The 288358-nt window shown below is 39.8% G+C and overlaps 1 protein-coding gene across 2 annotated transcripts; it reads left to right on the top strand.

Moving 5' to 3' along the window:
- Positions 1 to 93991: 93991 nt before the first annotated feature.
- Positions 93992 to 259993, top strand: LOC115786361 (transmembrane protein 132C). 2 transcript variants are annotated; one of them, XM_030738486.1, is made up of 15 exons: positions 93992 to 94402; positions 95260 to 95837; positions 136235 to 136375; positions 186242 to 186437; positions 207797 to 207940; positions 243925 to 244130; positions 246081 to 246144; positions 246309 to 246440; positions 246941 to 247018; positions 249581 to 249643; positions 250221 to 250349; positions 253213 to 253341; positions 253607 to 253906; positions 254521 to 254795; positions 255363 to 259993. In XM_030738486.1, the coding sequence occupies exons 1-15, from the start codon at positions 94145 to 94147 to the stop codon at positions 255976 to 255978; spliced, it is 3309 nt and encodes a 1102-aa protein (XP_030594346.1). In that variant the 5' UTR covers positions 93992 to 94144; the 3' UTR covers positions 255979 to 259993. The 2 variants fall into 2 exon arrangements, with proteins under 2 accessions (XP_030594346.1, XP_030594345.1); XM_030738485.1 differs by lacking the exons at positions 93992 to 94402; positions 95260 to 95837 and adding an exon at positions 135652 to 135742.
- The last annotated feature ends 28365 nt before the right edge of the window (positions 259994 to 288358 follow it).

The raw sequence follows: 288358 nt of genomic DNA, 5'->3' as shown, positions 1-288358 counted from the left end.
CGGCGGCGGCGACGACGAGGGGGAGTCACTGGAGGCCGACCGCGCTCCCAGCGGCGACGACGAGGAGGAGTCACTGGAGGCCGACCGCGCTCCCAGCGGCGACGACGAGGAGGAGTCACTGGAGGCCGACCGCGCTCCCAGCGGCGACGACGAGGAGGAGTCACTGGAGGCCGACCGCGCTCCCAGCGGCGGCGGCGACGACGAGGAGGAGTCACTGGAGGCCGACCGCGCTCCCAGCGGCGGCGGCGACGACGAGGAGGAGTCACTGGAGGCCGACCGCGCTCCCAGCGGCGGCGGCGACGGGGAGCAGGCACCGGAGGCTGACCGTGCTTCCAGCGGCGGCGGCGGAGACGAGGAGAAGACACTGGAGGCCGACCACGCGGCATGCGGCGGCGACGAGGAGGGGTCACTGGAGGCCGACCGTGCTCCCAGCGGCGGCGGCGACGAGGAGGGGTCACTGGAGGCCGACCGCGCTCCCAGCGGCGGCGGCGACGAGGAGGGGTCACTGGAGGCCGACCGCGGGGCATGCGGCGACGGGGAGCAGACACTGGAGGCCGACCGCGGGGCATGCGGCGGCGGAGAAGGGCGACCCCGGGCTCTGGTGGGGAACCCTCGGGTGACGTGGAGCGCTCGGACTGAGCAGAGACCCCCACCGGCTCGGACTGAGCGGGACCCCCTGGCTCGGAGCGCTCGGACTGAGCGGAGACCCCCATCGGCTCGGACTGAGCGGGACCCTCGTGCGCGGAGCGCTCGGACTGAGCGGGACCCTCTGGCGCGGAGCGCTCGGACTGAGCGGAGACCCCCATCGGCTCGGACTGAGCGGGACCCTCTGGCGCGGAGTGCACGGACTGAGCGGGACCCCCTGGCTCGGACTGAGCGGAGACCCCCATCGGCTCGGACTGAGCGGGACCCTCTGGCGCGGAGCGCTCGGACTGAGCGGAGACCCCCATCGGCTCGGACTGAGCGGGACCCTCTGGCGCGGAGCGCTCGGACTGAGCGGAGACCCCCATCGGCTCGGAGTGAGCGGAGACCCCCATCGGCTCGGAGTGAGCTGAGCCCATGGGCTGAACGGGGCCTACATAGTGAGGCACCGGATGCGTAGGCTGGGACCGCGGAACAGGGCACACTGCTGCTTTATTGAGCAGCAGGGGCTGCTCGGGGAATAGCCGAGGTGCAGGGGACTGCGTGGAAGCAGGCCGGGAGACGACTGGCTGCGTGGAAGCAGGCCGGGAGACGACTGGCTGCGTGGAAGCAGGCCGGGAGACGACTGGCTGCGTGGAAGCAGGCCGGGAGACGACTGGCTGCGTGGAAGCAGGCCGGGAGACGACTGGCTGCGTGGAAGCAGGCCGGGAGACGACTGGCTGCGTGGAAGCAGGCCGGGAGCCAGAGAGAGCGGGCTGTGAGCTAGGGAGATCTGGCTGCGTGGAAACAGACTGCGAGCTAGGGAGATCTGACTGCGTGGAAACAGACCGCGAGCTAGGGAGATCTGGCTGCGTGGAAACAGACCGAGAGCTAGGGAGATCTGGCTGCGTGGAAACAGACCGAGAGCTAGGGAGATCTGGCTGCGTGGAAACAGACCGAGAGCTAGGGAGATCTGGCTGCGTGGAAACAGACCGAGAGCTAGGGAGATCTGGCTGCGTGGAAACAGACCGAGAGCTAGGGAGATCTGGCTGCGTGGAAACAGACCGAGAGCTAGGGAGATCTGGCTGCGTGGAAACAGACCGAGAGCTAGGGAGATCTGGCTGCGTGGAAACAGACCGAGAGCTAGGGAGATCTGGCTGCGTGGAAACAGACCGAGAGCTAGCTGACACTGGGGCCTGAGAGGGAGCTGACACTACAGAAGGAGCAGGAGCTGAGGGAACTGGGACCAAAACCGAAGGAACTAAGACAGGGGCTGAGGGAACTGACTGAGAGGGCACTGAAACAGCTGACACTGGGGACCGAGGAAGAGTTACTGGAGCTGACTGAAGGCGAGGGAGAGCGACTGGAGCTAGAGCTGACTGAGACCCTGCTGCTGCAGCTAACACAGAAAACCGATGTGAAGGCTTGGACCTGGCTGCCCCCACCCGCGGAACAGGTGCGAGTGCCGAGGTCAGCCCGTCCGTGGCCGCCCCCACCCGCGGAACAGGTGCGAGTGCCGAGGTCAGCCCGTCCGTGGCCGCCCCCACCCGCGGAACAGGTGCGAGTGCCGAGGTCAGCCCGTCCGTGGCCGCCCCCACCCGCGGAACAGGTGCGAGTGCCGAGGTCAGCCCGTCCGTGGCCGCCCCCACCCGCGGAACAGGTACAGGTGCAGGGGAAGCTGGAGCTAAGGGCGCTGGAGCAGGGTGAACAGAGGGAGCTGGAGCTAACTGAGGGGTCTGGGACTGCGACTGAGGAGGAGCTGGAGCTACAGCTGACATGGAACACTGCGACTGAGGGGGAGCTGGAGCTACAGCTGACATGGAACACTGCGACTGAGGGGGAGCTGGAGCTACAGCTGACATGGAACACTGCGACTGAGGGGGAGCTGGAGCTACAGCTGACATGGAACACTGCGACTGAGGGGGAGCTGGAGCTACAGCTGACATGGAACACTGCGACTGAGGGGGAGCTGGAGCTACAGCTGACATGGAACACTGCGACTGAGGGGGAGCTGGAGCTACAGCTGACATGGAACACTGCGACTGAGGGGGAGCTGGAGCTACAGCTGACTGGGAAGACTGCGACTGAGGGGGAGCTGGAGCTACAGCTGACTGGGAAGACTGCGACTGAGCAGGCGCTACAGCTGACTGAGGCGAGAGTGGCTGGGGAGGAGCACGGCGACGCCGGGAGCGCTGCTTCCTTCGCGTTCTGTTGGAGTGGGAAGCACGATTCTCAGCATCCAGGATGTCCACCAGCAGAGGTGAATCAATAATCTCCACATCATCTGGCAGCCAAGAGAGGTCTGGGGAGGCGGTGGGCTGTGGGTGAAAGGATGAAAATGACGAGGTGGGAGAGGTGAGTTGAAGGGATGACGGCGGATCCGGAAAGCGAGGCAGCGCCTGTGGTGCTGAGCTGCAGTGGTGCGGAGGAGACGACGGAGGTGAGATGACCGGCTGCAGGAGAGGTGAATTAGTGATGGCTTGGAGGAAAAAGGTTGTGTCTTTGCCCTGGACAGGGCGACCAATATTATACAGTTTAGCTTGTAAGTTTTTCCGGAGCATGATTATGGAATGGGCAAGGGAGGCAGTGTCAGGATGGGTGAGGAGCCAAGTGGAGGAAGAAAAAAGTCTGCAGCAGAAAATTGCCTGAATAATCTGACGGGGTTCATCAGTGGCATGAATGATGTTCCTGGAGAGATCTATGAGCTCCAAAATCACTTCCTCTTGCTCGGAGGGGCTCCTGGTATCCGCGGGGTCCATAGTCTGGTCGCGTCGTTCTGTCATGGCCGGGGAGGAAACAGGCGAGGAATGGCTGACACGAAGGACTCCAGAAGTCAGCGTAACTTAAAAGGGATTTATTTAAGCAGGGGAAAAACAAATACAAAAATCTTGGAAGGGAGACGACGGGCAAACACAGGGAACACACGGGCACACAACATCAACGACGCGACAAGGAACACATGGAAACTGAGGGCTTAAATACACACTGGGTAATCAGGGCAAGAGGAAACAGCAGGGAACAACAGGTGAGGCAAATGAAACTAATTACACAGGGGAAGCAAAGCTGAACACAAAGCACAGGAAAACCAGACTGTCAAAATAAACAGGAAGTGACAAACCAAGGAACATACTGACTAAACAACAGGCACAGACTCAGGACAGAGACGCAGACATATCACAACACATCAACCTACTGGGAGGACACACTCAGGAAATAAACTAACACAAAACGCTGGGCCAACGGCCCAGGACATGACAGAGGACACTGGAGTAATTATGGTTTCTCTCTAATGTACACAGATGCAACAGAATAATTTCTTTTTATGAATACAGTATTGCTGCCAAGATAAAAAGATCCTTCAAATACAATGTCCTGAAGGAGTAACTCAAAGCATCATCTCTCTTAACATTATTATTTGTGTCAGATATGACATACTTTAGCAGGCTGAAAAGAGAGCAATAAGGTTAGTAAGGGTAATTAGTGCCATAGCTTAGAAGGAAATTCTTAGAGCATGTTATTTAACTTGTTTTAATCCATTTACATGAATAATTGAATTTACCACCTCTTAGTTTTATTAGACATTCATGTTAGAAACCCCACAGGTTAATTTCTTTACCAGTATATTCATCTCTCCATTACAAGTTTTTGTACCTCGAGTGTTTTTATTTTATTTGGAAATATTAATGTGAATGATCAGTAAATGGAGACTGATGAGTGCCAGAGTTTGTGCTGATTGAGTTCACAAAATCCTCGCTGGTGCCAAAAAAAAAGAGCTTCAGACCTGCTTAAATTCAGTCAGGAAAAGTGAAGTGCTATGTGATCTTGTGTCTGACATCTCTGAGAGAATCACAGGGAGTTGCAGACTTTCAGATAGTTGAACCGAAAAACGCGCACATTAAACAAATATCTAGGACTGCTTAAATGAGAACCTTCCTGTCTCAGAGTGCTGAAAAACTAGACCACGCATTCACTAACTTCTAATTCCTTATTATCAGCTTGTTCTAAAAACTCCCTTAAAAGCTGTCATCAGAACCCTGCAGAGTATTAACAGGGACTAGGAAGGGAGATCGTATTTCTCCCATATTAGCTTATCTCCATTAGGTCCCTGATGATTTTAAATCTAGAATGAATATAAAATCTTTCTTCTCGCATACAAAGTCCTGAATAACCAGATCCCGTCATATCTTAAACACCTCATAGTTTCATAATAGCCCAATAGAGTCCTTCATTCTCAGACTGCAGGCTTACTGGTGGTTTGTAGAATTTCCAGAAGTAGAATGGGAGGCAGAGCCTTCAACTGACTGAACCAGTTCTCAGTTTAGCTTTGGGACACCCTCTCTACTCTGCTAAGATTAGGCTTGAAAATGTTTTTTTTTTTGACAAGTCTTCTAGTTAGAGCTGGATTGTGTAACCCTGAACAATCCCTTAATTATGCCTCTGTGGGCTGCTGGGGAACACTGTGATGTACTGAGCCCCCCCCCCCCCCCCCCCTCCCATCTTTTTTATGCATGTCATTAACTTTTATCTATCACGCCCATAGCTTGTGTTGTGTTCTTACCTTTCTGCGTGCTCCTTGTTCAGATGGCTGCCCCCCCCGAGCCTGGTTCTGCCAGAAGTGTCTTCCTGTTAAAAGGGAGTTCTTCCTTTCCACTGTAGCCAAGCACTTGCTCATAGAGGATAATCTGATTGTTGGATTTTTCTCTTTAACACTGTAGGGTATCTACCTTGCAATAAAACAGCACCCAGTGCTGTGTAAATAGAGTTTGGCCACCTAAAGCTCACATTTATTAAGGTCTTAGAATTAAGAAATGGTTACGCTTGAAACAAAGGTGTGAAATATCTCAAGACTGACACCTGTTTATACCAATCAAATGACCGCACTTGACAGTGGAGGACAAAGCCTACCATGGGTTATCCCACTATTTAAAATTTTCTCCAGCTTTTGTGTATTTTAGAAAATCAGTTTACACCATCAGAAGTGCTTATTGGATGGTTGAATAGCCTCTACCTCCTTCTAACACCTCTCTTCACACCAATATTCAATATCAGATTGGGTAAATAATAAAATGCTAAAATCAATGCTATATTTCACAATTAACCAGTGCAACTGAGCCAGCTATATCTGCATAACCAATTGCAAAAACAATTAATGCCTTCCAGAAGAGACTGTGAAAAAAAATTCCCCGACTTCCCCCATTCCTAAATGATACCGCTACTGTGTGACAGGCAGCAAGTCACTCCTGCCACCAGTGTGGCTGTTTGAATCAACTAGAGTGTGTTTAGCTTCCAATGTGACTGGGAAACACTTCATCAAAGGTAGTTCTTTTCTAGCATAACCTGGCCCTTGTGGTGTCAGTGTGATGACTCACACAAAAACGGCAGACCATTTCAAAAAGTGACGGAAATAGCTGTGTGGGAAACGAAAAGAAAGAGTGAAGTTAAAATCCTCTGCACAATTTACTGAGTGTGTCTTGTGAAAAAAAAATGTGTGAGTGCGTGTGTGCAGTTAGGATTTGGGCAAAAATTGAAACTATAAATATAGCTGAACTGGAGAAGGAATATTAATTGATGGTCTGTTTAATGAAAGCAGTGTTAATGTTTTCTCTACACATTGTCACTCATTCACCAAATGTTATGGATCCATGTCATTGATTTTATTTGGCAACTTTCTTTTTAGTTTTAAAGATCTGATCTATAAATTCAGCTCTAGACTTTTCTTGGTAAATTCTGCTCTGCTGTTTACATTTCTGCTATTAATAGAATCTACTAACACTTAGTGAAAGTCAGTTAATGAGCCTAAGTAGTTTTGAATAGTCCAACTTCCTCTGCACAGGCGAGTGTGTGCTTGGTGAGCCTGCATTTCTGTGTATGCTCTGTGACCATGAGACGGCATGGGTTTCAAAGGCCTGTCGAGAGGTTTAAGGGTCTTGCTAATGAGCAAGTCATTTTCCCTCAGATTAGCATGAATAGCTGGACTAATTTTGTGTGTGCATTCCTGCGTGCACATGTGTTTGTGTGTATGTGTGTGACTACTAGTGTAGGTCTTTAAGTCATGTCTTGGGGTTTAAGGTTGAACTAATCAGTAACACATTTTTCCCCTGCATTAGCTTCACTTGGCTGATTAGCTGCACAGTCTGAGTGTGAAAATGTGCACATAAGAGAAGCTGGCTGATCATTATCCCCACGACACAATGACTCAGAGCAATCTAACAATGGATTAACATTAGCTCTCATTTTTCTCATTGAATTTTGATTGAATGTAATTTATTGGTATGTGCTGCATGGGTATGTGTTTGGGGCTTTGAAGGAAATTAAAGGCTAAAGTGTAATAAATATAAGTAGCTGAAGAGGCAGCCTTTCATTTTTCGGTAAGGTGACAGCAGATTGCAGCGTAAGTGACACAATCGCGGCGGGAAAAATGGGATATGTCTTGAAGTACACTGACATTTGGGTTCTTTTAGCTGCAATGATTCAGATATGTGACATGCACGCAGTTTGTCCTGTGTGTTTGTGTGTGTGTGTGTGTGTGTGTCTTTGTAAAAATCTACACCAAAAAAAAATCAGTCGACATAATCTCTATACTGGTAACATAAATAGCAGGACATCTGATCATTGCTAAAGATAACATAAACTCCAATGGACTAATGCTGAGGGAGCTCCTCCAGAGAGGTTTCTTACTGAGATGTCACTGCAAATCATCCATTGGTTGTTTAAGCGGGAGGAGGTTGCGGTCGCTGCGGTTTCCACATTTTGAGACACTGCTCTGAAGTAAAGTTTGTCAGCCCCTGGGAGTCTTCTAATGGCCCCGGTCTGTTGCCTGCCTTGCCTGTTAAAATGTTGCCTGTCTGACTGTCGTGAAAGTGCAACAGGAAAAAAAAAAAAAAGTTTTAACCAATGTTGGAATTCCTTGCAGTACACCCCCCAAAGTGTTAAGTAAATTGGATTGCTCAGATGTCATGAAAAGTAGAGGGCAGACAGACACACACATTATAATATAAATAATGCGCCATGAGAGATTGTGCTATAAAAGTTTTGCAATGTCGTCTCACAGTAGTATCTCTGGGTGCATTTGACAACATTGTAAAGAACATTGCAAGTCAATAAACTGGTTTGTTTGTAAGATTATTTTATTATATGTTTTTGAACAAAGTATTATTTGGGTAATTAAAATGCTAGATTTGACAGGTCATAGACATTTTATTACCTCTATAAAATTTAATTTACTATGTTATGATGTTTACTGATTTTAAATTTAATACTGTGATAAAAGCTCCATTAATGCTTTATGCTCCCACTCATACGGAAAGCAAACTGAAATGAAAAAATGTTGAAATTAACACTGATTAACTATTGTTATTGTTTTTTTAACTTCTGTATTTCTTGTTTTTTCATTTATTGCATGTAGTTTGCCAGAACTAAAACAATGCTTACCTTAGGGAGCAATAAAGTTTTTTTTCTAGAAATAACTTTTTTCATAAGCTGAGCATGAAGCACTACAATAATTTTCCCTTTTTCTCTTTTACTTTCCTCCCAACATCCAGTCTGTAAATCCATCATTCTTTCTCAGTCTCCTCTCAGTCTGTCAGATTTCTGCTTCGCCTCTGCAGTCCTCTGCTGTATTACTTATTCTAGTGATTGATTTCCTATCGCTTTTTTCTTCACTGGAGTGGTAGTATTTAGCTGGTGGTCTGCTGCCGGCCCGAGTCTTTTGATGGCTAATCGTTTATTTATGTTCTTTTATCACAGCATTAATTTTCTGACAAACATCTGAGGAGCAATAATAGGAGTTTAATGGGGCAATACTTACACAAGAGGAAGAGACAAATTTCCCTGGCTTCCTCGCTCTTTTTCATCTCTTTGCATTCTGTTTCTTCACGAGCTTTAAAGTGCAATTTTTGCTCATTTAAACATTCCCATAAGGTCATCAATCACTCCAACATTTTATCTTTTGGTGTCTTTCTGTCTTTTTCTACAGCAGTCTAAGATTTCTCCTTCCTTTGTCACATTCATCTTTTTTACTTTCTCTCTTACGCTGCATTTTCTGTTGTTACTATTCTCTATTTCTCATCTTTCTCACATCTCCCCTTTTCTTTCCCTTTTTCCTTCTACTTTATTTTTCACACTTTAGCGCTTTTTCCTAGCACATCTCCTGTCAATATTTTCTCATGTGTCACCCTCTTTTTCTCCTGTCCCCTTCCTCCCTCCCTCCCTCCCTCTCCAGCTCTATATCTCCCTTTTTGAGTAGCTCTTAACCAGTCCTTTGAGAGTGTGTGAGCTGCTCGGCCTAAATGATTTTCTATTACCGCTGCCTGTTAACAGTGCTCCATTTGATAAAGCTAATGAAATTGAAAACTTTCATCTAAGCCAAATTGATTTCGAACCTGAAACTGCATATGGTGAAAAAAGAAATAAATTAAGAAAGAAAGAAAAAAAACAGAAAGTGAGAAAGCGAGGGCATCGTGTTAGTGGAGCATGACAATCACTTTTAGAGAGGGCACAGAAATCAATTAGCCTGTCTGTTGTTTTACTCGTGTCCTTGGGGAGAAGAAAAGACCAAAAGGCATCGTCTTCAACTGTGTGTTTGTGTCTGAAACCATGGACAGTGGTGCAGGTTTGACAGAGACTGAGGGAGTGTGTTGGGGTTATTCAAAGAACCAGTGATATACTATGTTACTATGTTCAGAGGAAGAATAAAAAACAACAACTTTTCCTTCTGCTCTTTTGTGACCTCAACCAGATGTACAATCAAGATGTGATCAGTAGTTTAAAACTCTAAGTACTGATTTAAAGTTGCAAGTTTAATTTAGTGAGTTAAAGGCATGAGCGCAAATTACAACTGTGGAACTATCTTGGGCATCACGTATATATATATATATATATATATATATATATATATATATATATATATATATATATAGTGGCAGTTCAATTCACAACAACATATTCCTAATCCCTAAATGCTTGTAGACCTGTGTGAATCGGCTACATCATCACTGACACATGAACTAAGTAACATTGATCATCTTGTTACAATGAAATGTCCTGCATGGAAACTTGGTGATATTATTTGACATGTCTCACTGCCCTCACAAACCGAGCCCCCCTCCAGTGGCAACAGCAGTGTTCAACTGCAGCAGTCTCCCCCATTAGGACAATGTTCCCTGTCGCACCACAAAAAAAAAAAACTTTAATAACACAACAAAGAGCCAAAAACTTTGACTTCCTTACTCCCCAGATCTCACTTTGATCAAACACCTGCAAAATGTGCACCATAACCCAAAGGACCCAAAGCATTTGCTGCCAACGTTGCAGTGCTACAAACCACAGGACACCTCCAGAAACCCCACGTTCCTCTTAATGGGGACCCACTAAATAGGTGTTTTTGAAAGTTATGTCTGATAGGTGTATATTCCTCTGTGCCTATCTAGTCTCTCTGTGTGCATGACTGCGGATTGTCTCTCGATGTCTTCCACATCACATTAAATGGCATTTGTGGTAGTCAGGCAGTTTCACCATCTCGTGGCTCTGTAGCTGGTATGTCAGCGGCTGTCTCGGCTGTATTGGGTGCTGAAATGTGCATCACTTTAAACTGATAGATGACTAACTGACTTGAAATGGCTCTCAATAGTTAGTGGCTCACTACAATTTACTACTGTTCTACTTATCAAATTATCTCACCGGGGGACTAATCAAGGAGATTCAAGGTTGTGACTAATCAAGGACAATCAAATTTGTATTCTTTGCGATGAAGAATTTTCCCTTTACTGGAGGTCATCATCAGTGCTAAAACGAGCATCAAAACATGAGACACAAAGTGAGCAGAATATAAAATTCAGTTTCAAATGCAGTGTCTAATAAAGTGATTATCTCTGTGTTTGTTTATGTTCATAGCTTTTTCTTGCAAGTCCTTCTTGCAGATCTTTGTGTTTGTTGCATAAACATTTTTTTTAATAAGTTTGTGTTCACAGGTGTTTACTTCCCTGTTTGTTATTGGACGGAGAGTTAGAATGTTTGGCTCAGGGCAGCTGCAAACACTTGATGGGATTAGCTACAGTCTGAGAGAGGGGGAGGAAGAGAGAATGGGAATAGTTAAGAGGAGCGAGAAGCAGAGGGGGACATTAAAAGGCCAGGCCAGGCCACGATCTGGGTGCTGCAAAAAAAAAAAAAATAGGACAAAGAGAAGTGAAGAAAGTGAGAGTGAGGAATGAAAAGAGGATGAAAATCTAGCAGTGTGAAATAAGACTTTTAGGTGGCGGAGGGAAGCGAGTTAGATTGGAGTTAGATGAGGTGAGAAAAACAGAAAACCAGTAAATAAGTGGAGAAAGGAGGAGGATAGGAGTAACAAACAAATTACAGGTCACAGGAAGAAAAAAAGATGAAGCAGAAGTTAAAACTATCTGAAAAACAAAGGGATGGAAAATGTATTTGAAAAAGAAAAAAAACTGTGGCGTGAGTGTAAGGAACATCAAGAGATTTAATATTTCATTCAGTGTCTCTCTCTCAGCCTGTAGGCCAGCATTACAGTGGAGATTTTCACTATTTACAAAACTCCCAGTGGCTTCAGGACTCCATCTGCATAATGTTTAACATGATCAACTCGGCTGCACTCTGCCTGTCAAAGAGGGACGTTGTAAGGACTTTGGGCATCAATCCCTGAGGCCTACTAAGAGGCTAGGGAGACGGAGGCAGAGATGGTGTAGTGGCAAGGCTACACAGAGTAATTGAATAAAAATGCTTGTAAAATAAAAGTTTCCCAAATGGGACTAGAATGTTATTTTTAAAACTGCAACCGCTTGATCTTGTGTACCGGTTCTTTTTTAGAATATTAGCTGAACTCTGTCTTACTTTCGCTATTTCTTATTGAAGAAAAAAAGTAAAAGTACTAGTGCATTAACGCTGATTGACAGAACAGCCTACATGTTCTGCAAGATGCAAACAAATGCCAGTGATTGTGCTGAAAAAAAAAATGCAGCATGAAAATTACTTAGAAGAGAACACTGACATCTCAGTGAGATCTGGCATCAGGCTGTGCTTAAGAAATGAACAATTAAAGCTGCATCTGTTGAAGATCAGAGTGACAGCTTAGTGATTACAGACAGTGACTCACTGAAAGAGCCTATACTTAGCGAATACTACACAGTCCTAGAAAATGTCTTGTTCAGTCTTTGTGGAGAGAACTTGAACCGCCAATCTGACCTTTTCCCTATTTCCTATTGTTTCAGCTTTACGTGAATTTGAATTTCCTTATTTTTTTCAGTTCCCTTATCTTAAAGTTGTGAAAATCCTTTTTAAAGCTTTTCACTTGAATGCCACTTTTCTCTCCCGGTCTTTCAGCGTTCTGCCTTTTCTGTTTGTTTGGAAAAATTATGAGCTAGACTTCAACGAGTGACAGTGACTGAATTAAAGGAAGAGCTTCAATGTTCAGTCCTTTTCTCTTCAGGCTTGTGTTAATTAACAGCAGTTTTCCAAAGTATTGATAAAAAATGAAGTCTTGGTAGCATTATATTTCCTTCTAAGTGTATTTAGTCTTGCAAATTAGAGGTACACATAGCTAATTTTGAGGCACTGTAGTTGTATGTTCTGGCATAAAAAGATGAGATAATGTGATAAGGCATTCACATTAAGGCATTAAATTATTTTTTTTTATGTAACTGTCTTGCTTGGTGGTTTCTGTATTCATGCTTGCTTTGCATTCTAATATAGGAATGCATTTAGAAACTTTTAGCAGGTACAATTTTCTTAAAATTTTTTTTTCGCTTTAAAATTCTTCTTGTAACGATGGATTGCAGCTCTGACCGCTCTCCCTGACACACACGAGTTTGAGCAAAATCAATAAATACTAAGTTTCTATTAAGGGAATACCAAAGTAATTGTAACAAACTTAGCTTTGTTTCCTATTTTTTTGTACCTTCATGGATGGCATTCTAAATGTTAGACATTCTAAACTGTCTGATCATTAGTGATACTGAAAAACAAGTTTGTCACAGGTAAGAAAACGGTGTAGCTTTGGTGTGTCTTTGTGTGCTTTATTGCTCGGAGTCTCTTTAATACATTCCTCTAATGTAGTAAATGCTACCTTCAACCATCAAGGCCTTGGTGGGCTTGTGGGAGCTTCTGGAGGTGTGTGTATGTGTGCATATTGTTTGTTTGTTTATTAAAAGCATGGATTACCTTATTTGAATCTAAAATCCCTTTAGACAGCGTGTGTGAGTGGTTTTACCCTGAGCAAACTTTCTGTGTGTAAAGAAAATGTCTTCGATACATTGACCAGCTCTTTGGTCTCGACTACTGAGCAAATACGTGCGTGCATGTGTGTATAGCATGTTCGGAGGGAGGTTGTGTGCTTGTGAGTGTCTTATGTGTTTACTTTTCAAAGCTGTGTCCTTGTGTGTCTCTTTTAAACCAACATTGTTGTGTGCTTAGTGAGAGTCTTTTCAGGACTTTCAGACTGCACTATTTGTTCAAGAGGGAGGAAGCGATTAGCGCTGTCCGTTAACAAACCTCTTAACGAACCCCCACTAATGAAACCTGAGGGCAGCTCTGGGACAGCCTCGGCATGCCACCGTAATTAGACTGGCAAATAAGAGCTCGTTATGCAAACGAGTTAAAGTTAATCTGCATATCTTTACCTGAGACACTTGTGTTACACTGACAAATGTTTACCCAAAGGCACTGAGGAGAAAAAGAAGAGGGAGTGAAGAGTGGAGGGAGAAAAGGTGAGAGGCCACAGAGCCCACAGGGATTTCATAACAAACAAGCTAAATGTACGATCTAGGATATGCTGGGGGGTGCCATTTTTAAAAAACAGTGGTGGAATTGTTAGAGAATGAATGGCAGCTGGAGAGAGGGCAGAAGTTAGGAGAAAAATAAGCCAATTTTCTGTTCTGCCAATTTATTGCCCATCTCAAGTAATGAACTGTTTATACAAAAGGTTGCACAAGCATCCTTGTACAGATGGTTTCTGATGAATAGCTTGCTCAAATTCCCAAAGGTGCAGTTGTGTGGTTCCAGGTGACCAAATAATAAATGGCGTTACAACTTAAACATAAATTTTACACATTATGCAGCACCGTGTTATATAAGCTTGGACTGAAACTTAGTTCAGACTCCATCCTGTCGTGTACTGGGTTGACCTATGGTGTGCTTTGAGGCGTGCAAGACTTGTTGTGATTGGTTCTTGGCTGAAGTGCGTATTGTCCTGGCATCGGTCTCTGGGGTTGATGGGTTTGACCTCTGCATGGCAGCGGGGTTCCTGATGGATCGCTCGCTAAAGCCAACGCACACAAGTCTGCTGTGGATATAGACACTGTATATAATGTTTTGTGAGAGTGGCCATCTGCTTCTGCAGGACAGTCTGAGTTAGCTGAGCGTGTGTTCATGTCATCGGATTCTAAACTATATTTGAGGCTGTTTTGTGAAATAATTCAGTCTATTCCAGCAGGTCAAAGAATAAAACCATGAGGACCATGGTGTGTGAGATAGTATGATAGGGGTGCATTTGTGTCCACGACAGTGAGTTACTCAATGTGTGTGTACGTGTGTGTGTGTGTTTGGCTCATTAGTACAGTGGTTCAGAGGCGATTAGTTATCGTCATGTTGCCCAGCCTGCTGAGTTGTGGCGCAGTCAGCAGCCATCTTTATTCCTCTCTCTCTCTCTCTCTCTCTGTCACACACACACACACACACACACACACACACACACACACACACACACACACACACACACACACACACACACACACACACACACACACACACACACCAAGCTACAGGAGTTGTAGAAGTTATTACATGTCCCCCCTGTGCTTTGTACACACACAAACTCAGTCACATGGACACACACCGTTATACCTTATCTTAAACCCCTTATGCCTTGACACAAACATACCGGCATGAACACACTGTCCACTGCACACAAAGCACACACTCTCTCCAACCAGCACATACAGATACACGCGTTCTCTGCCTCTCTCCTCCTCTCGCTTCCTCTCCTCTACCCCTGACTTTGTCCCTGTGACCTTGGGCGAACATTGCCAGTGGCTGCTGCTGAGATTTCTGCGTAGGGGGTTGGAGGGCGGATGGAGAAAGGCTTGGCCAGGGATCACACAACTTTCATCCCTCTATCCATCCGTTCGTGTGGCTGATGAATGGGAGAAAAGTTTTCCCCCCTCTGTTGACAGATGGCTGTGGAGTTTTTGGGGGACTCATGAGGAGTTCATTTATAATGAAGCTCCTCTTTGGATTCCAGCCCCATCAACAACATCATTTATTTTCAAATTGTGCGTAAATGCAGTTTTCAAATAGTGACTGTGAGTGATCGCATACAAAGCAATTGTCGGTGTTCCAATTTTTTTTTACCGAAGTCCTGCTGAACTACTACTGTGTCTAAGCTCCGTCCAAAAAGACTGTTCAACTTTACTCAGTTTTTAGCTGGTTGTTGCTGCAGTGAATAATCTGGTAACTAGATAGTCATTAGTGGATACTAATCAGAGAAGGGGATGGTAATGACTAAGAAACAAATAATAACAATATTCACAAAGACTGCACATGCATTATATTTTAAAGCAGTGTGAGGAGGAGTAGGGAAGATCTCACTTCACCAAGTCATAAGTTAATCAAATAAACTGCAGGATATCTTCAAACACTATGAAGGTCACTGTGCAAAGTGTCATTTGGTAGAGTGTAAATGTGTGATATAACAAGATATAGGTGAACAAATGTGACTAACAAAACCAAACAAAAGCAAATTCTTTCACTCAGGGCACAGCCAGTCGTTATATGTTTTGAGGATAAAAATAATGTAAATTATTTACCATAATGTTTGCATGCGCAGCACGGTGGCGTGGTGATTAGCGTGTTGCCTCACAGCAAGAAGGTCTGCGTTCGAATCCACCTGTGTGGAGTTTGCATGTTTTCCCCGTGTTTGCGTGGGTTTTTTCCTCCCACAGTCCAAAAACATGCAGTTAGTGGGGTGATTCTAAATTGCATATGAGTGTGAGTGGGTGTCTGTCTCTCTGTGTTAGCCCTGTGACAGGCTGGCGACCTGTCCAGGGTGTACCCTGCCTTTGACAGCTGGGATAGGCTCTGGCCCCACCGCGACCCTAAACAGGATAAGCGGAAGAGGATGGATGGATAATGTTTGCATTACTTTCAGATTTCAAAAAAAGGGCATAAATTGCAGAAGAAATTACACAGTTTGGAGTTTGAAGTAAGGCTATTTAAATGCCTGCTCAGTGAAACAAGTTTAGCCAAGTAAGGCTAATTCATTTTCATTCTGGTATCAAGTACTAGAGCTTATCTCACTGCCTACCTTGAGGATAAATATTGAAACACGCAGGGTTTATGTATGATGGAGCATTTCTTGAACAAAATAACAGTCTGTTTCCAAACCTAACCAAGTATTTTCACGCCTAAAGCCAAACAGCAAATGGAAAAACAAAATGAGTGAAATGGAAACAAAGGAAGTGAAAACAAAGCAAAACACAATGAAAAGTGCAAGATTCTCAAAACAGGCAAGAACTGCAGTCTCCTAAAATCAAATCAAATCAAAATAAAAACCTTGTAATTTATGCTAGTCTTACCCTTCTTGCTCCTTATGCAGAGTTTGCCTGTCTTTAAAGCAGGAATATTAACTGTTGACATCTAATATGGGCATGGCCATTGCGCCAAGCCACAGAGAACACCGTGTGCCTGTCTGATGCCAGCAGCGCATGAGAAAACAGCAGGGATGAGAGCAGACGGGTAAGACCAGATGTGTATCCTTTTTTTTTTTGTTTGTTTGAACCTTCTTTGTTTGCAGCCCTCACTGACCTAATGGATTTATTACAGTACGCATAAACAGCAGCTGCTGAAAGTCTCAACAAGACATTGTTTTTAACTAACAAATAACTAAAAAGTGCCAGTTGACAGCTCGTGTTTTTGAATGGCTTTAAAATGACGCAAACAGCAGAATCTGTCGAAATTATTTGTTTTATGTTACTCTGTTATCCAGTGGTTAAACTTTACATACATAGGATTAACAATCAGCATAAACAAATAATTTGTATCCAGATTTATTTTTGATAGAAACACTGATGTTATTCTAGGAACCCAGCCACGGGGGAGTGGGTGCAACAATCAAACATGCGGATCATAAAAACTGAGATTTCCATACAGTGGGTCAACAATAACTCTGGTGCTGTTGGCAAACAGGGTGCTGGAAACTGTGCTACTGTTGGCCAAAGACAAAGGAAAAGGAGAGGGGGAAGAAATATTAGGAGGCAGCGAGAGAGAAGGAAAGGTAGGAGTTTGGAGGTGAGGTGTAGGGACTATGACTGGTAAAGGGAGAGCTGATTAGATTAGAAATATGTATATCAGAGGAACAGCTCAGGTTGAGTGTTTTGGAGACAAAGACGCAGAGATGGTTTGGACATGTGCAGAGGAGGGACAGGATGTTGAATACGGAGCTAGGTAGGTGGAAAAGGGGAAGAGCACATTGAAGGTGGACACACAGAGGGTTTGTGTGACAGAAGAGGATGCTAGGATAGGATAAGATGGAGGCAGATGATGCTGTGGTGACCCCTAAAGGGTGCAGCTGAAAGAAGAAGAGCTGTCCTTATTCCAGGGTCAAAAATGCTTGTGATAGGATAGAAAGAAGTGTACTGTAAAAAGACAAAAGTCAGGGTGGGGTAGGGTAGGATGGTATATTAGCTTTTCATATTTCTTACTCTTCTCACATATGAGAATATTTAGTTTCATTTTGTCCTCATGGATAATATTTGGGTTTTGCTCGGTTTCTATACGCCATTACTGAGGACTTGTGCGCTGCAAGACGATTTTTCTGAGGTTTTTGCTCTGGTCATGTGAAATGAATTGTTCAATATTGCAATACAGAAGAGTTTTCTGTGGTGTAGACGCCACAAGGCTGATAGTATTTGGTTCTAAATATGCGATGCTACACATACACCAACTCAAACTGATATGCTGCCCTTATGTCTGGCAGCATCAGTCCACAGTCACAGCCTTATAGCCCACACAGCTGCTGGCTGCCATTTTGAGGAACAGCTGACATTTGCCTTCTCTCTCCATCAGATACATTACTGGGCATGGGCCTCTGACATTTCTGACTGTGTGTTTCTGCGTGCATGCACATGTATGTGTGTGTGATGATTTACTTGGGCATGCCCCACTGACATTTTATTGGATGCTAATGGCATTCATCGTCGTGGCAGCTGGAGGGGAGGCGGGCACAGCTGTCTGCGTGTAAATGGCGCCTGTCCCTCACCTGTAGGAGTCGTGTATTTGTTGTTAAACGTGTGCGTTTTTGTTAAACCGGGGGAGGTTGCCGTGACACATGGATGGTATTAGATGTAGTCAATATGAAGTGTATGTTTCTCTGAGTTTGTGGAGGTTGACAGGGCAATGTCTATTTGCTTGTTTTTGCACCTTGTGTGTGCACCTTGTGTGTGTAGTTATGTGTGTATGTGTGCTCGTGTGGGAGGTCAGTAGTATGTTTCTCTGTATGTGTGTGTGTGTGTGTGTGTGTGTGTGTGTCTGGAGGGTGGGGAGATAAAAGCGTCTGCTTTTTTCTGATAAGGACTCCCACCTCCACCTCTCTATCACTCCACTGTTCTACCTTTCTCCTCTCCATCCTTTCACAATTCTTCTCTATCTGCGACCATAGAGACACCACCGCCTATCTCGCTCTCTCTTACTTTGTGCACCTCTTCGTTCTGTCACCATTCGTCTCTTCCATACCTGAATGAAATGAGGATACATCCATCCAATAATAAAAAAAAAAAAAAAATAGTTGATTGGGCCTATGGAAAATAAACAAACAGAAAATGAATTTTTTGCAGCATTTTTTTACTTTAAAAAAAAAACCCACCTCCAAATATATTAATTTACAAATTATTGCTATATGTGCCTTAAAATTTGGGCTTTAACCAACCTTCCACCTGGTAATGTTAATATTTTAATAACATTAAGGTATGATAGCGAATTGAGAGAGGCAGGTTCTATAAAGCTCAGCTGTCTTAAAAATACCTGCTAGGGTAAAACGCTTCAGTGTCTGGTTTTCTGTTTCTCTTTTCTCTCTCTGAGGTCAGGATCAGCTGTTGTAATAGCTGATAAGGATTCAGTTGGAGGTCTAAGTCAAGTAGGAGGATTTGAACTGTGGCCTTCCTCTTAAAAAAAAAACCTTCTTGTTTGCCCTTCCTTTGAGTTAATGACTCTAAATCTGACATACATATAGATAGACCAGTGAAGGATTATCTTGTAAGTGGTGCTCAGCAGGGCACCAGACAGGGCCTGTGGTTCTACGGTCTGATCTCACACTTTCTTCTCACTTTCACCTTAGACTTTCTCATTGCCCTTTCTTTTACTTTAAAGTGTTAAAGCCAAGAAGGAAACATACGTCGGTTGTAATGTGTTTTCTGAGAACACGTTTTTCCACAAGTTGCTGTAACTGAAATAAACACATTAAAAATATCTCTGTGTTTCTTGCTCATCCTGAGTAACACACTTAACAGCTCACTGCCTCTCTCTTTGCATCGTTATACATTCTCTCCCCTCTCCTCTGCTGGGCATCTGTTCATTCCCTGCTCATTGCTGGAGGAGAGGAGGATCCCTCCATATGTACCTCCCTTCTTCCCTCCTCAGTCTCCTGCCCTACATACAGAATATTTCTTCTCTCTCAGTTTGTCAACTGTTGTAACTTTTATATTCCTTCATTTAAGGACTCATCCTCACTGAAGACACGGGCTTTCTCTCATTTTGACTTGTCTTCCTGTTTCTTTGATCATCTTATTGACTGGATGTGTCCATTTTATTTCTCTTTCTCTACCTGTTTGCATCTTTCTTTTTTTCTTTCTATTGTTCTGTTGTTCCCTTGTCCCTTTTTCAGTCTCTCTTTCTGTCTCCCAGCTGGCTGTTTAAGAACTGTTTGCCATCTGATGTTCCTATGAGAGGTAATTAAAGCCTGAATCACAGACTGTATGTGTGTATGTACAGCTGTGTTTGTGGGTAGATATGAATTAATTTAATAAGTTTTCTCAATGCTGGCTGCAAAACTTTTGGGACAGCCCACAGTCCCCAAAGCCCCACTTCATCTCACATCCACGCCATCAAGGGCTTTTCAGGTGTCACATCATACCTGAACTAATCATTATCCTTTGAAATTAAGTTGTACTTGATCTGCTTATTTAATCATTCTTCTAAATTGTATAAGTACACTTATCAAATATATATTAATGCCTGTGCTGGGATAAAAACTAACATTATTGGTTTTTGGTCTTCTGTTTTTAAGTTGTTTTAAATGTTGTAGATGACAAGTCATTTATATAAGATGCTCTTACATAATCAGCTTTTTAAACAGTTGACTTTTCAACCAGGACTTTTTGAGCTGCATCATCCCTTATATGGAAAATGATTAAATGTGTTGACAGGGAAAATGAAACCGTGTGAATATAAATGTGAAGTAAATTATGGTATCCCATGCAAAATGTAAACTTAGCTCCAGAGACGTCTTTTGGATATGAATCTATTTAAGGATATCAGATATAATTTTAATATTTCTAAAATTGAAAAATTAATTTTATCTAATGCTGCTCCACTAAGCCAAAACTTGTAATACATTAAAATCACAGGTCTACATTTTTTCAACATTTGCAAATTATAGTTTGTAGCAGCCATATCAGAATAGTTAAATGTATTACTGTACATACCTGAGGCATTAGAAACTGCCAAGGAAACACTCACACCCTTTGCTAACTCCTTGAAGAGGTCTACCAGAGACATACAACCCAGGAGAATAAACCAGATGTTCTCCACTGACACATCCAAGGTGTACTCTCAGTGGCAGGAGAACAATATGAGAACAATCCCCTATTAAGGCTGGAGACAGCGCAATATGGAAGAGCAAATGGGAAAAGAATGTGACACACAACAACAATGCTCAGTGGCTAGTGGATCTAAGAGCAAACCACAGTGACTGCCCTGAACAGGATCCAACGACTATCACAAAGGCAGACATCCAAGATAGAGTCTCAAATATGAAAAGTTGGACAGCACCAGGTCCTGACATGATCCACACCTACTGGCTAAAGAAGCTAACTGCACTCCATGAGCACCTGGCAGCACAAATGAACCAGCCACTAAAGTCTAAGATGCACCTGGAACAGCTGACCGAAGGCTGGACAGTCCTGATCCCAGAGGACCCCTAGAAGGGACCGATTCCATCCAACTACCGGCCAATAACCTGCCTCTGTACAACATGGAAGCTCCTGTCAGGCATCATAGTGGCTGTGATGAACCGGCACATGGCTCAGTATATGAGTGTGGCCCAGAAAGGAATTGGCAACCAACCCGTGCACCACCTGGATTGATTACAAGAAAGCCTATGACTCGATGACTCACACACGGATCCTGGAATTCCTATACAAGATCAACAGGACCCTAAGAGCCTTCATCAGGAACTCAGTGGGGCGTGGAGAACAAAATTACAGGCCAACTTCAAGCCAATTGCACAAGTCACCATCAAGTGCAGGATTTTCCAGGGAGATGCTCTATTCCCACTGCTGTTCTACATAGGCCTGGACCCACCCTCAGCCAGTTCATTAACAAAACTGGCTACGGATATTGACTATGGAGCTACTAGGATCTACAGCAACAACACTGGAACATCATTCAGACTGGATAAGTGTTAGCTGAATGGTAACAAAGAGAGGGAAGGTAGTCAGAACTAAGGGATTTGCACTACCAGAAGGAGATAATGAGGATAGCTACAAGTACCTTGGAATCCCACAGGCAAATGGGAACCATGAAGAAGCCGCTAGGAAAGCTGCAGCCACTAAGTACGTGCGGAGAGTAAGGCAAGTCCTGAGTCAGCTGAATGGGAAGAACAAGAACAACACTAAGTGGAAGGAAGGAGGCTGAGGACTAGTGAGTGTCAGAATGACTATCCAGGATGAAGCAACAAAGATGCATGAGTAGATCAGGAAGATGGCCACAACTGACCATGTGCTCAGTGAATACCTCAGGCAGTAGAAACCTGAGAAAGAAGATGAGCAAGAACAGGAACCATCATGGAAGGACAGGCCCCTGCACAGCACGTACCACTGGCAGATAGAAGAAATGGCTGATATCGAAAGATTTTACCAATGGATGGACAAAGCTGACCTGAAAGATAGCACAGAGACACTAATCATGGCAGCACTGGAAGAAGCTAGAAGCACACAATCGATATGATGGCTAACCAACCAGACATAGCAGTAGTGGACAAGCAGAGGAAGAAATTTGTAGTGATAGACATTGCAATACCAAGTGATGGCAACATCAAGAAGAAGGAACACGAGAAGCTTGAAACATACCAAGGGCTGAGCGAAGAGCTAGAGAGCATGAGGACGGTGAAGGTAACAGTGGGCCCCGTGGTAATCGGAACATTCGGGGCGGTGACCCCCAAACTGGAAGAGTGGCTCCAGCAGATTCCTGGAATGACATTTAGTAACAAATGATGGTAGAACTTACTGCTTTCTTGAGTGGTATTTTGCATAGCGTTTGGTAGACGAGAACACTGATGTACATTTGGATGTTCATGAGATAAGAGGAGTTCACTTTAAGTTTTATATTACTTGCAGTTGCACTCTGTTACCTAAATGGATAACTTGTGAAGTACAACCACTGGGTATGTTTCAGTAACTGGGGGCTGGACATGCATGGATGTATAGATGGCGTTCCTAGAATACCTCAATGCAGCTGAGCACTTAATTCAAAATTGTTAACTATGAACATGAGCTGGATTATTTTTCTCTGTTTGAACTGAACTGGCTGAACTTCATAATACTGGCTGTCATTAATTCTTTTCTGTCTGACTGTTTCTATTCATCTCTGCCTCTCATCATCTTTATTTCTTTGTATCTCCTAATCTCTGTTGCTGTCTCATCTCCCACATGTTTTCTTGTTTTCTCACTTGCTTGTCTTTCTGTCATTAGTTCCATTTCAGCCACACCCACATAGCTGCTCTCCTCATCCATCACTCCTTGGCGTTGGTTTTCTCCCTGAGTGTGTGTGTGTGTGTGAGACAATGAGTCAGAGGAGGATAGGCTGAGACAGAATGTGTCTGTGTTTTGTGATTCATCTGTTTGATGGCCGCTTTAGGTTTACTTTGAGATGAGAGCAAGTGAGGAAGAAAAACAGAAACAGTCATTTGAAGTGTGGGTTCCCCCATAAGATTATCTGATGAACTTCAAATGTGAAACTAATTTTACTTCTATAACACTGTATTTACTAAACACGAGTTAATAAGCTAATTAATTACTGTTTCTGACCCCGATTTTTAATCTTGTCCTTCATTTATTGTCCTTATTGTTGAATGAGCATTTTCAGCAACGCCGCACTTCACATTTATCCAATTACACATGTTCACACCTGGGAGCTGCCCACAAGAACCACTTTGTCTGACTGTTCAACACAGAGCAGCTCCACTGGAACAACTGGTGTTAATTGCTGTACTCAAGGACTTATCACTGGTAATTGTTCAGGGAGGTAAAGAGTCAGTCTCTTTCTCCCTTCAGTTATTTTTCAGCTAGGATTCAAACCAGCCAACTCACAAGTTTGCTCTTTATAACTGATCTATTTTATATAAATACATTAAAAATAAAAATCCAAACAAAACTGCCATGTGTAGTGGTTGGATAAATCACAAGTTTGGTCAACAGAAGAGTGACATCTCTCTAACATTGATGGCTTTGCCAAAATTGCAGTTGGCCTAAGATGCCTTGAGAGCCTGAAATATCAATGCTTCTTCAGACAGAACATCTATCCAATTAAAGTACCATTAATCAAGAGTCTAGCTCAACTAAAATTTTGCTTCAAAGAATTATGGTGAATCACTAGTGTCATGTTATTTTTTTTTTTCACTGCATGAAAAGTCCAAACAGCGATGCAGCCAAGTGTCTACTGTTGTTTTGCCAAAACATTAATGTGCTATTCAGTCTTAGCCACAATACATGTCCTATTGCACAATGTTTTCTTTCTTCACCACAGCATCAAAACAAAACAAAACATATTGCAGAGACCAGTTATTGCATATGCCAAAGACCCAGGGCATGCAGAAGTACCTGCATGGAAGGGATACATAGAGAGTGGGTGACACTTCTATTGCAGCATTTTGATTGCGTTTAAAGTATGCATGGTGATGAAAAGGATGTTGCTGGAGGCTTTTCTTCACTGCAGTGTCAACCTATGTTGAAATATTGTATCCCTCTAAAATGTTATTGTGAAAAATATTTAAAGATTCACAAAGCTATGGCAATTCTCAGCTGCCATTTGTTGAACCCCAGATGGAATAATTTTAGAATCACTGACAATTGGGAAAAGCAGGGAAGAAGAAATCAGACAGGTAGGAAAACAGACACGAAAATGAGAAACGGGAATGAATACTGGGATTTTAAGTGAAAAGAAGCTATAGTATCAAGTTTCAAGGACAGAGGAAAGTAGGAGATGAGAGACAAGGAGAGGTGAACGGAAATGACCATAGTTTATTGATTTGAACTTCCTGCATTTGTTGGCAATATTTGAGGACCAAACAGCATTGTATCTACAAGGCTAGATGGATATAAAGCTGCCAACTGTTCCAAGATCACAATATGAGAGTGGAAACATTAAAAAGATGAGAAATGGGTAATGGGATGAAGAATTACAAAAAGGGGGGCTAAAGTGAGTAGATAATAAAGATTATAGGCTACAATACTATATTATAATAAATAAATACAAATGGAGGTCTAATTTTCTTTAACAAACACAACATGCACATCAGACAGTCTAATACTCAAACAACTGTCAGCACCATGGACAGCTCCGGGATCCTGGAACCTGGTATTCTATTCTATTCAGCAGCACCAAATCACAATAAACAGTCACCTAAATGCACTTTATATTGCAAGGTAAAGACCATGCAATAATTACAGAGAAAACCCAACAATCAAAATGACCCCCTATGAACAAGCACTTGGCGACAGTGGAAAGGAAAAACTCCCTTTTGACAAAATACATGCTGTTGAAGAGAGACAGATATTAAAACTAGATATAAAGGAAGAGGATGTTGTCGTTGTACAGTCCATCTGTCTGGGAGTCTATATGTGAGGTTTCCCCTTTCCAGTCTACTGACTCCCAAACCACAAGAAGTTGAGCCATGAAATTTGGTATATGTGTTCTGTACTCTCAGAGATGATATTTACATTCTTGGATGTTCAGTACCCTTTGTACACTTTGGCTGTGGCCATACCTACTGCTCAGCAATATTGCTTAAATGTAAACAACATGGTTGCATTATCTTTTGTACATGGTTGCCTTATGATTATAGTGATGGTATATATAATGCATTGATATCAGCAGATTAAGTAGCATGGGTGCATTATGGAGCAATTTTCCTGTACACACGAGTATAATATCATGTGAATACCTTGTAAGTATGTGTTATATCTGGGTAATTGTCATGTATATAAATAGAAAGCTATTATATTTAGGTTTACTTTGAGATGAGAGCATGCGAGGAAGAAAAACAGAAACAGTCAATACATATGGATGGAATATCTTTATATCTTTACTAACCCAGGGATGACTATAAGTATTTGGCTAAAAGTTTACGACAAGGCCTTCAAATTAGGGCAAAATGGTTTTGCAGAAGATAATAATATGTCTGCTGAAGGGTTTTCTATTATGAAAAGGGGCTGTAATGTTATCCAGACTTCCAAATTTATTTGATATTTTGGTTAATGATGGTATATGTGGTATATGTGGTATTCTGTGTATTTTTTTTAATATGCCTGAATGAAACATAATAAAACAACAAATAAACAAAAACACTGTCCTCTTAAAAAAAACAAAAAAAAAAAATTAATAAATATATATGAATATATATATAAATATATATATATATATATATATATATATATATATATATATATATATATATATATATATATATATATATATATATATATATATATATATATATATATATATGTGGCCTATATTATGTTAATAAGAAGATATAAATGCATGTCAGTTTGGGTACTCCTTGGTTGTTTAATATAATTGCTGACAGGATCTGAAACTGCAGGGGACTCAGGCAGGGGAGGATGAAGAAAGGAGAAAGCAAAGGGAAGAAGCAATACAAAGAACAGAAGGTAGGGAGAATGAGATTAAGTGAGAGAGAAAAAATCTACAGATACACTCAAGAACTGAGCGGGTGATATTAGCCATGGGTGAAAGTGAGGACAAGTACTTTTTCTCTCTACCCTTCTGTCGTTTACTTGGCAGAGCAGCTTCTCTGATTGTTCCAGTTTGGCAGTATCACTTTGTACTCAACCTCTCTTTTTCACTCTATCTCCAAGTTAATGTGGAAAAATAAAAGAGCACTTAGTGTTTGAAATTTATGACCAGACAAGAAAACACTTTATTTTTTTGGTTGCATTCGGCTCATGTGCACAGAAAGAGACTGGTGCCAGCAGGAATAGTGTTATATAATCAATGTGATAAATGTCAAGCAACCAATGTCTGTTACGTTGATTATCTTTAATGTGTCTTTGGCACATTTTGAGTGTGTGCTTTTGAAAACATTTCATTTCTTTAATTACATCTTATTTTTCCTTACTGGACAGTGAATGTCACACTACAAAACAATTGTTCTATCACAGGCACGCAGATTTTGATGTATAGGAGTTTTATAAATATACTTAAAAGTTCATTTCAGCACCATTCAAAATCATGCCCTGCAAATTACAATTTTCTGACTTAATTTTCTTGCTGTAAGACAACAGAATATTTGGTCTGCAGTCTAGTCTTTTAAGTGTCTCCACTTGATTGTCACAGAATGACAAGTGATCAAACTCATGGAAGAAAGACAAGGTCAAATGTTGTTTAAGTATCACACAGGAAAAGTCTGCAGGCTATGAATTTTTTGCAGATTTTATTTATTTATTTTTGGAGCGTATTTACTGTACATGTTTATGGTAGTATGTGTTTATACTTTTGACCTCTCCAGTGATTAACATGTTGGGCCTTCTACTCTCAGTGGGGTGGTGAGATTGTGTGGGTATGTGTGTGCAGTAAAGTACAACTGCAGGGAGCTGTGTTGAGGGAGCAGCTGTCAAGGAGGGATTGTGGGTAATGATGGCCATGCATCACTGTGTGTGTTGTATGTATGTATGTGTGTGCACATGCAAGAATCAGAGTGTGATGGCTTGGAAACATTGTCTGCTCATACGTCATCCTTCCATGTATGCGTGTAAGCTGCTGGGTGCCTCCGGATATGTGTGGGCTTTGTGTGTGTGTCTGTGTGTGTGTGTGTCTGTGTGTGTGTGCGTGTGTTCGTGAACCTTGAGTCTGACAGTCTGTCAGAAAAGCTTTCTAATTGTGGTTAAAAGATGGCAGGCCAGAGTCAGCCTAATTTATCATTCACCTAGTACACACAGACCTGCACACACAGAAACACACATACCAAAGTAGGTTATGTGATTTGGCAGGTTTTTAAGCTGATATCAGACAGCACACTGGTGTCTGAGATGACTGACTTTGAACAACACACTACATGCATGTAAATGAGAATTTATGGCTAAAATGTTTTAGTCTCTTTTGATTTTTTTTGCGAACAAAAGATGACAAGAGAAGGTAAACAGCAGGAGAGACTATTAAGTAAAAAGAGTGAGGAAGAGAGTAAAGAGACGAGAGAAGCAGAAAAGAAAGAAAAGAAGGGAAGAAATGACGGAAGAAGAGGTAGGACAGAAATGAAATTTATGAAATGGAAAATAATAAAGGGGTGGAAAGGCAGAAAACATAGCATTAGGAGGGAGGAAAGATAAGAAGGCAGGAAAAGAATGAAATGGAGGGAGAAGAAAGAAAGAAAAAGAAGCAGAACAAGAGAAAGAGCGTCCATTTGTGTTGGCAGCCTGGCCGCTCAAACGGGGGAAAAAAGTCTGTTTTTGACCCTTTCTTTTACTCTTTTCACTCTTTTCAGTAATCTGTTCCAGTTTTCAGGCCTGTTGCTTTCTTTTTGTATATTTTTACAATCATTTCTTCTGTGCATTTGATTCGTATGTGTTTTTTTCTTGTGTGGTTTTTCACGTTTGTCCCTGTGTTGCTTCATTATGTTTTAGACATGTGTGTTTTTACACTGCTGAAAGCTCTATGTGAGACAACTGAATTTCAGTACCTCACACATTACTGAGTTCTCTGCATAAAATGGGTCACATCAGCCAAACACATGCACAAGTTCAAAGTTAGAGATAGCCAGGTTGGCTCTCTAGGTCACCACTACAGCATGGGTCAAGATTAAAGGCTTTCTGCTGGTGAGATTTGGTCATCCTGTGGCAGAGAAAAGAAGAGATGAAGAGATGTGTGGAAGAGTTACTTTAAAGTCAGGACAATGGAGAGCTCCACAGGTCTGTCTGGATACCTGCTGGGGACAACGGCACTCTCTGCCTTTTTTTATTTATTTATTTTTATCACTGTTAGCAATACAAAGTTACAGTGGGTATCGAACAACATGTTGGCTGGCTGCAGCTTATAATTACAGGTCACAGATAGTCCCCTAGAAAGTTCTGGTTTTATTTGTCTCGGTTGTTAGATATTTATCTCTTAGATTTCTGCCTTCCCTCCAATAAAGTGGAGCTGAATGGAGTTTGCTTGTGATGCTCAGGGCGCTGACAAATGACATTTGTAAAATGAAAAGCACAGTCTCTTTCTAGCAGTGTGCTTGTAACTCTGGATAATTTACTAATAACAATTTTCATTGTGAGTGTAAGTATTGATGGATTATGTAGTAACACTGGGACATTGTTATACGGTGCTGTTTAATTATTTCTATTGCATACTTTAATTTCTGCCAAAGAAACAGTTAATTGAAAGTGGTATTAAATACGTTTTTTTTTTTTTTGCATTAACTTATAATTGTGAAGTATAAAAGTTGATTGCGCAATGTAATTGCTGTAGAATAATTGCATCATTATCCTTATGATAGGTTCTCTATAAGCTTCACTTTCACTCTGCAGTTTTGTCTGCCTCCAGGTATGAAGCCTTCTGGGATGAAGGCACAAATGACGAGTGTCTTCTGTTGGCACTGGAGGTGATGCTAACATATGTTCAGTCATCTGATTATTATATGAACATGCATCTGCTGTCACCATTTGAAGTGGTACTGTCATTTTGGGCTCCAGACCTCATTAGAACAAGTGCAGCTATGATTTTGACAGAATAACAGAGCCACCAGATACAAAATTGAGGAGATTACAGCTTTTTTCTTGCCTTATTCAGATTCTCATAGTTGGAGTGTTGTGTGTGTTGCCACTAGAGGAGGTCAGCTAATCTTCTGAATGTGTATGTGTGTGCGTGCTGCGTGTTTGTGTGTGTAAGATTTACCTGCCAAATTCTCCTCTTTATCTTTCTGTAGCACAAAAGAAAATGGAAAGTATGAGAGGGAAAATGCCCACAGAGAGACAGTAGAGATCTGGAAAAAGAAGAAGAGGAGTGAAGTGAATAGAGATGGTAATAGAAGGGGAAAATGTGTTGATGTCAGTTATAAAGGGAATGCCCTGAGGTTGAAAAGGGGGTAGGTAGATGGGAAGAGAGCTTTAAGTGTCTGTGCTGACCACATGGGCTCAACATGTCTGTCAAACTTTTTTTTTTCTCTCTCTCAAATGTGTGGTTGTGTGTGTCAGGGGTTAGTAGTGCTGGTATAATCAGACTCTGATGCTACAGTGTGTCTCCACATGTGTGCACTTGTGTGCAGATTGCTACTATCCAGGAGAGCTGCCGGACATGCCAGTGGACTGTTGTACATTGCTACTAGATGAGGTTAACTACACCCGCACACATGTGTGTATAGGCTTGTGTGTGTGTGTGTGTGTGTGTAAGACAGGCAGCACTGCAGGGCATCACCTTGGCAGAGGTATTAAATCTTTTTCATCCTTTCCACAGGCTGTGGGGAGAACCTGGAGACAAATTTACTCACACATAAACACACACATGCACATAATTGCTTTGTAGAGCACATGCACACATGCTGAAACAGAATGAAACATTTTGTGTACTATGAGACATGCAAGCTTATTCACATGCCTGGTCGCATTATTACAGTCGCACAGAGACACTGTCTAACACCCTAATGCTTTCTAACATAACATGCTTCCTAAGCTGTCACTATGTCAGTGAGTCATCCACTCTGACTCACACAGCCAGTTATTAGAATCCAACCTTCTTTGTGCATCATTTACAATATGAGTTGGGACATGGGTATCTGGTTAAAGAAAAAGTCTGCCTCGGTTGTTTATGTGGTTCTCCCTCTGATTTTATCAGCCTGCCCCCCGGTTATTTGTGCTGATCAGCATTGTAAACAGATCCACAGATGTTGTCATTGTTGGAAATGCAGATACTGAATGCTGCTTTACTACAACAATAACTGTGTTGTTGTTTTCAGTTTATTTAGTTGTAAAAGTTTACAAGAGCCGGTCTGGTATTCTGTTTAAAAATAGCAGTTTTGATTGTCTTCATTAATGCACACTGCTTACAGGTATAACTATGCTGCATTCTGGCCCTGAAGAAGAATTGTGAATACAAGCAGCCAAAGTGAGTTTCCTCCACAGGGTGGCTGGGCTCAGCCTTAGCGATAGGGTGAGGAGCTCAGAGAGCCAGAGGGATCTTGGAGTAGACCCGCTGCTCCTGTGTGATGAAAGGAACCAGTCAAGGTGGTTTGGTCATCTGGTTAGGATGCTTCCAGTGTGCCTCCCTTTGTAGGTGTTCTGGGCAACGGCCAACTGAGAAGAGACCCCAAGGATGTCTGGAATATCCTGCTTAACCTGCTGCAACCGCCACCCAACTTCAGCTAAACGGAGATAATGAATGGATGGATGGATGGATGGATGGATGGATGGATGGACATTTAAAAAATTAATTTATATAACAATAGGTTCCATAATTTACCATCCTATTAGGTCAGCATGGATTACTTCAAATTACAGCTGCACAGTGATTTTAGCATATAGGTTAGCCACTCACAGCAGCTGTTTCCTGGCTTTTCATGCTATGGTTGTTTCTTCAGTCAGCGAATTTGGATAAGGATAAGTTGAATGAATGAGTCTCTTTTTTAGTGTGTTTTATTATTTCACCTAAGAGAAGAGAAGTATTCACTCTAAATTAATCCCTGTCCTCATCCTTTAGTAGCTCTTTGATAGCATTGTTTAATCCTTTGGCATACAGTATACAGCACAGCAAACAGTATATTATAATAATGAAGAAAATTTGTATTTACTACAGTGTAGTTGTAAAGGGAGATGTCAAGTCATTTTGAATACAAATGAACATATCTGGCAGTTTTGCATAGGTCAAACATTACTGAAATATTATAAAATCTCATAAAAATCTTGGAAGGACACTGAAGTTAGGTGCATTTTAGTTGTATTTCTACAACATAAACATTGACATGAGTGGAAGATTTAAGGCACTGCGGCTACTCAGTGGTCAACAAAGTACTGATGGCCATGTAAAACACGAATGTTTATAACGAGATGGTAGCAAAACCGTGCTCCTGTATTGTGTCACTTCTTGGATTACTGCTGAAGCTCTGTGTGTGAGTGATGGTAAGATGACATCACACTGCAAAGAAGCTTAGGAAGAGATTATGTCTCATATCCACACATATCAAGATTATTCTCAGATATGCAAGTCATGTTATCTCAAAGAACTGGCAGGTCTTTTGCAGAAATTTTGCTTAACAAAAAATAAAATAAAAATCAGAAACTTTAAAATAAGTTTGAGTCTTCTCTCCTGTTCTGTTTTCTTTAACTGTTTGTGCACATAAATCAGAACCGAATTATTGGCTTCTAGCCTGGAGCAGTGGTTAAAATCTAACACTGAGGAAATGGCACAGGCTACTCCGGCATCCATAGGACTGTTCAAAGGGAAATTCCTCCATTCAAACCATCTACAAGGAAGATCATTAATAGCTTGGCTTGGATGCAATGGTATTTTTTAATTGCATTTATCATGCAATATACAAATAAGAGAACTGTTTCAAAGTAAGCTGAGAGTAAAGTTGTATTGCATCAAAATAAAATGAAGTTTTAACCTAAATGCGATTCAGCAGTCATGACAAACCATCAAAACTTTCACTTTGCTTTAATCCTTTTCTGTGTTTTCACTATGCATATTAAAGACTGTTTAATGAGACAAACATTATGAGTGTCAAGTGTACACAGCTGTGCTAATAAATGCTGGATAAAGGCTTAGGATTTGGACGTTTGCTGAGGATTCGCTAGGTCTTTAGCCAAATATCTGTTAATTTGAGATAAAACTGCACATTTGTGTAGGGAAAAAATAATGAATTTATTTGTGTATTTTTTCATATATTTGTTTATTAATTAGAATCCTTGTTAGCTGTCATGAAGTCATATATTATATTAATACATTTTAGATTTTATTTGGAAAGAATGAGCTTGTTAGTATTTTCTCAAATATGCATGCACACTCACAGCCTGAATCCCTAGATATAGGATGTGGGTGCTGAACTCACTAAACTGAAATGGAACGTCTCCCTCACACACACACACACACACACACACACACACACACACACACACACACACACACACACACACACACACACACACACACACACACACACACACACACACACAAATGCAAACAGCCAGTCTCAGGAGCCAAAACACTGATGGATTTTAAGGATTTTCCATCAACTGAGCTTCCTGAGCTTCCTCCTACGCTTAGATGCTGCTGTGTTTGTGTATGCTTGTGTGAAGCTTGACAGTTTGTTGGTATTATTTGGAGCAGTAGTGGAACCAAGTCGCATTGTTGCAGGGTCCGTTAGGAATACATGTCCTTACCAGCACGTGCGCGCACACACATGCTCACACACACACACGCGCTCACACTCATTCCCACACCGCCCTTGCTAACTGAAACGGCGAGAAGTTCATTAATAAGTTTAAGGGACTGTTGACATATTGAGAAATATTCTTACAGTTAGTTCCATAGGTTTCTGGACAGGAATATATATATATATTTGTTTTGGTCATTTGGCCTCTGTACACCACCACAGTTGATTTTAAATCAAACACTCAAGGTGTGATTGAAGTGCAGACTATTTATTTGTTTAGGAATTACAGCAATTTAGAGATAAAGGATCCAGAAAGTGTTAAATGTGCATTTGGTAGCTGAGCAACTCCCAATATGAAGCCCAAAGACATGTGGATGCAGGTGAAGCAGGGAGCCGGTCCTCCTTTAAAAAACAACCTCACAGGTTGTTTTTGTTTTTAAGACCAATACCTACGTTTTAAACTAAAATTAAGTGACCTCTAACAGTCAGACATGAAGGGCTGTGTGAATAACGTCCTCGGTTTTCTCCAGCAAATCATAAAGAAATATGCAAACATGGATTTAATCAGATTTCTGGAAAATCTATGGGGACCAAGTGGCATTAGATGTCACAGGATAAAATAATCCTACGAGAGAGACAAAACAAAAACTTCAGGAGTGTCCAAATCAACAATCTGGTACATTCTTAAAAAGGAGGAATGTGTTGGCCATTTCAGCAACACCAAAAGACCCGAAAGACCACAGGAGACAATCAAAGTGGATGACTGCAGATTTTTTTCTTTGGTTGAGAAAGGCCAGACTGGACTTTGCCAGAAAACATCTTAAAGAACCTGCACCATTTAAACCGATAGATTAAACCAAGATTAATTACTTGTACCAAAATAATGGGAAGAGAAGAAGTATGGACAAGGAAGAGAACAGCCCACGATCTGAAGCATAAGCATCATCTGTGAAACATGCCAAGAGTTTCTCAAGGTAAAGAAATGAGATATTTTTCAATGGCCAAGGCAGCCACCTGATCTAACCCAGTAGAGCAGCTTTTCAGTTACCAAAGATAAAAGTGAAGGCAGAGACACTCATAAACACATGGCTGTAATAAAAGCCTGGCAGAGCATCTCCAGGGAGGAAACACCAGATTTGTTGATGTCCATGGGTTCTAGTCTTCAGGCAGTCATTGATTCCTTATATTTAGAATTTATCAGTTTGTCCAGTTAATTTTAATTAGTACCAAGGAATAGACTAATAAAATACTGGAATTTTCCTCACCAAAAGAGCAGCACAAACATCTTGGACAGTCTGTACCAAACTTGTCCAATAATGCCACAGAAATAAAAAATATATATAAAAACACCAACAGCATAAACATGTAGCAGAGATGAGGCCTGGCATGCACTGATCGGATAGATGTTTATGTCAAGACATCTGTCAATCAAAGCAACCTAACTCAAATATCCTGGTAGATGAGTTATAAACAAAAGGAAACTCACACCTCCTAGAGTTATAAAGGAGAAAACTAGAGGCTCAAACCATGTTTTTGTACCTAGCTGTAAATATGCTTTTTAATGCTGTAAAGTTGGACATTTTAACATGGAAAGCTGAGTCATGACTCATTTATGGACCCAGCCTCAAGTGGCCACTAGAGAAACTGCAGTTTTGGCATTATTTATCACAGGTAAACACATTTACAGTTGTTACATGTTACTCAGTGCAAACTATCATACTGAGTAATATGTAACAAAAGCAGAAAGAGGTACAATTAAAGCTAACAATATACTTAAAATCAGTATGTTCAGTAAACAACTTCATATTGTTAGCAGAAATTGCATACCTGGCTGTGAGGTAAGTGCTTCTCTAAGGGCTCTAAGGGCTGGATCAGGTGACCCTGAACCATCCTTTAGTTATCCTGCTATAGGCTGTTTCTTTTCATTCACCTTATTTACTTTGTTTATACTCCACTCTGCATTTAATCATTGATTGTTATTAATCTCTGGCTCTCTTCCACAGCATGTCTTTTCTCCCCCCTCAGCCCAACCAGTCACAGCAGATGACCCCCCCTCCCTGAGCCTGGTTCTGCTGGAGGTTTCTTCCTGTTAAAAGGGAGTTTTTCCTTCCCACTGTTGCCAAGTGCTGCTCATAGGGGGTTGTTTTGACTGTTGGGTTTTCTCTGTATTATTGTAGCGTCTTTACCTGCAATACAAAGCGCCTTGAGGCGACTGTTTGTTGTGATTTGGCGCTATATAAATAAAATAAAATTGAATTGAATTGAACTGAATTCAATTGAATTGAATTCAATTCAATTAATTTACTGCTGCTTGTACTTGTTTTCTCTTAAATGGTTCTGATTTTCTTGGTTATTTTATTTTGCTGCTAAAATCTTTTTTCCTCTTTAATGCCCTTCACCTCGGTTCAAGATTCAGCATTCTAACAAGTGTGTGTGTGTGTGTGTGTGTGTGTGTGTGTGTGTGTGTGGTGAGAAAGATTAAAAGGTGATTAAGACAACATTGCAGATAGTTTCTACCTGCTGGGTTTCCTCCTGTGTTATCAAAGCTCACCTCTCTGCCTTTCTTCTCTGTTGCTATTTTTTCTCTTAGCATCTGTTTTTTCTCGCCTTATGTCTTCTTCCTCTACTTTTCTCATTTCCTTTCATCTCCCCTTTGTCTTTAGTCCCTCTTTTCATTTAGTCTCATTTCCTCTTTTCTTGTCGCCTCCTGTCATATCCTTTACTTAACTTCTTTCTCTCCTTTTCCTAAAAAAAAACCAAACAAAAATCTAAGTCAGTATTATAATTTCCTCTCACGCAAAAGCAGAGGTTAAAAAGGGAGGAGACACAGTCTTTGTATATTTTTGTATGCTGAGCAGCCGTTGATGCTGCAGAGATTCTCTCTAACTCTTGTGAATGCTGGAGAACCCAGCAGATCCCATTATGTACAAAAAAAAGAAAAATGGTAGTGCTTGGTTTCAAGCCACCACAGAGCCTTTGACAGTGTGATGGCACTGGTGCTAAACACTGTTAAAAATGGTGATTTGGCACAAATAATTACAAAGTGTCCCAGTAAAGCACTCAGCTCAATGAATTGCACACACTTTGAATAAGGTAACCATTTTTTAAATGAGTTTGCATCTTTAATATTTGGCCTTTTACTGCTTGTTGGAGTGCTGATGTGGGAAGGAGAGAAAACCAGACAAAAATGACGGCCAACAGTTCCAATAACAGACGCTGCTAAATCAAATAAACAGATATTTCACTGATGTTAACTTTGTGTAATAAATAAATAAATAATTGATTAAATGCAAGTAAAATGTGAGCATGAATTTTAACCAAACCTATTGATGCACAGTGCCATATTAGGCCACCCTATACTCAATTAAATGCCCAAGTGCATCTCTGCACTCAACTGCAAGTTGAACATCTTTCATTTTTATTCGAACCACACCTGACAACTATAAAATTCAGATGGGTCTTTTCTATTTTCTGGATATTTATAGAGAATATGTTTAATCAGGTACTCATATCAGATGATTTAGAGAAGCAAAAGGTTACAACAGCCACTGGCTAAAGGCCTGCGTTATTTGCTCATGAGAATAATGTAGTGGTTCTCTGGATGAACAGTGAGGAAAGAAAGCTTCTGAGAACACTGACTGACAAACTCAGTGAGATACTGGGAAGAGATTGTGAGTGAAAGGGGAACTTAGTCCTGAGAGAGGCAGATATGTGAATGCAAACACTGAACAACTTATCTCCAAGCGGAAGGAGATAGGGACAGGAAGACAGACAGTGGGTAAGAGACAAAATCAGATTGGTGGAAAGAAAAAGGGGAGACAAATCCTGATGAGGGCAGCCAGAGCAATATAAAACAGATTTAAAAAGACAGAACTATAAGAGTTTGTGATAAATGAAAAGAAGGGGAGCTAATCAGTGAGGCATGTTGCTAATGTGCGCTGTGTTTCTGTGGTGTGTAGCAGTGTTCATATGCGTGTATGTGTCTGAGCTCCCACATGCATGTGTGCTCATGTATATTTTTAGCTCTGATGATGAAGCTCAGTGCATCTGGTACCCCTAGCCCTAGGGAGGCCAGAGGAGCTCCACACACTCTCTCACACATACTATCTTACTTTATTTCTCTCACTTTCAGCCTTATGATTGTAATTATGACAAACGCACACATGCATACACCCACCAATGTGTAGCCTACATGTACAATATAAACTTAAATGGATATAATCACACATGCAAAGGATACAATCATGCATGCAAGGGATGGAGTAGTCTTCACAGTGCAGCAGAAAATACAAGCATGCACACACACACACACACACACACACACACACACACACACACACACACACACACACACACACGTGCCTGCACACACACACAGCCAATGTCCCTGCTTCACCAAGACAAAGCACTCTAAAGGTGGAGTCCTGTCTTTCTGTTTTTATCATTTTGTTGGTGGCCTTTTTCTTCTTTCTGGCCACCACAAGTGTTTTCTGTCTCTCTGTCTTCCAGAGAAACTATTTTTATCACAAAAAAATCCCTGAAGGTTTTTTGCAAGTTGGCCTCAAGGTCATCTTCAGTATCAATCATGCACTGGCTTTGGGTAGATCATTTATGAGGAAGTAATTGTATTTTATGCTATGTTAAAAGACTGTGGGTTCTACACTATATGCCAAAAGTATTCCTTCATTGAATTCAATCACCTTGTTATTGGAGTCAGTGTCCCGATCGCTTTATGGCCATAGGTGCATACAATCAAGCACCTAGGCATGCAGACTGCTTCTACAAACATTTGTGAAAGAATGGGTCCCACTCAGGAGCTCAGTGAATTCCAGCATGGTACCATGACAGGAACGGTACCTGTCTGACTGCACTGTGCCAAGTATAAAGTTTGGTGGAGGGGGGGTTACGGTGTGGGGGTGTTTTTCAGGAGTTGGGCTGGCCCCTTAGTTCCAGTGAAAGGAACTCTTAATGCTTCAGCATACCAAGACATTTTGGACTATTTATACTCCCAACTTTGTGGAACAGTTTGGGGATGGCCCCTTCCTGTTCCAGCATGACTGCACACCAGTGTACAAAGCAGGTCCATAAAGACATGGATGAGTGAGATTGGTATATAAACATCTGTACAGTATTGATCTCACTGCTACAGAACACTGTAAAAATAGCTACATTACACAGCATACATTCATTACATATGTTCACTACAATGATGGCAACTTACACTGGAAAGAAATTAATATTACTGCTCAGTGTTTTACAGTTCATACTGAAACTTTGTGACAGTGACAGCGAATGGCTCTCATCTTACAGAAAATGTAAGAGTGCAGTATTTCTTGTCAGCTGACAAGAAATACTGCAGTTTCTCTAAGAGTGTCTCTTTAGCTTCTACTTTTCCTCTGCTCTTCTGTCCTGAGTTGTTCCACCTTCACCTCGGCTCCTCTCAGCTTTAGCTGTTAGCATCATCCCAAAGGAGACACTGAGAGAGAGATGGGAAGAAGTGGTGGTTGTGGGGAGTGTTGGTGTAAAAAGCAAACTGTCCCCGAGTGCTACACACATCCACACATCCACACACACACACACACACACACACACACACACACACACACACACACACACACACACACACACACACACACACACACACACACACACACACACACACACACACGCAATATTGTATGTGTTCTTATTACACTCTTTTCCCATTGTGCTCTTGGTCACCTGGGCTTTGAATAGAGCAATGATGTGACCTTCACACTGTAGCTTTCCAACTAAAAATTACAATGGGCCCGGGACCTTTTGTAAATAGCCCAAAATAGAGTGCTTTTTTTTTTTTTTTTTGGAATGATGTCAGAAAAAAAATGCTTATGTTTTTGACGCTTAAGAATAACCAATTGACCTTTATGTTATCAGAAATTTATGCTACTCAGTGCAAACAGTCAGACAAAAAATTGGTCAAAGCCTTAACTGCTGATTTTTCTAATTAAGGTTTTAAAATTATTTCAATATTTTGGATAAAATACCAATTACCTGAGCCGTAGCTTATCACTTCTGTATCCATCCATGCATCCATGAAGCAGTGTTGGCTCATTAAAAACGCTGGTCTATGGGGCTTCAGTGATCCACTTTTATGTTCACTGAAGTACAATTTGTTGCTAAGCCAGCAAACCACCTACAGACTGTGGTTTGGCAATTCTAGCTCATTAAACTCTTTCAGTTCTGCGGCACAAATCTAACTCTGCAGGACAGCCCTGTTTCATGTAACCAACACAGACTACCACTTCTCTTTTCGCATCTAAATTTCCATGTTCAATTTACTATTTGTTTTCGTGAGTTCCAGTTTGTGTGTGTGCTTTACCAACATTTGTTCACTTGTCTGTGATGGTTTTGTGCTGGAGAGTGCTCACTGAATGAAATAACCCCTCGGGTTTATTTCATTCAGGTGTGTGCTATCCGTAGATTGTTGTTTGCTCATTCCAGTTTCTAAAGTAAATATATCATTTTTTTTCAAGAAAATCCTAATTACCCTGTACTACCATTGTCATACTTTATGCAAACTTTAGAGAAAGTGTTGCCACATTTGTCTGAGTAAATTTTAGTTACCTTAAATTCTTGGCAGACACACTGTTGAGGTAATCACAGCACCCTGGGATCAAATACTGCCCTTGGGTCAGATTTCACACGTGGCACAGACATATTCAAAAGAAGTCATTTGGCTCAAGTCACAGAAACACTGAACGCCAAGAAATAACAAAACTCTTTAAAGAGTGATAAAGTGGCTGGAGGGTTGGCAGGTTTGTCAGCCAGGGTACCATGATCCATGTCAGGTTTAGGCACCAAAAACATATTATATATGTGTTTAAATGTGATGCTAGGGGGGGTCCTTTTAAACCTACCGCATGTGTGTGTGTACTTCTGAGGTGCCAGTATCTTTGATGGAATACCAGTATTTGACGTCCTCTGGAATGAGGACGGGCTGGTAACTGGCAAAGCAACAAATCTAATCTTCATATGTGACAGAAGTCCATATAGAATATCCACGTGCAGTTACTTGATACTTGTGTGTGTGTGTTTATCCAAACATTTCCTTCCAGTTTCTCTCAGTCTGTATCTGTATCTGTATCGCGCCACGTCTCAGTGTGTCTGTGTGTTCACGTTTGTCAGTCTGTCTGTTTAGATGGATGTCTCAGCTGGCATAGCAGAGCAACATCACAGACGAGTCAGACGGGGCTGAGCTCGTTTTGACAGAGGGAGACGGATGAGGGCGGGGGGGGAGAAAAACTGCTGAACAGGATGCTGCCCTAAAAATGAAATCATTAGTATTTCTGTATGATTTTAAAAGATAATGATAAATCTGAGGTGTCATATTAACAAAAAATATATTGTTGAATTATACAAACTTATATATATATATATATATAGGATACTACTTCAAGCTACACACTGTCGCACACTTCTAGCAGTCTTAGAAATATGACTTTCTGTTGCATGTTTGCTCAACTCCTGCTGCACTTTGGATTCATCCCTCAGAGAATGTACTTGGAAAAGTAATTTTGCTTTTTCTCTGCTGTCAGAAGTTATAAAATAATATCCAGTAACTACCTTACGGATACAAGGATTTCTTTTTAAAATATACCATCCAGTTTGCAGCCTAATGTTTAAAACACTCTTGTGTGCACTAGTGCAAGGGAGATGATAGATGCACATGATAAATGCAAGGGACCCCTACAGTGACTACCACTTAAAGACAAGGACTTATATTTCTCCTCAGGGGTTAAATTAATGTACATTTAAGTAACAAACTATGTAAATAAATATCGCCAAGTGTATTTGCTTGCTGAGGGCAAAACTGTGCCTTCGCTCTATATTTAGCAGTTTTCCATTAAAGTGATGATTATTATGCAACAAAAGATTTTTTTTTTTACTAAAAGCAAAAAAATGCTTGAGAGTGAAGGGCAAAAAAGCTTTGTACTGTTCACTGAGCTCACAGGGGAATCCATTAAGAAAGCCTAACATATACACTGACAACACATACCGAGTTAAAATTTCCCAAATACACATGCGATTTTCTCTCTGAGCGCCAGCCTCCTTATCCCAGTGTTCCTCCTCCTCCCCACCCATACATTACATCAGCTCTGGGAGGAGTGCCTGGTCCAATCTGGACCTCATATGGTGCATGTGTGTGTATGTGTGTGTGTGTGACAGTGAAAGCAGAAGAGGTGAAAGGAGGAAAGGAGAGGCTAAGAGCCAGATTTTAGCAAAACAGAGAGGATCTTTTGGAAGGTAATTCTTTTACTTTGCAACATCACAGCAAGACTAGCTGAACCTCCAAAAGCACACAAAAATATCACCACGGCTTTACAAACACGCATGTCCAGAAGTAATCGTTTTTCTCTCTGACACACTGCTGCCTTTGGGCTTCATGCCTGAGAGGTTCAGAGAAATCCCTGGTTGTTTAAAAATAACAAAAACATGTTTGTATACAAATGAACAGGACAAATGCATGAATGACGACTATGGTGAACACCCACAGAGTAAATGCTAAAAGAGGAATGGGCCCTGCTTACAGTGATATAGTAGATTCTGATGTATTTTTCTAGCACAAGTGTCTTGTAAGCCTGTTTGAGCGATGCATTCTAAAAGCTAATAATTCCAGAGGGGACTCTTTGGAAGTTTAAATGGAATAAATGCGTCTCATGGATCACTAAGGAATTGCTCAGGTCCAGGCTTATTTAAAAATGGGGACCAAGGGACTGCCCTGGAGCTCACAGTAAAACTCTGATAACAGCTTCTCACAGCCACTTAACCGCACCAAGCTGATTTCTACTGAAAAACACCGGGATCAGTGTTTACCTTAAAAATGTGTTTGCAGGATACTGTACAGAAATGAAAACAATGATTCCAGAGAGATTTATGTTACAGTTATTGCACTGTTTCTAATGTGAACAGTGTAGTATTTGCTCTTATCTAAAATTTAAAACTAATAGTTTAGATTTAGTTGATTAAGAGTACAGGACCAGTGTGCTGTTATTGCTCACCTTTTTGATCTTTACCAAAGGTGCTGCAGGAGCCTGCATTCAAATGTGACCCAAACAGTTTCCTGTTTTTCTCTTTCCTGTCGCATCAAATGAAAGCTAAAAATGCCCCCACACATATTTTAAACTACAGGCCTTAAAGTACGAACCCAGTGTAACAGAAGCCAGTGCACCCCTTCATTACTGTGATTCAAAACTTCTGAAATGTGTTGTGACAGAGTTAAAATGCCAAAAGGGGTTGTGTCACTTAATAAGCAAAAAAAAATAAATAAAAAAAAAATAAAGTGTTCTGAATGTGTTCTATTGGATTCAAGTCATGTGAGATACTCAGCCAAGTCACAGTTTGCACTGTTTACTCCTCTTCTGCCGGGCTTCTGGAGACTGAGAATCATCATGTCAGCCAGTATTTTGGTATATTCACAGGCATTTATGGTGCCATCTATAAACGTCATTTGTGACACCTTTTGCACTTAGCCCCACATCCTTGCACTCCACCTCCATGCTTCACTGTTTTTTTTTTCCCTTTGGCCACCATCCACAAAGGTCCTTCACACTGTCTGAGCTGTCACAAAAAACTCCGATTTCAATTGATAACCTCTGTGCGAAGTCTGAAGCACTCTGCTTTTCAGTGCTATACTGTGCAAGTGTCTGTGGCGTCATTCTAGGAGGACATACTGTTGCTTTGATTAGAGAAACTATGGCTCATCCCCTGCATCCTGACTATATCTGTGCTTGGACAGATTTTTAGGTGTCAGTAATCTTCCTGCATCTTAGTGAAGTGTCACACTCAGTTCTTCTGGCAGTTTCCACATGAACTGGTGACATGGGCATGCACACAAAACCTGAGAATGTTTTTTTTTAAATAGTTTGCTTGCAATTAGATAACTGGAAATTAGAGGTATACTTAATTTTGTTTCAGTAATGATGGCTTTTCCAGTGTGTGTTTCAGTGATTATAAGTATATTCTCTATTTTCAAAGTTTCTTCATTGGGGTCTGTATTTAGAGCATGGCTTTTCTAAAGTATTTATATTTGATTGCCCATAAGAAGAAATAATCTACTGATCTAATAAAATTTGGAGTCGTTCCATTTAAGTAACAGTAGTTTATACAAAGTTATATATTCCCCCTTTCGAACAAACTTGTGAAATGACAAAAAACCCTCATAAATATTTTTGCCAGTATGAAACTAAGATAAACCAGTGTATGTAGACAACTCAAGAGCACTTCTCCAGATACAAAATGATTTTTTTCCCATCAGAAAGCTTGAATTTGACCCCAAAGAGGGCGGTTCCTGGGTGCAAATGGGTCTGATCGATGCTGTGAGAGAGTTATTTACACTGAGGAACTGTGACAAAGCTGAAATAGAGAGAAGGGCTCACACTGAATTTATGCATTCCAGTTCTTTCCCTGGTGGAGAAATATCTTCTCACTGTAAAAATACATGACTTATGATGGAGTTTTACATATGATGCTCATTTTTCAGATCATTAGATAGAAGACTAAGAATGTAAAACTCAAAGGTGAGGGGAGGTTTTGAAACACTTGTGATTTGCTTTTTAGTAGTTAATGCCTCTTGAAGAGATGTTGATATGGATGAGGTTATGTATTTTTTTTTATTCATAAATTGGATTGATTGTGTGTTGGGGGGGGGGGGGTTTGTGTGTTCGCGTGATATGTTTGTGATGAGCTATAATTGGATAGACTGTTTGATTTGTGGTGGCTGGATGGTTCAGAGGAAGTCCCTTTCATCTTTTCATCACTCATCTAGCACATCTCTCTCCTCTTTTATTGTCTGTCACTCTTGTTTTCCTTTCACTTTGTTTCTCCCCTTTCTATCACCCCCTTCTATCACCCCCTTAGCTCTCCCATCTGCCTCTCTCTCTTTCCTTTGTGTTCTTTCTTTCCTTTTTCTCCCTCTCATTCACTTCTCTCCTCATTCCCCCACTCTCCATCTCTCTCTCTCTCTCTGCAGCTTGGCTATGTGGGCGCGATCCTGTCAAAACCTACTGTGTGTTTGTGTGTGTTTATGCATGTGTGTTTGAACAAAAGTGTCAGCGTGCCTTTTTGCTTTACGTGTGCATCTGTGTATTTGTGTTTGTTGTGCATGTGCAGTTTGGTTTTGGTGATCTTTGCGTTTGTTCTCTCTAAGTATGTCAGCATGCACTTATTTCTCAGGTTTGGTTTGTCTGCTGATGCTTATTATATGCAAGTCTGTGGGTGAGTGTATGTGTATACATATATATATATATATATATATATATATATATATATATATATATATATATATATATATATATATAGGAGAAGAAGACAACATGGCAACATGCACTTTTTTTTCCTTTTTTAGCTTCCCTGCTCCACCTGGCCTAAAAAATAATAACCAAAAACTTATTTTCTCAAAAATAAATACCTTTTTTCCCCCTTTGCCTGGGAGAGAGGAAAAAAGGATGAAACTGGCATGTTTGATTATCGATTCCTCTCTCAAAGCTTTGATTTGACCACACATAATCACTGGATTCTCACATGCTTGTGCTTTCTGACACACGTGCACAAATACACAAAAACAGTTTTGAGATTTTCTTAGCTGCACGTTCAGCTTTTCAAACAGAGACAAGTCAAGAGTGTCCCATCAAGTGCTTCTCACCCCACTCCCTGCTGCCTCTTCCTCCTCACTGTGGTGGAACACTTTCTAAGAAGCAATTTTCACTTGACATAAGAGTGCTTTGCTCTTAAAAAAAAGGCCTTGCGAGAAGTTATTTTATTTATATACATGTATGATTTTTCTGTTTTAAATCACACTCTTTCAACCTTTACAGCCCTAGAAATTACAGGATACCCAGTGGGGACATATCATGCACACTTGCAGGCCTATTTTCTTTCAGGGCTCTCTGGATATCTTCAAATAATTTGGTCCATAATGCAGCTCCTCAGTTCAACATCTGTCTGAAACAGGTCATTTTAAATAACTTGTGCCCTTAAAGTCCCTGTATTAAAGCCAAGCTGCATCTGTTATATTCAGAATACAACTGACATTAACCTGTAATTTTGATTAGGGATATTTTATAAAATGTATATTTTTTGCATTTTAGAAAGAGACAGATGAGGAGAATTGTTGTATTTCATATTTCTCACAGCTATCTTATATCTATAAAACTTCAGGCTATTCTTTTTTAATTTTCCAAGTCTGATTTTATTTCCCATGGTGTAAAACAAATACACAAAACAAACAGATGACAACAACAACAACAAAGTCTCTGGGGCTTGAAGGGCAGAGCTTACTCTGCCCCTTATAAGATTTCCATTAGTCCCTTAGTTATGAAAAAAATAACAGTGATATTTAAGTTTAAATTATTCTTGTTTTTGCTTGAAATGTCAAATTAAATACATATGTCACAGCATAAACATGGTTTGTAATATACAAGTGAAGAACACAAAGAACCTTTAGTAATTAGCATTAGCTGGTGGTGATTTACAGCTAAAGAGGCAATAAAAAAATGCCACAGCAGACCTTGTTTTTGATGTTTGGGATGTATTTACCTTAAGTTTGCAAAGTAAACACACAACTTACAAAAAAAAAACCCAAAACAAAAACTGGGTAAATGTGCAGAGAGGGCACACTGGGTCTATGCTGCATAAACTGAAGAAGAAAATTCTGAATGGCTGACCGAAGCAAACAGGCTGTGGTACATGTCAACAATACTTCAAGTCAGTAAAGTACCTGTAAAGTTTAAATATCTTTGTACAAAAGACTAACTGATGATGGTACACATGTTTATATTGAGTGTACAGCATATCTGAATGCTGCTTAACTAACTGTAACTATAATGGTACAGACAAGCAACCACTCTGGTAAAAATCCATGTAAATGTAAATCAATGTAAATATTGAGTCCTTTACCTTCTACTAAATTTGTGTTTGGTTGACACTGGTCTTCTCCATATAACTCCTGAGTTGCTGAGTCAGCTGAGCAGACTGTAGGAACTTGAAGCCCTCAGTAAGTTTCTGTCTGTGCTCCAAAAATCTGTGACAGTCATGTTCTGCTCTCAGCTGCCATCTTTAATAAGGACTCCAGTTGTTCAAACATATCTGCCTGTCAGTATCACTCAGCATAAGCACATACATTCAGCCAGCGAACCATACCACCGGCTAACCCTTTGCTAACTATTGACAAATAAGCTCCCTCTCCTCTGGTCCTCGTCACCCTTTAGGTCAACTTAAATGAACAATTTTCTCAGTATTGTCACAGCAAATTTAGGAGTTTAGTTTATTAGTATAGTAAAATCACGAAGTGAGAACTTTTATATGCCTCAAAACACAGTTGTTGCTCTCACAGACAGATATTTAATGTTTTAATATACTTTTACCTACAAGTACAACTAATGTACACCCCTGATGTAAACATGGCAGCAAAATCATGAGTGTGCCGACAAAGTGGTGTAGTAATATTGTAAGCTAATAACAATGACATAGGCACTGCTGCATTACTTCAGTATTCTATAAAATACCCTTATATGCGTTTCATGATGAAGGAACTCAAAAGCTCAAGTATACAGGCAAAACATTTCAGACCATAATAATGTCTCCACTCTTAACTGAATTATTTTGTAAATCATGCTTAGCTAATGCTGATAAAGATCTATTAAAATCCAAATCATGGTCTTTTCCTGAACTTAACCGAGCAGTTTGAAGGTCAGTAAGTCACTGAAGTCAAATGTAACAACAGAGGGAAAACAGAAGTGTAAAAAAAAAAAAAAAATATATATATATATATATATATATATATATATATATATATATATATATATATATATATATATATATATATATATAAAATTAGAGCAAAAAACAATTGAGAATAATAAACAGAATGGAGGTTAATAAAACTGAACAGCAACTAAAAACAAAACAAAAGCTAAAAATAATACAAAGGGAAGGCTAAAAATAAAACGATGCCACATGGGACACGAACCTGATTCCTCCATGAAACTCCTGGGTGAGAAACTTCACAGACCCCTGACACTGACACAGGCTGACAGAGAAGAGTTTAAAAAAAATCTATGCATCTCATATTTTATAACCTTATCATAAAAAAGTAATGTGGCCAACCATATTCATTGCCTAGACTGCTGTGAGACCGTGTTGTTTGCTTTCTTGGTTACGGCCTGTGACCCCTTTAAACATAAACATCAAGCCACGGACAACTCAACATTATGATGTTCTGTTAAATTGCATTACAATATGTATATAGGGAGGATAAACACACACACACACACATATATACAGAGCAAGACAGAGACAATAACCACATGACACTAACTTGTCTGCCTTTTTGCATGTGTGACAATCATGGTGACAAGGATCAAGTGAATGTGGCCCCTGCCACACAGGCTTAGAGACCGGTCCACAACCACCTGTCAACCACCCGTTCCTAAGGGAAAAATGAGTATTTCCCAATCAGTTGTGAGTGGTTGCTGGAGGTTGATGGCTGTTGCTGGGAAAATGACTGCTAAAGCCCCAGCCACATAGGCCTACAGGGCAGTCAGTAACCCCCTGGCAACCACCTGTTACTAAAGAAAATGTGTGTTCCCCAAGCAGTTGGCAAAAGCCTCCTTGTGATTGCTTTGGTCGTCAGCATATTGCTATGGTTGTAGTTTGAATGGCCAGCTACTCTCTGAGCTATAGTGAAACTGTGAAAAGTGTGACAAAAATTGGAAGTGGAGACTGTTGCACCCTCTGAAACATGTTGGCTGCAGTGCTGAGGCACAACCTTCTCCATTTCCAGTTTGTTTCTCATTTTATCAAATTGTCCGACCAATAATTAACGAGTAGTTATCAAGTGTTTGCGGACAAACATGAAAAACTACAGGCAACCATGGCAATCTGCTAGCAACCAAAGTAATCGATAGGAGGTTTTTGGTGCAGCATTTTCTTTGCAACCAATTTCACCCAGCAACCTCCAGGAATTGGGAATATGCATGTTTCCCTGGCAACTGTGTGTGTGTGTGTGTGTGTGTGTGTGTGTGTGTGTGTGTGTGTGTGTGTGTGTGTGTGTGTGTGTGTGTGTGTGTGTGTGTGTGTTGCAATAAAATGCAGTCTAACACAGCACCATCACTAACTTAATGGCCACGTTCTTCCACAGAACAGAGACAATAGAGACACTTAAACAAGTTGTCTAATCAGAACGAAGCTAAGTCAAGTGAAGTAGCTTTCATTGCTGAGCACTTACACTCCTGGTCTTTATTCTTATTACTCTCCATGTTATTTTACTCCTTAAATACTTGGAGTGAATCCGTTTACACAATTCAAACTGTGTAAGACCTTGAGCACTGAAGAGTCCAGTTTTGGGTAAACAGGGTAAAATAAATCAATCGTTCATCCATCCATCCATCCATCCATCTTCTTAACCTCTTATCCAGTTCTAGGTCATGGGGACTGGAGCCTTTCACAGCTGTCACAGGAGGACAGGTGGCCAATTTACAATCACCAGTAACCAAAGAAAACTATGAATCTTATTTGTTGTAATCAACCTTCATTTATATTAATATTTCAGCATGCAATATGGTGCATAATGTTGTAGTGTCACATGGTTGGAAAGAAAACTGGAAAAGAGAGCAGGAACATAAAGTCTGGTGGGATATGATTCTAATCCAGTGGGGATACAGAAGCCACTTCAGCTACTATCTTTAGGGAAGTCACATTTTTAACAGTGTTCAGACTGAACACCTGCTACACATGACCTCATCCAGAAGATAGGTTGTTTGGAAAGCTCAGGTTGAGCTCTTTTGAACTGCTACAAAAATGGATGTGGTTACTAGTGAATATTCTAAAGTACATCCTGAAATTATAATTACTTAGCTCTCTTCCATGTCCTTTCCTCCCCTGGTTGAATAAGTGGCTGAGCTCTTACATTAGAGCAGGCAGTGAGAGGATTCATTTCGCAAACAAAAAACCTCGTGACCTTCTCTCCACCTCTCACCATGCCTTCCTCTGTCACCGCACCATTCAGACTCTCATCCTCCCTCTTCCTCCTCTACTCTCATCTGGCTCTTATACTATCTATTTGTCTCACTCTCTTCCTTTTTGGGGCTCTTGGACAACGTTTCTGAAGCGGTCATGAATCAATTATATATGTTTCACCCGATTCTCAGTGATCACTCATTTCTTTTACTAAATCTGTTTATGTATGTTTGTATTGTATGCAAACATATTACACATGTTGAATGTACTTCTAATTTCTAAAGGCAATAGTGAAGCTAAAAGTAGATATCCACACTAGATTGTTTTGTTTTTTATGCCATGGAAATCATGTTATCAACAGCTCAACAGGTACTAATGTATATAAGAAAATATATTTATATAAAAATATTTTAAAATAGAAAAAAAAACCTTTGGAAATGTAGAATACTGCTAGTCTCTTACCCTAGATGGACAAACATACCCGATAGCCAGTCTCGATAGCCGGGGACCCATATTGTCGGCAATAAGACTGACTCGTTTCCTGTGGGTGTTGGATTTCGCCAGGGCTGCCCTTTCTCACAGATTCTGTTCATAATTTTTATGGACAGAATTTCTAGGTGTAGTCAAGTGGCAGAAGGCTTCAGCCTTGGTGGCCTCAGAATGATGCAGTCCTGTTGGCTTCATCAGGTGGTGGTCTCCAGCTTGCAGTGGAACAGTTTGCAGCTGAATGTGAAGCGGCTGGCATGAGAATCAGCACCTCTAAGTCTGAGGCCATGGTCCTCAGCCGGAAAAGGGTGGAGTGCCCACTCTGGCTCAGGGACGAGTTGCTGCCCCAGGTGGAGGAGTTCAAGTATCTTGGGGTCTTGTTCACGAGTGACAGGAGAAGGGAGCGGGAGATCCACAGACAGCTCGGGGCTACGTCTGCTGTGAAGCGGACGCTGCTCTGGTCTGTAGTGGTAAAGAGGGAGCTGAGCGGGAAAGCGAAGCTGTTGAGTTACCGGTCAATCTGCGCCCCTACCCTCAGCTATGGTCATGAGCTTTGGGTAGTGATCGAAAGAATGAGATCACAAATGCAAGCATCAGAAATGAGCTTCCTCATAGGTTGGCTGGCCTCTCTCTTAGAGATAGGGTGAGGAGCGCAGCCATTCAGGAGGGGCTCAAAGTAGAGCCGCTGCTCTTCCACATTGAAAGGAGCCAGTTGAAATGGTTTGGGTGTCTGACTAGGATGCCTCCTCAGCACCTCTTGGGTGAGGTGTTCCGGGCATGTCCAGAGGAAGCCCTGGGGCAGACCCAGGACACACTAGAGAGATTATACCTCTCGGCTGGCCTGGGAACGCCTTGGGATCCCCCTGGATGAGCTGGTGGAGGTGGCTGGGAAGAGGGAGTTCTGGGCTTCTCTGCTTAGACTGCTGCCCCTGCAACCCGGCCCCAGATAAAGGGGAAGAAAATGGATGGATGGATGGATGGATGGATGGATGGATGGATGGACAAACGTACTGGGCTACCTACACATTGCACCAACAGGAGCTACTTAGTCATAGAAACCCATAGCATGAAGCTCCTGGTGCAGTTTTTGTGCAGTTAATGCCAGATGAGGTTTGGAACTCTGCAGTTCACGTAGTCTGCAACCTTGTGGCTGAATTTCTGTGGTTCCTAAATGCTCCACTTTGCAATAATACCACTTGCAGCTAATCGTGGAATATTTAGGAGGAGGGAAGAAATTTCACGAGCGGACTTATTGCAACGATGGCATCCTGTTGCAATGCCACGTTCAAGCTCTTAAGAACGAGCCATTCTTTCGCAAATGTTTGTAAAAGCAAAATGCATGACTAGGTACTTGATTTTATACACATTGTATATAGCAACAGGACTGAAAAGACCTGAATTCAAAGCTGGCAGGTTGAAAAAGAGCTCAATATCTGATCCCACTGTTTTAGAGATTCTCACATGCACAATTTTTATTATTTATAAGTTCTATATTTTAGATGAGTCAATCTTATGTTTTCTTAAAAAAACATAAGATGAAAATCCTGCAAGGATATGCCAGTATGAGGAAATAAAGAGAGCTGGTAAATTAATCCATGAAACTAACATAAATGACAGATGGGAAGTAGAAATGAAGTAGTGTCATTTACAAAGATTATGGATGTGTTGCTGGTTTGATTTGATTATGTAATCCTATTGCACTACACTCAAATTTGCATAAAAGTAATTCAAGAAAACACAGCACTGATTCACTCTTTCTCTATTGCCAGCTGTTTGAAATGTTACTTAAATTTTTGCTCAATCTTGGATGGCAACATGACAAAACTCGGCAGGGAGGTGAGAGCCAGAAAGGGAATGAGAAGCAGTAACAGAGAAGTGAAGTGGGAGGTAATTCTGTATAAATTTACTCTCGTGGAAAAAGAAAAGTCCATCAAGAAAAAAGAGAGGGAATAGAAAAACTGATTAAACCTATTTTACGGCAAATGACAGCATGACAAGGAATCTGTCTGAGAAATACAAGAACCTAACACAAGAAACTAGTGAGAGCAAGATCAGTTATATGCAATGAATAAAAGTTTTGATAAAAATCCCCTCAGACAACGGATAACTGAATTTCTTCAGGGAACCCTGTCTATGGTGGCTTGACTTGTTGGCCTTAATATGCTTTAACCGCTTGCTCCAGCTATATACATGATATTTTTTATTATATTTAAAGATGTCAGTGTTTACTATGTGTTTTATTTTAAACTGCTATTATTTGAGAGCTACTATTACAATGTAATGTTGCAGCACATGAGTGAAAATATCAATGCGTTGCCAAAATGTTCTGCTTTCGGTTATTTGGTTTCCAAATGAAAAACACCAATAAAAGGACTATAAGTCTCCACAGCTTTACTAGCAATAAGAAGAGGAGATAGGAGTTGGAACATGCTTAAGAGCGAGCACAGATGTGTTCTTGTCACTTCTCTCCTGAAAAGCATTGTTGCCTTTATTCAACTACAGCTAATGACTTACAGGTGCCACAAGTTAGAAAATAAACTAATATACTTGGATATGCTAAAATCAAATAATGTGCCTATCTTTTGTCACATAAGCTCAGGGAGTGAGTGAAATCTGCTCTAAAACCATTGTCAGAGACAGAAGAGGGTGGATGTGCACTTGTTAGGATGTGAACAACTTGCTGCCACAGCTGCAGCCTCATGGATGAACCTGACAACCGGAGACTGGGACCAAGACTGCTGCAAACATTTGATATCACTAGCATTATGACATAAACAAGTGCAGTTGACATGTGACATGTTGGTAGCACTTTCTATTACAGCTCAGTAATGATGTGGTAATAGTGGGGTAATAAGGTGGAAACAATGTGGAAATAACAAGTTATAACCACTTAATTACTAAAATATTATCCACGTAACAGCCAAGTATCAACAGTTTCTAGCTGAGTAATTTTATATAACTGGGTAATAACGGTCCATAAACTAGAAGTAATAACAAATATATTCCTATGAGGCAAAACTGATTATTAATAGTATAGTAATATAGTCGTAACAATATGCTAATAAAACTAACAACACTATGCTAGTAAACTAGTAACAGCTGCACATAATAATTTTCATATACTGACTTTAAAGTGATAGTAACTTCATGATAATAAGGTAATATTGGTTGATGCATAAACATATTAGGATAATACCAAACTATAATGCTGAAATGACTCCTACCTTCTTTGCATTCTTCTTTGTTTTAAGGAAGTAGTGTAAATATTATGTGTTTATTTCCTGGAAACACCTGTGGTAGTTTATTATTATTATTACCCCACTATTACTACATAATTACCGAGCTGTAATAAATACCAAATAAATAGTCTAAATGTTTTCTTTTCTTTGCTTTTACAAAAAACACACCTGGAGTATTTAGTCATATCATATTTACTCATACAAGTGTTCACAGTTGAGATACCTTTTAACAATAGTAATCAAAGAGACGCACAGGTCTCCATGAAAGAGGTCTTGATGCTTATAATGTAGCATTGCTATTGTGTATTAACATGCAACATGATATGTTGGTGGAACCTAAACATTATACATTACAGCGTTTGCAATTTGTATTTCTCTTCATTCTGGTATCAAGCGTTCATGAACTTGCTTGAAGCTTGCGTGTCACATTGAGTATTTCCATATCTTGTAAACGGGGACAGTTGCTTGTCAGATTATGTCATGCACTCATTGATGTATGAATGTGTTTTGCTGCAGATTCTCCACTTTTAGCTAAGCAAAAGGTCTGCATGGTTCATGGAAAGAACTATTATCACTGCACGTGTCTGAACTGGACTTTGAAGTAGAGCAAATTAAATTGCGCAATGACTTCATTTGATATTATAAAGATTAGATTTGCAGCATTTCTGTGGTCGATATAAAACTGAATATTGTTTATGTAAATAGAGATTGCTGAATGCTTAATTGCATTCATTTAGTTTAGAGCCGTGTACAGACTGTCTAAAGCCCCACAAACAGAACTCCAACCTTTAAACCTCTTAAAAATCACTGGTAGAAAGAAAAAAAGAAAATCTTCATTTTCTGATGTGAGAGTATGGTTCAGATTTTTACAGGTAAGGAGGCCTTTGTCAATACTGATACAGTAATAAAGACTTAATGAGTAATAAAGACTTAATAAACAATCCCACTCATTGTGTTAAAAAATAAAAGGTTTTTGACTTGTGGCGGGAAGAGAAAATTGGAAAACTTTTCTTGTTCACCAATTGACAAAACTGTGTCATCACCCGATTGTCATCCAATTGTAACTCTTTCTTTTGTTAGGCAGTTAAAAAAATAGTGTCACCACTGTTTCATGTATTAATCTTATGTAAATCTCCCTTTGAATTAAGCAATATTAACAGTGACTCACTGTTATGACTGCTTTTAGTTGATAAGTCCACATTCAAGAGACAGTATTTCAGGGTAGAATATGCTGTATAATTTGTCTCTACACACATTTTTCTCCAAATCATCACTCTGTTGTATATTACTTCTGACTTACTACAGGCCCATGCTGCCTTACTTCTGATTGACAGGCTATAAGCTGGAGGCGAGTGTTACATCTAATCGTTGTAGATGACTACAGGCTCTTGATAGATGTCACTCTGAATTATTGCACCCGAGGTGATGCAGCAGGGGCAAGATGTAGCAGAAAGACAGCATAGTGAAAGCAGTGATACAGATGCTTCAGGAACAAGAGACTGTATGTATTTCAGTTAAGACTGGTGTCTGTAACCAATCATGATTCATGTGTGTGTCTGTGTGTGTGTGTGCATCAGTCAAATATCTCAAAACTTGCCTCATCTACTCCTTTTTACAATGCGATACAGTATATGGGCCACTCTTGACAGTTTATCAGGTTGCATTGCGTTAATCAGCTTATTTGCTGCTATCCAAAAGGGAGACAGCGGGCCTTTTGTCCAATAACAGTGCTGGGAAATCACAGCCGTACACTCCAGATTCCTCATTCTCTCTTTTTTTTTTTTCTGTCTCATACACTCTTTGCTTTTCTCTCAAGTTCTAACAGCTCAGCAAGAGAGCAGCAGCTGTCTTACTGCTTTTCAGCAGCAGGATGAGAGCCGCTGCTGAAGAGTAGATTTCCAACAGCACCTGAAAAGTAGATTTCGGAAGATGGATTGTGAAGAAATAGAATGGATGGGCAAAAAAACGAAGGATATTGGCAAAATAAAAGAAACTAGAGAGGTCGAGTGAAGAGATACAGGAAGTGGTAAGAGTCAAGGATAGAAGGGTAAAGAGAGGGTAAGCCTTGATAGTGTGTGTGTGTGTGCGTGTGTGTATGTGGGGAGTGAGAGAACGAGAGAAGAGGTGCAGATGTAGAGAAATGAGATGAAAAGCCTTTACAAGCCATATTAGCAAGTGCCTTGAAAGCCAAGTGGCAGCTTTTGTACTCCTTTTTTGAGCACACACACACACTCATTCACTCACACACACACACACACACACACACACACACACACACACACACACACACACACACACACACACACACACACACACACACAGTCCAGATACACTCATACACATTAACCACGTTACTCAGCTTTAATCACACAGCGTGATATTAAAGCTGAGTATGTGTGCGCGCTTCCACAAGGCCTCTTAATGTTGATAATAACGGACTCCTTTGCAGTAATAGATCTGTCATTCAGCACAATTAAAGAACCACACACACTTGTGTACATGCACTTTCAAGAACCTCATCTGTTTGCCTCTCCCCATATTGCACTGGCACATGCACACACATTCGAAAGCCAACACCATTGTGTCTTTATCAAATCATCACATTTCCAAATTGTGTGTTTGCAGCACTGTCACATTTCCTTTAATTGGCATAGTCAAATTATACACCCTGACACTTGCACACGCACATTTCTCTTGGAATTGTGCAAATGTAATGCTTGTATTAAGGATTAGGTCACAAGCTGTCACATTTTCTCCCCAGTTATAATTAAGGGTTATGTAATACACTACTGCCAGACACACTATTAGGCTCAGAAACTCAAAGAAGCATGCACATATAGGTAACCACACACTTGCATGCTTATGCATGCATACTCCACACACAATTGAAAGTAGATGTGCATGCAAAAACGCATGCACACGTTGTTGAATGGAGAGCGGATGCAACGCACGCTGCCTCTGAACAAGAGAAGCTTGTGAATTATTGAGATGACGCCCTGAAACAAGTGATCACCCAGAGCCTTGCACACAAACACTAATTAAAAGGGAAAAAACACACATGTATTGTAAGATGTACATCTTGTCCTTTAGTAAAACAAGCCCTCAGGTAACAGGGAAAACAATCATGGGTTAACAGCTGTTAACAGTTGTCAGCTGTGCTAAAAGAGTTTTTTTAAATGATCCATTTGAATTTTAACACAATTAACTTGCATTACTCAACACAAATGTGTCAATGGAACACAAGTAGATGAAAATGTGTATGGGAATGTGCCTATTGCAGATACTGCATTAAAAATGATAATTGCATTGATGATTCTATTGATCTTTAATGTGTTTATAGCATTTCTAATCAATTAAATGTTAAAATAACAAGTGTGCCCCCCTCCAAAAAAACAAGGACATCACCAGCATTATAAAAACCCTGTTTTCACTGGAACTGTGTAAAAAGAGTTAAAGATAGATAGTAAGATGGATGCACATGAAGATAAATATATAACATGCCTTTCAGCCACAGGGTGAGAAAGACACAAATGGCTGGTCAGAGAACAAGAGTGAAATAGTGCAGAGGAAAAGAGATAGATGTAGGAATAAATGGGATTTTGGTCCAAGCCATGGGAATATCAGGCAAGCGGGGGGGGGGGGGGGGGGGGGGGGGGGGGGGGGGGGGGGGGTGATGAAATGAGACAGACATGGAAATAGAAGCAGACATGGATAGATGATAATGGCTTTTCCCCCTCCAAACCATGGCAATGAAAGAGATTGGGAGATGAAAATGGATAGATAAATGATAATGTGACTTCTGCCTAGTTTTAAGCCATGGAACTAAGCCTGATGTTTATTGTGTAACGACTGAAAGCTGCTTAGAGAGCAGTGCACAATGCTAAGCCTGAAGCTACATTAGCTATTTACTGTACATTAACCCAGACCATTAATGTGCCAATTGCAAGTTAATAAGCAGTCTTACAGTATGCTGCATGGATGTCCTTAATATCTAATGTAGACTAAATAAACTGTTTAGTAAAGTTAAGCTATTGCAACTGCTGGCACAAAGTTATATCTAGTATCTCTATCTGGAACCTGTATAAGCCCAAAAGTTTGTTAAATTGTTTCCTTTGGTCAAGTTTTGGAGGTGAAAGCACAGCTCTTCCACTGACCTTTTCTTCTAAGCTGTGGAATAAAACCTTTTTTTGATTGTCAGTGACCTTCCAGCTGCTCCAACTGTTTTCCTCACCATATGCTCTGAGAGAGAGACAGCAGAGTGTATAATAAATGCAGGAAATCGCAAATTCTAAATAAATATGTCTGTATATTAAGAACGTGCGGTCCTTTATTCATAAATTTTCAGGTTACGCGTTCGCTTGCACTCTATTATAGAGGGTCCGTAGACATATGAAGTGTGTGTGAGTGTACGTGTGAGAGATGTGGTGTGCTGAAATTAGAAGTTAGAGGACAACTATTATCAGTCCTCCAGGACCCACTGATCCAGAGGTCAGAAAGGTGGTCGAGACATTTTTCAAAACTTTGTCGTACAGAGTAAATCTTTTTCCTCATATCCAAACATCACTCCCAAAATGACAAGTGTTTTTACATAATGCGATGCTTACACCTCTAGTGATGCAAAACACAGAAACACAGAATAGAACGAGTTCTACAAGCAGAACATTTTCTGGTGGAAGAGTTTTAACACTAACTTTTATCTCTTAAATCAGTTCGTTTTCAGTTCAAATGAAGGGCAGGACAGCTATCCCTGCCTCTCTCTTACTCTTGCTACAAAAGAGAAATAAATTGCTTTTGAATCATTTAACAGAACCAATGGCTAACCTTAATTTTCCTCTCAGATCCTTAGTGTTAATAATTTAAGTCTGTGTGTGGGTTGGGGGGGATATAGCCTAGTATGTCTTTGTCTCTCAGTCTTGTTTCGTCTCGCCTATCTACAGTAACTAGTCATAAAGTTGAATTTAAGTGGATAAATACTAAAAACTTACTGGAATTAAAATGGTATTAATAAATTCTACTAATATTTACAGATATTCGTAGATTGCTAATGAAACCCTGCCACCTTCCTGAGCAAACGTTCCTCTGTGAGCCGAAAGATAAACTTGTGTCATCCTGTGTGCTTTCACAGTTCACATCTTTAAAAGGATTTAAAGGCGTTTCTGTTTGAGGACAGATTAAACTGTTTAGATACAGCTAAACCTGCCTCATCATTCTTTGCCTCGGCCCGATGATTATCGCACACATATGAGAGCAGCATTGATCTCCCCATCTATCTCTTAGTAAGAAAATGTGTTTAAAAGATGCAGTAATAGTCACCTTTAAATATTGACCAAATTGCACATTCATATTACTTTTGATCATACCAGAGCTCTATTTGGGAAACACGTGAGGCCTGTCTGTTTTTCTATAAGCGAGAAGAAGCCTGGACAGGTCAGTGCCCTAAATGTTTAGGACTGATATCTGAGCTATACTGAGCCAAAGGTCTACTACTTCATCCACACGCTCTTAAACAAGCACAGGCTTTTATGTGGCACGACCAATCTCCGATTACCTTAATTAATGCTAGCTAGTTTCCTGTTTCTCACTACGAAAGGCTCGGAGCCAATCAGAAATCATGCTCCTTCCAAGTATATCTGATGACTTGACAACACAGTAGCACCGCATTTGTGCTGTGTGTGCATCTTTCTGTTAGCGCGTGCATACTGTGTATGATTTTGCGTGTAAGTGTGAGTGTTTTTGTGTTGTTGTGACAGTATCTAACTGAGTATTTGTCCTTTGTGCCAGCTCGCGAGGATGTGTTATGCGCACGTGTTTGTGTGTCTCCTTTTGTGTGTGCGTGAGCGTACATAAAAGGAAGGGTAGGATTACCAGCTTGTTGTTGCAAGATAGGGTAGGATTACATGAGAAAGAAAGAGGGGAAGGAGGGGAGTGAAGGCAGGAGGTGTGACAGGAGCTGAGATAGAGGAGGAATGAGATAGATGGTGTGATAGTTAGTGGCATGAAGTTAAGTTTAAAAGGAGGTTTGGAGGCAGTTTGATATTAGAGAAAATATAGTAAAGGAAAGGGAATATAACTTGAGAATGGGAATAAATGTATATATGTGTGGCCAAGTCTTGAGAATGTGATTTAGTTGTGCTAATATAGGAAGGAGGAACTTCTGTAGATAAAGGCTCTAAAGGCTGAGGAAGTGATTATCTTGTTTCTCTGGGTAGATATGATCTAAGTGGGTAGCTTCTTGCTTAGCTCTTATTTAATGAACTCCAGGTAACAAAAACTGAACTGTGGCTTTGGATTATCAGTGATTACAGGAGGTATAGACTTCACTTTACGAGGCACGTTGACACTCACTTTAATTAGAATGACAGCCAAATGGTAGGTATAACATTACTGTAACATCCCAGTCCATCGTGAAACAAAACAGCGGCACAGGAAGTGGCTGTACACCAACCCTGACACCCACAAAACAGTGTGTGCAGATTAAATCTTTGAACCATGATTTGATTAAGTCATTCAGCACGCTTCAAAGTGCGCGCTAATGCTGTTTGTTGCTTATAACCCTTACACAGTGTTCGTATTTCATGCCTTCACAGTATGGATGAATTCCCTCATAATATACTGAATTTTGAATGACAGATCCATTGAGACATTATTAATCAAACATTAATTAATCATTAATTAATCTTTCTGAGAGTAGGGCAGAGTGGTTTTGCAAACTCATTTTAGGACAAACAACTACTGTTGCACAATATCATGTGAAAACACAATAATAATTTAAATATATTTTATTGAAGTGAAAATAACAAGAACATGGCGAAAGTATTGGGATTAATTATGTAACTATGTATAACCATTACAGTCGTTAAACAGTTCTCACTGCTCGGTCACGAAAAACAGCCATCTATTAGTATCAGTGTTAATTCACCATTAATTACACTTAAAGCCACAAAACTTGCTTATTGCACACCTAGTTTGTGCATTCAAAGCAGTGGTAGGGAAACCAAACCTTGCCTATGTGGGACTTCCACACACACTGCAGCTCAGTCCTTTGTAGTCTTATGGGCATCATTGTAGTTCAGTGGTTATATCGTCTCCTCTTAGCTAAAACTCTGTGTGAAGTTTCCATGTTCTCTCTGCACCTGTATGGATTCTCTCCAGGTACTCTGGATTCCTCCCACAGTCCAGAGACATCCATGTTAGGTTAACTGGTGATTCTAAATAGGCCATGGACGTGAGGTCAACAGTGTAGAAGTGTAGAAAATAAATCACTGCATGAATGTATGATTAAAAAATGTGTCACAGAAGCTTTTTGAGTGGTCAGTAAGACTAGGAAAGCACGCTATAAATACTTGCTGATACTAATAATTACTTGTGGTTCCTAGGGTATGGAAAGAGGAGTGTTCAGCTTTCAGGCCCCTCTTCTGTGGAACCAGCTCCCAGTTTGGATTGGGAAGACAAACAGCCCCTCTATCTTTAAGATTAGGCTTAAAACTTTACTTTTTGATAAAATTTATAGTCAGGGCTGGATCAGGTGACCCCGAACCCTCCTTTAGTTAGGCTGCAATAGGCCTAGACTCCTGTCGGGTCTTCCCATGCTGCCTTGAGCAGCTCACCTGGTTGTGGCAGATGGCTGCCCCTCCCTGAGCCTGGTTCTGCCGGAAGTTTCTATTTGTTAAAAGGGAGTTTTTCCTTCCCACCGTCGCCAAATGCTTGCTCATATCAGGTCATCTGATTGTTGGGGTTTTCTCTCTGTTATTGTAGGATCTTTAACCTACAGTATAATGTGCTTTGAGGTGACAGTTATTGGATGCTATGTAAATAAATGTGAATTGAATAAATGGTGTAACCATTACATTATAATCCCCCAACCCTTTATACTCTTAGTTTAATCTCAGTTAGCTCAGAATAAATGGATTCTAATTTGTTTAGATATTTTAGATTATTTATGGTTACATTGCAGCTGCTTCTGCTTGCAGGCACATTCTCTCTAGGCACCCTCTGACGTCTGTATGACCTCTTGTACTGTTGTGGACCATATACAATCAATCCTTTGCTGTTTTACTATTTCACAGTTTTGAAGGCCAGCAGATGTGTGTTTCTGGGCAAATATGGTGGGAACACAGACAGTTCTTGTAACAGTCTTAAGGTCTCTTCTTGAACTCTGTCCCAAAAAATAGACACAGACATCATGTATATGTATGTATAGTTTCAAGACTCCCTAAACCCACCATTTTCCTTGATTTGGTGGATCTAAAATCCATCTGAACAGTATGTTAAGGTACAGCAATTAAGAACATATTTGTACAAAGTAGATGCATGATCAATATCCTGAATAGTTTGTTGCCAAGGTACAGTTCAAAACTTAAGTCCCTTGTCAAATTTTTAAGCAACATGTTTTACTTATACACTGATGGATATGAGATGTGTAACTAAATAATAATATGAGTTAAAAATGAGTCAGTAATACACTGACTGAAATTCAAATATTGGACATATTTAGACCATCCAATCATAAAAATCAGATTCCCTTGTGTTATATAAACCTGTAAGTAAAGGAGCAGCTAGTATGTGTTGACAGTGTCTGTCTGGCCATCTCAAAAGGTTGATCTTGTTGTAGAGATATATTAAATTAGGCTTTCTTCCAAAGAGAAACATGTATAACAAAATTATGTAAGACACATCGACCATTGCTTGTCTGTTTTCTTTGTAATACCATAAACCTTTCATGGCTGGATATGATATTTTTCCTTTCCTTTCCTTTCCTTTCCTTTCCTTCCTTTCCTTTCCTTTCCTTTCCACACTGAAGACCATCACAGCTTCAGTTTTGTTGCCCATCCCCCACTCAGGAAATTTGGAGTTCCCAAGTACAAACTTCTTACCCGCGCTCTGTGTTCAAGAATAAATATTGTTGCGAAGAATTACAGAGTATGGCATTATTAAAATAAGGGTGAAAAAGCCTTTGGGTTATTAATGTTTGTTTATATTTGGCTGCACACGGGCTTCTGTCAGAGTGAAATGAATGCAGAGTGAAGCAATAAAGGTAGAGACGGCTGGTTTCCTGAGCTTTATGCTAATCAGCCACTTAAACATTCATTCCACTGCCACTGTCTGCTCAGTGTCACGTCCCAACACACACACACACACATAAGCAGACCTGCCAACATAAACACACGTAAACACACGGACTCCCTCAACGTACATCGATCTCTCCGTTTGTTCAGTTGTTCGCCTTCATTTGTTTGTCAGATTATGGGAATATTTCTTTTTTGAATGCTAATACATTAAACCATTAAATTTACCAGTTATAGAACAAAGCCTTGTGATCATTGACCCAAATCTGCACCTACTCTCGAGACCAGAGAGACTAGAGCCTTAAAAGAAAATATCTTGCACCAAAGCTCACCATTGGTGTCTGAGCAAAAGTGCAACCCAAGAGTAAAAAAGAAAAAAAAAATCAATAAAATAAAATAAATAAATAAATCTAACACAGTGAGCGTATGTGTTTGTACAAATGGGACAAATGGGAGATTTCAAGTTAGTGTCTAAGTCTGCTTTTTCCAGCAGTAACAGGACTGAACAATCAAAGTGGCAGAGGCCTTAACAGCTACCCTCACACACTAACATGCACAGAGCTTCACTTAATATTCAAAGAGCTGTTACTTGTAAGTGACATCATCACACCTGCAGGTGAGACACTGTAGTGACAAGTGAGAGTGATCGCTGCCTTTGTCACATAGAGGAAAAGGTGAGCTGTTAGAAGAGCAAAGTGTGATTGAAAGAGGATGTGCATATGTGGCTGTGAGCTTTTTTTTTTTGTTGCTGTCATGTTTACACATATATATGTGACTATGTGTCTACTGGCTTGTCTTTAAAAGAGTAAAATATCTTGAATATAAATAATAAAAAAAAAAAAAAACGACAACAACAACAACAACAAAACCATTGCCATCTAATAGTTTTACCCAACACTGGGTAAAACTATGGGTAAAATCCTTTTGCATATAGTCAGTTTTGGAATAGCTTGTTTTTGCTCATCTGCCTTCACAGGTATATGAATTTGAGTGACATCCCATTGTAAATCCAATTACTATGATGTCAGCTATAACAGTTTCAACTGTTCTGGGGAGGCTTTCCACAGGTTAGGAGTGTGTTTATGGGAATTCTTCTGGACCTGCTTTGTGGACTGGTGCGCAGTTATGTTGGAACAGGAAGGGGCCATCCCCAAACTGTTCCCACAGAGTTTGGGAGCATGAAATTGTCCCAAATGTCTTGGTATGCTAAAGCATTATGAGTTCCTTTCACTGGAGCTAAGGGGCCGAGCCCAACTCCTGAAAGACAACCCATCACCATACCCCCCCCCCCCCCCCCCCCCCCCCCCCCACCTCCACCAAACATTACACTTGGTGCAATGTTGTAGACAAGTACCGCTCCACTGGCAATCAGATTGCCAGATGGAAAAGTGTGATTCGTCACTCCAGAGAAATGTTTCCACTGCTTAGAGTCCAGTGGTGGCGTGCTTTACACACTGCATCCCGATGCTTTGCACTGTGCTTGGTGATGTAAGGCTTGGATGCAGCTCCTTGGCCATGGAAACCCATTCCATGAAGCTCTCTACACACTGTTCTTAAGCTAATCTGAAGGCCACACAAAGTTTGGAGTCCTCTAGCAACTGACTCTGGAGAAAGTTGGTGACCTCTGTGCATCCACTGACCCCACTCTGTCATTTTACATGACCTACCACTTTGTGGCTGAGTTGCTGTCGTTCCACTTTGTTATAATACCTCTAACAGCAAGGAAATTTTGTGACTGGACATGTTGCACAGGTCGCATCTATCATGGCACTGGAATTCACTGAGCTCCTGAGAGCTACCCATTGTTTCACAAATGTTTGTAGAAGTAGTCTGCATGCCTAGGTTCTTGATTTTATAGACAGGTGACCATGGAAGTGATTGGAACAGCTGTATATAGTATATAAATGGTTTTGGCCCAAGCAATAGAATTGGTTACAATGAGCAGGGGAACATATGAACTCAACAAACAAGATATCTGGTACAAAGAGCAGTAAAAGCAAGGCCCTCATTTAAACCAGAATGGTTTTATGGCCTGTAATTTGTTATTTATAGATCCAAAAGATCCCCTGTATTAAGTTTCTTTTTTTCCTTATTCTTGTGGAAATTCTATTAAGGAAACTCCAGTTAGAGTACTTCTACTTCTACCAATGCCTGCATTGAGCATCTCGAGCAAAAACAATATGAATCCCGGAACCACTCCTGTTCAATTTTTTTTCCAAACTTCACTTGTAATTGGTCAGGTACAAAAAGTCACTCTTACAGTGTATATATGCACGTATACATACATAACATATTCATTAGGGGTAGGGAACATGTTTAATGGGCATGAGTTTGTAATTTGAATCATTTGGACTTTTAAACTTCATAAACAACCTTCCCTGACAAAGACATTTGCAGCAGTTACAAAGCCCTAAGCGCAGTTCTAGTAACCCAGAGATTACAAATTAGATGTCTATGAATTTGAGCTGCACTTTATTCAAAAATATCTCATCATATTGTTTTTACTGTTTTTTAGGGTCAAGCAGTGCGTGCGTATCTGTAACAATGCAGCAAGCGTTAGTGTGCTTTTTTTTTCCCCCCTGCAAATGCATTAATGTGAATGTGTGTGTGCTGACTACAGTAAAGTGCAAGTGGCACCCCATCCTTCACTCTGACCCCCCATCCAACCCCCCCCAGTACACACACATGCACGCACCTCTGTGTAAGCACCGACTGTCCTGGTAATGAAGTTTAATGACTGTAATGCTGGGCCAACAAAGAAGGGGGAGGGGTGGGAAAAGGTACAACAGCATTACCTGTCTGAAAGTCTGGAATGGTTATGTGTGCAGGAAATAATACGGTTTGCAAACTACAGCAAGTGATGCAACTATTTCAGCATACAGCAGCCACAAATTGCAGAAACAAAAGACCAACTAAGGCAATGGCAATCAAAAGTAAAGAATAAAAACAAATGAATAAAAATAAATAATAATATTAGATAAGATAAGATAAGATAAGATAAGATAGTGTTTATTTGTCACATGCACAGTTATACACAGTACAATGCACAGTGAAATGTATTTTGTACCTGCAACCATATATACACACACATATAAATAAGAAGAATAAAAAAAATAAAAAAAAAGTAATTCACACTATACACTATACTCTATATACTACACTATACACACTTTTTAAATTAAATATTTACATTGTGCAATAATGGTCCAGTTAGGGCTCAGAGTTGAGCAGACGGATGGCTTGTGGGTAAAAACTCTTCTTCAACCTTTCAGTCTTAGTCCTCAGGCAGCGGTAACGCCGGCCTGATGGGAGCAGGGAGAAGAGAGAGTGTCCGGGGTGGCTGGGCTGTTTTAGGATCTTCATGGCCCTCAGCCTGCACTGCTTGGTGTAAATGTCCTGCAGGTTGGGGAGGGTGGTTCTGATGGTCCGTTCAGCTGAACGAACCACCCTTTTTAGGGCCATGAAGTCCTGCTTGGTGCAGTTTCCCATCCAGGTGGTGATGCTCCCACGCATGATGCTCTCGATGGTGCAGGTGTAAAAGTTCCTGAGCACCTTGAGTGGGAGCTTGAAGTCTCTCAGCCGCCTGAGGAGGTAGAGACGCTGTCTGGCCTTCTTCACAGTGATGTTTATGTGATGAGTCCAGGACAGGTCCTGTGAGATGGTCACTCCCAGGTATTTGAAAGTGTCCACTCTTTCCACCTCAGCACCACTGATGACAAGTGGATGGTAGTCCCTCTGCTGCTTCCTGCTGAAGTCCACAATCAGTTCCTTTGTTTTGCTGACGTTGAGCAGGAGGTGGTTCTCCTGGCACCAGTTCTCCAGGCGGGAGACCTCTCTCCTGTAGGCTGTCTCCTCATTGTGAGAGATTAGTCCCACAACAGCAGTGTCATCAGCAAACTTGATGATGACGTTGGACTCTGACGTGGCCTCGCAGTCATGGGTGTACAGTGAGTACAGCAGAGGGCTGAGCACACAGCCTTGGGGGGATCCAGTGTTGAGGGTGAGGGAGGATGAGGTGAGGTGACCCACTCGTACCACCTGTGGTCTGCTGGTCAGGAAGCTGTGAACCCACCTGCACAGGGATGGGCCCAGGCCCAGGTCCAGCAGCTTAGAGACCAGCCTGGAGGGAACTATGGTGTTGAATGCTGAGCTGTAATCTACAAACAGCACTCTCACATAGTTCCCCTTACCAGTGTCTATGTGTGAAAGGGTCTTGTGGAGGAGGAAGGATATGGCGTCATCTGTGGATCTGTCTGGCCGGTATGCAAACTGTAGTGTAGTCGAGGGTGGTGGGCAGTGAGGAGGTGATGAATGTCTTGATGAGTCTTTCAAAACACTTCATCACCACAGAGGTGAGTGCTATGGGCCTGAAGTCATTGGGGCTGCTGGGGTGTGGTTTCTTTGGGACAGGGACTATGATGGACTTTTTAAAGCAGGTGGGAATCACACACAGTTTCAGTGAGAGGTTGAATATCAGTGTAAACACAGGTGCCAGCTGGTCAGTGCAGGTCTTAAGGACTCGTCCGCTAATACCGTCTGGTCCAGCCGCTTTCCTGGTGTTTACACGTCTAAACGCCCTCCTCACGTCGCGCTCCGTCACAGTGAGTGTCTCCGCCCCTCCGGCCGGGAGCGCAGCGGGCTGTCGGCTTCCCGACTCAAAGCGTGCAAAGAAGATGTTGAGTTCATCAGCCAGAGAAGCGTCGGCACTCACCGGGTGTGTGTGTGGTGCTTTGTAGTCCGTGATGGTGCGTAGTCCCTGCCACAGTCCCCTGGAGTCAGACTGTTGTAGTTGCTGTTCCAGTCTGCGGCCGTAGCGATGTTTAGCCTCTTTCACCGCTCTGCGGACGTTGTATGATGCAACCTTGTAGTCCTCCATGTTCCCAGAGGCGAGGCCGGAGTTGTAGGCAACGGTGCGGGACCTCAGGGCGTCGCGGACAGATTTATCCACCCACGGCTTCTGGTTGGGAAAAGTCCTGATGGTCCTCCTAAGTGAAGTGTCTTCAACAACTTTCCCAATAAATCCCACAACAGTTTCCGTAAACTCCTCGATGTCTCCGCCCGCGCTGCTGCGAAACATGTCCCAGTCGGTTGAATCCAACGCACCCTGCAGAGCGGCCTCTGTTTGATCAGACCACCGTGTCACTTCTCTCACAGCAGGGGGTTCCTGCCTGAGCCGTTGTTTGTATTTCGGCATGAGAAGACAGAGGTGTGGTCAGACTTCCCAAAAGGGGTAGAGGCTTTGCTTTGTAGCCATCTTTGAATGGAGAATAGCAGTGGTCTAGGGTCCTCTCTCCTCTGGTGGGGCAGTCGATGTGTTGAATCAATTCCGGTATCAGCTTTTTCAAGTTTGCACTGTTAAAGTCCCCGGCTACGATGAGAGCCGCATCACGCTGGTTAGCCTGATAGGTGGAAATAGCCTCATGTAGCTCGGATAGTGCAGTGTTTGTGTCCGCCTGAGGTGGAATATAGACGGCGCTGAAGATGACCGAAGTGAACTCGCGGGGCAGGTAGTGGGGACGGCATTTCAGGGTTAGGAGCTCCAGGTTAGGTGAACATGATTGTTTCAGGGACAACATTCCTACTGTCACACCAGTTGTTATTAATCATTAGGCACACACCTCCTCCTCTTGATTTTCCAGACTCACTCGTTCTGTCCGTGCGATGAACACTGAAGAACTCCGACGGCTGTACGGCGTGGTCCGGTATGAGGGGGTCAGCCATGTCTCCGTGAGACAGATGATGTTGCAGTCCCTTATGTCCCTCTGAAACTGTATCCTGGCCCTGAGTTCGTCCAGCTTGTTATCCAGTGACTGGACATTAGCCAACAGGATGCTCGGCAGTGGCGTTTGGTGCGCTCTGCGCCTCAGCCTCTCTCTTACGCCGGCTCTTTTCCCTCGGGGCCTTGTCCGTGACCTGGGTGCTCCGCGTCCTTTGTTTGAGCTGGCCCACTGGAAACGCTGGATCTGCCGAGGCCAAGTCGGGTCGGGAGAAAAAGGTGTCAGAATACAGCCAGAGTGCTGTATTCTGATATTAAAAAGAGTCTGTCTGTCATACGTGATATGACACAGAGCAGGCGGAATTACAAAGTCCAAAATTAGAGCTAAACCTAATATATACAAACAAAGCGTAGGAGCAGGTACGACGGCTGCTGACCTCACCAGCGCCATCTTGGTTTTTTTTTTTTTTTTTTTTTATTAATAATAAAAAATTATTTTCATTGATTTCATATACCATTGTGGAAGCATTGTGAAGCACCATTCCCAGTACTTAAAATATTCAGCAGTTCTTTTTCTTGTGATTTTTCCCTATACAGTTGTTTCATTGAATTTGATTATATTTAACTGCACTATCAATCTCATATATGAGCTGAAGAATCCTTCCTGGCTTGACACTGCACAGTCAGCAGTTCCAAAGCGCACCAACAACAATATTTTATCAGGCTAAATTACTGAAAGGTGAGCCACACAACGGGGAGCCTGATGTTAATGCGTATGTGCACAGTGGACACAGGAGAGAACAAGGAGTAGGTTAAAAACTCCCTTGCAGTAGCACTGAGTCACAACTAACAGTGATGCTAATTAAATGAGCATCAGTTAGAAGGGCAATTATGTGGGTTATAATTTAAAACATCTCAGTGAAACTTATGGGGCTGATCACAGTCAATTTTTTATGATCACTTGTCTCAGCTAAATAAAACCTTTAATCAAGTGAATTGGTTCTAGCGTGCTTTAGAAGTACTGTCTGTGCTAATACATTACTTCAAATGAAAAGTGCTACTGACCAAAGTGTTGTGCGTGGAGTAGCAAAAAACACATGGAAAGCCGAGGAACTGCTTTAGGGATGGACAGCAAAGGCTGCATCTATTTGATATGTATCGTTTGGTGACAGGCATCAGAGGTCAGAATTAGTATTCCAGTCCACGATGTCTTGAATTTATTCATAGGTATGACCTCTTTATGAATGTGTATGTATATGAATAACTGAATCCCTCAAAATGATTGAGGTGCGACAACAGGTAGCAGCGATTTTGATGGATGCATTAGTCCGCTGAGACTGTACTAATTTTTGTCAAACTGGATGACCTCAAGCAAGAAAAAATGACAAGAGAAAGACCTCTTTCTTGTAGACTTCAAAATGTTTAATGATATAAGTAAAATATACTTTGGTAAAAAGTGAAATTTCCTCCTTGTTGAGGGAGGTTGAAGAAAAAAAAAAATCATGTTTTCAGAGGTTACCACTGCTTGCTGATTTGATTAGTATGTACCAGTGTGCCATAGCCCGAGGGATAGGGACAATGACAGAGTGTCCTGCCTTGCTATGAAACACTGTTGTTTAAATCATTAGCGATTATGATAATTTTTTAACTCAATATTTATTGCCACATTTGATCATCTATGTGGTTTTGATATAGCGTGCACTCTTCTCTGGTATAGCTACAGAATTCAGAGAGATGATTACACAAATGTGCTCTTCTGTGCATCATTTGGTGTTGTTAGCGAAAGGAAACTGTGTTGACAAACAAAGCTAAATGTTAATGAGCAAAAGAAAACAGGTTTAAAAGAGGAAAATATAGGGAGTGTGCATTTGGTGCCCTTTTGCCCCTCCTTTTTTCATGTCCTGGTTGGAGGCTGCTTGTGTTTAACCTTTAGAAAGAAGCCAGTTTAAAGTGAGTCCCTCTGGAAACAGTGTGGGTGTGCGCCACTAAAAGCTGTTTATTCCACATGCATTCCACTCCTTTCATGAATTTAGGCAGACCTTTTTTTTCTTTTCTTTTCCTCTGTATACAAAAAAAGGGTCAATTTCTCTGAAAAAATAAATAAATAAAAATTTGAAAAACATCAATCATAATTTTTACTCGTGATTTTCTTCCATTCCTCTATTTTGTCTACTTGATCAGTCTACATTTGATGCTTTTCCACTTTTCCAGTGTGGCATTTACAGGATGTTTTGCCCACAGGCTAAAGCGGTAGCCCGAGCTCACTCTTTAACCAGCTGCTTATACGATTTCATCTCAACATGCACCACCTTTAAATGATATTTGGCTGCCTGCCAAAGTCACTAGTTGAGTAGACAAGGTTTTTTTTACTCCCACATCTCACCATCTGGCGGGTTTTCACATCTAATTTCAATGGTTAATTAAAATCACAAACAAAAACAATCTAAAAATTGTTTAATAAGTAAAAGCGTGTCGTTTGTTAAGGATCACATGTAATGTGTCATCCAATTACATGCTCACAAGATTTTGTGCTTTGTTTTTATTAAATCAAAACCTCTCATGATGAGAAAGAAATTATTTTTATTTCAGTTTTTATTAAGAACACAGCATAAATAAAAGAATAAATGAAATACAAAGCTGCACTACAATCACTGAACAGAACGCAGTGATAACAGACTTCAGTTTAGTGAGATAAAATACAGAATCTGGAGGGTTTTTTTGGCAAAGTAGTCACTCATTTCTCATAGACACAATGTGAAGAACTAACAGGCAGAAATATACAGAATATACTAGTGTTGGCCATTATGTAATACTGATTTGTATCTCTAATTAGTGATAACGACCTACTCAGACAGCTAGCAGGTGCAGAAGGGCCAGTCTGAACTACACTTATGGGACTGATAACTGTTAATAAAGTGCATTTAAGGACCGATAACTTTAGAATCGGCTGAATTAGAGCGGTAGCTGGCTGCTTGGAGGGATACGATGAATCCAGATCCACTCCAGACATCCACTCCAGTCCACGTCACACCGGAACAATGATCGTCGATTAGAACGATGACAACAACCTTTTTTGACCGTAGGAGGTGGAGACTGCCCCTCCTGGCCCTTAACTATGGGTCTGATAACCGTTGATAACGTGCATTTAATGGACTGATAACATTCAACGCAGGTGTTCAGCCTAATAATCAAATAATCAATCTTACCTTTAAATTCAGAATGTTATTTTAAGATATTTCTTCAGATTTGTATTCTTCTAATATAAACAGAAGAAAAAAAGTGTATCTAGACTTAAAAAAGATTAATCTTAACTTGAAAATGTTAGTGATCAGAAGAAAGAAAAAGGGTCAGAAAGAGAGCAAGAAAGATTCTCAGCATGTGACAGACTAATGTGAGCTGTTAGTTCACACCTCTGCATAAGCAGCTCACACACTGACACAGCTGTGTGCTTGATAGATGACCTTAGGTGAGATGATGATGAAGACTGAAGTTTTGACAAGCAAGTGTGCAAGTGTCGACAAGTGAGCGCGCATGCATAATCTCACAGGGGTGGAAAAGTGGGAAAAAAAAATGAGTGAAGATATTTATTGGTCAGCCACTTTATAAAGGTTTACTTTGATGTTGAAGGTAATGTTTGTTATAAGGTGAGTGCTGAGTGGTGTGTGTGTGTGTGTGTGTGTGCGTTCCATGGGGTTAATCTGGCTTGTCCCATTCCATACATATCTATAATATTTAGGTGATGAAAAACATCAAAATTACCACAAAAGTTGTTTTTCTTTTAATCCCCCAAAAATACCTGCTGGAGTTTTGAAATACTGTTGAGTGGGCGTGCGGGTGTTTTTGATGTGCACGAGTAGAAGTGTTTGGATACAGCGATAAAAATAACCGCTGTTGTCAGAGTTAATTAAGTTTGTCCTCGTGTGGCTTCTGTAGCGATCGATGGCTATAAGACAGAATGACTGATAAACAGGAATGTGAGACTGATGACAGCGGAGTGATGTGGGACAGAGAGCGGCGAGTGCAGATAGAGAAAGGAAGGCAGATAAAGAGTGAAACAGGATAAAAAAGATGCCGGCAAAAGTGAGAATAAATGAGGTAAAAAACTGTGCACTCAGACAGTGGGATCTCAGGGAGAGACGGAGAGGGAGGTAACTGTCAACTGTGTAATAATCCTCTGATTAGTACATCAGTCAGATTACTCGCACTTCATTCCGGTAATTAACTGTTGAACATTAATCAGATTGGCAAAACCAGATTAGAGTTGTAAACAGATTAGTGGGGGATTACAGGAGCATGTTGTACAATAGTAGGAAGAGAGGACATTTTTCACATTGTATTCTATTGATTCACAGCCAGTTTTGTCATTAGACTATTCTCATCTGTAAAACGCTGTTAATCAAAATACACGAGCTGCATGAGCTATAAAGTTACAGTTCATACATAATAAATGTCCATACAATTGCAAGGATAAGTTCTCAGTTTTGATTGGTTGGCACTAATTTTTCTAAATGAAAACTATAGTACTCGTAGCAGTTGAAACTAAAGGAGTGTTAAGGTACTTTGTGTGAATTTACATTTCACTACTTGAAACATGAAACAGATATAGATATAAAAATATATCCATTAACAAAAAATACTTGACTCTCATGCCAGAGACAGAGGTTTGCATTTAGACTTAAGTTTGCAGTTATGGTTAAGTGAGCTATGAGTCTACATTTTTCCTATATTGAAAACAAATATGAATAAGTCACCCCATGTAAATATTACACTGCAAGATTGAATAATTTGGCTAAAAAAATGAATGCGAATGTGAATTTCTGAACAGGCGACAGTAACTAAAAGCATTTTTATATATCTATAGAAAATATGCCGTTGAATTTTGATTTGTATAGAAATTTAATTTGCAGGAAAAAAAACGAGTTGGACAAAAAATATCTACTTCCAGCCACAGCATAGACATTAGATGCTTTTCTTTTTGACAAAATAACTTCATTTTATTGTTATAACTACTGTTGTATAGCAGATTAGGGCATGTTTTTACATGTTCCTGTCTTTGCTGGACAAAATCTCCATACATATCTTTCAGCATTATGTAATTCAAGTGATCTGAGAGTAAAATAGACTCCTGCACTCCCTCAGGGATCTTTGTTCAGCCTTTAGAAAAATCTAGCCTGTGATGGGTGACTTTGGCCAATCATAAGTTATTTCGAACTATTTCAGGTGAGTAGTATCATGAGCTGTGGTGGTACAGTGGAGTATACAAAGGGCTTTCATGTGGGAGAGTATGATCTGAATCCTCCATGAAGCCAAAAGTCAGCATGGATTTTTACTTTTATTTTTTAAAGCGTGTAAAATTAATGTCCTTGTCCATCTGGTGGTTTTGGACGGAGAAGGAATAGTGGGAGTCTATTTTCCAATTCCTATTTTTCTCCCTAGATTTCCACCTGCTGTAGCTGTAACACAACAATTAAGAGATCATCAACCTTTTAAATTAAGCTTTATTATAACAGCTGTAAGGAGTGGTGGCAAAGTAGAAATCAATAGGCTGCAATTACATGGCCACTGAATGCTCTGCACTGTAACAGGATGTAACACTAAGTATTGATTTACTTTAAAGGTACATGTAAAGTTTTCATTGCAAATGAAGTTTCTCACCAAATCGCATGGTGTATATCCTTAAGGCAAAACAAAGACTGATGAAATATGCATTAAATACATACTACTTTGTTTCAACACTCATTTTCTTTTACTGGCACATTTACCATGAATCACTCTGCAGTGCAAGGTTGTCCATTTATTCATTTCTTTTACCTTTTATTTTAAACAATCAGTCATTTTCTACAGAGAGTGGCTTATTAAACTCATCAGTTCATGATGCACCTCTTCTTCCTGATTTGAGTCATTGTTTCTTCTTTCACTTTTTTCTTCTTTTGTTTCAGCAGTCACATCTTCACAGACTGCATCACACCAAGTAAATCTGTTATTGTTTTGTACCAAGCAAAAAGTGGCTGATATTAAAATGGACAACACGTCACCACTCTTTATGACAACAAAGGTCACTGTTTGGTCATATACAACACAATTCATGTAATTCAACTTTGTTTTGTTACCTGTTGAAAACAACATGTCCTCCAATCCGAACAATAATCAGGCATTTGTTCCAAAAAGACCCATATGAGCATTTCCAAAATGAACGCTCCTACATGTGGCTTCAAGCAGATGACCTACTAATCGGAAGGTTGGTGGTTCAATCCCTGACTGCTCCAGTCTGCATGTCAGAGTATCCTTGGGCAAAATACTGAAGGGCTTGTATGAATGGGTGTGAATAAGGCATGTTGCATAAGGCCTGATTTAGATTTCTGCACTGTATCTTTGTAGGGCCCCGCCTAAGTGTCTGACATTGTTGCTGGCATTTATGCTTGTGTGAGGTGCAATATGTGTTAATTAGCTTGCATGTCCCGGTGCTTTACATGCAGCGCCAGCTAAAGAAACAAATAAAATGCAGGGGCTTTTTTCCGTCATGGGTTCTCACTCTTTGCTGTGGTCAGTTTTATCGGAAGCGGGGGGGGGGGCAACATATTTGTTCCTGTAGGTTTTCCACTTCTTTGTACATTCTCTGATATCCATTCCGATAGTTTCAGCAATCTCCCTCCAGGAATTTACTAACATTTGTGAGTCCTTATATTTATAATTCCTTATACTGAGACAATAATTCTCTCACTAATAAATTAAAAACTGTGATGAAAAAGCCGGAAATGCACAGGAGGAATCGATGGTGCCAAATAACAATATTTATGCATTTCTTTGGAATTTGCCAGAGAAAACCGAACACATTATTCACATACCCTTTCATGTACAAGCGCTAGAGGTCACTCAGTTTTATTTTATTATTGGTATTAGTCCTAAAATGACTTGTGAGGTTATATATATATCAGTCAAAAGTTTGGACATAAATTATGTCCAAACTTTTGACTGGTACTGTACTATGGGTCCTGTGTGGAATTTAAAAATACATTCTCTCAGATAAAAATTTTCAACTTATGGCACAATCGCCACGCCTTCAGACGTGCCTTCACAGATTTAACAAATCAAATTATGTGATTATTTCACAAACTGCTTCATGTTACATTGCCACAGTTTTCTGCCTGAAGACATGAAAAACAATGATCATTATGTCCTTGAGCACAAATGAATAAATATTGACACTAATTCTCAAGCTGCTGTAAGACTTGGAAATTATACAACAGTCCAGTAAGAATCCTGTTACTGTGTGGCTTTATCTTTAGATGAGACAGTAAATGTTTGGAGTATAGAGCAGACAGTATAGAACAATATTTACTGAACATTCAGAGAAAAATTGAGGTAAAGCACCATCATTAATCCTGGAATTGATTCATTTCTGTTGAAAGCCATAGCAAATATTTCTGACAGCACTGTTAATCTCCATATTACATCCACAGGTGGTAATGTGTTATATTTTTAAACATGTCTATTGCACTCTGTCTGTTCTTGATTTGCCACAAATTGCTCGTGGACATTTGTAGATTTGTAGAATTCTGTTCATAAATCATCTCTGAAGAATCTGTGATGTCAGATAATATTGCTGGTGGACACTAAAGTTTATGAAAGAACTTTCTTATCAATAGAAGCAGCAGCTAAACAAGCAAAGGCGATTTTGGATAGCTGAGGATACTTTTGCTGATTAGCAGCACATCAACCCCAAAAAGACTACCGGACCTGATGGAGTACCAGGACGGGTTCTGAAGCACTGCGCAGGGGAGCTGACAGCAGTGCTCACAGACCTGTTTAACATCTCCCTGGAGCAGACCTCCGTCCCCACGTGCCTCAAGTCAGTGATAATCATCCCTGTGCCAAAACAATCAGCCATCAGATCCCTCAGTGACTTTCAGTCAGTGGCCCTGACACTGAGGATGCGGTGTCACTGGCCCTACGCACTGCCCTGATCCACCTAGACCAGTGGGACAGCTATGCGCGGATGCTATTCATTGACTATAGCTCCGCCTTCAACACCACCTCCTCCATAAGCTTGCCACCATGCTGGACCTGCTGGGCCTGAAGAGGCACCTGAGTGAACCCTGGCTGCACTGCAGACTACAAGAAGGCTTTCCAATGTATCATCAAGATACATTGGAAAGCTCATCAAGATGAGAGGATCCTAGCTCCCCAGACTAGAGGACATTTATAGGACCCGTTGCACCGCTACAGGACACTGTACACCCAAACCACATGACTGAAAGTCTGAAACCATTTCTTTGCATTTTTTAGATAAGACTGTAAAATGTTTTGGCATACCTATTTTGAATTTTTTTTTCATGAAAAACATGACATCACTCAAGATTTTTGTTGATGCTAACACGTCTTTTTTTTTAAAATCACTTTCAATTTAAAATCTAAATGCTCTCCCACTCATCCCCCCTTCTTGTCCTCAGCTCTTTAGCTCATATTGTCCTCATGCCATCATGGTTGTCCTTCACTTCTCCCATTCTTTTAATTTCCCCCCTTAACTGACATTCATCTTACCCTCCTTGTTGGTCTATTCTTTTACCAAATACCTCTCTTCTCCTCTTTACTGTGCTGCATGTATGCTGGACGTGTGAGTGAGTGAGCCATGAAGGTAACTGCTGAGTGCATGTAGCTGCTGAGTGAGTTTGGGACATTTGGATTGTCTTATTTATAAGTTGAACAAACAAACATAGTTAATTGTTTGTTTTCTTTGAGTTATTGTATCTCTTCCTGGTGAGGGTTCGCCTTCCCTGCCAGTTAGACATGTGACTAAGTTGTGGCTCCCCACAGTATGAAAACATCACTTAAGGGTTTCAAATGGATAACATTCAAATCAATAGACTATTGCCTTTCTTCAAGAGGAACATGTAGTACCTGTCGGAAGACCTCTTGGATGATTTGTTGTGCCCCCAACCACACACACAAACACACACTGTTGAAAAAAAACAACTGAGTCCAGCATGTTCAGTCTCTTGAAGAGAAACCATTGTGTACTTGAATGACCCTTCACAGACACAGCACAGTGTCTTTCAAAGTTAAATACAACAATGGTTTACACACTGTTTGTGCAAGCTCGGGTAGATTGTGTTCTGACTGCAGCGATGTCAGCCACAAACTTTGATCTTGCCCATATACATGCGCGGTGTGGACAGTGGAACAGGTGAGCAAGCAGCAGGCTCGAGCTAGTGGTGCAGGTTGAGCAGCAGCAGGCTGGTGACAGCGGTGCCTTTGACCAGCAGCTTGCAGGCAGTGATGCAGACAAACAGCAACCTGTGGGTAGCACTGGCAACAGCAACTTGCAAACAGCACAGCATGAAACAGTGGAGGCTGCAACTGGTGCCCCGAAAACTGATTTGATAAATGTTGAAGGAATAGTACAGGGGACTGACGGAGGGAAAGGTAGAAGCTCTAGTAAAATGACAGAGAAGTGGAGAAGAATTAAGGTGGTGGACAGACAGGGGGGAATGATAGCTGAAGCTGTAAATCAGAGCACAACTGCAGGTTATTTGAATGCTATATGCATGAATGACTGTCACAGTTCTCAGTATCATATCACAGGATGAGCATCAGCAATCATCCTCCTTACAGGAGATCAATTACTTTTCAGATGAAATCTTTGGAAGACAGCCTGTGGAAGTCACAGACATTTCCATGATGTAGACAGATTTATTAACTCTGTTTTAAAGATAAGGAGAGTGGCTGGTTACAAACACCTAAGTAAACAAAGATTTTGTCTAAAGAAGATATTGACTAAACTCAAGAAAGAAAGACAAGAGAAAGTTCCTCTAAAAGCACATGCACGGTAACTTGGATGAAGCACAGAAGAGGATTTTCTCTTAGAAGGTTTTTACTGTCCTCTGTTTCTTCTTTCTCTCTCTGTTCTGTATGGAAGTATTAGGAATAGCAATTTTCAATATCAATGGGTCAGGGGTCTAGAAAGGCAGGCAGGGCTAACTGAGCTCAGTAGAAATAAAAACACTGATGTGTTCCTTTTACAGGGAACACACAGATCAATAGATAATGAAGCTGCATGGAGAATGAGTTGGAGAGGGCAGTTCTATGTCATGGTACTAACCTTAGAGTGGGTGTAGCAGCCTCATTTTCACAGATCCTTTAGTTAACACATGTTTCAGTTTGTGAAGTGGAACAGGCCACGGCTCGGGTTGTGAGAACAACAATCAGGGACATACACAAGGGTGTAACATCCAGCAGGTCAGGGGGCCCTGAAGGCAGGAGGAACCAGTCAAATGACTATCAACGGAGCCCATCCTCTACATTATACAGATGCCCATATTCACAGTGATCTTGTAAACTTGACACATTATAAGTTCCACTATATGTTTAAGTCATGGTTCTATCTTGTGAACCTAAGCATAACTTTTTAAAATTTTGCATACATTTTCCTTATGAACTGATTTTAGCTCTGCAAATATTGAGTCATTTTACATTCCACAGACTGAAAAGACAACTTTTCTGAAAAGTTTTGATGGCAGAGAGGCATGCTGGGAAATATATCACTTGTACTCCCTGACATTGATCCCTGTCATTTGTGAAAAATGCATGTGAACCTGTTCATGTCAGTTGTACAAGGATTTGTTTTACAGTGAGTATCTTATAGGGTAATTAGCTGGCACAGCAGCATTTTAAATAACTATATGTTTAACAAGCAAAGCAAAAAAGCGTTGCTCAGAGGAGGAAAGTGAGAAGACAGCCGGATTAATATATCGCCCAGACACTGCTGAGCACAAGGCCTGAAAGATGAAGTTCAGGAACAAAATATGTTTAAACTACATGAACAACCATATCCATATAGACTCTTTGAAACAGACTTTGCAATAATCTTATAGTCTGTGCAGAGCACTGGAACCAGTCTCTAGTTTTTTAGCAGCAGGTAATCATGTTAAGTTTGCTCTTGTAGCTCGGGGAGGGTCTCACTGGGTTGATCTTTGCAGAAGAAGTAAAAAGCACAGCGAGTATATGCTGATGATGTCACAGTTTCTGTAACTGGCCAAAATTACATTAACATTCTTAAACTGGAATTATATAAACAAACATCCTCCTCTAAGGTCAACTGGTCAAAATTTGAAGGTCTCATGTGGGCAGAGCAGTAAAGAGGATATGACATCACCAGCTGGGCTACAGTGGAACAGAGATAGGATGAAATGTTTGACAACAAAATTGGGACAGTCTAGCTTAAAAAAAAAAAAATCAGTGCCAGATTTTCTCGGAGGACTTGGGTCAAGCCCCAGTTGAGGACTTTGGTTAACAACTTAACCACTTCTGTATCCTGACACCATTCTAATGTTGTAGAACCTCCAGAAACACTAATCAAGGAAATACAAAAAAAAAACCCAAAAACTTCCACCGTCCACTGTTGGCGTCACGCATCTGCGGTGCATAGACATCACCAGATTGTCAACAGTGGCCTGTGGGATGTTGTCCCATTCCTCCTGGAGTGCATGTGAATGTTAAGGGATCAGGCCATTTTAACCTAACCTTTTGGGTGTGTGCATTTATATTTTTGTTGAGTGTATTTTGTTGCCTCATTGTCCATTTGTGCCTCATAGAGTAGCAAGATGAGAAAGAAGGGATTACTGTCATCTTTTCAAACACCTCAACTGTGTGAATTGTCAGAGGTGTCGAAGAAGGCTCTGTACACTGTAGCTGTGCAAGTCTTCAACAATAGTGTCATTGGATGGTGTCCAGGAGTCAAGGTGGTTTGGTGTGTTGGCACCAGTTTCGTCTCCTAGGGTCAGCTGGAGGTCCCTGTACAAACCTCCCATAGAGAAGCACAGTTACCATCTCCAGTGGAGGGACTGTAGCTATAAACTGACATGTGGCACATAGATCTAAGAGCAGAAAGTCATTGTTTTTTCTATCAGACTGAGGACACATTGCACAACCTGTGGCTTGGCTGTCCGAGACTTGCTGACCTTTTTTTCTTTGCTGTTGCAGCAGCTTACTGTTTCAGGGGTTATTTTAGAAGGCAGTTTTTTTTTTTTCTTCTGCAACACAGCATAGGGAGGTTTGTCTGATTAACTTTGTAATAGATCACAAATAAAATTTTAACCATTAGCGAAAAAATTTTTCATAACCATCTCAAAGACATATCTTCATGTTTGGCTGCTTTCAGCACTGCTGGTATTTGTTTAGACTCTCTCTCTCCAATTGATCTTTTGGAGTTAACGTCAATAGTTACTTCCTCCAAACCATCAACCTGCTTATTACACCTCATTCCTACCATACTGCTCAAAGAAGCCCTTCCATTAATTGATGCTTCAATCTTAAATATGATCAATCTGTCTTTATTAGTTGGCTATGTACCACAGGCTTTTAAGGTGGCAGTAATTAAACCATTACTTAAAAAGCCATCACTTGATCCAGCTGTCCTAGTTAATTATAGGCCCATCTCCAACCTTCCTTTTCTCTCAAAGATCCTTGAAAGAGTAGTTGTAAAACAGCTAACTGATCATCTGCAGAGGAACGGTTTATTTGAAGAGTTTCAGTCAGGTTTCAGAATTCATCACAGTACAGAAACAGCATTAGTGAAGGTTACCAATGATCTTCTTAGAGCCTCTGACAGTGGACTCATCTCTGTTCTTGTCCTGTTAGCCATAACATTTTATTACAAAGGTACTGTGCTGCTGTGGTTCAAATCATATTTATCTAATAGACTCCAATTTGTTCATGTAAATGGGGAGTCTTCTTCACACACTAAGATTAATTATGGAGTTCCACAGGGTTCTGTGCTAGGACCAATTTTATTTATATTATACATGCTTCCCTTAGGCAGTATTATTAGAAAACATTGCATCAATTTATTATTATTATGCAGATGATACCCAGCCAGATGACACACATCAATTAGTTAAACTGCAGGAATGTCTTAAAGATATTAAGGCCTGGATGACCTCTAATTTCCTGCTTCTAAATTCAGATAAAACTGAAATTCTTGTTCTCGGCCCCACAAATCTTAGAAACATGGTGTCTAACCAGATACTTACTCTGGATGGCATTACTTTGGCCTCCAGTAACACTGTGAGAAATCTTGGAGTCATTTTTGACCAGGATATGTCCTTCAATGCACATATTAAACAAATATGTAGGACCGCTTTTTTGCATTTGTGCAATATTTCTAAAATTAGAAACATCCTTTCTCAGAGTGATGCTGAAAAGCTAATTCATGCATTTATTACTTCTAGGGTGGACTATTGTAATTCATTATTATCAGGCTGTCCTAAAAGCTCCCTGAAAAGCCTTCAGCTGATCCAAAATGCTGCAGCTAGAGTACTGACAGGGACTAGAAAGAGAGAGCAGATTTCTCCCATATTGGCTTCTCTTCATTGGCTCCCTGTTAAATCCAAAATTGAATTTAAAATTCTTCTTCTCACATACAAGGTCTTGAATAATCAGGCACCATCTTATTTTAAAGAACTCATAGTACTGTATCACCCCAGTAGGCTAACTTGTGGTTCCTAGGATACTTAAGAGTAGAATGGGAGGCAGAGCCTTCAGCTTTCAGGGCCCTCTTCTGTGGAACCAGCTCCCAGTTTGGATTCAGGAGACAGACACCCTCTCTATTTTTAAGATTAGGCTTAAAACTTTCCTTTATGATAAAGCTTATAGTTAGGGCTGGATCAGGGGACCCAATAGGCCTAGGCTGCTGGGGGGGTTCCTATGATGCACTGAGTGTTTCTTTTCATCATGGTTATACAAAACTCTGCATTTAATCATTTGTTATTATTAATCTCTGGGTTTCTTCCATTGTCCTCTCTCGCCCCTCAGCTCCAACCAGTCACAGCAGATGACTGCCCCTCCCTGAGCCTGGTTCTGTTGGAGGTTTCTTCCTGTTAAAAGGGAGTTTTTCCTTCCCACTGTCACTGAGCAAACACTGTCCCAAGTGCTTGCTCATAGGGGGTCGTTTTGACTGTTGGTTTTCTCTGTAATTATTGTAGGGTCTTTACCTTACAATATAAAGCACCTTGAGGCAGCTGTTTGTTGTGATTTGGCATTATATAAATAAAACTGAACTGAATTAATATGAGCATCTGGCTCACTAGGTGAAACTTTTGTTCAGGGGTCTGGTGGGTGCACACTTTAAAATAGAATTTGTATACTTTGAAATGGTGTCTGACATTGGAAAATTTGTGTCTGTTTGGGAAATCAGTGGTGTTGTGTGCAATATAATTGGAGATAAACTATTTTTGAATTTCTGAGGAAAAACAAACATGCCACTGATTTTATTTTGTGTGTATTTTTTCTTGTGTGTAGGTTGGATAGTGGGTGGGTAGTTGGGTGGGGGTGAAATAGTACATATGTTAAACTTTCTTCTTAGTTATGTTTTTAAGATGAAAAATTGAACCGATAAAGGGTTTATTAAAGGTCAAAGGTTTCCTCCCCTCTCCCCTCTTCTCTCCAATCCGCTCTTATCCTCTACTCTCCCTTGCTACTTTGTCCCTATTGGTCCATTAAGTCAGTTGATGCTGCAAGTCCTTTAGCTCCTTTATAAGCAGCTTTTACAAGTTGGCTCACTGACTGTGGACCACTGAAGGATAGAATTGAATGGCACCAAGGCCGAATGGATTTATCCCTTTCTTATATTCACAGCCAGGAGATCTTGGCCTGACACACACACAGAGGCTTTTCTTCGTAGCTTTGTTTTGCTTGAAATAACTTTTACTTTATTTGTTTATCACTCTAACTGACTTCCATGATTCTGAAACTCTAAAGGTAAACAAAAATAAATAAATAATCCGTTTTGACATGTTATTACTGTACAACTTGTTTTAAGTACACAAAAAAAAAAACCCACTGAATTGAACAGGTTATTTATCTGCTTGTATACATCTTCATCACATCTTAGAAGCTCATTACTGTAGTGCTCTACTTCAGAATAGACAAGCTTAAAACACAACATATCCTTGAATATGCCTGAATTTCCCACTGTGGTTGAATAAAACATTTACTTTAATTGTGTATATCTCCTACCCGCAGACAAATCCTTGTCGCTGTTCAGTAAGAAATAGCCATTTGAAATAAAATTACTTGTTCAAAGCACACTGGTTCACCGTCTAGTTGGGAATTACTGTTTTACTGCATATTATTGATAACTTTTTTCAGTTTTTCCTGAAACAAAGATCGTTTGAAGTTGAAATGGCAGCTCATCTTTTAAGTTGCAGAACATGGCACACATTTGGAATTTAATGTATTCCAACAATTCCAAGTATTTTATTCACTTTATTAGGAAAAAAAAAAAAAAGGCTATTCGTGTATGAAAAGAGTCGACTGGGTCTAAAACATATCGACCTAACATAAAGCATATTTCCCTGGTGATTTACCAACAGGCTCTGCATCCAGTACTTTCGATACTGTGTGTGTGGGTGTGTGAGCCAGGATGAATCTGGCATTTTCTACACGCCTCTCCTCCATTTCCGTCTGTGCTGCTCGACTTCCTTTCTGAGAGGTCCTTTCTTTATTTCCCTCTGTCTGTGTCTCTCTCAGTTGTAGGGTGACCATTTGAAATTGCTCTTCACACTTCCCTGCTTCTTCTTCCACCAGCACACATTTACAGTGCGAGACACAGAATGCCCTCCCCACTCCACCCCCAAACCAATCCACCCAGTCAAAGAACCACCCCAATACACGTACAGACACATGCCCACAAACATACATGCAAAAACACATTCTCTGGCATGACAGTCACAAAATTTATATCCACAAAGTCCTTTTCTCGTCATTTCCTCCATCCTTCAGTGAATCTTTCATGCAGTCAATCTCCCCCTGTTTCTCTTACTCCTCAAGGAGAGATTGGATGTACAGAGTGAGGGAAAGTGATAAGGAAATAGGAGAGGGACGGCTCTGTTTAAGTATAGTGAGAGTGGGACATGTTTTATGAACAAGAAGAGAATGGTGGAGAAGGCATATTTCAGTTTAACTTTGACCAGAGTAATCTACTGAGAACTGCAGAAGCCACTATAACCACAGCCTTTAAAACAGCCACTTTAAGGAGTCATCTTGAAAACAATATTGCCCGTCGCCAAACTAAAAGGAAAAAAATACTGGCTGCCACCAGTGCTACCCATCAGCCTCCTGGCATTGGGATCTTTAAATGGCACAAATGCCCTGGGAGTGCAAGTTCTACAACACATAATTACCAGGTCTCAGTAGATCTTAATGGGGTGCATATGAGCCTTAGTGACTTTATTCACCATATCAATTCAACAGCAAATGGCTAAGTAAGAACCAGGAATAAGAAATGCTAAAATCATAATAAATATAAATTGCTGAGAATACTGTCACTTTCTATGACTGCCATTATTATGGTAAGAACGATAGTTGGACATTCTTTTATGACCTTACAGGTTTTTGACTTATATTATATGGCATGGAAGGAACATTGAACGCTGAGTTACTAGAGTGACTAATGAGCTATTACAAATATATCCAGCAAATTTCCATTTTATCATCCCAAAAGGCCCGACTGTTTGTAAGTGAAACGCATTTTTGATGGTATTTATTTGCTGGGTGGTCATAAAATGAAAAGACAAATAACTAGTATATTGGCTGTGTAATATTTTACCTCAAACATGCAGCATTGTCTTCTTCATCACCAAAGAATACTGAGGAAATGTTTTCAGGTTGAAAAATGATGAAGGTTCTTGGCATATGAGAGGAGATGCATATGATCAGTCTCTGTGCAATAACTGACACCACAGTGCTTTGTGGACTTTAAATGACCAAGCAGTGATTTTTGTGTTAGATTTTATCTGTACTGTTGACTGTAACTGACAGGTTTATTGGTGCATGCGGGAACAAAAAAATATGTCCTTCCAACCCCAAAAGGAAATGTGCACTATTAAGAAGTGAAAATAATTTTTTAAGCGTTAATGTTTGAATGCGCTCTCAATCACAATGTATTCTTACCTGCATTGTCATTACAGTATCTATGACCAAACAGTGATTATACCTCATTTTTCAAAGGTCTGTTTAAACACATCGACTCTCCTTATTTGTAATTGGTAAAAAATAATTTAAAAAAGAAACACTTAAATCTATGCACCATTACAGTCGGTCCATTGAACGTCATCATCATTTTGACTAAGACTGAAACAGTGGCACTGGTATATCATACTGTGCCATTGAGAAATCTACAAAATAAAGAGTGTTAATCATACCAAGGTTGCCAAAGTCCAAAGTGTCAGAGATTGTCAGCCTGTTTGATATCCTTCCTGAGTAAATATACCTATGGCATTGCTTCTGATCATGAGCTTATGAATGTTGTAAGAATCTGTACGGTATCTTTCAATTACTTATAAAGAAATTTCCAAACATAAAAAAGTAAACTGGTGGACTTAGATAGTTAATATCAAGTCAAGACAGATCTCGATGTCTTCCTATCAAATCAAAAACCTATGAAAAGATGTAATGACAAAGATAGAGGAAGATGAAGACAAACTGAGGAAGCGAGGAAAGTAATACAGCACACAAGAAGAAATTAAGAAAAAGAGGCAGACAGAAAGAGGGAGGGGGGATGGTAGGGTAGGGGTGGTGGTGGTGGAGGAGAGAGATGGTTACCTCTCATCCACAACCCCTTATGTGGGAAAATGTGACTCCACTGATCCTATGACAGGGACATGAAACAGGTGGTGTGCATGGGTCAGTTTGAAATTTGTGGGGTAGACAAATTTGACAAACACACTTTTGGGCAAGAACAAACTGAGAGATAATTTAATCACAATAAAAAGCGGCCTGCTGGCCTACAGCTGTAGGTCTGTACAATATGTGATATATTGGAACGGAAACTAATTTGGCTGTAGGTCAACCATCACTGAGCTGATACTTACTTTTTTGTTGCAAATTTCAAAAAATTTGTAGAAAAAAAAAGTAAAAAAACTGAAAATCTGTTTGCAACATTCTGCCAATAAACATTTGCCAATAAATAAGGAAGGAGTAGCAATTGATGTTAAAAATCAAATGTGCAGTAATAAGACATCTTTTAACTTGTGAAAATCTGTATCTGATAAGCTCTGCTGGCCGTCGTGAACAGCGGAGCTAAACACGGAGTGAGCTGAAACAATAATTCAACTCTATCCCAGATACACTGTTGTGGCAAAAAAAATTGGGCTTGATGGCCCGATTTGCTTTGTGAACCATATATTTAACTTACGTCTATCTGTAGTCAAAAGTTACAAAAATGACCACTCGCTGCGCAACAATTACAGGATGATTTACTGAAAAAGACAATTTCAAAAAAGCTTAGACAAGAAACAAAATGCTCTCCCAGGAACCACAAAGCACAATCAGAGACAGACAAGGAGGGGGTTCTACCATGCCCACTGTTTTGAGTGGGCATTTTCCACTCATGACTTCACCCCTAGCAGGTGTTCAGCCCCCAAAAAACAGTACTTTCCAGTTTTCTGTTTACTATTTTAGCTACATAACTCTGACCTGAAAATCTCCAACCTATTACTCCTTGCTAGTGCTAATAGCCGTGCCCGCTTGTTAATTGTGGTGACAGGAATCAGTTCCGATAGTGAACCGGTGAAATTCTCAGCCCGGCACGGCGCCGGGCAAACATCCGCTGTCTAGAACCCTGTTTACATTGAAGTAAACAGCATAGCAAGATCACAAAAAAGTGTGTGTGTGTGTGTGTGTGTGTGTTGGCTAGTGCTTTTGACTGACCTGGTCCCTGACAGTTTAAATTGCATCTTTGCCTTTTCTAGTCTCTCCCTCTCCCCTAATATATTTTTCCCTTTCTTCTGACTGTTTTGCCCAGCAACTTTCTAAATGTTATCTGTAGAAATGCAGACAGACTTTGTCTGCATTGCCAACAGGTGCATGCCAGAAAGTGTGGGTCACACCTAATGCATAAGTTACATTGACTTATTCCTGCTTGATATATTATTGCTGATCAGGTTGCAGATCAAAATGACTCTCAGACCACCAGGAAAGGCTCCAGTGCTCCCAACAGACTGTCCACCCCAATAACAAAACTTGTCACAGTAGGATAAATTCCAACTAATGAAGCTTATGCGTAAGTTCAATAAGGAAGATGTGTAATCACTCGGCTGCAAGTTTATTCTTCACGTCACTCTCCCTTGCAGACTCATTCGTGCAGCCTATCTCCTCCCCACCTTACCCAAGTGCTCCATCCAAGTCTCCATCTTTATCTTAACCCCCACCAGTGTCTAGACTCCGGGGGGTCCTGCCCTAATTCCTATCACCACTGGGATTCCCTTCTGCTATGATAAGCTATCAGAGTCTAATCACCAAATAGCTTAATTGAATTCTGTATATCAATAAATCATGTTCAATTCCTCCTAATGATTTCTCCTTAATGAAGTAACATTAGCCTGGATTAAAAAGGTCTAACAGTCAGCACATATAGACATGTTTGAAACCACTCAAAATGAGAACTTCAAAAGCGAATAATCCTTCTTTAACTTTGAGGCAACTGTCTTAAAATAATATCTTTTTTCTTGCTCCTTTTTTAGGCAGCAAATCATATTGTGTATTAAATGGTGTGACTCACCAAACTGGTAACCAAGGAAATGAATGCAGGATATTTTTCTAATCTTAAACCTTTAATTTTGGAGCCCAAACTAACCAGATGGTTTTAATGCCTAAACCTGACCAAACAGCAACCAAAAACTAAGTATTTCAAATGTAGCTCTGTGCTCATTGAGGGGGAGATTAAAGTGTATGCCAGTAAGGCACATCAGATATACAAAAAACCCAAGAAAATATTTATTGAAGTTAAAAAAGCTCCAAATTCCCTACTAGTAAAAGTTTTATTAGACCCTTTGACCTTAGAGAGGTCTGTCAAAATACTAGAGCCTTGTTTTATATTATAGGCTTTGTCTCCAAAATCAAGCCCAGATAGGCTTCATGACACCATCAGGGGTTATTTCTCAGACTTGACATTGTTCCTCTGCAGCCACAGAAGACATTTTACAACTTTTCACAGGTCAAACGGGTTTTCTCATGACACTTAAAATTACATTAACAATTACAATCATTCGAGTTTCCCTTGAAGATTAAAAAATATCATTAACACCGGTGAGAAGAAATCACACTGGACGGTATCAGGAGGGACAGACAGTGAGAGAAAAAGTGATAGAGAGACCACCAAAATAAACTCCATGCTTGTGATGAATGTGCTGCTCAGAAATAGAAACCTCATCCCTCTCTCATCCTCTTTCTCCCTGTTATCGCTCCTCCTTAACCACTCTTTCCTTCCTTTCTTCCATAACTCACACCATCTCTATTTATCTCTCTGTATCTGTCTCCAGCTCTTTCAGTTTCCCCATTTCTTTCCGTCTCCCTCTCTCAGATAGTGTGCCATCTGTGTGATCAATGGCGTTCATTCTTTTCGGAAAATTCTCCCATAATAGATTTTCCTTCTCGTGCTGCGTCCGCACTGAATAAAGCAAAAGCAACCTGATGTTTTGATGCTTTTATCAAACATGTTTAAGTTCTGGACATTTGGTGGATTTCAACAGCTCACAAGTATGCAACTGCAGTAGTAGAAATATTTTACTTTTAAATACATGCTCACAATTACTTTGCTGCAAAGCCATCCCTAAAAAAAATATTTTTTTATTATTTTTTATTTGTTATTTATTATTTGTTATTTGTTCAAGTGTACAACAAAAATAGACAAAGGTACACACATGAACAACAGCAGGTCTGGAGGTACAATTAGTTGGCTGATGATTGTCATACATTGGGGGGGCACGGTTTTCCCCTGTGGTCACAAAACAAGAACACAACCAATTTTCCAACAGTATCACTCTTATGTCAATTTGCCACCACAGAATACAGACCTGCTGTATGGAAATGCTGCTGCACTTCCCCACCCTCTTCCTACTGCAACCATGTGCAAGGAACTTTTCATTGCTAACACCAAATTGCTAATACCAAACAATGTTGTTAAATGACAACTTGTATCCATAAGAGTTGTTACAAGGTGAAAAATGAGGCAATGGAGGCATTGTAGGACTGGAGCATATTACAAGTTTGACTGGCTCCATCACAGAGCATATGAAATTCTGTGAACATACCATCTTACCCACTAAAACTTTATGTTGCTTTATGAAAAACAAGGCCTGGATCACTAGTGACATGAAAGAACTACTTAAATAAAAAAAATAAAAAGAGCCTTCAGGTCCGGGGACAGGGAAGAACTGAGGAGGCCGCAGCAGGACCTGAAGGTGAAGCTCAGGAAATGCAAGGACTCCTACAGGAGGAGGCTGGAGGGCAAACTCGAGCAGAACAACATAAAGGCTATGTGGAGTGGAATGAATAAAATCACTGGGTTCAAGGGGACAGGCAGACAAGCACAAGCAGCCTAGAGACAACAAATGAGCTGAGCAATTTCTTCAACAAGTTTAGTTCAGTCCTCTGCTACCTCCTCCATCATACACCCTGGCTTCCACATACCCCCACTACCTTCACTGATTTTTCCCTTCTCCTCTGCTTCCCCCCCAAGTGAATCAGACTCCTCCACCTCTGATAAAACACCCCCTGCTTGCCTGTGACTTCCGGCCAGGGTACAAGACAGCCGGAAAAACTAAACCAGGGCAAGGCTACAGGCTCTGATGGTATCAGCCCTCGGGCTCTGAGGACCTGTGCTGGCCAGCTGTCTGTGATCCTGAGTCACATTTACAACCTGTCTACAACCTGAAGCAAGAGAAGATACCGGTGTTGTGGAAAGCATCATCCTCTTCCTAGATCAAAGAAGTTGATACCATCAGAGCTTTAGTCACATTGTTGCCTAAGCTTATACACAGGAAAAACAGCGACTGGAGACCATAGCACAACCAAATTTATTGCAAACGTATAGAATGAGCTTCTCGCTGCTTTTGAAGATGGTGACCAAGTATGTATCTACTCGCAGTCAGTTGCTCCCTTGAATGTGACCTTGGTGCATCAAGAAACCAATAAAACAGGTGGAGTCGATTGAATTTATGTTTAAGTTTAAAAATTCAATGTATTCACCACGAAGCCCCGTATTTTTCTTAGTCAGAAGGATGTTGCCATCCTATTTTTACTCTACTGTGACTGAGCCATTACCAACTACTGACCAGTTGCCCTCACATGTGATGAAGGTGCTGGGCAGACTAGTTTTGGCCCATCTGAGACTGCAGGTGAAAACATCTCTTCACTCTCCGCAGTTTGCAGTTTAATGTGTCATCTGGGAGTGGCTGATACATTAATCTGCATGCTGCAGAGAGTCTACTGTAATCGTGATGGTCACAGCTAAATGGTGAAGATCACCTTCTTTGATTTGTCAAGTGCAGTTAACACAACTCAGCCACTACAGGAGATGTCAGTAAACACATTCACCATCTCATGGATTACTGACTACCTGAAATGTGAGGCAGTCTTCTGTCTGATCTGGTGACGTGCTGTCTCCATTCCTGTTCACCTTTTACATGTCAGATGGAGGTGTACGCACTGAGGCTGGATACAGGAAGGGGATGAGCAGGGTCTATTTGCTGACATCCTTCAATGTGTGCAGCAAAATGTTGGTGATATTCTACCAGTTAATCATGGGGTGCGCAGTGTTCTTTCAAATTGTGCCTGTAGAATAAATCACTGTAGGGGTAAATGTGTTTGTAGTGCATTATGAGTGGTCAGTAAGACTAGAAGAGCCCTATAAAAATACCAGTTCATTCCATTCCACAGTAAACCAGGAACAACATTTTCAATTTGACACATTCTGCTTTGGCAATGAATGGCAACCCTGCACCTGATAAACATATTGACTTAAGGATAATGCATCTGAGAATGTTTTCATATTAAAGTCCTTCGTTCTCCATTTTTATGTTTACAAATTTACTCTAATATGCCCTCTCGTCTTGTACTGATGCTCTCTAAACATGCACGTACTTGCACACTTGCAGGCTCATTTTCAAACAGGGTTTATGTGAGAGATAGCCTTTGTGTATGTGTGTGTGTGTGTGCCTTTCCCTAATTAAATTTAAAAATGGGAGTCAATATTTAACCAACACAATATCAAGCAGGGGCGATAACATTATCAAATCTTGGTATCTGTCCTTTTCACTCATACCCATCTGGTTTTTCTCTTGCTCTCTTTCTTCCTTTCTCGCTTTTCCTGTCCTACACGCTCCACTGTGTTTTGATTACTGGCTGAATTTGTGTGTCTGCACTTGGAAATAGAGCAGGATGGGCATTTTGAGAGAGGGAAGAAGGATCACAGATGGGCCTTGTCAAATCTCGGTACATCTGGCTATCTCCCTGGCCAGTTTTTTTACACACACACACACACACACACACACACACATAAAGACACAAAGCTCTATACTTATACTTCATGGCCATTTCATGAATCATGATCACACATATGCAAGGATGCATAAAATCACAGATACAGTTTTGAACACGTCACATAAACACACACACGCATACTTAACCAAACATGCGCATGAATGAAACGGACACACTAGAGTGCTCATAAATACACACACACACAGACAAACTGTGCAGCAGGACACAGTAGGTATGGACTCCTGTTGTGGTTTATGGTTGCCAAAGAAATGATGGCAGGGAATCAGGATCATGCCAGGTTTAAAGGTAGCCAATGGCATATCAGTGTCAGATGACAGAAGGCCTACTCTGACTTGTTGTATAGCGCCACCAACTGAGCTGAAATTGATGTGCTAACTAATGTACTAACATTGCAATCACACAGTGATCAGTGCAACAATACTATATTGAGAAGGCAATATTACACTAACCTTTAGTGACTCCCCCCCCCCCCCCCCCCCCCCCCCCCCCCCCTTCACACACACACACACACACACACCCTGTTTCTTATATTGGATGATGTTAATAACTCCATCCAAGGGTCAACTTTTGCCTGCATGAAAAAGCTCTGCGTGCACGTATGTTTATCAGCTGTTCAATGTCCCTGTCTGGGACTGGGACATATGGTTCATAGACTCCTGTGGACACACACACACACCCACACACACACACACACACACACACACACACACACACACACACACACACACACACACACACACACCTTAAAGGCACACATAATGATAAAAGAAAAATGGAAAAAGAAAACCTGAAGCTTGCTAAGCAAATGTACTGATTCTATGACCACATGACCTAACTGCCAGACGGCATGATTATTTCAAGCTACATCAGAAAACTGACTGCAGGCACATTTCAAAAGATCTTTTTTTCACCAATGACTCTCAACCTCCAAGAATAATAGGCACCAAAACATGAAGTGCTTATCTCCACGCTGCAGCCATAAATCTGCATAATGTTGCATAATGCTGATCTCTAATACTACATGAAGTTTGATATCATGTAATAAATATGACATCATCTTTATAGGTTATTTTTTAATGGATAAAGCCAAAGCACTGAATAGCAATGAAATTAATATTCTTTTTACATATTCCAAAAGCCTCTTATACTATAGAGCCAACTACTCAGGACCGAATAGGTCAAATCTCCTGCATTGTTTGCAATATATAGAAAAAATGGTGTCGGTTAAGCAGTAAAGTTCTTCTATATTCAACAGTTTGCAGGAGTCTTCAGACTTTCTCCTTTCCCCCCATGCACCTGTGAAACCGTTGTGCCAGAAACCTCTGCTCTGCTTCTATACTCTCAAAAAATAAAGTACTTTTGCTTACCTTGTACCATTATTGGTACTATGGCTTGTCACTGGGATGTACCATCTAAGGTACTGTCATTGTACCCTTGACAGGGGTACTTTATTTGTACCCTCTGTACCCTACAGAGACCCATCTTTAGCCTCTGGTGATAATATTATACCTGATGTAATGGTTCAAGACCCGACCTTTTAAAGAAGGTGGAAAACTGGGTACCCACTGATTTATATTATATATATTTTTTTAATTATTATCCATTAATCCACTTGACTAGCATGTAGCTAGCATCTATCTGTTCCAAATATCTGATCTGAGCCAAGATGTTGTCGTATGTGGTGAAGTGTAACGTAAAACATATTAGCATCTTCAATCAGTCAAATGCTCTATTTGCACATTTTTCCAGATATAGTTCAGTTTTTCTTTGCCTATTTTTTTTTCTCTTTCCTTTTGTTTAGTCATCTTCCACTGCTTGAGTCTTCTTTCCTTTATTCCATTGCTCTCTCACTGTCTTCTTTTCCCTCTGCTTGTCTCTCTCCCTTTAAACTTTTCCCTATGTGCCCACGCACCATAACCAAACCAGCCTGCTTATTCATGTTACACTGAGGTATCACTTTATTTCTGTGCTATTATTTTTTTTTTTTCTGTGTAGTCGCCTCGGTATGACTTGCCCCAGACAGCGCTACGCTGTCCCACCCTCATTATATTTTCACACTTCGCTTCCCTAGGACACAAAATACACACACATTTCCACACAAACATACTGCAGTATGTGTGTCTTTTGTTTGTACCAGCATGGGTTCAATGGAAATCCATCTGTGTGCTTTTTATATGTGTGTATAGGGAAATGCATTACTTTTTTTTTTTTTTTTACCATAGTAGGCTGTTATGTAGGCTATTCATTCAACACAGTCTTCCACAATATGCTTATTTTTAATTTCAGTGACTGCCATTCCCACATTAAGTTTAACACTGCACTAGAGACATTTGGTAATTTGTTAAAATTTGGTAACCTTTTCTCTGCCATAAATGTATACCAAATGTCTTTGTTAGCTATATAGCTAACCTGCCAAAGCTCAGCTTAAATAGACCATAAATAATGTTCTCAGTGACCAAAAACCCACTGTCACCCAACTCAATGTTGCTAAATCCAAACTGATGGACAGAAGGAGGTTTCTTTCTTAATCTGTGCCCCCTTCAGACCGCAAGGAAAAGCGCATGAAATAATTAGATTAATTAATTTAGAAATGTCCTGCACAATAAAACAAAACTGTTCTGACACTGGTTGAAAAAGTTCTTGTGTAGGATTATCAAAATAAGTTTCCAGGGTGTTAAGTGCACACATCTGAATCACTGGTAACATTTATGGTGACTGAAAACCAAACTTAGTTACAGAAGAACCAAACTTTTCCTTGATTTTTATTAAACTGTAATTAACTGTGGAGCCTGTTGTCATTTAGCTTACATTCACAATTAAACAGGTCACATTAAGTGATCAATTTTGTGCTTCAGTGCCTTGCATAATAAAATGCTGATAAGCCACACAGATGAGGGTTTAAGGTTAGAAATAAAAACTCCCTCCCAGTACAGCACTGTTATTGGAATCCCTTGCCCTCTTTGGAACTGAGATACTGTGCCAAAACCACAGTAATCCTAGGCTCCAAACTCCCAATGTTTATGAAATGCCTGCAAATATGCTGGGAGATGGATAAAAAAATTGAATGTAAATATATGGAAATAAACTGCAAAAGAGCAATATGTCATTTTTGATATATGCCTGTGTAAGGCCTTTAGAGTGAGGATGAAAAACTGTGATGCATTAATGTAACCTGTGATGCTGAGTCTATCACTACTACACACAACTAATGTGTTTATACATATTTTGTTTTGTAGAGAAACTATAGGGAAATACTATGGACTTTAATCTGTGTTAGTGGGTTTTTACACATGTATAAGTTTATGATTAAAAGCTGACTGATGTGTGCATATGTTTATATCACTGTAGACATTTCTGCTCCACAACCCAAGCTGGGAGCCTTGCATTTAAACACTTGAATTTATTTTAACAGATGATTAGCGGCTTTGGATTTCTGCAAAAAAAAAAGAAAATGACACTGCAAGCAGGACGAGTCTTAAGCAGGCATTACATATCTGTTTTATGAGAGGAATGTTTTTATAATTATAATGCAGTTAATCTTCTTCTTTTCATTTTTCTCCTTCCCCATCCTTTCTTGTCTTTTTAACAACTACTGCTTTTTTTATGTGCTTTTTTCCCTCATTTCCTATTTTCCTCATATATCACCTATCTCTCATCAGTGTCTGACAGCCCATCAGCAGCAGCGGGCGGTGGACCAGGCGGAGGGCCGGACTCCTCCCAGTCCCACTTTTCCTCCTCTCTCCCCACCTACCTCCCCGTCCAGTGCCAACTAAGTGGTGCTGATTCCGCCTTCTTCCTACGAGAAGCCAATCAGGAGGTGATGCGAAATGGCAGCCTATCATCACGGACTGAGCCCTTCTTTCTCCACCAGCTAGAACCAGGCGTTTCTGCCCCGCAAGCCCTGCCAAGTGTAAACTGCAGTTATGGAAATATGAGCATTGAGCAGCCAATCCCTGTGGAACTGCTTCAAGGTCCACCACCACATCTGCTGCTCTCAACAACCCACGTGACGTTGAACTGGAAAGTCAAAGGTCAAGTAGTGGTGCCCAAAGTGGGGTCAACAAGGCCCTGGATACAGGTAACTGTTTGAATTTGGATATCTTTTTCAAACTTTTTCTTGCTTAACTGAATAAGCTTTGAGGCTTCACATCCAATATACTTACCCATTCAGCAGGCACTAATCATATTCTTGGGTAATTTATTTGCCTTATTTTCCTGTTTAGTAGGAATCCATTTATTATTTAATGAAAACAATGCAATTGCACCTTCTGTTAAAAGCAAGATTTTCTTTTTCCTGTTAAACCTGCTCCAAATAATTTTTGGCCACTTGGGGCAGTGGGGTGTAAAGCTGAAACAGAGAGCAGCTACACTTAAATGTTTGCATATCTAGGGGAAAGTAAGCACATTAATATTTATCACATTTGTGTCCATCTGATGGAAGCAATTCCAATATTCAATTTCTGTCATCTTTGTTATGGTTTCCTGAAATTCCAGAGGGAAACAGTACAGTTCTGTAGCAGCTAAATGCTCCATTATGTTCACAGGCTAGTTGCCCACTTTTTTATTTTTGCACCGTACAGCAGGGGAAATATAAGAGCAGTGAGAGTAAGCCAAAACAATAAAGCTGTGGTTCAGAAAATGAAACCAATGAGCTGTAAAGCTAAGAGGCTGCAGAGTCAGGTGATAATTCTCTCTGGCTTCATCACCAGGAGAAATACCCTTTACACACAGTAATTTGGTCCAGTTCTTGTACAACATAAGAATATTAATTTGGCCAGCCTTAATGAATATAAAGACATCCGAGATCTGTAAATGACACAGAAGAAAATGGTTTTATAGGACAGAGAGAGATAGGTAATTTATAGTCTAGATTGTGTATTACTAGTTGTCCAGATGCATCCATTATGATGTTATAGGCATTTGCTTCCTTTTCAGGTACTGTTTTACCTGGTAGGGCGACGCTGGGATGAGCCTGACCCGCCTCCTCCATCCCTCTTCCCATGTGTCAGGGCCTTGGCCATCCGTGACACTAGTGAAGCAGCACCCTCGGCAGGCTGCCGACTCATGGGACCATCTGGTATCTGTGTTGTCCGTCTGGAGATTCCCCCAGCTTGGTTTACACCACCACAAGTGAGAAAAAGACCTCCTGAAGTGGCTCTGCCATCAGTGGATGTGTATTACTCAATTATACCAGTGGAATGGGCCGGTCAAGACTGTCCTTCCATTGTTAATGAGCCATGGAAAGCTCCGAGCGCAAATGCTGGGCCTCATGGAGGCCTGGCCATGGGCCTTGGGGGACAGTGGAGCACCCTAGTGGATGGAGGTCTTCAGGACATGCTGAAAGCTGGTTCTGTTGCAATGAGCATGGGCCCTGTTTCTGCCAAAGGAGAAAGACTACAGTTAGATGACAATGTGGAAGTTCTGGAGCCTCCCAGCCCTGTTCGTCTTGGCAGAACTGTGGCGTTTGCTATCTACATGAAGACAGATTCAAATATGGAACAGTTTACATTGAGGTGGGAATGTATATGCTTTCACTTTATCGTCTGGCTTCAGTTTTATTTGTCACTCTGATCTGCATTTCAGTTTCACTCTGATTCTTTTTTTTCTGTCATCTTCACTTATTCCTTTCCTTCCCATCCGCTCTCTCTCTCTCTCTCTCTCTCTCTCTCTCTCTCTCTCTTCCTTTAACACTGCTGCCTCCTGAGGTTGATGGCTGTCACCTTTGTGTACTCAGCCTCTTTCAGGAGCCAGCAATGCAAATAACAACTTCATGAATATTCATGTGTGATCCAAGGAGGAAAGAAAACATTGAAAATGAAAAGCAGGAAAGTGAAAAGGGTAATTCCGAGGGACTGAAGGATGGGAAGACTGAGAAATATAAGAAATAAGGTTAGCTACATTTTTTCTGACGTAAGCAGCAGGATGTTTTCATGTGATTGTTTGTAGGGAAAAACATTATTTCCTGATGACATTAAGATTACAACCCCTGATCTTGAGTTAGTATCAATATCTGCATTCACTCTCTGCTTCATCATTTCACTATCTTTAGGGATTCAGGCTGACAAATGATAGATGTGCAAATTTATCATTCTATCTAATGTACATCCCAGCGCACATTGGAATGGATTGCTGTGGTATTACTATAAAAATGTACTCCTATGAGGGTTAAAACAGCGCAGAATATTTTTGAGTGCTTTGCATTTATTCAAAGAGAACCTCTATGATTCCCATTGTCACATTAGGCTTGAATATTGTTTTTGAACATTTGCAAAAGATTTCACGAGATTTTACCTGGTGAAGGTTGGGCAGCAAGAAGTATTTGGAACAGCTTCAGTTGCTGCATATTTCCAAAGGATGCGTTGCTTCTGGATATTCAGAATTCTCACAACTGGAAATAATCTGTTTGCTTTAGACAAGGGTGCTGCCTGAGTACAGATTTCAGGAGGCAGCACATGTGACACCCATCCGCTTGTTGCAAATTCACTGCACAATTATCTGCTGTATTTTTACATGAGCGCAGTGACCGCCATGGTGTAGTGGTTCGCGCATTTGCATTTGCATGCAAAAGATCCTCAGTTCAAAACCAGGAGGACACATGAACCCAGCCTCAGTGGGTCAGAAGCTAGTGTGCTCCTAGTGCTAATTCCAAGGTTGGATAAATGGTGGGGGCTATCTGCTGTAAAAATCTCTGCCAAATCAAACATGTGGTTCCAACTGTGGTGGTGACCCTTGGGAGATAAGTAAGTGGTGAAAAGTACCTTTATTCTTACATGGGTGCGGTCAGATGTAACTCGGATTTCTCATATCCACCTCAGGTGACCTGACTTCATGTCTGTTTTTTTCCTACACACTTCTGACTACTAATATTATTTACAATGTTAAAGTAAATTGATGCATGTAATTAATGCGTGTTCTCACTAGCAGTGACAGTCAATTAAAAGTGAAGAATGATGCTATGTAGCATTAATGGCCAAAGAGCAATAAATGTTTATTAATTTACTTTGACTATTAAGAATTCAACTTGTTGTAAAGCTTGGCATACACTACTGAGTAATTTGTACCACCCAAGCAGTCACAGCAAGACTAGCAGGGAGATGGTTAAAGATTCAGAGTCACAGGAAGGTGGTAGGACACAGAGTCGCATTACTGGGGTTTTATGCATTAACTAAGGGACATAGGTTGAAAAGCTTGCAAAGCTGATAATCGCAGAGCAGTTTACGAAACACTTTACAGTCACCATCTGACTAGTCAAAACGAATGCAGTAGGGAAGACTTGTAAGGAAGACAATTATATACAATTTTAAAAACAACAACTGACTGCAGAGTTAAGGCATTATTTATTATAACTGAATTAATTAGAAGCCTTTATTGGCAGTTTGGTGTCATGCAATGACATCCCACATCATACTGCACATTATTGTTGTGCATTTTTTTACTTTTACGTGCCAATAATCAATAATACCCTGACATTCATGCTAATGCTAACCTTTTCACATGTCATTAAACAGCATTAACTGACACCAGAAAAAGGTTATAGTTAGGGTAAAGGCCAGGGTTAGGACTCGTGGCATGAGAAGAAAGATGGAAAATCAGTGAAAAGCTTACCGATGACAAGTGAAATATGAGCTAATCATAAGCAAACATGTGATATCACTTTTTTTTTTGGTGTTATTGGTGTGAATGAGCTTTGTAACACTATAGATTTACCATAATTTTCCTACAGATGCTGAAAAAAAATCTTTAGGTCACTTCAACACACTGCAGGGAACAACAAGTGGCCAGACTGCACTGCACCTTCGACCTGCTGACAAACACAGAGGGAAATAAATACTACTCCACCAACATCCAACACACACTATTTCTCTCTGCCATGGATACACACATACATCATATGAAGATACACATACACTGTAGATGTTTGTTTTTATGTCTAATATACTGCATGTGTGTATTTAAAACACACACACACACACACACACACACACACACACACACACACACACACACACACACACACACACACACACACACACACACACACACACACCTGTAGAAGTGATGAGGTATGATGATTTGGTTCCCCCTACAGACACTTTGTCTTCATTGTGGAACACCCTTGTTGTGTGTATGATTATATATTGTCTTGTGTGTATGTACTTGTGTCTGTTACTGCTAGAGGAAAAAAAAATCATCCTCTTCTTTTTTTAATGGCATTCAAACTTCTTTTTTTCTTCTCGTGGCCTTTTATCTGTTTTTATCTGTTTTTGCGGTTCTGCTTCTTTTCATTGTTTGCTCTCTCACACATTTGTTCACTTGTGTTTCCGTTTTGAAGAATGTGCAACTTGTATTCTACTTAAGCATCCCCTATCTTCATGTCTAAGCTGACAAATGTGCATGTGTGTGTGTGTCCTACCTGCAAGTCTTGCCCTTTGCCCAAGCAAACAGTTCAATGGATAATCTCCCACGTTAGACGCAGAGTCAGACATGTAATAAGGCTTAAGTGGATTTCATTCCTGTGTGTGAGCACGAGCGGGTGTGCGAGTATGTATGTGTACGACACATAATAAGCCTTAAGTGTGCTCCATTACGCTGAGGTGATGTGATTATGATAAACTGCTGAAGAGATGGAGGGACACGGAGAAAAAAACGAGTGAGAAAGACGTACAAGAGGCAGGAAGGATAGAAAGGAATAAAAAAAGAAAAATGAAATGTTTTAATGAGAGAAATGGTAAAGTAAAATATTTCACTTCCTCATACTGCTAAAAATTAACTAAAAATAAGATGGAAAGACAGATGACAAGAAGCAGCATGCATTTACTAAATGGGAGTGGGCATCCTTCCTGCATCACCTGCCACTGAGCTTGTAGTCTCACATAACCGTACATGATTCTGTCACTTTGGGAAGAAACTACATGTCTGCGGACAATGAGCTCAAACTGTCTGAGACAGTTACAAATCTTCTTTTTCCATTTTTTTCCCTTACATTTCAAGTCACAGCTTCCACTCTGATCATTTAAATGTTTCATTCTTCTGAGCCACATTTAGTCAAAGTCGCAGGTATCACCAGATTCATCTCTGTCATCACCGAACTTCACTTTGAGCATATAATTTTATGTGTTGTTAAAACAGATACCTCGCTTTGTTGATTTCATTAATTTCCTTTTATGGAACAAGAAGAAGTAAAGAAGTAAAAATCCATTTTCTTTCACTTATCCGATTCAGGGTCACCAGGGGGGCCGGAGTCCAGTCAGCTCTCACTCATATTTTAAACATAACTAACAGTCAGCTTCTAATCATTTGCAGAGTTTGAAGTAGTCAGTTTTTTTAAATAATAATTAAAGTTTAAAAAAATATTAAAATGCTCTTTTGTAGAGACAGACATTAATTTGACAAAATGATTTTCTTCAAACTCTCCTCTGCTCATTAACCATGTGACTGAGAGAAAGAAAACCCGTGCTAGATGAATCTCTAATTAGTTTTTAACACATAGACGCTAAGGCTTTTATAAACAATCGAAGCACTCTGTTTTAATGGGTCAAACATAAATTGACTCTTGGACTCTTTGTACATTAGCCAACATTCAAGGAGAACATGGAAAGGAGAGACCTTTTTGTTAATTAGAAAACACCTGAGAAAGAAGCCAGTCTGTGTATCGTCTTATTCTTTTCACAAATTAGAGATGGGTTGTTTGTCTGAAGTTTTTTTTGCTTATCTTCTTATGTCAGTATTTTTCACTTACATCTTATTAGCTGTAGATTCAGGTAACTCATCTTCAGTGCTGTGGCTCCTGGCAGCTTTCATTTACTCCCTTTGGGCTCCTTCTGTCTTCTCTTCCAACGTGCATTTTGTTAATTGGAACATCCTTAAAATGATACATTGAGGAGATTAAGGCCATATGTATTAGAAAAAAATCAAAGGGAATGGGATACAGACAGCAGAAGCAATCTGTGATGTGGTGTTGCTACAGTGGGGTACCTAAACATGGATTTATGGTTCAGTTTAACTTGTGTTTCCATTTCCTTTACTATGCCAGTTTTTTCAGTTAAAGCGACAGTTACTTCTTGTTGAAAATTAAAGCTCATCCCATACTTTTAAGCATCCTTCTTAAATGTAATTGGAATTTCTTCCGTATGAGAGAAGGACTGTAAAACGCTTGCGTTCGTCCTTTAAAAAAATCTAGACCCTGAAGCATTGACACAGTGATGTTGATAATGGATTGTTACAATGTTACAAACCTCCCTGTTTCCACAATATCGAGTTCCACCTCAAACCAAAAGTGCCAGCACCAGAACACACTGTTCTATGTTCTTTGTTGGGGGTTGCTCAACTTTAAAACATGACTGTAGGTTGTGATAAAAGCTAGCACATTCTATCTGGCCATGGATGGATGCTTTCTCACAGCCTTTTTTTTTTTTTTTGCTTGCTCTGTTGCCTTTCTGCACTGTAGGTAAAGGCAATCAGTGTTGTTGGCCAAACGCTCGGTCCAGCCCAGGGCATAGCTCTGCTATATATTTGTTACTGTAAGCTATTGTTGCAGTGTCCACAATATGGTGCACCCTTGAGTAAGAAATCATAATAAATAAGAACTTACCTCTTTAATGCATTCAGTCTGAGCTCAGCACAGCAGAAAATTACTCAAATAAAAAAAATAAAACCAAAATACGCAAATTAGTTAGCATCTCTTTACTCGCTCATCGGTAACACCACTGCCTGCAACTTCAAAAGAGGAAAACCGGGGCAACACTTGATGACGAATTCATGTTAAGTGCAGCTCCAATTCAGTCAGCATTCAGCCAAAAGTATTTAATAGTGTCTAAATCTGTAGAAACCCTTGCCATAGCAGTTTGATGTTTTGAATCAATAATTAGTTGAGCATTTCAGCATTTCTCATCAGTGGGAATGTTGACAGGCTGAGGGTCAAAGTGATTAGTAGCTATCTCATTAAAAAGCTGTCATCTTGAACTGTGCTATCGTTGTTTGGTTAGCTAATTAGTGAGATGATTACTGATGAGGGAAAAATGCTTTGTGTGTGTATGTGTGTGTGTGTGTGAAATGTAGACAGACAGAGACAGATTATCAAAAGGAAAATATGTTTTTCTTAGTGCTTGTGTTGTCCCTATATTGTTTGTTTTATCTCACTCTATAGACCAATTCATAGACGCACCCTTCTGGAAATTTGACAGGAAAGCATCCCGACTACTTTGTCACAGTGACAGTCTTACTAGGTCTGATCCAGGGACATGTCAGGGTTTTCCACACTTTGACTCTTCAGTCCCTTTCGTCTTATTTTGAAAGGTCAAACATCTAGAAAGTTAAAAGTTAATTGAGCTGCTTCGCTCAAAAGAAATCCTAGTCCTGTAGTCAGACATACTCCAGTTATACGTCTTTAATTGCTCAGATGAACAACCCAAAATGGGTGAAAAAGGTGCCTTTTGTGACACAACAAATAAAAATATTTCTCTGTGAAAAACATCACATTTCCATATTGCTGTCAACGGCTCAGAATAAAAGCAGGCAAGTAGGGGATTATAATCCACAATAATAAGATGTGTGATATAAAACATTTTTTAACCTGTAGTGTGCTTACCAGTAACAGCAGACCAGAAAGTGACACTTAGAGCTGCAATATCAGCCCACACATCATAACCAAGTGGCAGGTTTAGGCAGCTTCAAAGAATAGCTGCTTCCTTATTTTTTTTTAATAGTATAAAATATTATAAAATAGTTGCAAATTGGATTTCAAGGTAAGAAATTGAGATAACTAGGCAACCTAAATGCACCTAAAGCATCAAACATCTTAGTATGATGACTGTAGCATATGCATGCATGTCTGTTACCAAACTCCTAGACACATTAACCACATCAACCAATCTATATGCAACTTACTACATGAACTGCCTAGGGTACCAGGATCATAAACGTCTTTATAGCTTTTGGGAATTATTTTTAGAACACTCAGATTCTTACAAACATGTTATGTGTAGCAGCTGATCTCATGGTGACATTATGTGTCTGTAAAGAAATTTTGATGAATGATTTTTAGTGCAGTGGCACTTTGGGGTAACTGGAATGTGTTGTCATGCATGTCTGTAAATAAGTGTTCATCAAACAATCACGCTAATAGTGCCTGTAATTGATTACTTTTTCTTATACAGTGACTATACAGCTGTCAAAGAAGAAGATTAAATATGTGTTTATTATTTATGTCTTTAGTGTTTATGTACAGCCGTTTTTACCATCTGACTATAATGATGATAAAAAGAATAATAGAAGTTAACAAGCGCCGCAGGTCTGGCTGGTTATATGTAATATCTAGTGCTAAATAAACCAAATACTCCATCTTAACTATGATTCTTTCAGTCCTGACATGACTGAATAAGGGACAGTAGGGAAAGTCATGACTGACTGACACAACACTGTCACTTTAAGGCCTTGACAAATCCAGCATATATACCATATTCCATTTCTACATCGATCTTATTTATTTCTATTGTGTGTTGTGTATTTCTTGTTTTTAGTTTTAGTTTGTGAGTTTATGTGCTGGTTTAATTATTGTCCCAGTTGTTGTTTCTCTGTGAGTTTGTGTGTGTATGTGTAGAGATTAGTGGATTTTTCCTAGGATCAGAGGGGAGATGTAGGTCTAAGGACCAGCTTGTCCTCTCTGGTGGTTACACTGCACACACACACGCCTTACCCTCTGTGTCTCTCTCTGACTCACACGCATGCGCGCGCACACACACACACACACACACACACACACACACACACACACACACACACACACACACACACACACACACACACACACACAGAATGCAGAGGATGCCTTTATTCCACAAAGCTCCACCATCGATTTCACCTCAAAGGCTCTCTCTCACCAGCAGAATCAATTGTATTTTGTGACTGTGTATATTTGTGTGAGTGTGTGCGTGGACTTGAGAAACTATAAAGCATATATTAGCATTATAAATACTAATACACACTATGAACATCCAACTCTGTTTTGGGGACAAAAAGAATACGATTGAACTCGTTAGATTTAAGGTTGCTTGATGTGGAGCTGGGCGGCGCAGTGGCACAGCGGTTATTTCCTTCACCTCACAGCAATAATGTCCTGGGTTTGAATCCGCTGGCTGGGGTCTTTCTGCGTAGAGTTTGCACGTGCTCCCTGTGCCTCTGTGGGTTCTCTTCGGGTACTCTGGCTTCCTCCCACAATCCAAAGACATGCATGTGTTAGGTTAACTGTCAATTCTAAGTTGTCCATAGGTTTGAATATAAATGTGAATGATTGTCAGGCAGCATGTACCCCGCGTTTTGCTGCATGACAGTTGTCCCCCATGACCCTAAGATTGTGTACAATTCATTTGAAGTGAAATGAAACTGTATACTTGGTTAAAATATCAATGAACTAAAGCTCATGGATCTGCACCCGTAAGAATAACCTGTTAAACATTTTTCTATATCTGAGTGAGCATCTCCCACCTTTTTTTCCCCTCTGCACAGTGTCTCTGTATTGTTGTCTTCCTTTGTGGCTCGATCTTTTTTCTTTTTTTTTGACATATTCACTAAAGGAAATCTTTTACATCCCTTGGATCAGAGATCACTTTTGTTGTCCATTCTCTATTTCAGCCTGTGCTTCTGCAGAAGCAGCGCAGCACTCTAGATAATCACCTTAGCCATTAAATTGGTCTCCCCACAGCATGTACCTGCACTTGCATGCAGTATATCTCTCTTTAGCCTATTCTCTGCTTGAATTGCCATGTTTCTCATGCATACTATGAGCAAAAAATCCTTCATGAATTCAGACTGAAGGAAAATGTATCACGTCAGGTCACAAGTGTAATTCTTCATAAACAATTGGATGCATTTCACATCCCCATATATATCATATTTTCATATATAATCATAAAATTTCTCATTACAGAGTCGAATGGGTAATTAGAAATGAACAATTATTAAAAGCTTTGCCATTTAAGTCTGAAATAAAACAGCAGATACGAGTTCATGCCCCTCTGTGCCACATTTTCATTTTTAGACTTAGGTTTGTATTATTTTTAATCTTATTGAGTCATTATTTAGTTTCCAGGTAACAAAACTACTTGGTTATGTTTAGATAAAGGTTGTGCTTGGATAAAATGTAACCTTTCGTGGTTTAAACCACATTTTAACAAGATACATTCTATATTTAGGTGCCAGCATGATGACCCCTACAATAAACCCAAAATACAAACGTCTTACAAAGTTTCACATAAACACGCTTGCTGTGAGATATGGGTGAAACACCACAGCCTGCCTGGACCCTGACAATAGGCATATTAGCAATTTGCTAGGCTAGTAATGTAAAAAAAAAAAAAATAAAATCCCTGTCCAAAACCCACAAGTGAGTGGTGAAGACAGCTTTCATCATGTTTATCTAAAGGATCAAAATTTTCCCACACTGATGGATGCGTAAGGAAGCTATTCTTTGCAAAGTCTTTAATCTTAACAACATGAAGTCAAGGTTGACTGCTTTGAATAGTAGTCAGAAACACACATTGCAGCTTTGATCTGTTTGGAGTTGAAAGAATAAAAAACACAATGCTCCTCATAAGAAGAATAAATCCCACTTTTTTTTTTTTTTTGAATCTCTGTAAAGCAACATGTCATTTTCATCATCATAACCAGGAGTGGCAGAGAAAGATCTCGCAGCGCTATTTCAGTGACACATCACTCGGTGCTGCAAGAGGTCAGAACAATGACTTGTTGAGCAACTCCAGCAGCTGTTTTACTCCCACCTATCTAACAAGGTGCATTCAACAAAGATGCAGGTGAAAGACTGTGTGTGTCAGTACACCATGGTGATGGGATCAAGGCAACATGGCAAAAAAGTTCTTGTCTGTGTTCCAAAATGAGGACCAGGAGAGTTTAGGAAATCGTTTAAAAAGTGAAGTTTATGTGGTCATTGCTATAAAATGCATCTGATAGGAGCACATACTGAATCACAAGTACACGGGATGCACATATTTTTCATAATTACATGAAAATACTCACATAAACACCAATGCTGCTGATTGAACTCCTATCAGAAAACACATTTTGACACGTTCATACATACAGTATTTAAAGGCACATTGTGCACATTACATTTTAAAGCAGATATTCACGTATTAATAAACATGTAAAACTCAGACCCAGATGTAGTCTGTGAGCACTACCGGATGTTTCCAGAATTAGCTGCCACACTTTTTTAAGTGGAAATGTAAAAACAGTGTGTCAGTATTTAATGCCAGGTGTGAGTCTTCAAAATTCCTGGAAGGTCAGCGATACAGTTTCAGCTGCTTGGAGAGTGTAGCCACTAAAGTAACTAAGATGAGGCGACCAGGAGAAAAAAAGGTGGTTTGTCATTCACAGCATCTGTTTGGTATAATAAGGGAAGTAAATTATGTATTATTATTATTCCTGATTTCAGTTTTTGTACTAATTTCTACACATTCATAGTCTTAAGTGATGCAGTAGCTTTAGTTATTATTTGCATGTGTGAAATCATTACTAAGCTTTCTTTATGTAATATTTTAATCTGCGCTGGAAAGGAAAATCAGCAAATCATCAAAACTACAGTTTTATTTAGCTCATTTTTCAGCCTGCTGTTGAAATGGTTTTAATCTGAGTCAAGCATAACATTTTTTTAAGGACATCACGTCAAACATCTTTCGTGTAATTGTTATAATTAGCTACTTTTGGCTGCCCCCTTATTCACAAGGGGTTGCCGCAGCAGGTAACGCCGCATGTCTGATTTGGCGGATTGTTGTTGTTTTTTTAAACGCTGGATGCCCTTCCTGATGCAGTCCCAAAGGGATTTGTGTCTCCTTCAAGAATCAAACCTGTGATGCATGTAATGTGTAAACCACTACACTATGGAGCCACTGTAACTGTTACAATTGTAAATGTTAAAAATTTTTCTATAAGTTGCAACTGGCATTACCACCTTTTCACTTTCTCAAATCCTCCTCTGATGTAGGAAAGATGGATAACTGGTTAACAGTCCATGACCAGCACATACACACATCAAACACCTACTCTGTTCCATTTAACCCACACTGTCACTCACTGTGTGTTTATTCCCCTAATCCAACCGTCGCTATCATTCTGTCTACAGCATTCCTCCTTACTTTCTCTCCACACTTCACCTGTCATCACCTCGCTTTCTTCCTTCTCCTTACTCTCTCTCTCTCTCTGTCTTTCTATCTTTCTCTTTCCTGAATATTCATGAGGCTGTTATTTGCATTGCTGGCTCCTGAAAGAGGCTGAATACACAAAGGTGACAGCCATCAGCCTCGAGATAGCACCAGTGTTTGTGCATTATGGGGCTATGCATGTGTGTCAGGGCAGGGAAAATAGACAGAGTTAGACGTAGAAGGGGGAAAAAATGCTGAAGGAGTGAAGGGAACAGAATCAGAGAGAAGGTGGTGGCACCATATCTTTGGCAGTCTCATTTGCAGTGATCGCTGAAATTGTAATTAATGTGTTTGCGTATGAGTGTCTGTTTGAACTGAAACTCAAACATTGTTGCCCTTTAAGCTCAGTTACTGATATGATGATGATCCTTTCTGCACATGTACATCGCTGCATGTGTCCACGAGCTCTCTCTCCAAGCAAAATATCCCTCCTGTGTCTTTTCTCCATGTTGGTTTGCGTGGCTCTATCACTCTCTGAGTTTGGTTCTGCCAGTGCCGATTTAGGAATGCTTATAATGGAAATGCGTGGCAGGTTATTGTGTTGTGTTTATTGTTCGTGCTGCTCCTTGTTGCAGGATAGAAGAGCCCCATTTAGAAATAGGACTCGTCTATGCTGCTCTTGTATTCCTCTGCGCTGAGGATGTACCAGTTGCATGAGTAGCTCCTTTAGAACAAGTGTGTGTGTGTGTGTGTGTGTGTGTGTGTGTGTGTGTGTGTGTGTGTGTGTGTGTGTGTGTGTGTGTGTTTGAGCATTTACCTCTAAGTTACCCCAGGAGATAAAAACGGAGATTGGGATAAGTTTGTTTTTATTTTAACAAGGTGGGGGAGAAGCAGTTGATATTTTTACTAGCAGAGAGAAATCTGAAGCTATTTTTTTTTTCTTTCCTCATTTTTAGTATCTTGGCCTGGGACCCAGGCTCATGAAAACATATTGTCTGTTTTATTATTCTGGGACCCACTTGAAATAAGCTACAGATGTTCCCATTGTAGAAGTCCTGGGTTTTACTGCATGCTGGCTGAACTGCAGCTGCACTTTGGCTCCATCTCCAAAAGGGAATTACTGTGGAAATTACTACACATTACAGTATGTGCTGTGTAGCTTTCTTACAAGGCATTCTTCCTTTTTTTTTTTTTTTTTTTTTTCCTTTTTTTGGGTCTTGGAAATATTTAAGGCTGTAAATGCCGGATGTGTATGCATTAGTTGTGATGTAAATGCATTTACAAGTTCTGAGCTCTAATTTGCAAATTAAAAATAGTTTTGTGTTATTTCAGAAGCGTAGCGTTTAAGCGCCTTTTCAAAATGAAAAAGCGGATCATTGCGGTAAACAGGAAAGATAAAGCGAGGACAAATATGAAAGCCATTTGTACCAATTTGGTGAACTGTGGACCAAAGGGACACTTGATGTCCAAACTCATTAGTTATTGGTACAACTTGTGCATCATTGGTTTTTGCAAGCTTTAAGTGGGACTGAGCTTCAGTAGTTTGTCTCCTCTCCTCTCACATGTCTAAAATATTTACAAAACTTCTTCAAATAATAGGATCCACCCTGGAACTCAGATGCACAGATATAATTCAAAAGCCAAAAGCCACTACATTTCCGATAATCCTTTAAGGACCTCTGCCAGGTAAGCCCATTGTTGTAAATCTTTTTCCTTATACTGGATCTGCGGCTCCATTTTTTTATTAGAGAAGTGTACTTCTTTCTGTGAACTGTTAGCTACAAGGTCCTCCATTGTTGTGGAATCATTCCGTGCTTCAGAGACTTTCTGGTATAAGTAGCGTGTTTATCTGTTCAGCATATTGTATATATTTTCTTTCTGTTCAGGTTTCTTAAAGTGATGTGCTCTCTGGTTTAATTTATACAAATTTGCTTTTCACAGCATCAATTCTTCTTTTAGTACATCTTCCCTTTCTTCCTGTGAGCTAGGGTTTCTGCATCAGAAACCCTAGCTCACAGGATACTGTTTTGTGTGTGTGTGTGTGTGCGCGTATGTGTATGTGTAAATGTACTAATGGTATGGGGACATATGTTTACACTGTCTCACTGTAGAGATACACCTCCTTTTCAATAACAAAAAAAGCAAGCAGTGACCAGGGTTAGTGCAGGTCTCCCGACAATGAATCTTTCCTGATTTTGATAATGGGGGATCAGTGCTGCATACAACACTGGACTCAGTGTTGTGGTTAATGGTGCTGATGAAGGACACACTGTAATCGTGTCTCTCTCTTTTACATTGCATCTGCTAAAACAACAGACATGTACACAAAACGGCAACATACTACATATCCCCATATGTGGTCACGTGTTCTCCAGAATAGATTTTGGTGCCTGGCAGCTCCAGCGTCAGCATCCTTTATCCATGTATCCACTGTTCCTCCTCTGCCCTATGTTTAGAGGTCCTCACCTCCACGCTCCTGCCTTTCCTTTTCTCTGTCCATATGACCAAGCACGATGTTAGCTTTCATTTATTTTTACTTAATTTTGTCAGTAAAATCAGTGCAGTAAACATGACTGCTATCAGGGGCACACCACCCTCATCACACCATGGTGACTGGCACAAAAACTTTACCTTCTCTGGTATCACCTTGTACATCTTCCCCTTATATGCATATATGGACTTTGTGAATTTACAGTCTTAAAATAAAGCCAGTGACAGCTTTCATACAATTATTACACTGCATAACTTCATTCTGACTGGAAAGTTTAAATTAAAAAAAAAAAAAACACTTTCACCAAAGCTTGACTTCAAATGACATCGCAAGGTAGGGATTAACACTGTTAACCTTGATAATTTGATATTTATTGTCTGAGTGCAGTCTAAGTGCAGGGCAGCACGGTGGCGTGGTGGTTAGCACTGCTGCCTCACAGCCAGAAGGTCTGGGTTTGACTCCACCTTGGCCCGGGCCTTTCTGTGTGGAGTTTGCAGGTACTCTGGTTTCCTCCCACAGTCCAAAGGCATGCAGTGTAGGTAGAGAGCTTTATGGAACGGGTCTCCATGGCTGAGCTGCATCCAAACCTTACATCACTACGTCAGATGCAGTGGTGTGAAGCACTTGGTTGTTGTTTTTCAGCACATGGGCTCATCCCTTAGTTCCAGTGACAGGAACTCTTAATGCTTCAGCATACCAAGACATTGTGGACAATTTCATGCTCCCAACTTTGTGGGAACAGTTTGGGGATGGCCCCTTCCTGTTCCAACATGACTGCACACCAGTGCACAAAGCAGCTCCATAAAGACTTGGATGAGCCGGTTTGGTGTGGAAGAACTTGACCTGCCTGCACAGAGTCCTGACCTCAACCTGACAGAACACCTTTGGGAAGAATGGCAAAAAATTCCCATAAACACTCCTAAACCTTGTGGAAAGCCTTCCCAGAAGAGTTAAAGCTGCAAAGGGTGGGCCAACATCATATTAAACCCTATGGATTAAGAATGTGATTTCACTCAAGTTCATACGCATGTTAAGGCAAACATTTATGGCAATATAGTATATTTTGAAAGCAGAAAGGCTGAGAACTACAGAGGTTACAGCCATGAACATGCACCCTTCTTTCTTTTTTTTTGTTTTTGTTTTGTAAATTACTTTCTTTTTTAAATTCTTATATCTTAAAATATCAAAACATGTTTTTGGAAAATAAAAAAAGACAAGTTCTGACCCCTTTTTTTCCTCACAGAAGAATCCTATTTGTGCTTGATCAAGTGTGACTGTGTCCCTCTCTCCTTTTCAGTAGCAATTCAGCTATTGAATGGCTGTCGTACTTACCCACTGAGCCAGTGAACACCATCAAAACTACAACATTTTTTTTTTCCACACATATGATTGCTTACCTACCATAGCAGTAATAGGCTATGTGTTCTTGCAGAAAATATAGTTCCAACACAGCAGACAAAAATAACCCCGCTGAAATGTTTTTCTGTCTTGGTTGTAGTGACATGTTTTTTTCAAATGTTTCTCCAAAGAAGATGCTATTATTTCAGGCAAAAAAATTCAATAAACAAAGTGATGGCTGAGTGCTTAAAGTTCAGCTAATCTGGACTCAAAATTTCCCATCAAACTTGTCCTATGATGTGTATGAGTTAGATTCTGAGCTGTGCAATCACTGAAGATGCCCGCCCTGAAAATAAGGCTGTTACTCTTTATTCTAGGCATGTTCCAGCTCTATAGATTAGATACAGTTTGATGGACCTTCACAATAAACAATTCCTGGATTCTTCAAGATCACACAGTAAAAATGACTTCTTTTTTTTTTTACTGCTTTTCTGTTCTTTCTTGACTTTACACATGTAAGGCTGCCAGAATAATCTGTCTCAGGTTACTGTTACTGTGACCTTTATAATCCAGGGATGGCCTGTAATATTGTGATCAGGGACATTCAAGCTTACTCTACAATTACACTCACTGTCAAATCACTCTGGATAAGAGCTTCACCCACTGTAAATGTGTAAAACTTTAATGATCGTGTTACTTATTAATGAAGGAATTGAAGAGCCTCTGAAGTCCCTTTAGATTTTAGTGGGAGCTGCCTGTCTTAACTATTTTCACACCGGAGATTCTCGTGACAAAACCAGCCCATATGTCGTACCTAAATGCAACCTGAAACCTGAATTTGAGAATTTGCAAAGCGATGCTCATTCAGCGAAGAGGGTCAGCATTGCAAAGCACCTTAAAACTGCTTCATTAATGTCACTCTTTTCTTATGAATTGTTATGATTCAGATATTTATTGTCTAATTTAGTTTTAATTAGGGAGAAGTAAAGATGCCAGCTCATGTTATTGGTGGACAGCTGATTATTTTCATCTCTGTCCCTGTCTGCATCTCTGTTATGCTGCAAGTTTATTGCACGGCAGTGTGGTCACGAGGGGCAGTTAATTGCTGAACTCAAACTAAAAACACATTTGGAACAGATGCTTCTCGTTGCTGTGGTATGGTATGAATACATGGCTGGCTCCATGATTGACCACCGTGATTCATGTTTGCTCGTTTATCAGTGCTAATTTGCCAGGCTAATCTCCCCATTAAGCTCAGTGAGAACATTAGCCTAGCAAATTAGCACTGATGAATAGGCTATTATTCATAGCAAAATCCCCACTTCTACCCGCTCCTCTCATTTTTTTGTTTTTTCTATTTCTTTCTTCCACTTCAAACCCTCCCTCTCCACTCATTTTAATTTTATTTTTATGTTTCATCTTTTCCCATCAGTTTTTGTAGTCTTGCCTTATAGTACCTGGTGCACGGTGTGATTACAGTTCTGTATACTGTGTAAAATTGAGAAAATAATTTCAAAACTGGTTCAGATGCAGAATTAATAAATAGGATGTTCTACAGTTTCATTTTAGGCCATGTGTATGAAAGGAATATAACACTGTAAATGGATGTTAAACACATTTGTTGGAGCAGCTTGTTGGAAAAACAAAGGCCTCGGAGATGCCTCCAGTCTTTACTCCATTTTCTGCTGTCTTTTCTTCTCTGTAAACCCCCCCTCAGTTCTAATCTTAGCAGTACTTAAAAAATATTCCAGCTTACACATATTCAAACACACACACACACATTCTTCCAAACAAACACTGATTCTTTTAAAGTAGCGTGTGTTACATGGTTTAATCTTCTTTATGTTCTTTGCCTCTGAAGGTAGGCTCAATTCTGTGTTGCATTCCAACCCCTATAGAGGAAAACCACAGAGCTCCAGGGCGTGCAAAGTGTTTTGTTTGCTTGTGTCTCTCAGGGAAGAAGAGAAAAAAGAGAAAATTAAGAGGGGAAAGGGATGTAAGTATAGGGACAAGGGGAAATGAGTGGGAACAGACAAAAATGGAAGGATAGGAAATGTAAGGAAAAATAAATTTCTTTATCTGTATCTGACCTCTGGTCTTTCTCTTGTTGTTTCCACCTAATTAATTTAGTTTTTTCTTTGTCATCTCTCTCTCTCTCCTGCCCGTCTGTTTCTGCTAATTAATATGAGTTTATTATGTGTGCTATACAGTCAGCTAATTAATTTAAGCAGTCATCTTGTGATTAGTTGCCGAATGGCCTCATGGAGGGCCTCCTCTTTATCTGCCCATGGAACACGATATGCAAAGACACCTTACACACAAAGGTGCGCATAGGTGTTCCTGCACTCACTCACACACGCACGCACACGCACACGCACACACAGACACACGTGCACACAGAGATTATGTTCACGGTACAGATATAAAATAGGAGTTTTAACCCGATTGGACGAACTTTCAAGACTGTCCTGTGATCCTTTATGTAACATGTTTCCTTTAATGGTGTTTGGGTTCTTTGGGAGTTTCAACTCATGCACATAGTTTAAAAGATTCGATTGAACTGTTGTAATGCCAGAAATTTAGTTTGAATTTCATAATATAATCTCATGACAGACTCCGCCCCTTTCCCTCTCAGGAAACATCACATCACAAAATTAAAAAGATCTCACTCTGCAATTGAAAATGTGAATTTCCAAGTATTTCAGTGAGTGCCTTTTAAATGGTTAAAAACATCATCAACATGATTTTGATCTCAATATCAGTTGAGCAATTTAGACTTGTGGCTTTCAATGGCCTTTACACCCTTTGTATTACTTCTTTGTATTACATTCCCAGCTGTCACTGGGTGCCACAAAATGTCCAAATGTAGAACAATGGGGTAAGAAATAAAACAATCCGAGGCAATCCGATGAATTTAATTTGTGCTTGATACTAAATCACTAAGCTTGATCTCTGCCAGCGTGAAGTAAATGCCTGAAATAATGCAAGTTAATTGCTTCAGGTCAGAGGGAACTCTGCAAGCTGAGTGCTAAAGAGTGTCAGCAAAATTGCTTTGCAGAAATAACAGGATGACTGAAGGAGCTGACTTTTGTTAAATCCCTGAAGGAGGGAAATGTAATATGGTGCATGTAAAATCTCTTCTGGTGTCATCAAGCCTGGTATCCTACTAAAGCATGTAGTGGGAGCATCAGGACATTACAGGACAACATATTCATGTCACATTGTGTCTAAAAATGTTCAAAAAGAAGGTTTCTTAACCAGTTTTATCCAATTCATAATGTTTTCTTCTGCTTAGACGGGTCATTTTAGTACTTAAGCCTGTAACCAACACTGATTAAAAACAAAACGTCAAATAATAATAATAACAGACCCACATGAGCTATGAACCCTAGTGTCCTGGGTGAAAGTCCAGAAAATTTCTCCAAACACTCATGTATGCCCCCAGGTCACGATACTCTTCTTTTTTAATTTATTTAATTTGACATCTCTGGGGATGTGACCTGGAGTTAGTGAATGTTTGCGGTATTTTAACATCACACATCCATTTCTTGACAACCCAGCAGGGGGTATTTGTGAGTCCAAACCTGGCCTGTGGACCACACCTCTTGATCACAGCTCCCCGATGGCTTTCTTCATGTGCAGACTTGTGTTACCAAGAAAGTGAAGGCCCTGCAAAGGGACAGGCAGGGGAAGCCAAAGTTTTATAAGTACAGAATGCAGTCATTATCGCCTACCAGACCTGTGCTCTTGGCTCTATGTCTATGCAGAACCTCTTGCCAAGCTGCTTTGGACATGCAGAGTACATTATCTACATATGTGTTGTTTTGAGAAGATGAGATGCATGCCATAGAGCTGCTTTTTTAGTTTTTAATCCAAATACTCACATAATGTTACAAATACAACATGCAGTGTTGCCATTTTTAGAAGTCTGTAAATAATGAATGTCAACTTTGAGCTAAGGACAAAGTACATTTTTTTGTTCTTGGTTTTACACCAAGAACAGAAGTTACGGTGCGCTTTACAGTGTATCTCAGTGTGAGGATGTTATACAGAGATTAAGCTATAAAGGAAGAGATAGAAGGACAAACGGAGAAGTGAGGGACAGGGAAATAGTAATGAGTACTCCAGTGGAGAGTGATAAGAGAGACAGAGGGAGAGCTGGTCTGCATAATGAGTCCTCCAGCATGGAGGTGGCATGTGGGAGGGATGGAGAGAAAGAGACAGGGAGGGATAGACTGAAATATTCCAATGGAGAATAGAGAAAGCAACAGAGGCATATTAGATCACAGAGAACTGTCGGTATGATTTCAGGGGACAGCAAGAACGGGCTATAACACAATACAAGCCGAACAGAGAGTGGAAAACTGAAATTAAAATCCAGAGATAAAAAAATGAACAATGTTCTACTAGTTAATGGTCCGAACAGCATGTTTTAGAGTCACTGTATTCAAGCGCTTTCAATATCCTACTGTCGCCAGAAATAACATTTGCAACAACACAGTCCAGTGTTATGATATTTTTGTGTTTTGCTGCACTATGAGCCTTTTTTGGTTCACGGTGATCTTTTGTTTGGATATTATCTGCAATCACACTGAGTGTCACTGCTAAAAATCACCACCCAGCCCTTTTTCTTTTTACACCAAAACAAACTATTCAACATGGAATGCTTCACTTTATAGGATATAAAGAATTTACTTTACAAAGACCCATTAGTTAGGAAGTCTACAGAATATCTGATGTAAATCTCACATGAACACTAACTAGAATTAATAATTCACCAGAGAAATTTTATGTATTTGTTTAAATTGCACACATTTAGTGCTAGCCAGATTTATTTGTACCACCAATGCTTCACTTTCTTTTGTTTAAAGAGTCCTGTATAGTCACCTGATTGCCCAAGTAGCTGGTATTGGTTAAGGTGACAGTCCTAAACAGAGATATGTCAATCAATTTTCTAAAAAAAAAAAAAAAAAAAAAAAAAAATCACAATTTTTCTAATTTCTGAGCTAATTTTACTGTCACATTTCCCATAGTAACTGTAGGCATACCATAGGTATGCCCCTAGCTGGGGATGTGCTGACCCCTGCCTGTTTTCAATCTCTAGGTGATTCAGGTCTTTGGTGGGCAGGGATCATCAGTGCCAACTGGGAACACCCGGGTCCTGTGTTCCCAGGGTATAAATCTGAGGCAGGAACTTCCTTTTGGGTGTGTTGTGCACCAGCTGCCAACATGTTTTGTTAAGTTTGTTTGATAAAGCGTTTTCAATAGTGGCAGTGGCGCGTTTGCCTTGCAGCTGGAGGGTTGCTGGTTCGAGCCCCTGTCCCTGCACTGCATTGTGTCCTTGAGCAGGATACTTAAACCACAATGCCTTACAGTAGCACTGGTTTCTGGCTGCATGACCGTAGATGCTTGTCTCTGGATGAGTGATCTGGAATGATCATTTCGTTGTGTGCCTTGTGCGCACAATGGCAATGAGTTGAATCTAACAATTGGCAAATAGTGTGTCCATGTCATGACCTGACTCTTATGGCCTTACGAGTCAGGTTGTGACAAATTAGGGGCTCGTCCGGGATTGTTTAGTTGGTGTATTTGCAACTCGGCTAATTAGTGGATTTGGCCCTGGTGTGCATTTAGCCAGGTTTTGTTTGGGGTGGATGCATTCTGCTTTATGGCTGAGAGGTATAAGTGCATTTGTGGTGGCTCTGAGGTGGTTGTTGGGAAGTAAGTGTTGCCACACTGAGACACGTCGAGGTTTGAGTGGCGTTTCCCCTTTGGGTTGGGTCAGTCGCAGAAAAGCAACTCAATTGTGTCGTGTGAACTTGTTGAAGCCATATTACTCACGTGATGTATCCAGGACTGCTGAACTGTGTGTAGGTGATTCTGATGTGTGCATTAGTCCTGCTCTGTTGGTGGAGGCTAGGCTGGGTAACTCGGCTCAGGCTGTGGAGCGTCTGAGTCGCAGGATATCAAGGGTTTGGATGACCCTGTTATATGTAAAAAACAGACCCGTCGCTATGGGCGGGCCCTAGGGGGCCGTGGCCGCCCACTGATACGCTTGGGCCCGCCCTGGCCCGCCCACCCAAGCCAGATCACTAATCAAGCTAATAATAGTGGTGCCCCCCTGTTGGATTTCATAAGCCCCCCTTAAGACTGAGATCTGGCGATGGGACTGGTAAAAAATACTGAAACTTTGCAGATCTTTGCTATTCAGGTGTTGAGTTAAAATGATTTCCTAATTTTGTTGCAACCATTGTGAAAATCTATGTAATAATACAGTAATTGTGTTATAATACAACAGGATTTTTTTCATAACATTTTTAGTGTATTTTAGTGCAGCTAAAGCATTCTGAGCTCTCTGATGTCTTCGTGTGAACAGAACTGATTTTCAGGACTCTTGTGAGTTGCAGCACGTGTGTAACTAACATGTACAGAAAACATAAAATTCACTAACTCACTTTCACACAGTCTCGCTTTCAAATGCAGTGTCAGTTTTAACAGATAGATGTGGCTAAGCTGCCTGGACCCCAGTGGTGCTTTAAGAATTAAGCTACAGGATATGATGGCATGTGCTGTTTTTGTGTATTTGTTCCCAGAAGCTGTCATAATATGAGAAGTAGTGGGTGGCATCACAGGAGACCTGTCACCAAAATATCTCCAGTTACTGATGGGTTATAATGAGGAGCATAGGAAAATAGAAAAGAAAAAAAAATCTAAATAATGTACTATATGCATACACACATTTTCAGTTTATAGACATGCAAAATTACCCAACCTCCCCCTTCTCTCCTCCACTCAGAGCGAAGCAGGGAGAAAGTTTTGAAAATAATTTATATGAAAATTAAAACAGATCGAGCAACCGGCATGCAGATAGACCGACAAGCAGCAGCTGAATTGGATATGCACAAATAACCTCCTATATACACACACACACACAAGCATGAATGTACATCTATGTGCCAGCAATCCTGAGAATGTATAATGCACTAAGCCAGACAGACAGACAGCCATCCAGTCACCACTTTTCCAGTGAACCTGTCAGTCAATTTGTCAGCTATCCAGTCATCCATACAACAACAACAACAACAACAAAAAAATGTCTGCCCATCCATGTCTACAAGACCTATTTGATCAGTTAGAGGCACAACAAGAGACACAGGCCTCTATTTTAGTAGATATTAATATACCCATAATCACACAAATACAAGACACAGAAAGCATAAAGGATTACACAGATTCTGCGACAGAGACACGGAGGGGATGGAAATGGAAGACACCTATACAGTTCAATGTGGAGTTACATAAGAGCTTCAGTCAGAGAGTCTAATGGGAGTGAGGAAAACGTGGAGGTAGGTGCAACAAAGCCAGCAGAGGGAGTTTGTTAGAAACATGGGGGAAGAAAAAGTGAAGAGGATCAGAGGGAAGAGTAGGCATCGATAGGAATTAAATGTAAAAAGTTAAGGCAGGCAAGAAGGGAGTCAAGAGTCTGGGTGGAGGAGAGGAGTGCGGAGGGACGGGAGTAGTTTGGGTGGTTGCAAATGCAGAGAGGAAATGATATGATGTGTTCTCACTGGAATAATGTGATATGAGTGACTTATATGTAAATTATGGATTTATTTATAGGACACTTCTGGGCTTTATAAACATGTTTTGAAAAGATTGCTGACACAGACGTACAATATTATTTGTTCTCTGATAAATAAATGTCGGTTTATGTTAAAACACTGTAAGGAACTGTGCTGTTCGTCTCGGTCAGAAACCACTAAGGCATGTGGACTAAAGGTGTTACTCTGAGCTCCAAAGGGAAAAAATAAGTCTACTGGTTTACTTTTTGTTTGATTATTTTGGACTTATTGTGGCTTTAATTAACATTTTGGCTTCTGCATCCCACGGTCGTGCTTTTATTAGAAATTCTTTTTCCCGCTTCCTTTGATTTGCTCTGCCTCTGCTACACTCTTTGCTTTCCTCCCCTCTTCTCTTCCCCGGAAATCTCTGTTATTGACAGGGGGGCAGGGGAGGAGAAAGGGAGGAGAGGAGGAGGAGAAAAGGAGGATAACACCAGGCTCTATCCATCACGGCAAAACCAAGGGGTGGAGAGGGAGAAGTACTGAGCTTGTGCTGACTACTCACATAAGCGAGGATGTGGCAGGATGTAAAAGTTAGACATCCAGTTTATGAACAATCATAAAGGGTCGCTTGTGAAATTTAAATGTACAACACTGGCTTTAAAGAATAATAATTCATATAAGCTGTGCAGACTACATATTTAATGCTTATCATCAAAAACATCACAAACTCTAACTCAAACCCTGAGTGGTCCTGATCATTGGACCAGCACATTGCATGGCAGTTCTTGTATGAATGGCTGAATAACCTTTATTTAACCAGGAAGTCTCTTGAGATTAAAATCTCCTTTTCAAGGAAGACAAAATGGATAAAAAGCAGACCGATTGCATTGCACATATCAGAATAAATAAGGCAGGTTCACAATAGCTTTTTTAAGTCATGAACCAGTAATTTTCTCCATAGTATGACTTTGGGCTCAAGAAAAGTGTTGTTTTCTCTTTAATTTGGCTGATAGAGGCATTCTGGCTTTTGCTGTATTGCTGAGTTAAGCAGTTATGAGTGAAAAGCACTCAGGAACACACAAAAACAGAGCATCTTAACTATTTTTTTAATGCAATTTTGGTATTAATCTGGAACTAAGCCCCATGTTTTGCTAGAATCAACCATGTGTCCAAATATATGTAATAACAACGACTGCAAAACATTTTTTAATTAGCTCATATATGATGTGTTTGTGGGTTTAAATCCAGTATCCAAGCATTCCCACCTGGGAGCTGCTCAGTACAACATTAGTCTTTTCCAGATGTCAGGATTGGTGCCTCAGCACCTCTGACATGTTTTTCCTTCTCATTAAGAGTATGTGACCCTCGTTCTGACCGGCAGATCCGTTCTCTCCCCATTAGGCTTCCGCCATCTCGATTTCTCTTTTTGATTGTAACTCCATATTGGAGCGTAGATGAGTCAGCTGTGGCAAATAAATTCAGATAGCCCCATTGAATGAGCTCCTAAATGTCTACCCTGGATGTTTTTGTTGAATGAGCTCCAAAGACCTGACTGTTGAAGCAGAAACAAGCTTTTCATTGGTGGTGTGTTGAATTAGTAGACTTAGTCAGGCCAGGATAGAGGAGAGTAGAGGTGAGGGAGGAGAGGAGAGGTGGGGTAGAGCTGTTATCATACTGCAACACCTGGACCAAAGACAGACAGGACGGGACAGAGATGTCTCTCAAATAGACACAGTGAAGCGGAGACACACGCATGCATGAAGCCACACTCAAGCCATACAATATACATGCCAACGTGGGGTGAACTCTATTTGTTTATCCATTTTTCTGCAGCCTTTAAAGGTCACTGTGGGTGTCCTGTCATTTCCATTTCTCTATTATTTCATCTCTCTGTCCTTTGCTCCCGTCTGTCATTCCTTGCAATTTCTGACTTTTTGCCATGCAGCATGTTCCTTCTCATAATTATAAAAGCTGATGAGATGCTAACAAACCTGCAGTTTGTGCTACAACAGTTTGTACTTGTGGATTGACTGTCTTCAAATTTCAGCCTGCTTTTTAGCAGATATTAATCAAATACGATCTTTTATTGATACCCAAGATTGAACTCTGCGCCCCCCCCCATGTCACCCATGTTGTTTTGCATCTCATTTTCATTCATTATAGTGAGCTTTCTAATCTTTCACCCTTTTACCTTTCTTTTCTCTGCCTTTTAAATACTTACATTTAACAGGCAAACACACATATAATGTGAAAAAATATATATATATTTATATAAATAAGAAATAAGGCCAATATAATTAGCAGGTTTGCTGCCACATACCAAGCAGTGCTGTGTGTAAATGGGCATGCGAGTCCACATCTTAGTAGCATTAGTGAAGCATGACAAAAAAAAGGATTTGAATGATTTAAAGTGCACCCGTCTGGGTTTTTTCTTTTTTTGCTGAAGGCAATTGGAACCCTCAGGTGATGCTTCTCTCTCACAGCGGGCGACTCTTTTAACCTTCTAGCTTTGTTTACAATTGGAACCACATTAAGCACATTGAAATTTGCATAACAGGGCTCATTTTACACTTCCTCTTGTGTCTTGTTTTTTGTGAAGGTAGAAATTCCCGAAGTATTAAATGATGATTGATCTTAGATACGGTTAAAATAGCTTCACTGTTTCTACAGTCTGCTGAGAGGCAAGCAGAATTTTGATGAGCCACTTTAACATTGTCTTCTTCCCCCTTAATTAAGGAAATAATAGAGTAGCAGCAGTAACGGGCAAAATTTCAGTCTATATTTACTGTGATTTATGTTTATTTTTCATTATATTGATTGAGCTGAAGTCAAAGCGGTGCTGGTTGTTGCCTGAGATGTTGAATGCTGTACAGAAGACAAAGATTTCATTCCCAGATTCTTTTTTATAAATCTGATGAAATACAATTTAAGGTGATTATTTAAAAATATATTTAATGGTTTGGAGAAATATCAAAAAAAAAACTAAGTACACAGCTTGTAGATCCACATATAGCAGCGACAGCTTGAAGTGATCATTTTCTGTATGACTTTATGAGTCTGTCACGTCATTGTAGAGGAAAGGTTTTTGGCCCGCTCCTCTTCACCACCTTGCTTCAGTTCATTGAGGTTTGCGGGCATTCATTTATGCCCAGCGCTTTAAAGGTCTCGCCACAACATTTCAATCAGGTCAAGGTCTGGACGTTGACTGGGCCGTTGCTACACCTTGATTCTTTTCTTTTTCAGCCATTCTGTTGTAGACTTGCTGCTGTGCTTGGGATCCCTATTCTGTTTTAAGACTCATTTTAAGCTTTCGGTGCGGGACAGATGGCCTCACTTTTGACTCTATAATGCTTTGGTATAAAGAGGAATTCACGGTTGACTCAATGACTGCAAGGTGCCCAGGTCCTGTGGCTGCAAAACAAACCCAAACCATCACACCTCCATCACAACTGGAATGATGTGTTTGTGCTCATAGGATGTGTTCGGTTTTCATCAGAAGTGGCACCGTGCATTATTTCAATTTAATTTCAATTTTATTTATTTAGCGCCAAATCACAACAAACTGTCGCCTCAAGGCGCTTTGTATTGTGGGTAAAGACCCTACAATAATACAGAGAAAACCCAACAGTCAAAACGACCCCCTATGAGCAAGCACTTGGCGACAGTGGAAAGGAAAAACTCCCTCTTAACAGGAAGAAACCTCCAGCAGAACCAGGCTCAGGGAGGGGCAGTCATCTGCCGCGACCGGTTGGGCTGAGGGGAGAGAAAGACATGCTGTGGAAGAGAGCCAGAGATTAATATCAATTAATGATTAAATGCAGAGTGGAGTATAAACAAAGTAAATAAGGTGAATGAGAAACAGTGCATTATGTGAACCCCCCAGCAGACTAGGCCTATAGCAGCATAACTAAGGGATGGTTCAGGGTCACCTGATCCAGCCCTAACTATAAGCTTTATCATAAAGGAAAGTTTTAAGCCTAATCTTAAAAATAGAGAGGGTGTCTGTCTCCCGAATCCAAGCTGGAAGCTGGTTCCACAGAAGAGGCGCCTGAAAGCTGAAGGCTCTGCCTCCCATTCTACTCTTAAGTATCCTAGGAACCACAAGTAAGCCAGCAGTCTGAGAGCGAAGTGCTCTATTGGGGTGATATGGTACTATGAGGTCTTTGAGATAAGATGGGGCCTGATTATTCAAGACCTTGTATGTGAGGAGAAGAATTTTAAATTCTATTCTAGATTTAACAGGGAGCCAATGAAGAGAAGCCAATATGGGAGAAATCTGCTCTCTCTTTCTAGTCCCTGTCAGGACTCTAGCTGCAGCATTTTGGATCAGCTGAAGGCTTTTCAGGGAGCTTTTAGGACAGCCTGATAATAATGAATTACAATAATCCAGCCTAGAAGTAAAAAATGCATGAATGAGCTTTTCAGCATCACTCTGAGAAAGGATGTTTCTAATTTTAGAAATATTGCGCAAATGCAAAAAAGCGGTCCTACATATTTGTTTAATATGTGCATTGAAGGACATATCCTGGTCAAAAATGACTCCAAGATTTCTCACAGTGTTACTGGAGGCCAAAGTAATGCCATCCAGAGCAAGTATCTGGTTTGACACCATGTTTCTAAGATTTGTGGGGCCGAGAACAAGAATTTCAGTTTTATCTGAATTTAGAAGCAGGAAATTAGAGGTCATCCAGGCCTTAATGTCTTTAAGACATTCCTGCAGTTTAATTAATTGATGTGTGTCATCTGGCTTCATTGATAGGTAAAGCTGAGTATCATCTGCATAACAATGAAAATTGATGCAGTGCTTTCTAATAATACTGCCTAAGGGAAGCATGTATAATGTAAATAAAATTGGTCCTAGCACAGAACCCTGTGGAACTCCATAATTAACCTTAGTGTGTGAAGAAGACTCCCCATTTACATGAACAAATTGGAGTCTATGAGATAAATATGATTCAAACCACTGCAGTGCAGTACCTTTAATACCTATAGCAAGCTCTAATCTCTGTAATAAAATGTTACGGTCAACAGTATCAAAAGCTGCACTGAGGTCCAACAGGACAAGAACAGAGATGAGTCCACTGTCAGAGGCTCTAAGAAGATCATTTGTAACCTTCACTAATGCTGTTTCTGTACTGTGATGAATTCTGAAACCTGACTGAAACTCTTCAAATAAACCGTTCCTCTGCAGATGATCAGTTAGCTGTTTTACAACTACTCTTTCAAGAATCTTTGAGAGAAAAGGAAGGTTGGAGATTGGCCTATAATTAGCTAAGACAGCTGGGTCAAGTGATGGCTTTTTAAGCAGAGGTTTAATTACAGCCACCTTGAAGGTCTGTGGTACATAGCCAACTAATAAAGACTGATTGATCATTTTTAAGATTGAAGCATCAATAATTGGAAAGACTTCTTTGAACAGTCTAGTAGGAATGGGATCTAACAAACATGTTGCTGGTTTGGAGGAAGTAACTATTGAAGTTAACTCTGAAAGATCAACTGGAGCAAAAGAGTCTAAACAAATACCAGCAGTGCTGAAAGCAGCCGAACGTGAAGAATAATCTTTGAGATGGTTATGAATAATTTTTTCTCGAATGTCTAAAATTTTATTTCTAAAGAAATCCATGAAGTCACTACTAGTTAACGTGAAAGGAATACTCCGCTTATGGCCAAACATCTCCACTCTGGTCTCCTCTGTCTGAAGGACATCGTTCCAGAAGTCCTGTGAAGCTAAGCTGTGTTGCTACGCACTTTTTTAGACAGAAGCTGCTTTCTCCTGGAAACCCTTCTAAACAAGTCATACTTGTTCAGTCTTTTTTCTAATTGGACTGTCCTGAACTTTAACATTTAACATGCTACCTGCAGAATCTGAGACGTTTTTTCAGTTTTTTGCACAGTCTGACATTGGGATGAATTTGCTGGAATGTCCACTAATAGAAGGACTACTATCTGTCCAGAATGTTTTCCATTTGTGAACAACCAATGAGGGACTTCAAATTGTTTATAATTTTTTATAAACCTTCGCAGATTGATGGGCAGCAACAGCTGCCTTTCTAGGAACACTGCTTGACATTGTGTTAACGCACACCTGAGACCAGCAAACAACCAAAGTGTTTGCTTTTATAAAGGTGGTCACACTTACTGATGATCACTTAATCACGTGCATTTGATCATCACCTGGCTTCTACTTACCCTCTTAATTCATATGGAAGCAATAAGAGTGTATTTGGATTTTCACACATGACTTCTGCATTTTAACTTAATTTTTGTGTGTAATATGTCATATTTTGCAATTCATCTTAGGTTGTATTTACCTAATTTTAAGACCTGGTAAGGACCAGATTATCTTTATGATGTCCTGAAATGTAAAATCTTACAATTTAAAATTGTAAGAGGGTGTACTTTTTTTTTCTTTTTTAACATAGCTGTACACCTCCCTATTTACTATCACTTCCAGGTTTTTGGAGGTTTGCTTTCCAACCAGAGTCAACAGAGACAGTGTTCATTGTGTACAGTGTGTGTGTCTAAAAGTGTCCTGACAGCTCACAGATCAGCTGAGACCAATATCCACTTCACCTGTTTATGTCGAGCTGTGTGTGAATGAGTGGGTGTGTGAGCGATCTGCCTGACAGCGTTCTCTTCCTTGGACAACAAACTGTTATGACATGTAGCATTGTTTCATTCACTCCCAGAAACACACTTCAGACTCCAGCTGCCCTCTTATCATTGAGTCTTTTCTCCCAGCTCTGTTTGTTGATCTAACCTGTTGTTTGCTGCTTTTTTTTGCTTTGTTTTGTTTTCCCTGCCAGATTATACCTTTGTTACCACTGGTGTAGCCCATTGATACTTGGGATTGTCTTTCTTGGTTGAGAAAATGCACATGTTTGTGTGCACGTAAATATGCCTTTGCATAATGTTGTGTAATACTCGCATTATTTTAAGACTGCATGTTCAGTCAGAGTAGATGGAGCAGTGTCTGTGAGTTTGGTGCAGTTTATTGTCAATGGGCAGCTTTACCAATAAGATTTTACACACACACACACACACACACACACACACACACACACACACACACACACACACACACACACACACACACACACACACACACACACACACACACACACACACACACACACACACACCTATAGTGATTAAATTCTCGTTGCCAGCCTCTCTCTTAGAAAGGATGAAGCTTGGACTCTTGAATGTTTATATCTTTATTCCTCTGTTGAATAAGCATTTCTCTCATACATTGTCTCACTGGCTGTTTGTGACTAATGTTCTTCTAACTGCAAAGTGGCTGTTCTTTGGTGATTTATTGACAGGTCCCCTTTGCAATGGAAAAAAGACCATTTTACTGAACATTGTGTATTTAGTATTACACACTGATTATAGCAGAAGAATATAGTTAGAGTTTTGCATCTAGGCTTGCAGCTCATGGCTCCCTGCAAATACTGCTTCATACAAAAGTTGGAGACTGATGAGTAAATAATAATGCCTTAGTCTTATATAGCGCTTTTCAAGATACCCAAAGACACTTTACAATTTCAAGCACCATTCATTCACACCTCAATCATACTTGGTGGTGGCAAGCTACTAATGTAGCCACAGCTGCCCTGGGGCAGTCTGATGGAAGCGTGGCTGCCAATTCGCACCTATGGCCCCTCCAACCACCACCAAACACATTCACACTTAGGCAATGTGGGTTAAGTGTCTTGCCCAGGGACACAATGACGGTATGCGCTCAGACAGGGACTCTAGCCAGCGACCCTCCGATTGTGAGGCGAGCACCTACCCACCGCGCCACTGCCACCCGTAAATATCCCTCCATAACCTACAGATGGATGCTGAGGTGGTGGAGAGGTTGAAACAGCAGCCAGCTTCTAGAGCAGCACATCTCTACCATCCTTGTAGCCAAGTTTTTTAGCCATTACTCAACAAGAAAGGAAAACTAGCAAACCATATTAATTATGGAACAATATCCCTTCCTTCTGATCAGATTTGAGCTACTGCTCAAAGTCCTTTTTTAGCATTCCAGTCTCTGCCTGCTAAAGTGATCTGTGGTTGAGTAGCTGGTAGCTACTCTGCTAATCTGGGACAGCAGCCCAGAGGACTATCTTGAACCTACTACAGCAGCCAGCTACCCACCACTATTGTCTGTGCCTTTGTTTACAGAAAAATATGTCGTTCTAATCCCATGTGTGGTGGGAAGTCGAGTGGGCGGTTTGATTCCATGTGTGAGGGTTTTTATTTGAAAGGAATCCAGTATCCAAACATCAAGCTCTGCAGATTACATTATCGATGTCCTGCACAAAAATGTGTACCAAGGAAGCAGTTGTTAAAGTCCCACGCATTGCTGCATTTATACTGAACTGCTGCTGCACTTGGCTTCATCCACCAAGAAAACACTGTAATAATAAAGAAAGGGTCACTAAGAAATTGGTGTTTGTTTAGAGTTACAATCAGTGCTCTGTGTCTTAAGTTAATCAGTTAGAAATATAATCTTTACAATTACACTCTGTTCACAAGGGCTGATTTATAGCATTCAATATACTTGGCATTTTTTCTGTTTAAGCTTCATTTGAAATCTCTGTTTCTTTGCAGGATGGTTGTAGGATGGATGTAGAAGTGGTTTCTATATCTGCATAGCTAGGGGTGCCGAATCTTGTACTGAGCACAGGTGTTAAAAACATCACCAGGGACTGGATGATTAATTCAGTTCAGTTTCATTTATATAGCACCAAAGCACAACGACAGCTGCCTCAAGGTAAAGACCTTACAGTATTACAGGGAAAACTGCAACAACCAGACAACCACCTATAAGCAAGCAGCTGGTGAATGTGGGGAGGAAAAACTCCCTTTTAACAGGAAGAAACCTCCAGGCTCAGAGAGGGGCAGCCATCTGCTGTGACCAGCTGGGGGTGAGGGGAGAGAGACAGGACAAAAGACTCACTGTGGAAGAGAGCCATATAATTAAGGAATGTATAAGAAAACCAATAACCATGTGTATGTGTTTTCCCACACATAAGCTGGTATTTATAAAGGAAGGATGTGCTCATATTAATATGTACAGTTTACCATTTCTATCTACAGTCGTGCATGTGGGAACGCTTATTTATTTATTTACTATTTCTGCAAGGGTCCTTTGCACTGAACCTAGATTTGATAGTAAGTCCAGTGTCCCTTCTCTGCACATGTCCAAACCATCTCTAAACTGCTCAACCTCAGGGGTCCCTCTGATATACTCATTGCTAATCTTCTCCATCACTCCCAGTGGAAAATCTGCTGCTATCCTACAAATCACCTCAACACCAATAAAATAAACATCTTCTTGAGTGTACATTATGCTCTATGTACATTATTCAAAGTTGGGTGCCTTTGCTGTATTATAGTTAGGTCCAAAATATATTAGATGAACTATTTTTGGAGCTTTGCTTCTGTACACAACAGTGTATTTTAAATCAAATAGTCAATGTTGGATTGAAGTGTACTTTTAAATTTACAGGAGATGTGAGGCCTCTATTGGCCTCTATGGTGCCCATCAAATGTGAAGCATATGAACATTATGATTGTGCTACAGTAAGTCTGTGGTTAAGCTTTGTGATGGATAAGCAGCAATAACTTCGTGTTTAGACAGAGCAAATATTAAATTAATAAAAATGGTAATATGAGGTCAGTAGCAGTAAAAGGGATGAAAACCAAAACAACAAAAAGACGACAAAGGCGGGGACGCCACAAGAGAGAACGAGTAAAAGGCGAGGCGCCATGAAACAGACGTTCCACCAGAAAGACACATTTGACCTGTGACCAACATTACAGGGCTCGCTTACATCAGGCTTTGAATTTCTTAACATGTATTCAGCTTTAACATCCAAACTTACAGCTCTCCATCTGTCTCGCTGTGTCTTAAAAAAATTACCCCATCTGTTTATTCTAAAGTCTAAAACTCTTGAACACCAATCTGTCCATCACTCTAACTTTAAAAACATTCAAGTTTTTAAGCACCTAAAGTGTTCAAAACGGAGGCGCACACATTGACTTTAATATTTTAAAAGTATTCTAAAAAAAAGTTGGAAAATGTGGCGATAATTGTCCATTTAACAGTGATCTCATGTGCTGAGAATTATGTGTGATACATCAGTTTGTACCTGGTTAAAAGCTTGTAACTTGTGCCCAAAAATATATATAAAAAAAAAAAAAAATATTCCCTCAGGACTCCAGTTTGTTGACAGCTTGTCTTGTTTCTTTTCTCTTTTTTTTTTTTTTTTTAATAACCCTGCTTCATTTTAGTGTTAGGATCACAACAACAGATTGTTTTCCTTCTGCCTCTCAACAAGGAGGAAAAAGCAGCAAACAAGATTTTAATGATTTGACAGTTGACTCATTTAAATGCCACTCATGTCCAATGAAAGTAGTCTTTACAGGAAGTGTTGAGGAGTGTGCAGGTGGTGGGTTGAATTTTGTTGAACATCTGTCTCCTCCTGAGTTACCACTGGCACCATTATTTCTTTAAATTGTCGTTGAATGCATTATTTCACGCTGTAGGCGATCTTGGCAAAGTTTTTGTGTAATGAATAATATTTTCCATGAGAAATCAGATTTGGGATTGCCACCTCTGGATAAGCACAGGTTTTAGATTTTAACAGTTGTTCAAACATATTCAAATAATATAAATATGCTGCTGCTGAAACCACTGTTTGCTTTGACTTCCACCCAAACAGAAATTATTGAAAAAGGTTTGCTCTGTAATCGCTCACCAGAATGTACAAGACGCAAAATATGTTGTATTGCGTTGCTTTACTTGCACAAAATAAATGTTGGATATACTGCTTCAGTTTAGATACAGGATGAGGGCATTAAAATGTGCTTTTATAGTGCTTCTCGCAGCATCTTTCTAATGTGTTTTTCTGCTGTTCCAACAGCTTCAGACACAACACACAATATTTGCTTTTAGTTGAGTCTCTTGGTCACATCTGCTGCTGAACATGCAGCAAGTTTTTTTTTTCTTTTTTTTGACACATAGCATATGCTTTTGTTCTAAGAAGAATGCCTTTTGGGTTCACATTTACATTTTAGGCATTTAACTGACACTTTCATCTGGCAACTATAGAATAAGCATAATTTGCTTACAAGAAGTACTGAGTGTTAAGCTCAAAGATGTACATCACTGTAAAAGTATTCATTTCAATTTTATTTATATAGCGCCGAATCACAACAACAGTGGCTTTAAGGCGGTTTGTATTGTACGATACGGTGCAAAAATATGAAGCTCCATTCAGATGTTCTTAACTTTCCACAGCATTTTCAACCACATCTGAAGGATGCTCCACTAGACTGAGATCTGGTGACTGTGGAGGCCGTTCGATTACAGCATGTTTTACAATATTCTATTGTTCAATTTTGGTGAGTTTGTGTGAAATGGAGCCTCAGTTTCCTGTTCTCAGCTGACAGGAGGGGCCCCCATTGTTGTCTTCTGTTACTGTAGCCCATCTATACTTGATGTGTTGTCTGGTGATGTCTGCATACCGTGTTTGTAACGAGTGGTTGATTGAGTTACTGTTGCCTTCCTATCAGCTCAATGTAGTCTGTCCATTCTCCTTTGACCTCTGACATCAATAAGGCATTTTCACCCAGAAAACTGCTGCTCACGGGATATCTTCTCTTTTTCTGACCATTCTTTGCAAACACTAGAGACAGTTGTGGGAAAATCCTAGAAGGTCAGCAGTTTCTGAAACACTCAGACCAACAACGATGCTACTTTCACTCATCTGTCTTTCTGATGCTCAGTATGAATTCAGCAGGCTGTCCTGACCATGTCTACATGCCTAAATGCTTTGAATTGCTGACCCGTGATTGGCCGATTAGATATTTGTAGGTATTTGCATATTGAGCAGTTGAACAGGTGTACCTTATAAAGTGGCTGCTGAATGCATGTAGAATGACTTTCCTGGACTGTACAGTAGTTGGTGCTACGTCCTCAGATTGTATTTTCTTTGTCTGTTTCCTGATGCACATAGTTTATTTTGCTTTTCTCCATTTCAGCAATTTTGTTAAGTTTCAAATAAATCCTTCACATTTCATTTTTGTGCCTGAACACTTTTTACTCTGCATCAGGCCCACATTTTTTACAGTACTCTTTCCAAAGTCAGTAAGATTTTGATTCAGACTCACCTGTTCCTTTTGCACAGGTGAGTCTGCACTATGAAAAATGGTTTAACTGTTTTAAGACCTGCATTAAGAGTGGTGAGAATAACTTTTCTGTTGTGAGAATTGTGGCAGATCGATCGAGAAAAACTGTAATTGATAAGCATGAACAATATCACGGCACCCTGTCATAAGAAAGGCCAGAATTTCAAGCATCAGCAGACCTTCAGGGACCTGCGCAGACTTTTGGTCAACTTGGAGAGTTTAAAGAGCGGCTCTTTGCATCCAGGAGCAGCGGGTCTGTGAAGGCAGGGTTTGCAGTGTGAAGGGAGATCAAAGCTCAGAACATCATCTTCACAGACGTTTTGAGCCATATGTCTTCCTTTAGTCCACCACCTCTCTACTAAAGCAGCATCTTCACACAAGAATGTGACAGTAACATGAGCCGAGTGCGGTTCTAGCCCTCAAGCCAGCCTGCACAAATATAGATCACCTGATGTAGAGTCCAGCCTCACACATAAAGCAGATACCCCACTCTGCTGTGGGTATCTTCAACTGAAAAGTGACCAATGACGTGGAAACTGAACCTGTACATTTGTCTGCACTGGAATCTTAGAAAGCTAAGGTTACAGCATCCTGAAAATGGTTTACAGGATGAATTTACTTAATGGGAGAGTGTGTTTGACCATGATCAATGTTATACCAAGTCTTTCACTATCTCTGAATGCTTTAGACCTTGGTAAACAAAAAAAAACAAAAGAAAAAAAAAAGAAATTTTATGGATAGCAGTATATTTCCCAGGTATGATGAGAAATTCATCTTGGGCTTTTTAGTCTTCATCAGTCTTTTAAAGTTTTTTTTTTTTGTGCGTGTGTGTGTGTGTGTGTGTGTGTGTGTGTGTGTTCAACTCAGAAACTATTACTATCTACAGATTTAGATACGAGCCAGTTTTCATCTGTAGTCCCCGGGCAGGTACACACCATAGTGATCAACTTCATACAACAACTCACTACCTGGAACATCTTTCTGTACTATGTAGTCTTACATTATCGGCCATCAAAGTTTAAAGTGCATAAAGTCTATTTAATTAAGTTTATTTTGTAGATGCTATATTTTCACTTTTTGCCAGCATAAGTGTGACTTTAATGAACTTGGAAATATTGCTTCTAATCTGGTGCAAAATCAATGATGAACAACTGGTTAAAAAACAAAAGCAAATAAAAAAAAAACAGCAGATGAGCAAACAAAGCTCGAGGGCTTAAAAGCTACGTTTCTGTCCTAAAACATTTACCAACTTGATGCTTGTTGGCACAACATGTCCAAATCACTCTTAATCCTCGGTAGACTTACTGAGCCCTTTGAGTAACATTCACACTGAAGAGATCTGCCTCTTTATAGTCTTAGCCTACAAGAGGAGGATCCCTACAGTCCATGCATTTACAGCGCAACAGGAATTTACACTGCTTACATTGTTTCTGGGACAAGCAGTTCATGTATGGTACATTTAATGAAGCTAGCTAACTGACTCATTTTTAGCCATTGCTTGTAACTTCTGACTGAGAAAAGCAGCTCATTGTCAGGGAAATAGACCAGAAGCAAGACAAAAGGAAGAGGAGGCATGGCAGGAAGATGTGGCAAAAAGGTCACGCCAAAAGCAAAGCCCAGGTTGGGACCTGAAGTATTAAAAAGAAAAAAGACCAAAAATAAAGCAGGAAAGCTTTGGTGAACCAGCTGATTGACCTGGATGAATTGTGAACCAGTGGCATACGGTGTTATTAGTCTGCTTTCTGAACACGACCTGCTGACCTTTCAGGACCTCAGGACCTGTAATTCTGAAATCTCGTGTCAACACAGTAATGTTTACAAAATGAAGTGTGGATCAAAGAGTTGGACTCCTGAAAAGTGTGTACCTGCATCTGAGGTCTTGAGTGTGGTGTGAATTGGTAGTAGGTGTCTCGACTGGTTGGTGTTTCTCTCCCTCTCTGTCTTCCTCCCCGTGTTCCCCATCCTCGCAGCCCTCTTGTTGCCTCCGTCTCACACTCTTCTGTCTCGGCTTCTTTTCTTCTCTCTTTCTCTCCCTCTCTCTTCATCTCTTCTGAGCGCAAATATGTCCTTCTATCATCTGATGCTACACGTGACTCGTGACACTGTGTGTGTGCTGATTGTGTTGCTGTGGATAAAGGAGGTGTGGATGTCACTGGCAATCACCGAGGAGGCAAATACAACCTTAAAGCCCCGTTTCCTGACGAAGGCTGCAGCATCACAATGAACAGAGGAAGTTTTTCTTTTTTTAAAAAATCTGACAGTCTGAAAATGGAACTAGTGTTAGAGAATCAAATTAGGTGTAAAGGGAATTAATTGGATTTAAGTGATTCTCTTGTTTAACAGAGCAAATAGCTATCTTGTTCCTGCACCTATTGTTTGGTTTCCTGGGTCAGCATTTCTTTGAGGAGAGCAAGTTTAGTGCTACAGTATTTCTGGGTGAGAAGGTAAAGGTTATTTTTTTATGGTGAAATAAACAGTATGTGTAGGTTAAGCATGCATATGGTTATGATTAAAATTTAAGTTTAAAAAAAACTAAACAAAAAAAACAGTGAAGTGTGTTTGACTTGATGCTATTAGACAATTTCCACAAACTAGATTTTCTTTCATATTCAAATAGCCTCTTTCTATAATCAAGCAAAGATGGACCAAAGCCTGAATGTCCCCAATATCTCATGGAGAAAGCAGTCTGCACAAGTAAAGTAAGGAGTACACCAATGAAGAGGAGACATAATCACACTGACAGAAACACATTTTTTCTTTTTAAAAATTACATTTGTGAATTAAAGAAGCATACGGAGGAATTTATTCATAGTGTAGGTTTCTGGCACGAGGCCCCACTGCCTTTTCTCTCCACTTACTTTTTATTTCTCCACTTGGAAAACTAATGTTGAGGTGCCTATATACAAGGACCTGATCCAGAAAAAACGGAGAGAAAATCAATTGCAACGCTCTGTGTAATTCTCCATGAGCTACCTGTGACCAATGGGAGCAGACTCTAATTCTTAATAAGTAAAGTCCTGTTTTTTTTTACAGTTAAAAAGTAAGGTGACAACTGATACCTGTTAATAAGTTGTTGGGGGTTGTTATTTTTTTAACACAGATCAGTAATCCAGGTTCATGACAAAGCAGCATCATTAACACAAAAAATATATATATATAATGTTGATTCATAAATGAGGTGAATTAGGCAAAGTAAAAGAGAGAGAAAGTGACAATGGGGTGAAGTTTTGCTTGTCTTCATGCATTACACTAAAAAAGCAGACAGTCAGAGGAACACAGAGACTTGTCAGGCTTGGCTGCTGTACACGGATCTGGCAGAAGCAGCTTAGGGACGCAGCCTTGTCCATTATCCTGCTCGCTGACGGATATGGACACAGGCACATATTTACCGAAGACCCGACAGATGCAGGACGTGGTGTCATTCTGTCTCCTTACATACATAACCGTTTCTCAGTCTGTTCATAATTTCCTCTCCAGGAAAGCAAAATTATACATTTGCATGTAATTTCAAGGGTAAACTGACAATACATAGTTCTGTAATTGCAATACACTAAAGGAAGATATGGAGGCAGTATTGCCTCCATTGTCTGACTATAACAATACCAACGACGAAGAACAAAACATGAACAACAGTGCTGGTGGAACAGAGAGGAGGGTGGAGAAACAGTCAAATGTAATAAACTTATCCCGGTACAAAAACAATGTATTGTGCTGATATACATTAAAATGCTTCATAGAATTCTGTGACGTTCTTCACAGTGACGAACCCTTCTAACATTGTTAATTTATGACTTCTCACATCACCGCAAGAGGTCAGCGCACTCGTCAAGAAAATGGTACACGTCAGGTGCTTGATGAAATGAAGCAACAACACAAAGACACGAGTGTCATAAAATGAATACACCACAGTGTTATTATGGTATTCACTCCGATCTGCACTCGAAACCAAGATAATTTAAACACTCGACACTTGAGTAGAGAATGGCCATTTTTCTTCCTCTTGACATAATTGTTACAGTGTTTGGTTGTTTATGTGTTTAAATTGAGTGAACTGTAAGATTTTGCATGGTTTTACAGTGTGGAGACGCGCATGATTTTGTTGCCTTAGGAAGGTGTTTCATTTGATATTAAATCTGTTATGTTGCATTATGTTGAATTAGAGGAAGACTGAGATTTGTGCTCTTACATGTTAGTTTTATTTCACTGCATTATATCCAGTTTTACTTCAATATTTTACTATTTTGCTTTATTTTATTCCCAGAGTGCTGGAGAAATTTTATTCATATATTTATTTTTTCACCTAAATGTTTTATTTATGATTTGCAAACCCCCCCCCCCCCCCCCCAGTGAGTGTTCAGTCTGTCATTCATTCACCGTATATCCTGACGTTTTGCTTTACAGTGTTTTGTTGTCACAGCACATGCAGTAACTTTGTGTGTTGGTTGAAGATAGACAGCGAATGGGAGGCAGAGAGGAGTGGATGAAGAAGGGAGATGGAGGAGATGGAAGGAAAGATGGGAGACACAGAACCAGGATGATGCCAGAGTTTTTCTTCTCACATTCAGCTGTTGAATTATGAAATAGCTTCAGTAAACACATAAATAAATAGGCCCTGTATTTTATTTACATAGATAATGAACAAAGTACACTTCCTTAATTGCAAAATGCAACTTTTTCTCCTCCTTTCCTTGAAATTTTTTTCATTTCCTGATTGCGGCTCATAAAATGATCAGGGAGTGTTTATACCTTTCAAATAAACCAAAAAAGTTCCTCAGAGTGAAAAAGTAGGTTTTTGGGTTGTTACAAGAGGTTCACAGTTTTGTGCCAAACACCAAAAAGCACCTTGATTAGATTGTTATTGTCATACACAGGTGCTTTTATACATACACACTCACAATGATATCATGTACAGAGAGCTTATCAAGGGAAAGTTATGGCATGTTTGCAGACAGTTTTGGCAAGACATAAAGCAAGACAAACAAAATAAGAAAGGAGAAAAGAGGATTTTTTTTCTCCTGCTTCTTTTACTCAGGGTGTGTATGTGTTGGTATTTGTTGTTTGCCAGAGATTTGTGTATATGTGTCAATAAGAAGAGGCATAAACAAGACCGTGTGCTTGTGTATGCATGCCTATAAAGTGTGCTAATAAACTGAGGGAGGGTCTCGTCAAGGTGATAAATAGAACAAAACACACCGGGACAGATTAGAGAGAGGGGAAAGAGCGAAAGGAAATAAAGAGATTAGCTATAGGATGCCTTGAGAATGAAGGATCGAGGAGTGGCAGAGGGAGGGTTGAAGCAAGGTATGCTGGGAAGGGAATGAAATCATTGAGGGATAGATGAAAGGCTGAAGAGAAGCCTTATAGAAGGCGGTGAAGAAAAAGAAACGAGACTGAGAAATGAAAGATGGGACTCGGTAGGAAAAATAAAGGTACAAGAGAATGACGGTAAAGAAGGATTGGCGATTAGGACATTTGGAAGGGAACAGTGGGGTTAGAGGAAGGAGATGGTGAGGTATGAGGAGGGAATTATTTAGATTAAAGAGAAAAATATGCCAGTGCTATAGTAAAAGAAGGGGAACATAATGAAGACAGGAAAGAAAATTCGATAAGGGAGAGGATGAGTGGAAAAAGGTGACAAAAGTTGAGTGACAGGAAGAGAAAGATGACGACATCGCAAAGTGGTGAGCATACTGACGAGAGGAAATGAAGCAAAATTATGTCCCTAAAACGTTACCAATTCATTGTACCCTTTCTCATAAGCAGAGTTGCATTCTCTGTATTAGGTATAATCTCCACCTCAGCGCACATCGGATTCATCCTGCTTGCAGCAATTATTCCAGTAAAACTCTTAACTTTCTTAAGAGCCTTTGCTGTCACTGCTTTGTCTTCTCCCACCAAAACATACCGTGGGAGTCGGCACCATGCTGCGTGAATCAATTTTAAAAGACATTTTATACAAAGAGAGTATGGCACGTATCAGAGATTAAAGAAAATCAGCGAGAAAATCGGAGCAGGGAAATTCCAAGCGATGCAGATTGAATTTTCAAGCAAATTGCACCTTAACTGTCACTGTAACAACTCCGCTTTCTTTCCTCTTCGGTTTATAATGTGCTTGCGTGAACTTTAGATTAACCTTGTTTCTCTTTTCTCTCTTTCTACATGCTTCTCTGCAGGGTGTGGTTCCAGTCAGGTATCAACTTCCTGGCTGTGAAACCCAGCAACCTTGTCGCGTGGGAGATCAAACAGGAAATGGCACCGGGAAGCAGTTCGTTGGCAGTGATGTGCCAGAGAAAGGCCTCCTCCACAGCAGAGAGGTAGGACTGAAGCTGTCATAGGTATTCATTTTCAGCTGATTCCTCTACCATCCAGCAGCTCTTATAACTTATCCTTTTTATAATGAAGAGTTGTGGGCGAGTAGCTGCTGGAGATGGTTTTTGATTTTTGTGCTTCAGGTGTATAAGAATGCTAGTGCCACAGATTTGTTAATGCAGTCCTAGTTGTCTTTACAGTGATAGTAAAAGTGTCAGTTAATTACAAAAAGAAGTGAAAACAGGATCATGTTTGACAATAGCAAAAATCATTAGTTGTGTTTTGTATACTTTAGATTTGAGTTTACAGGGTGTAGGCTTCAGAAATTATTGACCTCTCAGTGTAACTGCATTGTCAATGTGAAGGAACAGTTTGTCTTATTGTATACTGACTTATTGGAGATGTGTGTTGAATAGATGGGATGAAGGCTTATCATTTCAGGGTTGTCATTTTATCTTCTGTGCACATGTGCATGTAGTACACAAATGGACACAAGGGCTGACACGTGTGGAAATCAGTGACGCACGACTCATGCTAAATCTGCCATGCATGTGTGAGTGTTTGGTTGGTGTCATCGGGATAAAACCAGCAACAGCGCAGTAATCACACTCTGGTTTTGTTTGGTTTGTTGCTGCTAATGTAGAAGTCGATTAGCACTCACTACTTACAGTGGTTTTGTTGCTGTATGGTGTTGATGGAGAAAGCAAATATGACCACTGTGGGTGAGAACTAAATCCCCAATCTCCCAAAAATGTCTCACTTAAAAAGATCGCAGGAGTTAACGAGGTGGGATAGAAAACATATTTCGCATATTGTTACAGCTCAAAGCAAGCTCCATGAATCAGTAATATAATTTCATTCCAACTCAAGAAATCCTCAGTTTAAACAAAATGGAAATACAGTACTAAGAGCAGCGGCTTTGCAGAGAGGAATGGCAGGGCTTCCTGCACAGTCACTGTCACACCATTAAGGCAGAAACAAGTTGCGCAGTGTGTTTTTGAAAATCGAGTGATGTATTCTAATACATATTTTCAAAAGGATTGATCACACTTTGGAAACACTGTAGTTATGAGTGTGAACTATAAAATACACTGCACTAAAGAGCCTTTGTATAATTGTAAACTAAATTGAAAATTTAATTTGATCAATCAACTTTCTGTAGCCTGCCACCATGCATTTGTGTAATGTGTTTAAGTACCAGTGTTCTACAGTGACTCAGATGCCATTTTTAAATACGTCTTTCATCCTATTCTCTTAAAGCAGTAGTGATGAATGACTTTCCGTCTTGACACTATTATTGCATGGCCCCAGCTCAATTAGCACCACTTAGCTAGCTGTTAGCCATGCCTTAACTCAACTGATGGACAGCTTCAGCACCAAAGAATGATCCAAATGTAACATTAAAAGAAGTATAAGTGATGACACATCAGCTTTGAGCTTTCAAATTAAGAGCATGAGAGTTAAAAGTTTTTATTAGATATTTATCTTGGCTATAGTATAGGAGGGATCTGCCACAGACAAGCATACCTATAGCTGACAGTTTTTTGAGGTCTACTTCACTCGGTAACATAGTTAGCTCCTGTGAAGTTTGCCGTTTTCTAATGGCACATAGTGTAAATGGTTTACAGTGATAGTACAAAATATATGGTATTTTCCTCAAAAAATGGGTCGATAATTTTTCAATTTGATAATCTGCAACAGTTTTCTCAGCTGTTGCTGCTGAGACACTGCCTCTGACTAGCATTCCTCATGTCTTCAGTCCCATCCTAGTGTTACAGTTTTAAATATTGAGGTGGTCTTTTGCACTTTTGCGTGGGATCAAAGTGAGATGGCCTCCTAGCCCATCATACCTAGGGATAGAGGACTCCTAGGATTTACATGTAAAACAAGCAGGCACTTGTAAGTATATACTATACTGTATTGCCAAAAGTATTCGCTCGTCTGCCTTCACATGCACATGAACTTGAGTTATATCCCATTCTTAATCCATAGGGTTTAATGTGATGTCGCCCCACCCTTTGCAGCTATAACAGCTTCAACTCTTCTGGAAAGGCTTTCCACAAGGTTTAAGAGTGTGAAGCACATTTGTGAGGTCAGACACTGATGTTGGCTCACAGTCTCAGCTCTGATTCATCCCAAAGATGTTCTATGGATTGAGGGCATGACTCTGGTCCTTGCTTTGTGTACTGGTACGGAGTCATGCTGGAACAGGAAGGGGCCATCCCCAAACTGTTCCCACAAAGATGGGCACATGAAATCGTCAAAAATGTCTTGGTATGCTGAAGTATACTTGTCTGACTGGATTGTGCCAAGTGTAAAGTTTGGTGGAGGGGGGATTATGGTGTGGGGGTGTTTTTCAGGAGTTGGGCTCAGCCCCTTAGTTCCAGTCAAAGGAACTCTTAATTGTTCTCCTGGCAACCGGCAAAACCAGACTCACCGATCAGATTGCCAGACGAAGCAGAGTGATTCATCACTCCAGAGGACACATCTCCACTGCTATAGAGTGGCGGCGTGCTTGCACTGCATCCAGCAGATTGCATTGTGCTTGGTGATGTAAGGCTTGGATGCAGCTGCTCAGCCATGGAAACCCATTCTATGAAGCTCTCTACCAGGGTTATAATAGTTTTGGATTTTACATTATAGTTTAGTTTTAGTTAGTTTTTACTTTTTTTTCCTCTAATTCAGTTAGTTTAAATTAGTTTTCAGAGTGGTTTTGCTCGTTTTTATTAGTTTTTATTTTTGGTTTCATGCTTAGTTTTAGTTAGTTTCAGTTAGTTTCAGTATTAGTTTTAGTATTTTCATACCTGATCAGGTGCAAGATTCAAGGCGCAAAAGTGACTATTGTGTAATGAAAACTTGACAAAAGATACAGTTTAAAGAAATATAGTCAACAACCAACTGTTCACAAGACGTGCTAAATTTGTGTAATATTAAGGACACACATGAACATCAACAGGGAGAAACAAAGAAAAACATGAACTCCCAAACTCAATAAATTCTACAATAAACTCCACAATAAAGTTCAGCCTCAGTGCAGTAGATTAACAGCACCTACATGTGGTGTTTGACAAAAACAAACTCTTTGAAGGAGTCAAAGCTCAAATCCAGCTGCATCCTGATGTTCTCACCACCCGAAGCTGCTTCTGTTTTGGAGCTAGCTTGGTTAGATGCTCGCTAATTAAACCTGCAGGGTCTTTGTGGCCTCTGTACACAACCTACAGAAGTTGCCGACCTCATGTCCACATTTATGCTTGTGTAGCTGGATTGTGTGTGTTAATTACCTTGTGGTTGTGTGCAGGTGTTTGTACTCAAAGAACCTCCATACGGGACTCTGCCGCTTTCTCGGCAGACCGCAGCCATTACTTTGCGGACCAGCGCGGTGAGCGCACGCACATGCGCACTCACACAGTTGTCCTGTGGCGCTCCCAGCTTAAACTCGGAGAGCGGAAACAATGATTTCATATCAATCCACAAGGCTTAAAAAAAAACCCCAAAAAAACAAGTAAATGAAAGTCAGTTTATCGATAATTTCAGTTAGTTTTAGTTAGTTTTGTAAACTCACAATTCAGTTTTAATTAGTTATCGTTTTTTCCTTTTAATTATAGTTTTTATTTATTTCAGTTAACGACAATGTTTGTTCAATTTCAGTTTTCGTTATTTCGTTCGTTTTCGTTAACTATAATAACCCTGCTCTCTACACACTGTTCTTGAGCTAATCTGAAGGCCACATGAAGTTTGGAGGTCTGTAGTGACTGACTCTGCAGACAGTTGGCAACCTCTGTGATTTTACAGTTGCTGTCATTCCCAGTCTCTTGTACTTTGTTATAATGTCACTAACATCTGACTGTGGAATATTTAGTAGCGAGGACATTTCACGAATGGACTTGTTGAACAGGTGGCATCCTATCACGGTACCACGCTGGAATTCACTGAGCTCCTGAGAGCGACCCGTTCCTTTCTTTGTTTATAGAACAGTCTGCATGCCTAGGTGCTTAGTTTTATACACCTGTAGCCATGGAAGCGATAGGAACACCTGAATTCAATGATTTGGATGGGAGAGTGTATGATTTTCAATGTTCAGGGTCAGTGCTGTGAAGTCTTTTGCTTTACATAAGTAGTTTTTATGCTTAAGCCTAAGTAAACAGTGAGTAAAAATTAAACTAATCAACAAGCGAAAACAAAGCACAAGGTACAAAATGAACTTGTAAATTATGCCTCTGCAGCCCCTCTTGTATGTAATTTTTTTTGTTTACAGCAGGACTGTTACCGCTGTCTAACAGCTGAGCTCCCTGGAATGAGAATATTTTTTATTTCCTGCTTGGATTAAATTCTTCTGTAGTTTCAAACAGTTCTGTTTTAAAAATAGAGGAATTTACGATGGTGGCAAATTTAGACTCATTTCGACTGCTGGGAAGAGTTGGATTGAGTTCCAGCGAGTATTCAAGAAATCTAATAAAACGCAAGATGAAGCTGCTTATTGTGAACAATAAAATCATCACTGACTGGTTTCCAAACTAGTTCTTAGCTGTTCGCTCATTCTGATGTTATATGTGAGTTCTTTTAAATTTCACCTTCTAGCTGTGTTTACATTAATGGTCCTTGGATTTGGAATTACAGAGTTATTTAGTCATAAACTAGTTTGCTGCTATTGGTTTTGACTGGGCAGTTACTATTTGTGTGTGAGAGGGGAACTGAATAAAAGCGCAAACAATGTTTTGATCCTGTAGTCAAATTCAAGTTAAATGGGTTGGACATAGATTCATATTCCTGTCGTGCACTTGGTGAAATTGCTGGTGTAATACTAAAGGTGTTTTTGGGGATGTGTCAGCCACTGTAGCCTCAAGGCAAAGAAGTTATTTTCCAGGCCCATTGTCATCTATCAGGAAGGGGTTGTTTGAGGTGTTGATGGGGGTGATTTTAAATGACTGCTAATTTCATCGAGCTTTGGGACATATCCATGTGTGGTAGAGGCAGCTTTTCTAATAATTATTTTATTTTATTTTATTTTGCCCTGAAGGGAAAAAACTCACCAAATTAATGTGAAAAAGTGGTGCTTTAGAAACTAAATTATAATATGACTTTCAGAAACATGCAAAAAAAAAAAAAAAAAAATAATCACAGATGCAAGCACACGCAGTCATTCATATTCTCGCGCACACATTTTCAAAGTGATACCATAAACACAGCTATGCCTCGAAGCACAGATTATGACTCAGCAAACACAAATACATACAAGTGTTTTGATATACGCAGATACATAAATGTGTAAACAACTGCCTCGCAAATGAAACGGCAATGATTTCTTTTTTTTAATTACAGGGAAGACATACACATATCCGGTAATAGGATACGTAGCGTTGCCAGCACACAACAGGCAAGATCACATACTTTTATCAGTGATGGTGTAGGTGGGACGGCTAATTAAAAGAGCTGATCTCTGTAAAGCTCTAATGAGATATTACTGGTTAGGACATGGAATTTTGGAGTGTGCATTTTATGAATGAGAGGGAGGGAGTGATTACTACCGCTGACAATTAATCTTGTGAAGCGATTCGTGTTACCCATTGTTATTCTAATTATATAATATGATTCGACATGATATGGTGTTCATTGTCTAACAGGAAATGCTTGGTGAGTGGATGCGGTAATTAAAACCACAGCGTAGGCTATGCTGTGTTTTGTGGGTGTGTTTTTGTGTGTGACTGTGCGTGTGTGTGTGTATTTATGCTGTTTCAAATATATAGTGCTTTTGCATGCATGTTTATAGGTTACCAAAAAAAAAGAAAGCAGTTGCTGATAATGATGACTGTGATTACTGTTCCATCATCGAGTCCCAGGTGACCATATGTCTTTTTTTATCAAAGCATTTTGTTGAGACATGGAGGTCTGGATCAAAGTTCTTCCACTGCTCTCATTATTTTCTTTATTGATTTTGATTATTAAGTGATTATTCATTTTTTGTGCGTTTCTCACCATTTGACAATTCTGTTATCATTTAGTTTTAATTATACACCATCCACACTGTGCTGTTGACAGTCTGCTCAGTTCTGCCTCCCTGCCCGTGCGCCTCTGCATACCAGTGCTTTGAAAAAATGAAACATAATGAGATTTTTGGAGGCCGTTGCCATTGAGGCGCCCTCGAGCAAGATTCCTCTCTTGTTGGAAATTCATTTTGATTATCATTTCAAATTATATTTCATTTATCCGTCCCCAGTCATGCTCTGTAATATAATTTTATTATAATATATATTTGTTATGTGTAATATTTTCAGTAAATGTTTTCTTTGTGTCATTTTCTGTTTTTATATATATAGTGCTGCTTAAGCAGTAGGCTGTAGTGTTTCAGCCTATTTACCATCTCATTTGTATGATCTCATCTGAACTCCACAGAAGTGGGTCAGGCTCAAGATGACCTTGTATTGGAGGTTATATGAGGAAACTGTTCCATAGTTTATGATGATTCTGCCAGAATGGGAGCAGTGCTGTATTTTGTGATCATGATTATGTCTATAGATTAGCACTACTAATGGGCTTCATTCAATACCAGAACTGGGGTAATGCACTTTCCACACACCGTACAGGGACGTGCTGTTTATTTTGAGTTGTGTATTTTGTTCCATGTTACTTGTTTGCTGAGGCAGTCACAGGAAATAAAAGTTCCACTCAGTGATTTCATAGTATTTCCTCCAACTGTTGAACCATCTTCGAGTATATGACAGTGCTAGCACTATAAATAAGGTACTTTAGCAAGTTTTCACTGCAACTTGTGGCCTTAAAAGATGGTGAAACTGATTTCTCTCTTTTTTAATCACTTTTGGAATGGACGAAAGAAGCAGTTATCCAAGAAAATATGTGACATTGTATCATTTAAAAGTAGATTGTTTGCCAGTAGCACTGAAAGCAAAGTAGAGTACTCTCTCTTTGTTGGGCATTGCCACAGCTAGAAGCTCCATCAAGCTAATTCATATTTGAATTTTTTACTTACTGAGTGTATCCTTCTTAAACATCTGCATTTATCAGTGGACACTCTTTCAATTTGTGTTCAGCTGTTAAGACTTTTGTGTACTGTTAAATATAAAAATAACAATATTTCTTTTTTTGATCAGTTTCGATAATTTTCCAGACCGATAAATTCTTTAAACTGCTCAGAACTGAGTTATTATCACTTTGTGATGGTTTAAAGAATAGCTAGCAGAAAATATTCATAAAGATTTCAATGACTCAGAGTTCTTAATAGCATATATTAAATGTTTATACCATAAATCAGTACCTTCTTATATTTAAAAACAACAGCAGTGACAGTGAACTAATATTTTTTCTTTCTCGTTTTTTTTACATTTTCTTCATTTATTCAGCTTGATATGAACTCTCTCTCTTTCTCTCTATTGATACATGTACCAGCAGACTTAGAATGTTCTAGATTCCTGAGAATTCTGAAAGAGGAAATCCGATGATTCGTTTAAACACCTAAATTTTCTTGTTAGATTTAATATAAAATATGCACAGACATGTTTATGTATTTCCAATATTGTCACATGCAACCCTCCCATTTCTGGACAGTTGACCATGAGCCAGATATAACAAGAACAGCTGATTGTAAGCTAATGTTGTGCCAGAAAATAATAAGCTTGGGTATCCAAAAAAAAAAAAATCACACTTTCCCTCTGATAAACAATTTGATTACTCTCACATCATATGAGAGTTTATTTGCTAACTGCCTGAGTCTGACAATGATAGATGCATTTCAAAGAAAGGGTGCGTAACAGCAGCTAACAGTGGCTAACAAAAACAGCAGCCCTCACTGCCAGAGAAGTTCAGAATATCTCACTTCAGTATCACTCACGGTCAGAAGCGATCTTCTCATCTGCCCATATCGGACTCCTTTCACAAAGTTTTACAGCTTTCTCAAAAGTTAATCGATGTGGACTCCCTGTCGTGGACACGCTGTCGTTGTCCTGGCTCTTGGACCCAGGGGTTTGAGTTTTAGACTTTTAGATTCTTGCTGTTCTGTTTCTCAGTTTGTTTCTTGTTTAGGGATTTATTTCTGTTTATTCACCAGTGTTCCTGTCAGGTTTTGGTGTAGTCTCAGTTTGTGTCCTTTGAGTTATGAGTTTACACCATTCGACCCTCCTGTGTCACGTGTTCCAGTTATTAATTTCCTGTTTTATTTTGGTAATATATTGCCTCCTGTGTTTTATGTTGCTTCCTCCTTTGTCATTATCTTGATTAGTTTCAGCTGTGTCTGGTTTCCACCAGGTGTCTCTGTTTGTGCCATCTTCCCCTCACTCTTTGTCTCAGCCTCGGTTGTCTTCCCCGTGTGTTCCTGCCCTGCATTTTAAGTACGGTGGATTTAGTTTGATTCTTCATTTCATGGACTTTATTATTCTCAACACCATCATCAGCCTGAATAAAGGTTTGCTTTGTGTTTGATGTATTTCCTGTGAGTCTGCGTTGGGTCTCTCTGCCGGTAATTCATGACACACCGAGCATTTTCACAGCTGAGGTGAACAGTGGACTGACAGACTAGACTTACTACAGCTTAACTCCAATCAGAGGTGTCTCAGGGGTAAAAAAAACCCATAAAATATCACAAAATATTTAATTGACACATCTGTTTTCTATTCCTGATTTACAATGCAAGTGTGCACAAAAAAGTAGGCAAACAAAGCAGTAGAAACGTAGTAGAAAGCTATTGAAATGCAGAGTGGCGGGTGATGACCATTGTATCTAAAATGATAGATACAGTGGTCAGATACATACAGATACATATAAATATATAAAATATACACTGACTTATATGCTAAAATTAAAGTTTTCACAAATATATATTTTTGACTAATTATTTAATAATAGATCAATAATGCTATGTTTCTCACATATTGGCATCTCTGGTTTGTTGCATTAGCAATAATACAATAAAAATTATGCCTGTTTAAATACAGACAGTAAATGCTGACAGGGTATCTGATTTAAAAGCAGTTACATTTGCCTTTGCTGAACAAAATCCTTCATCCCATTTTCTCTTTCCAGTTCCAGAAAAAAATCTTGACAGTGTCTTTTATCCACTAGTTTGCTTGTAATACACCCATACATAACAATTTCAGGCATTTTCAGTGCAGTATTAGCCCACAAGAAAATGAAAATGGTATCATGACTGCAGTAGGTCATTATGTTTGTAGGGTGTGTGGTTACATGCTACATTTCATAAGGTAGCCTCTCATTTCCGATTTGACTTATTTCCTGTGACACATATGTATTTTTGCATTTAATCAGCAGTCAAATCAGACAAAGTGCTGTTAGTGATCACGGAAAAACACAACCATGATCCAGTCTTTGCCTCATCCTGGTTTAAATCCAGACAAGAAGAGAGAAATCTGCAGGGCACGAGGTTAAGTAGTGTACAGTTTTAGACAAACTAACTTAACAGAGAGCTTTTGTTGGAGTGTTGACAGTCTGCCTGGGATACCCACACAGACACACAAACACATAACATGGGGCCAAGATGTTGGCTGTCTCAGTTGGCACCCTTGGGGATTAAAAACACAGCAAGAGGAAGGAAGGATACAAAGAGAGAGGGATGTCTGCCAAAGTGAATGAGGAGGGTGAGCGAGTTGAAGTGAGGAAGAGTTTTGCAGAAATGAACAAAAGAAGTCCTGACAGTGTGGAGCTGCTGCACTACTTCTGCACTAGGTGGTTAACAATTTTGGTTTGATCTCTAGCACAACACATATATATATATATATATATATATATATATATATATATATATATATATATACACTACTCACAAAAAGTTAGGGATATTTGGCTTTTGGGTGAAATTTCAGGACGAGCCTAAAATGCATTCAAACCTTTACAGGTGAACTTAATGTGACGTTCTCTAAGCTTTTGAATGCACATGTCCAACTGTTAAATGTTTCAGAACTTTTTGCACAAGTTGCTGTTCTCTAACGAGGAGCTTAACAGCAAAATTCACAACAGGTGTTTGATCCTCGAATTGACCAATAAATGTCCAGGTTCAGTTAGAGCTGGTGTTTAAACAGTCGTCCTCATCATGAACCAGGACATTTATTGGTCAATTCGAGGATCAAACACCTGGCGCTTTGTATTGTGGGTAAATATCCTACAATAATACAGAGAAAACCCAACAATCAAAATGACCCCCTATGAGCAGCACTTGGTGAGAGTGGGAAGGAAAAAGTCCCTTTTAACAGGAAGAAACCTCCAGCAGAACCAGGCTCAGGGAGGGGCAGTCATCTGTTGTGACTGGTTGGGCTGAGGGGAGAGAAAAGACATGCTGCGAAAGAGAGCTAGAGATTAATAACAATCAATGATTAAATGCAGAGTAGAGTATAAACAAAGTAAATAAGGTTAATGAAAAGAAACAGTGCATTATGGGAATCTCCGAGCAGACTAGGCCTATAGCGGCAAAACTAAGGGGTAGTTCAGGGTCACCTGATCCAGCCCTAACTATAAGCCTTATCAAAAAGGAAAGTTTTAAGCCCAATCTTAAAATAGAGAGGGTGTCTGTCTCCTGAATCCAAACTGGGAGCTGGTTCCACAGAAGAGGGGCCTGAAAGCTGAAGGCTCTGCCTCCCATTCTACTCTTAAGTATCCTAGGAACCACAAGTAAGCCAGCAGTCTGAGAGCGAAGTGCTCTATTGCGGTGATATGGTACTATGAGGTCTTTGAGATAAGATGGGGCATGATTATTCAAGACCTTGTAGGTGAGGAGAAGGATTTTAAATTCTATTTTAGATTTAACAGGGAGCCAATGAAGAGAAGCCAATATGGGAGAAATGGATGCACGATGTATCTTCTGAACTGACAGGGAGAGGGAACATCCGGCTTGTTATCAGTGCTTAGTTCAAAGGTCATGATCTCTGATGGTATGGGAGTGTGTCTGTGCTTAAGAAACTGGCAACTTAGACATCTGAAAAAGCACCATCAGTGCTGAAAGGTATATACAGGTTTTAGACGCAACATATGCTCCCATCCAGATGACCTTTTTTTCAGGGAAGGCCTTGCATATTGTAGCAAGACAATGCAAGACCACTGCATCCTGCATCTATTACAGCAGCATGGCTTTGCATCAGAAGAATCTGGGTGCTGAACTGGCCTGCCTGTAGTTCAGAGCTTTCCCAGTTGAAAACATTTGGTGCAAAAATATGAGCAGCTAGAATCCTATTACAGACAAGAATGCCACATTCCTCTCCCAAAAGCCCAGGAACTGGTCTCCAAAGTTCCCAGACATTTATGAGCTGTTGTTAAAATCAGAGGGGATACTGCACAGTAGTAAGCATGGCGCTGTCCCAACTTTGTGCGATGTGTTACTGCCATGAAATTCAAAATGAGATAATATTTTTTCTTGAAACTGGACATTTCCCCCATTTAAAACATTCGATATGTTTTACTGTGAATAAAATACATGTTTATGGGATTTGCAAATAATTGCATTCTGTTTGTATTTACAGACATATTTTTTTTGGGGGGGGGGGGGGGGGGGGGCAAATGGGATTTTAATTTCTAAACTCCAATTTCCTGATATCTCTGTTTTATCTTGGTGCTAAAAAAAAAAATGAGTGAAAATGGTGCGCTTTGAATCTCTCCAACATGAAGTGCAATTTTAGCAGCAGCCCAATAAAATTATTCAGCATTTTGCACAATGCCATCCACCAGGTCTGCTTTTCCAAACATTTAGCTTCCAGTATAGTAATGGTGACTTTTGTGCACTCTAGCTCAACATCTCCACCACTGAGTTTGTCCCCCAAAATAATCCAAGAACACAGAAGAGTTTAGGAAATCACCACCACAGTGGGAAAGGTCCTTTTTTTTATTTTTCCTTCTCCCTTCTCCTTTTCTTTTTCTTTTTATGAACCAAAAGGTTGTCCGTGCACACATGTCCTCAAAAAACGTGCTTTTGATTGCTTTACGTTGTATTGAAGCATCAATGATGTTTTTTTCTTCCCTATTCTTTTCCTGTGTTTATTTTGCTGTTTTTAAGTTGCCCCCCCTCCACACCCACTCCATCCAAGATTGCTTGAAGATTGACTATTCTGTTTTTCTATTTCAATTCTACTCATGTCTGTTTGGCTTACAAAAGTTTGACAATGCCATATTATCTCTGCGCTCTTGTCGCATGTTGACCGTGAAAAATTGTTTGGTTGCAAGCGAGCACTTAATGCTCCACACGTGTGCCTTTTAGCCTTTTTTTTTTTTTTTAAAATGTGGATAAGAGATTTAAAGATGTCTGAGTTTTAAAGCTGATAAACATCCAGAGGATTTTGACAAGAGAGGCAAGGGAAGGAAGGATGGAGGGGGAGATTATGGGTATCTATGGATGGAAAAATGACAGAAAGGGAAAGATGAGGATAAGGGAAGAGGCAGGCGAAAAAATATGACAGGAAGTGAAAAAGCAGGAAGGAAAGAAATAATATGAAGAAAGACTTCTAATGCCAGTGTTATACTTTTTGCATCCTGCACGGATCTGATTGGCGTAATATTAATAATACTGATATTTGATGTAATATATGTGAATGTCTAGGTGCCCTCTAGGTGAACACCAACTAACTGTCCTCAAGTGAAATGAAGAAGTCAGAGGGGGGAAAAGTAGAAACGGAAAACAAGGAATGAGAAAAGATTCCAAAGTGCAGAGGAGGGAGGCTGTAGGCAAAGTTCACGTCTAAAAATCTTCAGCATCTGGCTTAAACGATTTAACACCTGCGCTGTAGAGTTTCCTTTGCTCCGGTTTTAGCATCTTTGTTCCCAACATTTTAAAACAAACCCGTCCTCCTTCAAGGTAGGACATTTGTCATGTGGGCTCCATCGGCTTGTCTCTCCACTGGAATTAAGAAACTACGCAATAGCCTTTTTTTCTCCAAATTATTTAAAACAGCAAATATAGAGAAAAGTGACATGGATACTCTTGTGATTTTCTAGCTTGTAAGACAGAGGGATTTGTGATAACCATCAATTACAGGGGAAAAAGGACATAAAGCTAGAATAAAGCAGGATTTGTTAGGATACAGGAAGATCTTTGTGTTCATTACATGTGGTCTGGTGAGTTCTCCGATGCGGCGCCACTCTATCATAGCCCTGAACAATGACCTAGGCTGGCTAATTAGGACTCCTAGATATAGATGGGGTTTATGTGTACAGCCTTGCTTAGCATCATTCTGTCACTCACTAAAATGACCCTGGCCACCTGGGCACACTCAGTCACTGAGCAGAACTCATAGGAATACACATATGGAAGTGCAAATGTATGTAGGTATGCACACATTCTTATTCACAGGATTATAGGGCCCATCTCGATCATGGGTCACATTTCATGGATGCACTCAAATCTAAACACACAAACTTCCATGCAAACACACACACACACACACACACACACACACACACACACACACACACACACACACACACACACACACTGGACTTTTCTGAATGTTTTTGTAGGCCATGCTTTAAATAACCTTGCAATCCCATTGGCTTATTCCCCATGCTCATACTCCCTCTTCTCTCCCTCCTTTCTGTCTCCCCCATTCTTCGTCTCCTCACCCTCTATGCCCCTGTTAAACCCCGTGGGAGCCTGCGTAACCGGATGTGTGGCTAATTAAGGCGACCTACGCGGACCCTTGCGCGTTTGAGTTGCTCTCCTTAGAGATGTACAGTGTCATAGAGCGAGCGGCTGTGCCGATGCTAACACTAACGCCTTGTCTCTTGTGTGCATGTGTTTATGTGTGTTTGGGAAAAGGTGTCAAATGTTGGCGATATCCCAGTGCTTTTTTGTTCATCTTTTTCTCCTATTTTCCTCCGTTTGCTCTATTATTCCCATTCCTTCTCTCATTGTGTCCCTCATGTCCTCCCTCTCTTTTGCACCGTATAACTTGTGCACTATTTCTTTCCATTCTCACCCACCTCTCATTTCTTCCCCCTTTTGTCCTTCCTTTCCCTCCTTTTTCCAGTCAATTTCACTTTTTCATTCTGCCCTCCTACTTTTGCCTTTCTCCCCTCCATAGGTGATGGAAACCCTAGGGCTCCATTGCTGCTGTTTAATTAATTCTTTTTATCATGTAAATCAAAAACCAAGCTTGTGTCCTTGACTTGAGAGCTCTCGAGCATGCACAAGTGAAAGAATGACACAAACAAACTGAGGGGACCGAAAGCCTCCATCTCCCAGGAGGAGGCTAAAAGGATCTGCTGAAAGAAGAAGAGGAAAGACAGAAGATTAAAAGTCGCTTTACTTTGTTTGAATGTGGGACAGAAGATTATCTTTCAGTGAGCAAGGAGTGGATAGAAAAGAAAAAGATGGAAGAAGGTTCTGGATGAACTAGTGTAGCCTTGGCTTTAGCAGACTGGTGGATAGTGTTGAAATAGCAAACTTAAGGAGCTATTGAAAAGGTAGGACCAGATTTATGGAGCCAGTTAGCACAAAGCTGAGTATCGCAAATAATGCACTGATGAAAATGGAACATTTTTGAATAAACAGATGCAGAGAGTTCATTTCATTATTGACCAACATAATCTACCAAGGGCAGCCAAAATGAGCAGGTTCATAATGAGGAGACCAACAAAAAAACAGTACAGCATAAGTTTAGGCATATTTTGCTTCAGAAATACCATGGCAATCAAATCAGTGTGAGGCAGCTAAATGAGAATCAGTATGTTCTGATCCAGGTCCAAACTTCTGAAAAATTTATGGGGAGCATGTGGGGTCTGGGAGGTCGGGACACTCTCTGGATTATTGAGCTCAGGTGGATCAGATTGATTTTTCCAAACTTTTCCACCTGAAATCTGCGTATAGCAGTGAAGTGTGAGCTGTAGGACAGGTAGGCATTTGCAAACCTGGTTGATCCGTGTGTTAATGAAGTTGCTGCACCACATGTGTACAGTAAATTTTTCTGTTTGTTTGTGGCGGTGGTGGATCCTGCATTTTCCATATTTGTGTATTACATATTTACTGTATGATGATCAAGTTTTACACATCCCAGAATCCCCACCACCTGAGCTGACTGTAGATCAACAAACGCTTCTGTGCACGAGATACTAGCCCATAAAAGGAAGTACTCCTTTGTGGTGAATGTCCTGGTGGGGGTGCCTTTGCATGCGGGGATATTTAAGTTGGTCAGAAGGAGACAATCTTCCTCTGCTCCTATTCCTCCCACTCTGTTGGCAGCCCACCTCGTCAGCATCCAGCTATGACATATGGAAATGAATAAATAAAACTGCTTTTTCACACAGAGCATTCCCACATTCCCACTTGTACAGCATACCCAAACACAGGCAGACTTCCAGAGAAAGTGACATTAATAGTAGCTGGGTTTATTTTCCACACTATTTACTCAGACCTTACACTATTCTACAATAAAAGTTTATTTCACATGTATTTATTTACCAAATATATACAGTTGTGCTCAAAAGTTTACATACCCTGGCAGAATTTGTGATTTTTTTTTTTTTTGTGGCCATTTTTCAGACAGTGATAACCCCAAACCTTTTTTAAAATCATGGTTAGTGGTTGGGTGAAGCCATTTATTATCAAACAATTGTGCTTGCCTTTTTAAAATCATAATGACATCAGATGACCCTGATCAAAAGTTTATATACCCCAGTTCTTAATACAATGCATTTCCTCCTCTAGAAGAAGAAGAAGAAGAAGAAACATCCTTTATTGTCCCACAGAGGGGAAATTTGGGTGTAACAGCAGCCGCAGTTATAAATATAAATATAATAATTTACACTAATGAGAATATATATATATATATATATATATAAAATCAACAAACAAGATTAACCTTAATAATACTAATAATAACACTATATACAATGTACATGATGTGCCTGTGTGTTGAACCTTAACAGGCCGGACTATTTACAGTATATTATATATTATCCTACATTGTGTAGGTTATTGTGGTTTTTGTTGGGAGCAGTGATGGTTATACAGTCTTACAGCTGCTGGGAGGAAGGATCTGCGGTAACGCTCCTTTGTGCATTTAGGATGCAGCAGTCTGTCACTGAAGGAGCTCTCCAGCTCGGCAACAGCTTCATGCATGGGGTGGGAGACTTTGTCTATCAGTGATGTTATTTTGGTCAATGACAGCTTGAAGTCTTTTGTGGTAGTTGTGGATGAGCCACTTTATTTGCTCAGATGGTAAAGATGCCCATTCTTCTTGGAAAAATGCCTCCAGCTTCGACTTTTTTTTGCATGGATTGCATGTTTAAGAACTCTCCAAAGTGACTCAATGATGTTGAGGTCAGGAGACTGAGATGGCCACTCTAGGACCTCCATTTTTTCTATTGTAGCCGATGACAGGATGACTTGGCCTTGTGTTTTGGATCGTTGTCATGTTGGAACATCCACGTGCGTCCCATCCGCAGCTTCTGGGCTGATGAGTGCAAATTTTCCTCCGTTCTTCTCTGATTCATCTTGCCATCAATTTTGACCAAGTTCCACGTGCTTGTGTAGCCAACACATGTGATCCACCTCCATGTTTTGTAGTAGGTATGGTGTACTTTTCATCAAAACCTCAATTTTGTTATCTTCACCCCAAATAACTTTTTTCCAGATGTTTTGAGGCTCGTCTCTGTGCTCTCTGGCATATTGTAAGCGGGCTGCTTTGTGGCACTGGTGCAGTAATGGCTTTCTTCTGATGACTCAACCATGCAGTCCATTTTTCTTCAGGTGCAACTTGAAACAAACCCACCTCTTTTTTCAGAATCCTATATTTCAGCTGAAGTTATCTGTGGATTTTTCTTTGCATTCCAAACAATTTTCCCCAATTTTTCTGAAATTTTTGTTGGTCTAAACTGTCGCTTGGTTTCAACAGAATCCCTCATTTCTCATTTCTTATTTAAAGTGTAAACTCTGCTGATTGGCCTTCTCACTTCCCTGGGTATCTTTATATATATCCTTTTCCTGTTCCACAAAGTTCAACTATCTTCTCCTGCAAACTGACTGACTTTTTATGCGCACGCACTAATTACAAGCAAACAGGTGAGGATGGTTACCTTTAGAAGCCATTTAAACCTGTGTGTGGGTGTGTAAACTTTTAATCATTTGGGTAGTTTATGTTGTTATTATGATCAAAAAAGGGCAAACAGTTGATTGATAGTACATGGGTTCACCCAACCACTAACCAACTGAACGATCTACATACAGATAAGATAGCAATATGACAGGGTAAAGCTGTGGTTTAAAATCAGCTTTTTTATTTTTTAAAAGAAAGCATGCTGAAAAGTGGCTACAGCACAAGGAGGAAAAGATCAACATTTTTGCTTTGACTGAATGTTTTTTACATTAATAGCCAGCTTACAGAAAATGAATGATGAAGAGGGCAATGGAAAGGATGCAGAGGGAAAACCAAATGTGAGGAAAAAAAAGATTTTACGTCCTTTTCTTTCATTGCTCTGGAGAATGGCTGTATTTTTAGCAGTTAACATAAAGAGGGGGAGGATTGCTACAGAGGGAGTAAAGGATGGGGAAAAAGGGGATGAGCAGCTGCATGTTTTTGCCTGGTTGTCTTTTCATGCTTAAACACAGAGGCAAGAAATTGACAAAAAAGACAGAGGGAGGGTAAGATGGGGATCGAAGAAAAGAAGGGAGTTGGCCTGTGAGACGTTTTTCGCTTTGAGGATTCAGCAAATACTTGTCTTCTTAACATTTAGCCACCAGCAGGGAAATGATGGAGAGAGGAAATGAAACACAGAGAGGGAATGACAAAGGTTAAGAGTTGATGCATTGTGGTTTTCTTTGAGAGCTGCAGGGAGTTGAAAGAAGATAGGATCAGCGTCAAGGTTGCATCTTAAAATCTGTTTTTATGACGCTTCCAGGAGGAGACATGTTGATCAAATGTCACAGCATTGTGGCATCTATTCCCCGGCATTTCTGTTGATACGATCACATATGTCTGGTGAGATGCTAAGCCATCCGAGGTTTTAATGGTCCAGTTCTTTTATTTATTCCAAACGACAGACAGATGTATCCACCATGATGTCGCCCACTGGTTTTGGACACAGTTATGTTGCTTTTTTTGGAACCAGAAGTTACCTTATATGGATGAAAGGGTGGGGTGCTCATTTATCAGCTAACACTAGATTTTTTTAATGCTGTAAAGTTGGACACTTTGGAGTCAGTCTCAAGTAGCACGTAGAGGAACTGCAGTTTTTGCCGCTTCTGAGTTGGCTTTATTTTTCAGCTCTGGCCGTCGCCCTTACTCCAAACAAACTTCTGTTTCTAGGGGCTACGTGTAAAAAGAACTGTAATTCCTAAAAGGTTTTAACACTGAGCATCTTGTTACTGTTTTCCATGTTTTTCCACATTTCCATATGTGTGGGGGAAGGAGCAGATTTGCGGGCTGCCTGCAACAGTGCGAGTGAAATTACTGTAGTATTCACATGCTGGCCGTGAAGCACAATTTCTCAGCTTTCAGAAATCATTTGAAATTTTCCAATAGGACAAACCATCGCATAAGTACAGTAATGCAAAGTGCACTCGTGCAAACGCGATGCGCTCTGTGCTAAAGGGTTGACGCGATGCTTTCATTAAACCTCTTGAATTAAAGCTGAACATCTGCACTGCAATCACATCATGATTGTTTGATTCCAAATCCACTATAATGGTGAAGTTACACAAATATTTTTCATTGTCTGAATAGACCTCATAACATATGTGGATACCTAAACAGCTCTTTATATGATAAAAGCTGGCCCTGTCTTCATCATGTGGACATAGAAGTCAGGACATCTGGCAGTACAGTGTTGTCCTACAGTCATGGCTACTGGGAAGTATGAAAGTATGAATTTATTCACAGTTTTGATTCCCCTAAGTTCAGGTCTTAACAGTTTGATAAATGACATTAGTCTTAAAATAGAGATAGTGTTAAGAACTCATTCAATCAAGCATTTATTCACGCAGTGCTCCAGTCAGTCATTTTGATCTTTTGAGAACTATCACAGCATCATCAACTCCTTTTTGTACTGTTTTGATATCATCTAAAAGCCTTTTAATAGCTGTATGGATGCAGTGAGCACATTGTTGTGACTTGTCTGTGTATTCGCACACAGCTGAAAATAAATATTTTGCCTCAGCCCTCTTTCAGTCTTTCTTCCTGCGGTAAAGTGAAGTTGTGCAGTTTGTAGATTCAGTGCGGTGTGTTTGTCGGTTTCGTTTCCCTCTCAATATACACTCATCAGCCACTTTATTAGGTACACGTCGTGAGTACCAGGTACCTCTTGCTTGGAGAAGCAGCCATCAGCAGATGGGTACACTGTGGTCATAAAGGGGTGAACATCAGGTAGGCTGTCACATTTCAATGATGCTCAATTAGTACTAAGGGTCCCAAAGTGTGCCAAAAAAATATCCCCCACAACATTTCACCACCACCAGCGACCTGAACCGTTGATGCAAGGCAGGATGGATGCTTTTGTGTTGTTAACACCAAAGTCTGACCCTACCATCCTAAAAGACTTCATTACAAAGCTTAAAAGGCACCCGTTATTTCAAACAAACAAACAAACAAACAAAAACTTCCATCAGCATCAGTTTTAAGTAAGAAGTCAATACAATACAATATTTAGATATAAACTATTTTTTATTCACGTCTCCCCCACTTTGGATTCAAATGAGTGACCTTTCTGCCCGCAGCTATAGCTTCCACTCTCCTGCGGGCCTGTTCTTATCCACTCACACGTTGGCTCATCGTGCCACCCACAGGTGGAAACATCAGGGGTCTGACACGGGAAAAAGGCAAAGAAAAAAAAAAAAAAAGATTCTCCGTGTAAGTTTATTTGTGTTTCCTGGTGTGACAGTGAAAAACTTCCTTCCCTTCAAGCTGTCAGTAATTGGTTCCCCCTGTCAATAAAAGGTTTACATGTATTTTAGAGCTGACAGCAGCACCTGTCCTCACATCTGATACATCTCCTGCATATCCCTGTTCTCTCTTAGTATCTCTTGTATATTCCCATCATTCTCTCACTGTCTCCTTCTGCTCCTGTAGCCTCTCTCCTTTCTCCTGCTGTGATCCTTTCCACCAGCTTTTTCATTCTTTCTGTTTATATCTTGCCCATTCTACCTATCTTTTCTCTCGTTATCTGTTTCCATCTCCGTTTCAGCTCCTTAACAAGCTGCTTCCTGCCTGTCTGGCACAGCTGTTGATTACCTAATTACCTTAACTTTCACACACCCACACAAAAAACACGCACACACTCATTCTCGCTTTCACAAACACAGAAAAATACTGCTAAGGCTAAAGCTATTGATTCAAATCAATTAAAAAAAATTAGAAATAAATATATTTTATTTTGTGAAACAGGGGCTGGATCTGTTGATATGTATATGTTCTTTTAGCTCATTCCAACTATGTAATGCCAAATATTACAAATGGGTTTATTACAACAGAGCTATGCTTTAAGGGACACCATTAATATACCATAATGTGTCTTTTGGGCTATTTTAAAATGCATTCAAATTCACCCTTTTTAACTGATGAGCTAATTAACAGAGGGGACATTGACATGCATAATAAAGTTATATATCCTGATTAATGATTAGCAAATGTGGTTTCTCCCACTTTAACTGAAGTGTTTTTGCTTTTTGTTTTGGTCTCCTAACGCTCGCAGCCACGGCGCCGTGATGAGAAACTGTTTTAACTACTTAAGCTCTGTTCACATTTTTGAGTCATTTTTCTTAAAATGTATTATATTTATATGAATAATTGTATTTAAATTATTTTATTCATATGAATTATCTTATGTAAATTATTTTACTTATACAAATAATTTTATTTAAAATAATTTTATTTATAAAAATAATTTTATTTAAATTATTTTATCTATGTTATGTTTACATGAAAGTGCAATAAGAACATTTTTTGTCACTAAAACCAGTGAATAATTGTGATCTCAGTATTGATCATAATAATTATGACAGTTATTTTGGCCTTAACCAGGTAGCTTACAGTAAGTGGTTTGGACTAAAATGACACAAGTTATCTGACTACAAGTAAAGTCTGTACACACATATGTTGCCATCTCCTCCTCTCACTGACTTGTGTCCTTTCCAATCTCCTTTTGCCTTCCCCTATTAAATTCAATTCAGCATTTTTTTTTTGGGTGGTGGTGGGGGGGGTAGATGTGGTTACTGCCAAATGGGTCACGTAACAAATGAAATGACAACCCAGTCCAATTTTGTCCTTCTGCTCCCTCCCTTTCCACCACTATTGACTTTTGAACCTCCTTTTCTCGCTCCTTGCCACCTCATTTTATCATAGGTGGAAACCTCTTTTTCTTTTTCTTAATCTCTCTCTCCTCTCTCTGTGATTAACGGCTCTGATTATGTGTGCCAGGATACCCATTAGCTTGGACACATGCAAAGGCCTCTGCCCTCTTTTCCATTACACACATACACTGTACGCTTGCAGTCAAACACACACACACACACACACACACACACACACACACACACACACACACACACACACAGAGCTATAGAAAGTGTTATCTTTTCTCTCTAATCCACAAACACTCTCACAAATACTCCCAGACCTGCATTTACAGATGCTTCCACACACATTGTCTCACACACAGAGGCACTAATGCCCTTGAGACTAATTATCAGTCAGGTGTGTCATCATAGAGTTACTTGGGCCAGTAAGGCGCTAACAAGCACTTCTTTTCATTTTCTCTTGCCTTTTCTGTGCAGCCTGGTGTTTTCATACTCTACAATTTTCCTTATGTCTCACCATTTTCTTCCTTCCTTCCTCCCCGTCTCCCCGACATCGCTGAGGCAAGGGTTTTACAGGTTATGTTCAGTGTCAGATCCAATGAATAACTGTCGGAGAGAGGAGGGTGGAAAAGAGGCACCACGCTGCATTAAAATTAGACAGAAACAAAGGTGTGGTTTTGTGTCAGGCAACTGCTGCAATTTTTACTCACAGCCCATGGTCTCTGCGGTCGTGCCATATTCTGGGTGATGTAGTGGCAAACAAAAAGGTGCGTGAACTACGCTCTGCAGTTGGTGGCGTTCACAAGACAAATAACCACATAAACAAGACTCAGCAAATTCTCGTAAAAGTGAGTCACTGATAAAACTCTGATCCTGATCACACAGGATTTTGAGTTAGGTGGGTATTGCTGTTGCTAGACAACCACATAATCATCTGTCTGCTGCCATTAGTGATAGCTGTCTCAGATACTGATCAACAGCAATTACTTCTTCATCTTAATATAGTTCAGTCTCTTTCAGGGCACACGTAGATGCTGTTCAAAGTAAAGTGGATGTTCCATAATAGAAACAAAACAAAGCCCTCACAAATTAGCAACAGAGCTAAAATATCTGTCAGCCATCTGGTAAGAAGAGTTGTAATTTGATTTATGGACTATAAACTGTTGTGTGCATTTCCATGTCTTCTATTCCTCCATACAGATTTATTAGCTTTAGCTGAATGTTAGTATGTATATGTATATGCACTCGGCCACCTTTGAGAAAACCTTAGCATCTTTAGAGAGAGGTAACTTTAGCTCATTTACCCCACATTTTAACGCACATGAGTACATGCAGAACACATGCACTTTTACTTACTTTTAGTCAAACACCAAGACACAGCAGAGGGTTAGTTAGACACTGCAGTGTGTCCTCACATGTAATCATGACGGGTAGGTGTGCTTTTTGAGCAGAGAGAGACCTATAAGTAACGACCCCACCATCCTGTACACATTTCTATGTGTAATAGCAGCTCACTGGTACATTGTAGATTTGCTTTCTTTTTTGTCTTTCTGTCTCTTTTTAACTACTGGAAAACAACACTGCATTTTACATGATGTAGCAGTTAATTTAGTTTGGTGCATCATCAGCATCTTAGGCTGCCTTTAAATTGAAATTGTGAGTCAAGAGAACAAAATGCTTCCATTACTCATGAGAATGCTGTAATTGGGTGATTTATCATAAAAAAAAAAAAGAATATTGTCTTAACCCATAAAATAGACATTTGGTAAAGTTAAAATAGAAAAAGCTGAAATTTGTGGATTAAAAAAAAAAACTACCCTTTTATCCTTGTAGGTCGATTAAATGGAGATTTGAGCAGCGTGACTGCAGCACATTTAATCACTAGCTGCTCAAAGAGTAGAAACTAAACCCCAGCTTGCTCCAATCAGGAAGACTATGCCTGGTTACATTCAAAGTACTAGAGGTAGAAGAGTAGCTACTACACATGATGCATCCACTGAGAATTTGCTAGCACCTCTATCGACATACCAAGCTATACTTTTACACTCTGCATCCGTCCTGCTGTGGACGACTGCACTAATGTATTGTTACCAAGTTAAACTGGTAAGAAAGAGATTAGGGCAAAGCTCCAGGGGTTTGTAAGTGGAGTTAAAGTGAGTTGTTAATACAGTTTGTGAAATCAAATACTGTAATTAAAATGTGTGTGTGTGTGTGTGAGTGTGTGCGTGCGTGCGTGCGTGCGTGTGTGTGTGTGTCTTTGAGCCATGTGGCAGAGGGCCACAGTGTAGTCAAAACTTCACTCCCTAAAGCAAAACATTTCTTCTGCTCTGATTAGCACATTGGCAAGTATAAATGGCCATGGACATTAGCAGGAAAGCTAACAAAAAGGGCATCAGCCAGAGTGTTTGGTAACATTTCATGCTAGTTCATCGTCAATCAATGCTATGCTAAGTAATGTGCTTTTAGAGAGAGTGGGGTTTGAGGGAGGAGGCTGATGGCATGTCACAAAAGATATTAGTTAGCATACAGGGTTTCCAGTGTTTCCAGTGCAAGCCACATAACTGCAGTGTTCCTGCTCAGTGTTACATGTCACTGTTTGGACTAATTAAAAATAAAATTAGAGATAAAACAATAGATTTCCTTATGTTAAAAGTTCTTAAATCCAGAACAGCTGTAATATATACCCACACACAAGCATCCCTACCCCATTAAGCACTTGAAATGTCCATCTTTTCAATTTAAAAACATAATCCTTGCACTTTGATTCCAGTCCCCAAATTTGGGTAATGTTAGTTCCTTTTTTTTGGAAGTTTTTTATGTATCTACCAGTAATATACTAAAATTAAATCCCTGTACAGTGTAAGAGAGCAAGGAGAGGAAGAAACAATAGTGCTGCTTCTTTTTTAATGCTGACAGGCTCCATGGTGATGAGAAGTGGATTTATGTTGATACTTTTAATCCGTCATGCTGATGTGTTGGGTTAGTATGCCCTCGAGCAAGGCATACGGCCCAGATTAATTATATGTGATCCAGACAGACAGTCAATGACCCTCTCTCCAGCTTTCCTCTTGTGCATACAGTGGGAGGATGTCCACACACAGACACACACACACACACACACACACATGCACACACACACACACACACACACAGCCAGATCTATGCACAATCATTTGACTGGTCCACCTTGTCATGCAAACACACACACTCGAAGTTGCTCAACCTTTACAACCTATATTTAGAGGTTCATGGAAGATTAATTCTACTTTTTTCTGTTGTCAGTGCTCGTTTATAAAAGTATATCTATGCATGTACATCCAGTAAGTGTGCACACGAGGATAAGGATAAGTGTTTTTGGTTTTACATATACTCACCAAGCATCAGGTATTTTTATACTAACCCATCAATATAGCATCAACATAAAATGCTACTTTATTGACCCAACTTTTTTCAGGGTTTCTACAGGCTGAAGCCACATTGTTTCATTCCTCTTAAATCATTTTCAGAAACATGGCCTATCAATCATCCCTGTCAGGTATCCTTTCTGTAGCCTTGTGGTGTACAGTTTGTAAACCTTTTTAGTGGTTGGTGGTTATGTTGGTTTAAGTGGTTAAATTGTAGGTATGTATCAAATGATGTAATTTCTTTTAACTTCACGTAACTGTCCTGTATTCTCTTTTTTTCCTTCCATTGCAACACTTCTTCAATGTGCCGGAATTTTCTGACGAACAAACCAATTTAAAAGTTGCCTCAGGGGCGACAAAATGCTTAAAGCAGTCAGTTTGTTTGTTGTTGTTGGTTTTTGAAAATAGCAGCTGGAAAAAAAAAGGTTTTGGGAACATCAAGTGTACAAATTCAAAGTTCTCATTCCCTGTTTTGGAATACAGTTAAAGTTCCTGGATTTATGGAAAGAAATGAGCTATATTAGACACACAGATGCACAAAGATACAGCAGGAAGTGTATCTGTACTGACATCTTCATGTCCACAGATGTCAGTGCAGAGTTCAATTCTGGGCAACTGGAGGACAGTCAGAAACCTGTGCTGAAGCCCTGCCAGAATAGTTTTTATACCCGGGGTCACTGTGGCGCTAAAAGGTGCCTGTTTCCCATTTCATGGATCTTTCAGTATCGAACTGCATCCACTCCCTGTTTGACCTAACCATTGTCTCTGGCACCACTGGTCAGATGTTCTACCAAAAGAGTTTAGGTTTAGCACTTCAGAAAATTTCTGCTTTTCTGAAGTCAGGTCATGGTGGCAACAGGCTAAGCAGGATATTCCAGATGTCCTCCTTCCTAACTATACTTTTCAGTAACTCCTGGGGGATCCTGAGGTGTTCCCAGGCCAGATGAGATATATAATCGCTCCAGTGGATTGTGGGTATACCCTGGGGTCTCCTTGCAGATGTGTATTCCCTTAAAGTCTCCAAACGGAGGAACCCAGAAGACATCCTGACCTTGTGCTCCATCATGCCATCACTTGTGATGGTGATCCTGAGATATCTTCAGAACAGGAAATCTTTTTTCTTGTGCTCAAAGAATTCTTTACACTTGACAAGCAATCTGACACGTGCCTTTCAGGTGGCTTCTGTCTACCTTTTCTATCATAAAGGCCCAATTCAGGGCTGCTGGTGGTCCTTTCAGCAGGTTTCATCAACTGTACAGAGAACTTCTGCTCAATTCAAGCTTTGTTTATTTATTGTTTATTGTTTTTGCACGAGACAAAAAAGTCTGAGTACATTCTGAAGGAACTGTACATATTATACAGCAGTATATTTAAAAGTATGTTAACAGTGGAGTAAAATGCTCCTCTTACTGTTAACATACTTTTGGCACTTTAGCTCACAAACAGAAAACCAGACACACGCGCGAATACACGTGCGCACGGAGACACACGTAGACTGAACTGTAGGTGCACTTGCTACAAATTATGGCAGGATTATGCACAACACCTACATATTCTTGCCTCTCTGTGTCTCCTAGGTATGCTAACATTCTGTTAATTCTTCAGTTTCTGTCTGACTTCTCTCTCTCCGTCTTTCTCAGAATCTGCTGATTTCTCTTGCATTTGGTTTGTCACTGCAGCCACGTCCCCGTGTCGCTCTTTACCAATTTTTGGTTCTATCTCGTCTTCCTGTCCTCCCCTCTCTCTCTTCCCTCGCACATACAGCTTTGCAAAGATTTGTTACTTTGTTACAGATTTGTTACTTCTCCTAATTTTCTCCCCTCTCACTTCGACTGCCCCTGCACTCTGCTCTCCTCACTCTCTCTTCTCTAACAGTTATCCCGCCTGCCCTCATTTTTCATTAGTAACTAATAGTGCTGGACTTGCCACTTAGGCTCTGCAGAATTGTGTGAATGTGGTGTGTATGCACTTGTCACATTTGTTTCTTGCCTTTTATTTTTTGTCCAAGTGAATAATGTTTTTCTGGATGCTAAGCCTCATGCTGGCGAGTCAGTTAAAATGCTGCTCTTAAGTGCTACACATGCTGTAAATAAAAGAGCTGGGGGGGTTTAGAACAAAGGGGAAACCCAAGAAATATAACATCTCTAATCTCTTAGTTATTCATGGGGAGCCCTCGACCCTGTTATACGATATCATCTCAGCTTACCTTAAATGTCTTCTGCAAGATTTATCAATTTTACAACTTTGTGTGAGAAATATTCAAACTAGAGAAAGAACATTTTAGGGGGTGTACCTGTGCAAGTTAATACGTTACAGGTTCAAATCCTAAATGATCAATCTAAGTTATTCAGGGTGATAAAGTGGAGGTGAAATGATATTATCCTAGTTTAAATATTGTCAACAAGCAAGGCACTTAAGGCCTTAGTCATCGGTCGTATTACAAAGTGTTACCAATATGTTATGTTAATTCATTTTCATTTATTTATTGTAGTTCCCATAGTGAACAATATGCAGAAGTTGATGAAAAAGTCGCTGCTTAGTCACCAGTGAATAAATTAGGTGTAAAACAGATAGGCCGCGCCGCTGCTTTTCACTCCTACTAATTCTTCAGAAGTCAGGAGGAAGTGAGGTATTGATGGACAACAAATCTGCTTCCAGCAGGCATTTTCTCTCTCAGTCTCTGTGTGTGTGGCATTGATCTTGGGAAGCAGCTCCTATAAATTCAATCAGTCCTATCCATTCTTCGGCTGTTGACTTTTAGCTGCTCAGCTCCCACCTTGAGAAGCATGGCTACTTTTATGGAGATAGGCCATTCATTTTTGTCTTTCTTTCCCTTCCCTCTGTATTCCTCCGCTTCCTTCTTTTTTTTCTACTGCACACTGACTTTTCATTTTCTGTCTGCCTCTGCATGTCTGTGATTTATTTTCTTTTTCTATTTTTCTCTGTCTGAATGCATGGTGATTGGTGCACAGCACTGTGTGGTAGCTTGAAATTCTAAAACTAAGAAGCACCAGTGGCTGTTATCATATTACAAAGAAAAAAAAAGTGTTTTGAGTATATTCACCTGTATAAATGGTGAAGAATCAAAACACGACTATATTATTTTATTTTATATAGAAGGAAATCAAATATATGTTTTAGAAAAAAGGTCAGACACCAGCTAGGGAGAAACCGGTTCATCCCAAGGACAAAACATGAAACACAAGCTAAGCAACAGAGCGTGTGCTGTGCAGTGCAGTGAGGAGCGCTTGGACATTGGAGAAACCAAACAGCCACTCCACAAATGCATGGCACGATATAGAAGCGCCACCTCAACAGGACGACACTCAGCTGCACTTCTGCACCGTGTTAACTCTGACATCTTAACATTTTGGTTTGAAAGAAGGGTTAAATAGGCCATCTATGTCACTGTGAATGACCCACGCTGAACAGAGGTGGTGGCTTACAACACCACCTGTCAGCCACCTACAACGCACTCCTGAGTTTCCTTCCTAGGTGCCTCACCCCCCCATCACACCTTACTTCAGGTGACCTCAGTAGGTTAGACGATGGGGTGGTGCAAGTTCACAGAGTGGTTTCACCTGTAACCCCTGGTGATAATGACCCATGCCTTTTTTCACACCTTGGCTCGTGTGATGACGCACATGATTAATAGCAGGTCAATGATCACCTCCAAAGGGGACAGCCCCCACTAGGGTTAAATACCTGGGACACCTTTAGAACTGAAGCTCTTGGATAAGAGGTGAAATGTCTTCGAAAAATTAAGAAGTACAGTCGCCTTTTTTTTTTTCAAGGTCTTGACACTTCATAAACTCACCACAATAAAAAATACATCATCAGTGCTCTGTACTGTTCTGTACAGTATATGCATACAGTGTGAGCCTGTATCCTCATGCTGTGCAAGCACAGCAGACACACTCATGACTTATACACATAATTAAAAGCCTATTTTAAAATTCACTACACTTGGAGACAGTGCGGTCTGTCTCCTTTTCCTCTCTCCACCCTTCTCTTTCTCTTTCATACACACAGAAATAAACACACACACACACACACACACCATCCGCAATGTGATAAGGAAACGCCTCGCTGCTTTCTCTCTATTCCTCTGCAACCACAATAACAACATTCAATCACTGTCTCTGTCTCTACAATTTTTTCTCTTTCCTTCTCCTTGTTCCATCTTTTCTCACATCTTCATTTATTCCTTTCATTACCCAATACCTCTTCCATCGTCAACTTTCTGGCCTCAATAAACCTTTGTGCTCGCGACTTATGTTATGCTATCCTGATTTGATCTGCTCTGTTCAGCTTCTATTCCGGTACCTGAAACCTGCATGAACTCACTTAAAAAAGGCGCTGAAAGCCTGTAACTGTGACGATGCTGTATATTTCCACAGAACTGGGTTTAGTGGTGTCTTTTTTTTTTTTTTTTTTTGTACACATGAATTAAAAATGGAGTTGCCTATACAGTACTGTGCAAAAGTCTTGAATCACCCCTCATTTCTTTATATTTTAATTCCACTCAGACTTTCTTGTAATTTTTTTTTAAGTGGTCTTAAATGATAGTTCTCTAGTTTTTCTGAAGGTCTTTCAAATTGTTTCTCTGGACATTGGCTGCTTTTTCATTCCTTTTCACTCCAGTCCTTGTGCCTGATTGTTTTCATTTTCTTTAGTTGAATCTATAACAGAAAGACAAAACAGTTTCACAGGCATAAAATAGGATTTTTGCACTAACAGTGTAATTCCCAAAGTTGAAAACTTGGCATATCATGGCTAAGGAAACTAGACAAGTGGAGGAAAATAATAGAAGTGGCAGACCTAAAAAAAAAAAAACTACCTAGAGTAGATGAAAGTCACATCCTTAAAAAATGAATCCAGGAATAAGACAGGACCTGAGAGGTGCAGCTGGCTCTTCAGTTGGTCCGTCGGCACTGAAGCCTCATCAGAAATGGTCTTAATTGAAGGCTGGTTGTTGCAAAGCCATTTTTAATGCCAAATTACACAAGAATGAACTGATAATCAGTGGCAAAAGGTCTTACGGAGTAATTAGTCCAAATTTGACATTCTTGGTTTAAATCTGTCAGTATGTACAGAGGAGGACAGGAGACGGGTACAACAGTGATCGTCTGCAGCCATCTGTAAAACACTGGTGAGGCTAGCTCATGGTTTGGGCTGGATGTAGGTGAGTAATATGATGCAGATTTGCAAAATGAAAAGAAGCTGGTTGGATGCCAGCCAAGAGAGCAGAGAGCAGATTAGTCTATGGATTCACTTTGAAACTAGAGAAGGAACGGGAGGTCAACTCAGGAGTGGTAGCACTTTCTGAAAGATCAGGAACTTTTGGGATGGGGCTCGCAGCGCTGAACATTTAAGCTTTTAGTCAGAAACTACTTTATTACTATTTCATCTCACCGAATTGGTTAATGGTTACACTAGTATATGATTATTGTATTGTTAATCCATCTGATTATTTTCTGGGTAAGGATACTCTTAAAAGTTCCAGACATCTTTCATTAAGTTATCCTCACTCCTCCCACCCACCCAACCCTTTCTTTAAAAGTGCCCGGCTGGGACTTTGCACGCCCAGATTAATAAGCCAGATCAAACAACTACAAAACTGAGCATATGTATGTGCTTAATGCCTGACTGCAAACCAAATGTCCTGAGGGGTAATAATAAAAATGAAGTTAAAGATAGCGCTTCTGACTATGTGATTCAGACTTCCTGAAAGTGCTTTTCACGGCTTTCAGTATGTATGAATAGCTTATATAGGAGCAGAGTCCTTGGAGGAACACGGTGAGATCTCTGTCTGCTTTGTGACAGACTTAATGGCAATGTGTAAATTTAGGTATGGGCTGGAGGATAAATACATTATGTCAGTCTCATGAATATTTTGGGGTTGAAAAATATAAAGTGGGAAAAAGATGTTCTGTCCATTTGTATTTAAATGCCATTTATGCCAGTCTGGAAGAATTACAGATTCTTGCTATTCACAGACGCTGTTTTTGCTGTCTATTATGTTACTTCGTGTGTGTGTGTGTGTGTGTGTGTGCGCGCACGTGCGCATGCACACTTGGGAGACCAGCTAAAACTGTGTTTCCCATTTGGTCCTTTTCTGAGATTTTTTTCATCAAAGGAAATCAAAAGTCGAAACTTTTTTTTTGACACTCGCTCTTCACTCTGTGTCACCGTCTCCTCCGTGAAACAACCCGCCTACCTGCCACTCTAATTGACATTAAGTGTTCTAATGCCAGAGGTGTCAACGCGCACAAAATGTCCTAGCATTTACTTGGCAATTGATTCCAAGAACAATGTGTAGAAAGGTGCGCGTGTGTGTGTGTAAAGTGACCTTTCTGAAAGTCGATGTCATTTAAGATTCTTAAATGCAAACACACAAACGTGCACAAGTAATGGTCCATGCAGACCTTTTATATTGCCCTTTCCTCTTGAATTTTCCTTTATTTTTGGGTTTACCCCTTTTTTGTTTTTATTCTGTTTCATTTTGTATACCCCCACCCCACCCCTCCCCACCCATCCCCTCTCTCTCTGACCCTGTTTGATTGGCAGGGTCACTGGTATGAACGGTGGGACTGAACCCAGAGGCTTGTTTCACTTTGCAGCCAGACCATTTACCGTCTGACATAAGCGACTTCAGGCATGGTCGAAACGTTGGCATTTGGCCTCCAAAATGGTTTCAAAGATGTGCAGGAGTGCACATACACATTCATCTACAGCGTAAACCTACACACAGATAATCCCTAGAAGTGAGTGTGGAAATTCTTTCAACTTTTCTACAGCAGCCTTGTTGGGGACCAGTCGTACACTGCTGCACTTTCTCTGTCTGCCTATTGTCCAGGTTTCTGCTGCTTTTCCAGCTCCTATTCAGCGTTTTTCTCACTCCATCACTCCCTCTTCCCCTCTACCTCCATGAATGCTGCCTTCCTACACATACATGCGTTTGCACACACCATCACCCCACCTCCCTCCGAGCTGTCAGGGAGAGGAGGTAGAGAGGCAAAGAGCTCAGCCTTCTGGGAGTTGGTGTTTTATTTTTTTAAAGGCCTGAGTGGGCTCTTGGTCTGCATGGCTGACAGTCTGGATTTGATACCTGGCCTGATTCAGTCACTCTCTCAGAGCAGCCTAGTTCAGCATGGCATGGCACAGCTCAGATGCCCCTGTGTATATTATTAGTGGCTAAATATGTGCAAGGCATCATATCAAAAGTGGTGGTTCTTTGAATGGGGGATGGGTTGTTTGTGTTGGGAAGGGCTATCACCTCATCTAAAATTATTTTTCTAAATATTCTGGAAAAGCTCCTCTATCATACAGTCTGTGGGGGAAAAAATATTTGCATTCACTCATTTTCTTCAAAATTTCTTCAATGTGCTTATTAACCACACAAGTAAAATTAAGAACTGCTTGGCTAAGTTGAGCCACAGGTTTCATATATAATTTATTGGTAATCCGTGTTTTGGAAGGTAAAATGTATTGCCATGTAAACCCAGATTTGGAGCTGTTATGGGCTTTAGTTTCCTGAGCATCTCTTAATTCTGTATTTTAGGCTCTCCTTTTACCCTTTCCCTTGCCTCCCTATCCTTGCATCTCTTTAGCATATTTTAATAGTAGAATCTGATAGCACAGTTGGCCTTCTTTGCTCTGCTCTTGCTCCTTCTTCTTCTCTTTAGTTTCCTCTGCTCTCTCTTCTCCTCTAACCAGTGTTTTTCACTCTATTTGTTGTGATAAATGACTGTTAGATGTGATTTCCCCAGGATCATATCTCTCTCAGGGCCACACACCATAATTAGACGGCATGATTAATAATTCATTCTTTCTCTTTTTCTCTTTTGGAGTCTCTGTCAGAGTGTGTGTGTGTGTGTGTGTGTGTGTGTGTGTGTGTGTGTGTGTGTGTGTGTGTGTGTGTGTGTGTGTGTGTGTGTGTGTGTGTGTGTGAATGTGAGTACTGCAAGTGTGTGTGAGAGAGAGAGGGGGTGTGCAGAGATCCATCATACAGTGAAAAGCTAGCGATTGAGTCATTTTCCATTCTGAAACCAAAACAATGAAAATGGTACAATAAAAAACAATGACAATTAGTTCACTGTAGAGACTTCATAGATTTTACACATCACTGTGTGGAACACACGGAAGACACAGTGCGATAAAAGGAGGATCCCCCTCAAACATCTGAATGTATGAACACATGCAGAAATCTGTACAGTACTTTCACTTCATTTTATTTTGCAGAAAAACGTATAATACACTCTGTGTGTGTGTGTGTGTGTGTGTGTGTGTGTGTGTGTGTGTGTGTGTGTGTGTGTGTGTGTGTGTGTGTGTGTGTGTGTGTGTGTGTGTTCAAAATTTAGAGAATATTTGATCCTTTTCACCTTTGCCCTTCTTTTTCTTACCTTTAAGACGGCAGATTGTTGATAAGTGTTGGTGTGTTATCTTTTATGTGCGTTATCGACCGTTCACAAAGTGGCTTTAAGATAAGGTTTTATTCATTTTTCTGGAAAGGTGTTTGTTAAACAGCATCATCATTATATCTACCTGGAACAACACCTGCTGAATCATTTCAAAGAATCTGGTGTTTTGGTTTTTTTTTGCAACAGAAAGTGCGACATGCAGCAAACAGCCACAACAGTAATAAAAGAAACCACTTAGATATATCACGACAGTAATATACACATCACCACTGATGGATCCATATTGAACTTTGTCACTGCTTCTTGTTATTTGTCATTAATTCCTAGGTCTAAATGATCTAAATGATCTTATTTCTTTGTCTACCTTCTTTTTTTTTTTTTTTTGAGGATATTCTGGTGTTCAGTAAGTTTTTCATGTCACAGTTGAAGCACAGCACAGCTCAGAGCTGCAGAGCAGTCGGGGCACTAAAACGAGTGAAGTATATGAGGTGCTTTGTCGTTCTTTTTGGATGTGCAGTGATTTTCTTCATCGTTCTGTTTGTTGTGTTGACGTGTCTTCGTATTTCCTTCTTGCTGCATTCTCTCGTTCCGTCTCCTTTATTCGTTCTTGTTTATTTTCTCTCTGTTTAGTTCACTTTTTATAGCACAATTATATCAGGTGGACTAATTGATCTCAGCGCAGTGCCCCCCCACATGTAAAATAAATTAGATTCTTCCACAGAGGGATTGATATAGATTTGTTTTCCAGAGTTCACAAATTCTTATAAATAAACATAACGCTGCATAATTAAACTGTGGGAAATCCACTGGAATTCTGCAGTCATTTGGTACTATTACAGACAAGATAATTTCAAGCAGGACTTCTTTGAATATGCTCACTGTGGGAGCGGAGTCCTATCCAAGCAAAAAGCCACAAGATAGAGATTACTTAAAACCCTCCTGGCTTTTTTATGGACTGTAAATCACAGTATGGAGCAGAATATTGCTTTTTATAAAACACACCACTGTGCTAAAATTATTTTTTTGTCTGTTTCCACAAGAAGTCGCAGATACACGGTGTGTGTATCTGTCAAGTGAGCAAGAAGGAATCCCTGAAGAATTTTAAACAATGAAATGTTACCTTAGTGATGGTTACTAGTTTTTGTTGACCAGTTCTCTTGTCACCCACATATCAAACAAGCATATAAAACTATGGCAATGCCACAGTGTGCACATGACCGCTGACCTCTCGAGGTAAGTTAAATGAAAAGAAAGAGGTGTCATATCAAAAGTCTGCAGGTGTAGCACTCTGGATCCTCGCTCATCCTGACTTGAATTAAGTTTTTTTTTCTTCAGGACAAATAAATTAAACAAAAAAAAATGTCATCTTTGTGCTGGCAGGGTCAAGTAGGCTATATCTCAAAAGGCATGTCTCCATTACACTGGACAGATATCATAAAAGCACAAAAATATCAGAGAAAATCGAGAAAAGCAGAGATGGATGTGATACCTGGTGCTGCATTAAATCAATATCTGATTACGGACACAGAGGAAAAGTTAGAGTGTGTATCTGTGTGTGTAATGGCAAGAAAGAGAGAGGTTATCAGGTTGGGATGGAGGTTAGGTTGACAGGATTTAATACTACATGTCTGACTGCACTCGCACACGTTTTTGATTTCAAATTGTGTGCCTTTGTTTGTTGCTGGCTGTCACTCTTCTTTTGCACCAGATTTTTCACTCACACAGGCCACAGATCGATACTTTGTGATTGTGTGTCTGTGTGAGTGTGAGATTGGGGAAAGGGATTTAAGTGCAACAGGAACCAATAATGTGTAAGTCAGAGCAGACGTGTGTACAGTCAGGTGATTTCTGTGTTTTGTTTTGTTTTTTTTTATTTGAAGCAAGCTTTTTGGGGAGAAGGAAATAGTTTTTTATGATAACAAAAATGTGTGGTTATGTGTGGTGCTTAAAATGTTGCTATTTTCTTCTGCTTTCCCATGAGAATCCAAGACAAATATCCTATGTTTAATAGCGCAAACAAAGATACCTTTGAGGCATTTCTTGCTTCTTAAGCACTTACAAAATATTAACGGTTGCTCTCAAATGCTGATGATTACATGCTGGAAGAATACTACAATTATCAACTTAAAGTGAAAATGCTATTAAACAGAAAGTTTTAGTCTGTTATGCTGCATCCATGAAAATGCATTATGTTTTTGCTGTCTCCCTGCCTTAGCATGGCTCCCATTGCCACATCTAAACAGGATGAATCACTTCAGGTTTCTTTGTTTTATTGCACTTTGCCCGATATTTTCAGTCTTGATATTTGGATACGAGCCTTTGTTGAAAAAAGCCAACCCATCAGTTCATTTTTTTAGCAGCTTATCTAATTCAGGGTCAGGGCGCGCCGGAGCATAGGTCAGCCCATCTCCCAGGAATAGTCCAAAATGGAATAGTTCTTATAAATATTGCTTTTCTACTCTGAGAACTCAAAGCGCTTATACAACACGTTTGCATTCACCCATTCATACAAGCACTTCCTACAGTAGCTAAGTGCTTACTATCTACCATTCACACACATTCACACTCTGACAGTTGCATTGGAGAATAAGTTGAGGTTCAGTATCTTGCCCAAGAATACTTTAGCATGCAGCCAGGAATTGAACCACCAAACTTCCGATTAGTCGGTGACCTGCTGTACCTCCTGAGCTACAGCCACCCCAAAAGGCAGGGTAGACCCTGCACATGTCACCAGTCCATCACAAAGGTCAGCTTATTTCTTTTCTATTTTTTAGTGTCTACTTGTTATTTTATTACAGTTCAGTTCAAGAAATTCTGAGTGCAAAGCAGGGTTATAATAGTTTTGGATTTTACATTATAGTTTAGTTTTAGTTAGTTTTTACTTTTATTTCTCTAATTCAGTTAGTTTTAATTAGTTTTCAGAGAGGTTTTGCTCGTTTTTATTAGTTTTTATTTTTGGTTTCATGCTTAGTTTTAGTTAGTTTCAGTTAGTTTCAGTATTAGTTTTAGTATTTTCATACCTGATCAGGTGCAAGATTCAAGGCGCAAAAGTGACTATTGTGTAATGAAAACTTGACAAAAGATACAGTTTAAAGAAATATAGTCAACAACCAACTGTTCACAAGACATGCTAAATTTGTGTAATATTAAGGACACACATGAACATCAACAGGGAGAAACAAAGAAAAACATGAACTCCCAAACTCAATAAATTCTACAATAAACTCCACAATAAACTTCAGCATCAGTGCAGCAGATTAATAACGCCTACATGTGGTGTTAAACAAAAACAAACTCTTTGAAGGAGTCAAAGGTCAAATCCATCTGCATCCTGATGTTCTCACCACCTGAAGCTGCTTCTGTTTTGGAGCTAGCTTGGTTAGATGCTCGCTAATTAAACCTGCAGGGTCTTTGCGGCCTCTGTACACAACCTACAGAAGTTGCCGACCTCATGTCCGCATTTATGCTTGTGTAGCTGGATTGTGTGTGTTAATTACCTTGTGGTCGTGTGCAGGTGTTTGTACTCAAAGAACCTCCATACGGGACTCTGCCGCTTTCTCGGCAGACCGCAGCCATTACTTTGCGGACCAGCGCGGCGAGCGCACGCACATGCGCACTCACACAGTTGTCCTGTGGCGCTCCCAGCTTAAACTCGGAGAGCGGAAACAATGATTTCATATCAATCCACAAGGCTTAAAAAACCCCCCCCAAAAAAACAAGTAAATGAAAGTCAGTTTATCGATAATTTCAGTTAGTTTTAGTTAGTTTTGTAAACTCACAATTCAGTTTTAATTAGTTATCGTTTTTTCCTTTTAATTATAGTTTTTATTTATTTCAGTTAACGACAATGTTTTTTCAATTTCAGTTTTCGTTATTTCGTTCGTTTTCGTTAACTATAATAACCCTGGTGCAAAGAAATGTGTAACTTAATGAGTCCTTAAGAGAAATGTGAAAATGAAGCCAGAAAAATCACTCGTTAATGGCGTCTGTATTTCATCCAAATAATAATTAATATCTTCTTCTTCTGCAGCAGTTAAACCAGAACAGTCATAATGGAGTCTAACGCCTGCTTTTGTTTCTTTCGTTCACTTTTGGGTCTCCAACATGTTTATTTTCTCTGTGTACATATTTCAAAGTTACATTGTCTCCATCCTTCTCCACCCCACTGTATCTCTTGCTGCCGTTCGCCTCTTTATGTCTTTTTCTCATTTTCCTCTTGTCTTCTCTCTGACTTACCAATTCTCGTCTTTTTTTCCCCTCTTTCTCTCAGAGGCTTTCATGTATTTGAAAGTTTAAAATGCAACAAAGTGCAAAGTAGTGGTAGACACTGTAAATTATTCAGTATTGCCATCGCACAATCACAGAAACAGCATCAGTACTTTTTTATATTGTGATAGGCCTGCAGTCGCTCGTTTCCATCTTGTAGTAGCGAAGGTGGATAAAACATGCTGTTTATTTGCCAAATTAAAAATATGGAAACCACTAATATGATTAAAAAGACTTTGTATTTAGAGAACCTGGAATGTTTTGTGATTCTTGTCCTTTTATTCAGTGCACAATGATGTATTTTAGCAAATATAATTAATTATACAGATTAATAAACCAAATACTAATGCAGACAAATGCACATTCTTCACAACTTTTTTTCTCTCGACAACCCTGAACACTCTGCACAAGGTAATTTGTTAAATAAACAATATTTGATCTCAAGATGTAAGTAATTATAAATAGAAGTCAACCTCATTTAGAACTCTTTCTGAACTCTCTTTTATCTGCCTCAAAGAAAAGCATTAAACCCATAAAAAGCACAGAAAAAAAAAACTAAAAAAAGACAAAACATTATGCCTCTGAGACCATTTAAGTATGCAAACACATTCATACACAGGTGCAGACACACACTGTTGTCCCTTTGCTCAGCTTCTCTTAAAAGCATTTGCATGTTGCATATTGGTGTAGATCTGGGTGGGGGGTCTGTGTTTATCCCATATGCGATGGGAAGAGAGAGCGTGTCACTGCTGCTAAAATGAGGAAAATGGAGAGAGTACGAGTAGCTTAAAAAAAATGAGTAAATGTGCATTCAAGTTAGTGTGCATGTTATACAGAAAAACAGCGGACTATTTGGTTGTCCTGGCAGGGGGTGGGTATGAGTAAGAAAGGGCAAACAAGAATAAGAGATGACATAGGTCTGCATGTATGTTTCCAAGTGCTTGACAGGGGGTCCGCATATGTCAGAAAAGGGCCTATGTGCAATCAGACAAGGATATAGCTGGCATAGCAGGTGTGAGAGGAAGACAGAGAGAGAGGAAGCTTGTAGGAGAGAGAAATGATACAAGGAAAGACGTAACTTCACAAGAGATAAAATAATGGAGGCATTTGCAATACTGCAAACGAATACAAATACCTTTATTAGTCCCACAATGGGGAAATTACAGTTAACAGACTGGCAAGGATAGAAATGTATATACAGTGAACACTGCAAGACACAATCAAACTCTCCTCATTTCGCTTTCTCTAACCTATGGTTATCAGTAATCAGTGGGATGAGTGAAAGCAGGATTTCCAAAGTATAAAACATACCCTGTTGTAAAAAATAAAAGGATAAATTACCCATTATGTGTAACTGTTTATATTTTATGGTGGGTATACAACAATCATGCAGCAACAGCTGCTGCAAATATGAGATGCCAGAGACAACGTTTCTCTGGCAACATCATTTTATGTTGTTGTTTAGAATGGGATATTTTAGAATATAGAATATTATATATTTTTTAATTTTATGAAATTAAAGTGCTAATGCCAATAAGTTGGGTATGATCTTATTTTTCAAAGACATTGTGGGGTAGTTGGGATATTGTTGACCTAATGTTCTTTTTGTGCTATTGAACTCTACTGAACTCTACGGTACTCTACTGATTAAAATACACTTCATACTAGAGCTTGAGCAAACAATCTCTGTGTCTTTACTGGTACTGTGTATAGTATGTTTCAGTATGTACACTGGCTTGTGATGTGTTTATGAGTCTGTGCGTGTCCTTTTGTTTCTGCAACCTCATTCCCCCAGAGACCCCTCTGTCCCCTCACTGACAACCTCACTGTATTCTGGACAGCTTAGACACTCGCTGTCTTTGTCTTACACACTAACAAAAGCACCTTCATCTGTGTGCTTCACAGACAAAAAAAAAAAAGCAGAAACAGAAAAATTTGGAGTTCTCTGTGAAGTTTGAGCAGATATCTACTTTAATGTAATTTGTGAAAAGCTGTCAAGTTTTAAATTGCCGATGAAGTTGATGTTGCTTTTAGAACATTTTATTATAATTTTTAATGAGATTAAAATTATATTAAAATGTCACATTATTTAATTAAATTCACTTTTATTTATATAGCGCCAAATCACAACAGACGGTCACCTCAAGGCATTTTATAGTGTAAGGTAAAGACCCTACAATGATTATAGAGAAAACCCAACAGTCAAAATGATGAGCAGCACTTGGTGACAGTGGGAAGGAAAAACTCCCTTTTAACGGGAAGAAAGAAGAACCAGGCTCAGGGAGGGGCAGTCATCTGCTGCGACCGGTTGAGAGTGAGGGGAGGGAGACAGGACAAAAGACACAGTGTGGAAGAGAGACAGAGATTAAAGAAATACTCAGTGCATCGTGGGAACCCCCCAGCAGCCTAGACCTATTGCAGCATAACTAAGGGAGGGTTCAGGATCACCTTATCCAGCCCTAACAATAAGCTTGATCAGAAAGGATCGTTTTAAGCTTAATTTTAAAAATGGAGAGAGTGTCTGTCTCCTGAAAGCAAACTGGGAGCAGGTTCCACAGCAGAGGGGCCTGAAAGCTGAAGGCTCCGTCGTATGAGTTTTTGTTTCTGTTTGAGCATTTTTCTATGTGCTAATCACTCTGCATAAGACATGTTGTAGGAGGTCTGTTTATGTAACTGGTATATCTGCTTTTTTCCATCCATCCATCCATCCACCCATCCATCCATCCATCCATCCAACCAACCAACCAACCAACCAAATAAATGAATACTCATGGGGGGAGCTGGACCCTTGTCCATCCCTATCATTGGGTGAGACTCACACTCACACTCACATCTAAGGCCAATTAACCTAAGATGCATGTTTTTGGATGTGAGATAAAGCTGGAGACCCTGGAGAGCACCAATGTAGGCAGAGAGAGAAACCGCAAACTCTTCTAATCTGCACAAATGGAAATGAGGTTATGTGCCATTCATAACATAGTAATATCCTTTCATATTCTGCAGCAACATTTGGTCTTATTATTTAGTACCTTACTCTCTTTCTTACAGTCTTTCTTACTTTTTGCTAGCTTTGTTAGGTACAGCCAGTCACAAAACAGCAATACAATGCATTTGGGCATGAAGGCATCTCCCTACCAGGGCACCCAAATAGTCCCCTCTTTTTCTGTGAGCAACTCCAAGGGGTTGTCCTGCTGCAGATTTTAAAATAGCACCATATCCAGCTTCCTCTCTTTTTAACATTTCCCTTGACATTATAGGGTTTGATATCTGATGGCAACCCAGATCTGACAGGCGGTCAGTGGAGGCTAAAACAGTTTAAAAAGCCTCAGCGTGTGTCTGTGTGTGGATGCGTGGTTGCATGTGTGCATTCAAGTGCACACTGAGGTGTTGAAATTAAGACCGAATGGGCGATGGACTGTCAGGGTGGAACGAAATAAACATAATAAAATGCACGAAATGATATGCGTCCTTACACAACACATGTGGGTTGTGTGTTCTAAAGTAAACTGACAGGGGGGCGCATCTGCGACAGTACGTTGCGTCTCTGTGTCCAAACAGTCTCACACACAAACAGTGAAGGTGAAGGTGGTTGATGGCTATGACAGTGTGCTGTCATCCTGTGGTTCTGCCTGGCATCGTCTCTCCTATATTTGAGTCTTTGTCTGTCTGTCTGTAGCAAAAAACACATTTTTGACAGCTGTGTGTGTGTGTGTGTGTGTGTGTGTGTGTGTGTGTGTGTGTGTGTGTGGTTCTACCTACCTACCTACCCACCTACCTACCTACCTGCAGTATCTTTTTTTTTTTTTTGCATTAGTCTCATATCTCCCTCGATCTCTCTCTCTGTGTAACATATACGCACACCTGCTGTCAGCCACTGGCTGTGCAGGTGCTGAGGGGAAATGCTGTAAGTGACAACTTCCTCTGAGCAAAAAGAGAAAAATTGTTCCTTCACCTTTTTTTTCTTGTTCTCCTCCAGTTTCTATCCTTTCTGTCCTGCCTTGTATTCTTCCAGGGGATGTTTCCTCTCTTCTTGCCAGTGGTGCATATCTGTTGGTGTGTGTGTGTGTGTGTGTGTGTGTGTGTGTGTGTGTGTGTGTGTGTGTGTGTGTGTGTGTGTGTGTGTGTGTGTTTGTGTGTTTGTTCTCTATTGTCCTTTGAATTTCCCCTGATACCACCACTTTCCTGCAGCACACTTTGATAAGACAACCTGTCCTCCCTACACTTACTACATGGTGTGAGTCAGTGTGTGTGTGTATGTGTGTGTGTGTGTGTGTGTGTGTGTGTACTTATTTAGATTGTATGTGTGACTGTCTTTTTCCTCCCTTTTTTTTCTGCTTCTTTGAGGGGGACTTAAAGGGAAACATTTTTCTACAGCTACCTTCTGCTTCTCTTAATGAGGACAAATCAGCGTTGGGTTAACGACAGGGTGCTGGGGAAGAAGTACAGTTCTCAATAACTATCAAAATCAACCACTAGGCTAACATTTATTTCAGTTGTAATTTATATTCAGTGATAAATATTTCAACATTTGGTACGTGAGTCAAATACCTCTCTTGAGGAGCAAAACTCATCAGTCTCGAATCAGACGCTCTGGTATTAAAGTAGCATATATTGGATGCAGCAACAACTTTGAGACTCAACTGAGTCATAGAAGTGATGTGAACACGTATTCATGAGTAAGAAACAGTTTTTTCTTTTTGTTGTGTTTACTTTGTGGGTCGTCTTTAACAGTGTTTACACGTCTATGGCAAGGACACGGGTTGGTGTGTGGGTCTCTTCACTTCACCTCTTGGGTCAGTGTGTCAAATCTCCTTTTTTCACTTGTAACAACTGATTGCTGCACAAACACACACTCACACTGAAGCTTAAAGGATACTAAAATTTATAATGTGCATGCGAATGCATTTGTGACCTGATTTAGTTTAGCTATTAATGTTTCCCTTTTGCTTAGTGAATGTCCTCTTTTAAAAATGAACTAGGACTAAGGGACTGGTCATGGTAGTGGCTCTGTAAAGCTGCACTCTATACTGTAGTTTTGACCTAAATGCTGCTGTCTGCTAAGGGGGGAAATACATTTTGGCTCTGACTTTGGAAAGTTGGAGAATCAGAAAATGTGTTGTCAGCGGGACACAAATGATTTTTGATTTTATACCTTTGTTGACACCACTCTGTGATTCTAAGTATCACTTAAATTTTCTTATTCTATATAGGATTGATCCAGTATTATAGTTTATATATACATATAAAAACAAAGCTAACAGCAAGCAAACAGGTGCTGAAGAAAGAGGCATAAACAGAATCAGTGAAGCTGCAAACAGAATTTGTATTTCAGTTGACCCATTCTGGAAGCTAAATTGCTTAATTGAAAGCTAAATAGATAAACAGAGGGGGAAAAAATTGTCAATCATCTCCCCTAATCAGCTCTGAGACCCCAGAGGTGCCAAACAAGTTACACACTAGTGTGAGTCCAGCAAGTGCATCTCACCAGACACTCGCTGCTGCCAAAGAGCATCTTCATATCTAAGCTAGGCCAGTCTGTCTTACTGTGTATCAAACTACTGTATCATATAACTACCTATGCAGATTATTAATTATTAGTTCTTTGAAGTGGTTAAAGAGTTGTTTTGAAAAGTATTGTGGTTATTTCTGTTTTGTATTATGAACACTTTTCCATATAACTATACTTAATTGGTTTCAGACAAAATAGAAAACATGGTTAATGTGCCCCAGTGCGTTAACGAGCCATTACTGATTATGAGAACTGAGAATTACTAAATACAACAAAATAACAGGTAGATGACTGAATTAATAAAATTATATTCTGTAACTCAACAGAAGTTTCTATTGTTTGAAATCCAAGCCAAACTAATTAGATGAATATTACGATGGAGCTTAATGAGAACTGTTGATGAGTTGACTTAAAATTAAGTCTTATGCAAATTAATCAACAGCTTTATTTAACCAAAAAGTAGTGAAATTATATATTATATGTAATAATATAACTTTTCAAGGGTGTTACATCAAAGGACTGACAGTAAATGTCAGATAAACAGACCTGCAGTTATTTGTATACATAGCTACAACAGGAATATACAGTATACAGGTGATATACAGGTGAGTGTCTATACATATATAACAATATATATGTATAGACACTCACCAGCTTTGTTACATACAGCCAGTCTCGTGACATTCAGGCATGAAGACATGGCCAAGACAACCCGATGAAGTTAAAACTGTCTTCCTCATTCTGAGCATCAGAATGGGTTTCACTGCTTAGCCCCCCCCCCCCGCGACCCAGCCCCAGATGAGCAGAAGAAAATGGAGGGATGGATATTATTATTATTTTCACAATTACAATTAATCTGCATATTATGTATAACAAAAGTCTAAACTTCCTTTTAATACAACTTGCAGCTTTTATCCCAAATTCATTCCACATTATTATGTAACAATTTATTTACCATCTTTTGATTCTGGTATGACTCGGTTTACACCAGATTCCCCTTCTGACACAACCTCAAAAAGGTTTGTGCCTCCAAAAGTCATTCACTTCTTAGGCAAATGTGTAAACTCCTACACTATGGAGCCACTATAAAATACACATAGAACCAGCAGGCCCAGAGATGTAATCTCTCCAGTGTGTCCTGGGTCTTCCCTGGTGCCCAAAATACCCAAAACACTTCACTGAGGAGGCACCCAGGAGGCATCCTCGTCAGATGCAAAAATCACCTCAACTGGCAACTTTCAATATGGAGGAGTGGTGATTGTACTCTGAACCCCTCCTGAATGACCAAGCTCCTCACCCTATCTCTGAGCCTTATTTCTGCTTCTTGCGTCTGTGATCTTATTCTTTCAATCCTCACCCAGAGCTTGTGACCACAGGGTAGGAATGTGGATCAGTGAATAAATTACCAGATTTCCTTTTACACTCCAATCAGCTTCACCACAGCAGACCGGAACAGCATCTGCATCACTGCCAAAGACCCCACCAATCTGTCTGTCAATCTCCTCGTCCACTCTCCCCTCACTCACAAACTAACACCAAAATACTTAAACTCCTCCACTTGGAGCAGCAGCTCCTTCCAAACACGGAGTGGGGCTGAGAACCACGGCCTCAAACTTGGAGGTGCTAATTCTCATTCCCACTGCTGCAAACAGCCCCAGTCCAAACTGGAGATCATGGTTCAGTGAAGCCAACTGAACAATATCATCAGTGAAAAAAAAGGAGAAGAGATCCACCAAACCCTGCACCCTCCACCCACAGGCTACGCCTAGAAAATCTGTCCATAAATATTATGAACAGAATCAGTGATAAACTGCACCCACCAGGAGGAGTCTGATCTGTTGTTAGAAATGTGAACCAGCTCACTACGGTTGTACAGGGACTGGAAACAACTAAAAACAACTAAAGCTCAACACACACTACAGGCAGTTAAAGCGCACAATTTGCCTCATGTTTTGCTCAGAACATGCAAAGCATGAGGCAATGCCTCGTTGCTACCTTCCTGCCTGTCTTGGTTTCAGGACCGTCTTCTTTTTCCAAGTAGATTTTTCAGCCAAATGTTGGACAGTCGCATTAGCAGATGGAGTTTCCAACACTCCGAGGAGGGTCATTGCTGCTCAGACTGGGGCTTGCAGTGTAGCAGTATCAGCTCTCCTTTTCCTGTGTGGCATGACCACGGCATCTGTCTGTCTCAGGTACATCCATTTCCAACATTCTGATAACTTCTAGTCTGGGAAGTTCCCCATTAAGATGATGAATGCATTACTGGCATCTGAGTTTCTCATCATTAAAATGACTGACAGAGTACTTCTAACCCACTTGATACTGTGTGATACTTTAGGGGCCATGGCCAACAATAACTGAATAAATAGTTCCGTTTATTAAAACTGAATAGGCGGGATTTGGTGCTTTTGACTGGATTCCCCTGGGACAGATTTGTATTTTTAAAAAGCACCGATGTGGCAGCATTAGGAACAAATTGACAGTCATAAAAAATTGTAATGCTAAAAAAAAAAACAACCCTATGAGACATGACAGAACCTCTGGGGTCTGCACAGACCCTAGCTGGTAGGATGAGTGTCAAGACCAGCTTGTGTAAAGTCGACACATAATTACGTGTCTTTTAAATTCTGTCCTTCACAGAAGCGCAGGTTCACCAAAGTCAAGCACTCTGAAACCTGTGTGTGACCCTGGCTGTGAGGCAGTGTGTCATCAAGGTCAGATGACACATTTTGACCCATTCAGATTGACACTATAACCTTGCACCATTGTATCAGTAACAGGAATGACATCTGAAGGTCAGCATTGCCTGCAGCAAAGTGTGAAGTGTGAACTTCTGCAGGGGTTTTGTTTGGTTAGTTTCGAGTGTTGGAGAACAATGTACTGGTGCGTGTATGTGTGAAAGTGTCTGCGTATGCGTATGCACTAGAGGACAGTGTTATATTGTTTTGGAGCCTTGCGGTTGGGACGGAGCTAACACCTGAATGAACCTGTCACTGCAGACACATTGCTTTTTCAGCTCCAGCGATTACACTGCACCCAAAACACACTGAACAATTTTTGGGTGGTTCTTTGTGCATGTGTGTATGCGTAAGTGTGTGTGTGTATGTGAGACAGAGAGAGGAGTGTGTTACTTGTGCACTGCCTGTGTGCAAGTGTCTGTGAGTGTGAGAGAGACAGGAACAGATAGCAAGAGTGACAGAGCGTCGTGTCTCGGAGTGTACGTGTCTAAACCACTGCTGTGTTTTGGGTTTCTCCCTGGAAAATATGAAATAGGGCTACTACTGTGTCCTTTGGGGTTGAATAATGAGTCATATTGAGGGATACACACATGAACAGGCACACATAGGTGGTTTTCAAAAGTGGTGGCATTCAAAAATACATTAATTAAAAATTAATTCAAGTGAAAAACAAAAGTTAACAAAATTTTGCTTATTTACTGCAATCTCAGTGCTACTGTGTAACAAGTTCAAACTACTGTAAAACACTGTATTTTGCAAAGTATTACTACAGCATTTTTTTATATACTGAGAACACTAATGGAACCTGATTTGGGAGGATATTTCAAATCCAGAGATATTGATATCATTACCTCATGCCACATTTATGTCACACTGGAGGTACAGTAATAACCAGACTTTCACATCAGCATCCATCTCATCATCCATCCATCAGGCCATTTTCTTAACTGCTTATCCAATTCAGGGTCATAGGGATCAGCTGTCATAAGGTGAGAGGCGGGGTACACTCGGGACAGGTCAGCAGTGCACTGCATAAATCCAGTCATAATTCCGACTTACATGTCATCAACATCAAAGTCATAACTCTAACTGGAAAATTGTTTTTGCTGCATATCTGACCTTTTTAACTCTCATACAGTCTAGTACTCTGCAGTCGGTACAGCTGTCCTGTAAACAGGTCAATAAATTAGGCTGCCTCTCTTTGTCTGATGGGCAGCACCAAAATAGTAGCTAGAAAGGCATATAACACTGTGCAAAAGTCTTAAGCCACCCTCATTTCTTTACATTTTGCTAGGAAAATGGGATATTTGTGCAGACATAAGTGGAAATACAGTATATAAGGCTAAAACTGAGTCTGTTCAATACTAACAAGCCAATATTTTGTACCACCTTCTTCAACACAGCCTGAACTCTCTTAGAAAAGTTTTCTTGGGATTTCTTTAAGCAGTCTTCAGGAATAGTTCTGCAGGCTTCTTGAAAGACACCCAAAGCACTTCTTTAGATGTTAGCTGCCTTTTCTTACATTCACTGTTAAGATGATCCCACACTGCTTCAGGCATGTTCATATCCCTGCTCTGGGAAGACCATTCCATGACTGACAGTGTTCCATTGTGTATTCTTCTATCCAGGAATGGTTTTAGTGCATTGGTAGTGTGTTTGGGATCATTGTCATGCTGAAAAATGAAGCCATTGTCAGACATTTTTCCAGATGGTACTGCATGGTGAACTAAAATCTATCTGCATTCATAATTCCAGTAATTTTGATAAGATGTCCAACACCACTGGCTGAAATGCAGCTCCCAATCATGACTGGGCCTCCAGAGTGTTTTACAAATGTCTGCAGAAACTCACTCACAGACTAACGATTTGAACCAAAACGTTCAAATGTGGATTCATCACTCCATAAGATCTGTTGCCACTGATTTTTCCAGCTCAGTTCTTGCGCAGGTTGGCACACCTCAGCCTTTTTCTCCATTTCCCTTCCTTAAAAATGGCTTTGCAACAGCCATGCTTCAATTTAAAATTTCTCTCATGAGGCTTCAGCGAACAGTCGATGGATCAACTGAAGGGCTGGACGCAGCACTCGAGTCCTGTGTGTGGCCTAGTGCTGGACTGAAATTTAGTGAAAAAGCAGCCAGTGTCCAAAAAAAAAAAAAAAAAACCCTTCAGAAAGCCTGAACACCACTTTCTACTATTACAGGAAAGTCTCCTTAAAAGCAAAAAATGACATAAATGTCATGGCTTACAAATGGTTTGCCATGCATGGTAAGTTAAAAGTCGGTCGAGTAATACGTTTTTTTTTGTTTCTAGACTACGATTATATAGTTCACAATATAACAACTTTACTGCACAGAGTCAGTGCTAAGAAAAGGAGCCATTTTAGCTGTAATATGATGGTAGATTTAAGAGACAGAGTAAGGCAGACACATGTGTAGAGATAGATGAAACAAAACCAGACAGGATGTGGAGGAGGTCAAGGGGAGCTGACACCCATCAGTTTTCTCTCCGTCATCTATCAGTGTAACACATCTCTTTACCCGTCTCCCTAGACACAGTGACATAGGCCCTCAGCAATTGGCTTTGCCACGACCTTTAACCCATAGGAATCCCTGTGTATGTAAAATTAATTTACAGCTGCTTACATTCTATCTTTGTGATTCACGTCCCACCAGCCCCTGAGCACATGTAAGTGTGCGTTTGTGTTTGTGTGTTTGGTGAGGTTGGGTGTTAATAAGGATAAGAAACGGAGAATCCTTAAAACTGAATTGGACACACAGCCACACAGAGATTTTTTCAGTCACTAAACTGTAGATGAAATTTCAATTATCATCCTGTGAAATGTTTGGCTGCGGTGCGTGTTGAACGTTATCTCCAAAACGCAACCCAGGACACCTTTTGTGTTCTACTTTCTACGAACTGCAAGTGGGTATCTGTGACTGTTATCTTGACGCAGAAATTTACATGCACATTTCAGATAGCGTTTCTATTTAACGCCTGCTGTGTTTCTTTTGCTCTGTGTGCGCCAGCTTAAAGTGGCGAAAACACAGCATTTTATAACACTCTGCAGACATTTCATTTTGCTCTGGATTTTTTTTTCCGTCAGTCATTCATTTATCCCGAATCGGACCACAGTGTTCACGACTGGCATTGACTTTCAGGCACCGCACTCTAACTATGTCATAGCTGACTGAAGTCGAGAAGAAGATGCAAAGAATTTGTGTGGTGACAAATGATAGAATGGTCTGTAATTCGCAGCAGCAGTGGGTAGAATCAGGATGTCTGACAGGCAGGGAAGCAAAGCAGGTAATGACAGTCTGAAAAGTTATAAGGGCATGATGTGCTGCAGGAATCCCAGTTGTCAAAATGACAGACACATTTCTGTGGATACAAATGAGGACATGAATCGAGAGGTATGTGAGGAGAAGATTGCAGTAGTTTTCCAGGTAGAAAGTTTGAAGTGAATCACTTATTGACACATGACATACCAAAAACAAGAGTTCATTAATGGTTAGGTTTTTCAGATAAGCTTTTCATGTCAGTTTGGTCTCATCTCAGTGAGAAGTTTAACACTGCTGTCTCAGATGCCTAATGCTTTGCCCCATTATGAGTATGGGGCCCTGTGGCGTTGGTGCACCGACATACCAGCTACGGCAATATCAGCCACCAGGAGCCGGCGTATCTCTATTAGAGACCCACAAATCTGCATTAGTAGGTTGAAGAGGTGCTAGCGGCAGATACTGGGAGTTTATTTGCTAATGTGTTTAATTACTGGTTAAGTTTAGGTACTGCAAACTACTAAGTTAGTTTTAGAAGAGGAACGTTTGGGTTAAAATGTACCCATTCACAACAATAACCGTGCTGATTGGCAGATAATGGTTTAGCAGATACGGACCCCCCCCCCCCCCCCCCCCCCCCCCCCCCCCCCCCCTTTAGCTCTGGGCCACAGAAACCAAAGGACACCTTGTGTTGTTTGCAAATGAGCCACGCCAGCAGCTTTGATAAACAACACTAAGTGACGTTCTGGGGATGAGAAAAAGCTCGTCAAGGCACATATCCAAAGGGTGTACATTAAATATGCAGTTTTACCTTAAACACCAGGATCTGGAGCCAACTTGTAAGACCTAATACCTACTTAGCTAAGAGGTGTTTCCCATAATAAGGTTCTGGTCTATGGTGATGCCCAGTTTCTGATAATGATGTTGCTTTATGTTAAACATTGTTTTTCTTTCCACAGAGCGTCCTAAAAAGACAGCAGGCATCTCTAACATATCTAACACCTCCAACTGCTGTCTGTCTTTGTAGATTGGAAAGTCCTTCCTATGAGGTGATGCAGCTCGACTTTGAGGTGGACAATGTGATTAACCTGGTGCCAACTCAGACTCTACACTGGAGCGTTGAGTACCCAGCTGGCACACAGACAACTTCCAGGCAAACAGAGAAAGTCTCACACCTCTACATCAGCAGTGCCGACATACAGGGCATCGTACCACTGGCTGAGGTAAGGGATGATTTGATAGATGAGTGCAGATACAAATATCTGTGAGCATACATATTGACATGCCCAGCAGCACGCGCTTCTTATGCTGGAATAGACTTAATTTTTCCCTCCATTTCCCTCCTCCTTCTAACCTTCTTGCTGACACCCCCCCAGCCACCTCCTTCCTCCAGGGTGATCAAAGCTGTAAAGGTCAACTTGTTTACCCCCTCCTGTCGCTACAAGCCTCCCGGTCACACATGCAAGCACACACACACACACACACACACACACACACACACACACACACACACACATGAGTGGACACAGACACACACACACACACAGCAGGATTTTCCCTCACAGGTTTCAGAATAATAAGCAGCCTCATACACAGTCTTGCAGATTGACACCACATTTGCAATCGCAATTATCTCCCCAAATTCAGACACCTCTACTTTCACTTCCTTATTGTATGTATGCTGTACTGACAGCTGTCCTTGCTGGTGACGATCAAAGGCATTACAGACGGCTCTTCATATAGACCTAAAAACACTCATGTTCATAGACTTAAGTATAACTTCAAGAAGCACCAAAATTACCAAAAATCTTTAGAGTAAAACCAAGAGAATAAAATGTTTTTATCATATACTTGGAAATGAGAGGAAATATTGCTGATAACATCTCAGCGATGCAAATTAGCTGTGATGGCCAGCAGGCCATACTTGACAGCAAATGTGAAAGATCGCAGTGAATGTTACATAAATAAGATTAAATCCTCGCTGGGGTCCAGTGAAAAATGGGAAAGCACTCATTTAAATGCTGTTAAATAATGTGACACGTTTCATTCACATGCAATTGTTTCTTTTAGCTCTATTTTTTGTTTCGCTTGGATTACTTCTTTAAGCCTTTTCAACCATAGATTTATTGCTATAAAAAAAAAAAAAACCCAGAGTGTATGAAGCTTAAATATCTGTTAGGTGAATTAAAATAAGTGTTACCTTTAGTAAAATGATCATTGTCTGTTTAGTACTGTATATTTTGATGTATACAGAGACAGAGAGAAAAAAAACTCATAAAGTTAAATTTAAAACTGTCTGCCTGCAACATTTCTATTAAGACAAAATATCCCCATTACAACATACACTGAAAAGCCCAAACAGCTCTGGCTAAAGCAACCAAGGACCCTTAGGCTAAAAAGCGAGGCGGGGAATGCTTTTCAAAATGCTCCTAGTTCCATTACCACTGAGGTAGAGCTAATCTGCCCTGATAGCCCTCCTTCAAACAGCAAAGCCCCAGTGACAAAACCCAATTTTGTTCAGGTCTCTGCACCCCCTGTCTTTTTCGCACACTGCAAAAAGCAAGCTCGAAACCATCATTTCCAATAGCAGGGCTGTTGGGATTTGGCTTCGCTCAGTGTGGATGGAACTTCAGGATGGGCTACGGCTCCTGACACTCTACACTTTATAACATACCTAGAGACTGGTTATTACTGTTATTATTAGAGTGAAACGTGTAATGGGCTTTAGCTTTTATTACAATAAGAGAGATGATGCACACCAGTCGTTATTTCTACAAATTCCTGCTCATAAGAACAGGCTTTTTTTTTCATTTATTGTAGATTTTATATATTAGTACGTGCTCATGTTATAGTTTTGTTTTGTCTATCTGTGCTATTGGCAAAATGATTAACGTAATCACACTAATAAAAGTTGGAAAATACATTTTTATATGTTAAAAATGTTCAAAGATGGTCACTAGGGCAACATAATTGTCATATACATAATTCAACTTTTGTGGATATAAATTAGACGATGTGATCAAAAATTTATATAATGCTTTTATAAGGTGTTATAGGTGCATAAATGCTAAAAACTGGTCATTTTTGTTGATTGCTACATGGTTGCAAGGCAACATAATGATGTCATAATATCTGATATAGATAGAGGTGTACCCGTGTGCCAAGTTTAGTTGCTCAGTTCGTGATCATGTTGCATATCATAGTGATCAAAAATCTGTTATTAAGATTATTAAAGTGTCATGCAATTACAGACCCTCATAACATTTTTTAATGTTCCTTAGTGTAAATTACATCTAAAAAAATATTTTTGTATTTACTCGAATAGGTTTTAACTCAGAATCAGAATCAGAATCAGAATCAGAAGGTTTTTATTGCCATATGGGTGAACAGGTTCACAGCATTAGGAAATTGCTGCAGTACTTCGTGCTTACAGAAAAAAACAAATAAGTATAAAAACTATAAGACAATATACAAGTATATTGTCAATATACAAGTATATACAAGTATATCGCAGCTGAACTACATGTTCAGCTGCGAGTAAGTCCATTGTCATTCTGAGTATAGCAACTATACTGTATACGATATAAGACAGGAAACATTTTTACCAATTTTATGCATTCCAGAAAGCATTCATTTCTGCTACTAAACAGAATTCATGGTTGAGCTGAAACTTGGCAGCTACATTTAAAAAAAACCCCAAAACAACCAAACAAATAAAAGAAATCCTTAGAATTTTTTACCTGATGGAAAAGTAATACAGTTGTTCAGTTATTGTAATTAGAAGTTATCACCGTAATTAAATCATTAAAAGTGATTATAATTAACTGAAGCGGTTCTCTAATTACCTCCGGCATTAAACAGAGATATATATAAAAAATACATCTGCTGTCTCACCGTTCTGTCACTCCTAACTCCTCACACACACACAAAGAAATAAAAGCACACATCTTTGTATCTACACATGGACACAGACGTATTTTCTTTCTCTCCCCCTCGCTCTCTTTTGCCCCTCTCCTTAGGTAAAAGCATCAAAATGGCTGCTATTACGAACCATTTGGGCCTCCAAATTTGTTTACCAGAACTCCTGACCAGGTGTTGATTGCTGGTTGGTTATTTAAGGTGACTTTCACTGAGAGGGATCTTTGTGATAGATTACCAAGATGAAAGCTCCAACTTTTCTGGGTTTTCTTGAAGAGAAGAAATGATGAAAGAATAAAATTATGAGCTGGTTGTGAATCTTCAAAAAAGAGCTAGATGAAAATGCTTTCACACCATCATCCATCCTTCTTTTTAAACAATTCCACCTCTGGGAAATATGGAATCCTTGACACGGCTGTTTAAACAGCCTAAAAGCTAAATATGGCATAAAATTTCATCAGGAGCACTCTGCGGTAGCCGTAAAGCATAATTTCCTAGTCATCTGTTTAGTTGATTCAACTCCACCTCAGCCATCATCTGCCAGCTCCCAAATCAAAAGTCTGCTCATCAACAGGTCCGATGTGGTGGTGTAGCGGGTTCTTTTTTACAAGGCAGCAATGAAAAACAGAGCCCTGCCTGTCATTACCGAGCCCTCGCTGACATTTTCCTCCTAATTCCAGATATCCATTACAGTTCTGGTCTGTTGCCTGAGCTGGAAAGAAAGAGGTCCTCTTCAGGAAACGATGGATTATTAGGAGTAATTTATCTCCTGTAGGGGTGGGAAAAAATTGGTTTCATCTTTTAGAGAGAAAAGGAGAGGTGAGTGGAGGAGAAACAGCTGTTAGGGAAAGAGTGGAGACAAAAGAGAGTCATAGAGATGGAGAAATAGAGGCAGAATGGCAGAAATTAGCACCGAAAATTGGGATTTAATTCAAGACTTGTCTAGCCAGAGATTGGTATTGATTTCCACCAACAGTTAGATAAGATTTTCAAGAACAGAGATTAATGTTAACTAAGTCATTTACAATACCTTTTAACTCAATGCTAAAAAAACAAACAAACAAACTGGGGAACAAATCCAATCCCCGTCACTTCCTTCTCAAACAAACTGTCCGTCATAACATTCACAGAGCATTTGCTGAATAGCAGCAAAGGGGAGTCTGAATTCTTCGCCTAAGGAGAACAGCGGGGTGGAGCAGAAGAACTACATAGAACCCTGAAAACTCTGAATAGTGAATATGTGAATTCCCTATTTTGAAAACTGGGTTGTCATACTTGAATGGACCCACAGTGACGGCCAATAACTCAACAGCAGTCTGCCTGTGCCTGCCTTTCAAATATTGTGGCTTAGTCAGATACTTTACCTTTATTTACACCAGACAAGCCTCTCAAATTGGATTGTGAACATTCTGTGGAAGAACATGGGCAATAAACCTGTTAAAGCTTAGATTATGCTGCGGTAACACACACAGCATTCACGTTTTGAGTGAGTCAATACGCCACCTATTGCCTCATACAGTTAACAGTTTTGTGTTAAATGCATTTGTTTTGCCCCACTTTATTACTGGGCAGAGAACAGAATTTGAATTTCAGACGGTATTCTGTGTGGCAAGAATCACAGACGATGTCTCTGTGTGATGACATAGATTATAAGAAAAACAGTTTCATATGCTGAGAGGCTACAATGCATCGGATGCATAACTTGCTCACTTGTAAGGGGTATAAATTATAAGATGGAGTTAAAGATTTCAGTTATGAAAAGTCCAAATGAAATACAGCATCAGTACCTTCTGCTTTATAGAGTATAAGTCAGTCTAAGTCTTAGTTTCTGCACTTGTTTTCCTGAGGCTCAGAGAGGAAATACCTCTGAAACACCTCCCAAAGTTGGATAGCACATTGTTATTATTCCCATCACGACGTGCCGGTGAAGGTGAAGGAAGGATATCAAGTCAGGTGGAGGATTTGAAACAGAGAAGAAAGCAAAGCCGTTGCTGAAATGCTAACATGCACACAGTAGCACTGCTTCCACTGCTAAGAACATATGAGGTTCAGCATGTTCATGTCCATATAAACTGTATGGACCAAAGTAGTGGACCGTCTACACATTACACCTACGGGAGCTGCTCAGTCATGGAAACCTATGCCGTGAAGCTCCCAGCATACAGTTGTTGTACAGATGATGATGGACTCTGCAGTTACTGAGTCAGAGAGCACTGGTAACTTTACACAGCTCAGCGTTCGGTGACCCGAGTCTGTAACCTTACATGATCTGCTGCTTTCTGTGGCTCCTAAACTCTTCTACTTTACTTTACAGTTGATCATAGAAAATCTTGGAGGGAAGAAACTGCAGTGGTGTCCTGTTACAGTACCATGCTCAAACTGACTGAGCTCTTTAGAAAAACATTGCACATTAAAAATAAGGTGTTTTTAAGGTGATGGTCATGTGTCTAGTAAGTAATTGGTCACAAACAAGAAGTGCAGGCATATAACCTCTGAACCAATGGTGGCAGTACTAGAAACCTCAGAGGCTACTAATGGTGATTGTAATTCATCTTAATAATACAAACACCCAAACCAAATATCATGGAAATAGCTTTAATAGCTTTCAATATTTCTCTCAAAACCACACAAAAATGTCACTAACAGGATTAACTGTCTCATCACCATGAATGTCTGCACCATAGTGTTTGGACTGCCCAAGTTTCCTTATCAATGACAGCATCACAGTGTGCGTTTTGTGAGTGAAGTACTGAGAAAATATAGAAGCAAACAGAGAAAGATGGACAAAAAAAAAAGCCTGTTATGTTATGTTGGCTAGAAGAAAACAAAATAAGGGGGAATGTCAGAATGGACCTACTACACCTTCCTGTAGATTTTTTATAAGCTAAAAATAACTGAACAGTAATAATGTTTTATGCTCTCTCCAGGTGTCATTCTACACCTCAGCAGTGTGGTGTACAATAAGAGAGGGAAAGAAATTTGTACATACATCTGCTATGTACATATGTTTATTGCTTTATTGTGTGTAGCAAAGGGTAATGAATAAAAGGTTTTCTTGTTCCCTTTGCCCGTCTTCTTTTGGGATTAACTAGTTTAAATTTCATCCACCCTTCTTTGTCCCTCTTTTTTCTCCTCCACCTCACCTCTTCCTCTTTTTATTCCCATCCTACCTTCTGCTTCTCCGTGTCCCCCATCTTCCCTTCATTCCTACCCTCTTTCTATTTCTCCACTGAGTTTCACCTCTCTCTGAGGCTTTGCTATGTAATTAATTCTTAATTAGAACACTTGTTTATCTTTGTTGCTTAAAGATGCGTGCGTGTGTGTGTGTGTGTGTGTGTGTGTGTGTGTGTGTGTGTGTGTGTGCCTGTGTAGACCTCTTAGCAGAGCAGTTATGCTAAGTGGCTTCTTAATTTGCCTCCTCTTATTGGTTCTCTGTAAAAGGAAGTTAGTAAGTGGGAAGAAGAAACTGAAAAGTCAATAATCTTTTGCTGAAATCACACACACACCATCACCACGACATGGTTTACAAACTCATTTGTGTTTATTAACAGCTGCATTTTCTGGCCTATTTTCACTTGCAGGGCATCGTATGCTGAAAGACACAGAGCAATCAGTAAAATATCTAAACCTGTTTCCCCGGATTTCTCTGCTTTGTGTGGAAGTTTGTTTCCACCACTGAAAAAAATAAAATAAAATTGACACGTGTAACTCGAAATTTTCAATTGATAACTTGAAATTTCGAATTAGCTCCGCCAATCAGGAAGCTTCGTTAAGGACACCATTTCCCTGTTACCTGGACGCGGATGGTGCAAATGCATTCACTCTTAATGTAGGGTAGTGACTGACTGCCAGAAGTAAGTCAAAATTTTGTTAACTTTAAATCAAGTTTCGGATACCAAGAAAACTAAAATAGCTGTTATTCATTTATTTATTTAATCTAAGAAATAAGGATAGAAAAACAGGATGTTCCCATTCCTTTGAAATATATTCATTTACACTACTGAGCTTTAGAGTCATATTCTCACCAAAGTGAGACAGATTTACTCATTTTCACAAAATTATTTAAAAGGATTCAAATATGGTTACTTTAACTAATTAACCAAATTATTCTTGTTCTTCATATCTTGTGTTGCTGTTGCCCAGAATCTAGCAAAACTTCATGGCCAAACCACAACACACGCTAAAAAAACTTGTCTTCAGTCACAGTATTTGCTTGTTAGCAGCCTTCAAACTCCCAATTAATCAACACATATGACACATTTTAAGTGCGTGCGTGAATGCGTATGTATTTGGGTCACTGAGAACTTGCGTGTCCTGGGCTGCAGGTTCATTTCCATACCAAGCGGCTGCGGTTCAGTCCAATCAGTCAACAAGAAGAGGAGGAAGAGGGAGGGCATCGGGTGAAGCAAAATGTATGTGTGTGGATGGGTTTGGTGTGTTTAAAGACAGAAAAATAAGCAAGTTAGGAAATGACAAAAGCTATAAGGCTTGAGGAGGGCAATACTCTTACTTTCTAATGAAATGTAAAAAAAGAAAAAAGGCAGTAGATGCATGCAATGTCAATGAAATAAGCTTCATGCAGACACTTTTGCTCCAGGCAGTGTGTATTAAGACGAAGCATTTGCTCCTCCCTAAATTTTTTAGTTCACAAGACATTCACTTGATATAATGCAGCTACAAGAGAACCCTTTCCTCTTATTGTATACTTACTGTTGCAGAAAATGCTTTAAAGTCAGAAGAATTATATTTTAACAAAATGACTATGAAGGCTAAATTTCCAGCTTTTCTCAGACTTGCAAAAAAAGACGCAGGTGATAATGATACTGATATTTTTGGATACTGTTTCTATGTCTGTACTATGTAAGCAGTTGTTTGCACATGTAGCACTTCATTTCGCGTGAATACTCATTCGTGTCGTCTTTGTTCTGGTTAAGAACATGAAAGGGTTCACTAGTTTGAAGTAAGCTGCTGCTGGGCCAAACAGGAGTCGTTCAAGTTCAAAAGACGAAGCCGGGAAAGCAGCAAAAAAAAAAAAAAATTATAATTTCACTATAGTTTCATCAAGCACTCCCTTAAGACTTTTTGTATTTTTCATTCTTATAATGTATATCACACATCATCTTAAGAGAGAGGGAAAGGTGACATCATCCAGTATAGTCTGTGGATGGAATGAAAGCCTGGATGAAATCCGCTGAAATCTACAAGGGCTGTGATATAATAATGAGCCTACTCCTGCTGGAGCAGGGAGAGAAACCGCAGTAGACAAAAAGCTCTGCAGAGAAGATTTGATGATTTGACTTTTGCATTTTTTTTTTTCATGAACCAAATCAGAAGTTGAAGCAAAAACTTCCTTCATGCTCAGTTACATATAATCCCAGCTGTGAGCTGCTCGGCCTGACCACATTATCCTAACGGGCCACTGCAGCAGTTATACCAGAGCAGTATGGGATGGCGCCCTGCGCTCTAGTAGATGTGAGGACATCTGATGACTAGCTAATTATTAAGGTGATAACAAAATAGGACTTACCATGAAGGCAACTTCTCAAGAGAAAACAATAACAGTTACCTACTTAGGAACTATCACTGTATTTCTGCGGTTAGATGGGAATTTCCCTCACATGAAATTACCCCAGTTAGGTATAAGCACAAGTGATGGAAATGAGTAAGAAAAAGATGCAGTGATGGGGCTGCACAGAGAGAGGAAAAGAAGAAGGAAAGCTGGATCAAGGGGTGGGGAAGGTGAGAAGAGAAGGAATGGGAGGTTAAAGTGACGTAAACATGAAAGAATAGAAGAAAATAGGGGAGGGTCTGAGTAATTGAAAGAAGCAAAAAGAATAGACAGAGTGAAAAAGAAAGAGAGGCAGTCGGAGAGGAAATTACACACACTAATGGCAAAAGCTCGGACCAGAAGGAGTGAAAGTGAGAGTGTTATGGCGGGGAAAAGATGGAGAGAAAGAAGAGGGCTCAGTGGAGGTGCAGAGCACCATGTAAGAGTCCCTTGGAAGTTATGGGTAGTACAAGAGGAAGAGAAGAATGAGTGAGAGACACAGCGAAAGGGAGAGCGAGAGAGGAGATGAGAGCAGGGCAGTTCTAATGCAATTAGGGGTCTGGAAATTGAAAGTACAATTCTCCCTGGGATCTTTGCAAGAGTGGTGTGTGTGTGTGTGTGTGTGTGTGTGTGTGTGTGTGTGTGTGTGTGTGTGTGTGTGTGTGTGTGTGTGTGTGTGTTGGGGGGGTGAGAGTGGTTGAATGGGCTGTTAGCTTTCATATCTACCAAATGTCTTCATCCTTCCTCCCTCCTGCTCTCTCTCTCTCTTCATCTCTCCTTCTGACTCCTCAAAATCACTCTTTTATTTTACAGTCCCCTCCCTCCATTTAATTTCTTTCTTTCCCCATGCCCCTCTTCTTTCCTCCCTCCACTCTCCCACTCCCCGGCTCCAACCATCTATTTCTGTACCTCTCTCTTTTCCTCTCCGTCTCTCTCTCTCTCTCTGCTTTTTCATTTCATTAATTTGTGAAGAGGAAACGAAAATGTCAGCTGCTTTTTACATTTATAGTTTGTATCTCAGACATTAAGCTGATGCTCTCTCCATTACAACTTATCCTAAGTGCCAGAGTTGTGTAGCTTTAATTCTCAAGATCACAAAACTAAAAAAGAAACATAATAAATGCAGAAATAGAGTCAAAGCAGCTTATTAAATGTAGATAAAAAGGAGTATTATAAATGTCATGATATGAAAAAATGTTGAAATCTAATGTGTGATATTATAAATGTTATTTTTTATATTGATTAAGCCATTCTGGAATAAATACATATAAACTATACACTACATTGGCAGTTATATAGAAACAAATATAAAGGTTGGTTTAAAAACTCAATAATATTCAACAGTGAAAAAGAGGAAACAGGTTATATTTGAGGTTGATTTAATCATATTATCCTTCACAGTCACTGTTTTGGGAAAGGCATAAACACAAACACCAATGTCTCCTGCTAATTACCCCGTCTAATTACCTGTGTGCATAATTACTACTGGCAAATCTAAACACTGTCCCCACAAGAAGACTATTCGCCCCATTAGCACTTGAGTCCTGTGCATAGGTGAGTTTGAACCCACTTTGGAGGGAGCATTTTTCTAAGTGTTCGCCCATAGAGTCAACCTTTGCTTACCACGCTCGCAGTGGGACAGGAAGAAAGCAGTTTAGGTGTGAGCTAATTGCCCCAGAAACAGAATGATTGACTTTCAGATACTCTCACAGGCTTGTTAGTATCCAATTAGTAGATGCAATTAGTTGTCAGGTTGGTGAGACTGTCTGGCAGTGGCCACAGGGGTGAATAGGTTAAGATTCAGCTTGATTCATCGGAGACTGGCATCATAAAACAGGGAACACAGTAATGAGTTACCAGGTACCTTGAACTTAATTGTCATAGCAGATTATCATCTGATGCTAATGTTCAGGCAGGTCCAAAGATAATCTTTCATGTAACTGCTACGGTCTAAATAGTAAAAGAAAAAGATAAAATCATGCACAAAATACAACAATTATTGATGATAATAATTTACTGAATGAAGGAAAGCAAAAACACCAGTTATCACCAATGGACCTTCAGTTCACTCAACTTTTAGCAGGCTGTCAGCATGATCTGTGCGTCTCACACTATTTATCTGCTTATGAATCTAGTCCTCAAGCAGGTTTATTGTTTACAAAATCTAGAGTTGCTTAAATTGTTCGTATTTTCTCTTTTTGCAAAAAAAATTACGTTTACATAAACCCACATTTGTCCTGTAAAAAACTATAATAGTAACTTTAAAGCAGAGAGATGAACAGCTTCTATTCATGTTGTATATGTTACCGGTCCTCTTATGTTTATGCCTTTATGTTTTTTGTTGCTTGTCGGGAGAACAGAACTTCAATAACTCCTTTTTTTTTTAATCATCATTTACACAGCAGCTTCCAACAAACATTCCCACTTGGGAGCTACTTGATACAATCACAGCCTCATGCTGTTGTCCACCCACCAGCTGGGCACTTATTACCTTGAAGTTATCAATTGGACATGTTTCATCATGCAGTGTGTGGTTGCATTAGTCACACAAGAATCAGCAGCGCCTTCAAGAATGTTTTACCCACCAGTTATCCTACACATATTAATATGTAAACAGTGTTATAGCTGAGCGATAAATTTGTATCTATTAGAGTAGATTTGGAGTTCAGAAAAAAAACAAACAAAAAAAAGAAGCTGTGGAATACTTCCTCTTTTCACAGCATAGTCATCAACAACAACAACAAAAAAACCCACATTTATTTCATGGTCACATTTTATTTAGAGGGAGGACCTGGTAGCTGTATTTTTCATCAAATCCCCAAATGACTTAAGCACCGTGTCCAACAGTCACTTCCTGTCAGATGCCGCTTTAAGTGCAGTCATTTGTGCAGAAAACAAAATTATATATTGAAGTATATATTGAACTGCTAGTATGATGTTATTTCTAAATCTGATTTTACAAATTCAAAGTCTTTCAGACAAATTTGAAGCCATGTGTAGAAATCTTCATGTTACCCTTTGTATTATCTTATATTTCATACGTCTGCTGAGCGGGACAGTCTACAACCTCTGTCAATTCTACTGCAGATGCTGTTGCTATATTATTATTAAAGTCGTGAAATAACGCCCAATAAGAGTAGAAATCTGGCTCATGCTCAGTTACTAATGATTACCCTGAAGTCTTATAGATCACAAGAAACATTTCAGCGTTTGGCCGGAGCTTACCCTGAAGTAATTACTCTGTCTAACAAATAGATTTGATTTGCTATTGCACACATACACATACGCACATATTTATACACAAGTAGAGAAAAGTGGCACAGGCACACACTTGGAACACGCACACACCCACACACAAATGTGTTGCCGCCAAATAAATGTGGCGGCACTCCTCGGGCCTAATAGTCTGGCTGTAATTAACATTGTCATAGTGATAATAGCCATTTATCCCTGACGCATGCACACACACACACACACACACACACACACACACACACACACACACACACACACACACACACACACACACACACACACACACACACACACACACACACAGAGTCCAAACCTCTATCTTGTCTAGGCAGTTCGCCCAGCTGTCATCTCCCTCATCTGTTTTCCTCCCTCCCACCTTTCCTCCCCCTTCTCAACAGTATTTAGACCTCATGATCCTTCTTTTCCTGTTTTCACATTTCCCTTTACTGAGTCTTTCATTCACCCCCTCTTCCAATTTCCTCTTAAGTATGCGCACTGTGCATTTGGCTTTCTCTTTTCACTCATCCTATCAAATCCTTTACTTCACACAATTCTTCATTTAACACCTTCCATTCTCGTTCTTTTCTTTCTACCACAGTCTAACCAAATTACTTATGGATTAGTGTTCATACTGGGGTATAATATAGTCAGCTGTTTGATTGGCATTTTGCTCTTTTTTTGTTGCATGCTGTCACTCACATTCATGCTTCCCATTTTGTTTGTTGGTTTTCCTGCCAGTTTGTCCATCATCTGTTACTTATTACCTGATCAGTTTTCCCAGAATACAATATCTACTTCCTGCTGTCCAGCTTTAGTTGCCAGATTGTTAACGTTCTGTTTTGTAGTCAAACTCTTTATTTGTTTCACGTTTGTTCGGTTTGTGTGTGTGGATGTTACACCTATAAAACAAGCTATTTCTGTGCTTCTGGAGTTTAGTTTAAATAAAAAACAAAGTCATAAATAAGGAAGACTGTATTAGCTTTCCAGTGTCAAGACACAGTTTCCAAAAAAAAAAAAGAAACAGATCACATCACATCTGGTTTTATTACCTTACATATGCTTTAAAAATTGTAAATTGAAAAGTGAATCATCTCACTTTGAGCACAGCATTAAAACTACTAACCTCTTGTTTTAATAACAGTAACAATAGCAATGATTTGTGTCTGATGTTGTGCTCGACTGACTCGATTGTATCAAACTCTAGTGATGGCCTTTTTGAAGAGTGGTGTATAAAACACCCGCCATCAAATATGACACACCTGTGTGCATCTCAGACTGTCCCCATCTGGAAAATGACTGAATACTGTGTCAGATGTTATTGTTATGTATACCTGATACTTTATTTGCAGAATAAAACTTCAAAAAAACTCTTAAATAGAAATCCACTTGGCAGTTATGTAAAAACAAATAAAGCCTTTGACTAGAAACTGGAGATTTCTAATATAATAAAGGCTAAAAATGGACGACACTCAAAGTTCAGTCTCCGGGTCACAAACCTTTTTACGTACAGATCTGAACCTTTTTGATGTTTTAAATGTCCTGTAATATTTTCACAAATTCTTACATTGTTTCACGAGGTAGGAACAAACAACCGAGCGAGTTGTTGGATGTCTTTCTGTGCATATTCATGTACATTTTTCATTAAGAAATACAACCATACACTAAAATATACACATATGCAGGTTCTGCCTGGGTTAACAAACATAAGGAATTAAGCGTCACGTTATCAGTGCATTCACATCAGGAGGACCTTATCCAAAAAGAAGCCAATTCCAAGATTCTCCAAGAGGCGAGAGGGACGTGTTGTGAAAAAAGACTAAAGCAGTTATTCCTAACTGGCACTGCTGCATACCTAAAGTGTCCTCGTAGCCAAACGACAGATTGCCAATGAGTCCCAAAACAACATGTGAGTGTTTGCAAAAATTACATAAACACTACAAGCATTTTAACTTTACAACACTAATGAGGCACTGTAAAAATCGACATTCGGACAAAGAGTGCTCGGTAGCAGCACGAGTCAAACAGATAACTTAAATCCTGGACACTCAAGCTTGCTTTGTTTATGCATGGTAACTATGCATGGCACTTGACAAAGGCTGTCAAACTAAAGCTATCATTCCATTAGTTAAAACACATTCAAAGCAGCCTAACTCTTGCTGTGCGCTATATGAAAGGGCAGTATATTCCTATTCTGACTTGATTGAAACAATTGGTACACCAAAACGTTTATCCATTAGAGTAAAAGAAAACCCTACATACTCATTACCAGCCAAATCTAATGTAATGATGGTTTGAGCTGCATTTCTCTTTTATCAGCATCAACTATTCTGAACATTCACTCATTTCCATGCTTCCAGGTACTAGGCAAGCTTAATTTCCAGAAATATTTTGTACCAAGAAAACCTGAGTCAGGAGAATTGATAATGGTGAACATCACAGTGATGTTTGATCAGATTTCATCAGTTTGCACTAAAGCAGTTTGATCTGTGAAGCATATCTGGTGTGGAAACTAAATATCTAACTATATATGTGACTTTCTATTGAAATGTTAATTCACAGTTCAGCTTGTCTAAAAACACAATGCATTTAGTAAGGTATATGATTTACGGTGTCCACTCAATCATAGCTTCAAAAGTGACTGGTCAGTATAGGACATTATAAGTCAGTAACTGAAGAGTAAATACAACTATATTCCACAATTGGTGAGATGCTGAATTGCCAATTCTACTCTTGCACTGCTGTGATTATGATTATGCCAGCATTGCTGGCAACATGTCCTCCAATGAACGACAGTCATTTGTTCCTACGAGCGCCCCTACAAGTGGCAGAAGACAACGCCACCTGATATTGTGGCGTGGTGTTTAAACTACAGGCCACCTTTTAAAACAACCTTTTGCGTACTGTGTCAGCGTGTAATGTTGCAGTAAGTCAGGAGGTAAAGCAGGTCACCCACTAATTGAAACGTTAGTAGTTCAATCCCTGGCTGCTTCAGTCTGCATGCCAAAGTATCCTAGATACTGACGGGCTTGTGTGAATGTGTGTGAATGTGTGTCGTATGTTGTGTGAGTGCTATAAAGGAACCAGTATTTAATGTTTAAGCATCTAATGCCATTTAGTCCCAACAGAACTTTTAGAAATCTGAGAAATTCCATATTTATATAGTTCTTCGAAATTTGCTGGAGAAAACGGAACACGTTATTCACGCGCCCTTTCGTGTACAACCGCTAGAGGTCGCTTCATTTTACGATGTAGTTATTGGTCGTAAAAACGTGCCTGAACAAACGACATAAGAGGACAGGCTCATTGCCGGGATGAAGATGTATCAAGCAGGCATGATTTAAACTATGTTTATTTTTGGCAGCAACATCCACATGGGAAGCAATGTCTGCTGTCACGGAAACAACTTTATCTTTTATAAAAATCTGTTTTTTTTATAGTCAATCAACAGTGAAAACAGTGAAAAAATGTAAAGTTTGGACACTATACTGTAACAGGAGACTCACAACAGAACAAGAACAATAAAGCTTAAGTAAAATATTATGAACGTATTTCTGTATCCTGTCAAAACTACATCCAGTATCCTTAAATTCATGAAGGACAACTGTTAATGGGCAAAATTTAAAATAATGATTTGAAGTGTGTCTTGAGTACTTGGAGTAGGCATTCTAGGTAATGTTTACAAGAAGTTTAAAATTAATTTATAACAATTAAATTTGAATGGCACTAGTGGGGGCACCAAACTAACAAAAAACAGTATTATAAGTGTTTTAGATACGTATTTTATTTTATTAATGATTTAACATCGTTACGCAAATCCAGAGGGTTTACGTATTTGTTGACTGTAAAGTTTGCATAAAATTTGTTGACTTTAAAGATGTTTCATTGGAGCTGTCCCTTAAAAATACAAGTGTCCTTACTATGTAATTATATGTGAGCAAACATTATTGTTACTCTCCATGTGAAGGTTAGTTTAGGCAGTTAAATGTAAAATATTCTCCAAAGCAACACATGCAAAGGCATGAAAACAAACACACTAAGTGAACATGGGCACACATGCGCAAAAGACATGTGCACACACACACACACACACACACACACACACACACACACACACACACACACACACACACACACACACACACACACACACACACAGAATGTCATACCCTTGATGTGTTTAATGGGTCTGTAGTAAATTGCAGCTAAGTGCCTTCAACCAATTTTCCTTCAACAGCTGAGCCTTGACACGCGCATGTGTGTAAGCTCATACTGTCATGCAGAAAACACTCTTACAGGCTGGAAAGTTGACATGTGACAGGAATGACATAATAAAGTGGAACTTTAATAATAAAAAAAAAAACATTAAAATTAAGCACAATGCAATGCAGAAAATTATGCTTGTGATAAAAAAAAAAGAAAAAAGAAAAAGATTATGTTTCCAGTGCACCTACTCTATTGTTGTCAACATTACAATGTTGCTTTATTTTTTGTAGGTTTGTAATTACTTTGTGAAATATGCAGCCGGGAAGTTGAACATAACTATACGTGTATGTATGTACATCTGTGTATATATTACCTTTTACTTCAGATATTTTTCTAAACTAGAGTGAAATAGTTCATCATGGATGCAAACTACAGATGTTTCTAGATAGATTATGTAAACCTAATTACCACAGGGCTACATGACAACTTACAGCAACCTCAATTAATGTACCAAACCCAGTGCTGAAAATGGCATTCAGGCAGAAATATGATGAACACCAGATTTGCACACATGCACACCTTTACTGGCTTTAATTGTTTAATTAATGCCATATATCATGCATTAAACAGTGTATGGGATGCATGACCTACAATTTTACTGTTTTACTAGCCTTCTGCTGTGGCGTCTCAGTGCAGACACGTACGTGTACGCAGTATCAGCTTTCTGCTTTTCAGCCTCTCTGAACTCTGGATGCATAAATGCAAAGCAAACAATGGAAGCACCGTTGTTTATGACAGGCTATTGGAAAAGTTTCCTACAATGATAATTCTGCTTTTCCACTCATCAGTTCTACTTTCCATTCTCTAAAATGTTCTTTCTTTTCTGTCTATAATCTTCGTGTCTATTTTGAAGTCTTCTTCCAAATAACATTGATCATGATGATGTTTGATGATTAAATACAACTTCATTGCTCTGAGTGAGCCAATGCAATTGTTCCACCATTGCATTTATGCACATATGTTCATGGAGCAATACAATGCAGTGATTATAATGATTACATAAGGGTCCGGACCAAGTAACATTTGTTACTGGGGGATATTGGGTACCTTCTTGATTAAAAGGCCAATTACTCCATTAACTATCTGTCCTTTTAACTAAATGACTCATATGTCAATAAATGGGATGCCTTTAATGGATTTTTAGATCATTTGGTTTTTTGCTTTTAACAAGGCATACGCTGGGTTTGGCCCAAATGTGTCAATATATGCCTAGCTTTGTTAGTGTGTGCCATGTGTTTAATATAGCCAAAGGGCTATAGGCTGATTAAATGACTGCTTTGAATTTAAAACAGTGTCCTGTTGCTGTGGGAATAGAAGAAATTCTTTCATGTCTTAGTGTGTTAACGTCATTTAGTTTAATGTATTCAAACTCAGAAAGTCATGGAGGACTAGCCTCCATTTGCAATGATGTCACATGATTTTGTTTTACTATTGCTACAGGTAAAGTGCTCCAAACACAGTCTGTTTTCCTTACTGATTAAAATTCATACCTTCAAAATAAAAGAGGACTTGATGCAGAACACAGTCCTCCAATACAAAGCTCTGAAATCTCACAGTTTAGAAATTTCAACTTTAAATGCACTAGCAGAACAAGCGAGAGATTTTTTGTGCCTAATGGCACAGGGATCGCAAGACTGTGATGAGAAGGTTTAAAAAAAAAAGTGCAAAGAGAGACTCAGAGTTGTATATGTTCCAAGCAATTTCCCCCAAATGAGAAACTTGACAATTTAAGAAATGAAGAGAAGAGAGGATAGGATAGATATGTTTTCCTTTATATGTGTGTGTCTAAGCATGTGTTAATGTCTTTGTGAATTAACTGGAAACACAGCCACAAATTGGTTGTCTGTATTTTCATTTTGACCGGAAGAAATTCATGTATTTTATATATGAGCATGTGTATAAGAGAGACAGGAAGAGTGTGCAGAAAAACAGCGAGAAAAATGAGCAAAAGACCAGCAGAGAAGTAAGGAGAGTCAGAAAGAGAAATGCTTACATACACTTATTGTAAGTTGGAACTCAATTTATACAGAGGAGCAAAACACTTTTTTTTTTTTTACTGTGTCAACTATTTTGCTCTTTGTGTGTGTGTGTGCACTTGTACTGTGTGTGTGTGTGTTTGTGGGTTTCTGTGATGGGTGGTCTCGCTCTAGTTGCTTCACTTGAAGTTGCACATTCTCTCACGCATGCATGCATGGTTAAACTTTGCTGAGGAGGGAGGCTGCTTCTTAGACTTTATTTCTCTTTGTAACATGCACATGCAACATATTTGTCAGTGCAGAGGTACACACAGTGTACACACACAAACACACACAAAGTCTCTTTCTCCCTCCTGTAAAATCTCTGTGTGTATGTGTGAGACTCTTAATGCACACACAGACTCACATACACCTATGCACAGGTGTTGTCAGGGACCTACATGAACTCACACAAAAATGCATTCATTCATACATACAAATACTTGACACATTTACCACCCATACACGCTTCCTCTGAGCTTATCTCAGTGCAGTGTGGAGCAGCTTTTGAAGGCAGTAGGGAGCCAGTTGTTGATGAGCCACTTAATAATTCCCATGGACAGGCATGAAATTCTTTCCCTTTCTTTCTCCGGCTCTTTTTCTGTTTCCTTCACACTTGCTCTAATATTCTTCTTCCTGTTATGTTTTATCTGCTCTTTTTTCCACGTTCTCTATTTTTAAAAATTTTGCTCCGATTAATTTTTTTTTCCAGTTTTCTCCATGTCTGCATCTTTTTATTTTGACTCTTTTTGTTCTGATTTGTTTTCAAAAACATACAACAATCCTATTCCAAAATAGACATTTTACAACAGGTTAATATCTGGCTGTCACATTAGCACAGAGTGTCGCTTCATACTGTTCATACTGCAGTTTGCATAATGTCCAGGCACGTTCTCTCTGAGACTACACCTTCAGTCTTTCTCTCTCCTTTTCTCTGTTTCTGTGGGGAAGAAATCCAAAGAGCGAGGCTCCTTTCTGCTGAAACATTTTTAAGTATAGTTGGTGGTATATACTGAAAACTATATCTGTTATGACATGGCCTTGTACTCTCAGTCAAACATGATGAAAAGCTTTGGCCTTATCCTGCCAATTCTGCTTCTCTCACCAGCCTTCATACAGACCAAGTGAAAATTCACAAAGCCTCAAAACTCCAATCAGTTTAAGATACTAACCACAGATGAAGCAGAAGCAGCAATAATTCCTCTGTCATAAAAGCACACATTCATTAATACAATGAACACTGTAAGATATTTGCATAATGCAGAGCTAGCTTGGCTCACCCTCAAACAAAGAATGAGTATTCTCACTTTAAGTCATTATTTCCCTTTCTGCTAATTTTAAAATCCAGCAGAAAATTCATACGCCTCCATACACTCCTAACGTATGAGGACTTGTTTTATTTACGATGGCAATACGAAAACCCTTAGAATTAGCATACTGCACAGCCAGTGAGACTAAAATTAGTATTAGCTTTGACTGTATGCATGCAGGCAGAGCTGTGTCAAAATTTTAATGCTCAGGGAAAACCAAGCTCTGCATACAGTTTGATCTATAACAAAGTATTAAATAATTATTATATTATTGTGTCTGTGTAGATTCTCAGTCATCCAGGTCATAGTAGTCTCTGGAGCTTGAAAAAGGCGACTGGACTTCTTTTTGTTTCTTGAAGAAACAAAAATTTTTTTGCACACAGTGTTTTGAGGTGTGCATGTCTTCAAGAAACAAAAAGAAGTCCAGTCGCCTTTTTCAAGCTCCAGAGATTATATTATTGTGTTTAATTCTGCTTCCCCTTGCCTCCCTGGTTCACCCGTGTTCTCCTGCTGTGTCCCATTCCCCTAACTTCCTCCTGCGTGAGCCCCCAGTTTGCTTTAGGTTGTCGCGTTGTCATCAAAGGCTTCCCTCCTGCCGTGTGCTCTGCTTATTCTTAGTTTCGTCTTAGATTTGGCATTTCTGGCTCCAGTCTAGCTCAGCTGAACGTAGTTTGTTTTTCCCTGCGTATTCCTGCAGGAAAGCTGAGTTTGAGTTAAACCCCGGTCCTCCCAGTCCTGCATTTGGGTCCTGCCTTGCTCTCCACATGGCTGAACCGTGACACTAGTACTGTAACTCAAGCAGCCATAAATATAGCCAAGTAAAAAATAAAACATCTGAATTGTATTAGAATGCAATGGTTTATGAGGTATCTAACATTGAAAATGCCCAAAACACCCATTAAAATACATGTATTTGGTCAACTTACAGTTTGCCCCAGATTTTCTGTGATGTCTTATTTTCCCAAATGTCTACATTAATGGGGCAGTTTAAAAAAAAATTGAATATTTTTGAAGGATAATGAGAGTAACTTGGCTTACTTCTGCTCAATAGCTGCATATTCTTCTAGCACACCCAAGAAGATACATGTACAATAACCAGTTAATTATAATCAGTTAACGCTAATATTCCTCTTTCTGGCATCCTATACAATATTGTCTCTATTGCTCTCATGCACAAATGTTGAAATGCCCATTAACATTCATATACACTTATGGTCTCTTTATTAGGTACACCCAGCTAGTCCCGGGTTGAATCCCCTTTCCCTTCATTACCGCCTAAATTCTTCAAAATTCAACAAGTTCCTGGAAACATTCTTCATCATAAAGTTGCTGCAGATCTGTCAGCTGCACATCCGTGATGCAAATCTCCCGTTCTACAGAAGATTTAGAACTGAAACCGTTTCACTGCAAAATGAATCTGGTCACACAAAATGTTTCTTTAAAACATCACAGATTTATTCTCTGTTTCGTCTTCATCTTCTCTGTTGGCATCTTTCATGCTAAGCTTAATTCCACTGGTGTCAAACTAGAGACACACATACTTCCCATCCAGAAACAGTGGCCCAGCAAAACACACTGTAATCAGGCGTGTGTGTGTGTCTGTGTGCGTGCGTGTGTGTGTGTGTGTGTGTGTGTGTGTGTGTGTGTGTGTGTGTGTGTGTGTGTTGGCGGGGATAAATGCCCCCTTGGAAACTCAATGCCAAATAATCAAGATTGATGCTGGCACACAGTGTTTTGAGGTGTGCATGTATGCTGGTTTGTTTGTGCTATTTTTGTTGGAAGGATTTAATCAAATGTAATCATGCTGATTACAATAATCGCAAGCTTATAATCACCTTTTCCTCCTCTATCTCTTCCTTTATAACTCTCCATGGTCTCTAACTCCATGGTTCTTCCCCTTTTTCCCCCCTGCATCTTTCACCATCCTCAGTAATGTCTGGTGATGGTGACAGATGCTCTTTGAGTATGGACATGCTAAAGGTGGGAACTCAGTCTGGTAGCTTATTATTAGCACAGGAATAAATTTCATCACTCTGCAACATTATTATCATATCTATGTTGTCTAATTACAACACAACACTGTACTGCATCTGAAATCTGAAGTGTAAATAGAAACAACAGGGTATTATTTTTGAATGTCTGTCTGTTAAACAATAGTACAGGGGTGGGGGGGGGGGGGGGGGGGGGTGTTCCTGTGTCTGCCAACCAAAAACAATTTTAAACCATATATAATAACTTCAGAGCCCATGAACTCTTTTTCATTGTCTCCTCAGGACACAGAGGTTGTGAATACAGCCATCCTAACTGGTCGACGTGTCGCAGTGCCAGTCAAAGTGGTGACTGTGGAAAGTGATGGGCAGGTGAGGGAGGTGGATGACTCTATCACCTGCAGCTCATCAGATGTGGATGTGGTGAAGGTAAGTATTCAAAAATAAGCATAGTGAGATGCTTATGTATAAATTATAGTTTTGTTTGTACATAATACACTTCGCAGGACGAGATGATCTAATTTACACGTTTTATTTTTGTTTTACTGAATGCAGTGTTCAGATGCTGATATGGGAATCTTGCACTTATCTAAAATTTATTTTTAGATTAAAGAACAGATTGATTATAAAAAAAAAAAAAAGGAGCTGGCTAAACATATATGGCTGTTGCAAGAATTTCATAGTTTGTGCTGTGATTACATGGAAGCTCCAGGATAAACGGTTTGGTAAAGTTTTCAATCTTTTCACCTTCCAGACATTAAGAAAAATGTTCGCTTGCTGGTTGCATTCATATAAGTATTCCAGGCCTTGTTGACATCTTGTTGATTAAAAATTGCCCGCTGGAGATTTCTTATAAATAAGGTTTCCCTTCTGATTCAGTGCTATTTACCAAAACACATTCTAAAAAAAAAAATATATATATATATATATAGAAGGCATGATACTGTTTGTTATATATTTTTAAAAAGGGTATAAATGTATGATTTAAATCCATATTTACTTGTAGGGATGTTTCTTCTTTGCTGTTTCTGCATTGCTCAGATCCTGGCGATGTCATGAACTCTGGGGTTTTGGGTTTTTGTGTTGTGTTTTATATTTATATTTATTCTCAGCTCTTTTTAGTTTTAGTATGACTTTTGGACGCTGCTCTTGTTTGCTTTTTTAGTCCTTGACTTTTCGGTTGAGTTTACCTCCCCTGTGCTCCTTGTATCTTGTTGTCAGGTTGTATGCAAAGTGTGTTGCCTCTTTTTCTTTACTTCCTGTTTTATTTTCTTAGTCACTAGTTTCTTGTGCTTGGCGTTTTATTTTACTTCCTCCGTGTCTTCTTGTTCTGATTTAGTTTAGCTGTGTTTCCCAGCCATCTCCTGTCCTGTCTGTGTACTTATCAGTGCATGTGTTTTCCTCACCCCGGTATCTCACCCTGCCCTAGCCTGTTACTTTCCCTAGTTTCCTGTATCTCAGTTTTCTGTGCCATTGTTAATATTTTACTTTCCTTTTGGTCTTAGTTTTATATTTTTCACTTTGGATTTGTGTTTTACGTTATGAGCAGTTTACCAGCTTTAATAAATCGCTCACCTTCTGTTAAAACCTGCCTGCCTACAGTGTCTGCATTCTGAGTCCACAACATCACTTTCCACACAGTCTGTATTATCCACAAACCGACAGGCAAGCTATCCTACTTGTAATGTAATCATATGAATTTTGTGAAACTGCTGGCTGAATATAATGCAACTTGCATTGTTACACGTCTTTCTTTAGCATGTGCATGAGGGAAAAAAGAAAATACACAGACTCATTAAAATACACTGCTCAAAAAAATTAAAGGAGCCCTGACTGGATGGATGGATGGATGGATGGCTTTGAAAACACATCAGATCTCAATGGGAAACAAATCATGTCTGTACTGATATGGACTGAATAATGTGCTAGGACTCAAAGGATGCCACACAGTTTGATGGAAATGAAAAATCTAAACCTACAGAGGGCTGAATTTAAAGACACCTCAAAAATCAAAGTTAAAAAAAAAGAATGTGTGTCAGGTTAGTCCATTTTGCCAAAATTTCATTGCAGCAACTCAAAGTGATAGTTTGTATGACCCTATGGCCCTATCCCTATGTTGCATGTTCTCTATGAGATGAGAGATGGTGTCCTGGGGGATCTCCTCCCAGATCTGGACCAGGGCATCACTGAGCTCATGGACAGTGTGAGGTGCTACCTGGCAGTGTCGGATGGACTGAAACATAATGTCCCAGAGGTGTTCTATTGGATTTCGGTCAGGCGAGCATGGTGGTCACTCAATAGTATCAATACCTTCATCCTCCAGGAACTGCCTGCATTCTCTCGCCTCACGAGGTTGGGCATCATCATGCACTAGGAGGTCTAACAGTGAGTCCAAGGATATGTTTCCTGATACCTAATGAGAGTCAGGGTGCTGCTTCCCAGCTTGTAGAGGTCTGTGCATGTCTTCATGGATATGCCTCCTCAGACCACCACTGACCCACCACCAAACCGGTCATGCCAAACGATGTTACAGGCAGCAGTTTTTTCTCCTCAGCTTCTCCACAACTGTGCTGGGAGACACAGCAAACCTGGCAATGACATGTATTGATGTCCCAGACTGGAGGAGTGGGACTACCTGTGCATCCTCAGTAGGGTCCAGGTATCACCAGCAGTGACACTGACCCCAGCCAAATGCAAAACTAGTGAAAAACAGTCAGAAAAGATGAGGAGTGGAAAATGTCAATGACCTCCACCTGCAAAACCATTCCTGTTTTGGGGGGTTGTCTCATTGTTGCCCTTGTAGTTAATTCATTAACACCAAAGCAGCTGAAACTGATTAACAACCCCATCTGCTGCTTACCTGACCAGATCAATATCCCAGAAGTTTAATTGACTTGATGCTAAACTCTGATTAAAAGGTGTTCCTTTAATTTCTTTGAGCAATATATGTGAGGATATCCTGAGCACGCATAACACAGTATAACCATGCATTTTGTTTATTTGACAAAAATCATCAGGATTTTTTGAGTATGACACAGAGACATGCAACACCTGATTCACTTCTTTTTATAGTCACAAGACAACTAAAACCTTTATTAATTTTTTTTTTTAAAGAAATTAAGGTGGTTCTGTGTGCACAACAACCTATTTTTCCAGATTTTCTATTATCAGTATCATGCTTTTTCTTTGAATCTGTAATCATTTTATATTTTTTTGTGTAATGACAAGACCGTAGAGGTCATCTGGAGCAGCCGTCGTGGAATGATAATGCGATCAGTGTCTGTCTGTAGCACTTGGAATCGAACCTGCTGGAAGGACCAGCCTAAGCCTGAAGTGTCTTTGCCATACAAACTGGATACATAACCACTGTAGTAATTAATAAACAAGAAATTCCTTTACAGAAATGAGCCAGCACCACGGAATAAGGGCTGATTCCTCTGGTGCTACACTCCCCTGTGCCCTCAGGACCTAAAATGAAACACATCCTTACTGTGACAGTTTCAATATGAAACCAATTTCCTGGTACAAGCCGACAGGAGTGGTGCTGTTTAAGTACAATCAATAACAACACCAGGAAAATGGAAAGTACTCGTTCAGATAGATATAATGTTAGCGTTCGGTGTGTGTGGTAGGTGGGTAGACCACATCTAGATGTTTACAGACAAACATATAGTACAGGCACAAATAAATATTTAAACAGCTATTATAGAGGCAGAAACACAGCTCCATGTTAAAACAGCTGATTGCTGTCATACCTTGTCCGAGGTTCAATTACTATAGCTTGAACACATAAGGTCAAACTTAAAAAAAAAAAGAAGTCAAATGAAAAAATAAATACGTACATACATATACACACACATACATGCACAAAGAGTTTTAATACAAACAGCTGTCCAGTTCACCGGGGCTCATGTGCTCTGCTACTTTATTTCCATGCCAGGTGCAGTAACTTGCTGTTTGTCTTGCAACAAGAAATAATAAGACTGCAGGAGCTTACTACAGCCAGCCAAGACATAAACCCGCATCTAACCACACATGAAAACACAATGTTTAGTTTTGATACTCCTGCTTTTGTATGAATAACAGTATGTACCTTACAGCAGGCACAGGCTGCTACCTTTGGACAGAGCTGTGTTACTTGTTTGTTTCCTGTAAACACACAACAAACCAGAGGCTTGCTGTTGCTTCATATTTAAGGAACAGACCGTAGCCCACTGTCAGAGACAGATAAAAAATGTTTCCAAAAATGTTGGTCATCAAGACGTTTCTCACCCACATTCAAGTGGAACCTTAGAAATTATAGTTTTCTCCACCATTTATGATTCCTCTTGAAACAAAGCCAATAGCCATGGCAGCTTTTGAAACGGGGTACAATGCATTAGTAATTGAAACTATACTCATCACAGCCCTCCAAGAGTTTCCACACATGCGATACACACTTCTGTTGAAGCTTTTAAAATTCTTTTATAGGTTTGAAGCTCCTGCGGTAATAAAAGTCAGCGCAGTACTACGTCAAACTCCTCCACTTTAACTTTGTTCTTGATTTAGGAGAAGAAAGTATGAGGGAGGAAACGTCTGTGCTTCTGGTCTTAGTTGCAGGCAGTAAGCTCGGGAAGATTAGATTTCCATTTGGTTTTACATCAGATTCCATTAACTTACCTTTTGTATAATTACTTGTTGCGGATGCATGTTTGCAGGGGGAATTGCACAGCACCCTTTTCTGATTATCTGAACATATAGAAATGAATTTATGGAATTGACTTGGTGAACATGTTCCCAGTTGCAGTGTAATGCTGTTTCCCTCACATTTGATGCATTTATCAACATAAGCAAGTCTTCCTCAGCTCTCCCCCCTCTTTTCCCACATTCTCTTTCAGCGTAAACTATCTTGTTAAGGTCTCTTCAAATGTCGTCCCTCGTGAGGTGTATATGTGTATGAGCGGCTGTTGTTGATACAGCAGTATGTGTAGGTCAGAGGTGTCAAAGCTAGTAGGGGACAAATAGGAGACAAGCACATGCATACACACAAATTAGCACCATTATTCTGACCTCACGTAAAGCAAGGAGGAAAGATGGGATGAAGAGTGGTGAGAAGATGACAAATGGATCAATGGGGAGAGGAAAGGAGAGGAGGAAAGTGAATGAGAGAACTATGAAATAGAGACCACAAATAGGAAAGATATTAGTAATTCAGAGGAAAGGAGATTAAAAAAATAGGATAGTGGGTGAGCTGAAAAAGTATGGGGCTTACTAATTTAAAACTTAAAAATGCTGACACCATCTATATCCGTAAATGACTGCTAAATGAGGATTTACCAGTTATGTAAGTAAAAGCTCTTACCTGTTCTTTATATGATTAAAGCTTACACTATTACCAAGGATAGCATCATGTTGACAGGCTATGTTAATGAATTTATTACACATGGATTTTTTGTCTTACACAGGACACTAGCATATAGTAGCTTTTAATAAAAATGCAATTGTCTTAAGAAGTGCATCCTGATTGTGCATTAAACACAAGAAAGCAGAAAAGGTCTAAAAATATCAGACTTCCCTCCTCTTATCTGTCTCACCTTCTCCTTCTTTTATATTCAAGTGCAGTGATAGCATTTAAGCTCACCTCCTTAAAAATTGTCCTTCTCTCTCCATTTTAAATTTGATGTGCTCTAGCACCTCCATTGACAAGAATAGCTTTATGACCTTCAGAAAACAGTATCCAATTGATTGATGCCCGCTTTCTCTAAACTGTAATGAAGGACCTTAACTACAGGTTCCACTCTACAGAAAAACAGTAACACTCCATCTTTTCCCAGGCTTTACCCTAATGAAGCTATAAAAAATGTTCTGTAAGCCACAGAGCAAAGGAAGAAAACAGCTGCAGATAAATACTTACAAAGTGGAAAACAGCTCTTTAATTAGTTTGCAAATCAATTTTATATTAAAGTTTTGTGACTTTCCCAAACCTGAGGACTACTTGCCTAACTATACTGTGATGTTACGTAAAGAGAGAATATAAAAGTTTCTGTTTAAAATTTTGCAGGAAGAAATAATATGTCTGAAATCTTTTAATGGCCCAACAAAAAGCGTACAGCCCTCTTTCACGGACAGATGAATATATATGTATATGTGTGCACATATGTGGGATCACGTAGATACGTGTCAAAGTCTGCAACTGGTTCATTAAACAGCACACAGATCAATTCTTAATTTGCTTTGTATCCGTACTAATACATGCAGCAACACAGATACCCTAAATCGCCCTCAAACATGCGTGCTGACACACTCACACCCACCTCTGTCACTTCAGAGCTTTTGCTATTTTTTTCTACCTGCCCTGTCCAGCAGCTTTAGCAAGCAGAACCCTAACACATTCACTTTGCCCAAAGGAGCTCTATAATCTTTCTATGGGTTCCAGGGTTCTAGCCAGAAAAGAATTTCAGCCCAGTGCCTGTGTGTGTGTTCGGGGATGGGGGCTAATGCTAAATGCCGTGGCAGCTTGCTAATTCAGTGATGGTCATAGACATATATATACGCAGACACCGCATTGAGCTGGGTGGCCTGTTGCTGTGACACATCAGCGCGTCCGTGATATTGGATGTGGCAGATCTGCACTGTAGACTAATACAATTGAATAGACTGAACTTCATAAAGCGTCTACAAAGTTATTTAAGTTAATGCGTTCATTTACACATTCAAATATGCACTAATATACACTGGGAAACTTTTAGGCACAAAAAATAATTCTGTTTTCAAAATGTTAGAATGGCCAAATACAATCAAAAACAATTCGCCAGTCTTACCTGTGAAAGGTAATCCGATGCGATCCTGTTTTGACTGTAAAATGTTTCGAAATGTTTTCGAAAAACTCCACACAGCACCAGAGTGCAGCATCTCATGTTATGTGGCCGTTGTCCTACGGATGATTGAAGGCACTTGAATCTGATTGGACAATGTGACTTGATGCCAATACAGCTATTGTTAATAAACATTTCTTAAGCAACACGTTATCCTTGTGAGTCTACGAAGACAAGAAACAAAACAAGCTCCTGGGATTTTAATTTTAATAGGAAGCCCAAATTGTCCTTTGAGCTCCGGTTTCCCTCCACTTCCCCCTCGGTTTCACGCTGGTCCCGATTTTGCCCTGCAAAATCAAACATGAGCCGGACTGTCGCGAGATCATGGATTGAAAATTGCGGTGAAATAATACTATAGTGCAGTGATCTAGCTGGGGGGGGTCAGTCTGGTATGGGTGGTGTGTGTTGCTACTTGCTGTGATAGAACAGTTCTGATAGTCAGTTTCTTTTTATTTCTTTTTTTTTATTATTCACATTAATATACACAATATGTACAATATATTGCATTGAATATATAATATACAATGTCAGAGCTGACAGGCGAGAAGAAAGGAGAAGAGACAGTGAAGAAAAGAAAAAAAAACAGATACACAAACAAAGATATGATCTTGCTGTGTGAGTGAAGAGCCACCGAGTACCCACATCCTGGGTGAAGCAGCAATAGCCAGTGGGGGAGTGGTAGGGAGAGGCAACCCCTCCATCCTCCATGACCAAAGCACAGCAAGTCCAAGCCATACACGCACACAGACACATTCTGGCCACACACGAACACACAAACACACATCCCATGTGCAGCAAACGGATGTCATATTTTGCCTTTTTGTCAGAAGCTTCTGGCATCGCAGAGCTGCCCACAAGTTGTTGGTGCCTTGGGGCACTGGTCCACATTAATAGTTCACAACATTAAACCTGTACTTTGAAAAATGACACCTCGGTGTATGCAGTGCATTATCCCTCTACACCCCATTACGGCCATGGATGGCAGGTGTTCCGGATTAAGGGGTGTTTGATTGACTAGTGAGAGTGAAACAGGTCTGTCAGAGGAGTTGCTTTTCAGAAGCTGTTATTGACAAACCAAGAAATAAACATGTTGAATATTTTGTCTTTAAAAATGCATTTCTTTGCTTTTCTTTTTTCTTTTTACATGACAAAATCTGTTATTGTGCTGACATAGCTTTCAAGTTTAACTGTCAACATTCCCACACTGCAGCGCTAAAGGACAAAATAGATCACTCCACTCTGTTCATAATTTTACCAAAGTTAATAAACTGTTTGGCAAATGTTCTTATTGCCATTGTTATTCTTCCCACACACTTTTATAAGATTTGAGGATTTCAGCCCTACAGCTAAAGCATACACTTTATATTATATTCAGGTGGAGTAGATGCTAGTCTGCTCGTGCTATGCAGTGTGGCAGACTGACAGTACAGTCACACCAACCTGTGACACATCTGGCCTCATTCTGACCAGATCTTAGCTTATACTAAGCTACTTCCTTTTCCATAGTCAATATATCAGACACCTGCAGCTGTCAGTGGTTTTTGCTCCCTCACAAATAAACTATAAGATAAATAAAATGCCATCGTGCATGTATTTTCAGGTTGCTATATTTACAGTCGTTTTAGTAGTTTACTAATAGTTTAAATTAGAGTATGCTTTAACTGGTCAAATATTAACAGAAGCATTTGCGTTAAAATTATATTAATATGCTTAAAGATTAACTGCCAGGTGCTGTTAATCACAGACAGTATAATGTAAAAGATGGATGTAGCTACTGTGGCACCACCAAACCTGTTGGATTGTGACGTCCCGTTCTGAAGAAGTCTTGAGGTGAGCAGTTCTGCCATCACTATCTTGGTTACAAAAGACAGACGTGAAGAGGAAGGGTGGAGTTGACTGTGAAACTAACCACTTGTGATCGACGAGTCATTGACCAATGAGCAAGTGGAAAATACCACAAGCTAATCCGGTTGTTAAGTGATGGCGTAGAATTCCATTTCCGGATCCAAACTATCATGTGATCAATATGCCGCAATGCTGTGTCCCTAGTTGTTTTAACCAATCGGACTCAAAAAAAAAACAAAAAAAAAAAAACAGTTGTCATTTGATGAGAAAGAGAAGAGGAAATAGCTGCAGTAGATGAGGTATGTTACAATCTTCTGTAATAGCGAACAGTCACTGGTTATGCCATTGCTGTTTATGTAGGAGCATTTGGACCCAGAAATTACATTGGCCTTAAAGATGGGATTCTCCTTTTTGAAACAGAGTATGGCCAAAATTTTCAAAATAGATTTCATTTTTTTTATTCATTATGACCCAAAAAGATTAACTGAGGATCTGAAGTCAGCAGGAAAGTGTTTATAGGTACACGCATTCTTCACGCATTCTTCACACAAGCAGAATATATTTATATACAAGTACAGATACTTGTATATAAAAGGCTATGGTAAAAGCTGAAGCACTGATTCAACTTCTTTACTCAAGTAAAAGTGAAAAAGTTCAGGCTCTGAAATGTAATGAAAGTATAAAAGTAAAACGTAGCTTTGAAGGACATTTCTACCAGCTGTTTTTGTGAGAAGCTAACCGAACCTCATGTCATATTAATATAACAGTAAAATAATATTAATGCAAAGAGAAAGGAGTATTAATCATTCTAAAATCAATGTACTCAGCTCGAACACTTAAACACAATAGCCAGCCTTGATAACCAAGGAACCTCCTTGGGCCCAGGTCTCTTCTTGGGGCTGCGCCTGGCTGGGTCCCACAGGCTAAGGCCCGGCCACCAGGCACTCTCTTTCGAGCTCCCGCCCCACGTCTGGCTTTAGGGTGGGGCCCTGGTAATCCCATCTTTTAGAATTCTATTAGGATATAGATGATTAAAATATATAGTTGTTTCTAGGTGAGATGAGTTGGAGGTGAAACAATTTTTACTATTACTGCAACTGGTATGTCACTTCACTCCCCAAAGGGCACCATGTTTTGTTTTCTTTTGCTTGTTGTTTTCCTCCATTTCTATTTTTGTTCAATTTAACAAAGGCTCTAAATGCTACAGTACCCACTGAGGTTTTGCCACCATTGGTACAGAGAGAAAAGAGGCAGTGAGAACAAACTGTTTCATCAATGAAATTGTGACAGTAATAGGGCAGCAACTATCAAATATTTTAGTAATCGAGTATTCTATCAATTATTCCATTGATTAATCGGATAAAAAAAAAAACCTTTGTCGTATTCATTTGCATATTATAACTTCTGTAGCTTAAATGCAGATATTTCTCTGTGTGAAACAAACAGCGGTGGATGGAGCAGCCACAAAGTTCTCTTCTCTTCACTTGCTGATCAGGTGGTTGATGAGGGACCTCCAGCTGTTTCCCAGTAAAGGTTTTAAGGTGGTTACAGGAAAAAGCGCTGCTGCTTTAGACGCCAGGAAATTTCCTTTCGCTCCACCTGAGCTCACCATCTCAGTAACAGCTCCTTCTCTTTGCGTTTGCTGCGCATGTGCAGACATGCACGTAAAACAGCTGCTGCTGCTGTGATATCAGTGTTTTTGTTTGTAATTTCTGATCCCCTACTTTGCATCTTTCATCCAAAATATGTGAGTATTAAATAGTAACTGGAGGGAATGGACATCTATTTGCTGTTTGCCAATGACTGTTTGTCAATGACGGTCCATAGAACTGCTTGTGGAATATTTTTCGTACACTCGATTCGTTCGCCTGGTTTTTCCGGTGAGTCCATCAGTCACCTGGTTCAGTCAAACATCCTGGATGCATGGTGTTTTTCATAATGATTTGACTCCTTAACTCGGGTGATTCAGGAAGCTGCCAGCACTAGTTGTAGCAGGTAATTTCAAATGCAGCATTTCTAACAGCCGAACAATCAGTAAACACACAAACTGTTTGTGTGCAGTTTATCACACAGTGTGTTTGCTAGCTAAAAGCACAGCTGCTGTATTTCCCAGGGGGAGAAAAGAGGGTGAGATCAAATTTATTTCAGTTTTGATTGAAATAAAGTTTGTATTCCCATGAACTAATATTGTTTTATTATTACATTAATATAGCGTAAATGTAGCACATAGGTTCAGTTAGCGTTACACAAAAATACATGGTAGCAATGTCCTCCAAAGAGCTACTTTTTACTTCCTTTGAGTACATTTCAGAGCCTGTAATTTTTCACTTTTACTTGAGTAAAGAGGTTGAATCAGTACTTCAACTTTTACTAGAGTATTTTTGAATACAAGTATCTGTACTTCTACTGCTTCTACTTAAATATAAAATGTCTGTACTTTTCCCCACCTCTACCCTTTGTATATTTCACTGTTGGTTTTATTGGGGGGGGGGGGGGGGGGGGGGGGGGGGGTGCATCCAAGTTACATTAACTTCCTTCGATAAATAAACTAATTTTTAGTGCTTTGCCACAGAGGTTAGAGGTTTGGTTGCCACAAGTAAATCAATTTACAAATTAATCACACCTGGAATGTTTGAGGCTGCTGGATGCATACAGTATACGTTTCAATTTTCTCGAAGATCTTTTTAATCTTCTCAGTGGATATGATTAAAGAATGATTACAGTCACTTAAGGCTATTATGTTATTATTACATTTCAAGCTGAAACTCACTAATCTGGTAATTCCATGCTAAGTAAAAAAGGTTCTGCTAAGATCACAAAAACAAAACAATAATTTGTCATTTTAGTTGTGTATTTAATGCTTTAAAATAACCAACAAATTAAGTAAATCAAGTTTGTCTTTATTGAACTACTAACTTTCCCAGCAGCTTGTCACTAACAGGTAACTACTTGATAGCTACAGCATTGGGAGTGTCTCCATCAAGCTTATTTAGCTTTAAGTACATGTTTAATGACTGTTTAATGAATGTTTCACTTTAATACCTGAAATAATTTGGGGGGGGCAAAAAGAGGTTTAGATAAAAGAAGAAGAAAAGAGGGATTCAATCCAGGTGCCCTTGGTCATTTGAGAGCCTCGAAAGGAAATGAAAGGTAAAGTGGATTAAAGGCAGAGGTCACACGCACATGCACACAAACATGCACGCAAACACACACCAACACACACACACATGCACAATATAATCTAAAGTCACACATTTTCCATTTAGCAGTAACAGGCTTAGGAAACAGCCAGCAATTTGAAGTGCACATCAGACCAGACCATTAGCAACACTCAAAGACGTATATCTGTGGGAGTTGCGACCTTGAGGGGATCTAAAACTATTTTTTAAACCTCCAGAGATTCAGTTCTTACAGAGCAAAAAGAGATTTTGTTGTTAAATCAGCAAAGCTATGAATGCTTCCCAGTGACAGTTCCATAGATCGCCTGGTGACAAAACTTTCACGGGGGGAGAAACTGCTTCACTTATATGTTTATATGAAACAATGCCTCAGAGACACTAGAGTTTATGGGATGCAGGAATCTGTTTTCTTTGTTCATTTTCACATCAGAATTGATTTTGCCTTTGAATTTAATCACGATTATATTCATAACTCAGTAGTTTATCTAGAAAAATTGTCAAATTTTTTACTTTTTGCCTGCATATTACTTTTATCTGCACTAAAATAAGAGCACAAAAAGTTTAGAGATCCACGTCACCTTAAATAGTTCCAGTGCTTCTGTTTTTGTTTATTCTAGATTAATTCCCTGCTTATCTGCATAAAATAAAGGATATTATATATCATTATATATCACATCATGAATTAGAATAAGAAAAGAATTAATTAAAAAATAATCACCTTTAACACTATGACCTATCCACTTCATATACAAAAAAAAACCAAACAAAAAAAAGATCCAGGTAAGTTTTTTTAAAAAACTGTACTTTAATATTAGCAAGGACATGTCTAGCATTTAACGTGCTTTATATTAGAATAAACAGGATATTATAAATATACAATTTTTCAGTTATATAATATGAAATCCCCACAAATGATAAATATAATAACTGTCAACAATACCCATTAATCTATCCATTATCGAAGTTTGTTTCTGCCACTAAAAAAAAAAAAAAAAAAAAATTGCCATCCGTAACTTGAAATTTTGAGTTATTTTCTCAAAATTTAGAGTTAAGTCAAAATTTAGAGTTACATATCGCAAATTTTCCTGTTGACAACTCGAAACTTCGGCTTAGCGCTGCCAATCAGGAAGCTCCGAGGAAGAGTTCATTTCCTTTTTACCTGGAAGCAGATGCCGTCAGCGCACTCAAAATGGGATAGCAACAGAATCAGTGAGCTAGCAGTTTCTAGCAAACGTGAACAGATTGTCGGCATCTTTTTGACTGTCAATGGTCAAAATGTCTTCTAGCAAAAAAAACAGCTGCATAAAAGGTAAGGAATCAGTGTTTTCATGTCAATCTGTTGGACAGCTGATACCTTCAGCTTCCTGCTTCCGGTTAGCAAGGAAATGATGTACGGATAACGGAGCTTCCTGATTGGTAGTACTAAGTCGAAATTTCAAGTTATTAACTCGAAATTTTGAGTTACTAAGTTACAGATGGGATTTTTTTTTTGTTTTTATTAGTGGCGGAAACAAGCTTCCATAATCCATCCATCCATCCATCCATCCATTTTCTGCCACTTGTCTGGGTCGTGAGGGCAGCAGTCTAAGCAGAGATGGCCAGACCTCCAGAACCTGCAGGGTCACCTCCTCCTGCTCTTCTGTGGGGAGACACTAAGTTGTTGCACCCACATCACTCACAGTCCATCTTTTTTAATCTCCTGCTCTCCTTTCCCCTCACTTTCCAGCAAGACCCTAAGATACTTGTACTGTATTACTGGAGTGGACACTCCACCCTTTTTGATATTAATATTAATAACAATATTCATATGAATTACTATATCTGCAATAGAACAATACCACAGTTTTAGCCCATAGTTGACATGGGAGAGGCATATTCATAGGTTAGTTCATTTATAAATTTCATTATTCATAGACTAGTCTGACCGGTGTTATCATTAACTAATAATGACTAAATAAGCAAACATGAAGACTATTAGAGATAATAATGAATAAATTATCTATCATTGTCACCACTGTAATCAGTGGAAGGGAAAGACATATGCAGATACCTGCATTGTTTGTGCAGGTGTTTGCCTGTTTTTGTGCAGTAGAGGGTGAATTATGGCTGAGCTGTTATACTGTCCCCCGTGTCACACTTGTCCTCTCACCTCCATAAAATATACTGACCTTAATCAATAACTAATTAGCTGCTAATTACCATGCTGAAGTACATAGCACCAATCGCGAACACACAAACATTCACCGATTGAGAAGTTAAGTAGGGTGGTGCCTCGTGTTAAACGCAGTTTCTCAACACAACCACGCATGTTGGCCACAATGCACGGCAATCACCTGATGAAGGTCAAAAATCAAAATGACCATTTAACAAATAAAATAAAATAAAAATGATTTAAATAAAACCTTGCATTGATTCATTAATCCTTTAAAGTCCAACCCCCTGTTTTTAGTATCAAATGATCCTTTGTGCTTGTGCTCAAACATACTCTCTTCCCCACCAGCTTCCACCCATCTCTCCTTCCGTCTCGCTCACCCTGATATATTGGCAGCAGTTACCATACCTCCATTTTGTGTTCCCTCAGGAAGCCATGTTATTTCCTGCTGGTCCATTAGCACCCCATCACTGCAACACATGAGCAGTTCAGATACAACAGGACTGCTACTGTAGGTGTCCATGCGAGTTTCAGCCTTTCATGCCCTGTGCTTGACCTGTCTTAGTAATGACAAAGTGTTATTGGGGAAAGAAGATGAGTAGCAACTACTTGTGTGTGTGTGTGTATGTGGGGAGGGGGGTGCTTTGGTTCTCTGATGGTATTGTTGTATGTTTTGTAATACACACAGGCTCAAATCAGGATAAAGCTTAATTCACATTTAGCTTTAACATCTTTATTTTCATTGGATTGCTCAAGAACTTTCACAAATCTCTACTCCAAGGTACAATTATTAATTCCTGCCTTTCAGCCTATAAAAACACAAAAGCCATACTTAAAAAAAAATGGCCAACCGCTCCTCATAGGTGGTCTCCTTGGGAAGTCCTGCAGGCTTTTCAGCATGGTTGTGGTTTCCTTTTATTCTGCCCAGAAGCAGACAGAGAAGAGGACATTATCCAGTTTGAATCCGGTGCCACTGAACTGTGCAACTGCACTTTTGGTGTGTTTTGCTTAAACAAAGAGTTTTGCATAGAGAACTAAACAGATTCTTACCTCTTGTTACAAACAACAAGTTGATGCAGTATATTGTAATATGATTGTAGATGACACAGACAGTTGTAATGATTTTTGTAGTGCTTAAAATCTCTATCCTCCTAAGGAAACAATGCCTTCCCCTGGCACACATGTCATCACATTTGTTTGTTCTTGTGCACTCACGTAAAGCGACAAAGCAAACTGCACAACGTGTTAGTACACGTGACAGGTGAGAGTGAGAGGGTGTGTGAGATGATGAAAAACAGTGAAAGGGCAAAAAATAATGTGGCCTTGTAAAATGTAATGCCATAAAAAAGACAGATACTGAAGAACAATTGCTTACATGCTTAAACAAAAATAGAATTTGAGGTGACACAAATCTGATATTCATTTGGAGATGCTATGTTTATAGTGTTCAATTAAACACAAAGCCTTTATTATGTTGCTTTTTCCTTCCCCCCACAACCTTGTCTTCCAGCCCCTCCTGGGGCATCCTGAGGCTGCCTCATGCTGTTTGTATAATCTCTGTAGTGTGTTCTTGATCTCCCTGGGGCTCCTCCCAGTCAAATATGACCAGAATAGCTCCACAAGAGGTCTGAAGGGCTAACAATTCCTGCTTTTTATCACCATTTCCTCACTCTGCTATTTCTTTTGCTGTTCTCTTCTGCCACGCTTATTCTTTTCACTTTCCTCATATTTATAAAACTGAGATGTGTAAACGACGATGAGTAAAAAAGGAGGGTGCAATAAAGAGAGAGAGGAATTGCCTAAATCTGAAATTCCTTTTTGTATTCATGTTAACAGACAGCAGTTGGCTTCCACTGCAGGGCTACAGACGGCTGGAAAGGCCAAGTTGTTAAATGCTATGAAAGAGGTTGAGCTTCTGGACTTTCCATCATTGCACCACTAATATTACATCCATTTCATTTTTACTCACTAAATGGTTATTAAACCATGTAGTTGTAAAATTGAGAGACCAAAGCTGGCACAGTACAAAGCAGGTAATCACCAGCATGATTAATGCCATGCTGTCCAAATAAGCCAGCCTGTCCTCAGAGTGAAAACGTAGGTATTGGTCGTTTCTTCTGCAGGCACGAATTACGACCAATATTTACGTTTTTGGAAGGGGAAAAAAGCGACATCTAGTGGTCGTAGACAAAAGTGCATTTAAATAATGTTCGGTGTTTGTCCGGCAGACCCCAAAAGTAGTCGTAGGTAGGTACATTCGTTATTCACGTACGGAAGTCATTATTTTGCCGTGGGATAGTGTGACATGAACAGCCCGTGGGAGCGAACATCAACCTTCTGATTGATAAATTACTATTCTATCCTCCGAGCCACAGCAACATTACCCAAGGAATCAGAATCAGAATCAGAATCTTTATTGTCATTGTACACAGAAGTTTGCACAACGAATTAAAATGCATTCCTTTTTAGGTGCCATCACAGACAATAAATAATAAAATAATAAAAATATGAGTGATAAAAATGATTACTAAAATACAGTGCACAATAGTAAATTAAATTAACAGACGAATCTAGCCCCAATACACACACCAACGCACGCACACAGTCAGCACTACCACCCCACATCACTGTCCAAACCACACAGAGTTCAGTTCAATGATAGCCCTGGCATAAAAGCTGTTCCTCAGTCTGTTTGTTCTGGCCTTCATTGTCCTGAAACGTCTGCCTGATGGCAGTAGCTGAAACAAGGAGTGTCCAGGGTGTGAGGGGTCCTGGAGGATGTTCTGTGCCCTCCTCTGGCAGCGGGCATTGAACAGTTCCTGGAGGGAGGGCAGGGGACAGCCTATGATCTTTTGAGCCGTGTTGATGATTCGCTGGAGTGTTTTCCTGTCTGCTGCTGTGCAGCTGTTGAACCACACGCACAGACAGTAGGTCAGGATGCTCTCTACAGAGCAACGGTAGAAGGACACCAGCAGATTCTGGGTCAGATGGTTGCTCCTAAGAACCCTCAGGAAATGCAGTCTCTGTTGGGCCTTCCTGACAATGCTGGTCGTATTGATACTCCAGGTCAAATCATCCTGCAGATGTACTCCCAGGAACCTAAAATCTGAAACCAGCTCCACTTCATCCCCCTCGATGAACAGAGGTTGAATGACATGTGTTGTCCTCCTAAAGTCTACTACCATCTCCTTTGTCTTAGTGGTGTTCAGGATCAAGTTATTCTCACTGCACCACCTTGACAGCCGCTGCACCTCGGCCCGGTATGCTGACTCATCCCCGCCTGATATGAGCCCCACCACAGTGGTGTCATCCGCAAACTTAATGATGCAGTTACTGGCATGTATGGAGGTGCAGTCATGTGTGTAGAGGGTGAAGAGTAGGGGACTCAGCACACAGCCCTGTGGAGAGCCGGTGCTGAGGCTGATGGCTGAAGAGAGGTGGGGACCTACTCTTACCCTCTGGGAACGATCTGTCAGGAAGTCCTTGATCCAAAGGACAGGTGGAGCGTGGTATCCCCAGATCTGACAGTTTAGTCACCAGTCTGCCAGGAAGGATGGTGTTAAACGCCGAGCTGAAGTCCACAAAGAGCAGCCGAGCGTAGTTCCCCCCCCTGCTCCAGGTGAGAGAAGGCAGAGTGGAGGGCCGTGGCAATGGCGTCCTCTGTGGACCGGTTGCTCTGTAGGCAAACTGGTGGGGGTCTAGTCTGGGGGAGAGACTGGAGATGACGTGAGCCCGGACAAGCTTTTCAAAGCACTTCATAACAATTGGTGTGAGTGCTACTGGCCTGTAGTCATTCAAACCTCTGATAGTGTTCTTCTTGGGGATGGGGACGATAATGGAGGACTTCAGGCAGGAAGGGGACAGCAGCCTGGCTCAGGGACTGGTTAAAAATGCTGGTAAAAATACCAGCCAGCTGAGCCGCACAGACCTTCAGTATCCGTCCAGAGACACCATCGGGCCCCACAGCTTTCCTGGGGTTCACAGTTTCCAGCATACGCCTCACCTCTTGCTCTTGCAGCCTGAGGATGCTGCTGCTGCCTGCTGAGGGATGTTGGATGGCTGTCCTCTGATTGCTGTACCTCAAAAGCGTGCAAAGAAGCTGTTCAGCTCCTCTGCCAGATTGATGTTACGCTGATCAACTAACAGGCTGGGGTTTGTAGTTTAAAATATGCCGAACCCCTTGCCACACCTGCCTGAAGTCGTGGCTCTGGAAACAGTCCTCAATCCTCCTCTTATATACAGCCTTGGCCTCCCTGATGCCCCTCTTCAGGTTGGCTCTGGCAGCGCTGTAAAGCGCCCCATCACCAGCTCTGAAGGCGATGTTCCTTTCTCTGAGTAAGCTCTGCACCTTTCCATTCATCCATGGGCTTTCTATTTGGAAAAACCCGGATATTCTTGTCCACAGTTACAGTGTCGGTGCAGAACTTGATGTAGTCCAGAACAGCCGAGGTATACTGCTCCAGGTCCTGGTGCTTGAATACGTCCCAGTCAGTTGTTTCAAAGCAGTCCTGCAGCTGTTGAGAGGCACCTTCAGGCCAGGTCTGAACAGTCTTAGATGTAGAAAGAGCAGTTTTGCTGAGGGGGGTGTATGCTGGAATCATAAGCAGGGACAGATGGTCTGACTGGCCCTAGATGTGGCAGTGGCACAGCCCTGAAACCCAGCTTGATGTTAGAGTAGACTTTATCCAGTGTGTTGTTCCCTCTTGTAGGGCATTTAACATGCTGATGGGAACTTGGGTAGAACAGTCTTTAAATCGACATGGTTAAAGTCTCCTGCAATGATGTGTACAGCCTCAGGATATCTGCTCTGTTGACTGCAAACCGTGTCATGTAAGAGACTAACAGCCGAGTTAGCATTAGCATCAGGGGGAAGATAAACAACAGTGATCAAAACAGCTGTAAACTCACGGGGCAGATAGATGGGCCTGCATTTAACAGTCATGTACTCCAGGTCCGGAGAGCAGTGGCTGTTCACAGTCATACTGTCTGTACACCAGCTGTTGTTTACATACAAGCACACACCCCCTCCTCTGCTCTTACCGGAGGTCCGCATTCTGTCATGCCGGTGCGTTGTCCTGCCGGCTAGCTCGATGGCTGCATCAGGAATGGATGAATGAAGCCAGGTCTCAGTGAAGAGCAAAACGCAGCAGTCCTTCACGGTCCTGTTTGTAGCCACCAGCAGTCTCAACTCATCCATTTTATTCGGGAGTGATCTTACATTGGCGAGGAAAACACTGGGTAACGGAGGTCTATGAGGCCGTTTACGTAGCCTCTCCAAAACGCCAGCTCTGCCGCCTCTTTTCTGCCTCCTTTCTCTGCGCCGTCTCCGTCTGCGACCCCCCCTCACAGGGATGATGAACCACAAAGAGCCAGGTGGTCTGGCGATGTCCACCGGGATGTTGTGAGAGTGGAGGAAGTCAGCCATAACCGCCTGCTCACTTTGTGCTCCTATATGTAGGAGTTCGTGCCGTCTGTATGTTATAATGTCCGCCCGACATAATGGTGATGTGTTGAGCCACAGTTGAAGCACACATAACAACATACACAATTTCACAGAGCACCGAAAAGGAGAGCACTGAGCCGCTGCGACTATGCGCGCCGCCATCTTACCATCTGAAGGACATGTCCATTCGACACGCAAAGCTGGAGGTAGGCACAGTCATTTGGAAACGTAAATATAGGTCGTATTTCGGGGCCCTGCAGAAACGACGGATGCTTACGTTTTGTTTGGAGGATATGTTGAAATAAGCTGGACGTAGTTCACCAGCAACTTTCTCCCAGCCTCTTCTGGGATAGGACCCTCTGGGATGAACCCAGATAGGACAGGCTCAAAAAACCCTGATCTGATCTAAATTCGGTCAGTCTCCTATTGAACATCATCATCTTAGACATGAACAGACAGATTCCAGTGCAGCTGCCATTTTTAGACCACTGCAAGTCCTGTTATGACCACATTGAATGTGCACCTGTGATTGCACAATGGACGTTAAACTTGCAACCATCGACTTCTCTTCCAAACTGATGTGACATACATGTGGAGAACCATTATTTCACCAAGGGAACGCCATTTTTTTTCCCAAAGGTTCATGGGGTTGTGATCCACGAAGTTGTCAACTAGGGTGAGACTGTCACTCGAGTTCTGCTACATCGTCCTAATGCGTCACAAACAAAACCAGCTTTCATCATGGAGTTAAACAGATTGCATGAAAAAATTGGATCTTTTCTCATGGTGTTCCACCAATAGGAGCCTTCCACTTCTGGTGTTACACCAATGGCAGTCTTCGACAAGGGGAGGGGAGGAGGAGGAGGAGATCCAGCAAGCGTCACTGAGGGTAAGTGTAAGGGGACAAAACGGGAGATCAAAAAATGGCAACTGCACTGAAATTGTCCTGAGATGCACGTGAAGATTATCTTCAATGTGAGATGAGTTCTAATTGAAACAATTATTTTGATTTGTGTGGGGCCCTTCCCAGAACTCTTTGATCATACCTCAGTTATTGAGTAGGTCTACCTAAGTGATTCAAACAAGTCTTATCAAGCAGAAGTTCTTCAATTTTATATTACTATATTTCAGAGCAAGCAAACTGAAACACTACTGTTTCCCTTAAAGGGTAAATTTTTTCCTTTTTGTTTAAATAATGAGGGAATTCTCTGTTTACACTCCTCAAACCTACTGTGGTATTGGTAAATTTTCTACTAATATTGCCACTGTTAACAAAGCCCTTTATCGGATACCATATAGAACATATTTTCTCTCTGTATTAACCTCTGTAATGTAATCCTTGTCCAGTTTAATTTAGATGTAACAAATCCAGTACAGTCAGACACGTAACATGTTGTGTTAAATATTGCACCTTTCTTTAAATATGATTAAAATTTTGTGGTATAAACAATAAAATAAGGTTAAAGAACCCTCCATCTCTTTCTCTCTCTCTCACACACACACACACACACACACACACACACACACCACAGCACACACCACACACACACACACACACACACACACACACACACACAGCCACCAAGGCCGCAATAGGGGCATATAAACAGACATATTCAGGGCAATGTTGACCTATATCCCTATGCTAATAAGAATACTAATTTCACATGGGGTCTGCGAACATTCCAGAAAACAGGAAGAAAAAAAAAACAGAAAGAAAACATCCATATTCACACAGATGTGACACACACAAAACCACAATGAGACAATCCTCATTTCCTTTTAATCCCTGTAGACATGTCTACCAAAGACAGGAGAATGGGTGAGAAAGTTTTTAAAGTTTTTAAAGCAAAAAGATATATATATAAATCCATCCATTTCTCACACTTCTCAAATTCTTGCTGTGATGCAGTGGTGCTACCAACTGTGCTAACCATCCGGTGTATATATACAGCTTCATGAAATGGGTTTCTGTGGCCCAACAGCTGCATCCAAGCCTTACAATCACCAAGTGCAATGCAAAGCGTTGGATGCAGTGGTGTAAAGCACGCTGCCACTGAACTCTAGAGCAGTGGAGAGGTGTTCTCTGATGTGACGAATCACACTTCTCCATCTAGCGATCCAATGGACAAGTCTGGGTTTGGCAGTTACCAGGATGGTGGTTCCTTAAGGTGCTTTATGTTGTAAGGTAAAGACCCTTCAATGATTACAGAGAAAATCCCCAATCAAAATGACCCCCCTCTGACTAGGGCTGCATGATTCATCAATATAAAATTGCTTTACAATGTTTTTATATATATATATATATACAGGGGTTGGACAATGAAACTGAAACACCTGTCATTTAAGTGTGGGAGGTTTCATGCTAAATTGGACCAGCCTGGTGGCCAATCTTCATTAATTGCACATTGCAACCAGTAAGAGCAGAGTGTGAAGGTTCAATTAGCAGGGTAAGAGCACAGTTTTGCTCAAAATATTGCAATGCACACAACATTATGGGTGACATAATGGACAAAAGAGGACAAATTGGTTGGTGCACGTCTTGCTGTCCGCATCTGTGACCAAGACAGCAAGTCTTTGTGATGTATCAAGAGCCATGGTATCCAGGGTAATGTCAGCATACCACCAAGAAGGACGAACCACATCCAACAGGATAACTGTGGACGCAAGAGGAAGCTGTCCTGAAAGGGATGTTCAGGTCTAAAACCAGGTGTTTCCGTTTCAATTGTCCAACCCCTGTGTGTGTGTGTGTGTGTGTGTGTGTATATATATATATATATATATATATATATATATATCTATATATCTATCTATATTATATATATATATATGTATATCTCTATATGTATATGTCATCTTCTCTCTACTGTCTCTGTCTCTGTATCTCTCTCTCTGTCTCTGTCTCTGTCTCTCTCTCTCTGTCTCTGTATCTGTCTCTCTGTCTCTGTCTCTGTCTCTATCTCTCTCTCTCTGTCTCTTTCTCTCTCTCTCTGTCTCTGTCTCTGTCTCTCTCTCTCTGTCTCTGTATCTGTCTCTCTCTCTCTGTCTCTGTCTCTGTCTCTCTCTCTCTGTCTCTTCTCTCTTCTCTCTTCTGTCCTCTGTCTCTCTCTCTCTGTCTCTGTCTCATGTCTCTCTCTCTCTGTACTCTGTCTCTCTCTCTCTGTCTCTGTCTCTGTCTCTCTCTCATCTGTCTCTGTCTCTGTCTCTCTCTCTCTTGTCTCTGTCTCTGTCTCTCTCTCATCTGTCTCTGTCTCTGTCTCTCTCTCTCGTCTCTGTCTCTGTCTCTGTCTCTCTGTCTCTGTCTCTGTCTCTGTCTCTCTCTCTCTGTCTCTGTCTCTGTCTCTCTCTCTCTCTCTCTCTCTGTTCTCTCTCTCTGTCTCTGTCTCTGTCTCTCTCTCTCTGTCTCTGTCTATCTCTCTCTGTCTCTGTATCTTGTCTCTCTATCTCTGTCTCTGTCTCTGTCTCGGTGTCTCTCTCTTCTCTATATCTCTGTATCTCTAGTCGCTGTCTCGGAGGGCTGGGACTTTAACACGCGTTAAAATTTTTAACGCATTTTAATCGCACTTTGACACCGTGGAACGTTCTCAGTGCCGATTCCCGGCATACAGATGATATTGACGCCAATGTCCAAATTAGGGGCCGCATCCTGCGAAGGACCCGCCCACGTCTTTCGCAGCCCACGAAGACCCGCAAAGGCCGGAAGTGAGGCGGCTCGCCTTCATATAACCTGCCGTCACCTCTGCTTAGCTCATGTCGCCTAGCAACCGTGAGTGTGAAGCACAGCTGTGTAAAAACAGCTGTTAAACGGAGAATGAACTTTTCTCCTTTTTGTGGTTTAATTTTAAGTCTTTAATTCAAAATAAGCTGCTAAAACAAGCATAACACATTTCAACATCAAGGAATACAGCTGAGAGAATGATTAATTTCCAACTATATTAAGTGAGACATTAATGTTGAATAAAACTATCCAGTTATGATGCTTAACTTTAATTTCAGGAGTTTGCTTATCACAGGAGCACTTCACCAGTCTGTGTAGTAGACTGGTGGGAAAATAAACAAAATTTTGAAGTTTAAGCTTATGTATATTGATTTATTCATCAACTAAACTTAAATTATTATTTCTCATGTCAAATATTGAAATGCGATTAATTTCAATTAATTAATTACAAAGCTTGTAATTAATTCGATTAATTTTTTTAATCGAGTCCCACCCCTAATATATATATATATATATATATATATATATATATATATATATATATATATATATATATATCTAACAATTACATTTCAAGTTTTCATAAAATGTAATCATTACTGCATTAGCAATCTATTGCTCTATATTTAGTTAATAAGTACTCTTAACTAACTAGAAGTAAATTACTTAGCAAAAGTAAATAAAAGTGCATTTTAAACATTGCGCACTAAATCTGTACTATTTATTGTCATACAGTATGAGAGACTTCAAGAGATGAACTTCAATATCAGTTGCTAAAGCATGTGCTCTCAAACAACTTTAATTTAAGTTTTAAGTCAAGTGCAAAAGTCTTTAAGCAGTTGTGGGAATTTTTTTGTTTCCTTATTAATGTTCCTTTTCTCTCAGTTTCTTAATAACAGTTTTATCTGGGAGAAAGAGAGTGCAAATGACCATGTCACGCCCCACTTTTACAAATTCAAACTGAGACCCAGGAATAAGATTCCAAGTTTTGTGTTTGTGTGCACTTGCACACCTTCCATCTGCTCTCTGAAACAGCTGTCTACTCTCCAAGCCAAAGCAGAACAATATGGGCCTATAGGCTGTTAATGGGTGCACTCATCTGTGCCTTAATGACAGCCATATGAAACTATGTGAAGAGGCGATTGGCCTAGTGTGGGTTTTCTAAAGTGATGGACAGGTGGGATGTCTAATCCCATCAGAGAGTTGGTTAGTTTGTCCCTCAGGGCCCGCCTCTGTCTACTGAGTGGGCCCTGATTGGATGATATGATTCTTAAAGTCAGATGGATTGAATTGCTTGGGGCAGAGAACAATAGATATAGGTAGAAAAAGGGGGAGAGTGTGAAACACAGAGAGAAAATGATTGCAAGATGAAATCTGAGCGTGAGAGAGATGGATGAACGGGGTTGCAGGGAGAAAATATACATCTGAGAGAGAATAATAGAGAAAATCTTACATAGTAAGAGATAGAAGACAGAGAGAGCACTAACTGTAAATTCAGACAGATCACTTTGCTTGGAGGGAAATGAATATGGATTTAAATAAATGACTTAGCCTGGGGAGAATGCTGGTAAATTGGGGTGAGTGGGTGGTTGAGATTTGGGACTTCTAAGCAGGTTTTCAGGAAGGGAAGGGAAGTCAAGTGGAAGAGGGTTGTAATAAGCTAGAAGCTCAGCCCATTTCTGAGCGTTCATTTATGTTGCAGCACAAACCAGAAAAAAATGATTTTTTTTTTCTGTTCATTCAAGTTTCCAAAATGCTTGATTATAATCTAGAGAAAGTGGCTTTGGAGTTCACAGTTAAAACCTTTTATAATTATTTATAATTGTAAAAATTTTTAATGACTCTCATAGGGCACTAATTGAAATACTTGGAAATTATTATTTATTTTTTTTTTTAATATTATAAATCCAGTTACCATATATGGTTCCTCAGCCAATCAAGTCCTTTTGGACTTTTTTTTACCTAACATTTGTGGTGTGGTGAACCTTTATTTCACACACCACAAATGTTTTCCCAACTGCAGTTTTCAGTAGTAAGAATTACTCAAGAGAGATTGCATAAGTAAACAGTAGATTAGATAAAAATGTATTAATCCCTTCAGGAAGATTCTGTGAGGGACATTAAAGTTCCAGTAGCACCTTTACAGATAAAACAGCAAACACAGAAGTCATGATAAACAAATATAGGAATAAATAATAAAACACAGTTGTTTCTTTGCTATGCTGTATTGTGGTCAGGCTCACGCTGCTGCTCCTTTTAATGACCTCAAATGATCCGTCGTTAGTGTCATATTGTTTAAAATATGTGAGAATAATTCTAATAGGCTTACCAAACACGGATGAAGTCAAGTCAAAGTGTAGTAGATATGCTGTAGGAGGACAGGGAATAAATATAAAGACAAATCAAATCCAAATACTTTTTAAAGTTAATTCATATATAAGGGATAGCCATTATTACCGAAGGTAATGATTTACTTTAGGAAAGTATATACGATTCAGCTCAGAAGGCAGTCACTAAGAGAGTCAACGTGTTGTTCTTTGCTATCCAAAATAACCCAGGTATAACAAACCTTTATTTTAAGGAATAAAGCTACTAGAGTGGTTTGAAATGTGTTTTTTTCAGAGACAGTGCCTGGTGTTAACAGTGTTAGAGTAAATTAATGCAGTGTAAGAAAAGTCACAGGTACCTGGTGAGTCCTGTCATGTAAAAAAATAATAAATAAATGATTCATTTGGGGGATGGCATCAAAACACCAGCAGGTGATTTGACAACTGCACAGTAAGTGAAACTGCTCCAAAAGCATGTTCATGCCATCACATCGAGACATGACCATCAATTAACCTCAACACAAAGCCAGTATAAAGCATGTCCTATTCTCTGAAACAAGTCTGAGGTCTGCAGGTCAGAGGCTCCTGCATGCATAATATCCCATTTTAACTGTAGGCAAATCATTGTTAGCCAAAGCGTATACCTAAAGTAAAATTTATATACTTATACTGTGTATATATACAGAGGGAGACCAGCTCTCCATGTGGAATTTCATGTATTTGCCGTTAAATATCACTATCACACTGCCATTAAATCATAAAGATGTGACTAGGTTTCAGCCACATCTGCCTCCCAACCCTATACTGAACATTTCAGCTTCCTCTTTTTGCTCGAACTGCTGCTGAGAACTTACAAAAGTTTTCAGCAGGTGTCTTTGGAGATTTGTACAGTTAATGTGGTGTTTTGGGCATTTGATGACGGTAAAAAGATTTTTTTCTCCTGCCCTGTGTTTTTCGACAACTCCGAACTGCTGAGATTACAGTTTTACTCTCTGTGAGATATATTTGCTTCACTTTTTTTCTTTGCTCTCCTTTTGCTGCTCTGTTTTTTCAAAGAAAAAAAAAAAAAGAAATTCTCACTTGCTCTTCCTCACATTCCTGCTCCGATTTGTCCTGCACTATCCATGAGTCTTCCCAGAAACAAGAAAGAATTAAATCCATTCTTCAGTGTCCTTAAACCTCCAACTCAGCTGTTTACTTGCAACAACGCCAATACACTTGTTCTCAGTCTGTCAAGGGTTACGTCCTCTGTGTGTGTGTGTGTGTGTGTGTGTGTGTGTGTGTGTGTGTGTGTGTGTGTGTGTGTGTGTGTGTGTGTTTGATATCAGCAGTCCTTTCCACATCCACCACACGAAATGAATAAGACCTAACTTGCCTACTTAAGCTACTGTATTACAAGACAAGAACTGAAATGCTGCAGACTGTGTTTGTTTATTCAAACACATGCAACTTCAAAATGTTACTTTTGTTGAAGTTTTAAGTGTATAATGACATTTTTTATTCATTTAGTAATTTCGGATATTACTGCATCTCATATGTTTCCGGTAGGGAATGGTTGTCATTACTGAATAGTCGTAGCCTTCCTTAAATCCATGTGACCTGCCGGATCGCCGGCGGTCTCGACTGCCGACTGCTTTAAACGCCAGTAAAATTGAAACCACATATGATAGAGCAATAAGTCTTTTTGTGTATAGAGGATTTACACTTACATTCACACGTGTCCAGAGCGCTGTATCCTTCCTCTAACGGAGTTGCAAAAATCATGTAGCAAGCACTAACAACAACACCTACTCCATGTGCTTTAATCGTGTGCATTAGCATGTACAGCTATGGCAATTTCTGTATCTAGCATAATATGTAGATACAGAAAATGGTTTTCAATTTCCCTGTGGGTTAGTGCACTCTTTAGCTACCTTATGTAGTTACTATGGATTACCTTCATACATATTATTATAATTAGGGTTCTGAAGGTTCTATTGATGTATAGTGAGTTGTAATATTCTGCACTGTGGTACTACAGCATGTGTAACTGTAATGATATGGTCTGGGCAGACTTGTTCTATTATAGGTCTCAAAGTGCTATGGAATTACAGTTAGGTCCACAGGACAATCACACATTTTTTAAAAATTAATTCTGGCCTCTGTACATCACCACAGTTTGATTTTAAATCAAACAATCAATATGTGATTAAAGTGCAGACTTTCAAGCTTTATTTCAGTGGGTTTAAACAAAAGTGCTGCTGCATTAACATTTAGGCCATGATTGGCAATTAGAAAACCATTTTCAGATGCTTTCATGAACAGGTAAGGCTCCTTTATTATTCTGTAACAAGCAGGTAAGGTATCTGAAGCTGAGCCCAATGTTGAACTTGCATTTGGTATTTTTTCATTGGATCTCTCAATATGACGTCCAAAGAGATGCAAGAAAAAACAAAATAACCTATTAAAAACCACGGGCATGAAAATATCTGGAAAGCCAACTGAAGTGGACGATCTTTCCTTACTTAGGAAAAAAAAGAAACAATTTCACATCTAGCCAAGTCATTAAACTCTTGAGGAGGGTCGGCTTATCGAGTACTCGCAGTCTTCCTAATTTATTTGTGTTTTGTATATTTGGTCACACTTAAATGTTTCAGACCATCAAACAAATTTTAAACATTAGACAAAGATAACCCAAGTACAAAATGCAGTTTTTGATGATTTGATGATTTCTTTTATTAAGACAAAAGGGTTATCCAAACCTAGCCGGTCCTGTGTGAAAAAGTAATTGCCCCACAAGACCTAACACCTGGGTGAGCCACCCTCAAGAACTGCAGTCAAGTCACCCAGGCCCTGAAGCAGCAAAGCTCTTTTTCCCCTTCATAATTTAAAAACTGCATTTTGTGTTTACTCAGATTATCTTTGTTGAAATATTAAAATGTGTTTGATGATCTGTAAGATGGAAGTGTGACAAATATGTGTGTGTGACAAATGTTAATAAAAATTTAAAAAATTAGGAAGGGGTAAATCCTTTTTCCAGCACTGTCAATACAGAGGATTTATAATGAGGAGCAAACCAGTGGTTACACTTAAGAACTTCTCTGGACAGATGAGACCAACTTGATTAACTTGTACCAAAATGAGAAGAAGTATGGAGAAGGAAAGGAACAGCTCATGGTCCAAAGCTTACCACATTATCCAAGAAACATGGTGGAGGCAATGTCATGTCATGGGCATGTGTGGCTGCCAATCAAACTGGGACACTGGTGTTTATTGATGAAGTTAAAGGTTTATAAAATATAACACATCTTGAATTCTCTCAGCCTCCAAGAGGCCGAGAGACATGACAAGCAATGTTTTTAATTGACTGTTGCAATAATTGCAGTACTATTATGCATATTACATTATGTGCATCTCGTGCTATAGAAGAAAAATCAATTATGTTGTGCCCTGGAGGTGCAGTAGAAGAAACACAAACTTTTAAAAAATATATTAATTTTCTGGAAGACTCAAACAGGTGGTGTGGAGAAAGAGGTGGCCAATATTTATCTTATGCAAATTTCAAGAAATATAATTTAAAGTAGGCCTGTGTTCTGAAATTTAAGTATTTTGGGACCATATTGGTGTTCAGTTGTCCCTCCTCTGTTTTTCATTACACTTGCTAGTTTTTATATTTTTCACTGACTGGGTGACTCCTGACTTTAGAGCCTAAAGTTGTCATCAATAACACAGCAGTATTTGTTCTTGCTGTAGAAAAAAGTCACATGAAACATTGTTAGTTTCTCAGATTAATTTTATCAGAAGCAGAATGATAAGAACAGCCGTGAAGAATATAACTGAAAATCAGTCTTTAAATTTATCATTCAGTTCGGTTAAATAGGTATGGCATGGACTTAATGTGGTTGTTTGAGCCACAGGTTTTGTGCCACAAGTTTTAGCAGCAACTTGCTAGCCATCTCAATTGCGATGGCGCATTTCTCCCAGTATTTTGAAGTTCTCTGATTTTGTAAAACAGCTCATACACTTCCCCTCAATCATTCAAACAGTGCGGCCGATCCCTTTATTTTGGCTGTAGACTGAACACATTTGAGTTTGACATTAAAAAGATGAAATATGAGACAGAAGATCAACATTTCAGCTTTACATCTGGATCATAAAATGAAAAATGGGTGGGTTCAGACAAAAGGTGCCATCTTCTGAACGTGTATCAAAGCCAGATGTAAATACCTGGAAATAAAAGCTGAAATCTTTTGACTCATATTCACATTTTAATGTCAAACTCAAATGTTTTTCAGTCTACAGCAAAAATAAAGCTGCACTGTTTGAATATTTTTTGGAGCAGAGTGCACATTCACCAAAGGACTTCTCAGGCCATGATTCACCACAAACTATTAATTAATTTATCAAAATAAGTTTTTGCATTAGTGAATAAAGTCATAGAGTAAAAGACACAAAGTCAGGAATTAAGCATGCAAAAAGCCTTTGACTGGGTTGTAGCCCAGTCCAAAATACAAAAGGGAATAAAGCATAAATCCATCCATCAGGTGAGATTCATATCCAGTAGGACAAAGACTGAGGGAGGGGATGGCACTGAGGGATAATTGGGAACTGCAAACAGGAGGGAACTACAAGATGAGCTCACATAGAATTAGTGAAATGTAGAACAGGAGGGAAACAAAACAGGAAAAATATCTTGACAGAGGTTCTCATAATTCATGCATAAATGGTTAAAATGCTAACAATGAGAAATGCTCTTTCTGACATGCACACATAGCACACTGTTTCGATGGATTGCTGTTTAAGCACGTCAACTGTTGAAGAACTGACCCAGAAGACCTGAGAAAAACTGTAGGATGTCAATGATTAACACAGAAAACAAACACCAACCAACATTAGCATTCATGTGTTTGTGTTCTGATCCATATAATGTCACCATTTTGGTGTCCACTAATTCCTGAGGGAAATACCGCTGAACTTGGCAAGTGCTTTAAAGTTTTTACCACTGGCTGAAAACAGTAGTAGGTAGAGCAATCAAAACAGTGTCCTCCTACAGCCAAAAGTACTACATCAAAACATTTCAGAAGTTGCAAACTGAAAACACTACAGAGCACAAATAAATAAGGAAAAAGGATATAAAGAAATACTTAAATTTTAAATATATCCTTCTGACCTATGTGGCGAAACATCATTGAACACATATACCATCGTTTTTAAAGAAGAGATTCTAGTTACTTTTTTCTCTGCTCAAATAAGAAATTAGTAAACTTAAAAACTCCTTCGTTTCTCAGCTTAAAAGTTCAAGAACTATTTCTACAAACTTTTCCAATGGACTATAACTTGATTTTGCTTAAATGTTCTCTCGGGGTATCCGGTCCTTGCACAGAGAGAATTCAGCAAACCTAAGGTAGAAATAACAGACATGAACAATTAACTTTAGTGGTAGTTCAAGAAGAACCATTGTGATGTCCGCTGACTTCTGATGTTTTATACCTTCATTGGAACCAAACCCTGTCACAGTAACCGTGCAGCAGTCACACTGATTTACACCTAGAAAATAAAAATGATTTGGAGAAATAGTTTGAGGCACCAACAGTCTAACATCCCTTTGATGTTAACAAGCGGTAAATCAGGTTTCAGAGAGAGAGGAAGATGAAGAGGGAGACTGTGTGATGAGGGGGGAGGATGAAGTGGAGACAAAGAAAGAGAGCAGGTCAAGAGAGGGAAATGGTGGATGTTGAAAGAGATATAAGGAAAATTAAAGAGAGAGAAGAAAAATAGAAATTGAAAGAGGAAGTGGAGAGGAGAGGGGTTGGGCAACTTTCCCTTTTATGTTACAGGAGCTGAAAGCATAGAGGAGAAAGTTAAAATGAAAGAAATTAAAAGGTGAGAGCAGATAGGGAAGAAATGGTTTAGCTCTGATGTACAAAATGTTAACCTCTTTTAAAGATCAAAGTGTTTCGTAAGGAAGCCAAAAAAAAAAAAAGAAAAACTGAGGTAATAAACATTCATCATCAAGCTGAAACAAGATCATCTAATGATGGGATCTCACCAATATTGATGTTCCCACCTATGACTATCTCAGTCAAGATACACTGTATTGCCAAAAGTATTCGCTCATCTGCCTTCACAAGCATATGAACTATGAGTGATATCCCATTCTTCATCCATAGGGTTTAATATGATTTCGGCCCACCCTTTGCAGCTATAACAGCTTCAACTGGGAAGGAGTTGATTTTATGGGAATTTTTGACCATTCTTCCAGAAGTGCATTTGTGAGGTCCAACACTGATGTTGGACGAGAAGGCCTGGCTCACAGTTGCCGCTCTAATTCATCCCAAAGGTGTTCTGTTGGGTTACAATCAAGATTCTGTGCAGGCCAGTCAAGTTCTACCACACCAAACTCACTTTATGGACTCATCTTTATGGACCTGCTTTGAACACTGGTGCATAGCCATGTTGGAACAGGGAAGGGCCATCCTCAAACTGTTCCCACAAACTTGGGAGTTTGAAATTGTCCAAAATGTCTTGGATTGCTGAAGCATTAAGAGTTTCTTTCACTGTACTAAGGGGATGAGCCCAAGTCCTGAAAAACAACTCTGCAGAAAGTCGGCAACCTCTACACACTACGCACCTCAACATCCCTTGACGTGGCTGAGTTGCTGTTGTTCCCAATCGGCTTCCCCTTTGTTTAATACCACTAACAGTTAACTGTGGAATATTTAGCAGCAAGAGATTTAACAACTAGACCTGTTCCACAGGTGACATCCTATCACATCCATCATCTGGAATTCACTGAGCTCTTATTTCACAAATGTTTGTAGAAGCAGTCTGCATACTTAGGTGCTTCATTTTATACACCTGTGGTCATGGAAGTGGCAGGAACCCATGAATTCAATTATTTGGATCGGTGAGTGAATACTTTTGGCACTATAGTGTATTATTACACACACTCAGTACTCATAGGTCAGGCCACTCCCCTTTGAGCTTGGCATTCAATTTGACTTAAACTATGATATTAAATTAAAACTTATGCACTGACAAAAATCAGTCTACTGCTATCCATTTAGACCAGACCCAGGCATTAGGATGGGGCCCACGGACCACATCCCAAACCGGCCCAAATGTGATCAATGGGAAACAAAGATTCAAACATTAATAGGTATACATCCTGCATTTTGTCCATTTCAGCCAGCAAACACTTTTGATACTTTTTGAGCTTGTCAGAGTGTTTGGTGGACTCTGCTGTGCTGATATTCCCTGAGAAAAAAGCATTTGAGAATGTGTCCCTCTCCAGGCGAACCATAATAAGATGGATTAGAGACATTTAGAGAGATCGGGAGCTTGAAAAACAAAGCAGACAATTTGACTTTCTCCTTGGCTCTCTGGACAAGAGCTGTGATATCTGTGGCACAGCCAGTTTCTCATCTTTGTATGTGGGATAATGAAAGAGTTTCAGATTACGGAGGAACTGGCAACAATGTGCTGAATGAAAAGAACCATGGCAGGGAGTGATTTGTTCAAGGAGGTAACTGCATGGTTTGATAGGCTTGAGCTGAAATGGGACAACCTGCAGGTGTTACAACCAATAGCTGTCCAAATCTGACAGTGAAAAATGTTGGACTTTTGAAGCGGAGCAAGACAAAGTGAGTGAAATAAACCAAAACTGAAATTGGTATTTTTGCATTGTTTTATACAACAGGAGGTGTCGTGTGAGTTGTGTGACTGTTTTGAGTCACTGCTGGCGGAAAACTTAAGGTCAGTATCACTGTTAAATATTTATTCTTCCTTCAAAGAGGAGAACTTTCCCCACATGATGAGACACAGGATGCCTGAGGAGGAGGAGACAAGATGTTGGTTCTCTTTGGATCTACCTTCATATGCGAACAAACATTTCCATGATGAAGTTTAACAGATACAGGTCTTCTCTCAGTAACAATCACCTGCCCGTGTCGTAATTCCACCTCAGACATTGAACCTGACTTTAATGCACTTGTTCAAGCCCAAGTTATTATAGTTATTATTAAACTCTGTCTCTCTTCCACAGCATGTCTTTTGTCCTGTCTCTCTCCCCTCAGCAGATGACCCCCCCTCCCTGAGCCTGGTTCTGCTGGAGGTTTTCTTCCTGTTAAAGGGAGTTTTTCCTTCCCACTGTCACCAAGTGCTGCTCATAGGGGGTCGTTTTGACTGTTGGGTTTTCTCTGTAATTATTGTAGGGTCTTTACCTTACAATATAAAGTGCCTTGAGGCGACTATTTGTTGTGATTTGGCGCTATATAAATAAAATTGAATTGAATTGAAAACAGACTAGATTTCTCTCAGTGAACAAGAACAAATAAAGTGATCAAACTACAAGCCAAACAGCAGTATCACTCTGTTTAAAGTTCAAGTCTTTGAAAATTTGCAAAAACCACAGTTGGTTTTAGGAATGTTGATCAATTAGTCATAAAATGTTTTTTTTTATTATGCTTATTTCACATTTTCATTGCCTAATTGCAACCACAATCCCCACTTATCATTAGCATTTATAAAGAGATCAAATTTAATTTAGAAGAACTGAGTTCAGCTTATTGGTGTCCCCACACAGTCCCCCGGTTATTTGTAGTTTGTTCATAAACAAACTCCACAGTATGGGCATGAGCTTCTAAAGTAGTCATCTGTAAGAGGTGATGTTTAATACAGGAATTTCTACAACACAGTGCGGCTGAGTGGAAACCTAATAAACAGCAGTTGCAGCTTTAGAAAAGCAAGAAGACCTGGGTGTAAAAACAAAAAAAGGGTGAAAAAGTCAGAAAACCAGAAATGAAAGTTCATTGCTTCAGGGTTAAACAGGAATGGGTGAGGAGAACGGACATTTGAGGCAGTGGGAGATGAAAGAAAGGTGGGAGTGGGGATGAGAAGTACAGGTAGGAAAAGAGAGGGTGGACAAGTTATAAACTTCTGCGGATGGATTAATGGCCATAGAATTATATAAAGATGCAGAAATAAGAATACCTTTGTTTTGCAGCAGCATATATTATATTTTCTAAATATTTTAGGGTTGCAATTTACATGACATTTTTTTCTAAAGCAGTCATAAATAAATTATATTAAACTGACTTTATGCCAGTTAGAAATTATAGCTGCCCTTGCTTTTATTTCAGAGCTGCTGAACTTTTCTTCCATTTTGTTAAGATATTTAGAAACACATTTGTCGGCTGTCACTAGCAACATAATTGCTTTTTTGTTTCCTTTTTCCTACCTAATAACTGTGTGGTTCCTTTGTAAAGCATTCATGCATAATTTCAAGATGTTCTATAGATCCCTAGTTTAGGTATCATATAAAGAACTATAAATGTGCAAATATAGCAAATGTGGTATTTTAGAAAACTGTGACCTTATGTCCAAATTAAAACATGCACGGTGATTTATCCAAAAAAAAAAGTCAACTCAATCAGTCACGCAGTCAGACACTGAAAAAGGTTCAAATTAAACTGAATATTATCCAGGCTTATTCATTGTTCTGCTTGTCAGATTGTTGTCCGTTCACTTAAATACAACCATAATAAGTCAGTGCCTACATGCAATTTTTTAGACTTTAGATACTTTGGAGGTGTCAGTTTAATTTTAATAATACTGAACTAGAGATCTGAGAAGGTGAGTTACGTGAAATGAATGAGCCCACTAGTTGGGATTGAAAAACTGTGGACCTGGTGCTTTGCATTAGAGTCCTTGTGGTACGCTCCCTAAACATTCAGCTACTGAGACATTATATATGTCAGACCCTGAACTGACCCCTTGACATCCTAACTGTTCAAAACCTGATACTGGAGTCCAAGCTTCCTCAGTCATTCTCATCATGTCCTCAATGATGAGAATCACTCTAACAGTCCAATTGCATTCTTTCCTCCTGTAAAAAGCTCTTCTGTGCATTTCCAGAAAGTTTGTACAAGGTCGTATTACTCAATGGTTTGCTTACATATTCCATCACTTGCCTAAAACAAGCTGTGCCAAAGACCAAAGATGAGAACCACAGCTTTAGGATTAATGACCTGAAGAAAAGTGGTTGAACTGCATAATATTGTCCTTGGGCAACAAATGAAAAATGCTGTAAGCAAATTAAATCAAAATCTGTATTAAAAACAAATATGCTTCTTTAGATGTTCATACATTACACTCATTTTATAAATAAAGTTATTTCAGTTTAAATATTAGCAGTTATCATTAATATTACCAGTTGCTGGCACTGTGTCACATGCAGCTCTGGTTCCTGAAAAGACTGCTCCACCCAGAGGTCAAAGGTCAAACCCTCTTCTGCTCACCATCTTATTAGACAGTGACATGTCTCATAGTATTATATTTGAAAAATCAATCAATCAAAATGGGCAGTGTAATAACCAAAAATGTGGCACAGGGGGTTAAGTAACTTTAGACAAAAAAATATATATATAATGCATTTTGTTAAATCACTGGTACACTGTTTCTTAGTATTCTTGTCTTATATATTCAGTGTTATTGTACTAATGTCTTAAAATGACTGATTTACTGATTTGGGGCTGTTAAATGTTCCATATTTAATGTTGCTTCAGGTTGGCGAAGGTGCCGAGAGAATTCACGAACCTGAAATGCCACTAATGCTACAGGAAGAAGTACATTATTAACCTTTTCTTTAGGGGTGCATCACAGAACAGTTTTGCAAAGTGCTTTACAAGATTAATAAACCTCTAAGAAATCAGTGAAAAATATATTACTGGATGCAAGACTATAATTACTGTGAAAACTTGGTTTAGGCTGTGCTTGAGCAGCAAGCAGCAGAGGCTGCATCTGTTTCTGTGGACAGCACTGAATGCAGCCCGCTTGATTTCGAGTTAAACTGTCATACTCAGCAAGCATGGTGTCCCAGTCTCAATCATACTTTCTCCTCTTTTTTTTCTTCTTAGGTTTCCCCAAACTGTGACCAGGTTTTGGTGAATGGCAAAGAAATGCGTGGTCGGCAGTCTTTAACAGTCAAGTTCTCATACCTGCACCTATCTGCTCAGCTTCAGCTCACCGTCTGGGTACCCAAGCTACCGCTCCAGATAGATGTGTCAGATACGGAGCTCAGTCAGGTCAAGGGCTGGAGGGTGCCAATCATCACTAACAAGAGGTAATTTGCCTGTCTGACCTTGAGGGAATGAGGGAGTGAAACATGCAGTGGAAAATGTCGGCATAAGTATAATTTCATCAAAATGCAGAGCATTTCATGTAAATGACTTTCATTCATGCTACAAAGAGTTGTTCTCCCTGCTCCTTGAAAAATCTTTTTTTTTTCTCCTTTGGTAAGAAACACATTTTAAGGCCATTAAAGGGGGTAACAGAAACACCAGCCCTTGCTGAAACATGTGGCTGTCCCAGGTTTACATATATATATATATATATATATATATATATATATAGAGAGAGAGAGAGAGAGAGAGAGAGAGAGAGAGAGAGATCCTTTGAATCCTATTTTTTCTGAGACATTTGATTTTGTCTTTGATTTTGGGATCTATCTGTGAGCCGCTACAGCTGAGGACAAAAACCACAGTGCCATATTTTCTAAAATTTCTCACAGTTGAACTGAACTATAGAAATTTTAAGCTACATGTTGTTTTTGACATTTTCATCAAAGACAATGAACACATAGCAATATTCGAAGATGGAAAGTGAAAGTTTCTTGCCTAAACTGAGACAGGTATTAATGTCTGCATGAACATTTTTGTGGTTTACATAGTTTATAATTAATCTAAGCATCAGGCATGCTTTTGTGCCTCTATGTTTGATTGCGTATTTGTATGACAGGTATGTGTGTTTATGTTTTATTCCCATTCCCCCGTCTTGCCACTCTTCCATTTTGTTCTGCTGGGCCTATTTTTCAATTTTTGGCAATTTCTGCTCAGGTAGCCACCAAGCCGCGTGCGCAAACACACCTCCATCTCCCCAAACCACTATCTGACAGAGTGAAACACAAGCACTATTAGGTACACACACTCACACAGACACATGTGCAACTGGGGCTACGGGTAATGGAAAGAAAATTCCTGTAATAGCACCTGGGTTTCATGGGTACTAGACAGTTATAAGACCCAGAGGCAGTCCCTTTGAGCGTGTGTGTGATTACGTGATCCTGTGTGTGCATATGGTCATTCGTAGAGATTACACAGAGGGAGGCAAAGGAGAATGAATGTGTGCTTATTTGTGCAGAAAGTTATATTCTCAATTATTCTCAATGGAGAGAAGTCTCAAGTTTTTTTATTTTGTTTTTGGATTGGCAGAAGAAAATGGATTTGATTAGAAGTTTTATTTGATTAGAATACATCTGATTTGATTAATAATTGCTGCAGTTTTTTTTTCTTTTTGTGAAATAAAAGAATCAAAAATGTTAACAAACAGACGTGCAACTGTTCACAAGTGTATTTATTAGTAGATTGCTGCTTACCGGATTAACAAATCAAAAATACAAAAAAAAAAAAAAATGCCTAAAATGTGCTTGGTCTAAATATTAAATCAAAAAAGCAACATTTGCATCATTGTTTTAATACAAATGCAATAATTATAGTACATGTTTCTTTGTTATCTTTGTTGCTGTAGCAAAGCTGAAGCATGTGAAGTTTAAACAAGCCTATGATTTAAATCCCTGATCAATAGTCACTTTTACATATGTTGTTCCATTTCATTTGGTACTGAAAGTATCAAGAACCTCTTATAATGTTAATGATTTTTGCTGCTAATGTTACAAAGAGGTGTTACTATAGTTTAGATATACTCCTTAGGGAAAAAAATGGCCCACAGACAGTACTACACGAGAATGGAAAATTGACCAGTTATATTTAAAATGTTTTTGCCATCCAGGTCTTGTAATAAATGCTTCATGTTCAAGTAAAGTGTTTAAAATGTGTTAAACATGGATTAGAAACCCAAGTGTTTTTTATTTTGGCTTAAAGTGTAACCTGAAGCTGAGATAATTCAGTACATCAGCTGCAGCTGAGAGGAGAGGGGAAAGGGGACATTTAATTACCAGATAATCTCACCCTCGCTTTATTTTATCGCTGTCTCATTTATCTTTTTTTCTACTCAGACCTACCAGAGACAGTGAAGATGATGAGGACGATGACAGAAAGGGCAAAGGCTGCACCCTGCAGGTATCATTTGATTGGTGGCAAAATCAGGGTTGTTTACAAGTGGTCAGGCAGTTTAATCTGAAAGATATCCGACAGTGCACTGAGGTGCTGATATTGAACTTTTTTGGGACTTTTGTGTGGTTTAGCATTAGAGTCCACATTTGACCTTCCTCTTGATCTTTCAGTACCAGTACGCTTTGGTGCGGGTCCTCACTCATTTTGTCGCAGAACCATCTGACCCAGGTGGAGAGATGGTTTACATGCTGGGTGCTGACTGGCAAGCTGATATCACTCATTTGGTCTTGGACCAATTAAAGGTGGGTTTGCACAAATGCTCACAAACAGTACAGTTCTACTCACTTGCAGACCACATGAACATTTTGGTTTAAACTCTGCAGTTATTGAGTCAGCAGAGTGTTGGCGGCTTTTACTCACTGTGTAATTTTATGTGGTCTGCCACTTTGTGCATGAGTTGATGTGGTTCCTAAACACTTCCGTTTTGCAATAAGATCACTTACAGTTGATCATGGAATATATAGGAGGACAAAAATGTCAAATTGAATTGTTGCAGCAGTGACTTCGCATTGCAGCTCAAATACAGCGAGCTCTTTTGAATGACCCATTTTTTCACAAATGTTTGTGAAGGCAGACTGCACGGCCAGGTGCTTGATTTTATGCACCTGTGGTAATGGGACTGAAAACACCTGAATTCTAAGATTAAGAGGTGTGGCCCAATACTTTTGTTCATATAGTGTACCTACAAATTTGTAATAATACAGTGTAACATTTCACTGCCTGCTGTTTTTGTATTCTACAGGTAGAAGATCCTCGCATTGCCAGACTAATAGATGGACGAATCTTAGTCGGGCGGGACCTGGGGATCACCAATATACAGGTATTCTTTGCTTCGTCACTAAACATGCAACCCATCTCTTCCTCTTTTATTTTGACTAAATTTGTTGATATTATAATCTGTAACACCAAATGAACCATGGATGGATGGATGGATGGAGTCTATGGTCATCCTATCATTTTTTTTTTTTTTACATTCATAGTAAAAATATTTTTACATATAGGGAAAAAAAATCCACAAGGAATGTTTTCACCACTTTTTACAGAGTCCAGAAAAAGAATATCTCATTATGTCAAGTGCAGTATAATTTGGCACTTCACATTACAGCCATAAGTACTCCGATGATGTAAACACCATCCCTGTTCTTCATCTATAAGACTCCCCTGCTAGCTTGTTATACAATTAGCCACAATTAACTGTTGAATTTGGCCCTGACATCTCAGTGTGATGTTCACAAATTGTACACATACGCACTGAGCACAGTTGTGCACTTTCTGAATTCCAATGAGCCTGGCCATTGTAACTCAGTGTGACAGTGGAGCACAGTTCTGTGGTTTACTTTCTTACATTACTGGTACACTGTTATCTAGTAGAGCTAAAGTAAAACCACCAAATATTTTGCAGTCATCATCAGTTTTGTCTTTTGTTGTTCTCTGGTCTGTCTTGTATGCATCACAGGTATATAAACTGTGTATTTTTATGATTGCATTCAGTGACTGAGTTCAGTGTAGAAATGGTGCGATTTTTGGTAACAGCCGAGTGTGTGTTAGCAGGGGACCTCTGCATTAATATATGCATGCACACACACTCTCATACAGCTGTGGACGGTTTGGGAGCCAGGAGACAGAATTTACCCAGAATTCCCACTGAGATGCCAGAGTTGACAGGCGTCATTTGATAGTTTGACATTTCAATTTTAGCCCCCAGCTCTGTCTTCCTGAGTTTCGCTTCTTCCTCTTTTCCCCGTCTCTCTCTCTCTCTCTCTTTCCTTTCTCTCTCCAGTCTCTCTCTCTCACCCTGTTATACTCTGCCGGCCTTGAGGAGCAATCCCAGAGCTGTCAATCATTGCATTTTGTTACCTTGCTGAGGGTGGGATTAAGTTTGACGCCCTGACACATTTGCTGAGAGATTGTCTTTGTACACCAATCAGATCTGCCTGTCCTCCTGTCGCCAGGCGAAGTAGTACACTACAGCACGGGGCTCCTAATCTCTATCAGTGTCTGTCTGCTGCTCCCCATCTTCATCTGTACCCCAATCTTTTTCATGCTCCTCCTTTCTGCTCCCTCTCACTTACTGTCCTCCTCTATTTGTCATTGTCTCTCTCCTTCTGACACCTACTCCATTTATTTCCCTCTTGCTTGCCCGCCATCTTACTTACACTCTCCTCCTTTTTCTTTTCATACACTCTGTTTTCATTTTAGTTGTCTTTAGTTTTGCCTTGTTGTCTTAGTTGAATGCTGACACACTGGGGCACAGCTGGAATGGAGACGAGAACACAGCCTGTGTGCGTTTGTGTGTATTTGTCTTTTCATTATTTAGTGTGTTACACTGTCTGATGAGAGCTTCCACACATTTCCTTTACATACGCACACACACACAATACCAGCACCATCAGATTTTGCAGATCCATGTGTGTCTGTGTGCATTTGCATGTGTTTCTCAGACACGCTGTGCAGAATGTAAAAATGAATCAATGACTCATTTGATCAGTCTGTGTGTGTTAGCTTCATAACTACTTCAAGTTTATGTGGCACTGCGGTGGTTTGTGCTGCTTCGCTGACATGTTTAACTTTAACCTTAAGGAAATATTCACTGAGACAACAAAAAAAGCATCTCTGTTGTGCCTTTCACTCTTTGTTATACAGAAACTGCACTTACTAATTTCCAAGTACAATCAGAGACATCATATTCCTGAACAGCAAAGATGGAAGAAGTATAATTTCCATCGGGAAAAAAATGTTGTTTTTTTTTTAAACCTAATTTTTTTAGCTTTTTAGCTTAAAGTTTTTTTTCCCTTTTAAAAATCAGATTTGACTGGTTGAGCTATAAAAGTACCAGTGACCACTGAAATTAACGCTCAAAAACTGCTGCTCGGTAAAGTGCCCCGAGAGATCACCATCACCAGCTGAGCAGCAGGAGTTAAACTCTGAATCTTCATGTAGATATGACATGGATGTGTTTATATGTGGTAACAGGGGTCCACATATAATAGACTGTGTAGTGTTTGCTGCAGGTTCACTGTTCACCATCATTTATTAATTAGCTAATGTAGTATCAATAAAACAAAGAAATAAGGCAATAATGTTAATAATATTTCTTGCTTTGTGAGAGAGGATCTAACTGGACTGCTGTTCTGTGTGGAAACATCAACATCTGTTCATCTATGGGGCATTTTTGCCATTGATCAGTTTTGACAAAAGAAATAACGTGGTTGTTCCTGTTATGAGACACAAACTCGTATTCCATTGTTTTTTGCACACCTAACTCACCAGTTATGTTTTGGTTTTGTTTCTTCTTTGTTTTTACTGTGTTAGCAGGCAGGTAATCAATGTTGAACTTAAATATGTTTGTTTTTTCACTTTTTTGTGTCATCTTTTATTGCAGGTTCTGTCCCCCCTGTCTGACTCTATTCTGGCAGAAAAGACTGTGACTGTATTAGATGACAAGGTAAATATTGCTTTATTATATGTATTTGGGATGTAGGTTCTGCAGGTTCCAATTTTGTAGATTACAGGTTATACTGGGGTGAATATCAAGATTAGTCTGAAAGAAAACAGCATCCAAAGTTCTTCACAGACTAAGTAAACATGGGTTTATTAGGCCAGCATCTGTACATACAGTAATAAATCCAAATTATGCATATTTATTGTGCACTAAATAATGCAGCATCAGGCCATGGTAAGGTATGGCAAGGCATACAACAAGCATTATGATTTACTTATTCATAGCATGTTGAATGTCTAAATATTATCAGATACAAAAGTTGTACGCTTTTAGAATTACTTTTATTTTGCCACCATGTTATATCAATGCATCTGCCTTCCAAATGACCTACAGAACTCCAAAGGTGCTGAATCCAACCAGCTTTAAACGGACTGACTTTGCTATTACTTAATTTGGTGTCATACAAGAGAATAACTAAACCTTAATTATCCTTTCTAGTCACTAAAAAGGGGGCAAAAAAAAATGAACTTTTTTTATTGGCTGCTTCTGTGAATGACAAACACATGTTGTTTACCTATAGGTCACCATTACAGACCTGGGAGTCCAGTTGGTTGCATCTTTGTCCCTCACAATGACTCCAAGTCCTGTAAATTCCCAGGCCATACAACTAACAACTACAGCTGCTGACTTGCTACATACACCTAAACAGGTAGGAGATCACCTTAACCCAAGTTACTTTTTGTCCCCAATATGGAGACGAGGTTATATAAATACTGAATTCAGGGTCATGGGGGAGCTGGAGCCTATCCCAGCTGTCATAGGGCAGGCGGGCGAGCTGAACTATATAAAAATGTTTGTGTCCACGGAAAATGCCAGTGCTCTTACTCACAGATTAAAACATTTTTGCAAGCTATCACATCCTCTCACATCTAGTTTGAACATGTCGCCATGTGATCACATGCAGACAGCTCTATGCCTTTAGGTTTGCATCACACAAATAAAGTGATGGGCACCATCTTTTTCTGTTCCTCTCTCCACAGTAATTCCCTAAAGGCTGTAATCACAGCTCTTAAATAGTAATTCTGTGCTGCGAACATTATCTGGATGCTATCGCTCCCGTAATCAGTTTCAAATTAGGGAAATGTAACTTCAAGGCTATAGCAATTACAACAGCTACAGATTACAACAGCAATTTCTTTTTTTTTTTTTTTAATGAAACTTCAAGTCCTAAATACAATCCCACAAAATAAATTAAATCACAACAATCAATTTGTCACCTGTGTTTATTAACACAGTGAAACTAAAATTGTTATAACATTTTAAAACCTTTAACTTCTCTTTGTCTCCACTTTGATCCCTTATAGCATCATGCACGCCCCTTAACATGGTTACATACACCCACATATCGGCATACTGCATTGTAAGGGTACAGTACCATATTAAAAGTTATTCTTGACTCTTTAATCACATTGCCAAGGATTATTTTATACTGTATAAAGCTCTATAGTACATGCCATCTCCTCTTTATACTGTTTCAGTTTTGAATTCCCACAGCATAAACACCACCACAAGGACTACCAGGGCAGGAAGCAGCTCAGTGTATTTTTCCTTTTCCTGTTTGTAGAGATGGTAGAGCTATGAGGAGGGACAGTGAGAAGGAAAAAAAAAATTAGGGTTAAAAAAAAAAGAAAGCTGTTAAAACAGAGTACTGTAGAGATGCCAGAATGATTAAGATAAGGGAAGGTACAAGGGAGGAGCAGAGAGATACTGATGTTTCTGACACTAAACCTTAATTACCTTTGTGAGATTGTTTTAGGAGACCATTCACAAAGTATTCATCTTTTGTGTATTACAATAGGAAAAACTACACTGTTAAAAAAAAAGAAAAAAATCTCATCAAATCACCGAACTATTCCAGCAGCTGTGGGGCCAAAAAAAAAAAAATTGTGTTCTATATAAAATGAAATTAAAATTATCTTTAAAATAAACATGACATATTCATGGAATTGTGTTACAATTGTGATGGTATTTTTACATCTTACATCATGTTTATACACACAGAAGTCCAGCAAACATAGACATGTTGATTCACTGTATTTTTGTGATTTTATCGATATTTTTCACAAAAAAAAGGAAAATTCTGTAAATAAATTATAGAATAAATTTTGTTAAATTACAGAGTTTTTTTTTTACAGTGTATTGTAATAAAATTTTAAAAAAAACAACAATTCAGAAAAAAGTGTTTCTTCAAAAAACTGCTGCTTAAATGTCAGTTTTTGATGTGTATGAACATTGTTTGGGAAACTATTTTGAAAGCATAGCTTTGCAAACTAACATTTATCAAAGTGGAAGATAATAAAACTATTTAAATCTAGTTTGGTCAACTTAAAATACTTAGAAAAACTAGTTAAAATAACTGTAAAAAAAAAAAAAAATATATATATATATATATATATATATATATATATATATATATATATATATATATATATATATATATATATATATATATATATAAAACTGACAAAGTACATGTGGTTACATTTGAAAAAAATATATTATAAAAATGTCAAATACCAGTAAATAAAGATATTAAAAAGCTGCTCAGTTGAACTCATTGCCAAAAATAAAGTAAATCCTCCTTACAATAATAAAGAGAAACCCCCAACAATCAAACCTGTGCAGGAATGTATGCATTAAACCCTCACAGAATGATCAACAGAATTAGACAGCATTTTGCAATATCACTTTGCAAGATATGTTTCTAAATATAAGCTACTCTATTATTAGCGTTCCAATGTTTTGTGCTTCCCCGATAACCCCATGTTTGAACTTACTGTGCTATTAGATGTGGATAATTACACTGGGCAAAGTCTGCAGTAATACTGTCTTATAGAAGGTGTTCCTAAATGGTTAAAAATGTCTGTCAAAGAGCTCTCATGTACTTGATGATTTTACACTGGGACAGCCCTAAGCCCTTATGGCTTTAGCAGGAATATGCCACAAAGGTTGTGAGCCTGGAAATGTGGACATTGGGATTGGCCTACAGTCCATCAGCAGCAGTCCAACAGTCCAGCAAACATAAAAGCTTAGTGCAAGGTACTGTACAGCAACATCCACAATAATAATGTAATGTGATAAACAACAAAAAGAAAAAAACAAACAAAAACAAGATAAAAAAGGCAAATGGAGAGACCCAGAGCAAAATAAATCAAGGTAGTAGAGAACAGACTGAAAAAACATAAATAAATAAATCAAGGCATCACAGAGCTAGGCAAGGAAGTAAAATAGACCATGACACAAAAATAATAAGGGGAATCAGTCAACAAAACGCCAAGACTGTGAATATTTGACACTTTGTTGATGTCAGTTATCGTAGCTTCAAATATCAGATGACATCATTCTTTCCATCTTATGCAAGGAAACATATCAGTGACAGATATTCTCTTTGATCGTCTTCCATAAAAGGTCACAAGAGGTTCAACCAGTGTCATTAATGCAGTTTGCAATGATTGGATGAATTATTTAAAACCTTCAGTTGTAATTGTGCAGTTTTTTTTTTTCCTCTTCAGGAAGCTGTGATCAGTGCATGGATCCAATACAGCGATGGTTCAGTGACACCACTGGATATATATGATCCCAAAGACTTCCTGCTCTCAGCTGTCTCATTGGATGAGAGTGTCATTTCTGTTACCAATCAGGTAGTGGTTTCCTCCTTTACTTCATCAACAGAGTAAAAGTAAAGCTGCATCAAGGATTCTAGAAGTCTTACCGTGACCCCTTTATATATTTATTATATTTGTCTTTCCGAAGCACAATTTTAGCCTACGTTCAGCTCACTTAAGTTCCTTTCAGGTATATTCATATAAAAAAAAAAAAATCACAACAAGTCACCTCAAGGGGTGATATACTGTAAGGTAAAGACCCTACATGTTTGTTAACTTCCACGTTCTCTTTGTTATTTAGGAACAGCACTGGCCCATTGTAGTAGCAGAAGGTGATGGACAGGGGGCATTGTTTCGAGTAGAGATGGTCATCTCTGAAACGTGTCAGAAGTCAAAAAGGAAGAGTGTGCTGGCATCTGGAGTTGGAAATGTTATAGTTAAGTTTGGAGCAAAAAGTGAAGAAAAAGGAGTGATGGGAAGAGGTGGGCAAGATGATGGTGGAGGGATAGATAACAGCACCAGTGAACAACGGACAAAGGATGGAGGAGAGTGGAAATCTAACAGTGCAGCAGTGGACCGAGAGGAAGGAGCCATGAGGAAGGTATGAGTGAGGGAAGGATGGTTTTAAGGATATTTGTTGCTATGTTATTACTATGCTTAACACAAGTGTAACAAAGAGAGGACAGTGTCTCACTGCGATTAAGCCACAAAAGGCATGAAATCATGACTCTTGTGCTCTGCAAGAGCACTTTCTAGGTGCACGTGTGAGACCTTGAGAGCAGCTACTGCTGAAACAATGATGCATACTTGGGCCTATTTGGTCCATTTGTGTAGGTGTTTGCCTACAAAGAGGAGTATGCAGCCCAGGCAAACATGCTTGCGTGCAGTCTTCCAAAAAAAACAACAGCATGTAGCTCAATGCGGATAATACTATGCATAGGTTGATTGTTGACTGGTTGGAAAGTGGGCTGGAATAGGAAAGGGAGCAACAGTGGAGTTCAGAAATCATGAATGACCGAAGCATCTTTGTAGGACCAATGCTAAAGCATTAAAAACCCATTAACTTTGAGAACATGCCACTGCTCTCACTGTGCTTGGGAGCAATCTCGCAGTATGTGGTAATGCCATATTTAGGTGAGTCCAAATGAATATACAAAATCCGCTTAATTTTACTATTTACTGTACCATATCTGTGTTTTCATTTCCATTCATCAGGTTAGCTCAACCACCAAGAGCACAGTAACCCATCGTGCTTCAGGTGGCAAAGCTGCCAGTGGTGGCAGCAGCAGTAGTCGAGGCAGTGGTCCCAGCCAAGGAGGGGACTACAGTAGCTACCCAGCACAAGTGGAGGTACCAGGGACTGGAAATAGTGAGCTAACCCAGACCACAAGAGGCCTGTCAGACCTGGAGATTGGGATGTATGCCCTTCTGGGAGTATTCTGCTTGGCAATACTGGTTTTCCTCATCAACTGTGTCAGCTTTGCTTTCAGGTAAAACAATGAAGAAATTCTAATTTGAGCTCAGCATTTAACTCAACAACAAAATGTGAAAACTGGTGTTGACAGGCATTTGTACTCAAAATGGCAGAGAACATCACATGTTTCTGACTTGTTAAGTGGTAGGTGATAGATAAGCAGAATAAATCCAGTGTACCTCTGTGTGCTGCTACTTTGTCTGAATATTGACAAATCTTAAGAGCTTCTCACTAAATACAAGCTGATAGCTCCCAGCAACCCTGAACTGGTTAAGCAGTTAAGAGGATGGATTAATGGATGGATGGATAGATGAGCCCCGGTGTATCACGTGTTTTTTTTACATGTATACAAGTCACTAGTACCAAAAAAAACCTAAATTTGAACTTAATGCTGTAGATGCCTGCAGTCTTCTTCAAGTTTTCTTTAACTTTTTCATGATATTTTAATATGGGGTAAAACTTTCAACTTTGACTGATTAATATCTTTGCCATCATTTCTCATATTGTCTAATAATGCCAGCACAATTGTGTCTGTTCAAAATTTTACCTCCATTGCAGATTCATTATGAACTTTCCTCTGCAGGTACCGCCACAAACAAGTGCCAGTGCTAGAGGCAGGAGGCAACATGAACCACGCCCATGACTGGGTGTGGCTTGGCACTGAGGCTGACCTTTTAGCGGACCACTCTGACCAATGCCAGGGTGGGGTGCCAGATGAGTGCACCACCATCATAGACCGGAATGAAGGGGGATACGAGGAGAACAAGTACCTACTGAATGGGGCCGGTAACACCTTGGTAATGGGCATGGGCACCATAAGTAGGAGCGGGGCCACAGGTGGACACCGGGGCATCACCCATGGACAAACCTTGCCTAGATCTGTTCCAGAATCGCATCAGTGCCTTTCAGCAATCACTACTGGTGGCAAAGATGCCACAGGTCAAAAGGAGCATCTGAATAATTCCCCCCAAGCCACAGCTGCAGCTGCTGTTGCAGCAGCCAAACGCAAACGCGTCAAATTCACATCTTTTGCCACTGTTCTGCCCAATGATAATTCAGGTGGTGGTGGCCCATACACCAACTCGTCAGTCCTGGTGACGAATGGGAGTGAAGATGATATCAAGTGGGTGTGTCAGGATATGGACCTGGGTCAGTCTGAAATCAGAACCTATATGGAGAGGCTACAAGACAATCTGTGACTGATGGGGAAGAGACTGAATAAGGGAGGTGCAGAGGATTAGTACAGTAGGGGGGGAGAATGGACAATGAGTACAATTCACCTATAATGCCTTTGCAGTGGATATATGAAGGGAGAAAGGGAGAGATATGAGAAACTTGAAGGGAATATAAAGTGTGACGATGAGCTTGGAAGAGTATCTAAGAGACATTGTGTTGAGTTGGGGAACGCTTACATTTAGCTTCCCTCAGGCAACGAAAAGCATCACTAGCTCACACTAAAATTAATGGTAGCAAATAATAAATAACTTTATGAGTTTCTTATGTTTTATTTATTGTGAAGATATTAGTGTAAAACCAATAATAAAGTCACTATTGTTTTAAATGTTTCCTTTCAGAAAATTAGTAAACCATTGTATAGATGCATACAGTAAATTCAGGGTATGTTATTAGACATTTGTAAGCCACTTTACATTTAAATGAGGATGGGAAGAACTTAGGTCATGTCCTGCCTTCAGAAGTCTTTTTTACTCATGTGGTATATTGCCAACATTTTCTGTGGCCGTTGATTAACCATTGATCTACTTTTGATACACAAACCTGTCATTTACCTACAAGTCTGCCGAACGGTTCTGTAACAAATCACCGAGTTCTCTGATGAATATGTGTTGTTGGTTTATCATGTGACCCATTTCTTATGGCATTTCTCATAAGTAATATGTGAAATGTAATAAATATATATATAGTCCAAGTACTCAACTAGAAATTCAGGCATTTTGCAGTTACTAGTGGGAATTGCCATTCAGCTCTGTATTCAGGCAATCGTGCTCGTTCTTGAAACCTGAGAGTTGGAATGTGATACGTCTTACAAAAGACTGTTTCTCCCTTGGATCCAAGACAGAGGCATTTATTCTTGCACAATTACAAACAGGAAAGGACATTAGCCATATTTGAGGCTGAATTTCTGTTTTCTGAAACCCTGCAGCCAATGATGGCTTTCTCCCCCTATCCAGAACCACTCCTGTCATCCCCCGGCCCATCTCCTTGTCTGTGATTGGACAACAGTAGAACCTTTGTGAACTTAAAAAGAAAAAAAGGAGAAAAAAAGAGAAAGAAAAAACACCACACAGTGAAATACTGAGTGTAAGGGGACTGACTGAGGTGTCTCATATAAAGAAGGAAGCTGGTTGGGCTTCGGAAAGCCTGACTGAGCACTTAATAATGAAGATTATTAAAAAAAAAAAGTACCATGTAGGCAACCAGACAGACAGTAATACCTACAGTGCTGAACATGGAGCTAACACTGAGCTACATGCTCCTGAATGACATGTGAATGGATATCTGATAAATAGATATGGATGCGTACCAACCTGTTGAATATTATTGTGAATATATTGTTTTCCCTTTTGTTTGTTCTTTTTGATAAATAGAAGGTTTTATGTTTTTCTTTATGTTTTTTTTCCCTAATTTGGGAAGATATTAACTGTAGCTTTTAATTTCAGAGATTTATTAAGATTTAAGAATATATGATCCTTTGATTCTTTTCTTTTTTTCTCTCTCTCCTAGACACCTATTTATTTAAATTGACGTTTGAGAGGGTGAGGAAGGAAAGACAGGGCAAGGACAAAGACCGAAAGTAATAGGCCTGCTGGTGAATGATAGCACATAAAACAATAAGTGGAAAGAAGGACTCAGAACAGGCAGAGGTTGCCTCACCTTCATTAAGCTCAGGTGACGAGTTATGAAGAACCGACAATAAAAAAGAAGAACTGTAAGATGTTAAGATTGCAATATTTATTTATAAATGTGTTACTGTTTCAGAGTACACTGTATGTTGTAAATAAATAAACATGCTTCAAAGTGCTTGTGAATAAGATTGCAGGCCACTAGCCAACAACTTGGTGATATTTTGTACATTTTACAGTGCAAATATGGTACACAATACTATCTACCACCACAATGTGAAAGTGATCTTATTGGTTCTTATTTTCTAAAGATGTTCCAGTCTCTACTTCAAGTATTGAATGAGTTCTTGTCTTTGTACAGGGTAGAAATCAGTTTACCTCCATGAGATGTAAAAATGGAGGCCATCGCACTCAGAATGGTTTGAGAATGGCGAGTCTCAGAGGTCCATTTAGGAGAGCAAATAAAAACCAACTGTTGGGGTGTTTTTTTTTTAGTGGGCTCATCGAAGAGAAAACAAGGGCAGGATTTTGATTATTATAAGCATCTCTATTTTCAATCATTTCTTAAACAAGAAACATTTGAAAACCAAATCCCAAATGATTTATGGGAATAAAACGAAATGGTAGCTTAAACAGACACAGATAAGAGACCTGAGCTGATGCCAAATGGGCAACAAAATCTGCCCCATGGCCTCCACCAAAGCAATAGATACTTTGACTGATGATGACAACTATACTGTATGTTCTGGACACATTACTGTATCTAGCCTTCTCTACTCTCAAATGTAGTTATAAGACTGCTGTGCTCAAAAGGAACAGTCAATAGAACTAGTTCAATAGTCGCTTAAGGTATAAGTGTAGCAATGTTCTCAGATGAAAAACCTTTCTGAACACGCTGTGAATGTATCCATACTTTACAGCTTTGGAAATCCGTTTTACCTTTTTTTATTTTAAAAACTGTATAAATGTCAAATTAAAAAAATACAAGGCTACTTATGAGCGGTTGCGTTGAAGGTGTTTCAGGAAGAAATACATGTAGTCTGTAAAAAATAATAAAGTGTCGGTGAAGAGAACAATTCACTACATGCTTATTAAACTACTGCTGAACTTTGGGACATGTCCTGGGAGAAATAGTTTTAACTTATTCTTCTACACCCATCAGGGATAATCTAATATTATGAGGTCATTACTTCATGATATAAAGCGCCTTGACGTGACTGTTGTTGTGATTTGGCTATATGAATAAAACTGAATTGGACTGAACTGAATTGCCACAGTTGCTGGCTTCTAGAGGGCAGAGTTCATTCATGTGAATTTGGTTCCATCAGTAACATTTCATAGATTTAGACACAGAACTGTAAGTGCAGAATCAAGATACCGTTTTAATTTTGTTCTTCTCAGAAATTGTCTTTGTTGGCATACAGGTAAATTAATGCCTTATATCGTATGCCAATTTTTTAAATTTTTTAACAAAAGCTGTTTTTTGTTTATTTGTTTTGTTTGTTTGTTGTAGTTGCACTTAGTAAGATGATTAGGCCTACAGTGTGTCTTTTTTGGTCAGTCAGGAACAGTTGCCTTATTTTTCTGACAGAAAGGAAGCAATGCTTTGTTTTCAGGAAAGTTGTCCGACTTTGCAGACTTCCCTTGTCATTCCCAATCTTGCTATAGCACTCCAGTATCGCACCACTCAGACAGTATAAAAGATGGGAGCAGCTTCTGGTTCCTGAAACATGAAGCCAGTGTGGAAGTGCCTTAAAGCGCATTCGAGCTGAAGGCTGCTGAATGACAATAGCTGTGCTTGCAAAGACTTACTTTCCTATACAAGTCTATGGAAAACTGGCTTTCTGCCTTGACCTCTGTAAACACACCTGATGTGTTTATGGGCTCAGTCACTATTTTGGGTCACATTCAATAAAAAAATAAGTCAATTTTATAAATCTCGGCCACACAAAATCTTGGTCTTATTAAAAAAGAGGATTATCCACAGTACGTTCTTGTCAAATACACGTTAGCTGATGACTTGTCAATCACGTCGTCAGCCAATGAGCAACACAGTAGCTACGTCCACCTTTCATACTGGCTGTGATTCCAGTTAAATCATCTCCAAGTTGTTTTCAGACCCATGTACATTCTAAAAATATGCATTTTTCACTAAAAACAAACAAAAACTATTTCTCTTGGATAAAGCCGGATAACAGCAGTAGCTCTGATAAGCAAGCAGAAACATACTAATATAGAAGGTACATTTGACCCCATAGGCACAGGTTAGATTTTACAAAAGGTGTTAAACTGTTATGTAGTCTCACATGGGCAGCAGCTGATTATACTACAAGTAGAGGAGGTACTAGCAGATATGAGCCCTAAAGATTTTCTTTTTTTTTTCATTCTTTTTTTCTTTTTTGCTATTGTCATTGTTTGAAAACGGTTAATGGAAGCTAATAAAATCCCATAACCAAAAACTGGCAGACTGCTGCTTTGTTTTGTTTCTGCTTCTATTTATTTATACATTTGGGTAAAAAAATAAATAAAATAAAAGACCTTTAGATTTTTCTCATGATAATCTCATACTCTGACTCATTAAAGACACACACACACACACACACACGAAGGAAAAAAATCCTGTATTTAAACGTTTCTTGGGGCAGACAGTACAATAATTTAATTTAATTTAAGCCATTAATGCTCAGTTTAGACTTAGACTAAGATTTTTTCTGCATTTTTCTCCCTAATTTAGGACTAGGCTTAAACCATGTTTGGGAAACTGTCTTTTAGAGTCTCTAAAATGGGATTAATACCATATTCATTCAAATTTTTGAATGACCACAAGCATGATCAAGTCACATTCTTGCGCTAGTGAGATTGTTGGTGCTCTTGAGTGATTGTATAAAGCGGTGAAAAAGCGATGTGTACACATGCAAAGAAAGCACAAAGCACGTCTGATTTGGAAAATCTTTAGACAAGGGTTCCCGCCCTGATCTGCTCATTTGTATTTGTGCAAAAGGTTAGTCAGCCATTTTGTCAGAGCAAATCAAATCAACAGTATTCAGTATTTAATTAGCAATGGGCAGCTGCGTTGTGGAGGACGCAAGTCCACACAAACAAAATTCACTGATTAGCATACCTTGAATCAGAGAGCAGAACAAATGAAGGCACCTGGTAGAAGCTTTAGGCTTCTGAGTAAATGCAGGTCTGAGCAGAATCAGAGTTAATTCTGTTCTATGTCTAATACATTCGGTGCCTGGTGGTTAAGAATTTTGTCCAAGTTATTCCGATATCAAGGTAATTTGGTGCAGTTATGCCTTGTCTGCAACAGCTACGTGCATCAAGAATATTTTTTATGACTCTGTTTGAAATTACTTCCTTTTTCCTTTCCATAAAGCAGATATGGGTCAGACGATCAAATTCACAGCGACGACTATAACCTGGTGGCAAAGGATTCTTGGAGAAACCCTGCTAACTTTATTGGGGGTCTAATCACATACCATTTCTATGAGCTGCCCCTGGGAGGACCGGGAGTAGTCTTGATGATGGAGAGGCATTTACGTCAAAAGTTAATTAAGATAATGCTTTATAGCCCACTGGATTATAGCAAATAAGTATGAAATTAGAGATGTATGATAAAATTTACACTTGATCTTAAGTGCTTGCTACCCTATGGCATGAAATGTATTTTTATTTGTATAGCAGAGGACCATGGAGAGGACCACTGTACCACCCTGGTGCTTTAATAATAGTTATGGTTAGCACTGTTGCCTTACAGCAAGAAGGTTACTGAGTTTTCTCCTTGAGCCTGCTTAGGTTTCCCCAGGTACTCCAGCTACCTCCCAGAGTCCAAAGACACGCACTCATGTCTAAATATTTACAAATGATACATATCAGGTTCTTTCTGTACCTGCCGTGGTGGGTGTGGTGCCTTCCTCAGTAGTGCAGTCCATGATGCCCAAGGACAGCGAGCAGTCATATTCTGTCTTCCCTTATGTCTCTACTAGCATTTACCTGTAATGCTCATAATGCTGGTTTGAGAGAACTGTACAAGTGATTCTACATTACTTACAGCTGTTTCCAAAATGTACTCTGGTGGTGGAAGGACATTTGTTTGACGTCATTGCTCTACATTAATGCGTGTATATATATATATATATATATATACACACACATCCACAGATCGATAGATAGACTTGAAATGTGCTCAAAATATTACCACCGTGAACCACATTTCTAGGGTACCAAATCCTGCTATTTGTCATTGACAGTATCATCTCGCTTCAGTGTGTTAGCATTAAAGGGGCATATTTCAGGTTTTTTGTCCCATACCTAAAACTAAACATGTAATTTTCGGAGTCTAACTGTAATCAGTGACCAAACTCTGTTTTTCTAATTTGTTTAACTTGGTTTTTAGTGGCCTCTTAATTTCACAGAGTTTCGAAACAGGACAAAAACTTTAGTCTCTTGTTTGACACACCTGTGAACACCTCCAAACTCTGAATATCTGACCTTGTAGCTTTAAACAGGACTGTTAACTTTCAGTATTGCTGCACACTGTCCTGGTCCTCTCAGTGTTTTCATTTTTTTTTTGAACTTTCATCTTTTGTTCTTTAAAGTCTCCCAGTGTTTCAGTCATTATGGGATTTTACAGCTTTGAGTTTGAACGTTTTTCTTATAGTTTCTGGTTGGTTTCCTTGTTTGTGTCCTCAGGCCTTACTCATTTCCTGTTTTATTTTTCCAGCCCTTGTCCTGTGTGCGTTTTGTTTAGTTTGGCTTCACCTTGTCTAATTAATCAGATTCAGTTCACCTGTGCCCTGTTTTCCCAGCTGTTTCCTTTAATCACCTCCTGTGTGTATCTAAGCCCTCAGTTTTCTTCTGTTCCTTGTCGCGTCCTCCCTCATGGTAGCATGTTTTTGTTCCACTTTCCTCAATATTCCAGGTAGTTAGTTAGCTCTTGTAGAAGCTCACTTAGCTTCTGTTTGTTTTGTGGAAAATCAGCGATAAAGCTATATTTTTTGAGTTCATATTTTGCCTTCACCATCCTGCAATCTGCCTTCCACACTGCCCATTATGACACACATAACATGCATATCATCAAAAGCAAAAAACACCTTTGACAAAAACTATGGTTTCACACTTTGGAAAATGATTAACAGACATGTATGCATATTTGTCTGCTTTATGTGCAAAAATCACAGGTAATACGTGTCTAATAATTAATTTTATTTCAGACTGCAATATCTGTGATGGAATGCATGTATCAAGACTATGACTTTGAATACATTTTATTTTCCAAATAGTCGTAATTCGTTTGTGTTTGTAGACTGACAATTCTGTAATTGAAAGCTTGGATGTTGACAGCTTGACCATCCACATTCCCATCTGCACTGACAGGATTACCACCCAGAGATGGAGTTCTTAATACCAAAGGGGGAAAAAAAAGATGAGAGAAATGTACAGTGGCATGTGTTACAATGTTACAACAACTCAGAAAAAAGAATTGGCAATGACAAAGAAGAACCTGCTGCAAATCAAAGACATCCAGAAGCATGTGTGAGGAGCACTACAAAATCATGAAGAAAAGCAGCAGTGCAAGGAAAACTAATCATTATAAATATAAGGATTGTTCCTTTGCCTTTAGAAACTCTGGGGTTGCCTTTGCAGTATACTTTAGGCTGTTATCCATTTGCACTGTTAAGTTGTTCATCGCGCACTTTAGTTTTCTTCTGAGGTCTTTCTGGCTTTTTGGTATTGCTGAGTTGGCCACTCCTAAAGTTTTAGCAGTAGCGAGGTTTATTTCTGATATAAAGTACCTGTTAAAAGTTTGGACACACCTTCTCATTTAGTGGATTTTCATTATTTAAAAACTGTCTGCATTGTAGATTAATACTAAAGTCATCCAAACTATGTAGAAATACATATGGAATTATTTAGTAAACAAAAATGTGTTAAAGAAAGCAGAATATGTTTTATATTTTAGATTCTTCAAAGTAGGCACCTCTTAGATGACACCTTTTCACATCTTGGCATTTTCTCAGTCAGCTTTATGAGGTAATCACCTGGAATGGTTTTCAGGTAACAGCTGTCAAGAGTTAATTTCTTGAATTTGTTGCCCTCTTAATGTGTTTGAGACCATCAGTTGTGTTGTGAAGAGGCAGAGTTGGTATACAGTGAATAGTCCTATTTGAGTAATGCTCTAATCCATATTATGGCAAGAACTACTCAATTAAGAAAAATGACAGTCCATCATTACTTTAAGAAATGAAGATCAGTCAATATGAAAAATTTCAAGAACTTTGAAAGTATCCTCAATCGCACTCGCAAAGAACATCAAATGTTCTGATGAAACTGTCTCTCATCAGGACCGCCCCAGGAAAGGAACACCAAGGATTCCTTCTGTTGGACAGGATAAGCTCAGAGTTACCAGCCTCAGAAACAGCAAGTTAACAGCATCATTTGTTTTTCAATAGGACAATGACCCTAAACACATCTCCAGGCTATGTAAGAGCTATTTGTCCAAGAAAGAGGGTGATGGAGCATTGTGCCAGATGACCTGGCCTCCACAATCACCTGATCTAAACCCAATTTAGATGGTTTGGGATGAGCTGGACCGCAGAGTGAAGGCAAAACAGCCAACAAGTGCTCAACACCTCTGGGAACTCCTTCAAGACTGTTGGAAAACCATTTCAGGTGATGCAAAACGTGCCTACTGAAGAATCCAAAACATATTTTGGTTTAACACCTAAGTTTACTACATGAGTCCTTCTGTGCTCCTTCATAGTCTGGATGACTTCAGTATTAATTTACAATGTAGGAAAATAAAAAAAATAAAAACAATGAATGAGAAGGTGTGTCCAAACTTTTGACTGGTACTCTGTGTGTGTGTGTGTGTGTGTGTGTGTGTGTGTGTGTGTGTGTGTGTGTGTGTGTGTGTGTGTGTGTGTGTGTGTGTGTGTGTGTGTGTGTGTGTTTTTCAGTGTGTGTGTGTTTTTCTGCACTGACATCTCTTTGGGCCTTTTAGTTCAAATTACATTTTAGTACAACCCCAGTAACTGTCAGGTCTGCAGGATATGCAGACTGGATGTTAAGTAGGACGCACACGCAGACACATGCAGCAGGCAGAGTTGAACGAAAAGCTATCCATTTATTTGGCAGATGGTGGAAAATACATAAGCAACAGAAATCCAAAAGGAGAAAGTTGGGAAAAACAAAAAAAAAACACTGGAAAAGCTACCAGAATTACTAGGAGAAGTACGAGGGCTGGGAAACACTAGGGGCATGGAAAACAGACGATCAGACAAAGGAAGAGAAGAGACAGAGACAATAAATACACGAGAGGGTGATTAGAGGAAGAGGACATGCGTGGGAAACAAGACACAGGAAGCAAAACTAAACAGTGCACATGAGACAAAAGGCAAACCAAAATAAAACAGCAAGTAACTAAACCCAGAATCATTAACAGACAGAGACTTGACACAAAGGAGGACTCAGGGGAAACATGAAAAGTGAAACAAGGACTAGAACACAAACTAACCGAGAGCTGAACCCTCAGCCCTAAAACTAGGGAGACCTGAGAACATAAATACTAAAAACTGAAAAGATATCAAGAACAAAGACTAAACACTGAAGAATAACAACTATGATGAAAACCAAAAACTGGAACTAATACATCGGACTCAAAATAACAAATAGACATGAATTCAAAAGGTACAAACGCAGAAATGCTGGGTCAACAACACACCACCATGACAAGTAACATACTGATTACTTTATTTCAAATTCACTCTGGTGGTGTATAGAGGCAAAACTGCAAAAAAAGTCTTTGTCCAACAAATTATGGACCAAGGTGAAACTGTATTGGCACTTGGGTTGTTAAAAAATTCTTGAGTGTGGAGCAAAAATCCAACATCCAGCAATTTAATTTCCTTGTCACTACTACAGAACAAAATAGCTGCCTTTTGTGGTTTAAATAGACCCAAAAATGTACCTGGTAAGCTGACCCACATGTGAAGGAATTCAGATTCTGAATGTAGAAACAAATGGGGGGGGGGGGTATGAATGAACTGTGAATTCACCTTTATATCAGTGGTAAATCAAGAAAATTCCTTTGTCTCCAGTGCTCTCTGGGGGCAGGCAATAAATAGAACAATTTTCTGAAAATGGCTCTGAACAGGACTCAGCTAGACAGGACAGAATAAGTGACTCCAGATGATAACGGTAACGCTAGAGACTCCCACACGAGCATGCTGCATTAATACCCCCGTACTCTTTATCTTCCATACTGTTCTCTCTGACTTTTTTCAAGAAATAAATGGATCTTCTCTTTACGGGATTTTAAAAGTGATCTGGTGTGTTTGTTCTTGTGAATCTTGTGAATTGGTTAGGACTAACAGGACTGCATTAGTTAAGCCCACACAACTTTATTTTAAAAACATTATGTAATTCAAATATTTTCCTCCTCTTGATACTTTCTGTCCTTTGGAAGTGAAAGTTTTTAACTATAAGCAGCAGCTCTAAAGTGGCTTTTGGTAACTATTTAACAAAATTTACATGATTTTATAAAGTAAATAACAGTTGCATTAAATAGTGTCATCTGTTTTATTAACTTCCAAATTTTGCCCATGGTTTTGAAGAAAATGAGCTACTTTTTTGAATACTTTTTGAATGTTGAACTCATGAGGATGTCGCAGTGAAATGTACTTTGCACCCCAGTGAGAAAAACCATGGAGGAAAACAAGAACAGTAGTTCACATCCAGATGCTCTATTACGCTTTATGAGTAAGAAGGGTCACATAAAGCTTCTCAGGCCATTTCTCCAAATATCACCCCATTTTCCTCGACTACCCTGATGAAGCTAAAATGGGCACGTGTTGCGTTGTGTCTTTATTAGGACTTTTTTTTTTTCTTTCTGTAGAAAGCTGTTCACTGTACTGTGTTGATTCAATTATCAATAAATTAGAACCAAAGTTGCAGTAATCCATTTGGTTTATTAGCAAGAATATATTTATTTGTCTTTGGTACGTCTGTCTATCAGTGTGTCTGTGTACTTGTGTGCATTTGTGCGTGTGTGTGAGGAGGCATGTATGTTATGATGACACTATCTGCTGTTGTTATAATAATGTAGAGTTATTTTACAGGGAGCACAGTAATAACAGTATTACCTTCACCTTGTCAAAATAGACCCATAGTGCTTTTGTCCATTAAGGTAAATACACCACACTATTTTATGCTTGCAGGGTGTGTGCGAGTGCACACACACACACACACACACACACACACACACACACACACACACACACACACACACACACACACACACACACACACACACACACACACACACACACAACGAATAAAGCCACCCAGACTATAATACATCCCTTTTATTGCCCTGGAAAGGCACATATCATCAGTACAGTTCAGATTCAGCCTGGCGTAGCCCAATGAAGTGATACCTATATTATTATCTGTATTTGCAAATGTGTCAGTGTGCAGCTATGACACATGCATATCCTTATCTTTATTTTAATATAATGGCATTTATGGAATAAAATAGTTTCTTTTGACTGTTTCTGTGTGGGTAAAAATTAGTTACTTATTGAATTGCTTTCTTTTTCTCCCCTTGTTTTACAGTCTTATTTTATTAACACTGTTTCTGCAGTTTTGTTTAGTAATGCTTGAAATGTATTACACTGCATTAAAAGTGGGATTTTCATCAGTAAGCAATACTGTAAATTGTTCTGGAAATACAGGTTAAAAGAAAATTTGGAAGCAGTATAGAAAACTTCCACTGGCAGTTTATCCCCCTACCCCTTAGAGGAGAGCTTAGGGCTTAGAGAAAGTTTTAATATGTAGATGGTAATTCTGTGAGGTATACAAATGCAAATCATGATAGTGTGGGGCAAAGGCGTAACTTCCTACAGGGTAGCCCGGCAGTGCTGCAGGGCCCAGCAGATAGGAGGGTCTCAGTCCACATGGCTATCAAATCTGCATTACATTACACGAAATGTATTTGCTATGGTTAGTTAAAGTTAGACAAGTTATAAAAGTTCTTTATTTATGTAGCGTACATTTTCCGGATGAATTCAGTTTTAGCGGCAGCTGCAGATATTTACTCAGTTTTTTTATACTCCATTTATTAAAAAAGAGGTGCCTTTTTTTTTGGAAAGTTCGGATGGTGAAGAGGGCGTGGGGGGGGGGTTCCTGTTGTTGCTCTCTGTCATTTGTGGAAAATGCGGCCAAATCTATTGACATCAAGTATGTAAAAAAATGGTTTTTGGCTAGTGCCTTATAGAGTATAAATTATGTTTGCTAAGCCAAAGAAAAAGAAAAAAAAGGGGGGGGGGGGGTACTCAAAGATGAAGCAGAAAAGAGAGCAGGATGAGTATACTGCGAGGACTTTGAAATTGAGCAGTGTTGTTAAAGACTTCACTGAGGGCAGGGCTGTAAAGATAAAGTTCTGTTGGGTGAGTAGTTTGTTTTTTTTTTAGAAATGATTGAAACAATGTAACCACTTATATGTTGAAACAATGCACTGATACTGCAATGTGTATATATGTAATATGTATGTGATAGATGCATAGTTCCTGAGAGCTGACTGTGGTTGCTGTCCGTGGTGCTGATCAAAAGTTGAGGTGATGCTGTTGATAGCACTGATTATTGCTATATGATATTTTTGCATTTACACCCTGTGTGTGTGTGTGTGTGTGTGTGTGTGTGTGTGTGTGTGTGTGTGTGTGTGTGTGTGTGTGTGTGTGTGTGTGTGTGTGTGTGTGTGAGTGTGAGTGAGAGTGAGAGACAGAGAGCGATGTTATGGATAAATTATGCTTAGTTTAATTATATACTCATAAATTGTAACTTGAATAGATTTATGACCTTATTTGCAACTAACAAGGGTGAATATTCCACCCATCCATTTTCTTCCACTTATCCAATTCAGGGTCACAAGGGTAGGGGGTGAGGTTGGGCACTGGAGCCCAGCCCAGCTGTCCAAGTTCAATATTTTTATTAAAGAAAAAAAAATAGTAATTTATTTAAATCAGAGGTTAAGTATGGATTTTAATTCCTTTACTGATCATTATTGCTATTATTATTATTTATTTGTAGTTGTTTTACAATGTACTTTAGCCATGCATAATGGGTGTTTTCTAGTAAGTACTTTGTGACACTTTTTGTCAAATGCACTAACTGTATTTTGCTTGTTAGCTTGAATGCAATATGTAAAATTTAGATTTTGTCATTTTAGCAAATCACATTTAGCAATGTGACACATTTAATGACAACTGCAAATGTTACCTAAACTTTGTTTTAGTTTTAAACCCCATTAAGCCATTTATACCTCTGTATAGAAGCATTGTCTTCTATCCACACAGGTACTCAAACTTATCCAGATTTTTCTTTGTTTCCCCTCTTTCACACGCTCTGATCCTCCATGTCTTTGACCATCTGTTTTTTCTTCTGTCTTACTTGTTCATGCACATACAGTATTCCACTACACTGTAGAGCTTCTTTCCATTAACATGTGTTTTGTCTGTCCCTGCAGGCTCTGCTTTGCTACACTAGTTGATTTACAGCGCTTATCAAATACATATTGCCAAGCGAGTGAGACGTGCAACCTTTCATTTGCACGCCGCCGCCCTGCAAATTCGACACGCTACATTAACAAGAAAAATGACTGCTGCTATGCATGCCAAGAGTGTGTGTGTGTGTGTGTGTGTGTGTGTATGTGTGTGTGAAAGAGTGAAACAGAAAGATGGATAAAAAGTGCTACAGAAGAAAAAACTGTACAGTAAGTGCATGAGTTTTAAGCTTTACTATCTGTAAGGGTGAGACAGCAAACTAGAGTATCTACATTTAAAAATGCAGAATTTATGACTCTGTCCACTTCAGCAGTGCTGTACTGTGTGTTTGTGACAGACAGAGTGAGGTCAAAATAGTCATATCTGCCATCAGTGTGCCCAGGGTCCCCACCGAGGACCACAGTGTTCCAATGGGGCTTCAAATGTGCAAAGTCAGAATTAAAATTTATTGGGAAGTCCCATTTTGTCTGACTTGGTTGTACTTCTGTACATTTACACTGAAAAGTTTAAAATAGCTTGTTTAAAAAAAAAATTCAAATTCATCATACAAAACTTTTTTTTTTTTTTTTTTTTTTTATTGTTTAAATTAAACTAGCACCTAAAAAGTTGGTTATTTAAAAACATTCTTGATTTTGAAAGGACAGGATATTTGTTTTCATCTAATACAATGGTACTACATTCCTCATAAATGTGGTGAGTGACAATTAATGATTAAGTGAACCCTTAAAGATAAATCATCATTGATTTTTAATCAAATATATGACCTTGGCATGCCGAGGTCCAGTTTAAACAGCCATCACTCAAGTGTTCTAACAGCGCATTGTGCCACCTATGCAAATTTATCATGTTAAATTACTCATTGATCTTTGAAGAAAAAGCCTTTTCACATTATGTTAGCACAGCTGAAAACTGCTGTGCACTAAATTTGGCCAGCTGAGTGTCTAAATAAATAACCAGGAAAAAAAAAGAGAGGTTTCATACAGAGGTGTGCGTTATCTCCTTCATCGTACAATGCAAACTGACTTTAACCAAAATAGAAAGGAAAGACGACACTTAACTCTTTACCACAACAGACTGGTAGAATCTGCACACCAATCCATCTGTCAGTGTCACACTCCACTCTCCTCTTACAAGACCCTGAGGTACTTAAACTCCTCCAACCTAGAGTGAGCACTCCACCTTTTTTGGGCTGAGAACCAGGGTCTCAGACTCAGATGTGCTAATTCTCATCCCCACCTGCTTCACACTTGGCTGCAAATCAACCCAGTACAAGAGCAAACAGAGCAAACAGAACCACATCATCTGCAAATAGCAGAGATGAGATCCCGAGACCACTGAAGCCTCCACCCATTATCTGCCCATAAATATTATGAACAGAACAGAAGGGCAGCCCTGGCGGAGACCAGCATACACCAGGAACAAATCTGAGCCACGCTGTCACTGTGGTTGTACAGGGACTGGAAACCACTAAAAACCACTAAAGCTAAAAACACTATAGGCCGTTATAGAACACAGTTTGCTTCATGCTATGCTCTGGGCATGCTGAAATCTGTCAGGAGGAGCGAACAGTTGCTACCTTCATGACTTTGCTTCAGGAGCAAAAGCAATACCTTTATCAGCAAGATTTTCCAGCCAACCATCAGACAGTTAAATTAGTAGATGGAGTTTTCTTCACTCCCAGGAGGGTCGTTGCTGCTTGGATTGGGGCTTGCAGTATAGCAGTATCAACTCTTCTTTTCATGTGTGGCATGTGGCCTTGGCCATGCCACACATGAAACATGTATCACAGGTGCATGTATCAGAGGTACATGTCTCCAGTGATCTGATAACTTCCAAGTTCCCCATTCAGACAATGGAGACACTGATGGCATCGGAGCTGTTCCTTAAAATGACTGACAGAGTACCCCTACTCCTCTTGATACTCCTCTATGATAAGAATTAACTGAGTAAATATTTTCAATTATTAGGGGTGGGTGGATCAAGCCAAGTATTGACAGTATAGATACCAAGGCTGGTATTGGTATCAATACTAGTGTGATAGGGTCAATGTTTTTTGTCTCCTCTTTGTTCAGTACATTGTTCCTGTTTAGCAGAAAGGAGACGTGTGTTTTATTTGTTAACTACATTCCAGGTCTCCAAAAAACACAGTTTCAAAATGCCTGAAAGCTGAAAGGTGTGTTTTATTGTGTCAACTAATTATCGTGGGGAAAAAAGTAAATAAATCAGTGATTTAGTGGTCATTAAACTGTGTTCAGAATTTGCAGATTCATGATGATTCATCTCATAAATCATGACTCACTGCTCTCCCCTGTATGGGCCATTCAGCTGAATTGGTTCAAATTACAGTCCCATACTTATTTAAAAAACAAAATATTTGGACCCTTGATGTTTATTAATGTCATGTTCTGATTTATTTCATTCAAACGCATTAAGTTCAGATAGTAGTAAATGAAATATATCTAGTATCCTCCTTTTTATGTGACTTTCTATTGGGAGGCTGTTGTCCCAAATTCTAACATCTAAATTTCTGTGAATGAAAATAGAATTTAAATGATTTTTAAAAAATGTTAATTTGTTTTTCAGGTATCTTTTTTTTATATATATATATTTTAAAGGGAAGTTTAAATATTCAAATTGATTTTGTGGTTTTGAGAAGTACAGTAAAGGTCAAAAATAAAAAAAAAAACTGTCCCATGTTTTCATGTCACTACCAAAACAAGAAGCGTTATGGACCAAAACTCTTCAGCCACACATCCCAACCAACAACCAACAATAAAGACAGACTTCCTTTCTCTAGTATCTACATAGACAGCTGGGATAGGCTGGCACCTTTCCCAGCTGTCATAGGACAAGACTGGCCGAGCATTGTCTACATGTCACTGTCATGTTGGTGTTGACTCATGGCCATAAATAGTACAGACTACAACTCATCATTAAGCAATACTAAAGCCACACCTACTGCTCAGCAATATTGCTCAAATGTAAACAACATGGTTTCATCATGTTTTGTACATGGTTGCCTCATGATACATGCAACAGTGATGTTATACATATACAAGTATAATATGATATGAATACCTTGTAAGTATATATTGTATCAGGCTGTGTTATAGATTATATAAATAAAAATACAGCTACTATACACCCTTAACAAAACAATTTATTTCTGAAATTAATTGCATGTTTTGGTAGACACAAAGTTATTACAAGAGAACAATAATCCTCATGGAAAAATATAAAATGTTCAAAATTCATACTATATGAAGCTGCTCTGTGGGATCAGCTTTATTTTTCATAAAAATGAATAAAATTGTATCCTGATGTGAGTGGTCTCTTCCAGAATGACAACACTCTCATCTGCAGGGCATGAGAGGACACTGTAGGGTTTAGTATGAATATTATGTATATCATATACTTTGACCTTTTCAGTAGCCAGATCTCAACCCTATTTAATACCTGTTGGAACAATGGGTTAGGCACCACTCTCCACCTCAAAATACCAAATACGGGAATGTATTTTTATATTTTTAAAAAATGTCCCATTTCTCTTGGACACTTCGAGAGACTTTTAGAATCAGTGTCAAAGTGCAAAAGAACTCTTCTGCCATGTCATAGCCAAACACTTTATGCTGATTTTCAGCCTAATTTCTCTCTCTCTTTTACTCATTGTATATTAGGGTTAGTGCTAATACAGGGAAGCATGCAGGTTGTGATAGGCCAGCATTGTTCTGTTTTTATGATAGAGGAACTTTAAAAGTTGCATCAGCAGATGATCATTTTTGTATAAGACTGATCAAGAATTACATGAGCTATATTGCTGTGTGACCTTCTTGCCTTGTTTCATGTTCTGCATTATTAAACTTGCAGTCTAACAGATGTTGTCCCACTACTCTAACTCAGGCACACATTAGAGTCTCTTAGAAAGTTCACACATCATGTTGTTAATAAATGATATTATTCCATATTTGCACGTGCATATTTCCACAGATAAAAAGAGAGTACATAGCAATATCTAAGTAATATGTGGCATTAGACTCACAAACTCAAAAGTCCCAACAATGACGTGCACTTCATATTTCGTATCGTCCAGAGAAGGGCTGCTCCCACCTCCAAGATCTCAGGCAGCTTGTTTCTGACCAATAATCTTCTTGTTTCATGAGGAAAAATTTGTGTTGATTTGAAGAAAACAAGCTGTTTTATTTGTAACAAACTAAATAGCTGCTCGTGAAATAAATAAATCAACTGCTTTCACTATTAAAATGAAATAGCTGTATTCATAAAACTATTTTTTTTGTTGTTGCTCTGCTTAATAAATCTGGCCCTTGGGATTCTTAGGTTTGAAAATCAGCACACAATGATCTGAATGCCTGTAACAAGAGCCGCAATGCAATGGCTGAATGGCAAACCTTTGTTGGGTGTCCCTGGTATGTCATAGTTAGCATCTAATAAAAGAGAAGGAGAAAGGTTGTCCTTTATGACCCAGTCCCACAAGAGGGCTACTATAGCACACGTTGCTAGCAACCTTTTTCCTGGTTTTAGAATATTATCAGTTTCATGTTTTTAACTAAAACTACACGATCTAAGAGCAGAAGATGAGACAAGGAACTAAGGAGTTTCAGAGCTTTAAGTAGAGAACCAGAATGTGCAAGATGACAAGGGGTCAGAGCAGAGTGGGTAGGCAGGTGAGTCCTTCATAGGTGAGTAGTTCTTCCAAAGAGGTAATTTACCTCAGTGGATGAGAGAAAGCAAGCTGGTACAACCACGCGGCTCTAAGGCAGACTGGGTGTACCAGTTAGAGACAGGCGGATCCAGATGCTGATAGTATTGATACAACACTGGTATTGGTATTAAATTGATATTAGCAAGATAGGATCAGTGCTCTACTTTGTCTCCTGTCAGTTCAGTACGTTGCTCCCGTTCATCAGAAAGGAGACATGTCTGTCCAAACACCGCTCCTCTCATGCAGGCACACTTTGACAGTCCCCTCCTCCCTGTTCTGCTGTGTTAAGTTGTCCTGCAGTCACGCGACTTAGTTGCACCAAACAGACACATGTAGGCTCCAGAAAGTGGAGCATCATGGAGAGGTATTTTACAGCTGTAAATGAAAATGCTGCAAACAGTGATGTGTGTTGGACGAAAAATCCTCTGCTGTGATGAAACCACCGACTTATATAAAGACACAAAAGGCCACAAAAACAGAGTATTGTCCCAGAACCAGCAGCAAAAGAATTGAAGAGAGGAGGAAAGACCCACACCACAGACACACAGCCCCCTGTCACAGTCCGTTCAGAGCAACCAAGAATAACCAGGTAGCTCATATAATGCTGAAAGTAATGTTTCAGTCATGACTGATGCCAGATCTTCAGCTTGAACTAATGTTAAAGTGTTATCTGTCATCATAGTTGTTACTTTGGCAGACTATATTCAGACATTCAAATAATATTTTCAGCCCACTGAATTATGTTAAATTAATTGTTGTATTGGGACTGAAAAGCAAACAAACTAGAAAGGCTATCAGAGCCTAGATGACTTATCACTTCTAACACCATAACAATCTGGTAAAGAGTGGATAAAGAAGCAGTCCTCTTATGTGCTGGTAATGAGTGGATGGAATGCAAGTATGTGTCACAGCTGATGAAAGCAGAGCTTGTGGTGTGTGAAAAAAGTGAAGACCTGAATGCAGGACTCAGAAGCAGGCAGACAGGAAATACAAAGTTAACAAAAACAACCAAGGCAGGAAATGAAACCTACACTGGGGAAGGAAAACAAGGGCGCACTGGAGACACAGCAAACATAGACATAAACACAGCCACAAAGACAACAAAACTCTGATAAGAGACAAAGGGAAGACTGAGACAATAAATACACAGGAGGGTGATTAAGAGAGTGGAGACAGCTGGGGTGGAACAGGTGAACAGAATGACACTACAGAGGAAGTGTCATTCTAAAGGAAGTAAAGCAAAACACAAGGCACATGGGACGGGGATGGCAAAATAAAACAGGAAGTGAGTAGACAGAAATGCAGACTAGACACAACACAGAGAAACAGACACACTGAGGAAAACAGACACAAAAGATCCCCACAATAAGGAGGAGCACTAAGGAAAAAACAGGGAGAACTAAAGTCTAAAGCCACTGGGAACTAAACTAAGAATACATAACACATGAAACAATATAAGAAAAATTAAGCAGTGATCACGAAGGCAAATAAACTAACTAAAAAAAAGTCCATGAAATTAAGGAAAAAAAGGTCGCAGACCCGGGACTATGACAGCATGTATGCAGGTAAGTATGCAAGCATGTTCAGGAGGAACAGGTGAGGACACGCCTCCTGCTTGGAAGGAAGGTGAGCCTGCCATACACTCATGAGGGATGGAAAGAGGAGAAGGAGAAAAAAGGAAAGAGAAAGAGAAAGAGAGAGGGCAAAGGCACCCAGGGGCGAGGCACTGTGGGACTATGACAGGACACAGTGCAAAGAACGTGCTGTGTACGGAGCTGTGCAGCTGCAGACCAATCCACTTTTAAAAGAAAGAGCTGGCAGATGTGGTGTGATCCTCTGACCAGTGATGCATTGAATAACCTTGGCTGCTGGTATGTGGTTTCCATTTTACCGCCCACCATTGTGCACTCTGTATTGTAGACATGGTATTTCCTGAGGGCAGAGGCCTTTTTTGACAAGTTAAATCTCCCTGTCACACTGCAAAAAATGTATATCTATGGTTTGATGATATGACAAAAAAAAAAAATTAAAGGTGTTAACTTGGCCTTGTAAATTCCAATCTGAGTGAGTATTTGTGGAATGTGCTGGAAAATCAGATCTGAAAAAGTCGGATCCATGTATGCTCTACCTTGCAACTTTTAAGCCTTAAAGGATTTGTTGCTGAGGTATTTATGCTTCCATGCATTCCTCAGTGTGGTCTTCTGTTGTTATTGAGTGTGTGCATGCAAGCAAAAACTCTGTTCACACCTTCTTGTGTCTTTGCCCTTACTATATGATTCATCACTGTGTGCATGAATCTCTGTTTTGACAGTATGAATATCTGAGAATGCAAATTTCTCTACTGAGCTTGTCAAATTCTTACTAGGTGTAAATTTGTGCTGCAGTGGTGTTTGGTTCATGTGCGCTAACTGTGTGCCTCTGTGTGCATGCCTGTGTGAACCTGCATGTCTCTGGTGGCCTTACAAATAGCCAATACAAATAACATCCGAGCCCCTGCCTAAATGTATTAGTGTGTGTGTGTGTATGTGTGCCATCTCTACATGACCATTCTAGGTGAAAATTACTTTTCATTGCTATGCTTGATGTTTCTGTACACACATTTTTTTTTTTATCTTATCATACCTTCAGGTTTGCGCTGTGGCTCTGTACTGTAAGACTTATTTACATTCACAGCCAGGCTGAATCCCCCAGGAGCCCCGCAGTCGTCCAGTGTGCTGCCTTGACAGAGACAAGCGATGCTTTGTGTGGTGAGCCTATCGCAGCTCTTTTAAGTTTTGGATCAGTTTGTCGTCTTCTCTTTCCTCAGTTGCAGTCTCTTCTCTCTCTCTCTAACACACACACACACACACACACACACACACACACACACACACACACACATACACACACCAGCCATCCACTTTTAATGTCAGTTGTTAAAAACAAACATTGCTGCTTGTTCTCTTGGCATTATTTTTAGATTCTCCAGAGGGAAAAAAAACAACAAAAAAACAATTTCATTTCACACCTTGATACAGCCAATGTCTCCAGGTCATAGATGGTAGAAATGCAGCATTTTAATTTAGTCTACTAGAAACTATGTTTATACACACACGCACACAACAGAATAGAGACAGCACCATCTGTGTAATGAGGAGATGTAGGGGTGGCTGTGGCTCAGGAGGTAGAGCAGGTCATCTACGAACTGGAAGGTTGGTGGTTTGATTCCTATGCCAAAGTATCCTTGGGCAAGATACTGAACCCCAAGTTGCTCTCTGATGCAACTGTCAGAGTATAAATGTGTGTGAATGTTAGAAGGAACTGCTTGTATGAAGAAACAAAAAGTTTGCACTTGTTGAAAATGCGCTTTTTTGTAATCACATATATATGACTACTAATGATCTCGTTCTCCACTAAAACATTTGTTGTCAAAATAGAAAATAAAAATACAAAAACTAGCTTGGGTTGATTTATAAATGTATAGAAACACACATTTATATTGTGACTGTACTCAGTTGCACTCCTCTGTCGTGGTCCTGGGTCTTTTGCCCAGCATTTTGAGTTATTGTGTTGGAGTTTTGTCTTTGCCCTTTGTGTTTGGGGTTGAGCAGGTGTTTTTTTACTACTGTGTTAGTCTGTCTCTTGTATTGTTTATCTTCTGTCCTTGTGCGAAGTTCACGTGTATTAGTCTTGGTCTCTGTGTTTTCCACTTCCTGTTTTATTTTGATAGTGTCTTTGGTTCTTGTATGTTGGGTTTAATTTTGCTTCCTGTGGGTCCTGCCCAGCTGTGTCCTATTATCTCATTCCTTGGTGCGTATTAAATTGTCTGTGTTTTCCTCTTGTTCCTCATTGCAAAGATTCTTTATGTTTGGATTATTGGCCTGCGTTCTTTTTTTGCATTCTGTTTTTGAACCCAGAAATAAAGTCATTTTTGTTTTACGCCTGCCTACAGAGTCCCACAGTTGGGTGCAGACTCTGCCTGCTATGCCACCCGCCTTGACACACTCTCCAGATCTTGCATCAACAAAATTTTCTTTGAATTATTTTTAAAAAACAGCCTCAGTTTGCGCTAATTGTGATACAATATTTTCAGACAAATTCATTAATCTCTTGTTGAAATAAATTTATATAAAGGAAAACAATCTCAATCTAGTACAACAGTAAGATTGATCATATTGGCTAATAAGTCTATATCCAAATGATGGATGTGGGAAATGCTCATGGATATTATGCAAATTGTCTTTGTCCTGGTACATTAAGTTTAAGCAATCAGAAAAAAAAAATCTATAAAATTTAAAGGTTATATTCTCAGCAGTAATGCCAGGCTCTGCAGCACTCTCCCCTGTCTGGTATCTGGAGAAGAAATGATACATGTTAACCATAAATTCAACAAAATCATTAATAAAAAATAGCCTCATTATTGTCTGAATAAATACGTATTCTTCCTATGTGTGAGGTGCTGGCCAAACTGAGTGTGTATGGAGCCCCTTCTGCTTCTGGCAAACAGGTTACCTTGAGAAGCAGCTAACCTGCAACTCATCAGCTAATGTCAGCTGTAGCTGAAAAAATATACCAGCCAACAACATAAACTGCCTTTTTGTGTTAGTTTTTTTTTTTTAGATGTTAGGTATTAAATTAAATGTATGTGTGTACTAAGCTTAAAAATAATAAAGTAATCTGTAATTCTGTCAATCAGCTTAAATCTCCTCAGATTTCTCCCACTACTGCAACGTCCATGTCCAAGCGCCCCCTTCTCCTCCACAGAGTCCCGATGCGGCCCGCTCTCGAGGCAGTTCTCGAAATTGTCACAGAAAAATGAATCTATTTTTCATGATCGCGGACACAAATTGTTTTTTTTGTTTTTTTTTCGTTTGTGTCTGCGAGCATTAAAGTATTTCAACTTTAAACATATTTCATACCAGAAACACATATTTTCAGCAGAGAAAGTGTCACCATGGCAACCAGGAAAACAAAGTTTTGAACGATGTGGCATCCATTGTATTTTAATCTAAACCACGCACTACTGACACATTGTGTTGTGAGCACAAAATAATGTTAGGAAGTTCTGTACTGACAAACACAAAGATTGATTAAAGGTTATGACTCCGCTTAAAGCTGCACTGTGTGATACTTTTGTTCCTTTAACAACAACTTTTGTAGCTTCCAAAAATCTAAATGCTTATATTCATTCAGTTTTAAAAAGCCTTTACAAATTAGTCCCATTCCTTTAGAAAAAAAAGAAGAAACTCTTTAATTAGTACATCTTTTCATTCGTGAATACAAGTTAACAAAAATAAGAGTGTAATCACAGATGGCAACAGCATGCATAAATGGGTCAGTGATTCGATGTGTGATTGAGCCTTTTATAAAGAAATAGTGTATTCGTGAGCACGATTTATGTTGGGGGGAGTAGTAAGAGTGGCCTGTTCCCAAGGACAACTTCTCAGATGGTTATGGGTAATGAACCATTTGGCGGGTTAGGTTAGACCTGAGGCTGCTCTCTGATTTATTGTTTCAAATTCCTCAAAGGATGCAACAGTTTGCACTCAGATTCTCCCACTTTTGTAGTTAGGACGTCTATCAGTGTGCTGAAAGCCCACCAGGTCCCAACTGACCCCCTTACAGACTTGAGAATCTCTGATTATTTTGTTTTTTTCCCAGATGTAAAACTTAAATGTTCAGCTAGCTATGTGTTGATTTATCCTGCTCTTCCTTTTAACTGTTTTAAAGAGTTACTGTATAATAATAGTTATAATAAAGTTAAAATAGTAGAACTATTAAAACAATATTCTTCATCTTTAGCTTCTCCCTTGTCAGTTAGACTGAGCTGACCTTATGCAATTTCATTGTTACACCTGTCCCTTATAGTGTCCCTAAACTATTCAAAAACCACAATGTGAGAACTCTCTCTCCACTGAGCAGCTTGTTAGGTGACCATCGCTGCAGAGGAGTCCAGCTCAAGCAGAATTGTTGAGCTTCAGGTTTCTGCTGTCACAAAAATAAAGCTAATGCTTTTGGAAAAATACACTCACATTAACCAGATTTATTGATTGGTGCTAGCTTATGGCTTTAACAGTGTAGAACTGAGCAAATCAGTATATTATTGCTTGGGTCTTCTGTTCCTGAATTGGTGAATGCAAAATTATTATTATTATTTTTTTTTTTGCCTAGCACAAACAGAGATTTTCCATTTATTCCTCAAAAATAACTGTGTCCACTCAAAGAAAAGGTACTTATGCATATCGTCTTAAAATTAGTTGAAAATTGCAGCTTTCACAGTTAAAGCACGTTTTAAAAACCCTGCCACCTGCATTCACATATTAGCTGTTTGTTGGGCCGAGCTTTTTGTATTTAGGTTGTTCTGTGTCCATCTGCTTCTACTCTCTTCCAAAACCGTGAGACCCAGAAGCACCAATGACAGTAAAATTACAGCTCAGTAATTGCAGTGGTGTTGCGTTTGGTCCTGGGATACCATCCATCTCCAGACAGCCAACTACTTTTCAGGAAGCAACCACTGGAACTGATTTATCTTTGATTTTTTCTCTCTTTTTCTGAGGTATCACTCTCTGCTTCTTTTTTTCTTTGGTTTTTGATTTTTTTTTTTTTTAATTTTTATTCCAATTTATTTATCTTCATCATTCTGGAGTTATTGATCTTTTTTTTTTTTTTTGGTTTGTTTGTCCTTCTACAGGCGTTATAGATGCATAGAAGTCCATTATCACTTCTCTTTACCAATTAAGATATAGATAGGCTTCACCACAAGGTATATGATCACTTAGACATTAAAGTCGTTTGTATGTTTAAGGTGGTGATCTTGCATATGTGGAGAATAAAGTAACTTTGGGACTTTAGAATTAAAAGGTGGTGGCATTTACAGAGGATGGCAAAGTGTACATATCTGTTTCTGTGCGTGTGAGTTATCTGTCTTGGGGTATATGTATGCATTTGATGAAAAAGGTGGATGTGTGACTCTCCAGTATGCGTTTGTGTGAGTAGTAAAAGGTACCTCCTTGGAAGAGGCTAATGGGATTTTAGGTTCCATTTTAGGAGGCAGCCATGCTTATAAATCATTTGATGTAGTTTTGCTGCAGCAGAAGGAACACATGCACAAGAAAAGTGCTTGGAAAGAAATAATAAAATAAAAAAAAAACAGACAAAAGGTGAAAGTGGGCTTCTTTGACAAAAAGGAAAAAAAAAAGAAGGGTCGCTTTTGTTGCTTTATTTATTTATTTTTATTTATTTCTTAAACCTGTCTTGTCTGACAACTTAAGCAAGCAAAATTAATATCTGCATGCTCTGCTGTGCCAAACAAGCTTTTGTTACTTTACATCGCTCATCCTCTTTCCATACCTGCCTGATTTTGGCTCGTTGGTGTTTTCAGCTGTGCACAGAAGCACATTGCTTTCTAGACTAAATCATTTCCCCCTCCAAGTTTAAGGTCTCGAGTTTTGATTTAAGTTCCACAGCAAAGAAAGGGAACGCGTTTTATTTCACTGACTAAGAGCAATGACACGATCAGATTAGTCTGACAGAAAAAAAAGTTCTCTGATTGAAAATTATTTTTACTTGCAGAAAATCTTACTATGATTATAGTCTATGCATGTACAGTATATACAGTACCAGTCAAAAAACACACCCATTCACATCTTTTGTGTCATTCCTTGCAACAGGGCCAGCCACACCTTCTCACTGAGCTAAAGGTTTGTGTCACTTGAGAGTTGCTCTCAGACTTTTTCAAAATCATTCTTAAGCTGGAAGTTCTTTCTAATAGTTTTAGGATAAGTTAAGTTAAGTTAATCTCTGAGGGGGGGTTCACTTCTTACCGGGATACATCGCTCACTTATTCTGCAGACCTGCGTGTGCTGATAGGAGGATCTAAAGTGCTTTAGCAGTACCTAAAGTCATCTTTCCCTGATGAGCATCAGTAAGAAAATACTCTTAAGAATTCTGTTTTTATATTTCACTTTTACTTTTGGAACACCGGGGATACAGCTGAAATTATAAAAGCTAAAACTGTCTTGTGCACATCTAAATATTAATTCAATGGAATATTAATTGCAACCCATCAGATGCTCCCGTGTCTTAATGATAGAACTGTGATAATTAAGTCTATTAAGCTAAACAAAAGTCTATTAAGCCAAGCTTTTTTCACTTAACTTTTAAATGCAAGAACTGAGAGTCGGCCTACCAGGCATGTGTGAATTAGTTATCATCAGTGTAAACGATAGGCCTATCGGTCAGAAGGTATTGTGTCTCCAGTAAAATATTTTCATGACCTCCTCTGGCTTATGTATTATTTTTTTGGTTTCCAACTAACTCAAGTCTATTTTTGATATTAGCATTGTGAATATTATCTGCTGTCAATATTCAGTGGATAATATTCATGGTAATGTTTTTATCCCACGCATAGATGAGCTAGACATGCGGTGTAACTAACATTTACACCTCAGTGCATAGTGCTTTTGCCTGAGAGCCAATTATATTTAATGCATAGGCTGCTGTGTGGATCTTCACCTTGGATAAAGTTTTTTTTTTTTTTGTACTTTCTGTGAAAGATTTTCAGGTACCTATAACATTTTGATACTGGGTGTAAATGAGACATGACTGAATCTCCAGGCTATCAAAGTAGCTGCACTGACATGTATGCTTTCTGAATCTGCACAACTCTTTCTGTAAAACTGTGCATTTTGCAACACATTCAAGTATACAGAATAAAAATGTGACCTCTGCTTACTTGTCTAGGTGTAGGTTTGTGCCCAAGAATTTTATCTATCATCCATCCATCCATGCATCCATCCATGCATCCATCTTCTTCCACCTATCTAATTCAGGAATTCAGGATCAAAAGGGTGCTGGAGCCTCTCCATTTTCTACAACAAAATATGTTCTTTCTTCTGTATTAATTGAAGTTCTGTTCTTAAGATTTAGTTCTTAGACTTTTTTTTTTTTATCCAACTTATCCACAAGATCATACATTCAAAAGCAACAATGTAAAAGTTTTTGTAAATGACATGTCTTTCATGTTTATACACTTTGTTTATACACTTTTACATTGCAGGAAGCACTTATATGTCCAACAGTTTAGTTTTTATCCATCCATCCATCCATCCATCCATCCATCCATCCATCCATCCATCCATCCATCCATCCATCCATCCATCCATCCATCCATCCATCCATCGGCTCCTTGTTAAATCTAGAATAGAATTTAAAATACTCACATACAAGGTCTTGAATAATCAGGCCCCACCTTATAGTACCATATCTCCCAAATAGAGCACTTCACTCTCAGACTGCTGGCTCTGTATTACTGTAGGGTCTTTACCTACAATACGAAGCACCTTGAGGTGATTGTTTGTTGTGATGTGGCGCTATACAAATAAAATTGAATTGAATCCATCCATCCATCCATCCATCCATATTCTACCACCTCGACAGGGTCATGGGGGTAGCAGTCTAAACAGAGATGCCCAGACCTCTCTCTCCAGAGTTCCCAAGCTGCTGAGAGATGTAATCTCTTCTGTGCTCTCAGGTTGCACTGATGCCCAAAGCACCTGAGCTGGCTTCTTTCGATGGGGAGGAGTAGTGGCTGTACTCCAAGCCCCTCTCCAATGACCAGGCTCCTCACCCTATCTCTAAGGGACAGCCCAGCCACCCTTCTATAGGTTACGTCAAGAAGGTAGATTGACAGCTTTGCTTCCACACTCTCCTCTCTCTTCACTACAACAGACCAGTACAGAGTCCACATCACTGCTGACACATCTGTCTCTCAGTCTGGACTGGGGGCTCCACTCTTTTCCAACTGAGGACCATGGCCTCAGACTTTGAGGTGCTAATTCTCCCAGCCTCTTCACAGTCAGCCGCAAACAACCCAAGTTTGAGCTGGAGGACTGTTGCTGTGATTTGGCGCTATATAGATAAAACTGAATTGAATTGAACACTTACTGTGCTGGAAGGGTTTATTTGCCCTAGTGATCCTAGGAGCTATGTTGTCAGGGGTAATTTACACTTGATAGGGTCTCCTAAGGCAAACTGGTTCTAGGTGAAAGGCCAGATTAAGTATGATTCATAAGGTCCTTATGCACCAAATGACAGCTCAGAGTGCCCGGGCTTTTTGGGGTCTCTAAGTCTTTGTGTTGATAAATGGCTTGTATCATGCTTCACTAAGGGGAAAAAACATTAAGGAAAAAACTGTGGTGATGCCTGGTCTAACAAAAACATCCCTTGAAATAGGAAAGTTTGATGGGTTTAAGAAAGATTTACTAAAGGTTAGAAAAGTTAAGCAGTTTACCAATCACGTTCTTCTGCCAAAATCACTTTCAAGGTAGAGTATTCAATTGAACACTGGACCATATAAAAGAATCAAAATACATACAAAAAAGCCAGTCAAAGTGACCTATCAATCATGAACTTTTCTGATATAATTTAAGTTGAAGCAACTTAATAATAATTTTTAATTTTAAGCAGCTAACCTGAAGATAGCTGGTGAATTTGAAGGTGTGCTCAGACTAGGGGTGAAATAGTATGTATACCCATCAACTACAGTACATGGATTTTTATCTTTATTCATGTCCTCCATTTAGTATACCCTGCAAACCAAAATTTGTATATTTACTTAGATACTTGCACACCCATACCACACTCATACCACAAATTCCAGAGCCAGCGTTTGTCATAAGATGCCACTGGTTTGTTTGTTTTCACCCTGTCGAGGTCCAGGTTGAGGTTGGCAGGTATTCTCCACCCCTGAGAGGTGAAGACCGGAGTTTTTCAGCCAGGACCACCTGTTCTTCGTCAGCCTCATCAGCCACAGTTTAAAAAACCCGGCTCCTGCCCCCCAGGCTTCGCAAGATTATCTATGTCTCTCATGCGGTAAACAGGCCTACCTTGTTACTCTTTTGTGACATTGCTCCTTGTGTACTTATTTCTTTTTCCCTGGCCTTCCAGGACTCTTCCATCTGCTGTCAAGCGGATTCCTTGGACTCACCTATTCTCACGGACCTAGCCGCTAGCATAGGAGCTAAATCGGATACCCACCCTTACCACTTGCCTGCCTGGCCACCCTCCATCAACTCAACTCTCTTGGAAGTGGAAGCCAGTGAGTGTCTTGACCCCTTTCTCCACCTACCAACATAGCCAAGTAAGCCTAGCTGATTAAATCTTCTGTCTTCTCACTGGAAAGTCTCAGTGGACTCTTTGGAATACATTCCCGGGACTAACCTTTGTTTCCTCTCTCCCAGACCTCACTCCTCTTCATCCTACCTGTGTTAATAAACCCCCTAAGGTTCTCCCCATGTCTCTGTAGTTACTGTGCAAATAAACTATTGAAAAGAGACATTCATTCCTGCTGTCTGTGTCAGTTCTGCCTTTGAGTCCATCTGTTTTACTTTGGTCGTGTCGGCCATAACAAAATTCTATCCACAAAATTTTGGCAGAGCCATTTGGATTAGCCAACTTTCACAAGCTTATGTGCCATGACTTTCACTGCCCTCAGTTATAAAGTTATTTACTTTATTCTTACTGACACTTTTAAATATTACAAATAAATGCAATTCAATTAGCCTCAAGGCACAGTAGAAGGACTCCTTCTTAACAGAAAGAGACCTCTGGCATATCCAGCCTCAGGAAGGGACAGTCATCTGCTGTAACTGATAATCCAGACAACATAATTTTATACTCCTCAAAAAAATTAAAGAAAGAAACACTTTGAAAAAACATGGGGGGATATCTATCTACTGATATGTGTTAGGAATGAAAGGACGCCACATCATTTGATATAAATGAAAATTATCAACCTACCTTCAAAGACACCCCAAAAATCAAAGTGAAAAAATGAAGCGGCAGACTAGTCCATTTTACCAAAATGTCATAGCAGCAACTCAAAATGCTACTCAGTAGTTTGTATGCCCCCCACATGCTTCTATGAATTTCTGACAATGGTTTGCTCCTAATGAGATAACGGATAGTGTCCTGGGAGATCTCCTCCCAGATCTGAACCAGGGCATCACTGAGCTCCTGGACAGTCTGAGTGCAACCTGGTGGCATCAGATAGACTGAAACATAATGTCCCAGAGTTTGGGAGAAGGTGGGGGGGCAGTCAATGGTATCAATTCCCTCATCCTCCAGGAACTGCCTGTATACTCTCGCCATATGAGGCCAGGATCAGCATAGGGTCTCACAATGGGTCCAAGGATTTCCTCTCAATACCTAATAGTAGGGTGCAATTGCCTAGCCTGTAGAGGTCTGTGTATCCCTCCATGGATATGCCTGCCCAGACCATTACTGAACCACCACCAAGCTGGTCAGGCTGAATGACGTTGTAGGCAGGATAATATTTTCCATTCCCTTTTATGCGTGTCATGTGTGCTCAGGGTGAACCTGCTCTCATCTGTGAAAAGCACAAGCCATCAGTGGTGGACCTGCCAATTCTGGTATTCTATGGCAAATACCGGGCAGTGAGCAAAGGGCCCACTAGAGGATGTGGGGCCCTCAGGCCTCAGGAGGTGTGTTTCTGATTGCTTGGTCAGAAATACACCAGTGGCCTGCTGGAGCTTATTTAAACGGGTTCTGGTAGCAAACATTCTAGTCCTTCTTGGACAAAGTGGCAGTGACGCAGTGGGTAGGCATTTGCATTGCCAGTTCGAGCCCCTGTCCCTGCGCTGCATTGTGTCCTTGGGCAAGACACTTAAACCACATTGCCTAACAGTAGCGCCGGACTCTGGCTGCATGACCGCAGATGCTCGTCTCTGGACGAGTGATCTGGAACGATCATTTCGTTGTGTGCCTTGTGCTCACAATGAGAATGAGTTTAATCTAACGTCTAAAGGAGCAGATACCAGTCCTGCTGATGTGTCAAGGACCTTCTGTGCAGGGCTAGACTGGGACAAAAAATTGGCCCAGGCATTTTTAGCTTAGACCGGCCCTCAACTATGTCTTAAAAGCATTTGACACTGTCTTACCCTTATTCAATGTGGGCATACCTTTTGCTGATAATACTTTTATACTTTTTTACACTTACTTTAGTAATGCTTAAATTGCAAAGCTTTTACTTATCATTTAGCGGTTTTAAAATCTGCTGTTTCACTTGTTTTGAGTGCTTTTTAAAACATGTTTAACCACAGCATAGAGGCTACAGATTCAAACTACTATGTAGCCTTTCAACACACCTTTAACCTAAATATCTAAAATGCTTTGGTGTCTATATTGAAGATGGGCCAGTGGGCCACCCCCTCTAAATTGTGGGTTAGTCTCTTAAAAAAGAAAAAAAAAAAAAAAAAGGGAAGGAAAAAAAGTCCAACAGCATCGGCCCCTGAGGACCCGGTACACAAGATTACAAGTGCAGCCCTGCTTCTGTGGTTCTCTTCTAGACTGTCTACTGAATTCTCCTCCATGTTCTTGAGACTGTGCTGACACTGACACTAGCCAAATGCAAAACTAGTGAAAAAAAAAAAATCATCTGTAAAACCATTCCTGTTTTGGGGGTTGTCTCACTGTTGCCCCTCTAGTGCACCTGTTGTTGACCCTATAAAGCCGAAGGTGTCGCCGGGGACACGGCATACTTCAAAAGTGCCACTGTTCACGGACTTTCAGCAACAATTACCATAATAACTCTTTGTTGGGTGTGAAGCGCAATTTCTCAGCTTTCTAAACTGAATTTTTCTGACAAGAGAAACGGTCGCGTAATTGCAGTAATTCAAAGTGCGTTTGATCAGACGTCTCAGCGGTGATATGCTCGGTGTTAACCAGCTCTTCACAGTGTGTAAGGGCAGGTCACAGGTGCATCAGCAGCGATAGCCTGGTGTTATACTGTAGGGTTAAAGCAGCTGAAACACATTAACAACCCTCACTGCTACTCAGCTGAACAGATTAATATCCCAGACCATTAATTGATGTGATGGTATAATCTGATTAAAAAGTGTTATTTATTTATTTATTTGAGGAGTGTACTTTAAGCTCAACTTTTATTTATTTTTATTTTGGCATTTAGCAGTCTAACTTGTTTATCAGTAACTGGTATCCTTCCCACAGACTGAGCTTGTTATACTCATGACCGATTACTACAAACTATATATTTGAACTTTGCTTTCAAACGTTGTTTGTGGTCAGAAATGATCTTTTGTGCATATTTTATTCTTCAAAAAAGTTTGTTCTGTCTTGATGTTTTTGGCAGATTAACTTTCTCTTCAGTTTACCTGTTAGTGTTGCTTTAATGTTGGCTTTCCTTATTTTCATTTTCTGTCTTTCTTCCTTTTTATCCCAACCTTTGTCTTTCCCCTATTCTTTGCCCAGGTGAGTAATGTTATGTCAGAACAATGGCCTATTGTGTTTTATTGATTTACCCACATCCTGCTTCCATCTCTCTTTATTCCTCGCTCATTCAGTGTGCTTTACTTCATTCTCTCGCTCTTATTTTTTCATTCCTTTTCTTTTGCTTTGGCTTTTTTTTTAACATGTC

The sequence above is a fragment of the Archocentrus centrarchus genome, chromosome 9, assembly GCF_007364275.1.
Source record: "Archocentrus centrarchus isolate MPI-CPG fArcCen1 chromosome 9, fArcCen1, whole genome shotgun sequence".
In the NCBI taxonomy this organism is placed as follows: Eukaryota; Metazoa; Chordata; class Actinopteri; order Cichliformes; family Cichlidae; genus Archocentrus; species Archocentrus centrarchus.
This window is presented reverse-complemented; position numbering and strand designations above follow the sequence as displayed.

What these genes read in the sequence shown, in the direction of transcription:
- LOC115786361 (XM_030738486.1), top strand. Translation starts at nt 94,145, where the DNA reads ATGCGAAATGGCAGCCTATCATCACGGACTGAGCCCTTCTTTCTCCAC. An exon ending in TGGGGATCACCAATATACAG is followed by an intron (nt 247,019 to 249,580) that starts GTATTCTTTGCT and finishes CTTTTATTGCAG; the next exon opens with GTTCTGTCCCCCCTGTCTGA. An exon ending in TCATTTCTGTTACCAATCAG is followed by an intron (nt 253,342 to 253,606) that starts GTAGTGGTTTCC and finishes TTTGTTATTTAG; the next exon opens with GAACAGCACTGGCCCATTGT.